The 266588-nt window shown below is 43.8% G+C and overlaps 3 protein-coding genes and 1 long non-coding RNA gene across 4 annotated transcripts; 2 read left to right on the top strand and 2 right to left on the bottom strand.

The window, feature by feature from the left end:
- Nucleotides 1-17387: 17387 nt before the first annotated feature.
- Nucleotides 17388-32178, bottom strand: DCLRE1A (DNA cross-link repair 1A). Its single transcript, XM_008144327.3, has 9 exons — nt 31628-32178; nt 29052-30752; nt 27376-27509; nt 26138-26256; nt 24882-25022; nt 23221-23366; nt 22276-22430; nt 19002-19143; nt 17388-17979 (listed from the first exon to the last, which is right to left on the bottom strand). The coding sequence occupies exons 1-9, from the start codon at nt 32130-32132 to the stop codon at nt 17819-17821; spliced, it is 3204 nt and encodes a 1067-aa protein (XP_008142549.2). The 5' UTR covers nt 32133-32178; the 3' UTR covers nt 17388-17818.
- A 1466-nt stretch (nt 32179-33644) lies between these two features.
- On the top strand, nt 33645-82261 carry NHLRC2 (NHL repeat containing 2). Its single transcript, XM_008144328.3, has 11 exons — nt 33645-34029; nt 37508-37660; nt 41541-41996; nt 45853-45974; nt 54311-54440; nt 70006-70105; nt 73189-73420; nt 74477-74599; nt 75485-75691; nt 77218-77443; nt 81856-82261. The coding sequence occupies exons 1-11, from the start codon at nt 33852-33854 to the stop codon at nt 82110-82112; spliced, it is 2184 nt and encodes a 727-aa protein (XP_008142550.2). The 5' UTR covers nt 33645-33851; the 3' UTR covers nt 82113-82261.
- Nucleotides 82262-86257: 3996 nt separating this feature from the next.
- On the bottom strand, nt 86258-242925 carry LOC129152054 (uncharacterized). The gene is made up of 3 exons (XR_008558791.1): nt 242884-242925; nt 90028-90089; nt 86258-86273 (listed from the first exon to the last, which is right to left on the bottom strand). It is a non-coding gene; the product is annotated as an uncharacterized LOC129152054 (long non-coding RNA).
- Nucleotides 216322-217838, top strand: ADRB1 (adrenoceptor beta 1). The gene has a single exon (XM_028149671.2). The coding sequence runs from the start codon at nt 216382-216384 to the stop codon at nt 217780-217782; it is 1401 nt and encodes a 466-aa protein (XP_028005472.2). The 5' UTR covers nt 216322-216381; the 3' UTR covers nt 217783-217838.
- Nucleotides 242926-266588: the final 23663 nt, after the last annotated feature.

The raw sequence follows: 266588 nt of genomic DNA on the forward strand, positions 1-266588 counted from the left end.
TATTTTTATAAGAGCTATAATTATTGGAAATCTTTTCAGTTCAGTGAAAACTTCAGCTTCATCTTGTTAAGGAATGGGTTATAGAGTCCATTATATAAATATTTTTCCCAACATAAATTGCCATTGAGGCTAAGAGTGGCCATTCTCCTCCATGAGACTGGAAAAACACACCTTAACAAGACAGAGAATGTTTTGTGCGTTCTTAAAATTTTAAAAGCTAAAAAAAAGGCCTAAAAGCCAAAAGATACCAGGTAGGGTTGTTGTTGGTTGGTTTGATTTTGGTTTCTTTTTTTTTTTTTTTTCCAGAAAGTTCACACAGTGAAGGAGAAAATGCCACAACTGCTACCAGGAAGTCTAGCAAGTCACAGGATCAAGGCCTCACAGGTACAGTCAATGATAAAAAAAATTCTGACAGCCTGGCCGACATGGCTCAGTGGTTGAGCACTGAGCTATGAACCAGAAGTTCATGGTTCAATTCCCAGTCAGGGCACATGCCTGGGTTGTGTGTTCACTCCCCAGTGTGGGGAATGCAAGAGGCAGCTGGTCAATGATACTCTCTCATCATTGATGTTTCTATCTCTCTCTCTCCCTCTCCCTTCCTCTCTGAAATCAATAAAAAATACATATATATATTTTTAAAAATTCTGACATTCTGTCCAACAAGATATAAAACAACCCGACAATAATGAGGAGCCATAGAGTGAGCAGGCTTCATTGTCCTTGAGGCTATTGAAGATTGGGGTTGGCTAGGGGGTGGGGGTGCCTTCTGACCTGCAGGCCTAGAGAATGTCTCCTGGGAACCCAGGATAAACATTTACTTAACCTAATACATGTTCTTTGAATCATTGGTCAAATTCACTTCTAAGAAATTCAAACCCTTTTCCCACCATTGTAATTTGTGAAAATAGACAGGGTCTATACATGGCGTGTGTGTGTGTGTGTGTGTGTGTGTGTGTGTGTGTGTGTGTGTGTGTGTTTAAAGCTTATTATATTTTCTTTTTAATAATATATTTTTATTGACTTCAGAGGGGAAGGGAGAGGGAGAGAGAGATAGAAACATCAATGATGAAAAATCATTAATTGGCTGCCTCCTTCATGCCCCCCTTTGGGGATCGAGCCCACAACCTGGGCATGTGCCCTGACCCGGAATCAAACTGTGACCTCCTGGTTCATAGGTCGACGCTCAACCACTGAGCCATGTTGCCCTGGCACTTACTATATTCTCTCCTGCAAATTTTCTGTTTTCTTCATGACTAGACAAAAATTAAATCTCAAATAAATTGCTTTTATAATCTGCCTACTTAAAATATTAAGAAAGCCGCTGATTCTTAGTCTAACATGGACACACGTGGTAAAGGAATGCTAAGTTTACAGGAACACTAATATGAAGTACATATTAATATGTTTTCTCTTTCTGAATTATATGTTTTTTATAATAACTTCTAGCATTTATTTACATCATAGTTTATAATATAAAATGTGATAAAATAATGAAAGCTGGCTTATTTTAGGCAGGATTCCTGTTTGGTCAGGATGAAAATTCTGAAAGTTTACAGAGAAAATGATTGATTTCAACTTCTCCTAATCCATAAAAATTACAGAGTTGAAATAGATTGTATTAAGGATATGAAATAAATTGGAGTACCTGGTGTAGATATTAAAAAATTGAATGCATATTTTTCATGGTTACATTAACTTCTGGTTATCTGTACTAGTGAGATTTGACTGATTAGGTCAGTGGTTCTCAACTCTGGCTACATATTAGGATTTTCTGGTGAGCTTTTCAAAAAATATCAGTGCATGGCCCCTCCCCAGACCCAACAGAATCAGAATCTCTAGGAGTGGGGCTTAGGAAACAGTTCTCAGAAAACGTCCCACATGATTGCAATAGGCAGTCACTGGAGCTGAGAATCACCGACTCCTTTCAGGCTCTGACCCTAGAAACATGAATGCTCATGTGGTCTATGTGCTGGAAGTTGCCACTGCAGATCTACTACCAGCAGGTAGCAGTAGAGAGAAGTAAAACGCCAGGACAGATGCCAGCCCTGCTTAAGAAGCCTGGCCAATGCACACTGGGTACCAAAAGGACCCTCTAAAGACTGGAAGATGGCTTAAAATTATTCTCAAGGTTGTGTTTTTTTGCCTTTTTCTGAAGCTTCTACTTGGGTCTAATATTTGGGAAGCTCAATATATGCAACCAAGGCAGGTGTTTGAAAGCCTGGGAAATAGGAGAAGGGATGGGAAGGGGGGAACCCACAGAATGAAAAATTGTTCCTTTTCAAGGATTACTTTGCCTCCAGAAAATGCAAAGTTCTTGGAAGAAATAGCTATACCTGTCTATATTTATGTCTATGTTCTAAACCTTCAGAGCTGTGGAAAGAACTATAGAATGTGAAATCTAAGGTGGGGTATCTGATGCCATGACAAAGTGATCTTGAGCAAGTTCATCTCTTGATCCTCAGTTTCCTCATTTGTAAAATGGGGTCATGTAGAAAAGCAATGGAAATACAAATCACTTTTAAAATTTTCCACTGTGCAAATGTTAATTAATTTCTTTAATGTTGGCTTTTGTGAAAGAATAGATAGAAGCTACACTTATTTACTCTCAGGACCACACTGGAATTACAAATAAAATATAGGACATTCAAAAAATAAATAAAAAATAAATAAGAAAAAATTTTTAAGGCAGATAAAATATTTTTACAAAACTAAACAAGTGGGACTACATCAAACTAAAAAGGTTTTGCACAACAAAGGAAACCATCAACAAAATGAAAAGACAGCTCACTGAATGGGAGAACATATTCACCAATGATACATTTGATAAGGTGTTAATATCCAAAATTTATAAAGAACATATCAAACTCAACACACACACACACACACACACACACACACATACACACACACACACCAATTTTTAAATGAGCAAAGGACCTGAATGGACACTTCTCCAAAGAGGACATACAGAAGCCAATAGACATATGAAAAGATACTTCATGGCACTAATCAACAGAGGGATGCCAATTAAAGCCACAGTGAGATATCACCTTGCACCTGTCAGGATTGCTATCATCAATAAATCGACTAACAAGTGTTGGTGAGGATGTGGAGAAAAGGGAATCCTTGTGCACTGTTGGTGGGAATGCAGACTGTTGCAGCCACTATGGAAAACAATATGAAGTTTCCTCAAAAAATAAAAAATGGAACAGCTGTATAAGCCAGTGATTCCACTTCTGGGAATATACCTAAAGAAACCTGAGTGAATAAAAAAGCTGTGGTACATTTACCCAATGGAATACTATTTGGCCATAAAAAAGAAGGAAATGTTACCTTTTGTGACAGCATGGCTGGACCTGGAGAGTATTATGCTAAGTGAAATAAGCTAGTTAGAGAAAGACAAATATCATATGATTTCACTTATAGGTGGAATCTAATGAACAAAATAAACAACCAAACAAAAATAGAAACAGACTCATAGATACAGAGAACAGACGAACAGCTGCCAGAGAGAAGGGGGTAAGGGGCTGGGTGAAAAAGGTAAAGGCATTAAGCAAAAATAGAAACAAATTCATAGACAAAAACAACAGTATGGTGATTACCAGAGGGAAAGGGGAGTTGGGGGAAGTAGAAAAGGGTAAAGTGGGGATGAAAGAAGACTTGACTTTGGGTGATGAATGCACAATACAACATATGGATGATGTATTATAGAATTGTACAGTTGAAACCTATATGATTTTATTAACCAATGTCACCCCCATTAAATTCAATGAAAAATAATAACAAAAATAAAAATGTTTTCACTGCAAAAAAAAAAAAACAAGTTGGCTCTCAGATATATTGAAATTTCAAGTAAATCCCTTGATTTCGTAAGGGTCTCCCATGTACAGAGCCCTATACTGAGGTCCATGGTCTAATGAAGACCCTGACTCATTATCAAGCTTGGTTAGGAATATTCACCAAAAAAACGTAGTCATTGTTCTACATACCTGTAAACACCTTAACTTTGTCTTGGTATCTCAAGAACTAGCTAATGAAGAGTTAGAGTTCAATTAAAATTACTGAAATATGGCTAAAATAGGACATTCTCGTCTCAGCAAAGGGAAAGGAGAGCACCACTGCATTTTTGACAGCTGGCTTCTGGAGAGTAGCCAAATTTTAAAATGTTTATGTCCCCATGTTCTCCCGCCCCAGAGCCTTAATAAAGATTCTGGTTGGAATTAAATTTACAATATGGTGGCCAGACATTTCATTTTTCCTGAAGACACAGTCTAAGCCCTTTAGAGTATTATGTTTCATCTCTATGAATATCTACAATTTACAGAGTGTCCCTCCTCCAACAAATTGCAAAAGACTGTTGATGATATTTGGCCTTCCAAGAACTAACAGATTTGTTTACAAACTACATTGAGTATTATTTTCAAGCTTTGCCATCAAAATGGAGAGCCTGAGCAGTCAGCAGCTGGGACATTTAACACATAGCCTTAGACTTGAAAGCTCTTGTTCCTTTATTTCTTTTATTCACATATATTTTTATTGATTTCAGATAGGAAGGAAGAAAGAGGGAGAGAGAGGAATACCAATGATGAGAGAAAGTCATTGATTGGCTGCCTCCTGGATGCCTTATACTGGGGGCCGAGCCCACGCCGGGCATGTGCACTGACTGGGAATAGAACTACGACCTCCCGGGTCATAGGTTGACACTCACCCACTGAGCCAGGCCAGCTGGGCCGAAAAGCTCTGGTTTCTATGCTTTCACTCCCTATCTTTACTGTAGTGACTGAAGGGCTGGCCCAGGACCTGGCCCTCCTCACAGTCTCCTGTACAGGGATGGGCAAAGTTAGGTTTACAGTTGTGAGTACACAAAGAAGTTTATTCTTATATTATTATTTACTGACTAGAAGCCCAGTGCATGAAATTGTGCGGCTCAGCCCACCCACGCGCGCCCCACTGCGTACGCAGCCTCCTGGTGACTGGTCTTTGGTCGTTACAGCATTACGATCACTGGGTTTTTATTATATAGATTGTTGTATTATCTATGTGTATCACAACTATAAACCTGCTTTCCCCCGACCCCTGCATGTCTCATTTGAAGAAGACACTCAACCCCTCTCTAGAAGACATGGAGTGCTAGCGTTGGAAGATGGTCTGATCTAACATTCTCATGTACAGAGTGAGGCTGAAAGACACATCCAAGGTGACTCCATTAGGGGCAAAACAAGAACTTGGACCTAGGACTCCTAACCTCCATATTCACTGAATGAATTAGTAAGAAGCATTCACTAGCTCGCAGAAGACCTATGAAAGGCTGAGAAGGAACGAAAGGTGTGGAGTTATTCTACTCCCCACAGTTCCCGGCAGGTCCCCTGTGCTATAAGGACACTAAGGTTACACATCCGAGTAGCCGAGTAGAACACATGACAGCAGAAGTAGTGGCATTTGAGGGGATTTGAAGTGGACAGGAAGTAGAGGGTTCTTCTACCCCCGCCTGCCTCCAGGAACTTTCCCAGCTTGTCCAGAACGGGTTCTTACAAGAGAACAAACTGTTTCACCCAAGCTCTGAGTAAGGGCTTTCGGGACATCTGCACATAGTGGTCTGGACTTGGGTTGGTGAGCTAAGTGGGACAGGAATTTGTAAATAATAAAGCATTAGAGAAGCAGCGTGGGATTACTGCCCATCTTTTATTTTAATCCAAGAAAGGCTCGGCTTTCGTTTGTACTGTTGGAATTTGGAGTCAGAACAAAACAGTGCGTTAAGAATGTTACGGAATTCAGTCTTGGCTTTTAGAATGCAGAATCGCTACACATGTTCCTTTCATCACAGAAAAGCTCCAACCTGCTCTAAGGGAAGTTCCCTCGCTATTTCCTCATTCTAAGGCCCATAGGAAGCACATGTCTTTTATTGGACCCAAATCTACACATGATTAATATTGCAAAGACTGACAGTTTTGTGAGTCACCCTTGTGTAATGTAGTGATTTCAGGCATCCAGCACGTGAAGTTTACAAAGTTAAATAATAATTTCAGCTATGTTAGCTGCTCCATGACAAGAAAGCTCTGGGGGTAGCAAAGACAATAAAACAATTAGAATTGTCACTCACACTCCCTAGTGCAGACCCAGCAGGTGTGTGTTGGCGTAATGCCTAGCCAGGAGAGTTAGCAGAACAGCTACCATGGCTATGTTCTTGAGGGTCAGAGAAGACTATTCCTCTCCAATCTGAGGGCTAACTTACCCCCAATAATGGGTCTCAGATACAGAATGACCATCTAAAGCTAACACGCAAATCAGCCAAGGCGCATGGATTTACTCCTAAAATAAAATAAATCCACAGCAGAACTGGAAACTCAAGCAGAGACTAGGGAAAGATGGATGATTCTTCTCTGAATAAAACCTGCAAATATGAATGCCATCCCCGGCATCCGTGCCAGAATTAGTCCTTAATTTTTGTAAATGATCCAGGCTTGACATCTCTGAGTGTGTACAGCACGCTGTGTTTTCCCAGAAGCCGGATGCCAAGCTAACAAGGATACATGGCAGAAGAGCGAGTTGAACTCTGAGAGAGTGGTGAGGCCTGAGATCCCAGTGTTTCTCCGCCCCAGATTACGGTACCGCTAAAAGTCAGCGGCATTCCCTGGCCCACAGCATGCAGACTGTGGGGAACAGGCCTGCGCCCTCCACAAGGCAGAGGCGTGCTTCCAGCGTGGACAGAAGGCAGCTTGCCCTGGAAGTTCACCCGCAGCGCAGTCTGCTGAGGGATCCCCGACAAAGCCACTTCCCCATTCAAACTGTGCTTCCAGATGTGCCATCTTTCCCTTATACACATGTGTATACTCGTAAGCCACCAGCAAATGAGCTTCCTAATTTTTAAAATATATTATTTTTTTTTATTGATTTCAGAGAAGAAGGGAGAGGGGAGAGAGAGACAGAAACATCAATAATGAGAAAGAATCATTGATTGGCTGCCTCCTGCACACCCCCACACTGGGGATCAAGCCTGCAACCCAGGCATATGCCCTGACCCGGAATCCAACCCTCCCCTTTTGGTTCATAGGTCAATGCTCAACCACTGAGCCATGCCGGCTAGGTCCTAATTTTTTATGTTTCATGACCTAGTATGCTGGTATCTTTTCTGATATCTGACTATGCATCGTAGCCATACAGCAACTGTTTTCTCTTTCAATATTTGTACACACATATTTCTTTAATGTTGCAGGATGCTTGGAGCTAAGCAACACCCACATTCTTGGCTGATGATCCAAGTGCTAAAAAACTGTTAAATTTTATCTTAACAGAGAAAAACAGAGCCCTGAGTCCCATGGATTCAAGTAGTGATGCACGAATTTTTGTTGGTATTAAAAGTCATCTGGGACCTTCCTCCTTAAACACAAAAGTGAAAAATCTTACAGATTGCAAAGCCCCAGGCCCTATCCCTGAAGATATTGTTGTAGGTCCAGGAATCTGTCTTTTTTTTTTAACTAGGGCCCTAAGTGATTATGAGAGAGGCTCACAGGTCGTGCTCTGAGAAACCCTAAAATGAAGAGCTGTTTTAGCTATTCTCAACCACTTACTAAGCTATCGTCTCAGAAAAACACCCATGAAGAGTTAAAAAGTCCAGTGAGTGAAGCAACCATTCTGCAGCGGGAAGTTTCTGGATGCCTCCAGAAGAGATAAAGGCAAATGCTTTGTTTCAAAAAATGACCTCATTCCATCATCTGGTTGCCTTCTCCTCCTCCTCCTCCTCCTCCTCCTCCTCCTCCTCCTCCTCCTCCTCCTGCCTGTTCTCCATTCCTTCCTCCCCTGCCTCTTTCTTTTTTGGTTCCCTTAGGCAGTAAATTCTTTTCTCCTCTATTATCCAACCTCCTTTTCAGAAGCTGTTGCAATGTTGTTAGAGGACTGTTTTTAAGAAGATGTAGTAGGTAACTATCAATTGTTAGCAGCACTTAAAGGTGCAGTTCAGAACTTCAGAAAGGCCAAGAGGTCGCTCTCTCCAGAGTCTTGGCATTGGCTGGGAATAAATCACCTTATTTTTAAGATGACTGCGGTAGGCGTCCCGTAAAGTGGTGGGGAAATTCAGTAGCACCCCATTACTCAGATCCCACGAGGGAGTATTCCTCCCCCACCCTACTCTACACAGACACCCCCTCCAACATTACCAGGAACCAGCAAACACACAGCAGTCCACAAAGTCACCTTGTCCCACCAAATTCAAAGCCAACTGCCCCTATAGAAACCTCCAGGAACTAATGATCAAGCTTAGTCACGAGGGTAACTTGCAGCCTAGGAATGGAGCAGAGCTTTTGAAGTAGCAGCAGTTGGGGAATGCCAGGGTAGCATGACTAATTTAAGAGGTTGTTAACACAAACAAAGCTATTTACAAGCAAGGTCTTTCATTCTTTTATCGGTGAAGCAAAGCAGCTGCCCTGTTAGTCCTGACACTGTAATCTGACCAGTAAAATGGCAATTGGTTAACAACATCCTCTCACCAAACCAGGAAATGATGAAAAGATGTCTCCATGGACCCCTTTAGGCATAAGCAGAGGGACGTGCTTAGCATCTTTTGAACATTTGGCTGTCGTGATGGGAGGAAAGAAGTTGCAAGCATGGATGAATGATGAACAGTGGGGCTTGTATCCATCTTCCTTGTGGCTGAAGAGCTGTCTTCAGAGAATAATCCAGAAAAAGAAAAGAGAATGGAACTTTGAAATGTTCTTCTTTTTTCCAAAAGCAGAACAGCTTTTCCTCTTGTGCTCCCATTAGGGACCAGACCTCTGTCTTGCCTTGCCCAGTGGGGAATTAATCTTCCATCTGGGAACCTGGCTATCCTAAGCCTATGGAGGGAATGCTGAGTACAGGGAAGGGAATGTTTTCTCCTTTGAGCAGGAAATGGGCAGGCCTTACTCAGTGTTACTCAACTTCTATATGTTTCACTTCCAATTCTCCTCAAAGCCACCTCAACCTTTTTGTTCATGCCTCTTGGGATATCAATTTATTCTAAGTGCAGGGGAGGAGCAAATCCCGAAGTGTATTATCAACCAATGGAATCATCAGAGAGGTTCCATAGATCTGCCAAAGCCTTCCTAATGTAGGGTGTCACTAGGCTGACTCTGGGAACCGCAGTTCTGAGCTGTAAGGCATTACTTGGTAACTGATGTAACATATAGGTCCTACCAGTTATTTGCACCAACACCTTATCAAAGTGAATCACCTGCGTCTGTGGATTTGTTCTGCTCCTAGATGCTCACTATACCTTGCGAACGCTAAAAAAAATGAATGGGCTATGCTTGCTCTTGTTACTACTGACAGGCTATTCTGATACCATTGTCTCCTGGCCCCATTTTAGCTAGATAATACCACTATAAGGGAATATTCTCCCATTGCACTATCTCCAGGGTCCCAAACCTAAGCTGCTATTTATAGCCAAGAAAATAATAAAGAAACAAAATAAAGTGGCTCAACACATTTTCTCATCTGACATATTTTAATATTATAGAACATAGCCATTGTGATGAGTAGATTGACCCAAACCATCCTGTCCAAGTCTTGCAAAGGCATGAAATACTCTGGGGGGGAAAAGCAACTGAGCTAACAGACTCAGAGAATTATACAGGCATGACCTAGAGATTAACCAGCTCTCTCATTCTAGTGGAGGAAACAGACCTATTTCAGTAATTCAGGGCGGTGAATTAATTTGATCAAGGTCACAGAATTAGTGGCAGAACCAGGCCTAAATTATAGTCTCTGGAAACCAAGCCAAAAAATTTCCGTTACTACACATGCTGTATCAGTAATATCTCTTCTCAAAAATTTCTAAATTAATTATAAGATTCTATGATGATGATATCAATGGTCTTTTTACAGAGCTAACCCTGACCCTTCCGATCATCACAAAATGGTGTTAGTGCTCCCAGTTCACTGGGATAATTTCATCATGTTTCATTGGAGCTGGAAAATGCCCCTCTTTCTTTGGTTGGTGGCCATTCCAACCAAAAAGTTTTTCATCATCAAAGAGCCATGCTTGGGAGTGAAGGTGCTTTATCCACTTATGTTCATCTCTAAAAGCTACTCAAGACCTGCCATCCATCACTTAGTCTGCTTCTATCTGGGCTGCTATGGCAGGGACCACCACTCCTCCGTGGAATGCTGCCATGACGTTACCTCTAGGGGTTTCCAGGTGTGATGTCTAATCTCATCTCATATGCTTCCCCAAAACTATCAGTGTCAGTGGCTGCCTGAGGTTTCACATTCATTCAGGCTGATTGAATAGCTTCTAAGGCCCGCATTTGCTATTGAAATCTATAGCACATACATGGTGCCCACTGCCCAGGAGGTGCTCAGTAGAGTGTTTTTTGAACGAATGTTTTGCTGACAAAGTGGGGGGTATACAATGAGAAACATTTTGTTTGAACACAGTACACTCTACCACAAAATAGCATGCCATTAATATTCCTATGCAATTTGCCAAATCATTGATTGCTTCCAAGAGATATTATGAAGAGAAAATCATGAAATACAAGATGGGAAAGATAATGGAGAGAGAGATTCCATGTTGTTTAAGTAGAAGCAAGAAACAGGGCTGGTTGATGATAGAGAAAAAGTAATAAATATTATGGAGCTGTGATAAAAAGAGAATTGATGGCTTGAGGGAAGAAAGAAGGCGGGGAGCTGTATTCAGAAAATAAGCAAGGCTAAGACTATCCTTAGTCAAGAAAATGTGGAAACATACACAATCCAAATGTCAATCAATCACCAGGAATATGACAGCAGCATCATTTTTAGTTATAAAATCTATTGTCCTTTTCTGGATCTGTGTGTGTGTGTGTGTGTGTGTGTGTGTGTATCTTTATTCTAGGGAAGACGAACAAGACACACAGGAACTATGGATGTGATCATAAAGTAGGGAAAGCCAAGTATTTGGAAGACTTTTTACAGGAGCCACATTTTGAATCAGCACAAACAAGTCCCTGTCAGCTCACTGGCAGTGCACTGATTACAAATGTGACCAAGTGGAAAAACTTCCCCACTGCCAACTAGTCATTGGAACTTTGATAAGAAGGTGACAATTTAGCAGTGGGTACAAGTTCAGGGATGCGTTAAAATTAAAGGGGAGGACGAAGAAGGAGGAAAGGATGGTAACACAATCAGTCTTTAACATGATAAAATGATTCACAACCTCTAATTTCCCTGTGTATTCTAAAACTCCCCAAAAGATTGTCACCAACAATCTCTTTGCTCTAAATACACAGGCTTTTTTTTTTTTTTTTTTCAGAACTGTTTTTCATGCTCTACTGGCAACATTCCTCTCTGCTGTCTTTTGTGACACCTGCTTTCCCTTTCTCTCTGGCTGTTCCTATTGCTAAACTACATGACCTCTGACCTTTAACTTGGGAGATGCTGAGAGGCTCTGTGCTATCGTCTCCTCTCACCTATGTATATATTCTAATGAAATATTATTCTCCCTCTGACTCAAGGTACCATCTTTATGCTGGTGACACTCAAACCTATTCTAGCCAAGATTTTGCAGCCTGCGAGATCCAACTGTTCACTGACTGACTTCATGTGAACGAGTATCAGGAATCTACAACCCAACCAGTCCAAGCTACTCATTGGTCTCCCCTCACCCCGGTGCTACTGCTCAGGCACAACTCATCATTCCCCCAGGTAACCTGGTCAGACTTCCAAGCCTCATTCTTGGTTCTTCCCTTTTCTTTAGATCATGAATATTTACTGAGTGTCAACATGTACCAGAAACTGTGCTAGGTAGGCCCCCGGATGGAATGGTAAGAGGTCGAAGTGGTCCTGGCCCTCCCGGAGCTTATGCTCATGGACACACCCTCACTCTCACCCATCCTGCCAGCACTGTCCTAACACTGCCCTTCAGGAGCCTCCTTCTCTCTAACCCCGCTGTCACTTTCCTACGTGGGGTGCCATCATTTCTTGCCGTGATTGCTTCCATTGCTTCTCAACTCCTTTCTCCGATTCTAGGCTTGCCTTTCAAATGATTTCCACAGTACAGGGAGAGGAATCTGCCTAAAACGGGTCTTATGTTAAGCACACCAGTTCTGCTTAACATACTTCAGTGGCTCCTATCAGGGGGGCCCTGACTCATCCGTAGAACCCGCGACCCCAATCCCTTCAGCCACCATGATTCATGATTTTTGCCCTGTATAACTCATCCCCTGGAAACCATCGGGGGGCCAGGCCTTTGTGCACTAGCTTACCTGTGACCCTGGGCTTGGTGCCATTTCCTCAAGTAACAAACCCTTCCTTTCTTGGCTGCAAATGACTGTTTGCGTTTGACTGAGCTTTGAGGCGTACAGGCCAACGGACCCCTTTAGTTTGATAACACCTGGTCTCTGAAGACTTCCCTAAGGAACCCAAGCCCCTTCCCCTGCTCAGCACAGTGTCTTACACATAATTACACCTAGTAAATGTTTCCCGAGGGAATAAACTAAGTCACCCAATGAGGAATCAAATAACTTTTTCATATTATGTATTTAAAAAGATTTCAAGCTTCTATCATTAATATATTTTTATTGATTTCAGAGGAGAAGGGAGAGGGAGGGAGAAAGCGATACTAACAGAGACATCAATTATGAGAGAGAATCATTGATCGGCTGCCTTCTGCAGCCCCCACTGGGGATCGAGCTTGCAACCCAGGCATGTGCCCTGACCCGGAATAGAACCGTGACCTCCTGGTTCACAGGTCGACGCTCAACCACTGAACCACGCTGGCCAGGCTCAAGTTTCTGTCATTAAGTGTCAAGCAGCTGAAAAGGCTAGCATGGTTAACATCAAGCACCATTCCTAGCGGAGGCATAGACACCGTAGCAAAAGGATATTTAACATTTTCCTTAACTGTTTATTTGGCAGAGCAAGATAATGTAACCAAATCCATCTGCTTCCTCTAGTCCAGGGATTTCCAATGGTGATAAAAAGAACTTCATGCTGACCTTCTAATGACTCCTGACTTACCTCACCTGTTTGTCAGACATGTGTTTAAAATTTTAATACACATGAATAAATTACTAGCACACAACCTGGAGTAAATATAGTTTTTATATTAAAGTTAACAGCTCAGGAACAAAAAGATAAGTTTCTTGGCTGATCATCTATTCTCATGACATGTGAACAGCGAAGCTGTTTAATGCACTATGTTTTCATTATGCACTTTTAAAAAACTTGATGGGAACCAGGAATTATATAATTACAGGATTTAGGGCTAAATGGGACCCAATAAGTTATTTATTTCATTATCCACATCTCAAATAGCAAGCTGCCATTTTAAAGTTTAAAAACTGGATAAAGAGTTACATGTATATATTCACATCACCATTGTGGGCCATTTTCATAAATGACATTGCTTATTCAAGGTCAGCTGGTGTTATTCACCCCGATATTCAAAACCTTCTGTCTCATCTTCCTTTCTGACCTATAATTATAAAGATCACTTAGCTTCCTCCTGCAAGCCAAGGCAGTAAAGTCTGTCTTACCTGCACTGCATATAACCACTTCGTGATACCTGGTTTGTTGCTCTGTATTTTAAATTTACCTTGTTACTAACTCATAATTCTCATTGGACTAAAACTGTAGGCTTGTCATTATTAAACATCACTATTTCTAGCAAATCTAGACCCAAGTCTATAAAACTATTTTGCTTTGGTTTAAATAATACATTTTAGAACAATCATTTAACTGAGTTTTCTGTAAAGTGTCCTCTTTCAAAAAGGGTTAATAGCCCTGGCTGATGTGGCTCAGCTGGTCATGATCCCATGCACCAAAAGGTTACCAGTTCAATTCCCGGTCAGGGCACATGCCTGGGTTGCAACCTTGATCCCTGGTAAGGGGCATGCAGGAGGCAGCCAATCGATGTTTCACTCTCACATTGCTATTTCTCCCTCTCCCTTCTCTCTCTCTCTCTCTCTCTCTCTCTCAAAAGGTAGTAAAAAGATGCTCAACATCACTAGTGGTAGGGGAAATGCAAATAAAAACCACAAAGAGATACCACTTCACACCCACCAAGATGGCTGGAAGGAAAAAGCAGACAATGACAAGTGCTGGTGAGGATGTAGAGCTTGGAACCATGACACATTGCAAGTGGGAATGAAAAGTGGTCTAGTCATTCGGGAAAACAATTTGGCAGCTCCCCCGAAAATTTAAACACAGTTACCATATGACCTAGCCATTCCACTTCTAGGTATATATCCAAGAGAAATTAAATATATGTCCACACAAAAACTTGTACAAAATGTTAAAGCAGCATTATTTATCATAGAAAAAAAGTGTAAACACACATATCCACCAACAGATGAATGAATAAAATGTATTTTCAAATAATGGAATATTACTTGGCCATAAAAAGGGCTGAAGTTCTAATACATGCTAAATATGGGTGAACCTTGAAAACACTGTTAAGTCAAAAAAGTCAATAATGAAAGACTGCATTATGTTTCATTTATAAGAAATGTCCAGGATAGGTAGATCTATAGTCAGAAAACATAGTTGTTGCCTAGGGTAAGAGGTAGGTGGGAGGGAGGAGAGGCGGAGGACTAGGGAGAAACTGCTAAGGGTGTGAGATTTCTTTTCTGAATGATAAAATTAATCTAAAATTGATTGTGGTGATGGTTGCAAAACTAGTACTGCACAATTTAAATGGGTGAGTTATATGGTATGTGAATTATCTCAAACTGTTAAAAAACAACAACACAGATTTTGGCACTCTTTCCATGGATAAAAGACACTAAAAAAAAAAAAAAAAAACCTAAAAAAAACACTGGCTGATTTAGCAAAAAACAAGGGTATGTGGTCTTTATTCCCCTTCCAGATACTGTTGCTTTTAGTTCACTTACAATTTTATCTGCTTATCCCATGTGATACACAAGCAGAGCTCAGAGCCACAACAGGAAGTCCAAAAACAGTTCTTTCAAAGAAACTTTAAAAAGCAGCTTAATACCATTACCTAATAGTGTATTAAAGCGCTGCTCTGATACCATTTTATGATCTTAAGCTCTTGCTTTCCATTTTGAAATAACAAAAGGGCTTATCCAGATAATATAACTGGACTTTATGGAACATCTTTTATCCTTGAAAAACAAGTTTATCATATTTGGAACAACGCAAATAGTGTGCTTAGATGTTTTTAAATCCCCACACCACCAAGAATAGTGTGGGGCACAGGGCAGCTAATCACTAAGTAATGTTGATTGATAGAATGTAATTTCCTGAAGGCAGGATTCAAATGTCCAATGATGGATTTTAGTGACAAACTAACGTGGTAGCTTGGCCAAAAAGAGAAGTTTCGTCTCTAAATTGTTCCTACGCTGAAATGGATGTTACATAACAGACATTTTAATGTACCAAAATGATCAACTGAGCAGCTTCAATGTATTTTTATTGTCAGTGGTTCTTCTGGAATAAGACTCTTTTCATTTGAAGAAAACACATAAGAGAATTTAGGAAGTCATTTTTTTTTTTAAATATATGTTTATTGATTTCAGAGAGGAAGGTAGAGGGAGAGATAGAAACATCAATGATGAGAGAGAATCATTGATTGACTGCCTCTGGCATGCTCCACACTGGGGATCAAGCCTGCAACCCGGGCATGTGCCCTGACTGGGAATCGAACTGGTGACCTCTTGGTTCCTGGGTTGACACTCAACCACTGAGCAACACTGGCTGGGCTCAAATAACTTCTTCATTAGAAATTTTCTAAGATCAATACCAAATAAATTGAATGAACATAAGTCTACCAGAAAAGTTACAAAAGTTACACTATCAATACTCTTGTAAGACAGGAGTATTTTGCGGATTAGTACTTGAAGATGATTCTCCTCTTAGTTTCTTAGTCTAGTTATTGATGGTTATTTGGGACCAAATAAGGAAATTCTGAATGTACCTGGTTCACAGGAATATTAACTCAATCACTGAATAAAACATTAATTTAAATTAGTTATTCTGAAAACCAGAACATCAATAAATATATTTAAAAGACATTGACATCAAGTGGAAAATATTTTCCTATTACATCAAAGTAATGAGAACTTGAAATCTGCCTGTTGTCCCTGCATCTGGTAATTCAACGTTCAATGTCAGATAAAATGGTAAAAAAGCTTTTTGAGAAGTTCCAAATATATATATGGTAAAACATTTTCCCCTATGTTGGCTTAATTCTCCTTCTCCTTCTCTATACATGTTTAGGATGCTCAGGAGCTATCATCCATTTATTCTGGATTAATTAAAGTAGATTTCTTCTTCCATTTCACTTTAAAATTGAAACTTTTTATCTACCAAAGTGTTAGGTACTGGAACTAAAAATTTCATATACAGCACTCAACAGAGCCTCGAAAAATTTGGTTGTGATTGTGACTTACTTATAAAACTATTTGGGATGGTCCCTTAATGAGGTTTTGTACATTCTTCAGCCAATAGCAGCAAAACAAAATCATTCCAAGCCACCATAAATGGTGCTGTTTGTGTAGAAAGATGTTTTTGTAAAGGCTGTGGCTGCTCTTAAATAACATGCCTGGATTATCAAAGTAAAACATTCAAAATCATTAAAAACCTTTTAACCAAAGAAAAATGATAATTCAAGAAAACAAAAACGCTATTCCTCAAATAATAAATAAAAAGTGACCCCACATGATCTGACCATCTATTTCCTGTTAAAAATGTCGAATTTGTAAAAACTTTAGTTTTTCTCTAATTATGACTCTTAATTACTTATAAAGAGTTTATGGTGCCAAAGCCAAACAAGTTATTTTAAATATTTAATTGAAATAAACTGAGAACATAATTAAACTGGACCGATTACTACTGTGCCCCTAAAAGCTTTTCCTCCCCTAAATGTGATCCCTATTTCCCTTGCCTCTATAACAAAGTCCAAGCTTATGAAAATAAAGTTCATGGAGAATACTATCCTTCTGGTAACTGAAATCAATACTGAAAATACTTTTCCATGAAAACATTTAGTAAGAACTCCCAAAACTAATTGCACTGCTAGGGATGATGTAAGAATACACATATGCACATATGATATATTCATTATGCTGACCATTTTCATATTTAAACCCCATAAATTCATTTTTCACATGCGTTGGTCTAAAATTTCCATTTTGGATCAGTTATTGAATCTGTGTTGGAGAGATCAAGATTCATAAATAAATGATATAATCTTACTTAAAAATATACTGCAATCTAAACTTTCAGTTATCTACTATCTTGAGATAAACATCATTCATGCAAACTTTCCTCCATCCTTTATTGGGTGATTATCTAGGCTCTTTGAAAAATCTTCTTCAGAGTAAAATGCTGAATTTTTTAATTGAAATTTTATAAAACTGCATAAAAGGCACAGTTATAAATCTTAAAAACCAAGACACTATATAGAAAATTTAAGATTAATTTTTTATTTAAGTATACATATGATATAAAAGTTTTATCTCATAAAATATGCCCCATATTAAATAAATTTAAAGACAAATAATTACTTATAGATAATGTTTTCAATCTAATTGTTCATTATAATGAATCTTTCTGGTCCCAGACTCTGCTTTTATTTCCTCTGTGAAGGCTGGATGAAGAGCATAATTGCCCCCACCGGGAGGGGCAAGGATCCAGGGTTTCAGGGAGACCAGCCTCAGTGATCACTGAGGATGCTGAGGCACTAAGTACCAAGTTATTCAAATGTAAATAAGAAAATAAGCCATATGAGTGACCTTTGCGAGGTTTTTCCACATAAAGTGTATTTCATATCACTAAAGATTTAACTACCCACATGCTACACCTAAGTTACTTAACTAATTTGGAGTCCTTCGAGGTAGCATCAATATCCAGCTTCCAATTTCCATTCTTTAAAATATTCCTCCATTGTGTGCCTAGATTTCCAGGTGCCAACATTCACAGTAGGTATGATTTTCTGGGGCTTGAGCCACTGAACAAAACGTTTCATTTCTAGGTAGCTGCTGTGTTCACTATAAGGAATTCCTAGAACACAAAAGAAAAGATTGCCTACTAAAAATCAAATTAATTAAAAAAAAAAATCCAAGCCCAAAATAGTAAAAGGAAAGTGATCCAGAGTGTTTTTGTCAAAAACTCTTTGGTGCTTTATTTCTGATAATAAAATGTGCCTTTTAGGAAAAAATAAAGATGAAAACATTAAAATGCTACAAAAACTTTGAACATTAAAAAATTCTATGACTTTCCTTTGTAGGTAATAATATGCATTTTCATAGATTCTTATTTATAATTATGGTTTCTTTTTAAATAATTCTTCTCCTTAAGCACTCTGCTCAGCTATGAATTTCAAGAGAAATCCTAGAAGAATGAGTAAAATTTGAAGAACAAGCAGGAGACATTTGGTTTCCAGAGTAAGAAAGCAGATTCCAGTCCCCAAGCTTTGCACACACAAAAAATAAGTGAAAAGAAAACAAATTAAATTTTAAAAATCCCCTTCATCTCCTTCCCTGAAGATCAAGTCCCATAGAAACAGGGAGGAAGGGTTCTGTTCTGCGTAAAGTAAGGTCGTTAAAGCTGAAAGTCAGTCACTGGATTAGCGACATATCAATAATGTTTCCATTGGCTATTACTGTAATTAGTCCATTTCTGAGGACAACGGTAAACCTCCTCCAAGAGATGAAAAAATTCAAGTCCACTCTGGGACTCTGGCTGCCACCACATGTACCCACTGTCTTCCCGTTCTCAGCGTCACAGCACCATCTAAACTTGCAGCACACATCTGCGCCCTCTCCCCATTTCAAGTAGTTCCAAACTTTCCCCTACATATCACTGATCTGGCAGACAACATGACCTGTGTCAGACAATGTCTACCTACGATGGTCATACTCCTTCATATCAGCTTATAATGTATTAGAGATACAGGTTAGAGTTCACAGAGCAATTTGAAACTCTTGAATCGTTAAAGATTGCCATGCCTGTTTTTCTTGCATCTTTAATTCTAAAACATGTAATTGCAAAATATTAAAAACGAGAACATTTAATAAGTATACCATATATTGAAATGTTTCCTTTGGTCTGGGGCACGACATCTGTCATACTCGTTAACTTATTAGAATGTGTCCATCCTGTAGGTCGGAAAGCCAAAATCTGTTCATATCTCCCATCATACTTCTTCAAATGACTCTGTAAACCCTGTTAAATAAAAATAGGATATGGATCTAACGGTCCAGGAACATGGGTTATGTGCACTGAAACCATGATTAAAGGTGTTACATGGGCACAGTCACGGGAAGTTTCCGCTTGGTAAATTTTAGCTTGCAACAACCCAGCGCAGCGATTCTCAACTGGTGTGCCACAAGAATGTTTAAAACATGCAATACCTGAACTATTTAGTCAGGGGCACTGACCTCTTTCTCCTGAGACTGTCAAATAAAAAATGACAGCAGCCAACACCCTAGCCATCCGGTGTGAATGAATCAAAATTATACCTATGTTTTGTTGTCAGATTGGCAAAAACGTATTTTTTTCGGTATGCTGCAGAACGTTAGTAATTAGTTGATGTGTGTCATGAGTTGAAAAGGTTGAAAATTGCTGATCTAGGGCCTTGCTTCCAAAAAAACAAAAAAATGAAAAAACGTATTTTCACCTTATATACAATTAAGCATGCTGAAGGAGTCTGAAAAAAGTTAAGATGGGACAATTTTAAACATAAGTAATTATATCTAAACATATAATTACTTATGTTTATATATTAAACATGTATAATTCAGATAGCTACCCAAAAAAATCACCTCTCTAAATCCTACTATAGTTCAGTGGTTTTTAGCACATTCAAAAAGTTGTATAGCCATGTCCACTATCTAAATCTAGAACATCTGCATCATCCCAAAAAGAAACATCCATTCCTCATTCCCTCTCCCTCGAGCCCTGACAACTACTAATCTACCTGCTATCTCTACAGATTTACCTATGCTGGACATTTCATATAAATGGAGTCACACAAAATATAGCCTTTCGGCCCTAGCTGGTTTGGCTCAGTGGATAGATCATTGCCTATGGACCAAAGGGTCCTGGGTTCGATTCTGGTCAAGGGAACATACCTTGGTCGCAGGCTCCTCCCTGACCTGGGGCCCTGGTTGGGGCTTGTGCAGGAGACAACCAATCGATATGTTTCTCTCACATCAATGTTTCTGTCTTTCCCTCTCTCTTCCATTTTCCCTAAAATCAATGGAAAAACATCCTCAGGTGAGGATTAAAAAAAAAAAATGTAGCCTTTTGTGTCTGCTTCTTTCATGTAGCATAATATTCGCAAGGCTAAGTCATACTGTAGCATATTTAGTACTTCATTACTTTTCTTAAATATTTTATTGATATCAGAGAGGAAGGGAGAGGGAGAGAGAGAAACATCAATGATGAGAGAGAATAATTGATTGGCTGCCTCCTGCACGCCCCCTACTGGGGATCGAGCTTACAACCCAGGCATGTGTCCTTGACCGGAATCGAACCCAGGACTCTTAGGTCCGCAGGCTGATGCTCTATCCCCTGAGCCTGTAGCTAGGGCTATAGCCCAATAATAGTCCTATTTTGTGGATATATCACATTTTGTTTATTGATTCATTTTTGTTGGACATTTGAGTTGTTTATATTTTTTGGCTATTATGAATAATGCCGTTATGAATACTCACATACTTAGAAGTTTTTGTGTGTAGACATGTTTTCAATATTCTAAGACTGGAATTGCTTGGTGATATGTTTCACTTTTTAAGAAATTGCATTTCTTACGTTTAACTTTTTAAGAAATTATCAAACTGTTTTCCATAGCAGCTGCACCATTTTAAAATCTCACCAGTAATGAATGCGATTTCTAATTTCTCTAAATCCTCATCAACAATTAGCATTGCCTGTCTTTTTTGTTAGAGCTGTCCTAGTGAATGTGAAGTGGTATCTACTGTGGTTTTGATTTGCAGCTCCCTGATGGCTAACAATGCTGAGTCTCTTTTCATGTGCTTATTGGCCATATGTGTATCTTCTCATTCATTTGGTCATTTGTATACTTTCTCATTCATTCCTTGGCCCTTAGCCATCTGGCTTCCTCCAATATCACTTCACTACAACAGTTCTTATACAGGTCACCAAAAGTGTTCTAATTGCCATTCTTCCTTATAAGACCTCTCTGCAGCATATGGCACTTTTAAACACTCTAGTCCTTTCTTTTTCATAATACTCCAACTCCTCCACCGCCACCCCCACCGTCCTCCTAAATGGATAATTTGTTCAAATGGAATAAAGTTAGTAGAAAATAAAGTTGTAAAATAATTTTAAAATACTATACCCTCTCCAAGATATCTGTTCATTTTATAATTAATCACCATCTCATTAGCCTCCACACAAATTGGATGCCTCCAAAATTTAAAATGTTTCCAATGGACAAAACTCTGACATCGTTACCCCTAACATTTCTTATTAATTATATACTCATGAAAACAGGCCATAAACATTTTACCTTAATCTTATGAACAGAGTAGTAGTTATACCAGTTAGAATTTTCTTACTCAAGGGATAGACCTAAAGTGTTCACTTTCTTTACAAAATACAAGTGTTACTATTTATAAGACAGATACACAAGTTAGTTCAAAAAGCTCCATAAGAGTTATTTCATGAACATTAAAGAGAAAAAGGAAAATACATCTTTTTGTGTATATTATGTTCTGAATCATTTTTAATACACAGCTTTGATGTATTCCATTGCTAGGTGTCAACATGTCACCAAATGGAAAAAAAATCTTAGTATATGAATAAATCTGATAAGCCCCCCAAGTCACAGTGAGGTCATATCTTATGTATCTTAACTTATAGCTCAGACTTCCTCTTATGTTACACTTCCACTATTTTATTTAATCCTTACACGTAAACTTTCAACATATATCAATGTTATAAGGGCCTGGAAAAAGAAGTAAGACCTCCTTAGAATTCTCCATTCATTTCACCACTCACCCAGAAGAACTGGAAAATGATCTTATGAACAGAAGGTCTGAATGACCAGATAGCTGTATCCTTTTCTGCATATGTTTCTTCCCTTATGCCAGTTCTCTAGTCCCTACACTCCTGGTGGGTATGTGAATCACAGAATAGAGCTACACACACACAAAATGAAAAACATCTTAAGTTCCCCTTAAAAGATTTTCTGGGCAAATTTACTATAGGTGATGACTTCATTATAATTGAATCCCACTACATTAAATGCAGGTAAATGGAATTCTAGTTTATAGTTATCCGATTATCTTTTCTAATTCATCCTAAAAAACTTATCTCTTGGATACTTACCTTAAAATTAATTTGCATCATTGGGAGAAGGTGAACTAGTGCATCGCTCATGTCTGTAGTGATGAGGGAATTAATTTCTGGTATATTGAGGCACTGTAGGGTTTTATATTTCTCTCGGGACATGCCCACTTTTGAACCTATAACATCAGCAATGGCTATAGGCAAAGAAAAAGATTAAAGATAGTAAAATTACAGCTTATGAAAAAATATTACAACTTAACTGAATTTTAAAATAAGAATTTACCAAATAAAAAGAAATGCAAAACATTCACGCTTTTGCCATAATATCTCAAAAAGGCTGAATAATTTTGTTGGTTAACTGTGTGGAATAAATTGCGAGAAAAAACAAAGAATTTACTTTTAAAAATGTAGTATTTAAAAACTGCAAAATATGTATAGAAAGGGGGTAGAAGAAGGGAAGAAACCAAGTTTGGAAGAATTAAAACCCTGGCTTCATCACTTCATATCTTAATGCTTGACCTTATGTGATGATTGGTAAGAAGAAATGGAAAGTACTTCGCAAAACAACTCAGTGCTATTTAGATGAACTACAATGACATATCCAGGAATCATTTAGGAACAAAAATTACAACTGTTCCCTAAGGTAATTAATTGATGGTCAGCATCAAAGGCATGCAGTGACACAACGATATACTAGACATCTTTAAAGTGTATTAAAATACCAATGGAGCTTGGGCATTTGCTCTGTAAACACTTTGTAGCTATAAAGGCTACCATAACCACACATCAAATGTTTCCGTTAAGTTAAGCCTTTCAAAGTTTAAATGAATCAGACTCTGTCAAGTTTTCCTTCAACTTCAAAGGTAATATTGAACCGTTTCAGGAAATAAATTTCAAGCACTAGAAGAGACCGAGAGGGCTTTATGCAAAAAGAAGCTGGTCTTTATAACATATTAATGTAAATTCGATACAGCTAGCACCCACCTAGGAAGACTTTCTCTTTTCCAATAGAGTAAGTGCCACAGACAACAAGAGTACGTGGGTTTAGAGTTACAGCCTCAAAGGCAGTGTTGATGGCAAACTGGATAACCTCCTGCTGAGACGGAAAGCAGTATTCTGGGCTGCAATATCTGTAATATGGAAATATGGTACTTATTAAAAGAGCAACAAGAAAGCCATGGCATCAAATTGGATGCTTTTTTTTAAAGAAAAGAAGTTGCAGCAAAATTACATACAACAGCAGTATCATATATTAACACCACTGCAGGTTATCTCACTGCCTGTGGGTACAGTATTTGTTACCAGCTACTGATAATTTATGATGGGCTTATGCATTTTCAATATACTTTTTTCATTATGTTTCTTTTATCACCTTCAAATAAAAAAATTGCCTTTTTTCCTTCAAGATTATTTCTAGCCAGCCAGCTTTTTTAGCTCTAAAATTAAACCGCAATATCTTTTTTTAACCCCATCACTAGCAAAGAAAATCTACTGATAGGGATTATCTTTGGACTAAAGAATTCTGCTACAGTAAAAAATAATTATTATTAAAATAATGAAATCAAGCACGAACTTAATGAAGTAATTTTAAATCAAACAGTTAATATTCACATGGTTGTCTTCTCTTCTTAGGGATACAGGAATATATACAGCATTACAGGTATATAACAAACCCGGTTGGGTCTACCTCAAAATAATAATGTCCAGTGAAAAACTAACCCTAAGACTACTACCTATATATATTTGAGATGAAAGCTAAGTGCTTTTTCCTTTAAAAAGTCATTAAGTACCAACACCAAAGGAACATACTTTTCCCAATTTTCAAAACTGTTTTTCCTGGTCAGCCATCAGAATAGAGAAAAACCTTAATCCTTTCTCCTATAAAGACCTATAAATAAATTCAGAATTGTATGTAAAACAGTACTAAGTAACAAGAAAAGATTTTGGTTTTTTTTAATCTTATTATTCTCTTAATTTATCTAGTGTTTAAAGTATGTATAAAGGAATGGAAAAATAGCTAGTGTTCGAAAACAGGATGTAGAAAGACCATCTTTTACTAAAATATGCCATCCAAACTCATTTCTCCATGAAACAGTTTGAAATAAATAAATTTCTAACAAATTCATGAGGTATTTTAATATGTAATAAAAAGATAATGGCTTATATATACCATTATGTTTATAGCACCTAGTAATTAAAAGTTGTCACTTATGAATTACCTTTTTGAGGTAAAAAAAAAACCAAAAACCCACAAATTCTGAATACTCAGAAACAGAATCATACTTTGGTCTCAATTTTCTCTTCACAATTATACTTTGTAGTTACAGATACTTTGAAAGGATAACCTAAAATGGTGTTTTCCTAACATTTGCCCCCAATTATTCTTCCTTGTTTCAGTAGTAGGATTCTCACATACACCATATTTTTAAAAGGAAATGATAAAAAAATAATTGAGCTGTAGTCAGTTATGACATGTAATCCCAAATTTGTCCTTAAACAGCATCCCTCTGCTAAATAGTCCTAAAAGGATCACTGACAAAAATACCATAGTTTTGATTACCTAAGCAAACGCTCAAATTATTCACAATCTACATGGCAAATGCTGTCTGTGGGAAAAGAAAGGACACAAGCAAAGCTTCGCTTACGTGGTATCTAAGTAGAGCGTGTGGACTTTCAGGCCCACGAGAAGAGAACGTTCCATGGTGGGATCCGCTCGGAAGTCTCCGGTGTGTAAGACGACGTTACCGTTCGGAAGGTAAAAGAGGATCATGACAGCACCTGGGCAGCTGAACACGAACATTTCAAAGACATCGTCTTACCACAGGCAGCAAACACTTAAAATAGATCCGTTTCATTTATGTAAGTTACCCCTCAATAAGTTTGACGAAAAAAAATTAGAACTCGAGTTGTTATAAGTAGTGATTAAAGAATCAGCAGCAGAGTAAGCAGACAAAAACTTAAAGACAACCTGAAGAAAGGGCATTGGCCCTGATTTTAGGAGACCTAGATTTAGTCTTAATTTTAATCCTCTAAGCATCTGTGATCGCTAAAGTACATGAGGCTAACACTCTATGAAAAGTAGAAAGAAGACAAGTCAATAGTTGCATTTTTCCAATGTAAATAGTGATTTTAAAAAGAGAGGGAAACCATTTCCCCCCAAAAAAAACTTCATTCTTTAGTATCAAAAGCCTGAAAAATTACTTAAAGGGGGGGTGAGGGGGTGGGAAACCTTCTAGTAGCTGAAGGGAGTACAAGCTGTTAATTTATATGTGGTGTGTGTTTTTTTAAATGGCCAAAGGTTATTTCTTTTTTTTAAAAAATATGTTTTTATTTATTTCAGAGAGAGGAAGGGAGAGGGAGGGAGGGAGGAAGCGGGGGGGGGGGGAGAGAGAGAGAGAGAGAGAGAGAGAGAGAGAGAGAGAGAGAGAGAAACATCAAAGATGAGAAAGAATCGTCAATCAACTGCCTCCTACATGTACCCTACTGTGGATCGAGCCCAAAACCCGAGTATGTGCCCTGACTGGTTCAAACCCTGACTTCCTGGTTCATGGGTTGATACTCAACCACTGAACCACACTGGCCAGGCCAAAAGATTCTCTCTTAAAGAACAGCAGCAACATGTTAACATATGTGAAAATAATGAGTTTCATATGTCGAGCATGGTCATTTAAACTGGATAAAAATGGGTTAGATAACATTTAGAGGATCTCTACATTTGCTCTCTGATTCTGTAATTGGGTACATCATTTGTTTCAAAAGGAGAAACATGTTTAACTTAAGTTTTAAGAAATATCAAGCCTTTTAGTTCCAATAAAAAAGTTCTTAAGTAACCATGCCAATGTGTCTTCCTTTTGAATTATTTTTTAAAATAGGCTATTATTAGGGTAACTTTAATACTTACTGATTGGCATCAAGCAAAACAACTTTGACGCCATTCACTATACATTCGGTGTCCATTGGTAATGGATGGATATACTGTTCTTCCACATGAAGTTTGTTCTTCAACAAATTGGCAGTTATCTGCAAAACAGAATGTGCTTACTGTGCTCCAGTAAAACTCTAAATAAGTATTTTATTTCATATCTAGTGCAGAACCCAAGCATCTTAATAATCTCCTGTTCTCCCACTTAACATCCAATGTAAACCCCCCAGAATGCCAGGAAGATGGCTGTGTCACAGCTCTGCTTAAGTACGGTCACCTAAGAACTTCCTAAGATGAATGTGTCACAGTCTGCTGACATAAGTGTCACTGGCTCTGTCTCACCTGTGAAAAGCCCATCCCTGGCATGACAGACAAAGCCCTTCATGATCTGGCCCCTGCCCCTTTCTGCGGTTTTATCTCCTATTATTCCCTATCTTGCGTTTAGCCATTCTGAAATACCTGAAGTGCCCGGAATGGGTCTATTTCTCAGGTGTCTCTGCCTTTTTATAACAAACTCCACTCTTCTACCTGGAATCCTCTCTTCTGACTGGTTTTGGAATCGAACAGACCTGCCTTCAAATTCTGGCTCTGCTATTACTAGTTCTGTGACTTGGGGCATGTCACTCTACCTCTGCAAGCCTCAGTTATTTCACTGATAAAAAGAGGATAACTCAAGAATGTTGTGAGGATTAAATAAAATTCTAGCCAAAGCCCGTAGTAGTAGGCGATGAAATGGTCACCTTTCAGTAATTCATTCAAGCTCGCTCTTTCATCATGGAACATTTTCTAAGCGTAGTCTGGGACAGGGTGAATAAAGCACTCCTTTCTCCCTACTTCTGGGCACTCAGTTCACTTTTCTATTACAATACTAATCCCATCCTGGTATTATTTGTGAAAGCGTCCCTTAAGGCTGTGAGTACGCTGAAGTTAGGTCCTTGGCCTTAAATTATCTTTAACTCACTCAATAAATGTTTACTAAATGAAACCTAGATGTTTTTTTAGTACACTGTGAAGTAGCTTAACTATTGTGTCCAAATAAAAAACATTTACAACTATTGACAGCGCACTGGATTTTAGAATCTCAATGTGGAGTCTGCTTTCTCACATGTTGTCTAGGAGAATGATAGCTCTTACAATTTTAATTATTCCCCTTTAACCAAATTGTTTAGAAATTCACTGCATTCTACAAATTCACAATTTAGAACACTAAAACTTACCTCACTACAATAAACTGGGGATGTGAAGTTTTTAGACAATCCAGCATAATGATCAGAATGAAAGTGGGTGAGAAAGTAGGCTGTGCAGCCTTCCACCACTCCGTACTGAAAGGCATCAACTGTAAAGCCAGTTCCTGCAACGAAAATACCAGCACAGCTGCCTGAGCGACGCCAACAGAGGAAAAGATACCTGGTTTGGTTACAAATACCGAACCCTCGAACATCTGCACATCTCACTGCTCACCCAACTTTGGAACTGAATTTAAAACTTATGCCAAATTAATTCAGCAAAAGGTGATACCAGAGATGAAAAGGAGTCTTGTAACTTTCCACTAAATATTCCAGTATAGGCTTTTTTTTTTTTTTTAAATGAGTAATTATACCAAAAAATAAAAATAAAAATACTAAACTACAAATCATTTGCTTCTTTGTTTTATTTTGAGTATTACTTCTTTGGATATTTTCCCAATTCTTACTGGGACACCTAAATTCCTTTATTTCTGCAAAACAGCCAAAGGAGAATGCTAACTTTCTTCTTAAAAAAGAAAAAAAAAAAAAAAAAGAATGCTCAATAGGGGCGCTAGTGATATGCTTGTAAGGGGGCAAAAATGACTGAAGGACCAAATAATCCTAGTTATTATAATGGCCTTTGGCCCTCCAAAGGGCTACTACAGTACAGTAACAGATAAACAATATATCAGTAGAATTTGAATTTCATTGTGAGGGGGTGAGAGAGAGAGAGGGAGGGAAACAAGAAAAAAAAAGTGTCTCCCTAGAGGAGCAATAAAAAAAAAAAAAAAGTTGAGCTGTTCTAAAATGTTCATGAAAGAAATACCCAAGTGGGTTCATGAAATACCCAATTATATGCAAATGAACAAGCAAATGATTCTATTGAGACATATTAACACATTGCATAATGGACATTTAAAATACAGAAGATCAATAAAAATAAGCATTAAAAACAATACTAATGCTATGGGTACAAAAATGCTGTTTTTCACATAAATATTTTGAACAAATTATAGCTCTAAATCATCAATAAAGCACTTCAAAAAATCTTTCTGAAACCAAGTGTATTTTGGCAGGTTTTTTTTGTATTCTTTCCACAATAAGAGTTATTAGTTCCTTCAATAACAAAATTCATTTTAACACACATTTTTCTACTAACTCTTCTATGAAGACATGAGAAATGACAGTTATGAAAAAGCTGAGAAACTAAGTTATGATATGGTTTAAAAATGTTTGGCATTTACAATGACCTATATAACCTGTGACATTTTCCTTCTTTGAAGTTATTTAGTACTTTTCATTTCTCTTAAATGCTTAGAGACAGTGTTTTATTATAGTTATTTTATAGGGAGCTTTTCCTCCTCCTGTATTAAGCTGAGCTTTACTAGTCTTTGTCAAATCTATAATACCAACCTATCTAAGCACAGTATCTTGTGTACAGAATATATTGAATAAAACTTTACTGAATGGAGCAATAAAGGTTAAACACATACACACATACACACACACACACAAATCTATGTTACAAGTCAGTGAAGTGGTATAGAAAATAAAAGAAACACATACAAAAAACCTGTTCCATGCAAACACACACAACTGGAAAATGAACATGAAATTCAAAAAGGTGCCTCTTTGTAGCTACAAGAAGCATTGATATTTCAACTTACCAGGGATTTTCTTATAGAATGGACACGTCCTTTTTCTCAACTCTCCTGCAGGTGAGGAGTGTGGGCTTTTCGCGTTGCCTCTCTGCAGCCTGCCACAAGGTGACGTTATGAAAACTTGGTCTTTACTTAAATTGACTCCAGCTTTGGTCTTATTAATCAGGTAATCTGACCTCGTCTGAGGCATTCCTTCCTGTAGCGAGTCTGACTTTTTAAGTCTCTTTCTTTGATGCCGTGCCCTCTTACTAGAAGGTTCCACAGATTGCCAATTCTCACTTAAATTCTGTGCATCAAATTCTGGATCACTTAAAGAATTTTCTGCTTTCCTCTTGCACTGCCTGGGCCTCTTTTTATTAGGACTTACCCCTGGATTTGAGTTCATGCCTTCTAATGCACTGTCCCCCGTCGGTTTCTCTTCTTTTCTTTTAGGTGGTAGACCAAAATACACCCCTATATCCATTTGCTTCATTACCTTCGTAGAACTCTGTGTTGCATTACACTGAGAACCAGATGGCAACATGTTCAAAGACTTAGCCGAAGTAGCTGTCCTCGAAAATGTCTCTGTATTTAGCACTGCAACTTGACTGTCTCGCTTACCACCTAATGCTTTTCTGCAGGAACATGCTGAGTCAGCATTATTCTTAGTACTGAAGTTCTTACTTGGTAATTCTCTAATTTTACTTTGGGTTGGATGGAAAGAAAGACACCCTCCTCGGGCCTGGCTTTCAAAAGCTTTCGGCATTTTACTCTTAAGTAATGGAAGAGAAATGTGATTGTAAACAGCTGATTCTTCAATTATCTGTTTTTGTTTATTTGATGGAGAGGAGAGAACTTCTGGCTCATCAGGTTTTGCTGCAGTGGCCTGACAACTAGAAGAAGCAAGTCCCCCTGCCAATGCAGGTGGAAACAAGAAGAAACCATCATCAGTATATGCTGGATCATGACATAAAATAATCCCCTCATTTGGGAAAAGAGGTTGAGATGAATCATTCAGAGTGCCGTATGTATACAATTCTTCATTGTATCTCTCTTGAGTTAAGAAGCTATTCATTTCGGAGCCACTCTCCTGCTGATTCCTCAGTAAGGGACAGTGGACATTTTTAAACAAAGTACAGCCGTTGTCATCTTCTTCTGGGCTGCCACCTTTAGAGCTTTCTGTAAAAAACAGCTCCTGTTGTGCATCATCCAGCTTTTCATCTGTATCGTAAGTTTCTTCATCACTTTGAAGAGGAGAATAGGAGATTTCACAGTCGCTCAAGTCATTTTCTGGCCATGGCAAATTGGTGTGTTCTGAGTTGTTTTGGCTGTCTAGTCTTCCGGCGAGAAGCAAACCAGCTCCTACCAGTTTGTCATCGTTAACACATTGTGCTACTTGTGGAGCTTGTTGGGACGTTGGGATAGTTGTTGAAGAGGAAATCTTTTTCTTGGTTTCAGCTGGAGACTGAGATTTTTTTAGACACTGTGTCACGAACAAGGGACCAATTGGAACATTTTTAAAGTTCTCAGTTTGTTTTTGATCCTGAGACCATCTTTCCTCAAGGCTACAAAGAAAGCCTGAGTTAGTCTCACTGAAACTACCCCCTACCCCATGGGATGGACTGCTAAGAGGACTATTGCTAGCCCTGCTTTGAGCTAGCAGGAGGTGAGTGTATCTCTTGTAATGAGAAGGAATTGTCGAGGTACACAGAAGACCATCGGGACACTCTGCAAATTGTAATAAAGAAAAAGGTATTACAGTGTCATAGCACAGACTATATTTTGACAGTATCAACGTATAAATCAACACACAGTGTAGTCATCAGCCCTATATTGAGGCCTTAGGACAATAGCTCTTAACACAAATCAAAAGATCAGCATAAAATAACAGTAACCCAATATGTTTTTGCAAAGTGCTAGTTATTATTTTTTAATCAAACAAATCTGAGCTCCTTTAAAATCCATATCATACTTACATTACATATTTCTTAAACAGGTGCTACAAACTGACACCATCACTTTCACTAGTTCACTATTGCTCAGGCAATAAAGAATAAAAAAGACTGATATCTCCCTTAGAACGAGAGTTCTACTCCAATTTTTCTTATGGAACAACACAGATGTATGGCAATTGTAGTAACGAATTAGCTTCCATTATTTAGTAATAACAATCTTAATTAGTTATAGCTGTTTTTACCCTGGGCAATTTAGATTCTGTTCTAAGATTAGAAATTCAATTTGATACACTGGCTAATGAAGATCTGGAAACGGTTCCCCACCATACCATTATGATTGGGCAGTGGTCGGCAAACTCATTAGTCAGCAGAGCCAAACATCAACAGTACAACAATTGAAATTTCTTTTTAGAGCCAAATTTTTAAAACTTAAACTTCTTCTAACGCCAGTTCTTCAAAATAGACTCGCCCAGGCCGTGGTATTTTGTGGAAGAGCCACACTCAAGGGGCCAAAGAGCCACATGTGGCTTGCGAGCCGCAGTTTGCCGACCACGGTCTTAGTTTATTGCTTCCCTTGCTTGACTGGACTGATATGTCTGGCCTATTGCAGGTCCATTTAAAGACCACTATCTTTTATTGTAATCTTACCTGTTTCAGAGAGTGGCAGAGAATCCAAACACTCAAAGACATGCCATCGAGGTGTTTGACCTAGTAACGCGGAAAAAGGCATCTGGCAGTTTGGGCAGTATCCATCATACACCGGACGGATCTTTGGAGACACCTGTTTGGTTTTGTGAGTCCTACAGTGCTTTCCTGCTGTGGTCTTGCCTTGAGATTGCTGGGTACCATCTCCACAACTGGAATCCTGACTAGAAACTATAGAAGTCTGACTAGAAACGACAGAAGTCTGACTACAAACTATAGAAGTCTGGCTACCTGTTACTCCGATGCACACTTCAGGGCACTCTGCCTTCTCTTTAGCTTCCACAGTTCTTCTTTTGTTTCTGTTACGCTTTGACTGGCATTTTCCATCTGTTGCTTTTTCTACAGATTTTGGAATATTCTCAGGGCAGTTATTTGCATGTACTGGTTTTGGTTTCCTTCTGGATTTGTATTCCCAGATGTCTTCTTCCGAAAACGTGTCTTCTAACATGGCAAAATAATTTTTACCATTAAAGAAGCACTAATCTTAAGTACACGGAGAGTCTATTGTCACAAAATTTTTCAATGAAATTATTTTGCTGGGGAAAATAAAAACAACCTAAAATACTTACTAACTTGATGGGAATCTAAAGGTCTGGTAATGAATATATTGGCAAACTACAAACCTTATACCTGAGACCACCTACTACAATAAAATTAAGAGAAACTACCTCAGGGGTAGCATCTGAGAAGTTTTCTTTTCTTTTCTTTCTTTTTATTTTTTGTGTGGCTACTATTTCATTCAGACTCTGGGCCTTTTCCAGGGCTTGGTTCATAAAAATAAGAATCAGTAATACTTTGAAAATTCAGCATTAGTGGGAGTCTTCGAACGAGCTTTGTAAACGTGTTATAAAGCTGCTATCAGTTCTCTTTCCACTGGACAACTGTCCAAATAATTCCCAAATCCACCCACAGTCCCTGGGCAATTGGCTCAGCAGGTGTTCCCAACACTCAATTGGCTACCCTGGTTTGCTCATTAAGACGAGTCACCCCATAATCAAAGCAGTGTGTGATTCCCAGTAAACGGAACTGCCCTCCTCCATGACTCCTGGATATTCAACAACTCCCGTTTCCTGGGTCAGTCCACCGTCTTCCTCCAGCGGCCATGAACAAACTCTGCACAATAAACAAACATTCAAACGCGTGAAGTCGTGCCTGCACCGAGGCCACCCTCCTAACTCCAGGCCACAGCGGTGGTCCGCCCTGGGGGCAGCCAGCCCTCTCTGCACCAGCCTCAAAACCAAGGCTCACCTGCCCATGGCCTCCCACGGGCTCTACCTTCCCTTTGCACGCGGGAGGCTGCAAGGCCAGAGAGTGGGGCCTGACCCACTCCAGGGCCGGGAGCGAATGAGCTGCCAGCACAGCCCGCCCCATAAAAGCAATCACAGCCTTCCCCCGCTGAAGACGGAAGTCGGGTCCTCGGGGATCCTCGCCGCAGCCCACCTGCCACCCCTGGGAACAGCTGCGTCCGCTCCCTCCGCGGCTCCCCTTCCCCCCGACCCTGCTCTGCTGGCAATCCATTCGCGCCCGCACTTTCAGCACTGCAGGGCGACAAATGACTATATATTTGTGTACAAGCCAAAGCCATGAGCAGTCACCCCCCAACTTTCAAAAGCCTGAGGATATATGTCCCTACGCCTTTACCTTTCCAGTCTTGGCGGGACTGCTTCCCGCGGTCAGGGCCGTGACGAATCGGCTGGTTCCGGTCTAAGAGCCGGACTTCAAAAAGAATGAAACAAAAATATGGGGAAAAAAATATGTGCCCTTGTATAGTCCTGCGGATTCACTGAATTTTTATTTTCTGTCCTAAAGGTGGGGGGAATGGTTCTCTTCCAGCTTCTAGAACGCTACCCGCGGTCTTTTCCTGTCGAATCTGGCGTTCCGAACGTCCAGCCTCGGCTGTGGCCGGAGGGCTCGAAGGGGCGGGGCAGCTTAGGGCGGTAGTTTAATTGCGCGCCGGGAATTGGCTGCGTTTTGTAGGGACTTGAGCGTCTGAATGCCTGTTTATAACAGAAAAAAAAAAGTGCCCTGAGTGTGGACTGGGGCTGGGGGAGAGCGAGGTGAATGTGCCGCTTTGAAACCGCAGGACGGGAAACGCTGCCTCGCTGTCCCCAGAGGAACGCGGCCCGCGGCCCGCGGCGCGGCCGCCCCAGGACCGTCCGGAGGGAACATGGCGGCGCCCGGCGTCCGGAGCCGCAGCCTCGCGGGCCTGCTCCCGGCTCAGACCTCGCTGGAGTACGCCCTGCTCGACGCCGTCACCCAGGAGGAGAAGAACAGCCTGGTCTACCAGTATCTGCAGAAGGTGGACGGCTGGGAGCAGGACCTGTCAGTGCCCGAGTTTCCGGAAGGTGAGGGGCTGGCTTCGGGGTGGGGACCCCCTCCGGAACCTCCCCTTCCTCGGGACGCGCCCTCCCCCGAGGCGGGGGGCGAGGCGGGGTGGTGCCCGGCGGGTGGTGCCGGGCGCCTGGCCCGCCGCCGGAGCCGAGGTTCGCGGGCGCTGCCGTGCCCAGATGCCCCGAAGCGGCGGCGCCCGGTGGGTGTCTGCAGGGCGGGGCCTGCCTGTCCGTCCTGGTTCCTGAGCCCGGTCCGGACCTTAGGTTAACCAACTGGACCTGCCGTGAACGTTTAGTGGCCCCGGTGGGCAGTGATCACCATGCCCGTGCCCCCCTGCCCCATCCGTCTGGTTGCCCAGCATCTTCATCGCCGTTTTCTGCACCAACCCAGCTAGCATTTTAATCAGTCTCTTCTTATGCGATGCACAGTTCCGAACCCTTCGGGGGGATTATCTTCATTATCTTCCTTATGCCTTCCCTGCCACCCGTGGAGGTGCTCTCACGAGTCCTGTTTTACTGTTGAGGAAACTGAGGCAGGGGAAAGCTAAGGTAATTTGCCCAGGGCCTCACAGCTGGTACTATCTGCCCGGGGTCGGATGATCAAGACCCCGGGTCGGCTGGGTTCTTAGCTCCGCCACACGTCTCCGTTCCAAGTCGTGAAACTTAATCATTGTCAAAATCGGAATCAGTTGTGGCCCACCTCCAAGGTCCGACACTCCCCCCGGCGGGCGCGGTGAGTGTTGGGAGCACGAGGGAGCTGGGCCTCCAGGCAGTGCTGTTGGCGAGGCACCTGTTGGTAGGATAAATGAAACCCTGCTTCCCCTTCTTTGGGCCGCACTGTCATTGTTTTTGCCTGGTGGTGTTGGCACGACTCCTGGCAGGACACTGAAACCACATGTATAGTTAATTGGGTGGATGGGGCAGGGTTCAGTATCTCCAGGGAGGTGTATCGGAACCTTACCGCCGGCAACAGTCTGGTGTGTCTTTCCAGGCCTTTTGCTCCCACCTTGAAAAGTGCTTTTTATTTTTTTATTTTCTGTTATTAATCCTATCCTGGACTTGAAATACTGCGGAATTCTTACCAAAGAAGTTGGGAACATGAGTGCTTATCCCATCAGAGAAACTTTGAAAGACGATATATATATCTGCATATTTTTTAAAAACTTTGTGAGAAGTTAGTTATGTAGTACAGTTATAAGAGCAGGCCATGAGCTAAGATTTAGGCTAGTGTTTTTATTTTCTGGACTTTGTATTTATAATGAGTGTATTTTATTGCCATCAGATTTGACCTCTGACTGGTAAATAATGGAACACAATATTCAAGCTTCGTATTTGACATAGTCAGATTTTCTCCTGGATCTAATTACTGAGGACAGAATGCTAGAGATGACTTTTTCTTGGTTTCTTTATCAGTACACTGGTATCAAGAAGTCATAAACATAACTCTGTCTCAAAAATAGTATGTTTTTGTTCATTTCTTAAAAGAAACACATGTTTATGGGAACTAGTGTGATATAATGGATGGTCAGACAGACCTGTGCCTAAATCCCAGTTATTCCATTTGTTAGCTGCAGACGATGAGCAAGTTACTTGACTTCTCCAAGCCTATGTCGCACTTGCAAAATAGAATGAGTATTTACCTTTCCTGTTTATTATGTAGACTGGAGGTAATATATCTAAAGTTCTTAGTTCATAGGAGAGTTCAGTAAATGTTAGCAGCTCTTAAAATTATATTTATAATCATTATTGTTTTTATAAAATGTATATTATTAAGCCTGAGAGGTGCTTAGCACAATAACTGACATGTCATAATACTTTCTCTGCCCTCAATGTAAGTTACTCTTGACTGTTTACAGAAAAAAATTTAAAAGACAGGTTCATAAATATTTTGCAACTAGGATATAAAATATACATTAATTAACTTGAAATTGTATATAATAACTTGATCTAGCATATAATTAGCACTTTATTAAAATGGATAATGAAGCATTCACCCTAAAACCTTAATAAGTTGGATTAATTGGCAGAAGTGGTAATTTGATTAGCAGTTTTTTGGTGTGTGTGTTTTTTTTTAATTAAATTAAATTTTTAAAATTTAAATTATTGTTTAAAGTACATATTACATATGTCTCCTTTTTCCCCATTGACCTCTCCCTGGCTGCTCCCACTTCCCAGCCCATACCGTCACCCCCCTACTGTCTGTTGATTTTTTTGTTGGTTTGTTTTTAGAATTTTGTTATAATTGAGTAACTCCAGTTACTGTTATTAGTCACTAGATCTTATTATGCACTGGCTCCACCCAACTCTAGCTTTCAGTTTCTATAAAATATTTCCAAATGCCTGTTTTAAGGTATAATTAAGTATTGTATGTCAATTACACTTTAAAAGTATAATTAATAGTTTTAGTAGCTGCATTTATCTATAATAATAAAAGCATAATATGCTAATTAGACCGGATGTCCTTCCAGACATCCTTCCTTCTGGACAAAGCTGCAGCAGGCGGGGGCCGCAGCAGAGGTGGCCACTGCGGTAGGAGGCAGGGGCCAAGGTCCTTGCACGAATTTCGTGCATTGGGCCTCTAGTTTACTTATAAGCAACAAACTCATTATCTTTGTCTTAAGTTGGTTAAATGAAGATGCTTTACTTTTTTTTCATTGTTGATTTTTCAAAAGAAAGGAAGGTAGAGAGAGAAAGATTGATCAGTTGCCTCTTGCATGCAACCAGGGATCGAACCCACAGTCTAGGTATGTGCCCTGACCAGGAATCCAACCCACAACCTTCAGTGCACAGGATGATACTCCAAACAACTCAGCCACACTGGCCAGGGCAAAAAGCAGTACTTTTAATGTTAGGTTAACAAAATCTATCTTCATAGTGCATAGTTAAAATTGTAAATGATGGTCAAGTAATTATAAATTCTGAATTGCAAAAGTGCAGATTAATGAGATTTTCTTTTTCTTTGGAGGGGAGGGAACTAATGTTGCTTACATGAAATCTGTAACAGTGTATTTTTCTTAACTTTGCATTTAAAATATTTTGCATTTATGGTCTTCAAGTCAAGCATTTCTGCTCTTTTATGAAATTGGTTTAGGCATTTTGTATGTTTAACCTTTGATTTGAACACTTTGCTCCTTTTTGATATTTAGTCATGTCTTGCTATTTTTAAGATTGACTCATTTTCAGTAGCCCTTTTGTACCTTATTGTGTACTTAGGCCCTCTTAATAATATTTGATATTTCCTCTTGTTTTTTACCTAAATGTGTTGATCTTACTTCCTTTCTTACACAGACTGCTATACTGTTTTTGGAAGAATTTGGTAGCTTTTTCTTGCTATATTTGCAGGGCTGCCCCATTACAGCCTCTTTACCATTTTGTCTCCCCTGTCTTCTCCTCACACCCATCTTCTCCTAAGAAATAAGTGGTTCACATTTTAGTGAAAGTTTTAGATAAATTGTCCTTCTAGTCATGATAATTTATTTCATGTAAATTTCAGGGTTAGAATGGCTGAACACAGAGGGGCCTATTTCTGTTTACAAGGATCTGGGTGGAAAAGTGGTCATCCTTGATTTCTTCACCTACTGCTGCATAAACTGCATTCACCTACTGCCTGATCTGCACGCCTTAGAACACACCTACTCGGATAAAGGTAATTGCCCTTTCATTGGTTCCTAGCAGACAGACACTGGAAGAGTAGCTGACTCATTTCCTCATAGGTGAATGAATGTTTGGCAGGACTTCAGTAATTCTAAAAGTAATTTCTAATCTATGAATTAAGGACTCCATGTACCTTTTCAGAAGAGTTAAATTTAGTGATACTGGAACCAGCATTTAGTAGATTTTTCTCTAAAAATAGGACACAATGTACTTTTCTCAGGATCAAGTATTTTAAAAGTTAATTTTATATATCTAGATTTACCTGAATTTATTCTATAAAAAAATTAAATGTGTGACTCTGATTTTATACTCTTCTCAAGAATTATGATATAAAGGTTTAAAGTTCTTAATAGGAAATGTGATTATTCTTCCTTTCATTTTGAATGACATGGACATGAACAACAGTGGAATACAGAATACTATAATAGATGCTCTTTCTTTGACCTGCTTTATGAAAAAATATCTTCCAAAACACACTAGGAAATCCTCTTTTATGGTGTTGCAAATTCTGAAGATGTAAGAGATTAATCTTAATATTTACTTTAGAAGTTTAGATTTTTTTCAGAAAAATTTTTTCCTGTTTACTTTTCCCTAATAGAGAGCATGGAGGTAAATGAAACTAAAGGTTCCATTTAATTAGGTTGAAATTAACTGAAGCTCTTCTCTTGGATAAAAAGGAGAAAGAGTCAGTGATCTTGTGAGTAAAGATGAGAAGAGCGTATACATGTGCAAGGTGAAGGACCTCTTGAAACTTAAAAAACAGGAGTGAAAGATAAAATCTTCAGTGCTAATGAAGCTTCAGTTGCTTTTAAATTGTAATAGGTTATATCTTGAAATTGCCAAACAACGAGATTGAGAACTCAAAAGTCCCAGTAGCTAAATCATGTTTTCAGAAATTCATCTATATTGATTTAAGAACTGTGAGTATCTCATCTCCTAGGTTTTGAATGCTGTGTGTCTTCTTCAAGCCACTGTAAATAAACACATTTATTGAACATGTGTTATGTGTAAGGTACTCTGCTAACTGCTGGGGAAATATGTATCAATGTATCAGAGTTGAATGAAAAGCATTATGGAACCCGAGGAAAGGACTAACTTTGCCTACAAGCATTGGAAAAGATTTCTCAGAGAAGGAGACAATTTAGATGGAACTGGGAAAAAGAGCAGCAATGCAGCTGAAAATGAGAATGGGACAGGTGGAGGAAGCAACAGGTAAACAAGCAGGAAAGCATGGAAGTGTGGGTTTCTTGGGGAGTGGTAAAAGCATAGTTTGGCAAGATTGTAGGAGCTCCTGGGAAAAGCGAAAGGAGAGGAAGGTAGGTTGGGTTTGGACCATGTACCGAAGGGCTTTGTATAACATTCTTAAGAGTTAGGCTTTTCCTTCCATTGAAGATACAGAGACAGTAAAGGTTGTTTGTTTGTTTAATAGAATGATCACATCATAACAACATTTGAGTTTTAGAAAGGCACTACAGACTGGGTTAAGAATCCCAGAGTTGCCGAAACCGGTTTGGCTCAGTGGATAGAGCGTCGGTCTGCTGACTGAAGGGTCCCAGGTTCGATTCCGGTCAGGGGCATGTACATTGGTTGCGGGCACATCCCCGGTAGGGGGTGTGCAGGAGGCAGCTGGTCGATGTTTCTCTCACATCGATGTTTCTAGCTCTCTGTCCCTCTCCTTTCCTCTCTGTAGAAAATCAATAAAATAAATATAAAAAAAAAAAAAAGAATCCCAGAGTTAACCTTTTCCACACTTAAGATTACCCCTAAAAGACTGTACTTGGTTAACTTCCTTGGTTAACCCTATACCTGGAACACATTCTTAGAATGGATCCTTGTAATTTATCACTTTATTGAAAACCTTCTTTTTATAGCACATTGTAATTAACACCTTATTTTTACATATAAATCCACTTCTGAAAAGTAAAATACTTTTTAAATGATCTCAACATTATAATTTCAAAGAAACTTTATTTCAGTAATATGCTACATATGAAAAAAATAATTTTTTTAATTTTAATTTTTTAATTTTAGAAGATATTTTTTCAATTCATAGTCACAAAAGCAGGCATACCCAGAAATTACATCAAAGTTCAGTGAACTGTTGCTAACTTCATTGGCTTTCTTGCAGCTGTCTTGTCTCACTACTATCTGATACGTTTCTGAATATACTTGCAGCAATGCTAATAGTTCTTAAAAGTGACATTCAGCCACCTATTTTAAATTCCATGAAATATTTAGTTCATTTTATCAGTAAGCCACAATTGCTTAGCTTTGTGAGGGAGTGCTTATTAATTCAAAACACCGTGAAAGAGGTCCAATTTAATACCCAGTCTCCTTCCTCTGTAAAACAGCTTTTAAAGTCAGGTTCATAATGGTGATCAATATCACGTTTACAGTAGCACATGAGAAATCATAATGCCAAAGTCTAAAGTAAAAAGATACTGTACTTAATAGTAGTGAGTGGTCTGGTCTTCAAACATTGTTTAAGAATATAGTTATACCCTAAGGTTGTTATTAATTCTTAACAGTTCAGTTCACATTTATATTACTCTTAACAGGTACCTTGGTGGTTTTCTTTCCTTTTCTACTTGAGAGTTTCAAAATTTTTCTTTTTCTTTTCATACTGGATACATTAATGGTATGTTATTATATAATACCCAAATTTAGCAGAATGGCTTTTATCTAAGGAAAAGTATTCTTGTTTTGTAAGAAAACAATTAGGAAAACTTGGCATATTTTAAAATGTGATTACTTGGTATATGTTAATATATCATTAAATTAGATTTCTAAAAACCTAAATGCCACAGTACAACTGAATAAATGCTGGAATTCTTATCATGTAGCATATACTATTTTTCTGTTTTATACTTTATTAAAAATTAGAAAATGCATTTTTTATTTTATAGTGAAACTAAACTTTTTAATGAGTCTATGTAATTTCATTTTGTGTCAGGATTCCTAAAACCACCACCAGGTTTAGGAGGACTCACAGAATTCAGCAAAGGGAAAAGACACTTGGGGCTAAGTTCTTCCTATTTTTGTTCTGTATGATTAACTGCACAGAAAAAGGGAACTGTCAGAAGAGGGCGCTCTCAAACAGAGCCCTGTCCACAACATGAAATGAATATTAAAAACATCATATCCATATAAAACTGTAAAAAGTTGAAAATGTGACTCAGAGTTGAAATGCTGATGAAAATTCTCACTTAAAAAATTCTCACAATATTGGCAAAAACTGTAACAATTTTTCAATTGAATTACATATTTTCAAACAGATTTTAGGAATAATGAAAAAGCAACCTGAATCAAAATTCAAAACCTAAACAGAAATGGACCAAAAAGAAAAAGAAAAAAACAGGAAGAAGAAATGTCCTGATTGGACTCCGAAAAGAAATAGAAGGAAAAGGTCGGAATTATATTAGAAATGAATACCAAATGATGCCAAAGGGACAATAAATTCATGTAAAAATGGAGTAAGGGGCATTGAAGTAAAGCAGGGGGTAAAACTTAGGGAATAAAAATGAGCTAAAGAAAAGAAACAAGAGTTAAAAAATGATTGAATTGGAAGCCAGCAGAAGAGGTCCAACATAAGACTACTTGGAGACTCTGAAGAATAAAATCAAAACAACTGACCGGAGCTAATAATCTAAAGTTAGAATCCAAGAAAATGTTCTAGAAATAAAAGAAACTTTGAATGTTAATTTTTTAGACCTGTGTTTAAATGCAGTCAAATACACACACTAATTTAGTTCTGCCTTTTTTATTGTTTTTTTCCTCTGGACTATTTATATTTACTAATGAGCCAACACCTAATTTGTGCATGATGCTATTCAAGCTTTAATATTTCATAATATTTAACTTCTTTCATTTAGATGGTCTTCTGATTGTTGGTGTTCACTCGGCTAAGTTTCCAAATGAGAAAGTCCTGGATAACATTAAGAGTGCTGTTCTTCGATATGACATCACCCACCCTGTGGTTAATGATGCAGATGCCAGCCTTTGGCAAGAACTGGAGGTTTCCTGCTGGCCAACTGTGGTCATACTTGGACCCCGTGGAAACATGTTGTTTTCGTTGATTGGAGAGGGACACAAAGAGAAGTTGTTTTTGTATACTTCAATAGCTTTAAAGTATTACAAAGACAGGGGACAGATCAGAGCTAATAAAATTGGAATAAAACTCTATAAAGATTCTTTGCCACCTTCACCATTGCTATTTCCTGGCAAAGTAACAGTAGACTCTCTTTCTAAGAGATTGGTAATAGCAGACACTGGACATCATAGAATTTTGGTCGTCTGGAAGAATGGACAAATTCAGTACAGCATTGGAGGTAAAGTTTATTTCTAATTATGATATGTAATGTATTTTTAGTGAAAAAAAGTTCAAGGAAATATATTGAAATTTATAAATAAGAGCTAATTATAGCACTATACATTGACTTTAACTTTATGAAATTTGTTAATTAATGTATGGTACCTGAAGTAATCTCTTCTCACTCAAAAACAAAAACAAACAAAAAAATACCCTACAAAACCCCATTCAAATCAAAAGGAGGAAATCTTTAAGCTAGTAATTTTTAAAGTATATTTGTATATGTTGTTTTTTCAAAAAAACTACCACACTCTTATTGTATCTTATGAAAGTATTACAATAAATCCTCACTTAACATCGTCAATAGGTTCTGCACCTTCAAATGAAAAAACATATAACAAAACAAATTTTACCATAGGCTAATTGATATAAAGAAGAGTTCAGTGCCTGTGGCATACTATCAACATTATAAGAAAACGATGCTGAATGTATTTGAGGACCTGTATACTCTATACATTTTGGATTTGGGGCATTTTAAATGGAAGTATTTCACTTTCCATCAAAATATAGCCTTATCCTTTTTTTTTCCCCCATATTTTTTTTTTTTAAGACCAAGACAATTCCCTAGGAACTTGAGACTTAGATTATAAAATCAATAACCTAGGATTTGTGTATAATTTTCTTTTCCTTTCCTTCCATAAGAACTTACTCATGTGTCTAGATCATTTCCCTTTGGATTTAGCAAAATATAAGTATCGTTCAAGCATGGATCATTTTGTTCCATATCTCTCTGATCTTAAATCTAAAAAGGACTCTTATTTACATCTACATAATTAATAAAGTCGTATTAATTTAAAAATAATTTATTATTAACAACATATTAATCAAAGAGAAAAGTTAATTCATCTCTGCAGTCCTGCTTGAGTAACACATACTGCATAAAATAGAGATACTTGCACTCCTAATGCAAATAAACTAATCATGTTCCTAAACCCTGGTGCTAATCTTCATATGCCAAGATATTATTCCTTCAGCTCTTGAATTTTTTGTTTCTTGTTGTTTTTGTTAGAGTATGTGTGTGTTTTATGTTGTTTATTTTGTTTTAGTAACTTAGTATTTTGGTTTATGGCATGCAGTTATGAGAATTGTTACTCAAAATATTGTAGCAGGTTGAATTTAAATGGTTAAAAGAGTTTATAATAGATTCTATAACTTTAAAATAGTATAGATAAATATTCTTTTTTTGTTAAATAGAGAAAACTAGCAGCAAGCTAGCTTTCCCAAACATGTTTTTAGGAATACTGTTATCTTGTAATAAATTAATAGTTATTCTGGAATTTTTAAAAAAGAATTGTGTTCTGCTACACCAGGAAAAACTAGTTAGATGTGGTTTAACAGATTTTTTAGTTGGTGATGTTTGTACTGTACTTCTCATATCTTTTACTCTGCTAATGTACCTCATGAATATCCAAGAGACTTTATAGTACACAGTATCTTTTAATTTGAAGTGACCACAATTCTCTTCCTTTTTTCCCCTGCAGGGAACTCTCACCACCAATAATAATAGTACTAATAATAGTAATAACAGTAAAACTGTCAATAATAGTAATAATAATATTAGTATAATAGTAATACATTTACTTCTGGCATTTTTAATTTTTTTAAATATATTTTTATTTCTTTCAGAGAGGAAGGGAGAGGGAGAGAGAGACAGAAACATCAATAAGAGAGAATCATTGATCGGCTGCCTCCTGTACGCCCCACACTGGGCATATGCCCTGACCGGAATTGAACCATGACCTCCTGGTTCATAGGTCGACATTCAACCACTGAGCCACGCTGGCCAGGCAACTTCTGGCATTATTCTAAGTACTTTACCTGTATTAATTTATTTAGTTCTTACAGTGCTGTGAGTTAGGTATATTATTAGTTCCATTATACAGAAGATAAACTGAGACACAGAGAATAGTCATCAGCTAGAGAGAGAGAGAGAGCTGGGATTTAAATCAAGTCTGTTGGTCTCTTGAGTTTATGTTTCTATCCACCTGTCTTACTAACTTCTTATGGACAGTGGAGTTTTGCAAAGCATAGTTTGGAAATGCTGCCTTAGAGGCTTTGAATGGCTTGTCCTCTGGTCAAAGAAATAACAATTATATTTTGATTACTCTCCACCTTAAAACACCACATGTATTACAAAAGCTGAGAAGTAGGTCACTAGACCAGAATCACTCTCTTTATTTTTCAGTGTCTATAAGGTATAGAACTTTGTGGCAAAGTGAAATAGTAAAAGAAGGATTCTTAACCTAGGGTTCATGGACTCTTTAAGAAATTCTTGAAGGGACTTGAGGATCTAGGAACCTCTTGAAATTATTTGTGACATTTTATGGGTATGTGTATTTTTCCATAAGGAAAGGGTTCATGATTTTCATTGTACAATTGACCAACAATTTGGGGTTTAGGGGTACCATCCCCCTGTGCAGCTGAAAATTCACGTGCAACTTTTGACTTCCTAAAAACTTAACTAATAGCCTAAACTACTAATAGCCTATTGTTGACCATAATCTTTACTGATAACATAAACAGTCAATTAACACATATTGTGTACTAGAGGCCCGGTGCACAAAATTCGTGCACCGGGGGTGTGTGTGTCCCTCAGCCAGCCTGCACCCTCTCCAATCTGGGACCCCTCGAGGGATGTCCGAACGCCTGTTTAGGCCCGATCCCGGTGGGCCCGATGCCGGTGGGCCCGATCCCGGTGGGATCAGGCCTAAACGGGCAGTCGGACATCCCTCTCACAATCCAGGACTGCTGGCTCCCAACTGCTCGCCTGCCTGATTGCCGCTAACCGCTTCTGCCTGCCATCCTGATCACCCCCTAACCACTCCCCTGCCAGCCTGGTCGACTCCTAACTGCTCCCCTGCCGGCCCGATTGCCCCTAACTGCCCTCCTCTGCCGGCCTGGTCACCCCTAACTGTCCTCCCCTGCAGGCCTGGTTGTCCACAACTGCCCTCCCCTGCTGGCCCAGGCACCACCAACTGCCCTCCCTTGCCAGCCTGGTCGCCCCTAACTGCTCTCCCCTGCCAACCTGGGTACCCCCAACTGTCCTCCCCTGCAGGCCTGGTCGCCTCCAACTGCCCTCCTCTGCTGGCCCGGTCCCTCCCAACTGCCCTCCCCTGCCAGCCATCTTGTGTCCACATGGGGACGGCCATCTTGTGTGTTGGAGTGATGGTCGATTTGCATATTACCTCTTTATTATATAGGATATGTGTTATATACTATATTCTTACAAAAAAGTAAGCTAGAGAAAAGAAATGCTACTAAGAAAATCATAGGGAGAATTCATTTACAGTATTTATTGAAAAAAAACCACATAAGAGAGCTTCTTCCTATTTATTAGCTGAAATGCTGCCTGATTCATGAATCATTCAGTAAAACCAAGTAGATCTTTAAATTTAAAATAAATGAAAAAAATCCTCATAATAAGTGGACCCATGATATTCAAACCTATGTTGTTCACCAGTCAATAGTATTATCAAATGAACATATCTTCCCAAATAGTTTAATATCACTCATCTAGATGCTTAAAAATTAAAATTATACTTAGTTCTTCCTAACAGGTACTTAAGATACTTTTAAAAGTATTTTCTTCTGATATATGTTACTGTATTTAAGTACACTAGTAGCCATTATCCAATACACCCTGTTATTAGCAACACTTGTTACTCTTGAGAAAAACAGATATATTAGGAAACATTTTAGTGTTCAGATAGAAACATCATGTTATTTATATTAAAATCCAGGCTTTAAATACAGATTTTCTTTTGGAGGTTTTGCTAAATGGAAAAATTTTGTCTTATGGCTATCTTGTCTTTTAGGACCCAATCCTGGAAGAAAAGATGGAATATTTTCAGAGTCAACTTTTAATTCACCACAGGGTGTAGCCATAATGAACAATATCATATATGTGGCAGATACTGAAAACCACCTTATAAGAAAGGTAATTTTCCATTTTAAATAGTTTTATACTTCCAATCAGAAAAACAGGTATTTACTTGCTACATTAAATATTTAGAGTGAGAAGGCGATACTTAAATACCTCAAATCATTCATATTCAGCTATTTTAAGAGGTGCTGGCTTTAGTTTTATTCTTAGGTATCTTGTTTTTCTGGGTGTCAGCCTATAGTTGTATCAGAAGATAAACCCTCAGTCAAGTCCCCTTTTTTTGCCCTTTGTTTCAAAGTCTCATGCCTACTCACCCAAAAGCTCCTCATTTTGAGATATTTTCCTAACCACTATATACAAAGTGGTGCTTTGTCCTTTTAAAAGTTAAATTTTCTGAAACCTAAAAAAAAAAAAATCATACCACTTCCTGCCTTCATCTTTTTTACTTTGCCTACAAATACTTATCAGTCAATAAGTCTTAAAAGTTGTTTTATATCTGAATAAAAGTAATGAATCTTGTTTTTAAAAATGAGTTAATCATAAAGATAAAAAATAGTTCTCTGATCTTTTATTCCATCTCCCTAGAGGTAACCAACCATAATTAAAATTTGTGTCTTTTCAGAAATTTTCTCAAATTTATAATAAAAGGACTGACTCTAGACTAGCGGTCGCCAACCTTTTGGACCACTGGTTGGTGACTGCTGCTCTAGACAATTTTTTTTTTAAACAAATGGTGGTAGAATCCTACCGTACTTACATAATCTTCTGCAGTCTTTTTAACTTATTTATCTATATTAGTCACATAAATGATATGACTGCATCATATCCATTGTAGAAGTCATTTTAAACATTCCTTATTGATGAAGATTTTGGCTATAAATCAGTGGTCTTTAAGTTGCTGTCTTTTTCTAAAATTTAACTAAGTTGATCTAATCCATCATGCCTAAACATACTGTTTCAGATACATTCTTGATTTTCTTGCTGTTTCTTTGTCTATCGATATCTATGCCCATTTATTTGACAATATTATCACCTATTATACATATAATTGAAAAAACATGTGTAGGACATATAATATCCACTGTAATGAAAATCTCCATGAGGTCATGAAATTTGGTTTCCTTATCTCTGAAATCCTAAGCACCTGAAACAGGGCCTGGCCCACAGCAGGTGTTCAATAGATATTTGTTGAATGAATTTCTGAGCAAAGAACATCTGATGCATTTTCTAAAGTGTATATTTCTCTTAATATGGAAAGGTGTTCCACGAAAAAAGAATTTTATAGATTTATAAAATAAAACAGATTTAGTTTTTTTTCCAAGTCTTGGAGACTGTCTTTTTAGACACTTTAATATGCTAGTGTATTGTGAATACATTGCTGGGGGTATATGTGTGTAGTATTTCCAAACTTACTTGATCAAGGATTACTTTTTAGGCAGAACTTTTCATAGGACTAACTAATGATTTCATGGTATATACTTTGGAAAAAAAGTGCTTTTCTATTGTTACTAAGTCCTTAAAGTCCTTAGCAATATCTTTTGGGGTTGTATGCTTCTTTAATTTATCATATCCTAGATACCTAACAGGGTATTAAAGTAGTAAAATATTTACCCTGCAATATTCAGTGAGTACTTGTCCTTTTTTAATTGTCCATTATATCTCTTGCTTTAGAACCCACAGATTTTGAAGTATTGACTGTATTTCAAATACTTTTTAAGTAGCATAATCACATATTTAGGTTACCCAAAGTTATTTTTATACTATATGGCTTAGTTTAGTGTCTGCAAATAATAGGACGTAAAGTGGAATTATTTCTTCCTCTCTTTTAAAAAATATTTATTGTATTTAACTTTTGTTTAAACCTCATTAACAGAGGATTGGTCATAATCTTACATTTACAGCTCACATTTTTCAATGCAGACCTATCTTTTGTTCAGAATATTATTTATTAATTTATAAATTCCTCTTTATTCCCATTCCCATTTCCTCTGCATAAACACACCTGCAGGCAGTCATTCTATGTTCAACTCATATATTTTTATTTGTATCTGACCTTGCAAAACATGTAGTGTTTTGTGTGCTTGTTTTTTAATAACTTTATTATGATACTAGAGGCCCGGTGCACGAAATGCGTGCATGGCGGGGGGGGGGGGGTCCCCCTCAGCCCAGATTGCACCCTCTCCAATCTGGCACATCCCTCTCACAATCCTGGACCGTTGGCTCCTAATCGCTCACCTGCCTGCCTGCCTGGTTGCCCCCAACTGCCCCCTCCCTGCCAGCCTGGTCACTCCTAATTGCCCCCCCTGCCGGCCTAGTCACCCCTTACTGCCCCCCCTCCCCCGCTGGCCCGGTCGCCCCCAATTGCCCCCCTCTGCTGGCCTGGTCGCCCCCAGCTGCCTCCCCTGCCGGCCTGGTCGTCCGACGCAGCTGTAATGTTCAGTCGTTTGGTCGTCCCTCACTAGTCCCCCTGCCGGCTTGGTTGCCCCACGCAGCCTGCTTGTTCAGTCGTTTGGTCATCCCTCACTAACCCCATGCCGGCATGGTTGTAGGCAGCCATCTTGTGATGGTGTGAGGGTCAATTTGCATATCACCTCTTTATTATATAGGACTAGAGGCCTGGTGCTAGCCCACCCCAATTGGGGACGATCGGGCCCAGACCAGCTGGAGGGAGGGATCGCGAGAGGTTGGCCAGCTGGCCCCATCCCCGATCGGGGTAGGGGGGCCTATTGGGGGTGGCGCCGGCCAGGGGGAGGGGCTGTAAAGTTGTGCAGCCATAACCATAAATTAGTTTTAGAATATTTTCATCCTCTCAGTAAGAATGTTCGTGCCTTTTACAATTAATTCCTACTCCCACCACAGCACTAATCTTTATAGATGTAGAAAGTCTCTTGAACATTTCATATAAATAGAGTCATACAATAAATGGTCTTTGTGCCTGGCTTCTTTCATTCCATGTAATGTTTTTGAGGTTCATCTGTAGTTTATTCCTTTGTATTGCTGAATAGCATTCCATTGTATGGATATTCCACATTATGTCTGTCTATTCATCAGTTGGTTGACATTCAGGGTATTTCCAGTTTTTTGCTACTATGGGTAAATAATTCATGTGTAAGTTTTGTGTAGACATACATTTTTATTTTTCTGGGATCAATATTTAAGTACTCAAATTGTTGAGTCATGTAATTATTCATACATGCATAGTTTTATTTCTGGACATCCAGATCTATTCCATTGATATACACCACACTGTTTTGATTGCTGTAACTTTTAATAAATTTTGAAATCAGTTAAATACAGATCTTCTCACAGTCTTCTTTTTCAACATTGTTTTGGCTGTTCTGGGTACCTTACAATTTCCTATGAATTTTAGAATCAGCATATCCATTTCTGCAAAAACTTTTGTTCTTATATAAATAACTAGATGCCCGGTGCACAAAAGTCACGCACTGTGGGGGAGGATTCCTCAGCCTGGCCTGCACCCTCTCGCAGTCTGGGACCCCTCACTCTTTACCACCCACCTGCTCGTTGCTCCTTAGCACTGCCACGGAGGTGGGAGAGGCTCCCGCCACCACTGCTGCACTCGCCAGCCGTGAGCCCAGCTTCCTGTGGGAGCACACTGACCACCAGGGAGAAGCTCCTGCATTGAGCATCTGCCCCCTGGTGGTCAGTGTGCATCATAGCGACCGGTCATTCTGGTCGTTCCACCATAAAGGTTGCTTAGGCTTTTATTATATAGACTAGAGGCCCGTTGCAGGAAGATTCCTGCAATAGGGCTTCCTGCTGCGGTCTCCGCCGCCCCGCCTGCTTCCCTCCCTTCTCTGCCGCCCCACCTGCTTCCCTCCCTTCTCCGCCGCCCCGCCTGCTTCCCTCCCTTCTCCGCCGCCCCGCCTGCTTCCCTCCCTTCCCCACCGCCCGCTTGCTTGCTTCTCCGCAGCTTCACTCCCTTCTGCAGTGCTTGTCTTCCTTCTACGCTGTCTTTAGGCTTCGCTCTGCGCCTGGATATGCAAATTAACCACCATCTTGGTTGGGTTAATTTGCATACTCCTGATTGGCTTGTGGGCATGGCTTTTGGGCGTAGCAGAGGTATGGTCAATTTGCATGTTTCTCTTTTATTATATAAATTATGATGTCTGCAAAAAAACAAATGGCAGGTTTATATTTTCCTTTCTTATTTATACACATCTTTTTTTATTATATTGCTGGATAGAACCTCAGTTACTGTTAAGCATTAGCAGTGAGTGTGTATTTTGTCATGCTCATATTCTTAAAGAGAATGCATGTCAATTTTCTCCAAAGTTTAGTATCTTCTATAGCTTTGGGGAAAAAATATTTATGAAGAAACTTTATTTATATTCTTAGTTACTTAGAATTATTTTATTATATAATTTTATGAAGTGTATGTTCTATATTTATTGAAATAATTAGGTAATATTTTGCCCTCAGTGTGTTGATATAATGAATTATATTACTATTTTTTTTAATGTTAAACCACCTTTGTATTCCTGGGATAAACCTTACCTAATGATAAATTTTTTAAAAGTCTAGTTGGATTTGATTATCCAAAATTATATTTAATATTTAAAAATTTATGTTCATAAATTAAATGATTCTATGTTTTCTTGTACTGTTGTAACCTGGTTTTGGAATCAAGGTCACACTAACCTCATTAAATGAGCTAGTTAGTTTTTTTTGTGTGTGTTTTTTTTTTTACTTTTGGAATAATTTGTCTAATGTAAATATTAATGGTTTTGAACATTCATTAAAAAACCCCAGTAACATCACCTGGACCAGGAGCTTTTTGCAAGAGGAATTCTTTGATTGTTATGTCAATTTCTAAGATACATTTTTTAGATCAAATATTATTTCAAGGACCTATCCCTAGCTGCCTATTGCAGTTTTGCAGATTTAGTTCAGTAAAAGATATAGATAGGGTTACATTAATAATATTCTTTACAATTTTGAGAGATTATAAAAATTATGCAAGAGGATATTGCTAAAATAAATCAATGTATTTCATCGTAGTAAAGGAATAAAAGACAATCATTACTATATTTAGAAAAACATTTTAAAATATTTAATACCTATTTTTAAAATATATATTTTAATTGAATTTTAATTGATTTCAGAGAGAAAGGGGGAGGGGGGGACAGAAACATCAGTGATGAGAGAGAATCATTGATCGGCTGTCTCCTGCATGCCCCCCACTGCGGATCAAGCCCACAACCCGGGCATGTGCCCTGATCAGGAATCAAACAGTGACCTCTTGGTTCACACGGGCTGGGCAGTTTAATACCTATTAATGATAAAATTAGTAAACTTGAAAAGGAAATAACCATTGTGAATATGAGCAAAGGGCATTTACAAAATGGCTATATAGCTACAATTAATGCAAAATATTGAATGCTTTCCCTCCATGATTGGGAGCAAGGCAAGGATTCCCACTCTCGCCACACCTATTGTAGTAAGGCAACAAAGAGAAACAAAAAAGGCATATAGGAAGAACTGTCTTTATTTGCCAATGGCATGTCATCCATAATAATAAAAGTGTAGCTGGGGCTGCTAGGGAAGCCTGCGTTCCAAGTGCCTGCAGGCCGCCTGAGGGAAGCCCGGATCCTGGGTGCCTGCTGGTGACCGGAGGGAAGCCCCGGTCCGGGTGCCTGAGGGAAGCTGGTGCCGGCAGCCAGGGGAAGGAAGGCCTACTCTTGCATGAATTTTTTTTCTTTATTGATTTAGGTATTACATATGTGTCCTTATCCCCCATTACCCCCCGCACCCCCGCCATCCCCCTACTCATGCCCTCATCCCCCTGGTGTCTGTGTCCATTGGTTAGGCTTATATGCATGCATGCAAGTCCTTTGGTTGACCTCTCCCCCTTACCCTCATCCTCCCCTACCTTCCCTTTGAAGTTTGATGGTCTGATCCATGCTTCTCTGTCTCTGGATCTGTTTTTGTTGATCAGTTTATGTTGTTCATTATATTCCACAAATGAGTGAAATCCTCGAGTGAGATCTTACATGAATTTCGTGCATCGGGCCTGTAGTATACATAGAAAATTCAAAGAAATCTATGAAAAAGCTACTTGCACTAATAAGAGAATTTAGGAAGGTTGCAGAATACAAAGTCAATAAAAAAGATCCACTGTGTGTTTATATAGTACTAACAGTTAATTGGAAGTTAAATTTTTTCTAGTAAAATTCTATTTACGGTAGCAATAAAAACATAAAGTACTTAGAATAAATTTAACAAAATACACACAAGACTTGTGTACTTCAAATTATAAAACAGTATTGGATTGGAAGTTTCAATATTAAGATGTCAGTTCTCTCCAAATTGACCTTTAAACTCAGTGCAATCCCATTCAAAACTCTATCAGGCTTTTTTGAAGGTATTAAGTGGATCCCAAAATGTACATGAAAATACAAAGTAAAGAATTTATTATATCTAAAATCTTGAAAATGAACAAAGTTAAAAGACTTATAGTACCTGATTTCAAGACTTACTTAATGTTACGCTGATCAAGACTGTGATACTTTGTTTAATTATATAGATCAGTAAAAAGAATAAAGCACCTAGAAAAAACATCATATCAAATACATTTATGACTTGCCAAAAAGCATCAAAGCAGTCAAGGGAGAAAGGAAAGTCATTTTAGCAAATTGTGCTTAAACAACTGATACTCATGTGGGGGATAAAAAGAAACACATTACCTCGCATACTGTATACAAATAAACTCGAGATGCATCACAGACCTAAATGTAAATACTAAAAATTTAAAGCTGTTAGACGAAAACAATATCTTCATGACTTAAAGGTGGGCAAAGGTTTCCAAAGACAGGACACAAACATAATCATAAAAGAAAAAATGATAAATTCAAATTTATCAAAACTTAAAATTTCTGCTCATTAAAATTTACTGTTAAAAGACAAGCTACAGGCTGTCAAAAAAATAACCTTAAAAATTTACAAAACATATTTATGAAGGGATTAGTATCCATGAAATATATAAAGGTTCCTACAACTAAAAAATGAGAAGATAACCCAATAAAAAATGGGTCAAAGATTTGATCAGACATTTTTTCAAAAGAAGGTATAAGAATGACCTTGTCATTTACATTTCCTTTTCAACTCAGGATGTTGATCACTTTTTATCCACTTTATATCCACTATAATGATTTAAATTTAAAAGACTGACAACATTTTATATTGGCAAGAATGTGGAGCAATTGGAACTCCCATACATTGTTGGTGGGTAGATTGATAGCTGAGTAAAATATGTAATAAAGCAAGTAAGTGAAATGGTGATAATAAGTGGTGTGTGTATGGATCTTTGCTGAAAGATTCTTTTAACTTTTTTCTAGTTTGAAAATGTTCATGGTAAAGTGTTGGTGGAAGGGTCTCAGGAGATGAAACCATAGCTTTTTTTCCCCAGTAGAATGCATTAGTTTTCCATTTTATACAGTAGAGGCAATATAATGTAGTAGAGCTAGCACTGCCTGTATTCAAATCCCAGATCCTGGACTTACTAGCTATAGGATCTTGAGAAAGTTATATAATGATCTGTGCAATAATGATAATCAAAGTCATTATGAGGATGAATGGATGGATGACACCTGGATCAGCAGCTGGCACATATTAAGCTATATATGTGTCATTTAGTAGCCAAGCACAATTGAAAGACATTGAATTTTAAGAAATGTGAATTTTTTAGATTTTGCTTTAAAATTTCACTTTCTTTTAAAATATTTTATAGTTAAGAGAAGATCAACACCATTTCTGGTAGAGGCATGATGAGATGAGGGGAGCAGGAGGGAAGTGGGGGCATGAACAGGTGAGGAAATGAAAAGGACTGAGTTTTGTGCTTTTGAATAACAAGATCACCCTATGCTTGATTGAACCTTTTTTAAGCTTTTAAATTTTTTTAAGATAATAGACTTTATTTTTTAGAGCAGTTTTAGATTCATAGCAAAATTGAACATAAAGCACAGTTTCTTTCCCCCCATCCCTGCAACACTCCCTCATCATAAATCATTCCACACCAGTGTGATACTATTTGTTACACTTATCGAACCTGCACATCATTATCATGCAGAGACCATCGTTTATGTTAGGGTCCACTCTGGTTGGCACATTTTGTACGTTTGGACAAATGCACCATGACATGTATCCATTGACCATTATAGCATCAGACAGAATAGTTTCACTGCCCTAAAAATCCTGTGTTCCACTTATTCATCCTTCTTTCCCCCTAATTCCCAGGGATTTATACTTCTTTGTTTTTAAAGAAAGGATTTGTATTGCAAATACCTTCTATATGTTTTTATTGAAAATCTTCATGTACAAAAGAAAATAAAAGGTAACATGCATTGCATAAAACATATTTATTTCTGTAGATTGACCTAGAAGCTGAGATGGTGAGCACCGTAGCTGGCATTGGGATTCAAGGTACAGATAAAGAAGGTGGAGCTAAAGGAGAGCAACAGCCCATTAGTTCCCCGTGGGATGTAATTTTGGGATCATCAGGTATGTAAACTTTTAATACTTAATATAAGTCAACATTGTTTCATAAATCTAAGATTTTAAAAAGATGCTGGGGACATTTATTTGGATTAATTCTATTGCTGGTAATTTTATACTTTTATGCCTGTGGCTTGAGATTTATTGTCTAAAAGCAAAGCCAGCAATAATGTATATAAAATGGAGTATATTATTATATAAAACATGTAACATTACACATTATGTTTTATACACAAGATAGTGTATATATTATTCTGAATTAATGTTAAAGAATCTCAGTTTAGCTGCAGCTTCCAATTAATGTATCTCTGAATATTCTTAAATTAGGATTATAGTTCAGAACTTCAAAAGATTATTCATGAACTATACCATTTAACAATGTCCTTTTTTTTCTAGTTTGAAAAAGCAATTAAAAAGTGACAGTTGCTTTTTTCAGATTATTAAAATTTGTATTGAACCATGATAGCTTCTTTTGAGCAATTAAAAAAAACACTTTGCCCTTCTGTATTATATAGGTATTGATAATGAATAAGATTGACACTATCTTTACAATCTTTGTTACCTACATTAATTGACTATAAGATGACCCAGGAGCATAAGTCCTCTTTATTTCTCATTGGCCCTCAGTGATACAGGGATGGTTATCTACATATAAACAACCAGAGTAATGAATAAAGTAAGTTAGTAGAATACACTGAAAATGGAATTTGGGACTAAATGGTTTGGATGGTCTTAATATATTTATAGAGTGAACTAGAGGCCTGGTGCATGAAATTTGAGCACTCGGGGGAGAGGGGGCGGTCCCTCAGCCTGGCCTGCGCCCTCTTGCAGTTCAGGAGCCCTTGGGGGATGTCCAACTGGCCCGCTCCTTGCCAGCTGTGAGCCCGGCTCAGAGCTTCTGGCTGAGAGCTCCTGTGTTGAGCCTCTGCCCCCTGGTGGTCAGTGTGCGTCATAGTGATTGGTTATTCCACCATTTGGTATATTTGCATATTAGCCTTTTATTATATAGGATAAACATCAGTTTAGTTGAGTGGCTTTACATCTGAGATAATTTTTTATCATGATGCCAATTTGTTCATAATTCAAAGACCTTGATTTTTTTCATTTGATTAACTTTCTATAGAGTTTTTAATATTCATAAAATAAGTGAATGAATTTTTGGTACTACCTGTACTTAATATGTATAACTTGGGGATTTTGCACAAGTTCTTTTTGAGATTTTCCTTTTTGGAATTCTGTGTCACAATAATCATAGTAGGGAAGAGGATGGGGTGGTAGAGGGAGCAGTACATCCCAGGTACAATCAGTAAGAACATAGATTATCTATATATATAAAGAGCCAGGGTCCGTAATGTCCAAAACGACCTAAGGGACGATCGAACGCCAGGCTGCGCGCGCAGCAGGCTTGGGTGGGTGGGGACTGGTGAGCGGGCTGAACTGATGACCTCTCGGAGAGAGAGAGAGAGAGGTGGGGCTGGTCAGCAGCTGCCCTAGGCTGCTGGCGAGGCTCTCTCTGTCTCCAAGAGGTCAGCAGTTCAGCTCGCTCTCCAGCAGCCTGGGGTGGCTGCTGATCATCCCTGCCTCTCTGATCAGGCCCAGAGATAGGCCTGGAGACACTGACTGGCATAGAAACCAACCAATCAGAACCAAATCTGGGTGAACTGTGAGGAGCCAATGGCTGCCTAGGAGGCAGAGCTTTTGATGCTAACTGGCATAGAAACTGACCAGTCAGAACCTAATCTGGGTGAACTGTGAAGGCAGAACCTAAGGTAGGGGCTGAGGAGGGGTTTTAAGGGCAACAGCTGTTTGGTGTAAGGTATAAGAAAGCGGTTCAATTTTTTAATGACTGGTTTGGCAGTATAGTGCATATGGCTGGCTATCAGTCCAGATATAGGGATTATGTATTTTTGTCTACCAAGAGCATCTCCTCCTGCTGATGCTGAAAAAGGCTTCCCCCCCCCCCATTTAAGCAATCCTATCCTATATAATCTATCTATACTAATAAAAAGGTAATATGCTAATTAGACAGGGCCAACTGGCCATCTTCCAGATGTCCGACTTCCTTCCGGACAAAGCCATGGTGGTGGGGGCTGAGGCAGAGGTAGTTAGTGGCGATCAGGCCAGCAGGGGAGGGCAGTTGGGGGCGAGATCAGGCCGGCAGGGGAGGGCAGTTAGGGGCGATCAGGCAGGCAGAGGCAGTTAGGGGCGATCAGGCATGCAGGCAGGTGAGCGGTTAGGAGCCAGTAGTCCCAGATTGCGAGAGGGATGTACCCCAAGGGGTCCCCAATTGGAGAGGGTGCAGGCTGGGCTGAGGGACACCCCCCTCTCCCCGTGCATGAATATTATGCACCTGGCCACTGTCTATATATATAAAAGCCTAAGCAACTGAACAACTGGTCGACTGGTTGCTGTGATGCACACTGACCACCAGGGGGCAAAGGCTCAATGTAGGTGCTTCCCCCCAGTGGTCAGTGCACTTCCACAGCCAACCTCCCACAGCCAGCCCATCTCCCACGGCTGGCCAAACTCCCGATGTCCCTCCACCAGCCAACCTTCCGTGGTCCCTCCCCCTGGCCATCTGCTCCCCCCACATCAGCCCCGATCACCGGCCAGGCCGAGGGACCCCACCTGTGCATGAATTCGTGCACTGGGCCTCTAGTATATATAGAATTTGAAAACTGATAAAACTAACTACAACTCAGTCTTTTTATCACCATGCACCAACAATTCTAAATAATTTCAGGATTAAAAATACTCATTTCCACTAGGATTTACCACTCCCGCCTCCCTGCCACTGAGCTATTTCAACATAAGCCTTACAGAAGAAAAATAGTCTGAAACATACCTGTCAGTAAAATAGTCAAAGTGGATGAGAATTGTTACTTTGTGTGCTGTTACTCTCCCCAAGGAAGAAAAGTGTCTGCCCTTAGTGTATGAGCCCCCAGTGATTTATAGCTACTAGTCCATATAGAAATCAGTAATTTTTACATTTTGCAACTTACAGCCTGTAGTTACTGTATCTGTCAGTAATTGTCACAATAATGCTTCATAAGAAATCATCCCAAAACTTATACAAATCTAAACCTTATTTCTCACTCACATATGGGATCAAGGCAGAGTCTGGGCTTGGTTCCAAAGTGTTTCTTTGGGTGCACATGTGCTCCATTTGTTTCTCCTCCTCCTTGGACCAGTAGCTTCCTGAGAATATTCTTTTGGCAAAAGGCAGGAGCACAAGAGAATTAAGCCCAGTTACACATATTGAGCCTTAGCTATGTCATATCTGCTTACCTACTGTTATTAAAGCAAGTCACATAACTAAGCTCAAAGTTATGGGGCAGGGATAGACAACTTACCTACAATGAGGCCATGTCAAGGGTGTGGGTATATAATATTATTACAGAGGAGTGAAGAATTGAGACCAGTAATGTAATCTGTCACATATATCAGACTTTACAGGCCTTATTAACAGGATGTACTTTACTGGATGCTTTACTAAGTTAGATTTATTTAATGGCCAAGGAGTGCTTAAATATTTTTCTAGGCTAAAAGTTTTTCAGTCATACTTTATAGCATGGAATTTCTATACCATCCTTGCATCCCCAGGATAAATCCTACATGGTCATGGTGTATGATCTTTCTGATGTAATGCTGAATCCGCTTTGCTAGAATTTTGTTGAGGATGTTGGCATCTATGTTCATGAGGGATATTGGCCTATAATTCTCTTTCATTGTGTTGTCTTTATCTGGTTTTGCTATTAGGGTAATGCTGGCTTCATAGAATGAGCTTGGAAGTGTTCCTTCCACTTGAATTTTTTGGAATAGTCTGAGAAGGATAGGTTTTAGTTCTTCCTTGAATGTTTGGTAAAACTCTTCTGTGAAGCCGTCTGGCCCTGGGCTTTTGTTTGCTGGAAGCTTTTTGATGACTGCTTCAATTTCCTCCATAGTTATTGGCCTATTGAGATTTTTAGATTCTTCCTGATTGAGTTTTGGAAGGTTGTATTTTTCTAGGAATATGTCCATTTCCTCCAGGTTGTCTAGTTTGTTGGAATAGAGTTGTTCATAGTATTTTTTAACAAAACTTTGTATTTCTGTGGGGTCTGTTATTTCTTCTCTTTCATTTCTGATTTTGTTTATTTGGTCTCTCTCTTTGCTTCTTGGTGAGCCTGGCTAGAGGTTCATCAATCTTGTTTATCCTATCAAAGAACCAGCTTTTGGTTTCATTGATCTTTTGTATTTTTTTTTTGTCTCTATGTCATTTATTTCTGCTCTGATCTTTATCATCTCTTTCCTTCTGCTCATTCTGGGCTTTTCTTGTTGCTCTCTTTCTAATTCTTTAAGTTGTAGAATTAGATGATTTACTACCATTTTTTCTTGTTTTTTGAGGTAGGCCTGTAGAGCTATAAACTTCCCTCTCAGGACTGCTTTCATTGTGTCCCATAGATTTTGGATTGTGTTTTTATTGTCATTTGTTTCCAGGATATTTTTAATTTCTTCTTTGATCTCTTTGGTAACCCAATAATTGTTTAATAGCATGCTATTCAGCTTCCAAGTGTTTGAATTTTTTTGATTGTTTTTATTGTTGTTTATTTCTAATACTAGAGGCCCGGTGCACGTAATTCGTGCACGGAGGGGGGTTGTCCCTCAGCCCAGCCTGTACCCTCTCCAATCTGGGACCCCAATCGGGGATCGGGCCTAACCGGGCAGTCGGACATCCCTCTCACAATCCAGGACTGCTGGCTCCCAACTGCTTGCCTGCCTGCCTTCCTGATTGCCCCTAACCGCTTCTACCTGCTAGCCTGATCACCCCCTAACCACTCCGCTGCCAGCCTGTTTGCCCCCAGCTTCCCTCCTCTGCCGGCCTGGTCACCCCTAACTGCCCTCTCCTGCAGGGTTGATCACCTCCAACTGCCCTCCCTTGCAGGCCTGGTTCCTCTCAACTGCCCTCCCTTGCAGTCCGGGTGCCTCCCAACTGCCCTCCGTTGCAGTCCGGGTGCCTCCCAACTGCCCTCCCCTGCTGGCCATCTTGTGGTGCCCATCTTGTGTCCACATGGGGGCAGAATCTTTGACCACATGGGGGCAGCTATATTGTGTGTTGCAGTGATGATCAATCTGCATATTACTCTTTTATTAGATAGGATAGAGGCCTGGTACAGGGGTGGGGGCCAGCTGGTTTGCCCTGAAGGGTGTCCCTGATCAGGGTGGGGTTCCCTTGGGGCATGGGGTGGCCTGAGCAAGGGGCCTGTGGTGGTTTGCAGGCTGGCCACGCCCCCTGGCAATCCAAGCAGAGGCCCTGGTATCTGGAATTTATTTTCCTTCTACAATTGAAACTTTGTAGCCTGGAGTGGAGCCAAGCCTGGGGCTCCCTCCGGGCCGGCAGCCATTTGTGTTGGGGTTATAATTGAAACTTTGTTGCCTTAAGCGGGTGGGCCCGGTCAGGGTGTGCGGAAAGCTTTGCTTCCCCTGTTGCTGGGGGCAACCCTGGCCTGCTCTCTCACGCTCCATTCTGCCGCCATTTCTGTTTGAATTTGTTTACCTTCTATAATTGAAACTTTGTAGCTTGAGTGGAGGCTTAGGCCTGGCAAGGGCAGGCGGAAAGCTTGGCTTCTTCTGTTAGCTAGGAAACCTTGCTCTCTGTGGCTGTAGCCATCTTGGTTGGGTTAATTTGCATACTCGCTCTGATTGGATGGTGGGCGTGGCTTGTGGGTGTGTTGGAGGTATGGTCAATTTGCATATTTGTCTATTATTAGGTAGGATTATACCATTGTGGTCTGAGAAGATGCTTGATATGATTTCAATCTTCTTGAATTTGGAGAGACTTTGCTTGTGACCCAATATGTGGTCTATTCTTGAAAATGTCCCATGTGCGCTTGAGAAGAACATATATTCCATGGCTTTGGGGTGAAATGTTCTGAAGATGTCAATTAAGTCCATCTGATCTAGTGAGTCATTTAGGATTACGGTTTCTTTGCTGATTTTTTGTCTAGAAGATTTATCCAGTGATGTCAGTAGTGTATTCAAGTCCCCTACTATGGTTGTATTGTTGTCGATCTCTCCCTTGATATCTTCCAGGAGTTTTTTTTATATATTTGGGTGCTCCTGCATTGGTGCATATATGTTTATCAGGGTTATATCCTCTTGTTGTATCGATCCCTTTAATATTATGAAGTGGCCTTTCTTATCTCTTGTTATGGCCTTCACTTTGAGGTCTATTTTGTCAGATATAAGTAAAATTTACAAAATGATGCAAAGCAAGGGACTGAATCCTTCAGAATTGAAGGGGAAGTAAGGAGCTTCACAGACAAAAAAAGCCTAAGGGAGTTTATCACGACCAAGCCAGCTATGCAAGAAATGCTAAAGGGACTGGTATAAAAAGAAGAAATTAAAAAGGGAAGAAGGAACACAGGCACAAAAAATAAAAATGGCCACAAACAAGTACCTATCAATAATAACTTTAAACGTAAACGAACTAAATGCTCCAATCAAAAGACATCGAGTGGCTGAATGGATTAAAAAACATGACCCAGCCGAAAACTGGTTTGGCTCAGTGGATAGAGCGTCGGCCTGCAGACTGAAGGGTCCCAGGTTCGATTCCGGTCAAGGGCATGTACTTGGTTGCGGGCACATCCCCAGTAGGGAGTGTGCAGGAGGCACCTGGTCGATGTTTCTGTCTATAGCTCTTCCTTCCTCTCTATAAAACATCAATAAAATGTAAAAAAAAAACACAAAAAACATGACCCATATATATGCTGTCTACAAGAGACCCACCTCAAAACAAGGGACTCACAAAGACTGAAAGTGAAGGGATGGAAAAATATCTTTCAGGCAAATGGAAATGAAAAAAAAAAAAAAGCTGGGGTAGCAATACTTATATCTGACGGAATTTCTGATTGTTTATCTTATATTGAGAATGCACCCAAAATGCTTTCCAAGGAATATCTTGGCTCTATTGACAAGTACTCTCTCAGCTTCCAGCTGGAGTGACATGCTATTTGAGGCTTGTGTCATTACTAAGCTCAGTTTTCAGTAAAGGAAGTGAGTCCTACCTTACTTAGCTCAACAGGTTATTATAAGCATGTGGTTCTTCATTTAACTTACAGCTTAAAATAGCTTCACTCAGGTACTTGGCAAGAGGCGTATTCTTGAATACACTTTAGTTTAACACCTTCCAAATTCCTGGCCAAGAGAAAAAGGTTTCCAAGCACTGTCTGAAGGACCTGTAATCACAATGACTACTCTAGCTTGAGAGCTTTTAACCTTGAGTCATATACCCAAGGCATTCATGGTTAGGTTTTGTAAGGTACTTAAACTTCCCAGAAATTCTTTTTAAGATTTGGGGGAATTGGTCGGATTCTCATCAGAGTTTCAAAGTGGTATGTTACCCAAAAACATTTTAAGAGCCACTAATTTAAATTACTCTAAAATCTAATCCTGTATTAATGTATTGTCAGAGTATGGGAAATTAGATCATAGAATATTTGTTCTTACATTTGTTTTTACTAAACTACTTTTGGCAACATGTCATTCATTAAAAAATATATCAACATAAAATCACATTCATTTATATTTATATGTTTGTATATCTGTTTCATATATGTATTTCATCAAAACACAATCCTATAAGATTTGTTCCTGTTTTTACTGTAGGAATTGCTGGTGAATTAAATAGAATTAAATAAATACAGTAGAATCCCTTATTGAAGTGATTGGCTGTGATAATTAAACTGTGGGGGCGGGGGGGGAATCTGTTAAACCAGAATCATAAAACTAAAAATGCTTTATTTTAATTTAAGAACTATAAATGTACAATTTTTAGCCCATCTTTGATGTAGGACTACCCCTAATTGAAGAACAATTTGACTTAGCTACATTTCTTTTTTTTTAAATTTTTCTTTTTTTATTGATTTTAGAGAGGAAGGGAGAGGATAGAGAGATAGAAACATCAATGATGAGAGAGAATCATTGATCCGCTACATCCTGCGTGCCCCCTACTGGGGATCGAACCCACAACCCAGGCATGTGACCTTGGCCAGAATCCAACCTGGGACCCTTTAGTCTGCAGGCTGACGCTCTATCCACTGAGCCAAACCAGCTAGGGCTACATTTCTTTATTGAGTCTTTCCAAAATATCCAACTTTATTTTTATAGAAACAACTTGCTTTTAGCATTCAGATTGAATTGGTTCATATAAATTTAAATCACATAATTGTACAGCTAGTTAAACAGATTTTGAATTAAACAAAATTTGAAGGGGATTGTGGCTGACAAAAATTATTCTTTGTAAATACTTGAGTTTTAAAAATATTTTAATAATTTTATAAAATGTTTCGGAAATGCTACCATAGTTAGGAATTTGAGAGTGGAATTATCAGGAGTCAACATGAAAAATAGGTTAGATATTGTGATAATGAATCATAGATATACCTAGCAGCATGGACAAGTATCAGAAGGAATCTGTTGAGTGAAAAAAGCAAGTTACAAAAGAGACCTACAGTATGGTATTTTTGACAGAAGATTTAGTAGTAAGCAAGACTAATTATCTTGAGGGATAAATCCAGACTTGGTAAAACTGAAAAATAAGAAAGTAAAAAAAATTTTTTTAGACTGGTGGTTCCTTCCAGAAAGAGGAGGGGTTATAGTCATAAAAGGATGCACGGATGTTCTTTCTTGAGCTAGGTGGTATGTATATGGATGCTTAATTATTTAACTTTATAACGCATCCATTCATACACATATTTAATTAAAAGTTAAACCTTACAAAGGAGCAAAATAGATTAGGTAAATAGAGTGAAAAATAACAAGGACCAATACATAGTTAAATATATACCCTATCAAGAGACCCAGTTAATAAATAATGGGACTTGAAATACCCATTGTAATATGTAAATGTGTTTGTGTATGTATTTTAATTCTGAATATTTAACCTAATTATGCCATTACAGTGATAAAAGCATTATCACTCTAAATACAGTCAGAACTACACAATGTAAGAAAAATAATTACTAAGTACAATAAATTCATTTTTCAGCAGAAATTCTGCCATGTTTCTAAAATGCATGACTTCACTCTTGCCAGACAATAATAACCTGAGAGATTTTTCATCCTAAAGTTCAAAACCCCACTAGTCACTAAGTAGACTTTACCTGATTTAGAATCATTTATAGAAAGGATAATGTGCCTGAATCCCATTAACCTTCCTTGGCCTTTTAATCAGTATTTTCCCTAGATAGAAGTTTAGCTGTTCTTATATAACCTTTTATGATCAACATTTAACTATTTAGTATGTTAGTCTTATAATCTACAGTGTTGGTACTTAAGTGCTTAGATAATATGGTTCTTGGAGTTCCATTAATATGTGATAAAATACTATACAATACATATATCCTCTAAAAATAAGCAGATGATACAGAATTTTTGAGGAATAAATTTTATACAATGTAACTGGTGAGTGAAAAAAGCAAGTTACAAAAACTTAAACTAAAAGCAGCTGTATTTATAGGCCTAAAATTTGAGAGATGATTCTTGTACTATCTTATCACATTGAATTGTGTTTGCAGGGTTTTTTAAGTCCAATTAATGAGGTATAATTTACAGAAAGTAATATTCACCCTTGTTAGGTATGAGTTATATGACTTTTGACAAACATATTCAGTCTTATAATTATTATTGCAGTCAAGATACAGAATATTTCCATCACCCCAGAAAGTTGTCTCATGACCCTTTGTTCAGTCTTCCCCGTATCACCTCCAACACCCTCTCCAACTATTGGCATCAGTGCATTTCTTAGGCCTGGTTATTTCCTTTTGCATAATGCTTTTGAGATTCATCTCTGTTGTTGCTGGTATCAGTAGTTGGTTCTTCTTTATTGTTGAGTAGTATTTCATTGTTTGGCTGTGCCACATTGTTTATTCATCAGTCCATAAACATTTCAGATATCTCTAGTCTAGAGCAGTTATTAAAGCCTATATAAACACATGTGTATAGGTTTTTATGTGGACATAAGAATTTCTCTTTGGAAAATGTTTAGGAATGAAATTGCTGGGTCATATGATAAATGTGTAATTTTATAAGAAACTGCCAAAGTGCTTTCCAAAGTGGCTCTTTTTTTAACAGTCCCAAGTGTCCTGGGTTAATATTGCTTCTGCCTAAAGAACTTCCTTTAACATTTCTTGTAGCAGATGGCTGCTGCCAATGATTTCTCTTGGCCTTTTTTGGGGGAGGGGGGTGTCTGGAAAAGTATTCAGCCTTCATTTTTGGAAGATATTTTGACTCCATATATGTCTGGGTTGACTTTTTTCCTTTGATACTTTAAAGATGTCATTTGATGGTCTTTTAGCTTACATAGTATTAAATAAGAGATCTGATTTATTTCTTTCCTAGATCCTTTGTATATAAAGTGTGTGCTTTTGCCCGGCCCACATGGCTCAGTGGTTGAGCATCAACCTATGAACCAGGTGGTCATGGTTAGATTCCCAGTGAGGGCACATGCCCAGGTTGCGGGCTTGACCTCCCAGTGTGTGTGTGGGGGGGTGGGGGTTGGGGGGAGAGTGGGAGGTGCAGGAGGCAGCCGTTCAATGATTCTCTTTCATCATTAATGTTTCTATTGCCCTCTCCTTCTCTCTCTGAAATCAATAAAAATATATTAAAAATAAAAAAAATAAAAGTGTGTGCTTTTTTCTGGCCACCTTCAAGATTTTCTCGTTGGTTTTCAGCAGTTTGACTGCTATGTCTAAGAGTTATCCTGTTAGAATTCTTGAGTCTATGGTGTGGTATGATGTCCTTCATTATCTGTGAAAAAATTCTCACCCATTATCTCTTTAAATTTTTTTTCTGCTCCTTTCTCCTCTTTCTGGGATTTCAGTTACTCATATGTTAAACTCTTGATATTATACCCAGCACTTTTTACATACTGTACTCTTTTTATTTTACCCTTTTTTTTCTCTTTGTGTTTTAGTGTGAATAATTTTTATTGATTTATTGTTAGCGTCATTGTTTCCTCAACTGTGTCTAGTCTGTTGATGAGACTGTTGAAGGAATTTTTCATCTTATATTTTTATAGCATATCCATATGACTATTTCTTAGATTCCATCTATCTGCTGAAATTCCTTATACATATTTAGGTATGCCACCTTTTTCTCTAGATTCTTTAACATAGTAGCATAGTAATTTCAAAGTCCATGTTATATGATTCCAGATTTCAGGTAATCTTTGAGTCTGTTTCTGTTGATTGCTTTGTTTCTTGAAAATGTATGTGGGGTTTTTTGGTTTTTTTTTTGTTTTTGATGAGGGGTGGGTATGTGTTTATTTGAGTGAGGGTTTGTTTTTCTTTGCGGGGATGGGGAGGCAGGGATAGGGAGGAGGGGTGCTGCTTACTTGTGTTTGTCTTTTCAATTTTAACTAAATTTTAGTCATCTTGTGTGGAATTATAGAGGCTGAGATCATAGTATTTATCCAACTATTATGGGAGGTTGAGTCAATGTCAGAAGCTGGGATGGGTCTGGGTGTTGTTATTGCTGTGAGTTCTGTCAATACACCATAGCTTTTGAATTCCTTTAGCTGTGGGCTGGTGTTGCCTAAGCATGGGGACCTAGAGGCTGGGAATAAGGGAGTGGGGGGTTCCTCAGTGTTAGAACTCCACCTCGGCTTTAGAACTCATCCTGTACAGCTGAACCACAGTGGTTCTCTCTTCACTCTTGCAGCTGCATGACAGGTGACCTGTTGCTGTTTGTCATTCTCTAAGGGAGTGTTCTCTGTTCTGATCAGCCTCAGTCTTAGGACCCCTGTGTGCCTGTGGTCCCTGAAAGGAAATGGGAGCTTCCCCCCCCCCCCCCCACTGTTTCTGTTCCGTTTCTCTGTGGCAGCCAAACTCTGCCTCCTTTAATCTGTGAGTGGTTTTGAAGAGTTTCCTCCTTTCCCCCCAGCTGTGGGGAACCCCTGCTTGGTGTCAGTATGGAGTCTTTGGCCAAAGACAGTTCCCTGCCCCTCTCCTAGAGGTGAAGAGTTGTTTTTCTTCTTCCAGTCCTCAAATTAGTCTTTTCCTGTGCCCTGGGCGTTGACGCTTTTTCCTAGTGGCTTAAGACTTTGCTTCATAGGAGGTTTAGAGACTATGGAGAAAAACTATTTACACTAATGGACGATTTCACAGATGCTATTAAGAGGGTTCTAGTCAGTGGACTTTATTTTGATCATAGTTACTTAAAATAACACAGAATATTTAAAAGCTGGATTGAAGGTATTTTTTCATTTCTATATTTCATTTGCTGATTTTATTTCTGCTTTCTGAAACGATTTCAGTAATCCTTATTGATAATTATGAGGGGTTTTGACTTTCCCAAACCTTTTTAGCTTTTGGCATTATCCTTTTTTATTTTTAATTTGTGACTGTTGAAAGTCAGTGGTACTAAGTGTGCTCTTAAATTAAAATGGAAATGTTCGTAATTGTTAGAAGGAACAAAAGTAATACCCTACTCAGTGATACAACTATGTGCTTTAGATTTTAAAAACCAGGATGAACAGTATAATTTTTTTAAATGTATCTTTGTTGTTGAAAGTATTACAGATGTTCCTTTTTTTCCCCTCTTGACCTCCTCCACCCCACACCCGCCCCCCACCCCAGGCCTTTGCCACATTATTGTCTGTGTCCATGGGTTATGCATATATGCATATAACTCAGTGATACAGTTATGTGCTTTAGATTTTAAAATCCAGGATAAACAGTATAAATTGTTAATGTGACTCTTGTTAGTTTGATAGACATTATAAATGCCAGACGACCTTTTTTTAAAAAAAAAAAAAATTCTCATTTTATTTGTAAAAACTCTTCAGTCCTCAGAGAAATGATCAATCAGAGTAAAAACTTATTGAAAGACAGTGTAGCATGCTAGTTATGAGTATGGACCCAGGAGCCAGTTTTACATCTTAGTGTGGTCGTGTAACTTTGACAAGCTACCAGACTCTTTATGCCTCATTCCCTCATCTAAATTGAAGATGCTAATAGTATCTATCTCAAAGGATTATTGTGAGAATTATGAGAATATATGGAAAGCACTTAGAACAGTGCTGTATAAAGAAATGATTAATATATCAATGTTATTTTCATTGTTGGCTATAAGAATGGAGTCACTTCATAAAAGCCACAAAGAGATGTTACCAAGCTGAACCAAATCAAAGATGGGAAGTCTAGGGACTGGAAAAATATACTTGTAAAAGATTACTTAGCCAGAGGCCATAGGGGGAGGAGGGCATAAGGAGTGAACCTGAAGTAGAAAGCCATGGTTACGTTTGATAAGATGGCTATTTGTGATCACACATGATACTGCACTTGGGTACTTAAAGCCAGAGCTAAATTCATGGGGCAGAGGCAAAAGGGAGGGAGAAAAGAACGGGCCACACAAGAACTGGCCAGAGAACAGAGGCTGCCTTCTGTATCCCTTCATTCTGATCAGAACACTGCTGAGGTGTAAGCAACTTCCTAATGGATTATTCAGGTTTAGCTGTGTAAATTTCCACGAATTATTTAACCCCTGTGAATTTCACTTTCTTTATAGAGATGATACTAGACTTCTTAAGGTTGGAAGGCATTAAGTTATTAAAGGGAATAACTCATGTAAAATGTTTATCATCTCAGCACCTTAAACATAGGAAGTGTTCTGGATGGTAATCATTTTCATCACCATCCCCACCATCATCATCAAGTGATAGATAGAATCCCAACAACTGAATCATGACCTGACACAGCCTGGTCACTGCTTCTCATTTCTTAGGAGTTTAAAGGAAATAAGTACAAAGAAACCAGGACGAAACTAATACTTATTACTATGAAGTGTTTGTCCTCAAATAGTAGACCCTCGTTGGACTAGACTGGCTGTTTGGAGAACCAGATAATGGAGACCTGATGTGGTCTCGCATATGTATACCAACACAGCTCTTCTTTGGCAAGGTCGAGGCTCTGAAAGCCTGTTATCTAATAATTACAGTTTTATTTACAATCTTCATACTTTTTGCTACTTTTTCTTGTTGTGCTAAATAAGTGTTTATAGCAGATATCCTTGTCTAATTTCTATTCTTAGGGGACTGTCTTTATCAGCTCAGGCTGCCATAACAAAATACCACAGATTGTGGTTGCTTAAACAACAGAAACTTAGTTTCTGACAGTTCTGAAGGCTAGAAGTTCAAGGTCAAGGTGCCAGCATGACTAGGTTCTGGTGAGAGCTCTCTCTTGGCTTATAGTCACCTTCCTGTTTTATCCTCACATGGAAGGGGCAAAATAAAATAATTATGAAAAGCCTTTGATCTAGTTTTAAAACATTAAACAGAGACTGAGACCTCAGAATATATGGAATGCCATTGTCACTTTTAATACAATTTATGTTTATAACAATATTTGACTATGAAAAAATTAAGTTGAAATAAACTGCTTTCCTTTATATTTTATAGGATAGTAATTAAGAATGCAGAGAAAAGGCAACATGTAAAATAGATTTTTCTGTTGGATTGCCTGTTCCGATTCCTTCCTTCACTTACTAGCTCTGTGATCCTAGCAAGTTACCTACCCTCTTTCATCTTCAGTTTCTTCATCTGTGAAAAGGACTTAACAGCACTACCTGTCTTCCGGGGCTTTGAGAAAAGTTCAGTGATAATTTCTGTAAACTGCTTGGCACATAGCAACCACATTCATTGAGAACCCTCGTCATCATTTTTGTTGTTAAATTGAAAGGCACTTGAAAATAATACAAGGAAGAAAAATTTCTTTTAGATACAAACTACTTGAAGTTAAAGAAAATATAAATAGCCTTACTAAGATAATTTCTTAGAGCATGTGTCTGACCAAATGATTTTAGTTAAAATATCTCAATTACATCTAAAAGTAACCTTAGAATACATCTAAAATTAAAATATTTAAATATTTTAACAAAAATAATTTGAGAAATAGAGCCTTGTCACATTGTAATAAGTTGTAAATTAATTTTTACAACTATTTATTCATTTTAATTATTTAATTTTAGTAAACAGCTATATTATACTCGAGCTTTTTTGTATGTCAGCTATATATTTCTGAAAAAGTTTTCTAACCAATTAAACAGTTGATTTTTAAATAGCAGTTGTGACGAGTATCTAAGTCTAAAAGCTGGTATTAATGCAGATATAAACATTTCTTAAACTATTAAAATAGACAGTGTTTTCATGAGAAACTGTTACGAAAGTATATAATTTAGGTGGTTAGTGCTGGTTATTTGACTACCAGTTTCTTGGAAAGTATGTGCCAACCCATTTCTTTTATCACATAAAATAAAAAATCAGATGTTTGAAAACATTGTGCCCAGGATGCAGGGACATATTACTATTAAGAATACATTGTTTTCTGTGAATTTACCAGTACATTTATAAGTCTAAAGAAGAATGTCTTTTACAAGGAAAATAGAAATTTTTCAAAAACAACTTAAAACATTGCAATATTTTTATTTTCTATCAGATGATTTATAAACACATTACTGTCTTCCCTTAAATTTCTCAAAAAATGGTGTTTTTCTATTAACCAAAATATGTACATATTTACTATTTACTTTTATAAAGGTTCAGAGGTCCAAAGCGATGACATTCTGTGGATAGCCATGGCAGGGACTCATCAGATATGGGCACTCCTACTGGACTGTGGCCGACTACCAAAGAAAAAGTAAGTGGCAACATCTCTTTTGGGGTAAACTGCACAACTTGGAGTTCACAGAATTCCCTTTCGCAAGTCTCCATCCTCTCGACACTTACTGTACTGTCAGGAGGAGCTGGGATATACTACCATAGCAGACAGCCCAGATTCTCCGTGGCTTAAGACAAGGCTTGGTCCTTTGCTCACTCACTTAGGTGCACCGGGAGCACTGCTCTGCCACACAGGCTGATGTGGCAGCCACCATCTAGAGCTCTGCCAGTCATCCTGGCAAAGAGAGAGGGGCGGTGAGTCGCTTAATGCCTCTTAAAGCTTCTATTCAGAAGTGACATCACTTCTACTTACATTTCATCAGCCAAAGCAAGTCTCACGACCACACCTCATCTAACCTCAGGGACCCTGGATGAGCAATCCCACTGAGCGTCCAGAAAGAAGACGGGAGGCATTTGGTGAGCACTTTCTCTTGACACGCAGTGCAGGTATCCCCACTCGTTAGTCCAGGTATTTGAGTGCTATAAAGCATTGTGGTTGATAGCTCAGTGTTGTAGTCATGCCTGAGATTGAATCCTGGTGTGCATTTACTATCTATGCGAGCTTAGGGGAGCCATTTAACTCTGTGTTCTTATTTATACTTCCCTCGAGAATCAATAATGTGTGTTAAGAGCTCAGCCTAATGCCTGGCATATTCTGCAAATGGTTGTAGCTTTGTTGCCACTGGTGGGGATATGAAGGTGAAAAAGTGGTGTCTCTACAAAGTTTCTTAGATCTTTTTCGATAGAGCCTTTTCTCTTCTTCCTAACACCCCAGGTAGAACTGATCATAGTCTTCCCTGTGATTTCCCTGCACTGCTTACGTAGTTATATCACTGCCCTGGTAAGTTCGTCTTCTCTTCCCCTCCCCACCTCTCTCTTTTCCTCTGTCTCTCCTTGTCTGTTTTTGGTTGCACTTATTTGTTAACATAACTATTTTCTCACTAGACTACCTCTGAAAGGAAAGAACCCTTTCTCATTCATTTTTGTGTCCCCCGTAAGGAGCCAGTAAGGGTTTGCAGAATAAATAAATGAATGAAAGTATTAGCCAGAAAGACTGTCAAGTCACCATAGAAAGTGCCTGTCATCTCGGTTACCTTTATCCATAGAAAGGAGCAGTTGTATGGATAATCCAAAATATCAGATACATTTCAGATAGTGTGTATGTGTGTGCTGCTTTGTATAATGTTTGCAACAGTTAATTCAACTATTTATTGAACATACTGTGTGCTAGGCACTATGCTAGGCACTAGGAATGAAATATGTTCACTAATTAAGAATAAAATGAAAAGATGTGGTTGCTGTCCTCAGTGGGCTTCCTGAGTAAGAACCAGATTAGCAAACAAGACAGTTGGGAAGGTGCTGTTTATAAAAAAAACTACTGCAGCCGTCCTTCAATTGGAAATTGTCCCTTGTGTAAATAAGAACACCCGATGTCCATCAAGGAAGGCTTCCGGGAAGAAACTACTAGACTGAAACCTGACGGAGGAGTAGGACATAGACCGGGAGAGGGGAGGTTTTTCAGGAAAGAAATGACTAGTCATGTCAGTAGAAGCCAGATCACAAAGTGCCTTGTGAGCCCTTTTAAGAGATTTGAACATTATTCTACATGCCTTTCTAGAAAATGTTAAGCTGGGAAGTGACATAATAATTGTTTTTTGAAAAACACTTGGAACATTTGGAGAGGGACAAGACTAGAGACATAGATAGCAGTGAGGAGGCTATTGCTGTTACCCAGGCAGGAGATGATAGTAGCCTAAATAGTGAAGTGACCAAACATTTTACATGAGACATAATTTTAAACAGCAGAAAGAAATAACAGAGATGGCCAGAATGTTCTAAGTGATGGCTAGGTTGGACCTAAATGGTCAAGAGTGGACTAAATACCAAATAAGTAGAGTGTTTACTCTCATTCTTATTAGGAAAGTGTCCACGCAGATCACATTGACCTGTACCATAATTTTAAGGATGTTTTATCTTTGTTACTGATCTTCGAGTGGGAATGACTCCTAACATTTTAGAAGTTACTGTTTCCAACTCTTTCTAACTCTCAAGGGAACTCCTTTTTAGATTTAGACTCCTTGGAGTAATTACCTTTAATTTATTTGTTTGACATGTTAGTTATTACCTGTATTTCTCTGACTAGATTTTTTTTTCCAGTTCCTTGAGTAAGTGGCCATATTTTATACGTTCTGTATCCCTCTGCCTCCATCCTCTGCTCCCTGCCTAACTGAGCTTTGGGAACATATCAACCAAAGAGTGACTGATGGTCATTTTAGACTTTTGTATATTGTGCCATATTTGATGTGATATGCATGGAATCTCTCATTATTTTGCTTCAAAGTCAGCTTCTCTTTCCTTACAATCCCTCCAGCATAAAATCAGAAACCATGGTGTAAAACTTTCTCTGCATTACATAAGGAATCCTGCAGTAATCCTTTAAGTAGAAACTTCCCTAGTGTTTAATAAATCAATAAGAAATTGATTTGTTAGAGCAGCATAATCATCCTGTATTCGTTTCTTAAAGTGAGTAATGCTTGAACTGGTTGTCTGTTGAAGTAATCTTTCAGTCTACTATATATAAGAAAACAAAACTTTTTAAAATGGAAATTCAAGCTTTAAACTATCAAGAACTGGATAATCTTTTTAATTCCCTTTCAGGACCTAATATTGTATGAATCTAAGAAGAAGTTGAAGTGGGATCCAGCTGTACCTATCCCTGACCATTTGGAGGGGAAAAAATCTATCCCATCAATGATACAATCACTATTCTTATAATTCTAACCTTGTCAGGAATTTTCTGTCTGACCACTGAGAATAGTTTCAGTTTTATGTATGTCAAAAATGTAGAAAGGTCCCTACAACAGTGGATAAATAAGTTAGTTAACAATTAGTAAAACTACAGTAAAAACTGACTTGCACAATTTAACTGAGCCAAGATCACTAGATTTTTTTTTTTTTTACAATGCTTACCACCATTGATTTCATCATTAACACTCATTTGTTTAATAACAAAATTGGATACATATAACAATGTTGATTTCACCTCTGAACTGTCTTTTCCAGTGACTTAAAAAAAGGAACCTGCCTTCGGTTTGCTGGAAGTGGAAATGAAGAAAATCGAAATAATGCATATCCTCACAAGGCAGGTTTTGCCCAACCTTCAGGTCTCTCTCTGGCCTCAGAAGATCCCTGGAGCTGTCTGTTTGTAGCCGATAGTGAGAGCAGCACTGTGAGAACCGTTTCACTGAAAGACGGAGCAGTGAAGCACCTTGTAGGAGGAGAAAGAGATCCCATGGTAATGAAATCCCTCCTGCACAGTGTGCCCAGACACTTACAAACATGCACTTTTCTGAACTGTGAATAATTCGTAAAATTTGGGAGAGCGTTCTTGGCCTATCTATAGGTTAAAGTGTAAGTCAAGTCAAAAGAAAGGTGAATATAAAGAAACACAGAACCATGTAAGAAAAGCAAACTCACTCTAGTTTATTATGTATAAACTAGAGGCTCGGTGCATGAAATTCATGCACAGGTAGGGTCCCTAGGCCTGGCCGGGGATCAGGGCTGATCAGGTTCCCCGCCTCCTTCCCTCGCTGCCCACATGCTGCCAGCGCATGGTCTCCCTCCTCTCCCCCCTCCTCCCCCCGGCTCCTCCTTCCCCCTCGCCACCCGCACCCTGCCGCTGGTCGCCCGCCATGTTCTGCGCCACCCCCTGGTGGTAAGCACATATCATAGCGAGTAGTTGAACTCCCATTCTCCCGGTCGAACTCTCGAGAGGACACTTTGCATATTAACCTTTTATATATATAGATGTCTAGGCTTCAGAGAGAAAGGAAGGATAAAGTATCTATAATAATAAAAGCATAATATACTAATTAGACTGGACAGCTGAGCAACCTTCCGGACATCCTTCTGGATGACCTTCTGGATGAAGCTGGGGCTGCGAAGGCTGAGGCAAGCTGCTGCGGCTGCAAGGGCCAAGCCCCTTGCACGAATTTCGTGCATTGGGCCTCTAGTTTATTAATCAGAGAAGAGGAAAGTGTAAATTAGGTATTTGGCAGGATGGTGGAAAGAGTACCAAATTGGTCAGCTTTGCCTGTTCCTGACCAGGTGTGTGATTATTGTCAATAAAACTATAAAGTATCACACATTAATACAAACTCAAAATTCTATCATTTTTATTCTAGTCTGAATCAAATGCCCAGCCCTGTTTATATGAAATCAGATCTTTTCCCCTTTAACTTAAGCAGCATATATAGCCATCTTAATTTTCACTTTATATGCTAACACAACACTGTAGAAATTTTAATATGTGCTGTGTTTTGTTTTTTTTGTTTTTTCTTTTATAAAAAAGAACTTATTTGCTTTTGGTGATGTTGATGGAGTAGGAATCAGTGCAAAGCTTCAGCACCCCCTTGGAGTAACGTGGGACAAGAAAAGAAATTTACTTTATGTGGCAGACTCATATAATCACAAGGTGAGTCTTGACAGAATTACGTAACACCTTGTTTTTCATCTGTGGTATTTAAAATGCTGAAAAACCTGTGAGCCTCCTACAGTTGCCACTCTAAAACATAAAGAGGAGTAATAGTCTTTGACAACTCTATATAAGACCTCTTTTCTTTTCTTGGTCCTTTCTTTGCAAAGAGGGCATGATGGTACTCTGAGCTGGGGAAAGGACTAATTAATAAACAAACACACTTCCAATGGATATAGCCAAAATTGGGAATTGCAGCCCATCAAAGCTGCTTAGTAACAAATTCAGTAAACAAGGAGAAGGTAAGTAGCACAGAAATTCAGATGTCATTTAACAAATGAACATTTCTTAGTTGCATCGTTGTAGCAACTACTAGCAAATAATTCTGTTAAAACAGAATTAAAAGCACTTTATTTATCCAACTATTTCTATTTTTATTTTTTCTAAAGTTCGTGGAAGATTAATATTGATATTTTGTGATGAAAGACTATAAATTTAATACAGTTGAGACAAAGGAAATCATTAAGTTTAACACAAGTAGCTAATCCTCAGCCAATGTTAGATGCTAATGAGAAGAAAGTCAGTCCAACCATATCCCATTGTGAGAAAAAAGAATAACATTTGAAACTTAAAAAAATTTCATCCAAGTTTTCTTCCAGAGGGTAAGATGTAACTAGGGATTTTACATAGTTTTCAGCTCTCCCCTTAGACTATAATTTGAATGTTTGGCTTTTTCAAGAAAATGTGGAAATGCCTATTTTTTCTATGATTTTTTTTTTTTTAACGAATACTAATAAGCAGAAATTCTCTGGCTTGCTTATACTATACTTTTCCATACTACAAACATGAGCTTGAGTTTTAGATATATGATTTTTTTCTTTCTAGATTAAAGTTGTGGATCCAAAAACAAAACAGTGTTCAACATTAGCAGGAACTGGAGATGCAAGTAATGTCAGTTCCAGTTTTACCGAGTCAACCTTTAATGAACCAGGAGGCTTGTGTATTGGAGAGAATGGCCAGTTACTATATGTAGCAGACACGAATAATCATCAGATTAAAGTGATGGATTTAGAAACAAAAACGATTTCTGTGGTAAGTAATCTTAAAGTATGCCTTAGTGGTACCATTTTATGAGGAACTCTAAGATCCTCAGCACTGACTGCACTTTCGGTTAGTCTGCCTGAAGTGGTGAAAGTGAAGCATGTAGGTAGAGGAGTACGTGAATGTCTATCTGAAGGATATCATATTATTTCTTAAGTGAAAATTCCATTGTGTCAGAGTGTTTGAGAAAGATTACTGGGAGTTGGAAAGAATTTGAACTTTCAGAAAAGGAGAAAAAAAAAGGGCTCCTCTGTTTTTAAATATGTGGACACACTGATACAGTTACCCTCACATACTGTGTGGGTTGGGTTGTTTAGTCTTATTTTTAATGATTCTTAAATTAGCATGTAATCTGTGTTTCCTATGGTGAATCCATTACGAAATAGTCTTCCAAAGGAAGCTCTAGAAGCCATGTTTCTCAAGACATTGAAAATAAGATAGAAAGAAGTTCTCATCAATTTTTAAAGATATACACATGGTCTCCAATAAAATTTTTAAGTTCCCCCTGAGTGTATCACATTTGCCTGAAAAAAATGCAAGAGTTTGTTTTTCCTAAAATTCTAGGAATTTCCAAGGTATGTTATGATGACAATTTGTTTTATTTTAAAGCATGTAATTCTTATGACACAGATCTGATATATGAATGGCATCATACAGTTGGCAATGAAAATTATAAGAGGACTAGGGGCCCAGTGCACCTTGCAAGGAACTGTGGGCCACGAGGCTACGGTAGGCACAGGGGTGGGTCTCGGACCATTCTCCGCACCCCCGCCCAGCCCCTCCTGCCGTGGCCCCCACTCTGCTCCCATTGCTACTGCTCCCACATGCTGATGGCACCAGCCCCACTCACACCCACTGACGGCACAGAGCGATTAGGGCTGGTGCCAGCAGCGGGTGTGAGCGGGGCCAGCACTGTCAGTGGGTGTGAGTGGTGGCTGCTGCTCTGATCACCCCTCAGGAGCAGGGGGAGGTGGAGAAGCACTCAGGGGTGATCAGGGCCGGCAGCCACTGCTAGCTCCCGCTGATGGTGCCCGGTGCCAGGCACTGGCAGCAGGTGCAAGCACTGGGTGGGACCGCAGCTCACGGGAACAAAGAATTTTTAGTAACCACCAGAGGCTCACCCCGATGACAGCGACCAGCGCCCCACCTTGGTCTGGCACCCCTGCTCACCTGTTCCACCATCCCACTGCAGCCAACACTCACCATGTTCCGCACACACCCCCTGGTGGTCAGCGCACGTCATAGCCACCAGTTCCACCGTTGGGTCTATTTGCATATTAGCCTTTTATTATATAGGATGTATATTATATCCACTACATTTAAATTGATATAATTTTATTTTAAACATATTAAACAATTAGTTTAATTCTGTTTCATTCATAAGTGTTGGTAATTTTTTTGTCAAAACAGAATATATTTCTGAACCTCATTTCAGCCTGAAGTCTAAAAATAAACTCTCCCTCTACAATTATTTTAAAGTACCTTTGCTTGAATAAACAAATTTTCTTATTTCCTAGCTCCCGGTCTTCAGCTCTGGAAATGCTGTGGTAGATGGCCCGTTCATGGTAGAAAAAGTAGAAAAACAGACAGTACCCAAACTACCGAAATCAGCTCCAGCCGTTCAACTTTCCCCTGTGGCTGCATCTCCGGGACAGACTCTGCAGTTCCAGCTGAGATTAAACCTCCCGTCAGGAACAAAGCTCACTGAAGGGGCACCCAGTTGCTGGTTTCTAACAGCTGAAGGTATGTGAATAATCTTGCAAGTGCAACTATTCCTTAAATTCTTGATGCTTAATCTTTCTCATTTGTATATGATATTTTTACTCTCTAGTTGGGCAACATTTGAGGGAAGTCTTGTGACAAAATAGATCTAGACCTAACCCCACTTTAGCAGTTTTCTTTAGTCTGAAATTCTTTTATCTCTTTTATTAAGGAACAGTGTAACTCATCCAAAATTACTCAGTCATAATTGCCTGCATTTGCTAGTAGGCAAGCAAGTCCATCACCTGAGGCTGACCTCTGTGATCTCAGAACGATAGGTCATCCAATGTTAGAGCTGTGAAAGGCACCTTCTATTATGAAGAGACTGATGGCTCAAAGAGATAAAGTGATTATAATAACTGCTGATGCTAATTATGGTAAATGCTCAAGGACATATATGGAATTAGGTCATAAATGGAATTTGAACCCAGTTCTGCTTATAATTGGTTTTGTCTTTTCCATTGTGCTACTCCCTCTCAAACTAGCTGTTGGGTTATTAGCCCTAAAAATTAATTTCATTTTTTAAAAAGAAAGTTTAAAGCCCCACCAATTACCCATTTGGATGTTATGAAAGTTTCTAAACCTTATTCTCAGTGTCTGTACTTACTTCATGGTCTGTGGATGAGTAACAGATAAGGACTAAGAATTGATCATTGATTTAATGTTAGAGAGTTAGCTGATGTCCTCTGAGAGCCTTTCAGAATCCTGGAGGTGAAAACAGAATAGAAGAACTGGAGAGAGCAAATCCAAATAAGAGGAAATAGAGCAGTTGCTAGAAGAGGGAATGGAGTTAGAGAACAGCATATTTATCAGTGACAAAGATCCAATAGAGAAAGAGTTAATGAGATGTGGTGGGTATCCTTTAGGATTTGAGAGGGGATGGGACCAGGTGCACAAGTAGATTGTGGACATTTGCACAGTTAGGAGAGAAGGCCCATGTGTGACCCAGAGCTGTGGAGGGTAGGTGCTTGTGGAGGCTCTTTTCTGATGCTCCTGTTTTCTTGGGAAGTATGGGCCATCAACTGAGAGGGAGTGAGAGGGGAGAAGGTTTGGGCAGTTTGAAGAGAGAAGAGGGTCATCCAGGAGGATGGGAGGGTGAGTACATGAAGGAAATGCAGTGTGATTGCTGAATAGCTGGAGGCTACCCGTCATGGATGGAAAGCCAGACCAGTCCCCTTAGAGGCTGTTTCTCTCCAGCCAAGTGTAGCCACAGGGTGCAGGTGAGTGTTGAGTAGCGTTAAAGCAGGTCTGCTACAGTGGCAGGTCATGTGCCATCCACGTGGGTCTCCAGAGTCCTTACCCAGTATTAATTGTGTTTGCCACTATGCCTTTCAGTAATAGAATCTCACAGATTTTGTTCTAAAGAATTAAGTTGATTTTCCCCTTGAGTATATATTTTTAAAAACATATGCTTGCTTTTCACTGAAGAAACATGACATGAGCTCTTTCCAATTCAGTTCTTTGGTTGTTTTATCTTTTGCTTTTCAAGATAGCATCTATCAAATGTTTTAGAGCTTTCAAATTGCTGTTTATTTTATTTCAATATAATAGTATCATTAAGACTTGACTTACCAGTTACTAAGCCTGAAGCCACATTTTCTTTTTTAGAGATGCCAGACAGAATTTATGCTCCATTACTCGCTTCCTATGAGAAAACAGGTTCCAAAGCCATATTTTAAAAGTATGCCATTCAAGTAGAAAAATACAACATTTTTGGAGGATGTGTAATTGAAAACAAATGAATTACTATGAGCAGGATCCAGGCTAAAATTTGTATCCTTTTAATCTAAGAATACTTCTTGTTTGAGCCTATTTTCAAAGTATTCAGTTACTATAAATTAATTAGGTGAAAATTTTAATATGTATTTCAATCAGTGTGAACTTATCAATTTATAGTAAGGAATCAGTGACCTGCCTGCCTTACAGCCGTTCTCTCTAACAGACACTGGGCCCTAATTTTAAAGTAAAATATTAGTTGTCCAGAACTAAATGCTGACTTCTTGTCTCTCATGATCTTCCTCTGTCCTAGTCTCCCACGCTCTTTCACACGTTCTCACTCAATCTTCCATTTCCTCCCTGACCCTCCTCCTTCGTGCCCTCTCACACACTTTGCTTTTGTGCGTTACCCAGATCCAGGCTCTGTGCCTTCTTACCTTGGTACATTCTCAGGCGGCAGCTACTGTCCGGCAACAACCCACTTGGTGTCCACGCCAAGAGAACAGAGAGATCTTGGTAGGCTAGCCAGGAGGAACTGCTGGGTTTGAGCTTGAGAATCTGGCTCTGGGGTGTCTGAGCCTGTGGGGAAGCCATCTCCCTCCTGCCCACACCAGAGAGGGCTGAGTCCTGCAGTACTAGGAGGGTGTTTGGAGCTGGCTTTGCAGACAGAAGAGTACTCAGACTTTACTACTACCCATGCCTCCATAGTTCAGACAAGTTCTCAACGGCCAGTTTAGCTGCTCTGCCTGTGTCCACTGGTTTGAAAGCACTACATCATTTGGAGATCACTGTTAGTTTAACTTCTCTGTGTGAAATATAGATCAGTGTATTGATTTTTAAAAGAGGATATTGACATGTTTAACTCTACTTTGTCAAACACACAAATTAATGTTGATTCATTGGAATATAGATAGGGATAGTATTAAAGGAAAGTGAAGTAGTTTATAGAGCAAATTCTTAGCTATTTTATCACTTCTCTAAAATATTGGTTCCATTTTTATTGTATAGGAGCAAAGAAGATTTTTGGAAATTATTTTATAGGGTACATTTGTACACCTATGATTAAAGGACATTTTTTCTTCTTGGCCAGTTATTAGAGACAGTCACTTATTTTTAACTAATCTTAGTTTTCAGCATATGTTAAGGTTTTAAGCAAAAAAACCCCACATAAAAACAAAGCAGCACTAGCATATTATAACTTCACAAATCGCACATGTGATGTATCTGAGAAATATCTAAAGAAACATTTTGTGTTTTATTTAAAGAATTAGGTATTAAGCCCTCACCAGTTTGGCTCAGTGGATAGAGCGTCGGCCTGCAGACTGAAGGGTCCCAGGTTCGATTCCAGTCAAGGGCATGTACCTTGGTTGTGGGCACATCCCCAGTGGAGAGTGTGCAGGAGGCAGCTGAATCGATGTTTCTAACTCTCTATTCCTCTTTCTCTCCCTTCCTCTCTGTAAAAAATCAATAAAATATATTTTAAAAAAAAATTAGGTATTAAAAAGGCCCAGTTTACTTTGCTGTTTGATTTAACTATAAGAATTGTACCACCAGCCTGCTGTTTAGCAAAATCAAACATTCAATAAAATAAAACATACTCCTCAGTTCAGAAATAAAGAAGGCCAAAGAATTTTAAACAGTTGTTTAAAAATGATCTTTAAAAGTTCCTGCATAAAAACTCTGGATTTAACTCTTTAGATTCTCACCTTTCCCCTTCTCCTTACTCTGATTTGGCATGTTTCTCTCAAGTTTGATATTTTAGTCAACAGAATAATAGATGCAGTAAACTAAAGAAGAGATGGAGAGGACCAATAAAGACAGGTGCTCTGAGTGTTGGCTCATCCTGAGGTCAAAAGAAAGAGACAGGAAAGCTAAAGAGTAGGCCCAGAACCTCATCACTACTGAATAGGTGGCTGCATTTTTGCAGGAGCCATCGGTCAGTCATTAGATTATGCTCAGTGTATTCTACTTAAGATGTCAGGGAAGTGTGCCCTGCACTTCCCAGCTGCTGGCTCTTGATCTCTAACCCCCTCTAAAGCTGGATGTCTGTAAGCACGTGCTTCCTCAGGGTGATGCATGTGTTCCTTCTGACAGAAGGCACTAGATGAATAAAGACATTTAAAGCTTTTAAATACTAGAAGATTAAAGTTTTTAGTGGTTTATTAGATTTCTGTTATGTAGATGATCTATGTATTTAAGTCTTGGAAGAGTTTTATGTAATAAGGAGGTAGACATAATCTCTTAGCTTTTACTTTAGAATAATATATGCAGTATTATTTCTTAAAAAATCAGTGTTATTTTTTATTATTACCTTTTGATAGTCAATAATGTATCATAATCTTAATTTGCAAGTCACTGCAGAGTTTAACATACATTTGTATTCCCTAGATCAGTGGTCGGCAAACTCATTAGTCAAGAGAGCCAAATATCAACAGTACAACGATTGAAATTTCTTTTGAGAGCCAAATTTTTTAAACTTAAACTTCTTCTAACGTCACTTCTTCAAAATAGACTCGCCCAGGCCATGGCATTTTGTGGAAGAGCCACACTCAAGGGGCCAAAGAGCCGCAGTGGCTCGCGAGCCGCAGTTTGCCAACCACGGCCCTAGATTTTTTTTGTAGTTTTCATATTTTTATCTTTCTTATACAGTCTTAATAATTTACCTTTTTACCTCTTAGGCAATGAATGGCTTCTTCAAGGACAGGTGCCATCTGGCGAAATAGAGAGCATCGCCAATCAACCAACCATCTCACTGCAGATTCCTGGGGATTGCTTGTCACCTGAAGCCGTTATATCTGTCAGCGTGTTTCTTTATTACTGCAGCGCAGACAGCAGTGCCTGTATGATGAAGGGAGTTTTGTTCAGTCAGCCTTTACAGATAACCAATGCCCGGCAAGGCTGCACAGCTCCAGTAGAGCTCAAGTACGCATTTTAGCAAGCTAGCTAGCAACCGGTCTCCACAGCCGTCTCTTCTTCATCCTCACTGTCACTGTAACTTATGACAAGAAACTTCTCTCCTGCCTCTGAATACCAAGAAACCCACTACTCAGTTCTAGCAGCTGATAGTAAAGTACAGCTATGCTCCTTATTATTTATTATAAGTGAATTCCTTCATTCTGGCTGTACCAACTAAGTCACTGACCGTCATCTGAACCATGTTGTTATCTATGCTGCTATTTGGCACACGACTTAAATCCACACTTATAGAATATTATGAGATAATTTGCAGTGCTTGCTGATAACAATAATGATATTAAATATTTTAACTAACTTTTTCTACCTTTATTAATAGCAAGCAGCACATTTAAATGTGTAATTTCACAATAACTTTAAAGAATACCCGAGATCCAGTCCACATGTTTGTATAAGGACACCTGACATTCAGGGCATAAGGTCTGTTCTAAGCCTCTCCCTCCCCCAAAAATCTTTCCTTCGAGTAGAAGCTTAGAGGACCTGGATGGTAAATGTGTTCTTTGTTCTCTTCTGCGGTTTTCTCATTTGAAATACGTTGAAAAGAGAATTTCTATTTTTATTATGTTACTTGCTCTTCTAACTTGCCATTATTAATGCCTTACAACTCTATACAGAAAAGTCTCTAAGGACATGCAGATTCACTCTCTTAACTGTTTTCTGAATGAACAGCCTTACCAGGCAATGAACGAGTCCTCAGAAATAGGACTTTCAAGGAAAAAGGACTTAGGGTCACATTCCTGTGATATTTTTTAATGATAAAGAATTGTGACAGCTGAATCTGGTGTACATGGTTTGTGTGTTTTAGAAATTCACATAATGTAGACATTAAACGCAGGTTTGTTGGGTGCCAGTATTTTCAGGTCCCATATTCAGAATTTAAGTTAACGATCATTTATTGTGATGTTTTTAAAAATTACTTCTAAGCCTTCAAAGTGAATTTTCATGTAATGCACTTTCATGCTATTAATATGTATAGTATATCCTAATACGTTACTCTTTAAAACAGGCGTCCTCAAACTACGGCCCACAGGCCACATGCGGGTGTTTTTGCCATTTTGGTTTTTTACTTCAAAATAAGATATGTGCAGTGTGCATAGGAATTTGTTCATAGTTTTTTTTTAAACTATAGTCCGGCCCTCCAGCGTCTAAGGGACAGTGAACTGGCCCCCTATTTAAAAAGTTTGAGGACCCCTGCTTTAAAATATTAAGGTTGAAACATACAGGGATTTGATAACACTTGGGTTTTTTAACCCCAAAAGATGTTGAAAGTTTTTTTTATCGTAATTTCTCTTTATAACTATTTAAAAGCCTATTCTTATTTTTACTAAAAACTGATTCAACAGGTTTGTTATTTAATCAGCTTACAAGTTTTTTTAAAAATCAGATGAACCACATTCAATAAATATTTATAAACAGTATGCCTTTCCTCCCTTCAAAAACAGTGCTAAATTTGAAATATAATCTTTTAAGCATCACCATCTACCTATTTTCTTACATTTTTTGAAATATAATTGAACATCCTACCTCTTCTTTATTCAGGTTACCTAAATCTCTGTAGTAAGGAAATGCACAGATCAGGACTTTGTAACCTGCTAATGCTATTTAAAGAGAGGTAGAAGTGTAAAGAATTCTGTTTGTAATTACCTCATAAACCTTTCCTCAAAATAAAAAAACAAAAAAAAAACATTCTATAATAACAGGCAAATAGGCCATGGCCATTTTTTAATATTTGATTATGATACTCATTGCCAGTTGGATAGGATGAGAATATTTTGACTTTATCTTTTCCTATTTAAGGTTATAAACAGTTTCACTCTCTAAAATAAGTTTATACAATTTTAACTTGATAATTCAGAGATATCTGCTAATAATTTTTTAATATTGTACACACACATATCGTATGCATTTTCATCTATATTAAAAACCCCAAAATATTTTGAGACTATCAAATATTTGTCTAGACGGTGTTTTAGGTTAGTATTTCTTGACTTTCAAAGTACAGTTTTAATGAACATTCTTATTCTTACCCAGCTACCAGCCTGCATTGTTTTTTCATATTCCAATTATTTATATGATTAGTAGGATTTTTTGCAAATCATACTAAAGCAATATAAATAGCTTCCTAGAATTTGTGATTAACATAAACCTCTTACATAAAAGGAAGTATGAGAAGGTTTAATTTTAAAAATTTCTTGATCCTTGTCTGCCTTCTGTTTACTATAGGAATGTGTATATTTTTAACTTGTGCTTTTCTCCTGCATAAACGATATCCAGTGATGGTGGTGTAAGTCACCTTAATCACAGTGCCAGGGGAGTGGCATTACAAACACTTTGACATAATACCTGGAATCTTTGCCCTAAATTATTCTATTGGTTTGCCACTATTTATAGCATTTCACAAATGGTAGCATTTTTTTTTCTGCATTTATACTTTGGATTGATATCCCTGAAAAGAGTTTTGCTAATCTTGAGTATGCTGTCTCAAGCAAATATTTAACAACTATTCACAAGGGAAAAGTTGATAGTTTAATCACCCATTAGTATAACTTTGGCAAAGTTCAGTGGTAAAAAATAAAATTTCTCCTTAACTATTATAATAATATATTTAGTTATAGTATTGCCAGGCTGGAGGAAACTATAAATCTTAAAGCTACAAAAAGGGTTAGTATGTGTGGATGAGTGTGTGTGTATATGTATATACACACAGATATAAAGATCAACTCAGGAATTTCTCACATAAGTTTCTCTTATGGCTAATATAGTTTTGAGCTCTAATACTGAAATAAGATATTTTCTGCTTGTTTCTCCATAGTTAAAAAGTTGGGAAAGATATTGATAATACTATTGCTATAATATAATAATTGTCTGCTTATATAAAAGTTACCCTTAGTTTATATCTGCCAATTAAAAAATGTTCAATCTAACCACTATATTGGCATCATATTTAAGAATCATCATAAAAAAATCAACTAAATTCTGCCCTAGCTGGTTTGGTTCAGTGGATAGAGCGTCGGCCTGTGGACTGAAGGTCCCCCAGGTTTGATTCCAGTCAAGGGCACCGTACCTCAATTGCAGACTCCATCCCCAGCCCTGGTTGGGACGAGTGCAGGAGGCAACCAATTGGCGTGCATCTCACATTGCTGTTTCTCTCTCTCTCTCTCTCTCTCTCTCTCTCTCTCTCTCTCTCTCTCTCTCTTCCTCCACTTCTCTTTCTGTTTCTCCCCTTCCACTCTCTTTAAAAATCAACAAAAAAAATACCTTCAGGTGAGGATTAACAACAGTAACAAATCACCTAAATTCCATAGTTCACAATTGCATAAAAATATATGCAGAGGGACTATGTCCACTTAGTTTTCCTGAAAGGTGGGATTATTGATGGCGTTCTTTTTTTCAGTGAACAATGTGTTATTTAAAAAACAACTGGACATGTTTTTGAAAGATTTTAAATGAGGTAAATAGTAAGCACTTATTATATAATAACTTTTCTTACCAAAGATCAAAACATAGTTTAGTGCTCTTGGATCTACCAATTCTAAGTATGTGATTCAGTGAAGACAGAAGTGATTGTGGCTTTTTTGCTGGTGTTTTGTTGTGTAGTGGAATGTAGTGGTTAAGAGCAGGGACTTTGCAGTCACTGGATTTAACCCTATAAAATGGGGCTACTACCCCTGCCTCCTGGGGCTGTTCTAAGGATTAAATGAAATAGTGTTTGTAAAGCATTTAGTAATTAATAAAGCTGTTAATTATTTAGTTAGTAATAATAATTTATGACCATAAACAAATGACTTGACATTGTCTCTGCAACCACAATTTCTAAAGGAAACTATTTCTCTACCAACTATTTGATATGTTAATATTCACCAGAGTTGGGATTCAAGATGAGAAATCCAGTTTTATAATAAAGCATATTACTATTTTATGCTCTATATTATAATTATAAAGAAACATATCTGCAGTTTAATTTTTATTTTAAAGACCTTCTAGAACTAAGAGTCATAAACTTTCTTTGAGAGGGTCTAGACATACTCACCCAAAACCACATCCTTGGAACATACTGTGGATGGTGCTTTACAAAATCTTCAAAATCCTCATGCATTTCGCCTCATGTGAGCTTCCAGGTAGCCTAAGGAATCAGACAAGTAGATGTTTTGTCCATTTTGCAGCATAGGAAACAGCTTTAGAATGTCGGTGACATAGCAAGGTCAGATCCCCCAGAACATGCCTGATGCTGCAGCGGTGCCTGGCGCCAATGACTGAACAGGGGTGATTGATGGGTTTTTTATTTGGATGCAGATCTCCTCATTCCGAGCGCTACTCCTCGATGTAGTGTGAGAACATACTGAGCAATTAGGAGTACTTGTTTCCTTCTGTGAATGCTTTCTTAAGCCTTTGCAGTATTTAAATAAGGATAATAGCTAAATTTCCTGAGTGCTTACTTTGTGCCTGGCACTTTTCTAAGTGCTTTACATGTATTAGCTCATTTAATTTTCACAACCACTTATGAGGGAGGTACTATTTTTTCTTATTTCCCTGATGAGGAAACAGACACAATGAAGTTATAAGTCATTATACAAACATAATAGATCCCCCATTTAGGAAGAGGCTGTATTGCCTCAAAGTTGTCTTAAATACAAATCTTTCATAGTTATATCTGGTAACTAATCAATCCAAAGAACCAAAAAAATCCTAGTGATAATTGGTTTTAAAATTTAAATTCGCCCTAGCGGGTTTGGCTCAGTGGATAGAGTGGCGGCCTGCAGACTGAAGGGTCCCAGGTTTGATTCTGGTCAAGTGCACATGCCTGGATTGCAGGCTCGATCCCCACTGGGGGCGTGCAGGAGGCAGCTGATCAATTATTCCCTTTCATCATTGATGTTTCTCTCCCCCTTTCCCTTCTCTGAAATTAATAAATATATATTAAATTAAATTATTTTAGCTTTTTGGATTTTTCATTATCACTCATCCTTCAGAGTTTGGAACAATCTGTGTAATTATTGTTCCCCAAAAGACTTTCTCTTATCATTCTTTCTTAAATCTAGATTTTTCTTGGCAGTTGGGTGTATTAAAGGATTAAATAGCTTTTCAGTATTCCAACAATATCATTCTAATTGGTCTTCAAAAGGTAATTATAAGACCTTATCATAAAGTTTAACAATTTATAGCACAGAACTGCCTCAAGCCCAAAATACTCATTTATATTTAAGGAAATTTTGTTTAAATAAGCAGAGTGAGCTCTAGAAACAATATTTGGCCAATCTGTTAACACACACAAAGGTCTCTGCTTACTTCATAAATAACACTGTGGTATGTAGACCCCCTCCTCCAACAGTGACTCAGATAGATGCGATTCCATTGCAGTCAAGTTCTCCCCAGACAGCCAATTATTCCAGCTTAAAGGAATGGAACAAATGATTCATTGTCATGCAGGTACAAAAAACAAACGCCTTTTCATAGTTAGTTTGTTAATTTAAATTAAGTAATATTAGAATTTGTTAATTTTGCTGAATCTTACTTCTAAAATCCACAAGGAACTGTACATCAACTTAAAAGGGTAATGTCATCCTTTAGAAGTAGAATTTCCCTTCTCACTGTTAGTCACCAAGATTCCTCCTTCTCTTCCTGCGTGCGGCACATAAATAAGGAATTTAAATAAAGAATTCACACTTACCATAAGTCACTCTTGTCCTAAATAAAAGTTCTTTTCCCCATTTCCTTGCAATAGGGTACTATAACCAATGGTGTTAAAAGCTAGGGGCTCAGCTAATCTGCCCCACGTGTGTTACATGCCCAGCCAGCCTTGGCCCTGTCCCGTGCTAGACTGTGGGTGGGCCTGGCTGCTTCGGGCTTTGCGTAGTCTGACCACAGAGCCTCGGAGCCAGGGCAGGACCGGCACCCCTTCCGTTGCTGATTCAGTTTAATTATCTTCAGGGCTGGAGTTGGAAAGCGAAAGCCCTAGACACTTGCTGAGGAATGTTTGCCTAGTTACAGGTATTCACTGTTTGGTGTGTCCCTCCTCTTTGCTGGCATGTCCCTCTCAAGTCTGCGTACCAAAGGACATTCCATTCTGTTGAAGGCTCCACAACCCAAAAAAAGGAGGAATCATAAGTTTTTCTAATACCCTCCCAGCCTGTACCCACACCCACACGGTGGAAAGCACCACACCAGCAGCTAACCCCGTGCTCAGGGCCCTTCTGTAACGGCCCGGGTGTGGCACGACTTCTTCCCCGAAGCAGCAGCTTTCAGACCAGCTGTACAGTAACACGGAGCTCAGCAAAATGGTCAGATTTTTTTAACGTGCAAAATTTGAAACTGAGTCAGATGGGCAAATGATCAACCTTTTGCTTTTAATATACTTTGTTATGTATTTACATTCAAAATAAAGCAAGATGAGACCTCAAAATACTGATGTGGAGAGAAAAACTAGCTCTCAGGTTTAAATAGGCTCGATTTAAACATTGTTTTTATGATTCTTTAGCATGCTCTGCTCATGAAAAATGTTAAGGTATGTAGGAGAAAACATGAGTTGGTAAATTGTGGTAATGAAGAATAAAAATAGAACGTTCCTTTCTGAAGATGTAGGGCTCTGTCATGTAACAGTCTTCTATTTTTAGAACCTGTAGTCGCTCTGAGTCCCACCAGAAGCCGATTGGTTCTGTAAACCTGTACATGGTGTTCATTACTGTGCTCATTACAGTGTTCAAAACGCTAACAGGTTTTTGTGTGTATAGAGTTGAAATGTTTTGTTCACGCATGCGTCTGATATTCAGCATCCAAATTTACCTGTAAAGAAATACCCTACCACTTCCTCTCCACACCCAAGGCTTCCTCTCTTTAAAACCAACAGTAGTTTCTATGGAAGTTTCGCTGAGGAACTGTGGTTACAGAAATAACAGATATAGCAAGATTTTGCTGTGGTCAGTTTTTTTCCTAGAATTCCTAATATCTCAGTTTTCAAAGGAAAAATATCCTATGTGACTTTGAGATTAATTTCTATTTTGAGATATACCTTCCTAATTATATTTTAGGTAGGTTAATAAAAAAAATGTTAAATTCTTACTGTTAGGGCCCATTAAGAGACAGTTTAGAAATGTTTTAATTGCTGTCATTATTTGACATGTGGATTATGGACAAATCCAAACTTTCTGTGTGACATATAATTACTTTCAAATTGTAACAACTCATAAATTTGTCAAATTTTAAAGACAAATGCTTCTCCTCTTTTGTGTTGATAACGTTGTGGTTTTATTTCTGAGAATAGAGTTGGTTTGCTGTGCTGACTTCATGCCTGTCATTCCAAAGGTTTGATTGTATTTATTCTTTTTTCCAAAGATGAAAAAATGCAATGAAGATCCAATTTACTAGGACATATATTGATATTTCTAGACATGGTCTAGTTCTAAAAGAATTTACTTGGTTTGCATTTTTTAAGCGTTTCGTGTAGCCAGATTAATATATTTTTATACAACACTGTATTTCTACATTTATTTCAAGACTATTTTCAGTGACTTTTTCAAGTACCTGTGTTATTAGATTGTTTGGAACGAGTGCGCGGTGGCCTCTGTCACGGAGTCAGAGTGTGAAACGTGACTGTGGAAACGAGAATGTGCTTATGCTGTACACTGAGGCCTAGTAGCTCTTTTCTAAAGCTTTGTACATTTTTTCCATGAAACATTAAATATTTTCTCTCTAAAGCCATGTTTCTGTTTTTCAGTATGCCTTTTAAGTAAATTATGAGATAATTTTACTGCTTAGAAACCTGGAAGTGGTGATTTCTTGTTTGAACTTTTGTGGAAATGAGCATTAATAGTTTTTTTGTTAAAAAAAAATCTCTGCAACTCTGCAAGCAAATAACTCAAAATAAAATCAATCATAGTTACCATAGATTTTTCTGAAAGCGTTTGGAAAAGGTGCTCTTTTCAGGAAATGGTATTGGGAACATCTGAAAAACAAAACAAAGTAGAGCTCCACTTAACAGGACCCAGGATTTGAAAGGAACTAAAGACAACATAAAAACAATACAGAAATGCCAGAAGAAATAAAGGAGCACAGCGATGGGGATCTGAAACACTCGGAGCTCATAGATTCACGGAATAGACTGGCAGTTGCTAGAGCCGGGGGTGGGGGGGTGGGGGGGAGGGCGGCACAAAATGGGTGAAGGTGAAGAGGGTCAAAAGCTACAACTTCCAGTAAAAAACAACAGCCCTATCCATGTGCATATTTGTTTATACAAATACCTACATAGATGGTCCTTGAAAAGACCATAGAATGACGGTGCAGCTGAAACCGCAAAGCCATCTTGATCAATGGGGAGGACAGGATGATGATTATTCCAGGACCTTTAAAAATGTTTGTGAAAATATTAAAAACTGCCCATTATAAATGTATGGAAAATGAAAACAAAATGAAGCTACTACTTAGTACACTCTAATTTAAAATAGTACAGATATTGAGAACTGAAGTTTTTACTTTGAAAGAAAACTTGCCAAGGGTATTGGAGCAATGCTTGCTTTCCTCATAAAATGTATGAGACAGAGCACGTGATCTCTCCTCTGCCCTGGCAAATTGTCCTACTCCTTTCCAAGTTTGCCGCAGCTGACATTTAACCTTTGTGCTTTCAACGCTGCGCTCTATTTCCAAGAGTCCTTTCATGTTAGATGTTTTGCCAGAGCCACTTCCTCTGACACATCGTCCTTTTCGTCGCAGCCATGTCACTGATTTGTGTTGATAGGTTCGCCCTCACTACGTTTCAGACCTAGAGTCTAACAAGCATCCCCATGGGCCACTGTTGTCTCTATAAGGCTTTGCATTCAATTCAGATTCCCCTTCCAGTGTTTTCGCTTTTCATTTCTTTGCTCTACTTTTTGCCTTGTAGGCCAGTTTCCTCTTTTGAGTATCTGTTGTAGTAAAATTGCTACGTGACTCTATTACTAGGACACAAGAAGGCAACAACTCCACAGTTTGCACCAGCAACATGCCCAGTGACCAATCACCAACAGACTTGGAAAGAAGTGACTTTACTGGTCACTGATCATGGGACACGCCTGTGATTACATAGCAATTTGTGGACCGAAGAGCTAACAGTGAAGTGTGTAACAGTGGAGGATGATTGCTTCTAAGTTAATATCCTGTGGCAACTGAACTTGGGATTGGGTTGATCTAAACTGTAGTAAATGAAATTGTGCACGAAACAGAAAAACAAAGACACAACAGACACCTAATGACTACATAGAGTTGAATGCAGGGGACAGGGAGGAGCTAATATTTATGTAGCATATATATTTGTATTGTTTGACTTTTTAAAAATGCATATTATGATTTTATTTTTTTTTAGAGCAAACTAAAATGGGGAAAAGATTTCTGTTTCCCACAATGGCAGTGCTTGCTTTGTGTGCATCCCAAAACAGATAACCAGAGGAGTAACGAGAAGCGGTGAATAAATAAATGTTCGTTCAGGGAGCCTGTGGTGCTTTCTTAGACCAGTGAAGAGACATCATGTCAGATGGGAGTACCCTTGTCACACAGCATAATATCATACCCAAAGCACCAATTCTGTGCCAGCTGACCTGGCACCCTCACTTACCAACAGAATGGCCTTGAGCAAGTTACTTCACCTCCATCAACATTCGGTTTCCTCGTCTGTAAAACTGGATATTAATACCTCGTGAATTGTTTTATGATAATGTTAGGAAAGTGCTTCGCCCAGTGACTAACAACCAGCAAATGCTCCAGCACTGAGTCATTGGTGCTGTGAAGAGCCCTGAGCCCTCACCCCCATGCAGGTCTTCAAACAGAGGCCGGGAGGTAGTTGATCCAAGTATTTGTCACAGTGGGTGGGAAATGGAACCTGATGACCTGAGTTCTGAGCCATTCTGCGATTCTGAGATTTGGATTATATATGGAAAAGTCAGTTTGTTTAGTTTCACCTCAAAGTAATAATTTGTTTTTTATTCCTTCAGGCTTTTATAAGATATTCTTTAGAATGCAACACACACTACAACTCAAGTATTGGTGCATTCACAGATTTTTTAGTAAGGCTCAGAAAATGATCTAACACTTTTAGCTAACCAAATGCAACATTGTTAGTGTAAAGAATTTTGTGTTAACTCCAATCTCTCGTTAATTCAATTGCATTTTTAAACTCCAAACTAGGCAAGAAACTTCTAAGAAAAGGATTTTGAGGGGGTGGGGGGTTGAATATTCATCCTGCTCCCTTCTTTCTTTATGAAAATGCCACAAAAAGGTTTGACATATCCTTTATATATACAAAACTTTACTCAGGCTATTTTGAACTCCATTAAAATGAAGGCTTATTAAAAAATCATGGGCTACCCAGCTCGTAGTGATTGTGCTACTTTACAGATTTGTGACCTTGATCTTAAAGCTTTCAAAAAAATACATTATTATGTGATTTTTTTTTCCCATTACACATTGATGATATTTTGTGCTCAATTCTTATCTTGTCAGCTATTGAGGAACAGATATAATCAAGGAACTTGGATAAATGAAATGACAGGCAAATGAATTTCCAAGCTCCCACAATCTAAAATTTACCTTCCAGTTCGTGAAAGCAGCCCAGTGCTGGCTAATCATTTTCCAAGGGGGCATAAATCCTCCAAACAGGACTGCTCCAAATTAGCTATGACTATATATTTATCCATTTCTCTACATAAAATAGATCAACATTTTTAACCCTTTGCACTCGCTTGCTTTTTTCTCGATTCCTTTATTCTAATGCTAACCGTGTCGAGTCACACTCGACATCCGAGTGCAAAAGGTTAAACTTGTGGCATACATATATAATTCAGTATGTGTGTGTGTGTGTGTGTGTGTGTGTGTGTGTGTATTTGACCTGTTGCAGTCTCTAATTTCTCCTTTTGGACCCTAAATTCAAATTCTAGTCAATCTTAGATCACAACTTTCATAAGCAGTAACTTAGATCATACTTTGCAAATCACAATTTAAATCTAGATACAGCCTATTTTAATTTTGTGGCTAAGAGAAGCCGACAGATAGTGTCACTGTATCCGTTGCTACTTCTTCCTCTTACTGAGGCAATCACTGAACTACCACGAGAAGAGTGGGAGGATCCCTGAGAAAGGCCACCTTGGGTAATCCTGCCGACAAGAAGAGCATTCAGGTCCCTTAATGTTAAGATGTTAATGTGAAAGGAGTCAGCTCTCTACATTAAGAGCTCTCTCTTTAAATTGAAATTGTTCTGGATTTGGCATTTCACTTGAAATGACACCACCACCTTATTACATAGAGTAAGCAAGATAAGGAGGATAAATATTTGAAGTCTAGTTTATCTCCATATCCTGGAAAGGGAAAAACAATAGCTTGCCCCTGTTCCGGAAACTGACATGCCCTAGGAACCCAAGCATTGCGAGGGCTCTGATGAGGCTGTTTACCCTGTGCCCAGTCTTTGGGCAGCAAGGCACCCAGACAGCCTTGCAGAAGGTCAAGTAGAAAAGACAGCTGCTTTTATTTGTTTACCTTTCTAAAGGAAGAGCAAGGCAATCAGCCGAGTGGCCCAGAGTCTTGTTTGGTTTACTTGCACCTGCTGTTACAAACTTTAAAATATTCTTGGGTGTTTTGCCATGGTTCAGTGTTGTAGGTGAAAGGTACAAAATTGAAGTTATTGTCATAATTTGTGTTGATAAAGTGCCTCTGCCGAATTCTGGAATGGATTAGGTGACAGAGAAGCTGCCTGTTAGTGGCCCATGAGAGCAGCCACCTAAGGGATCTAGCCTGTCTTAAAATGCGATTCTGCAACCTTGATGAGCAGTGCATCCTACTATTTGACAACCTTGCCAAGAGATGACTCCTTGTGTCTAATCTCATACCTTGCGCTGCATATAAGCTTTTCATTTGTTGGTTGCTCAGTGGACACACTTCTTCCCTAGCTCTTCATAACCTTAACCTTCTCTAATCAAAGTTAATCATCTCATATTTTAACATCTTCAATATTAATTCCCCACATATTGCCTCCTAAGTCTCTTTTCTCAGTCTTATGTTTTCTGTCAGCCCGCCCTGAACTGTCCATGGCCACCTAAACTTATAAAGCCAAGCATTAAGCTATGCATTCCGTGGAAAGATAAATCAACGCCAGGGACGAAGCATACTTCCTGAATGTCACATGAGGCGCTCTGGGGACCCTCTTTCCAGTGAATGACCATAACTGATGGCAGTTATTTATAAACTAGAGGCCTGGCACACAAAATTCATGCGCGGGTACGATCCCTAGGCCTGGCCTGTGATCAGGGCCATCTTCCTCAGCTGCCGGCAGCTGGCCCCGCCCCCTGCCACCACCCACCCTGGTTCCCCGTTTGAGCCTGCCAGCCCAGGGTGGGAGCAGGTGGGGGGAAGAACGGAGAGGTTGGCCATTCCTGCCTGCTTGCCGGCCCTGCCCCGCCGCGGGTCACCCTCTGTGTGTGGGGTGACTGGCAGGGTGGGGGTCTTGGCCTGGTGCCGCCCATGTCCCCTACCACCCACCTCTGGTTCCCCATTCACCGTCAGGCAATGGGAGCCTGCAGGGACTGAGAGGTGGTCAGTGCGCCGCCTCATAGTGACTGGTCAAGCGGTCATTCTGGTCATTCCGTCGTTAGGGTCAATTTGCATATTACCCTTTTACTATATAGGATTGTTCATTGTCCCAAGGGCATATAGAAAATGAAGGAACATTTATTCAGGAAAATCTACTAAAATCTTGAAAGTCTTTGGCACTTGAGCCATGACCCAATCCTTTCCCTACACCAGATCAGAATTAACAAGCCTCACTCTAAGTGGGTGTGGCTGAGAAGACTAGATTTCCTCTCCCATCCTTCCCAGTAAAGGGTACAGGAGTTCCCCAGGCGAGCAAGCTGCCAGCATTCTCATTCCACACACCCCTGTTGTGTTGAAAAGGCTAAATTTCAGGTGCCCACAGCCAAGAGGTCAGGGGCTCCCTTCCTTCACCCAGCCACACTCAGACAGTGGAGGCTCTACTCCAGGTATAAGAGGCCAAGAATACTGGGGCCACAGACACCATCACCTCACGTCACTCATAGGGCAGAGGTTCCATAACAGAAGACACAAGCAAAAAGACCAGAGGCTATCGCCCCCACCCACTGCCATGCTCACAAGGTATGAGAACCTGTCCAAAGAAAGCAGGGCACTATCCTCACTCCCATCTTCAGAAGAGTAATACTGAGAAGCAGAAATGGAAGAGGAGACATCACTACTGACCTTACAGAAATAAAAAGGATTGTGAATGAATAATATAACTTTGATGAAATGGAAAAATTTCTACAAAGACAAAAATGATTGAATCTGACTCAGTAAGAAATAGAAAATTTTAAAGGATTTATAAAAATAAGTAGACTGTATTAGTAACTTAAAAACGTCCCACAAGAAAATATTCCCAAGAACAGGTGGTTTCACTAGTAAATTCTACCAATTGTTTAAAGAGGAATTAATACCAATTCTTCACAAAACTCTTCCAAAAAGTGAAACACTGCCCAACTCATCCTATGAGCCTGATATCAAAACAAGACAAAGACATCATAAGAAAACTATAAACCAATATCTCTTATGAATATAGATGCAAAAATTCTCAATATTAACAAATTCAATCTAGCAACATAAAAAGAATGACATGCCATGACTCTTGTATAATAATACATTTACCCAAAGTTCCTGGCATGGAGCTTCTAAAACCCTTGGTATATACAAATGCATAATGATATGTATCCACCATTATAGTATCATACAGAATAGTGTCACTGCCCTAAAACCCTTTCTGATCTGCCTATTTATTCTTCTCTCCTGCCTAACCCTTGGCAATGGCTGATGTTTTTACTGTCTCCATGGTTTTCCCTTTTCCAGAATGTCATATGGTTGGAATCACACAGTACATAGCCTCTTCAGATTGGTTTACTTCACTTAGTAGTATGCATTTAAGATTCTTCCATATCTTTTCATGGCTTGATACCCCATTTTTATTAGTGCCAAATAATATTCTACTACCTCGATGTATCACAGTTTATTTATTCATTCACCTACTGAAGGACATCTTGTTTGCTTCCAAGCTTTGGCAATTGTGAATAATCCTGCTCATTGTGAAAAACATCCACATGCAGGTTTTTATGTGGACATAAGTTTTCAACACATTTGGAAATACCAAGGAGTGCAATCGCTGGGTCATATGGTAAGAGCACGTTTAGTTTTGTAAGGAACTGCCAAACTGTCTTCCAAAGCGGCTGCACCATTTTGCATTCCCACCAGCAATGAATGAGAGTTCCCGATGCTCCACATCTTCACCAGCATTCGTTGGTGCTGGTATTCTAGATTTTGGCCATTCTAGTAGTTATGTAGTAGCATCTGGTTGTTTTAATTTGCATTTCCCTGGTGACAAATGATAAGCATCTTCTTAGATGCTTATTTACCATCTGTATCTTTCCTTTGGCGAAGTGTCTGTTGATGTCTTCCCTTTTAAAACCAGGGTGCTCATTTTCTTATACTTGAGTTCTTAGATAACAGTCCTTTATCGGAGATGTCTTTTGCAAATATTTGCTCCCAGTCGGTGGTTTGTCTTCTCCTTCTCTTGATCTAGAACATATTTTATTTCAATTACTGTAGTCTTAAACTCCAGAACTTCAATTTGCCTTTTTTTTTTTTACAGTTTTTATTTCTTCATTGATATGCTCTATTTAATGCAACATTGTCATCATACCCACCTTCCTTTAGTGCTTTAATCACACTTGAGTTTTGTGAACATATTTATAGTGGCTATTTTGAAGTCATTTTTTGTTAAATCTAACATCTGGTTGCTCTCACAGACAGTTTCTGTTGCCTACTTATTCCCTGGTGTATGGGTCATGCTCTCCTTTTTCACTGCAGGCCTCATAATCATTATTTTTTTTGAAAATGATAATTTTAGAAAACATATTGTAGCAACTCTGGATACAGGCTCACTGCTTATTATTTGCTTAATTTTAGTGACTGGCTGTATTATTTCATTAAAGTCATACACACCTTGTGAAGCCGCTGATGTTGCTCCCCAGGGAGGCACTGCTTTTTCTTGGCCTACAGTCACCCTGGGATGACTCTGGTCTTGGTAGGGGTTCCTTCCCCTTTCGCTGATGACATCCAGCTGGAAAACTCATACTAACTTCCAGCTAATTGCTCTATTGTTGTCAACAGTACCCTGGGGCATAAGTCGCTCTGCAGATGAACCCAATCAAATGGAGGCTCCTTTGAAGGACTAGTTTGTTAGGTCAGTATTTGATATTTGCTCTGACCTCAGGAGGGCTTCTCCCAGATGTCTGACTCCTCAGTTCTCTCCTACAGACTAGCCAGCCTATAGTCTAGGCTGTGAGTCCATTAAATCCATGAATCACCTCTCAGTGGCCTTTAATCACAACCTCCACTATCACTGGGGGTGTCTTTACATTTGTGCTTCCTCACCCTCTGTTGTAAATGAATTCAGTTCTTCTGGGAAGAGGTTAGGAGCTAGCTGTTTCCACACCCTGCTTCTCCCCCTCTCCTCCAGTCACAGTCTCCAATGGGGCTCTGGAACTGGATGGCACAGGCAAGCTTCTCTCTGAGAGACGCTCCTGCTCTAGGAGCTGAGTGCTCAGGGCCAAGTGGGGAGGCAGCAGCCTGAGGTCCTCTTGGCTTGCCTCTCCTGGCAAGGAACCACCGCCTAATCAGCCAGGGCAGGGGCAGTCGGGGGTGGGGGGGCGGGCGGGGAGGGCAGTGTTCTCAGTGCACTTTACCCAAGGAGAGCCTTCATCCCAGGAGCTCGAGCTGGGCAGAAGGGAGCCCCCACCTCTCAACCACACTTGCCCGGGACGAAGCCTCAGCAACAGGTCACGGGGGTCGGAAACACAGGTCCTGCTCCTCCCAGGAAGGAAGCCCCCCATCTGGGAGCTGAGGGGTGAGGGGTCCTTTGTTCTTGACGGTCGGTCCGAGTGGAGTCCTCCCCTTGCTGAGGTGGACGGACGAGGGAGAGAGCCATCTTGTTCCAAATGCCACAGGCTCTCAACTTTTTAGCAGATTTTTGTAGACTTTCTTGAATAGTTTCTTCCTTTCCTGCTTGGCCTTAGGACCGTTCCCAGTGACTTTAAATGGTTGCTTTTTAAAATTTTTGCCAGTTTCACTTGGGAGCTGATCAGCAGGGTTCACACAGTCCTCCTGAAAGTCAACCCCCCTCTTCTGATACAGTGATTTCAGTGTCATGGATACTTGTGTTGAACTCTAGGCGAGGACCTCACACTCTTGAGCTACTTCTTTCCTTTATGATTGTCCATTATAGCCATCTCCGGAGTCCTCCTGGGTCTCTTAATGTTGTCAAAGAAAGAAGGCATTTACCCAATCACCGATGAAGTCAAGTGGCCCTTGTAGAAATTCCAAAACAGCCCTCCTGAGGCCAAAGACTCATGTGGCCAACCATGGTTCAAACTGTGTGTGTGTGTGTGTGTGTGTGTGTGTGTGTGTGTGTGTGTGTGTGTGTGGCACAAAGACTTGACGACAAGAATTCTACTTATTTTGCTTTAGTCTGTTCAGGCTGCAATAAGAAAATATCGCCGACTGGGTAGCTTGTAGGCTACAGGAGTTTGCTTTTCACAGTTCTGGAGGCTGAAAGTCCAAGCTCAAGGTGCCAGCAGGATCAGGTTCTGGCGAAAACCCTTCTGCAGGGTTGTAGACAGCCCGTTTCTCCCTGTACCCTCAACGGTGGGAAGGGGAGAGCTAACTCTCTGGGGTGTCTTTTATAAGAGCATTAATCCCACTCCCAAGGGCACCACCATCATGACCTCAGCACCTCTCCAAGGCCTCACCTCCTAAGACCATCACATTGCGGGGTAGGGTTTCAACAGATGAATTTGCGGGGTGGACAGGACACAAACATTCAGACCACAGCACTTACATCTCTAGTTGTTAATTCCACTTGACACATAGCCCAAATTATTAAATTGGTGTTTCCCAACGTATGCTAGTCTAAAGAGATTACATGGAAAAAGAGATGCCTTGCTTAATAATTTTCAGGTTGCATAAAAATAATTCCAGAGGAAGCTTAGCTTCCATGCTTACTAGATGTCAGGAGTAAGACTCTAAGAATGAGCCTTCCTGAAGAATGATTAACAACTTATCCATTACACTAAAGCCAAGCATGAGCAAGCCATATGATTCCATCCGTTTTGAGGATGGAGAAGCTGAGCCAGTGAAATGGAAACTGTACCAGGTTGGATAGTGTCCCCTTCTCCCCCGCAATTCATGTCCACCTGGAGCTTCAGATATGACCTTATTTGGAAATAGGGTCTTTGCATATGAAATGTATTAAGATGAGGTCATAATGTATTAGAGTGGTGTATCCAATGACCAGTGTCCTTACAAAAAGAGGGAAACTTGGACACAGACACACCGATGAGAAGGCCATGTGAAGACACAGAAACACACAGGGAGAAGGCTGTGCAAAGACAGAGGCAAAAATTGAGAGATGCATCAAGAGCTAAAGAATACCAAGAATTTCCAGCAGCCACCAGTAGCTGGGGGAAAGAAATGGAACAATGCTGGAACCTCAGACGCAGCCTGGCCCTATCAAAACCTAAGTTCATTCTTACAGCCTCCAGAACAGAGAGAAAACACTGCTGTTGTTTTAAGGTTGCTCCAGAAACCTTAGGTAAAAACTACAGTCATTATTTACATTAACTCTATGCAAATATTTACCGCTGTTTTAAGACAACAACAACAACAACAATGCAATATTGTTTTCTGAGTGGTACTTGCCTAAATTTTACCTAAGAAATACAGTTGATTTAGGGACGTCCCAATCCCACAGGCACTGGTTTTATTCTTGCCTATGGATAATTATATTCTCTGACAAAATGGTGGGTATTCATCTCTCATGGGTCAGATGCTCATGAATTCAGAGCAAATTCTGTATACTCTTTCCAGTACAGATTAATTTTTAAAAATTTATTTATAAAAAAATTATATAAACATTATTAAGCATTTCTTCAGACTTCTGCAGTTAACAAGTTTGTTTATTTTGTTCTCATTTTCTGGAATATTGCCAAATGCGAGCCCAGCCTGCTCTGAAAATAAGGCCCTTTAATTAACTAATCCTTTGGAGACAACATATGGTAACCAGATTAAAGATTAAAACAAGGACACAGAATAGCTGTCAAAGGACTGTTAGCTCCCCTCTTCCCGGCCTCAGACCAGCACAGCCGAACATGACCTCACTCACGGCTGGCTGCTGGCCCCCAGGCAAGTGAGAAAGGCCTGGAAGACGAGGACGTTTCGTGAGAACTTATCCCACCCACCTCCTTCTTTTAGAATATTCCTTTGGAGGTTGGGATTCTGATTGGGGGCGAGGTTGAGAAGGGATCTTTTAAAGATAACTTGAGTTTCCCCCAAAATATTTCCTTTAAAAAAATGTAGATTGTGCCCAACGGGCGTGGCTCAGCGGTTGAGTGTCGATCTATGAACTAGGACAGTGGTCGGCAAACTCATTAGTCAACAGAGCCAAATACCAACAGTACAACGACTGAAATTTCTTTTGAGAGCCAAATTTTTTAAACTTCTTCTAATGCCACTTCTTCAAAATAGACTCGCCCAGGCCGTGGTATTTTGTGGAAGAGCCACACTCAAGGGGCCAAAGAGCCGCATGTGGCTCGCAAGCCACGGTTTGCCGACCACTGAACTAGGAGGTCACGGTTCAGTTCCCGGTCAGGGCACATGCCTGGGTTGCGGGTTGATCCCCAGTGGGGGGAAAGAGAGGGCATGCATCTCTCTCATCATTGAAGGTGTCTAACTCTCTCTTCCTCTTCCTTCCTCTCTGAAATCAATAAAAATACATTAAAAATAAATAAATAAATAAATAACAAAATGAAATAAAAATGTAGATGGTCCCAAAGGCATAGAACAGTGTTCTTGCTCTTGTGTTGGGGAGCAGCGGTGGCCCCGTCCCATGGAGGGAAAGCCAGCAAGGTCTCTGGATAAGGAAACGTCTAACGTTGTTTGCTGTCAGGTAAGGACTAGGTGCAGACGATGCAAACCAGGGCGGGTCCTGTCCCCACCCCCTTCTCCCCACCCCACTCCCAGCAGCAAGGGAAACGCAGCTGCTTGGAAAGCACGTGGGGCTTGTCCATCTCTCCTCCTAGACACACACCCGCTTCCTAAGCCCTCCCCTGGAAGGCTCGCCTCGCTGGGAAGGTCAGAGATACAGCAAATCTCTTCCTTTTGTCTCCGGGGTGCCTTCCCATTTGTAAAAGATGCTGGGTAATCTTGTCACATACTGACATACCCTTGTCTCTGTCACGTCCGTTGAGTTCATGTTCTTTATTTTTTTTTTTTAATATATTTTATTGATTTTTTACAGAGAGGAAGAGAGAGGGCTAGAGAGTTAGAAACATCGATGAGAGAGAAACATCGATCAGCTGCCTCTTGCACACCCCCTACTGGGGATGTGCCCGCAACCAAGGTACATGCCCTTGACCGGAATCGAACCTGGGACCCTTGAGTCCGCAGGCCGACGCTCTATCCACTGAGCCAAACCGGTTTCGGTGAGTTCATGTTCTGATAGAAATGCACAGTGAGCTGTGTGATTTTTGCAAGAAAGAAGCCAGAGTGATGGGTTTGGTCCGAATCCATTCCAGAGGTTCTAGCTTAGTCCGACGGCTAAAGAAGCGTGACATGGATCTCAGTGCCACAGGCAATCACTGTCCTGTCCCCACCCCCTTCTCCCCACTCCACTCCCAGCAGCACTCAGTGGTCCTGACTATGTGGGAGGCAGAATAACGCCCCTCAGAGATGCCCATATCCCAATCCTGGAACCGTGAATGTGGCACCAACATACTTCCTTGGTGGCTTCGAGGACCCGGAAAAGGCGGAACATTCTTTCCTAGCGGCTCCCCAAGGAAGGCAGCCCACCATGTCACCAGGCTCCCCACTCGGCGGGTGGGCTTCTGACCTCCAGGTCTGCGAGACAGTAAATGTGTGTTGTTTGAAGCCACCGAGATGGTGGTAATTTATTACAACAGCATAGAAAACGAATACAGGTAGGAAGTTCTAGTTTAAAAAGAGAGAGAGAGAAAGGAGGGGAGGAGGAAGGAAAGAAAAGGAGTCCCTTCTGTGATAGCCCAACCTACTTTTCAGAGCCCTCTCCTGGCAGAGGCAGGTCAGTGAGCGAAGGCCGGGCCATGTGCTCCCTGGACCCCATCAGCTGGGCGGAAGGCACTCGCTGATTCCCGAGGGTTGTCATGGTTTCCAGAGTTCGCGTTTTCTTTCTTACCATCATCCTGCATTCACCCTCGCCCCGTACAGATGCTCCTCGACTTACAATGGGGTTAAGCCTGCATCAACCCAGTTGAAAAGAATACACCTCACCTACCAAACACCACAGCTTAGCCTTGTCTACCTTAAACGCACGCAGGACACTCGCAGGAGCCTTCAGGCAAAGTCATCTAATGCAAGGCATGCACTGGAGAGGGGTGGTTCATCCTTGTGATCACCTGACTGGCAGCCGCAGCGGGCTGACCAGCATCCGGGAGAGTATCGTCCTACAATTGGCTAGGCCAGGAAAAGGTCAGAATCCAAAGTACAGCTTCTACTGCGTGTTTTTCATGCTCACACCATCGTAAAGTCAAAAACTGTAAGTCAACTCATGGTAAGTTGGAACCCGTCTGTATACAAGTGTGCCACTTATAACCACACTTTCAACATTAAGTCTCAATCCAGCTGTACCCACAGAGCCAGCTCAGAATGGCCCCATCCTGTTAAACGAGATACTGAATTGCTTTTCAGAGACCACAGACCAGTCGTGCAGCTGAAGCATGCACAGAAGGGAACAGTGATTCCGGCTCCACCTGGAACCAAAGTCTCACTCGCACCCCTCCCCCACCACACACCACCACACACACACACACAAATGGAACCAAAGGACCAGGACAAAACCAGAATTGAACCCTGAACCCTTTCAGAAGCAAAGGGTCCATTGTCCAGGAAGAGACCCTTTTACCATAAATGGGCAAGTTCCTCCAATTAAAACTTGCCCCACCAGCACTTCGCATACCTGCTCCCTCTAACCCCCTAAAACCCCAAACCTAGTCCACCGAGCAAGATGGATTTGAGGCACCATTAGGTCTTCTGTCTTCTTGACCAATAAACCTTACTCCAAACTCTGATGTTTTGAGTTTCAGCCTTTTTTTAAAAAAATTGTCACCTGAGGATATGTTTATGGAGAGGAAGGAGGGGAAGGAGGAGGAGGAGGAGGAGGAGGAGGAGGAAGAAGAAAGGAGGGAGGGAGGGAGACAGGGAGAGAAACTATGCACCTCGACCGGGGATGGAACCATCGAACCTGCAGCCTTTTAGTGTACAGGACGATGCTCCAACCAATGAGCCACCCGGCCAGGGCGATTTGGGGCCATTTGAAGCATTAGGCACTCAAACTTGGGTTCAGCAACACAGCCTGTGCCTTAAAAAGTGGTGGATTAAAAAAAGGTCTTCTCCTTTAAACTCCAGTCTGTTATGTAGAGTAAAAAGGATTACTGAGAGAACACAAGAGAATCACCCATTTTGTGGGAGGCAAACCCGTCACGGCCACGAAGCCCAAACTTGTCGTGGCATCCCGACTACGGAGGTCACGGTGGCTGGCCAGCCAACGGAAGGGCAGCAGCATGCTTGGGGGGCACGTTCAGGGGCGGGAAGGCATTCTTTGTGTTGGTTCTCACAGTGTGTTCCCAAGCTCTTATTCTGCCTCTGGAGCCCTTTGCAGTGACACGCACACCTTCCCGAATCAGCAGTGAAACCAGACGCGCCACTGCCCCGGGGGCCCGTATCCCCGCAGAAGGCGGCGTCCCATCTAAGCGCGGCCCAGACCTGCATGCGATTTGCACGTTCGGGCGAGCGGGGCGTGTTTTCAAATGCAGCACGCACGACAGTGTCAAGTGGACCCACGTCAGGAAGAAACACACACTCCCACTGGGAGACAGCTGGGCCGCTTGCAAAATGCAACTAAATATGGAAAGTTCTAAGTCTCCCTGTAAAGACCACCCGTCTCTGAAGGAGCCCTGGGTACATCCTGCTGGCCATCTGGATAAATCACTTCACATCTTCTTCTCCAAGCAGAGGACCCTCTCCCTCACCTCCATTTGGTTCCCATCACCCTGCTATTGGGCGGTGCCCTGCAGGGAACACCCCAGAGGAGCTGGCTGGCCCACCTTATGCCACCTCAGAGCACAGCCAGGGTCGGGGGGGCGGGGGGGGGGGGGGAAGAGACCCTTCTTCCCCCCGGACTTAGGAAAAGCACATTTTGCCTTGGGCCTTTGGAAGGTCGGGTGTATTAGGTGGGCCCCCAAAGTGGGAAAGGACAACCTGGGGGAGCTGGTCGGAGGACTCAGGAGATCACAGGACTGTGGGGACCAGGTAACTGATCCATCGTGTTCTCACAGGGATCCGGCCCATGGAGCCTGCGACTGACCCACAGTCCCATGGCTAATGGCAGACCTGGCTTAGAACCCAGGCAATCAGAAAGGCCGTCCAGGGCTCTTCGTCCCAGGGAACCCATCATGGTGGTCTTGATTGTATCACGGGTCCCCTAACGCTGCTGAGAACCTCACCCTGCCGTGTTCTGGGCCTACACGTTAGAAAAAACGGGAAAAATGACGTCCTTTCATCTATTGTTTACTTTGCCTCCACACTGATAAAATGTTTGTGTGCCCATAACAAAATGCGCTCGCTTCCCACGAGATTAAATCTGGTATTTACTCAGGGCTTCAACCTGGGCACACAGGAGGCGTCCTTGCCGTCTGGTTTCCTCCTAGGAAGGGTGGTGGAGGGCAGAGAGCTTGCAGATGGAGGCATTTGCCTACTGAAGAGACGCTCTGTCACTTTGCTCAGAAATCCCTGGACACCAGCCGAGGCTTTTCCGTTGGTGCCCGGCCCTGGTGCAAGTGGCGATGCTACCTCTGCCCTCTTATCTTCACAACACCACCAGGAAGTGAGCACTGTCGTTATCCCATTGACCAAGGAGGGAACGGAACCAAGGAGCCGTTAAGTGACGCACCCGGAGGTACCCAGACAGAGCTGCGGAGCCAAGACTCAAACCCAGGCCCCTGCGACTCCTGGGCCAGCAATTCTGCCTCATCGTGGGCAACAAAACCCATTTCATTAAAAGGTCCATTTAGAATCGGACGCATTTCAGACAGACATAAACCACAGTATAAAAAGATCTTGGGAGGCAGTGTTAAAATTATAGATGAGAGCCCTAGCCAGTTTGGCTTGGTGGTTAGAGCATCGGCTCACGGAATGAAGGGTCCTGGGTTCGATTCCAATCCAGGGCACGTACCTCAGTTGCAGCTCAACCCCCACCCATGTCGGGGTACATGTGGGAGGCAACCAGTTGATGTGTTTCTCTCACATCGATGTTTCTTCTCTCTGTCTCTCCCCCTCCCTTCCACTCTGTCTTAAAAAAATCAATGGGAACAATATCCTCGGGTGAGGATTAACAAAAAGAAAAATGACATATAGAGTACAAATACTTATCATTTTTCCACTTGAGCAAACTGCCAAAAGACCTCCTTTGCCCAAGCAAATTTCTATTTCTCTCAATTGAAAGTAAAGGAACTACATTTCCCATATAAAATACATAGCCTACCCCTGACCTCATGGGCACTCAGTTCGTCCTTGACTTCTTATCTGAAAGATGACCTATCTTTATTAAAATACAAGAAAGAAGTTTTAAAGAGCAACAAATTGGACAATCAATACATCTTTCCTGCCTGGAAATAAAGTTTCAGTAACAGACTCCCAGTCCAGTTAGAGGGCATCACAAAGCCACACCCAGCACCCATTCAAGTCCCTCACTGTCCTCACCTAAGAAACAAACATCTGGCTGCCGAAAAGCCAGGTGTCGTCAATGTCAGCCTGGCATTTATTTCTGTTTGCCACCCAGACGGATTTTCTCTTTGATACCCCTTTCTTTTGCATGAGCGGGTACAGTGTAATTTAATTGGAGGCATCATCGATCTGGCTTTTAAAACCAACTTCAACCAAACAGCTGTAGTCTCCAAGCAGGGCAGGGCCGTGGGAAGAGTAGCTCCTTCTCAGCTAAAAACAGGTCTCTGCAGTGCTGGCTCATCACCCTCTGGACAATCACCGAGTTTTGGAGGGTGGGGTTGCTTTGTCATCGGAGGAAAGGGTAGGCTCCTTTCATGAGCTGTCTTTCCAGGCAGGGCCGGTCAGCTGGGTGTGAACGCAGTGCTCCTGTTTAGCCGGGACGTGTGCAGAAGAAAGGGGAAGGAGACGCTCCCTGCAGAGCGAGGGGACAGAGATGTGCCACAGGGACTGTGGAGGGCCTGGGACCCTGCCTGCTGATGTACCTCTGATTTGGGGCAAGGCCGGGTGAGAAAGTACAAAGAAAGCATAGTTTAGCCCTAGCAAGTTTGGTTCAGTGGATAGAGCGTTGGCCTGAGGACCAAAAGGTCCTGGGTTCAATTCAGGTCAAGGACACGCACCTCGATTGCAGACTCCTCCTTGGCCCAGGCCCTGGTCGGGGCTTGTGCAGGAGGCAACCAATCCATCAGTATTTCTCTCTGTTTTTCCCTCTGTCTTCCACTTTCTCTAAAAATCAATGGAAAAATATCCTCAGGTAAGGATTTAAAAAAAATCTGTATATATAAAAGCCAAGTGACCAGAATGACCGGTCGCTATGAAGCACACTGTGATGACCAACCATCCCGATTGGGCCCCTGATTGGCGGCCCCCAATCTCCCGTGGCCCCACCCCTGATCACATCTCCCCCTGATTGAGGGCGGGGCCGGCCAGCCAACCTCCCCCATCTCCTTCCCCCTGACAGCCTGGCCCCAATGGGTCCCCAACGGGGCAGGCCTGCTGGACCCCACCCATGCACGAATTCGTGCACCAGGCCTCTAGTAAATAAATAAAAGCACAGTTTACATGGGGAAGAGTTCTGAAGCCTTGTTTATGCCGAGGAATGGCAGAAGGTTCTGAAATCACCGGAGTGCTTGGGAGAGTCAGCCGCCCAGGGTGAGGAGGGAGTGATGTGATAAGGCCCCTCTGAGAAGTCTGACAGCCACAGCGGAACCACAGCACCAGGTCTAATCTCTGCATGTCCTTCTTAAATTGCTCCCCACAAATGCCACATGACCTGGGGCATGCTGATGCTGACCCCTGAAACAACCAGAGGCACGGGCCAGGGAGGAACCCACCCACGATTTGGAGGTCGGGCAGATGTCCACAAGACCTCAAAGAGGCTGCCTGAGAAACGAATAAAACTCACACAGCCTCTATGGTCCCACCTACAGAGCCCAGAGGATCTGAATTCTCCTCCTTCATGTTGATGTGCAAATCCAAGTGGCTTAAGAAAATAATTTTAAAGTCTTTTTAAAGAAATACTTGAGTCCATAAACCCCACTGAGTCACGGTGTGGAATGCAACCTAGTAACTGGAATCATTTGAGCAGGACATGGCTTAAGGCAGTGGTCGGCAAACTCATTAGTCCACAGAGCCAAATATCAACAGTACAACGATTGAAAATTTCTTTTGAGAGCCAAATTTTTTAAACTTAAACTTCTTCTAACACCACTTCTTCAAAATAGACTCGCCCAGGCCGTGGTATTTTGTGGAAGAGCCACACTCAAGGGGCCAAAGAGCCGCATGTGGCTCTCTAGCCGCAGTTTGCCAACCACGGGCTTAAGGAAACCCAGGTGTGTATTAAGGGGCTTCGCTTTGGTCTTCTCCCCATCAGAACCACAGGCTGGAATCTGATTGAAAATGATTGACAGAAACACTTTCACTAGGTTAAGCAACAAGAACTTCTTCTGCTTCCTCACTAGATTAAGAGAATAAACACCTCAAAGACGGAAATGTCAAAACCAATTACACAGACTGCTCAGAACTCCTTTTCCCTTTTTCAGGAGCCGTCAGCATTATCATTATCATGAATCAAGGCAAAGCTTGCAACGCTGCAGCTATGCAAAACGTTCATGGGATCGGTTAATCCTGATGTTGTCCTCTTTGTTCCTTTTCAGTTCCCTTTAAAAAGTGTTTTTCCCCCAAACATCTCCCACTTCAGGAAAGACTTTGACAACCCCTCATAAGCCTGCAAAATTTGTGACAGATCTATGATTATATTTAAGCAGCCTTGTCAGGGGAAGCACACTCACGCTTTCTCTGTTGCCCTGATTTAAAAGGGTGCAGTGAACTCATTGATGTTCTAATGAGAGCTTTCTGCACCTGGGAAAAAAGGGGGGAGGCCCAGCTGGTTTGGCTCAGTGGATAGAGCATCGGCCTGTGGACTGAAGGGCAGGTAACCTCAGTTACAGGCTTGATCCCCGGTCCTGGTTGGGGCATGTGCCGGAGGCAAGCAATCAATGTGTCTCTCTCACATCGATGTTTCTCTCTGTGTCTCTCCCCCTCCCTTCCACTCTCTCTAAAAGTCAATGGAAAAAAATATCCTTGGATGAGGATTAACAAAAAAGTGAGGTGGGGGAATGGGTGGGACTTATAGAAGGTGATGGTTATTACTAATAAATAAAAACAATATAAATAAACATGCCACGCTAAGAAAGTCAGTGTGAACCTAACCCTTCCAGGAAACTAAGGCAGGGGAGCTGAATGGTCTAGTTGGGTAAAGAGATCCATGGGGAGAGTAAGCCTCCTGGGACATAGAAGGCTCTCATTTTGTTCTGGTGTTTCTGAAAGGTAGCCAGTGGATACAGCAGGAAAGCAGACTCCTGGTTACAGGGAAGAGCTGGACAACCATTAGACTTGTCCGTAAATGGAGTGGACAGAAAAAAAATATCATGCACTCCCCATCACCGGAAGTTTTCAAGCACAGGCTCGGTGATCAATTGGCAAAGAGCGTGTGGAAAGTGTCGTTCCTTCGGGTTAGAGATGAAACTAGATAGCTAAAGGCTAAAGGTGCCTTCCCACTTTAAGGATCTAGGATTCCATGGCCCTGGGTGATCAATAACCCACTCCAGGTCTCACTTTTCTTCTCTGAAAATGAGGACCTTGACACAAAGTAGGTATCTAAGGTCTTTTCCAGCCTGAGATGGTATAAACTAGTGCATGTTGAGGGCCATGCTCAGGTTTCGAACTCACTGTCCAACCTGGAGGAAGACACTGAGCTTCTCCGGGCCTTGCTCTGAGGTCTTTCCTAGAATCCACAGATAAGATTGGGCCCTTGGAGAGCATGAGCCCGTCAAGTGCTTAAAGCACCACTGCAGAAGGCAGTAGGTCACACGCCTGAAGTCAAAACATTGATCAAACAGAAGTTTTCTAATCTCATTTCAGACAGTATCAGTCAATGAGAGCATTGGGACAATGCCTTAGCGTTCCTTGTCATAGACTTGAAGGGCACTTGCTGTGAAGCTCATGTTGAACTTGGTTAGAGGGGATGTCTCAGGTCTAAACAGGAAACTCCCTGAGAAGGGAGGAGGCACAATGCCTGCTTCATGCCCAGAAGGCTGATATGCCCTGCCTCATCTCAGGGACTGGGCTTCCTAGCCCCATTAGTGTTTAGTATACAGTTGGTGCTCAAAAACATTTGGATGAACAAAATTAAGTTTTATTGAGAAAAGATGGCCTTTTTAACCAGTCTATTCTATATTTATATGGTCACTTCAAATGTGCACATTATATATAGCATCTCTTTAAATTACCTTGACAATTGGAGCTGAAACACCAGTAAGGCAGTCTTTGGGGGTGGGGTAGAGGGGGGAGAACAGCTGTGACAGCAGAGGGACATATGTCAGGCTACCAGCTGGAAAAGCCCTGGATGCCTTGAGGCCATTCCCTGACGTGCTCCCTAATTTCTGTTTAAATCTGTCCCTAACAGAGTGAACATTTGCCTCTTGTCCCCACGCAAGAGAAAAGGTGTTCGCACTAATCTGAAAAGCAATGTTGACCTATTTTCCTCTCTAAGTTTTGGGGAATGAGAGAGCATGGCTCCTTTTACTTATAAAACTAAAATGCAAAGACTTTAAAGTTTTGGGTCTCCGGCCCCTCCTAGCCAGAGCTCCTGCCTAGCAGGGCTGACAATGGGTATAGTGGTGAAATGGCTGAGAGGATCTCTCTGATTCTGTCCCACTCCCCAGGGCCTTCTCCTAGTATCTTCCCACTCATCCCCAATACTTGTTCCAAGTCCCAGGGATATCAACCCCTAAGCATTCTATTGGTGTCTATTTCATGATATTCAGTCTCCCATTCAGCTCCACAGCCCAGTGCTCCTGGACACGCTTAAACATCTTGGTATCAACCATAGAGTACACCATCTGAAGTGGGACTTCAAGTGATTGATGAAGATGTAGCTGATATATGGCCTGTGTCCCCCTTCCAAGGACAGATACTTTGTCATAAGACTGAAGTCCAAAGAATGACCCTGTCTGAGGCAGAGAAGGAAGGAGGCAGAGCAATGGATTGGGTGCAGGAAACCCTGCATGACATTCAGCTTTTCCTGACCAGTAGTCAGGACACATCAACTGAACAGAGAATGGAATATTTTAAATCAGAGATATTTTGAAAAACACAGGCTATATGATTGACAAATATATGTTTCACTAACTTTTACTTGTAAGACTAATCATGTCCTCTACTAACAATTGTTTCTCCAATTCTTCAAAGGATTTGCTAGATGGGGAGCTGGTCTATACTCCATTGAAGGAGTCTAGTTGGAGCTCTAGTTATTTGCATATAAGGTTTATCTCTGATTAGACTGTACATTCGTTGATAGCAAGGATCTTGCCCTAATAATCTCAACATCCATAGTTCATAGTGGCAGACCCATAGCAGTTTGCTTGATAAATATGGGATGGATGGGTGGGTGGGTGGATGGATGGATGGATGGATGGATGGATGGATGGATACAACCTACTGACACCCACAACTTAAACTATAGGTGCTGTAGGAACAGAGATTGCACAGGCCAATGTAGACTTAAGAAGAAGACAGTAGAGAGGCAAGTAGGGAGAGAAATGGAGAGCAGAGAGTCCTTGGGCCACCTGGTTTAGAAGGAGAATCAAGAAGGCTCTGGGTAGACAGGAGAGAGTCTCTGTGCGTTTGCTTCTCTGTCTGCCAAAGGAGTGAGTTTAGGTCATCTATAAGGATCTTTCCAGCTTGAAAGCCTATTGAACCACAAATTGTTAGTGCCTGGTTATTAGGCTCTGGTCAACACAAGTGGTAGGCTACCTTCACCAGGAGATCAGCTGGAGTGGCAGGCATTTTTAAGTACTGTTTTGAGGATAATCCTTAAATTTTCATCATAATTCACATGAGGAGCTATTTGTCCTCCTCCAAGAGGAAATGCTTGTATTTCAAAAACTCTGCAAACACGAGCATGAGCCCCGTGCCATAGCATTGAATCTGAACGGCATTCTTTTAGCCTCCCTCTCCTTTCAAACAATGCTGCTGATTCCTCTGCGTGAACCTGCCAACTTGGGTGCAAAGAACAATGTGTCCCACAGCCGTCCCACCACACCCACCGCCTTTCCATCTGAAACCTGACCTCTGCTCCTTATTATAAGCCATTACAATTACCAGGCAGCAGAGACTACCAAAAAGTCTACACCCACACACAAGAGTTGCTGTGAGCAAATTGCTCTGAGTGCGTTCAAGTTCAAGAGCATGAGGAGGAGAAAGGCAGAGGGATTCTAATCTTTGGCCCGTCACATGGAAGAAGAAAGAAAATCCTCATGTACCATGCTTGTCTCCTATAACGTTTATCATCTGAGATCACAGCCGATGAGTCTTTTCTCTGTGTCCCTTTTCCTCCCCCAGTCCTGGGTTAGGGCAACTGGCTTGGAATGAGAGCAGAAGCACTGTGCTGACCAGGAGGGGAAACAGCAGACTGAATTCTAGACGGAACCTCGAGGGCTGATAAATGGGGCCTAAGCTGGGGTAGCTGTGCATCCTGACCCACTCTCAGCAGCCCTTCAACACATGGTAGACATTGGGGAAGTTTGTGGCTGCAATCTTCTTCCAGGGAGATCATATATGTGTAAGTTTCCTAGGGCTGCCATAACAAATGACCACAAACTGAGTGGCTCCAAACAACAGATTTATTTTCTCACAGTTCTGGCAGCCAGAAATCTGCAGCCAAGGTATGGGCAGGACCTCACTCCCTCTGAAGGCTCTAAGACAGGATTCTTCATTGCCTTTTCCTATCTTCTGTTGGTACGAGCAATTCTTGGCATTCCTTGGTCTGTGGCTACATCACTCCAATTTCTGCCCTTGTCATCACGGCCATAGTTCCTATGTGTGTCTCTGTGTCTTCACGTGGCCTTCTTACAAAGACCCAAATCCATGGTTTTAAGGCCCACCCCAATCCAGTACGACCGCATCTTAATTAAATATACCTGCAAAGACCCTAACTGCAAATAAGGCCACATTCTGAAGTTCTGAGTTGACATGAATTTTGCGGAGGCACCAGTCAACCCAGCACAATACAGTAAAGGGCAAAGGCCACAGCCTAGAAGTCAGGAGACCTGGGTTCAAGGTCGGACTCTTTCACTTGTTAGTTATGTGGACTTAGACAAGTCATTAGCCTGTCAATGCCTTTACTATAAAATGGGAATAACAACAACAATAACTACATCTCGAGGTTGTTGTGAGACTAGAGTGACAGTGACTGTGCACATTGTGATGTGGCAGTGACCTCGATGCTATGGCAGCCTCCAAGTCTACTTCCAGGCTGGCTAAACAGGAAGTCACAGAACGCTAGGTGGTAGGCAGCTTCTAAGACAGTCCCCCCAAAGCTCCCTGCCTCCTGCTACTCACGCCCTTGTATATCCCTCCCTTGAGTATCGAGTGGACCTAGTGACTTACTTCTAGTGAATCTGGCAGAAGCGATGAGCTGTCACTCCTGAGATTAGGGTATAAAATGACTCTGGCTTCCTTCTCGCTCATCTCTCTTTTGCTTTCTCACTCCCTCGCTGGGATGGGAGACAGCTGCCATGTTGTAAGCTGCCTTATGGCGAGGCCCACATGGCCAAGAACTGAGAGGGGAACTCTGGTCAACAGCCCATGAGAAACAGGAGGATCCTGCCAATATCACCCAAGTGAGCAGAGCAGCAGATCCTCCCCCAGCTAGCCCTGATCACAGCCTGGGACAGACCCTGAGCAGAGGACTCTGTCCAGATTCCTGACCCACAGAAATTATAAGATAATAAACGTTTGTTATTTTAAGCCACTGGATTGGGAGTGATTTTTATTTTATTTTATTTTTTACACAGCCATAGATAGCTAATTGCTATAGACTCAGTGTTTCTGCCCCTTCTCCCCCAAATTCTTAAGTTGAAACCTAATCCCTAGTGTGATAGTATTAGGAGGTGGGACTTTTGGGGATGATTCATCTCATGAATGGGATTAATGCCTTTATAAAAGAGACCCCAGAGAGCTCCCTTGCTCCTTCCACCATGTGAAACAGGAAGTGGGACTTCATCTGACATCTGGCAGCACCTTGATCTTGGACTAAGCAGCCTCCAGAACTGTGAGAAATAAGTTTCTGTTGTTTATAAGCCACCCAGACTAAGGTATTCTGTTATACCAGCCCAAACAGACCAAGACATTAATTTGGTTTTTAAAATCAATTTAAAAATTGAGAAACAAGAGGAAAGAGATGTGCGGGTGGATGAAGGACCACACTTCCTGAGCCCTGGATTATGTAATATTCACAAGTCCAGTCTCTCTCTCAGCCACACCTGTCTTCCCAACTGATGGTTTGATTACAGGACCAGAGTTGAGGTTTGAGCAAAGGGGCTCACAGGCAGAAGGCACATAGCTGTGCCAATAACACACACACTTGCTCCATGAGGGAGATGCAGGGACAAGTGCTCATGGCTACAGCTAAGGCTTGTCAATTAGTTTGTTGAGCAGTATGATTTTTTTTTTCTGGCAGGGGACACATGGGACCAGAATGGGTAATATCAATCAATGTGTGACCATTTTAAGACCTTAGTGCCTCATTTAACTTATGCATATGTAATATATCATGAATATTTAATGCCTTGTATACATTATGTGTGTTATAACTATTTAATGCCTACTTGGTCTTTTCATCCTTTTTTTATTTTATTTTTTGTTTTAAAAAAGTAATTGCTTACCCTTACTATTGTTACTCATGCCATCTGCTTTACTGGCCACATCTTCACCACATTTTTACCTTGCTTAGAATGCCTTCTGTCAAGCCTATCAAACTCCTACCCATCCTCCAAAGCCCATCTTTAGTGCCACCTTCTTCAGAAAGCCTGCCCTGACACTCCAGCCCATGGGGTACACATACCAGTTCACAAAAGTTAATTGGTAATTTTTCAGGAATTTTGAGAGCTGGTTATTGAACTCGGGCATTATTAAAAATTAAATTATATAAACTTACAATGAAATAAATTATATTAAAGACAAGGGTAGTAAATGCTCAGAACTCATTCCTTCTCAAGTATTATAATACACTTGACTATACTCTATGCTTGTATTTATTTATATCTGTTGCACCATTGTGGTGGAACTACATTGAGTGCTTTTGTGCACCTCTTACCAACTCCACTTTTCATGAAGTCAACCTGGTGACTTGAAATTGATCATGGTGGAAATATGGTGTTTACACCATGGAAAGTGGCACATGCTACAAAATAGAGCTTTTATTTTCTTCCTAGGGAGCTAGTTGTTAAACATTTACCAACACCACCACTGACTCCAGCCAAAGTAATCTCTCTGAATTCTAAACTCTCGTAGCACTTCCTGTCTTTTCTGCTCAATAAATGGGCATTTTAGCATTTGCTGCCTTAGTTACCAGGTAATTTCCTGAGTGTGTATGTGTGTACACGTGACCGTGCACATTTTCTCCCCCTAACTGGGTTGTTGCCACCTTTAGGGGCAGGGACAGTGTCCCTTTTGACCTTCCTGAGCCCCCTTTTCCTTAAATAACTGAACAAAGTTCATTCCCCTCCCCAGCGTGAGAGCCAACACCCTCTCCAGGCTTCCTGGCACTCCTGGGGGCTCCTACTTCCACCATCTCCAGCACTGTTGTTCTGGCTCCTGGCCTCTCCCTGCCTCTGCTCTCCTGGCCTCTCCCTGCCTCTGCTCTCCTGTTTCTGCCCCACATTAGCCCCTACTGCTCCTCCTTTTGTCCCCACAGCACTATGGACACAGCAATATACCTTTACCAAGGGCTTGAAGCGCATGGACTGAAGAACAGCACAGAATCGGCAATAATTCAACATGAGGCATCACTTCCTGATACAGCCATTCCCATCACCAAGACTCTCCATGTTCTTTTTCCTTGGTCCTCCCCACCAGGACTCTTATCTCTAGGTTTGGGGGTTCCCAAAGCTCCAGTTTCCTTTTCCACCAAGGGAAAACCACAAGTCATCTAACTTTATGATGTCAACAGATTTCCTCTGAATCCCTCCCCAACTAAGGATCCATCTTTGTATATTAAGAAAAAAAAAGATTATGAGAAAAACTTTCAACCAATTGAATATAGAGTAAATATACCTCAACATAAAGGCTGTATATAACAACCCCATAGCTAACATTATATTCAACAATGAGAAGCTGAAAGTTTTTCTTCTAAGATCAGGAAAAAGACAAGAGTGCCCACTCTTACCACTTTTGTTCAACACTAGAGGCCCGATGCACGAAATTCGTGCAAGAGTAGGCCTTTGCAGTTGCGGCTGTCTGGATCCCTCCCTCACAGCCACAGCAGCTGCAGCCATGGCTTCATCCCAGAAGGACGTCCGGAAATACACCCAGTCTAATTAGCATATTATGCTTTTATTATTATAGATAATATAAGTAGTCCCAGCCAGAGCAATTAGACAAGAAAAGGAAATAAAAGGCATCCAAATGAAAAAGGGATAAGTCTTTAAAAGCTGTCTCTATTTGCAGATGACATAATATTATATATAGAAAATACTAAAGACTCCATCAAAAAATTTGTTGTAACTAATAAATTCAGTGAAGTTGCAGGATACAAAATCAATATACAAAAGTCAGTAGTGTTTCTATATACTCATAATGAACTATCAGAAAGAGAAATTAAGAAAGCAATCCCATTTACAATTACCTTAAAAAGAATAAAATGTCTGAGAATCAATTTAACCAAGGAGATAAATTTAACTACCAAAAACTATGACACTGATCAAAGAAAGTGAAGAAGACACAAAGAAATGGAAAGACATTCCACACTCATTGATTGGAACAATGTATATTGTTTAAATGCCCATACTAATCTATAGATTCAATGCAATTCCAATGGCATTTTTCACAGATATAGAACAAAAAAAAATCCTATAATTTGTATAAAACTACAAAACCTCTTGAATAGCCAAAGCAATCTTGATGAAGAAAAACAAAGCTGAAGGCATCACACTTCCTGATTTCCCACTATATTATAAAGCTCTAGTAATCCAAACAGTATCGTACTGTCAGAAAAACAGACACATAAATGGTGTTGGAAAACTGGGCAGCCACATGCAAAAGAATATAACCAGACCACTATTTCACACCATACACAAAAATTGACCCAAATTAAGGCTGGGACATAATACCCAAAGCCATAAAACTCCTAGAAGAAAATGTAGGTAGTAAACTCCTTGGCATGAGTCTTGGTGATGACTTTTGGATTTGATAACAAAAGCAAAGGCAACAAATGCAAAAATAAATAAGTGGGACTACGTCAAATGAAAAAATTTTTGTACAGCAAAAAAAAAAAAAAAAAAAAAGGTCAACCAAATTAAAAGGCAACCTACACAATGGGAGAAAACATTTGCAAATCATATCTTTGATAAAGGGTTAATATCCAAAATATATAACAAACTCATGCAACTCAATAGCAAAGAAACAATCTGATTTTAAAATGAGCAATGGATCTGAATAGACTTTTTTTCCCCCAAAGATGATATACAAATGGCCAACAGGTACCTGAAAAAGTGTTCAACATCACCAAGCATGAGAAAAATGCAAATCAGGACCACCATGAGACATCACCTCACACCTGCTAGAATCACTATTATCATAAAGACTCGAAATAAGTGTTGGCGAGAATCTAGAGAAAAGGGAACCCTCGTGCACTGTTAGTGGGAATGCAAATTGGTAGGGCCACTATGGAAAACAGTATGGAGGTTCCTCAGAAAATGAAGAATAGAACTACCATATGACCCAGCAATTCTACTCCTGAGCAATTATCCAAAAGAATGGAGAACAGGATCTTGAAGAACTATTTGCACACCCATGTTCACCACAGCATTATTGACAATAGTGAGGAGGTGGAAGCAACCTAAATGTTCATCAACAGGTGAATGGATAAACAAAATGTGGTATGTACATGCAATGAAATATTACTTGGCCTTAAAAAAACTCTTAAGATGGTAAATTTATGTATTTTCATCACAATTTTTTTTAAAGGGAAGGAAACAGACTAATCTTCCCATTCTAAAACTACGTAATTCTCTAACAGGACTCTAGACACAATACAAGACAATCATATGTGAGCCTGATATAAATGAAATCCTGAGGTCACCCTTCCCCATCGCTGTGGATGCGAGGTGTTTTTAATGAGGTGTCCAAATATTGCAGTGAGCCCACTTTTAGCGCTGGGACAGTCTGTACACTGTATAACCTTTTTACAACTGGGATAAAGTCTTCTACCAGGGCACAAGGCACATGCCTGTCACCTCCAACCATCATGCGCCACACCCAGGCAAATGGGCTTCCTTTCTGCCTGCAAGCAGCCTGCTGGGAAACCTCGCCTACTTAAATGAACTTAGAAGCGAGAAAATATCCCTTTTACTCTTTGTTTTGTGAATAGTGTTTGCGTAAAGCACCTTTCCCTCTACAGCCACACTAGTCGGCTTATCAAGGGCTCATGCAAAAGGATGGCCGTTCACTGTCATGGCTGCTTTGACACTCTCCTATCACTTTACCCCTTTAAAAAAAGGGCGGGGTAGCAGCAGATGCTTGAGATGAGGGTCAGATGTTGCTAGAAACCAGGTTTTTTGTTTGTTTGTTTGTTTTTAAACATACTTTATTGATTTTTTACAGAAAGGAAAGGAGAGGAATAGAGAGTTAGAAACATCGATCAACTGCCTCCTGCACACTCCCTACTGGGGATGTGCCCGCAACCCAGGTACATGCTCTTGACCGGAATCGAACATGGGACCCTTGAGTCCACAGGCCGACGCTCTACCCACTGAGCCAGACTGGTCAGGGCTGGAGACCTGTTTTTCTGCAAGACAGTTCCCACGTGTGCTTTGCTCTGCTTCTCCCCAGTGTTTCCAAGCAGGGTCTCAGGACAGAGTTTGGACTCGGGCCTGTACCAGAGTGGTTTGAGGTCTGGAGCACCCCTTAAAGGAGTTGTAATGTTTTTTCTTTAAAAATATATTTTTATTGATTTCAGAGAGGAAGGGAGCGGGAGACAGAGAGAGAGAGAAACATCAATGATGAGAGAAAATCATTGATCGGCTGCCTCCTGCATGCCCCCTACTGGGGATCGAGCCTGCAACCCGGGCATGTGCTCCTGACTAGAATCAAACCTGGGGCCCTTCAGTCCACAGGCTGACGCTCTATCCACTGAGCCAAACCTGTTAGGGTGGGAGTTGTAATGTTCTTGACAGACTATCAAAATACTTGTGTCCTCATCTGGAGTTTCCAGTCTGTGTTTGCACTGAGCCCCATCCAGCTCCAAAGGGAAATAAAACACCAGATGTGTTCTTTGCGGCAGGTTATAGCCAGATATGGACCAACCTTTATTGTCAGTGGCACCAAATTCTGCACCATCTGCCCAGCCCGGAGACTCCAAATAGCTCCCCATGGCCGAGAGTCTTATGTGGACAGGGGGGTTGGAAGAGGTCAAGTTGCATCGGGCAAATGCAACTCTGGCCACCTCCCAAGACTGAAAACATTTATCAGAATGATTTTCAGTCCAAATTAACATCAGATGATTTTATCCATGGTGCCTCCCTTTATGTCACAAAATCAAGCATTTTTAGAGCTAAAAACGATCTTGGAGATCTTCTAGGTCAATACCCTCAACCTACCAAGAAGGAAACTGGCGGGGGGTAGGGGGAGGGCGGGGGCGGGCAGTGAGTTGAAGAGGGTCGGCAAAGGACGCCTGCTGCTGGTAACAGAGCCTGGGCCACAACCAGCGGGGCCTCCTGACTCCCTAGGTTGGCGGCTTCCCACTCCTGCCCGTCAGAGTTACCAAAACATTGACAGCCCACCAACATCAGTCAATATTTGCTACGACCAAATGCCAGCAGAACCTGGAGATCCTGAAATTTGCACTCATGTGGTTTGATGTGTTGGGCTGGAAAAAGATTTTTGACTTATCCATAAGGGATCTGTTTGTTTAGCTCGCCCTGGTGGAGTGTTTTGTACCCCCTACACCAGATTCACACTCAGTTAAATGCTCCACAAACACCCAGCCCATGTCTCCTGTTCCTGCACCCCCGCAAAGGACCCAAGTGACAAACACCTTCTGGTCCCCACACAGGCTGACTGGGTAGCAGATTAGAACTAGTGCTTTCTGGTATTTGGTCCCGGGGACCTCACTTGATGGAGCCACTGAACCAAAGTCAGGGGACCTGGGTTTGAGTTGGAGTCCGTTCAATCCCTGCCTAGCTCCCTCGGAAAGGCTCAGTCCCGGCCTGGTCTTCAGAAGCCAGGAGGGATATAAGCTCTCGGCTTCCACTCAGGCCAACCGCCCATTTCCTAGGTTGCTATCCATGTTCTGCTCTTCCACGCCCAAGGGGTAACCTGCAACAGAGCCATCTGCCAGGTTTGGCTTGTTCTCCTCCGCACACTCACTCACAGTCCCCCGTAACCCTGTCTATGTCAGACCCCCCCAGCCCTGGGTTCTGGATTCCTCTGTGTCCTGCCCACCTCTTGGACCTCAGGACAATCGTGGGCTAGACTCTCCAGTGTTGAAAGCTCTCCTGGCTGGGCCGGACTGGGGTGAAGAGGGTGGGGGTACATTCAGATTTCCAAGCTGATGCCGCACCAGGATTGGGGACCACTAACCGTAATAGCTCTCTAGGTTTCATCCCAGTCTCAGTGAATTCTGCCCTCTGCTCTCCCACCCATTACCCCCCATTCTTCTTTTAAGCCTTGGTTGAGTCCAGTTCCAGAGGAAGCCTATCCTACCTTTTGAAAGTCAAGGGGGGCCAGGCTGGGCACACATGGTTTAAAGCAGTGTTCTGCACAACTCCTCAAGCACACGCGTTATTTCTCTGCCTGGAGGCATGAGAGGTCTACAGGAGAGGGTGTGAAGGACCTGGACATCAGACAACAAGGCAGCTGGGTCTCAGAAGGTCAGTTTGATTATTAATGCCTTAGAGCCGTGGTCGGCAAACTCATTAGTCAACAGAGACAAATATCAACAGTACAACGATTGAAATTTCTTTTGAGAGCCAAATTTTTTAAACTTAAACTTCTTCTATCGCCACTTCGTCAAAATAGACTCGCCCAGGCCGTGGCATTTTGTGGAAGAGCCACACTCAAGGGGCCAAAGAGCCGCATGTGGCTCGGGAGCCGCAGTTTGCCGACCACGGCCTTAGAGGGATCTGGCTTTGAAAGGGAGTTGAAATGTTCCCACTAATTGAGGAAGATGAGAACTCGGAGGATCTTGATGTGGCGACGGGTGCATCCTGTCCCCAGGCCCCCAGGAAGGTCACCGAAACATGGAAACTCATCAGCCGTAGGAGAGATGGCTAAACAAGACTTTGAATTTGAGGGCCTATTTTTAAAGAGTGCGTGTTTCTCATTAAAAGTACTAAATCCGGCGATAGAATGAATGGCCTTAGTTTCTATTTCAGTTTTGTTGATCAAAAATCTGGGTTCAGGATGTGCCCCTTTGACAATTTCCCAAAGCACGTGCCTTCCTCCTACGGCTCTCAAAACTCATCTCGCCCGGGCCCACGTCCTGCCCTCGGGGCTTCGGCTTTCTCTTGAAGCCCTGAGAAAGGTCTCGCAGGGAGTGTCTTGGGAATAAGCCGAAGACCCCTGCGTGGAAAACAGTGCAGCCTTAGACCACAGAGCAGTGGTGGGGGCCCCCAGAGGCCGGGAAGATGAAGGCTTCCAGCTGAGCCGGTGATGGGGAGGCTCACACACAGTCAGGGGAAAGCTGGTCAGGGAGGCTCATCCTGCTAAGTTAGGGGACAACTAGCTTCCGCTCTCCTTTTGACCTCTTGCTCTCTCCCGACCCCAGTGATTCGGAGGTGGAAGATTTGGCGCTGGCCGGTTTTCCTCAGTAGTTAGAGTGTTGGCCCACAGACCGAAGGGTCTCTGGTTCGATTCCCGGTCAAGGGTCAAGGGCACACACCTCGGTTGCAGGTTCCCCAGCCCTGGCAGGGAGGCAATTAATCCATGTGTCTCTCTCACATGGATCTCTCTCTTTCTCTCTCTCTCCCTCTTGCCCCACCCCTCCCTCTCTCTCTCTCTCTCTTCCTCCTTTCCTCCCTCCCACTTGTTCTTCAAAAATCAATGGGGAAAATATACTCAGGTGAGGAGTAAAAGAAAAAAAAAAAAAAAAGATTTGTACAGTCAATCCTCCAGTGACTTCAACAGTAATTCCTCACAAGTCTGTCTCACTTGCAAACTTTCCCAATGCTTTCGTAAACTGTTTCCAGTTGGGATCCTCAGAGTGGATTCCTGTGCAAGAGATTTACGATGGGGGTGCCTCCATATGAGAAGAAGGGGGTGGGGGAAGCAGCTCCAGCAGCCCAAACGCCATCCCCAAAGGAGGTCTCAGGTGGGAGTCCCCGGAAGCAAGGCACTCAGACACGGGACAGGCGCACAGAACCAGTAAGGGGGCCCCAGGAGGTCTGGGTGCAGCAGAACAGCGTCTGCTACACTCGGGCTAGCTCAGCTGGGCCCTAAACAACTCAAGGAGGCAGGCGGGATTCAAACCTCCATTCACAGAACAGAGAAGCTAAGATTTAAAAAAAAAAAAAAAAAAGCTGCAGCTAAAATAGCCACAGGGATGTAAGTTTCGCACAGGGCAGATAGTCATTAGTATCATAGCTAACAAAACTATACAGGTTTCAGATGCACAATTCCACAACACATCACCTGTACCCTGTATCATGTGTTCACCATCCCAAGTCAAGTCTCTATCACCACTTACCCGCCCCCCCGCCCCCCGCCCCCGCCGTACCCTCTTCCACCTCCCTCTACCCCTCCTCCTCTCAGGAATCACCATACTGCACTCTACAACTTAACTACCCCTTTGAGAAATCTTACTGAGGAATTAACAATGCACTGGTTCTCAAACTTGACTAACTGTTGAAATCAATGTTACAAAATATTGACTCGGGGGGGGCGGTTAGACAATCTAGGTACGGTGCCAGGTGGGTACTGGAAACATCGGGGGACACTTTGTAAAGAATGTGGATGTCTAACCGCCGTGCTGTACACCTGACACCAAGACAAAATACTGAAAGTAAACGGTAATTGAAAAATAAAACACAACACCCAAGGAAAGCCACAGGCAAGGTCACACACTCGGTGTACACAACAAAGCGTGCCGAGCTCACCTGGCTGTGCTCCGACCCCCCGGCCCTTCCCTCTCCCACAGAAAGGATGCTTCTCGCTGCCCACGCAGGAGTCCCACCGGGCCAAGGCGACGCGCGTCCACGCAGGCAGCGTAACTGGGAAGTCAAGTCAGCTGCGTCCCACACCAGCTGCAATTACTTGGGGTCTTATTGATGTTGTTGATGCTGCAGCTTCTTCGCCCCTAAATCAGAAGAGCTAATGAGGATTTGGGAGCAGTTTCGTGCTTCCTAACCCCCTCGCCTCTAGGAAACAGACTTCAGAATAGGGTTGTCCGATGAACAAACTCACCTTGCAAGGTGCCCCCTCAATACCTGTGCTGTTCCCATCTGTGTGATACCCTCCCCTCTACGCACATCCCCCTCACCCCCCAACCTTAAGCCTCTGAGTAAGCCTTGCCGGATGCCCCCACCGTCCCACGGCATCTGACCTCCTCGGACATGGGCTGTACAGCCTTTCGGTGGGATGTCCTCCTGCCTTACCTTCTTAACGGGCTGGCTTCTTCCTGCCCAACCCGGACCTCAGTTTCTTAGGCCTAGCTTGTTAGGAGCGCGGATGCCACATCTGTGTGTCCTCTGCAAAGTCCCGCAGGGCACTTCAGAAGCAGGAGATGTTTGGGCAGCATCAGGTCACTCGACTTTGGAGACGGAAAAATGGAAGCACCGAGAGCAACCTGCCCAGGCAAATCCTGAGCCACCGGCAACACTCAGCTTGGAAACGCCTCCTCTCTCCCCGCTTTCCTTGTTGACGCTGGGAAGGGCCTGAGAGATCCCGGTGGAAGCTCACCCCCGTGAGCACCGGCGGAGGAAGGGGCGGGCTCTGGAGGCAGCATGCCCACCTGAGCTAATAGCTGTGTGGTCTCAGGCAAACTCGCTTCACTTGTTTCTGCCTCTGGTTTCTACTCTGTAAAATGGGTTTAATAATAGCACCTGTCGCATGGGGTGATGGGGATCGAGTTTCGTGCATCTAAAGAACTTTGAGGGGTGCAGAGCAAGCATTCTGAATAGATGTATCTATTATTATTATTATTATTATTATTATTATTACTCTTGTTGTTGTAAGAGTCCAGGAAAGGAAGGAGTTTGCCTAAGCGTTCTGTATCTAGGAAGACTGTGCCCACGTGTCTCGGTGAGGCCTCCCCTGACCACCCTGTTTAAGTGGCAACCTCCCCCTTGCCTGTCCTCCTTATCCCCCATCCCGGCTTGTCACCTCCTAACCTACTGTGTCATTTACTTGTTTGGTTTGTTATTTGTTCACTAGGGCAAAGCGAGGGCGGGGGCCCTGCCCAGTTTGTTCACTGCCCTATGCCCAGTGCCCGGAACAGCGCCTGGTCCACCGGGCACTGTGTATTTATTTACTGACGGATGAACTGGCATGTCTGGGATTCAGTGTTGCCTCGGTGGCTGTGAGCAGCCCCACATGCTGGCCCGGTGATGACGTGGGGTGGGGCTCCCCGTGACCGGCCCTCCCTCTATAAGCCCCTATTCCCACACCTACACATCCACAGTGACACTTCCGCAGCAAACTGCAGAGAAGGTTCCACCCCCACGTGCAGGCACGGCCTGGATTGGAAGGAAAGACACCTGGGCTGCAGGCAGGGCCACGTCTGGTTCGCAGGGTGGCTGTTACCCAGCTCTGTGGTGGGCAAGGCCTTCTGCCTCTTTGGACCCTTCTCTTGGGCATGGGAGTCTCCAGGCCTCTCCCAGTTTCCTCGGTCCCAGCTGCAAGGCTTCCTTACTTGCAGAACCCAAGAACATGGAGGCCTCCCTGGCCTTCCTGGTTACCCCTGATCCAACCCAGCAAGGGCGGCGCTGCTCTCAAGGGAGAGGAAGTGCAGGGAACAGCCTCCCGGCCTGGCCGGCGCCCCTGGGACCGGCCCTTGTGCAGCAGGGCTGGACCCTGGCTGCCCGCTTTGAAGCTGAGCTCCTTGCTTGGGTGGGGCCTGTGTCTGCATGGGCACTTTTTTTTTCTCCTATTGCCAAGCATTTCCGCTGCCAGTGGCATTCATCTTTCCCAGGAACTCCCTTCAGCTAAAAGAGAAAGGAAAAGCAAATAAAAGACACCCTCCCTGAACAGGGAGACTTTCCTCTTCTGCCTGAGTCCTTGATTAGAACAACATTCTGCCAAGTGTGGCATCCTGTTCTGGCCCTGCCCTGCTACTCCTCTCCCTGGCGGAGCCCGCAGGGCTGCTCTGGGAGTGAGTCAAGGCGGCGGGCGCTGGGTGGCCTTGGGTAGTTGCTGCAAGGTCAGCAGTGGATGAACTTTTGGGACTCGGGGACATGAATTCAAGCTGTCAGCCAAGTGTGCGAAGTTGCCCAGCTGAAACTGATTAACTTCTCTCTCCCAAGCGCGCACTCTCTCTCTCTCTTTCTCTCTCTCTCTCTCCCTTAATAGCAATTTATGCACATTGCCTGCTGGACAATTTAAAAAGATAAAAACGTCCAGCCGGCATGGCTCAGTGGTTGAGTGTTGACCTATGAACCAGGAGGTCATGGTTCGATTCCCAGTCAGGGCACATGCCCAGGCTGCCGCCGGCTTGATCCCCAATGATGGACGTGTGCAGGAGGCAGCTGATCAGTGATTCTCTCTCCTCATTGATGTTTCTATCTCTCTCTCTCTTCCTCTCTGAAATTAATAAAAAATATATATAATTTTAAAAAGATAAAAACAACCATATCATCTTTTCTGTTCTAATATACCTCTTCCACTTGGGTGACAACACTCACAGGCATGGAACCCCGGGACTGAATTCTGTGCAGAAGGCTCTGCCGTCCAGCATGGAAGCCACTTGCCACATGTGGCTGCTGCGCGTTAGAAATGTGGCGAGTTCAAACTGCGGTGGGTTATACGTGTAAATACACACTGGATTTCAAAGGCTGCATATGACAAACAATAAAAAATGGCTCAATCATAATATTTATATTGTTTACAGACTGAAATGATCATGTTTGGGATATATTGGGTTAAATAAAATATATTACTAAAAATTAATTTTAATTTTTTTAATGACAACTAGGAAATTTGAAATTACATGTATGGCTCACATTACATTCTATTGGATTATCTACATATATTAAAGCCTAAGCAACTGAACAACCGAACGACCAGTCGACTGGTTGCTATGATGTGCACTGACCATCAGGGGGCAGACGCTCAATGCAGGAGCTGCCCCCTGGTGGTCAGTGCACTCCCACAGCCAACCTCCTGTGGCCCCTCCCCTCGATCACTGGCCAGGCCAAGGGACCCCAACCATGCATGAATTCGTGCCCTGGGCCTCTAGTGCTGATATAAAACTTAGTTTTCTGTCCTGACTGTTGTGAATCAGTTTGTTGAGCATCAACCTATGAACAGGAGGTCATGGGTTTGATTCCCAGTCAGGGCACACGCCCAGGTTCCAGGCTCAAAACCCGGTGGGGGGGAGGTGCAGGAGGCAATTGAATGATGTTCTGCTCTCACATCCATGTTTCTCTCTCTCCCTTCCTTTCTCTTTAAAAATCAATAAAAATACATAAAACACACACTCACACACAAACCCCCTTAGTTTTCTTAGAATTATTTCTCTGAATTCAAACAAGGAAGACCAACATTTTGCCTTGCCCACCTTCCTTGGATAGTCAATCCATTTTCCCGGGTTGCAAGATAAGCAAGAGCAACCATTTACTTCTCACTAGTTATTCCTCTCAGAAGCTCTGAGAATGGAGGGGAGCACAGGGCTGTCATCCGTCTGTCAGGAGCTCCGAAAGGAATTACGTTTTCATTTTTCTCTGCAGGCAAGCCACGGTAATTTCTGCAATGGATGATTTTCATTTCCAGCTGTACCTCTAACTCATTATCCCAGAATCGTCTTTGTAAAACCACTGCTCTCCTAATTAACCAATTAACAGAAGGTACATGGAAAGCAGCTGTTAGGGATAGCTCTGGTAGGAAGTGTTTAGGAATAAGTCATATCCTTATTGCTGCTATGTGCTGCCCTAACTTGAATATCCTAAGAGAAATTTCTGTGGTCCTCGGGAAGCACGAATGCCAATACCAGCTCTCTGACTAGTAACTGCAGGACCTGAGAAATCCACTTCCCTGGCCTGCAATTTTGTCATCTGCAAAGTTGACAGGGGGGTTCCAAAATTCCTTTACCCTTTGTCCTAGAGTTAAAATTCCTGACTTAATAAAACACTGGATCTTTCAGTATTGCATCTTAAGTATGACAAGCTTAATGATGTGTCATGATTAAGGTGCAATAATTTTAAAAATGGAACTTTTTTGTTAGTCAACTTTCTGATATCCTGTAGGAGTTTTCTGACTACCTTATAAAGATTTTCCCTCTTTTCGGTTTGGGGTTATCAAATCGAAGCAGTGGAAGGGCCGACTGTCGCAGGTACCTGATGGTTTTATAATGAAAACCATATCTGGTTGTGCAATCACCCCAGGGTAGCAATTTGGTCCTGTCTATCGAGAGCTGCAAAGTTCATCTCCCATCGGCCTTCTTGGAATCCATCAGAAGGAAATTAGCAGAAAGTTGAACAAAGATTTACATGCAGAGTTCATAAGCCAAACTACTTAAAATTAATAGTAATAGTAATTAATAATCATAATTGGAGTCAGATGTCCAGTAATAGCTGACTGGTAAGATTGATAAATAGAGTAAATCCATACAATGGAATATTGTTACGGCATTAAAAAATTGCTTTAAAGAACTACTTCACAACAAGGGAAAATGTTCTCAGTATCTGTTTTCTAAAATGGGAGAAAATTCTTCAAAATCTTAACAGTCATTTTCCCCAAGTAGTGGCATTTATGAGTGATTTTCATTTTCATAGTCCTACTTTTTCTACGTGTCTTCCAAATTCTTTAATAATCCCAGTTACTTTAATAATCAGAAAAATGATGACTTCCAAAAAGAAACTCGTTGCACTTTCCTAAGCCCTGTGGCTGAGAAATTGAACTTGACCCTGTGGATAATGGAAAATCATTAGACAGCATTGGTATAATACTAGTGTGACTTCCTTGTTTCTTATTTGCTTTGTTTTTTTATCATTCTGGAGGCTAAAAATGACGTTTCTACGTGAGACTACAGAGGTGTTGCTTATTAATACAGAGCATTCAAATAAAGATAACCTTGGCAAACAAGTCTTGAGGTTGAAAAAATAAAAGATAGCCTTTGTTCCATCAAATAAAAATATCACAGAATTGAATAAACACTCCTGGGCTTCCCACACAGCCAGAGCAAAAAGGCAAGTCAATTACCCAGCTAATCCCGCCTTATTTATGGCGCTTCCAGCTCTCCTGGAGGTGGCCCACCTAGTCCTAGTTCCTTTCAGAAAATAATTAAATCCTGAGCCATCCAAATGCTAGAGGTAACATGGATGTTCCTTCCAGAATTCTCTTTTCTGAATTCCTGTATTGTACAGGCCTTCCGATCCTTTCTCAACCTTTGACTTCCTCTGCTACCCTCGAGAGTTGCCAAGTTCCCCACCGAAAGATCCCTAGAGGGAGGCAGTTACAAGAACACTGTCAGCTCCCTGTGATGGAGCCCCGTTTTCTCATTGAAATGGAGATTTAAGGTCAGGGAACCGCACAAAACGAAAACAGAACAAACTCATCAAAATGCAGGTCCCTAAATTGAGACAAACACTGCTTACTCTTAATTTCTAAGAGAGATGGAACAGAATGCCACTGGGTTCCCAGAACACGTGGCCCTTTTCCCTGCCGAAGCAAAATAGATTTCATTTCCCTTCTATTTTAAGGCTTGGCCCCGTATTTTTGTGCCTATTCTCGTCGTGCTTTTTACCTCATCTCTCTTACTGACTTCTAACGTTTTTATCTCTGTGAGCCACCTTAAATGCTCTTTGGAACCGGACACACACATCCCAACAAATAATATTTGAAGGCCCTCATAGATCATGCCACTGATCATGCCACTTCCCCCCCCACCCCCCCGCCACACACACACTTTGTTTTCTGAAAGCTTGGTGTGTTCGAAAGGAGACAGCTGTCTTAACCTCTTCACCATCTATATTCTCAGCCGGTGCTGGCAAAAAGGGAGTATGGAGAACATCCGCCAGAAGGTCCGTTATCTGTGCCCCAGGAAAGATACCATGTGCTATGGACTGAATGTTCCCCCCGACTCTACACACACACACACACACACACACACACACACACACACATTCTTACATTGAAGCCCTGGCACCCGATATGATGGTATTCAGAGGTAGGGCCTTTGGGAGGAAATCAGACTTAGGTGAGGTCATATGAGTGGGCCCCCATGGTGGGATCAGTGCTCTTATCAGAAGAGGAAAAGACACCAGAGCTTCCTCTCTCCACCATGTGCAGACACAGCGAGAAGTTGGCCATCTGCAGGCTAGGAAGAGGGCCCACACCAAGACCTGAATCCGACTTGGTCTTGGACTTCCCAGCCTCCAGAACTGAGAGAAATAAATGCATGTTGCCAAAGCCACCCAGTCTGTGGCATTGCGTGATAGCTGCCTGTGCTAAGAAGCCATAATTGCACTGGCCAGGCTTGAAGGTCTAACCTCTCAGGGGGTCTTGCCTCTAAGCCCCCTGGCAAGTCACGCGCACGGACCCCAGACAGCGCTGATGGGGTTTCATTAGCTCCTTGCTGAGTGCCCGTGACTGGTGTAGCCCTTCTCAGCCCTGTGCACCCCAGAGCCTTCACCGTGTCGTTTCTCTCTCCCTTAGACAAACTAGAACCACCGTCCTTACCCGTCTGAAGCTCACAGCAGCATTTCTCACACTCCCGGGTTCTGGGGGAGCGTCCCAGGAAGTAAATCCCCTCCCCACAACCCCGCCTGTGTGTTTCTGGAAGCTAGCCTTTCCTCTGACAGCCAATGGCGCAGTTTCCATCAAGCCTCGCCATGTGCCATCTCTCTAAAAATGTATGGCTAATTTACTTCTTTTCTATTTGCTTCTATGAAAACCAGTCACCATAAATTACATATTGCGTTTTTCCAGCTTGGGCAGACATTCCGGTTGATGACAATATGTTAATTATAGAAGCTGGCACTGAATGGGGGGGGGGGGCAATGAGGAGGGTGTGATTCTAAAACCTGTGCCATTGCCAAAATCTCCGCTGCCTACTATGCAAGCTGGTCCTGTTTCCATGAAGGGTACAGGGGGGCGGAGTTAGAATCAGTATCCTGAAATTAATCTATATGAAACCTATGTAAAGTCGTGACCTTGGGTTGTGATCAGAAGGCAACTTACACTTTTCATCTCTGAATTTTAGCTGGTGAAGGTGACCTTCCCCTTGGAATGCCAGGCTCTCGGGGCCGCAGATGTAGAGACCTAGTGCCTAGTTCCAAAGGCAGAGCCTGAGGCATGTGGTTTATGGAAGGAGTGCCTCTCGGGAAAACCCCTGTGGGGATGAGAGAAGAAAGGCAGAGCCAGGGGGCTGTCAGGTGAAGGTGAGCTGGGACCTGAAACACTAGGGCCACTGGACCGTGTCCATAGGGCAGTCAGGCAGGCCCTTGAGGTAAGGAAAGCCTGGGTGAGCCCTGCGGTGGCACAGAGCTTGGAGGTGAAGGCCCTGACCTGGTAAGGGGATGCAGCTGGTTCTTTAGGCGAAACATCTGCGTGACTCATGTATGCAAACCTCCCACATGCTAGCAATCTGAAGTGGTTGCCCCTGGAAACAGAAATAAACTACGGCCTAATTATGAAGACATTTCCCTAGCAAAGAGCCAGCTGCAGCAAACGTTCCAATGTGAGAATGCAGGCTGAGGTTGGAGGTAACTAACGATTTACATAAGGAAACGTAGCTATTAACCTGGTCCAATGTAAAATATGGACATGGCACTTCTTAAGAGAGAGGGGGAAACTAACTCAGGACACAAGTTTACTGTCTGTAAAACCCAATATCAAAAAATTCCCTCTTGCCCTGACCGGTTTGGCTCAGTGGATAGAGCATCAGCCTGCGGACTCAAGAGTCCCAGGTTCGATTCCGGTCAGGGGCATGTACCTTGGTTGTGGGCACATCCCCAGTAGGAGGTGTGCAGGAGGCAGCTGATCGATGTTTCTCTCTCATTGATGTTTCTAACTCTCTATCTCTCTCCCTTCCTCTCTGTAAAAAAATCAATAAAACATATTTTTTTAAAAATTCCCTCTTGTAAGAATCGGCACCAGGCAGGCATTTAAATATTTAGCATCTTCTTTTGAGATGTAATTACCGCTCTGCTTTGGCATCTGTGTCGGCTGCAGCCTCCGCGTGGAACGGGCTGCCATGTCACTGACTTGGCAGGTTTACCCATCTGGCCTTTGAACAGTTGGTCATTTTTCAGTCTGGTGGTGAATGCTTCCCTCCCCACCACTCCATCCCGCAAACAGGTAGGTCCCCCCATAGCTCCCAAGTCCAACAAAAATCTCAAAGAGCCCGGCTGGCTGGTGTGGCTCAGTTGTTGAGCGTCGACCTGAAGGTCATGGTTCAATTCCCGATCAGGGCACATGTCCGGGTTGCAGGCTCCATCCCCAGTGAGGGACATGCAGGAGGCAGCTGATCAATGATTCTCTCTCATCATTGATGTTTCTATCTCTCTCTCCCTCTCCCTTCCTCTCCGAAATCAATAAAAAATATATTAAAAATAAATAAATAGATAGAATAAATAAATAAATACATAAATAAATAGAAAAGCTCAAAGAGAACCAACAGGGGAGGGTTGTTTTCCCATCAGTGGCCTGCTTTCTGATCCTTCCAGAACATGCAGCTGCCAATCCAATTGTGACATTGGTGGGCAGCTCAGGAGCCCAGAAATGACATATGCCGAAATGACATACCCTGAGGGCTAACATCTGCTTGTTGACAAAGTGGGTGGGTCACCGTGAGGTGACCGTGGAAGGACAGAGCTGGGCTGGACCAAGCTGGGAGGCCTCGGCACACAAACCAGAGTCAGCTGGCAGGAAGGCATAGCCGCTGCCATCTGATGGAGCGTGAACCTGACCTTCTAACCCGATGAGTCATCTCGGCTGGGTTTCCCCTTGGTTTTCTGCAGGATTTACCGTCATCAAGGTAGCACTGATGTCAAGGAAATCACTTCTTGGTTTCTTTATGGCCATATACTGTGTCAGCTAATGGTCTGCCCAGCCCAGAAATTCCAAAGTGAGCAGACTGCGCCTTTCAGTGAGGAGCATTTGACCTCCTCCAGCTGTTGTACAGATGTGCCTTCGTCCCAAGGAATCAGTTTCTGTGGGTGAGTTTCCAGCACTGGGGACCAGCCAAGAAGCGTCTAGACCCCCTAATCACGCAAATAAACGAGTCTTCTCCCCTGCCAAAGTGCACTGCCAACTCTGTCCCAGGGTCCCCAAAGTGCCACCCACCCCCTGCTCTAGCCCCTGCAGTAGGAAGGTGAGTCATGTGCTGGGACTGGCAGGGATGCTGACCTCATCCAGCTGGGGCTGGGGAGATGGGCCTCACACCTGCTTTTGCTTTGCAGTCTTCAAAGTCAAGTGTAAGCATGCAGCCCCTTAGGTCAATGCAGAGGACAGACCTGACACCCTGCTCACTCGCCCACCACCACCCACAGGCCCTGAGGGAGCTCCATGGAACCCCCTGGGATCCCCAGGGACGTTTGGAAACCACTGATCCAGGGCAACTCCATCTACGCATGAGAAATACCCAGACCTGATGGGGAAGCCACATTTCTCTCACATGATCTGTGGGCATGCTGGGCCCAGTCCCGCCTGGGTCCCCAAGCAGATGGCCTGTCCCACAGGCTTGAGAAGGCCCAGGTCAACTCCTCTCCCCACTTCACAGCTCAGCACCAAGTGCCAGACTTGGTTTTTATTGTTCTGGGACCGAGGCCCCTGTTACATCAGCCGCACCCAAGGCCCCGGCAAGCTCCTCTGGCCCCGGCCTCACCTGTGTGTGTCCTGGGAGGAAGGAAGCCAGGCCGGGCAGCCGCTGTTTGCCTGGTTGAGGCAGAGGACAGCGTGACTTCCTTTGTTTGATGTTACTACCTTGTGAGAAAAAATAAAGCCACAGGCTCCACACCGAGGCTGTAGCTGTGACTGGTCAGTACCGTCTGCCTCGGGGGTGGAGCTGGGCTGAGGCTGGGGGATGAGAACCACCAGCTACACTGGACAAGGAGACAGACAAACGGCAGGAACATCCTCACTCTTCTGAGTGCTGGAGTCTGCCTGCCTCCCCGAAAGGGCATTTCCTAACCCAGGAAATGACGCAGGCCTAGCACCTCTAGTCCCTTCTCTTCTGTCTTGTTCTCTGCCTTTGCCCATCACTTTTCCCCCGTGCTTCTCTCACTCATTCTCTAGACTGTCCCTATAAGTTTCTACTTCTCTGCCTTTTTCTGCTGGCTCTTTCCTTCTGTGTTTCCATCTCTCCTGCTCTGTTTGCCCTTCGGCTGCATGCATGAACACACACATACATGCCCACATGCACATGCCATATACACATGCACAGTCCCACACAAGGTCACACTCACAGAGCCACACACAACCACACACAGAGAAACATGCACACACTAGCATGCACATGCCATACATATATGCACACACATACAAAACCCCACATAGCTTACACTCACACTGAGTAACACATTCACACATACAGAATCATGCACACACGTTTTCACACACGTACATATGTGTGCACACACATGCACCCCCACACTCACCCTGCCCTCTGCAGGCCAGGCTAAATTAACCTCAGAAGACTAGATTGGTACCCACAGCTTGTTGACACCTCTTTGTATTCAAAGTGATTGGTAACCATAGGGTGTCTCAGTTAATCCAATAGGTCCAAGGCTCAAGGCCAAGAAACTGGGGGTGGGGGTTCCTGAAGCAAAACGGGCTCCAGCCACACCCCCCAGGAGAGGAGCCTCCTGTATCAGCCACTTGAGCAGGTGGTGACTTTAGCAGCCAGAGCGCTAAGAAATGAGACGCCTCATATCTCTGATGCTTGTGTTGGAGTTTGGAGCCTGTGTTGGTTTAGATTTTCCGAGACTGGGTTTAGAAAGGAAGCATTATTTTGAGGAGGGAGATCCTAGGGGGGATCTGGTTTGGGTGACAGGTGGTTCTAGTCTCATGTGAAGAACTTTTTAGGAGAGATGCAGGGTTTGCTACTAAAGTCAAAGGCAAGATGGCAGATTCACCAGCTCAAGGAACGGAGAGACCTAAGGGATTCTGAGTGTTCTCCGGGGCCCTGCTACAGATCCACTGCTGGACATCACTGCCGGTTAGCTTCCCGCGGCCCGGTGACCTCTGCTCGCCATGCCAGCAGCCCCATGTGGAGGACACCACCAACTGAAATATTTGTGCAGAAAATTATTTATCGGGGTTGAAAGGTAACAAGCAGGAAACGCAAAATATTTTTTTAAATCTATTTAAGGCAAATGCATTATTGCAAAATCAAGTACCCTTACAGCCATAATGATGGTGGTAACAGCTGAGAACCAGCAAAGGTAATCTGACAAGGAAAAGAAGGGTAAGACAGAATATTTAAAATTAGGGTCATTCCAGAAAACCTGAAGCATATGGAAGTTTTCCAATACTTAGCCATCACCAAGGGCAATGCTATAGAACTGGGTAATAATTAAGGCTTAAAATTAATAAATCCCCCTATGCATCATGAAAATGTTAAATGAAGTTTAATGTATTCCGCTTAAGTAGAAAGGAATATATATGTATGTGCACATATCCATATATATATATGAAGAAATATATATGGAGATATATATGTATAGGATTAAAAAAAGAGTTAACCTTTCTAAAGGTTAAAATGTTAAACTTGAATGTTTAATTTAAAATGTTAAAATTTAAACACTCTAAAAGTTAAAAATGTTCATCTTACCAAATGTTTAAAATAAAAAATGTGTCACGTCCTAAATGAATAAATCTTCAGCTATTTGCAAGAACTCATTTATCACCAGGGCATATTTTGTAAGAGTCCCCGGTGATGGAGATGTCCCCGGGGGTGATTTATAAGCAATTCGCTAATACCTCGCAGTTACGAAGAATTGGTTACTTTCATATATTTTGAGGGCATGCCAATCCGGACTAGGGCAGTGGACTAGCTGTCTAATGCTGCTGAAACAAATTGCGACAAACTAAGTCATTAAATAACACTCACTTATCTTAGAGTTCTGTAGGTCAGAAGTGCCAAACAGGTCCCACTGAATTCAAGGTGTTGGCAAGGCTGTGCTCTTTCCTGCAGACTCTAGGGGAGAAACCATTTCCATTCCTTTTCCAACTTCTAGAAGCCGCCCACATTCCTTGGCACGTGGCCTCCCCCTTCCATCTTGGAAGCCGGCAAAGGCTGGCCGAGTCCTTCACACATTGCATCAATCAATCTAAGCCCTTCCTTCCGAAGTCTCATTCGCTCCCCATTATTAAGGGTTCCTGTGATTAAATTGGACTTACCTAGACAATCCAGAAAAATCTCCCCACGTCAAAGGTTTCGAACGTTAATCGTTTTTGCAGGTCCCTAATGCCTTGTACGCTAACATATTCACAGCTCCTGGGGATTTGAAGGTGGCTATCACTGGGGGGAAGATAGAGGCCAGGACTCTAGACTTGGAATTGACCATGGTCAATGCACCCTTCAGAACGTAGCAAACTCGCATGACTAGAGTAAGGCACGGAATTGCTCCGAACTTTTGCTTTCTCCTTGGGTCAAATAAGAACCATAGGAGGGGTTCTCTACTTCACTCGCCATGTCAGACAGCAGTCTGAGGCCGTCCCATTGTGTGAAGCATTAAAGGCAGTCCTGGGGCAGGGCTGCTTGCAGTGTCCTGGGGGAAGCAGTGCACCGGGACCCCCGCCATGTCAGGACACATCAGAAACAACCGCCTCTGATCAAATAGCTGCTGAGCCCATATGTCGGGTTTGACAACGTCAAGCAAGGATGTAGAGGGAGCTTGGCTGCATTTCAGGAGACTTGGGCTCTAGCGGTGATAGCAAGACAAGGATGATTGGGAGGGGGAGACAGAGATCATTGAAACCCTTGAATCCCTGGACTCAAGCTGTATATAATGTAGGGACTGCATCAGCACACGTATGACTCGAACTCCTGGCAGGATGAAATAGGGCTGCAGTGTCAGGAGGAACCTGCTACCCGGTTCATGCCTCTAATCCACCCAGTTCTGTGTCTCTGACACAGACACACAAAAAGCCAGGTTGGGGGACGGCTCCGACAAACTGAGGACATCCCTTCACTGTGCCTAATTCCCCTCCAATAGTCCATCGTGGTTCTACCTTTCTTTCATGTATTTAATCCCCTTTTAAAAACTCCAATGCAGTGACATAGACCTTTCAGAACCCTGAAAGGATGGGGAGTCGATGTTTAAATAGCACAGAGAGGAGTTTGTGAAATGCCATCTGTGTTCCCACTCGAGATCATGATGGACTTGCTATCTGCCTCCCGGGGGTAAGGAGGCCATGGGGAGGCCCCTGTTTTATAAGCTTAGTGTTGGCAAACATGACAAATACCCAACTGTCCGGGTGTTTATAAAGTACCTACTATATGCTTAGCAATGTGCGTGTTCACCATGTTGGAATGGAATTTTCCACAGGGAGTTGTGGGGGTTTTGTTCTTGTTTTGACACATTCAAACTGATGTCATGCTATAAAAGTACAAGCATGGTGAACAATCTGAGGCGTGGAAGGTGCGTGGGAGGAGAAGGATGGGAGAGAATGGGAATATAAAAATTCCACCTTGCAGACACTCAAGAGATGATAGGGATGGTTAATGGCACAAAAAAACAAAGGCCTAGGTACACATTTGGAGTTGGGGAGCTAACTGGTGGAGAGCCTGAGGGTAGTGTATTTGTTTGTTTGTTTTTAAATATATTTCTTATTGTTGATAGCATTACAGATATCTCCCATTCCTCCCCCTTTTACCCCTTTCCTCCCAGCCCCTGCCCCCTACCCCAGGTCTTCAGAGGGTAGTGTATTTGGCAGGGAAGGAAGGAGAGGGGGAGGGTAGTGATGCAGGGGGTGGAGTGAATGGGGGGTGGAGTGGGAGGGGGGAATCATATATGAGAGCCAAATTCACATCTCTCAGGGCAGGAAGTCAATAGACAATGTCTAAAGTTGACAAAATAAGAAATAGGGGTATCAGCATTTTAGTTAAAGATAGGGAAACAGCCATGAGAAACAACAACAACAACAACAAAAAACAGAAGTGGGGAAATGTAGTTAGCTCTGGGAGCAGGACTGGGGTTGCAGAGCGGAGGGCAGAAGTCGGTTTATATTCACTCTAGGGGCCTTGTAATTGATTTTCTAAAAACCAATGTGTATGTTATCTGATGAAAAAAAAGTTAAGCAGATGTATGTCATGAAGAGTCCCTCTTTTATGTTTATAATATTCTACTCTTCCAGAGAGGTTTAATTATTTTAAAGAAAAATGTGCCATTGCCCGGCTGGTGTTGCTCAGTGGTTGAGCGTCAACCCAGGAGCCAGGAGGTCACAATTCGATTCCCTGTCAGGCACATGCCTGGGTTATGGGCTCAACCCCCCCATAGGGGGTATGCAGGAGCCAACAGACAGATGGTGTTTCTCTCTCATAGATGTTTACATCTCTCTACCTCTCTCTCTAAAAATCAATAAAAACATATTTAAAAAAGAAAAAATGTGTCACAATTAAAAATATTAGCTACATATATATAGTATATGTATCACATGTAGAATGCATGTATATAAATTCTAATTACTACATTGATTTTTTTTCATTGTTTGCCAACATTTCATTATAAAAAATTTCAAACAGACAAAAAATTGAAGGAGTTTTACAGAAAATACCTATATACCCACCACCTAGATCCTACAATTAACATCATCTCTAATAAAAGAGTAATATGCAAATTGACCATCACTCCAAGACACAAGATGGCCACCCCCAGTGGTCAAAGATGGCTGCCCTCATGTGGACACAAGATGGCCACCACAAGATGGCCAGCAGGGGAGGGCAGTTGGGATGGACAAGGCCTGCAAGGGAGGGCAGTTGTGGGCAGTTAGGGGTGACCAGGCCAGCAGAGGAGGGCAGTTGGAGGTGACCAGCCTGGCAGAGGGCAGTTGGAGGTGACCAGCCTGTAGCTGCTACACCAACTGCCCTTGGGGGAGACCAGGCCAGCAAGGGAGGGCAGTTGGGGGGGACCCAGACCTGCAGGGGAGGGGATTTGGGGGGGACCAGGCCTGCAGGGGAGGGCAGTTGGGGGGAACCAGGCCTGCAGGGGAGGGAAATTGGGGGGGAACAAGCCTGCAGGGGAGGGCAGTTGTGAGCGATCAGGCCAGCAGGGAAGGCAGTTGGGGGAGATCAGGCCAGCAGGGAGGGAAGTTAGGGGTGACCGGGCCACCAGAGGAGGGCAGTTAGGGGTGACCAGGCCAGAGGGGAGGGCAGTTAGGGGCAATCGGGCCGGCCGGGGAGCAGCTAGGCATCGACCAGGCTGGCAGGGGAGTGGTTAGGGGGTGATCAGGCTGGCAGGCAGAAGCCTCAAGGGGTCCCAGTTTCGAGAGGGTGCACACTGGGCTGAGGGACACCCCCTGCCCCTGTGCACGAATTTCGTGCACCGGGCCTCTAGTTTATTATAGTTGCTTTGTCACCTATCTGGCCATTTCTCCATCTGTCCATTTATCTTAGCTTTTGGAGGCATTTATTACATTTTGATGTTTCTTATTGTGTTAAAAAGCACAACAAAAAACCTATTATCTTAACCATTTTTAAGTAGACAGTTGGGTAGTGTTGAGTATAGTCACATGGTTGTGAAATCGATCTCCAGAGCCTTTTCATCTTGCAAAACTGAAGCTCTCTACCCACTGAACAATACCTGTTCTTCTCCCCCTCCCCCTCCCCCGCTCCCAGCCCTGGCAACTATCGCCCTACTTTTTATCTTTTGACTACTCTAGGTACTCCATATCAGTAGAATCATACAGCATTTGTCTTTTTGTGACTGGTTTATCTCACTTAGCATAATGTCCTCAAGGTTCATCCATGTTGTAGCATGTGACAGGATTTTTTTTTCTTTATAAAACTAAATAATATTCTATCACATGGATATACCATATGTTGTTTATCCATTCAGCCACTGGTGGACATATGGGTTGCTTCTGCGTTTGGGCTATTATAAATAGTGCTGCTACAAACATGGGCATGTAAATATCTCTTTAAGACCCAGTTTTCAATTTTTTTGAGGACCCTCCGTAGCTGCTGCACCATTTTACAGCCTCACCAAAGACTCCAGTATCCCCAAGTCCTAACAGACATCCGCTATTTTCCGTTTTTTTATAGTATCCATCCCAATGGATGTGAACTGGTTATTACATCGATTTCTTTTTTTAAGTTAACCTTGTTCCAGGTAACTGAGAAAATGGGACTCCTGGGAGAAATGCAATGCTAGTGACTAGAATAAGCTAAACCATTCTAAGTAAAAACTTCCTAAAAGTGGATGGTAAGTCTGGAAGCTCTCAGGACAAATCCAGGGGTGGAATTTCTCTCCACAGTAAATTTCATTCTTATTTTATTGTTAAATCAGTGTCAATTCATAGGTAGGTTTAAAAGGCCACAGATTGCCCTAGCTGGTTTGGCTCAGTGGATAGAGCACTGGCCCGCAGACTGAAGGGTCCCAGGTTTGATTCCGGTGGGAGACAACCAATGGATGTGTCTCTCTAACATCAATGTTTCTCTCTGTCTCTACCCACCCCACCCCCTAAAAGAAATCAATGGGAAAATGTCCTCGGGTGAGGATAAACAAAACAAACAAAAAAACACAAAAAAAGTAAAAGGCCACAGATTTGTCATCATACAGGTGCTAAGAGAACTATACATGCCTTCTCTGTATTCATAGTGAGACTATGGACCTAACTAAACCAAAGTTCAATGGTTTCATATTCTGAATTTATAACTGATTGTGAACCAGGGGGTTCCTTGTAGGGTTTACACCAGGTTAAGGCTTTGTTCTCTGGTGAAAACATCTTTTTGTTACAGTCACGCTAGCTTTGGAGTCAGTTCCCTTTTCAGGCTCCTGGAACTCTGGATTCTATATGTTCCTGATGTAGAAATGTGGGTCCCTCGGCTGGACAGACAAGCGTTCTCTTTCTGGTTTCCTCTACAGGTGCCCTGGTGATCGTCTTTTTTAATCAACTCATGAAGAACTCAGGGACAGGAATGCATGCCGGCCGCCTGATGTTACTGCCCCGGAGTTGTATTACAATAGACTGGTCTAGAACTAAATGTGACCTTGGGGTATTTGTGAAGCTGGTAAAGAGATTAGCAAACAGAAGCCTTAAGAACAATTAATCCATTGCTACACAGCTGCATGGCAGTTGCTCCATAGACAACTCTGAACACGGATTTCTTGGCCATTTCCAGCTCTGTGCTTGCATGTGTGGCTGATGGAAAGGCTGACGATGAAAGGTGTACGAAAGCAGGTGATTACTGGCCCCCAAACACTACCCCGACAACCCTGACAAAGCAGCGGCCAAGTAATCCCACCAGAATTGGCTGACCCTTGGCTAATCCTGTTTCTAGATTATGTTTACTTGGCCAGTCATTTAATTAGCATTCTTCAAGGTTATTACACACACACACACACACACACACACACACACACACTCACACACACACACACACACACACACACCGGTCCCTTTGGAATACTATATGCCCTGGGACATTTGACCAAGGTATATGCTTATGGTGCCCCTCCCTCTCTTCTTTGATTACTAAATAAATTAAAGAACTGATATTTATTAGCCAAGAGAGCCTTTACCATGTTGTCCAGCTCTACACAAAGCATATTAGCAGGCAAGGTCTTATTTAGTTTTCACTGTAGTAGGACAGAGGCATTTATACTTCCCCTGTAGATAGGCAGAGTGAGGCTTAGGAAGGTTAGGTGGCTTGGCTAAGGTGGTGCTAGAACAGGTATTGTTCAGTGGGTAGAGAGCTTCAGTTTTGCAAGATGAAAAGGCTCTGGAGATCGATTTCACAACCATGTGACTATACTCAACACTACCCAACTGTCCACTTAAAAATGGTTAAGATAATAGGTTTTTTGTTGTGCTTTTTAACACAATTTGAACCAGGCCTGTCTGAGTCTGGAGTGGACATTTTAACCACCATTTGAATGACCATTCTTTGTGCTCCCGAGTTCCCAGAGCCATCCCACTCCAATGAGCTAGTTCATTGCTATTTCCCATGGTAGTTGAAGCCCCCAATCAGACAGTGAAATCTCCAAGGAAGGGACTGTGTCTTTTTTTTTATTTTATTTTTTTATTGATTTTTTACAGAGAGGAAGGAAGAGGGATGGAGAGTTAGACATCGATGAGAGAGAAACATCGATCAGCTGCCTCTTGCACACCCCCTACTGGAGATGTGCCCGCAACCAAGGTACATGCCCTTGACCGGAATCGAACCTGGAACCTTTCAGTCCACAGGCCGATGCTCTATCCACTGAGCCAAACTGGTTTCGGCGGGACTGTGTCTTTTCTTATTTCTCTGTCCCATACAACATTGTCCTGGATACCTAGTAACTGCTGAACGAATGCCTGGCGATTGATCAACGGGCCTCTATACTATCCCTGCACTTGAACTTCCTTATACCAGCTTCCCTAAGCAGTCAGCTCAACTCCACACAGAACACTAGATCTGGGGGGAACCTTGGGTTCCCTTTAGGTCTCTGTCCACCAAATAAGAGTGACCTTGGACAAGTGGCTCAGCCTTCTGTGGGCCTCTTTTTCCTCTCCTGCAATTTGAGGATGTTATCCATATGACCCCTCGGGAGGTTTTCCGAAATGAAATGCTGCATTTGTAATATAGCTTGTAGCGATGTGTTGACATGACTTGGAGCCCCAAATGGGCAATGAGGGCCGAGGGATGAATACAGAGTTGCCATGGACATCATCCTCTGAAGAGAACCATCAGATATGGGACTAGATTTACTAAGCATTTACTAAGAACTGGCAAACACTTCCTCCCTTCTACACTCAGCCCACAAAGGGCATGGGAAGTGAAATGCCACTGTGGTCTTTGGCCTTTGGCAAGGCCCAGTGTCTGGGAAAGGTGATTTTCTTCCCTCCCTCTGGGGAAGAAAGACGATTACTTCTCTCATTCATGGCTGGATCTAAGCCAGCTTGATGGTTCACAACTACTGAGCTGATTTTTCAGGTATTGGTAGTTTTTAAAAGTTTGAGATAGGGGAGGGCTAACAGTCTCTCAACCCCACGATCCAGAAGTCCTAGCCAAATTCTGACACACATACTAATTTTTATAAGCAAGTAGTCATAGCAAAACAAACCAAACACAGTCATCCAACTGGCTGGTAAGCTTGATAGCGTCCCTGCACTCTGTCCTTGGGTTCCCTTGAGGCACATGCAGAAGTATTCTCCTGGCAAGTTTCAGCGACCTGTCTAGGCATCTTCAAGATTCCTATGTTAAGAGGCCAAACAGTGAAGTGGACCTTAGGCCCAAATGGCAATTCAAAAGGACTAGGCTGTTGAACTTTCTGGGTTCTTATTTTATTTATCCAAAGACAGAGGTGCCTGTACACCATTTCTAGCCAATTAGTGCACATAGCTTGACCATTGCTCATTTTACTAATATAAGAATTATTTCTAAAAATCCCTATACTAGCCAGGCTGATATGGTTGAGCATCAACCCATGAATCAGGAGGTCATGGTTCGATTCCCAGTTGGGGCACATGCCCAGGTTGTGGGCTTGATCCCCAGTGTGGGGCATGCAGGAGGCAACCGATCAATGATTCTCTCTCATCATTGATGTTTCTATCCCTCTCTCCCTCTTCCTTCCTCTCTCTAAAAATCAATAAAACATAGCAAAAAATAAAAATCCCTATGTTAATTCATAAGCTCTTTGGTATTGATTGAAGATAAAAGAACATCTATCTGTCATAGGCCTGGCAGAAAACAGACAGCCTGCTCAAAGGGACACTGGAAGAAAGTTGAAGGAAGGGTTAAGAGAAACTAGCAAAGGATGGAGAAGCACGCCAGGGCTAGCCACTCTGAGAGCCTTCCCCTAAGCCTGGAGGGACATAGGAAGGAGAGATACTGGGAACCTGGAGAAGCTGGAGCTGAACAGAGGGTTCCCCAACAGCAGCTGCAGCCTTAGGTAGAAGAGTTCGGCCACTGCACATCTGTAGCCCAAAACGGCTTGCTTGGACTGTGCATGGGGAGGAGGGATAAATACCCCAGCTTCTCTCTCCTTCCAGCCTCCAGTCTTGCTGTGCCTCCCACTAGCTGAATCCTTCAGGAAGCCAGGAGCAAGGGGACTGCGTTGATGCAGGTCACAAAAGTCAGCTGTTAGGGCCCACATACAGCAATGTGAAGGATGGAAAATAGTTGAAGGCTGTGGTAATCTTTAGAGGTTTCACATGCAAATTAACCATCTCTAGAGAGTGGGATCCTAATGAGTGTATTCTGAATGTTGACTAGCTTCCCAGAGTTTAATACTAATGCCCTCATATGTAACATACTGTGCAGGATAGAGTAATTTAAGGTAAGTTACAGATCATGTAACACCTTCCCTGGAGTCAACCAAATCACTTTTGAAAACTGGGGGTACCTGCATTACAGAGAGACAGGCATGTCATTCTCCAAGTGAGTATCTGCTTGGGCAGCTGGCCTGGTGACGTGTCCTGGAATAGGCTGCCTCTCAGAACGCTGGAAAGGCCTTCGAAAAGTGTTGCTGAAGCACCAGCTCAGAGGAAATGCTCAGGAAGGATAGGGCACATTTTTCAGAATGCAGCGAGTTTATTATTAAGTCAGAGACTCCTCTGTGGCACTTTGTCTCTAGTAGGAAGGATGCATGAGTTTGGAAACCAAGGGGTAGAAACCAACAGTGGCCGCACTTACCATCATCACTCCCCTGACCTTCTGGGGATCTTGTGATTCCTGTCCCTGCAACTCTGGACTCTGCCTGGTGGAAGGTCCTGATCTCCCAAAGGGACTCACTGGGCAGGGGACACAGCAAGCGTCCCATTGGCCTATAATTTATGGCTGCCACCAGTATACTTTGAATTCCTTGTGCCCAAGGGTTAGCAGGCAGGGAGAAGAATCATTAAACTGGCAGGGGCTTTTGAGCTTGGCAATTCAGAGAACAGAAGGCTGCTTTTACATGATAAAGGCATCGAGGAATTATGTATGAATCCAGGTGATCCACTTGGATGCCACCTGGTTTGCCCTTGCCTCCCTGTAACTATGAGCAGCAACCCCAGCCTGAAAAAGGCATGTTATCAAGCATTCAGATCCCCCCTGGGATGAAGGGGTGGGTCATACCAACAAGTAAGCCATCAATACCTGCCAAGGTGAAACTGAGGGTGAGAGAAATTTAGAATGGATAGTGGAGGAGGAAGAAGATGCCACCAGTTGTGACTCCAAGATCATCTGCATTGAACTGGCTGCGAGAATGTGTCAGTAAATCTCCAACTACAAGGAGAGTAATGAACCAAGGGCCCCTGACATCCATTGCTGGCTTTACATGGAAGCCAAACATTCCATGGATTCCATGGGTTGCTCCTGGCCAGTGGATGGCATGGCAGGGATTCTAAGATTTAGTCCCCTTCCTGGGAGACACAAGACCCCGGTCTCAGCTGACTTTGGCTGGAGGACCCTTACTCCCACCCCATGCACTGCCTTGCCAAACTTTCCTTGGAGTGCACTGCCTTGCCAAACTTTTCCATGCTTACCCTTGACCCAATCACCAATCTACTTTCTACTCAGATCAGACTCACATTGTGGCCTTCTCCAGTACCCTCCTCATCCTCCCACACGCAGGTGTTTTCTCCAATAGAATCCCTACATGTTGAATGCTATCTTGTAGTCTGCTTATTGGAGAACTGGATTAACACAGTGACCACAAAGCCATGGGTAAAACACTTCTCCTGCCCGGCCAGTGTGGCTCAGTGGTTGAGTGTTGACCTATGAATCAGGAGGTCATGGTTCGATACCCAGTCAGGGCACATGCCACGGTTGCGGGCTCAATCCCTAGTGTGGGGCTTGTAGGAGACAGCCGATCAATGATTCTCTCTCATCATTGATGTTTCTCTCTCTCTCCCTCTCCCTCTCCCTCTTTGAAATCAATAAAAATATATATTTTTAAAAACCACAACACACTGCTCCTTCTCAGGTCTCTCTGTCTCCTATTGTGAAATAACGATGGTGTCTCAGATGCTCTGTAAAGTTCCATTCAGCTCTAGACTGACTTTCCGGTTGGGGCTGGGGCCTGCCCTCAGGGCTGTCCCACTCTCTCAGGCCTCATTCTGAAGGTTCCAGACCTGATCTGGAGCAGAGTAAGCACTGGAATCCCCTTTGTCTTATCAAAGGACCAGGGCAGAGACAGTGGCTGGGCTCGTTGCTATATTGCCTGCTTCATTCTTTTGCCCATTCACAATGCCACGGGACCACAAAGTTAACCCACAGCCATCAAGGGTCGTTGTGCATTTCTAGAAAATTCTAGACTAAGTACTTTTAGTACCATCCCTGGAGACACCTTCACCCTTAGAAGTGTGCCTTCCATCTCAAGGTCTAATGTCCTCCATGTCCTCCCTGCCCCAAGATAAAGCACCAAAATAAGCCTTGGGAAAACTATGAATTTTGCTTAATTGGAGCCTTACATTTTTTTTCATTCTGGGAAATGTGGACTATTCCTTTCTGCTTCCAGAACAAAGGGTAACTGGTTCTTTGGAAGAGAAAAGACTTATGTTCAGCTCTATATCAAAATGTCTCCTAATCTTGAGATTCTATCTAGGACAGTGTATATTTTCAAACTTTAGTTCAAGTTCATGTCCTTTGGTTGCCTTAAACTTGGTGTTTGCCCTGGTTGCTGACGCAGGGGAAAACATGTGCTTTGCTCTCAAAAATAAAAAGGGAAAAAAGAAGAAGAAAAAGTTCACATCTCAAAGGTTGGGTTTGTTATGAGTTAGGTACTGAATTCAGAAATGTTTGACCTCAATTAACAAAGGCGATTTGCGTTTTTTAATTGTTTTGGGGTTTTTTTTGTTTGTTTGTTTGTTTTTTTTTTTACTTTGCTCTCTCTATCTCTTCCCTTGGAATTTATATAACTTTCAGAGTTTTGCTCATTCAACAAATGTTTATTTAGTTTAAACAATCAAATTTAGCATTTGTTGTAATTCAGAACTACCTTGCTGCAAAAGAGAAAAAGTTCACTTAATTAGCTTAAGCAAAGAGAGAAAGGAGGAAGAAGGAGGGGCGGGGGGAGCAGTTATTGGACCTCTAAACTAAACAATGGGAACAACAATAATAAGAACAAAGGTGGGATTCACCTTAAGGCTGTTAGGAGTGAGGGCTTTCAAGACTCTCTCTCTCTCTCTCTCTCTCTCTCTCTCTCTCTCTCTCTCTCCTTCTCCCTCTCTCTTTCTCTCTATCTCTCTTCGTCTTGTCCTCACTTCTGACTTTTATTTTTCCCTCCACATAATGGAGAACACAGCTACTGGTAGTTCAACCTCATAACCCAGCAGCTCCATGATCAGAGAGACCAAAAGGAATGTTCTCTTCCAGATTCGTTGTTAAAAATTTTAAGACATAACTCATTGATTTGGTTGTGTCCCATGCTCACCCTTGACCCAATCACTGCAGCTAGGGAGTTGACATTCAGTAACTCGCCTATCTGAAGTTACCTGAACTCTGCTGTGGCCAGAGAAGATGGCTCTTACAGCAAGGGAGAAAGGGTTGCTAGATAAGCAACAAGAACAGATTTTACACTGATTTATATTGATCAGCCTTGAAGTCATCTCTCTATCTAAAATAAGCTCTCTAGAGAGTTTGTTTTATTTTACAAGAGAGGTCAAAAATTGCCTTTCACATGCATACTCCATTCTCTGAGACACTGCCTTGTCCACAGACCCTGCTGACTAAGAACCTATGTTTTGAACTAGTTAACACTGACCTTTGCTCCACATCACTGATGACCAAAGTGAGCATCAGACCCAAGGACAGTCAATCTTCTGGTTGACTCATGTCCTGGTACAAATAGATGACCTGGATAATTGTTTGTTCTCTCTCTTTCTCTCATCCTCCCTCCCAAGAATTTGAACTAATAAATTAGGATAGAATTGGTCAGTTAGTGGTAGAAGCTAAAACCAAAAGGTCATAATGGAGAAGAGGTTGAAAAGATCATGAATGGGTCAGGTGCAATCGGAAGTTACGGGAAAAGAACTTGGGTCAGCAGAGGAACTGGAGAAAACAACTGAGATCAGACCTGCTAGAAGCAGGCGCAGAGTGAGCTGTCATTTAAAGGGTGGAGCATAAGGTGACGATCCATGAGCTCACTGAACAAAAACACACAAGGACCACTTCTTTTTTGGCACACTCTGGGCTGCGTGTTTGGGACACAGCTGTGAAAGAGATAAACACCTTTCTTGTAGCCTCGCAGGAGTGTAGAGCTAAATAAACACATGTGTACACACACACACACACACACACACACACACACACACACACACACACACATTTCCAGTGAGTGCTATAAAGAGGAAGAAGCCTACTATTGAGATGCCTATGATACTCAATGCTCATGTAGCCCTATTCTTGGACCTCCATGAACTTGTACCATGGGAATCATGATCTGAGCTCACCCGAGTAGGTTTCTGTTCCATGCAATCAGGAATCAAACAAAAAACACTTTGTCTCATCTTCTATTGCTCACCTTGACCAGCACGGGAAGAAGTCAATAATTATTGGGTGTGGGATGATTGGAAGCTATGCAAACTGACTATAGTCAAAAGCCCACTTCCTGAGAATGGATACAGGCAATTTTACTGAGACAGAGAAGGAAGAACTTTTGGTTGCACTGCTTGCTGCACCAACTTCCGCTCTGATGTAAGATTCTAATACTGCAGCATCCTATCCATTCAGTACTCTTGGATCAATACAAGTCCAGAACTATTTTAAGGTTTTTCTAGAATATGCATTATAAAGACCAGCTTTTCCACTGGGATGTATGCCAAATGCTCAAAGGAGGAAAAGAGGAGCTGAGATCAAAGAGGAGCTCCTGAGTGGGAAATGGCCCAGTGACAACAGCTAAGCAGTAGCATCTCGGGTTGGGAGAACGGAGGAGGCTGACGCTACTGCCCCCTTTGCTGCTCAGGTTGTGGTGAATGACTGGTATTTCTGCCCACGTTGTTCCTCTTCCCCTTTCTTCTGGAAACAAAAGTTGGGGCTGGGGGAAGGAATTGCATCTTCCCAGCTACATGCCCTACAAGCCCTCCCTCCACCTCTTCCCATCCTTTTCTCATGTATATAAAGTAGATTCAATTTGGTTTCTGTCAATTGCTATCAGAAGAGTTGGGAAGGCTCTCCTAGGTTCTGTCTCTACCTTTCGGAACCACACATTTAAACAAAGGGAGCCCAGGAGCCCTGTAAGTGGAGGGTTCCATGGGATTCATAGAGATTGATTTCCCTCGTTTGGAGAGATTCCCGCCTGACATCTATGCCCTGGGTGTGAAGGTGGGGCCTGGGCAGCCTCTTTGGATTCCATGTTGACATAAGAGATTAAGTTGCTCTGGGATACCCTAAGAGCTGTTTTGATTGAAAGAACAAACTAAATAATAATAATCTTAGCTCATTTGTTTCCTGAAGGCGACTGGAAAACAAGAACCTCCCCTTTGTGTGCGAGTGGAAAGGAGATAGGAGAGATGAGTGTGCTCTACGGGTCACGGCTTCTGGCATTTCCCTGTTCGCTGCCTTTATTGCTCGAAAAAGAACAGGGTGCTTACATTTCTCTTTGTTTATGTCATAATTCCTTTATCAGTGCTCTGCTCTTTTTTTTTTTTTTTTAAGTCTTTTAGTTTCCTTTATTGTTCAAGAGACCAGTACATCTTTTAGTTTCCTTTATTGTTCAAGAGACCAGTTACAAAACCAGCTTGCAACTCAGCCTACCACTGAACTCCTGCTCTTGCCAGCCTGGCCCACCCTCACACTGGCTCCCCAGCATCTTTTTCTCTCTTGTTGCACCCAGCACTTTGACACGGACAGAGTGTGAAGGGCCAGGCCTGCAGGAAGCCACACACTGTCTTGCAAAACCCCTCAGTGACCCATATGGAGGGAAAGGTCAACCTTCCTTCCAGCCCACGGTAAGGAACAGTGACCTGCCATGCCCTGGACAGCCGATCCTGTGACCAATAAAGGTCCCCTTCTGTAAGAACAGCAGGAGCGACTGGGGGAAATGCTTGTCTGGCCGCCTGGGTAACTCACAGCCTGTGGCCCCTGCCTGCTGCTGGACTGGGCCGGAAGTCCAGCTCCAGAGCTAGGTCACATGGGGCCTGAGTGATTAGAATGCTCCATGAAAGAGCATAGAGCAGCCATTGTCATGTAAAATTAGCCTGGGCAGAGCCCCAGAGAACATACTGTTGGAATCCATCCTGCTCCCCCTGCGCAAGGGCGTGTGAGAGATAAAAATGGCTCCAACTCCTGCTTTTGCTCATCAGCATTCTCCCAGTGCCACACTATCCCTCTCCTACTTCTAATCCCCCTCTTGCCCTGGATTCACTGACAATCACATTTCCTCCCAGTGGCTGCCCGGAGAGGGAAGGTTCTCGTGGCCATGGAGGGCTGGGAGAATCCAAGGAATGAATTGAGTGACCTCATATTTGCCAAGCTCCACCGAAACCACATGTATGTTCCAGGTCAGCAAAAGGATTTGGCTCCCCTTCCAAGCTCGCCTCTCTCCACTGAATGTCTCCTCTGCCCAAGTTCACCCTTCAGCCTGATAACACAGAATAAGGCCACTGTCTGGTTGTCCCCCGAGGCCTTTCATTCAAAGCCAAGACTGCTAACAGTCTGCACAATACCGTTCCCAAAGAAGGCTGCGGCTTTCTCCCCAGGCCTATGCAGAACCCAGAGCTTGCCAATAGCCGATTTTTCTGCCCCACGAGAGCCAGCTAGAGCCAGGACAACTTTTTTGGAGACTTCCCATCAATTACTTTTTCTTTTCCAAGCTGGACACTCCCCATGGAGCAAGGCTGGGAGCTGAACTGTGCTCTGAGAGTATCCTGGCAGGGAGAACACGAGAGGGCTACATGGAAACCTTATGCTCTACCTACCGACTTCTCCAACAAGTGGCCCTCACAAGCCACAGCAAGGATGAACGTGAACACTGTCATTTCTTGGCATCTCTGGCTGAATTTTTCAGGAAACAAAGGCATGAGCTGTTTCACCATCTTGTCATCTTAACAGTTGGTGAAAAGGTAAAAGGGAATAAGTAATGGGATGCACCAAGCGATGGAACAAACAAAACCGTAAAACGCTCATGACTAAGTCCCCGATCAAAGTGACGGCTCTTAGATAGGCAAGAGATTTGGCCCGCCTCAAAATAAGAAATGTGGATGGAGCCTCCAGCAAGGGGTCTCAGAGTAAGTTTTCCATGGGCTTGAAGAAGCACACGGTGTTTCCTATTAACCATCCCACACTCAAGAAAAAGGATTATTTATCTGAAACTAATAGAATGTTGCATGTCAACAATCATTTTTAAGTAAATAAAATATTCACATCAAGTAAAAGAAAAAAAGAAAAATTGTCACCGAAGAAATTGACTTTGGGTTATAAACTGAGGGAAATATTGGAAAGGAAATAAATAAAATATGCGTACAGATTGTGCTATGATAATAAGATTGATTATTATCTTTTTCTCTATTTTTCTAACATCCTATATTCCATCCTATCTAATAAAAGAGTAATATGCAAATTGACCAACCTACGCTACATCCACAAGCCACACTCACCAGTCAAATCAGGAGCAAGTATGCAAATTAACCCAACCAAGATGGCTGTGGCCATGGAGCGAGCAGGAGGCTTGGGTTTCCCCGGCAATGGAGGAAGCCAAGCTTCCTGCACACCCTGGCCTGCCTGGCCTCCGCTCAAGGCTACAAAGTTTTAATTATAGAAGATAAATAAATCCCAACAAAAATGGCTGCAGCCACTGAGCAAGCAGGAGGCTTGGGTTTCCCCGGTGATAGAGGAAGCCAAGCTTTCTGCCTGCCCTAGCCTCCGCTCAAGGCTACAAAGTTTCAATTATAGAAGATAAATAAATCCCAGATACCAGGGCCTCTGCTTGGGTCGCTGGGGGGCGTGGCTGGCCTGCAAACCACCACAGGCCCCTCGCCCAGGCCACCCCACACCCCAAGGGACCCCTCACCCTGATCCAGGACACCCTTCAGGGCAAACCAGCCAGCCCCCACCTGTGCATGCGGCCTCTATCCTCCTATCTAATAAAAGAGTAATATGCAAATTGACCATCACTCCATCACAAAAGATGGCTGCCCCTATGTGGTCAAAGATCCTGCCCCTATGTGGACACAAGATGGCCACCACAAGATGACCAGCAGGGGAGGGACCAGGCCTGCAAGGGAGGACAGTTGGGGGCGATCAGGCTGGCAGGGGAGCAGTTAGGCATCAATCAGGCTGGCAAGGGGAGTGGTTAGGGGGTGATCAGGCTGGCAGGCAGAAGCGGTTAGGGGCAATCAGGAAGGCAGGCAGGCAAGCAGTTGGGAGCCAGCAGTCCTGGATTGTGAGAGGGATGTCCGACTGCCCATTTATTAGCCTAAATGGGCAGTCGGACATCCCTCGAGGGGTCCCAGATTGGAGAGGGTGCAGGCTGGGCTCAGGGACACACACCCAGTTGAAAATTTTAGTACTCATTCTTGATTCCTTTATTTCTTCTGCTTAAATATCTCAATGCATGCATCCTCTCATCTCTATCTCCACCAGGGCCTTCTGTAGACACTTGGTGCTGTTTTGACCCTCTTTTGATCATTGACACCCTCCCCTAAATGACTCTGGTGGCTGGCCTCACTAATCATCCCGCCCATCCTCCAACAGTGGCCAGAGTGACTTTCTAAAATAGAAACCCTGGCATGTCACATTCCAGCTTAACCTCTTCAATAGCTTTTCCTTGCCTCCAGGAGACAATTTAAATTCCTTTCCATAATACACAGGGCTCTTCAAAACCAAACCTGCCCTCCCAACACACACTACCCCCCCACACACACACATATACACCCCCACCACCACTTGCAGTCCCCAGGTCACTTATTCCAGCAATAGCCTTATTCAGGCCATTACCTTTGCCCCCACCTGTGCAGCCTCCCAGGCCTCCATGAAACTCAAGTATCTCACATGTCCCCAACCAAGGAAACACTGACGGCCACCCACTTTGTCCTGACACTGACCCTGTCCACGTGGCTGTACTGTATACACACTTCTGGCCTGTGCACCCTGGATTTGTTTCTCTCTAGACTGTGAACTCTGGGAGGGCAGGGACCCAGTTCATTCATTTCTGGATCCTCAGCACCTAGCACAGAGGAGTTTGGTTGCCAGTTCAGTCCCTAATAGGGGACATACAGGAGGCAGCTGATTATTTTATTCTCATGTCAATGTTTCTCTCTCTCTCTCTCTCTCTCTCTCTCTCTCTCTCTCTCTCTCTCTCTCTCTTCTTCTCCTCTCTCCCTTCCTCTCTCTATAAAAATCAATTTTAAAATATTTAAAAAAAACATAATAAACTCACAATTGGAAACCTACTTTTGCCCATCCCTGTATTTGTTGCTTTCAGAAAAAGAGGAGTGAATCAAGGAATTAAAATGTGGCTTCCTGCCATACTTGTCACATTATTTTGAACTGTACCATCTACTTCACCACAGTTAAAAATAAAATTCAGGGGAAAGAAGCTGATCACCTAAAATACTCCCCCCCAAAATTACCAAGTCACATCAAATACCTGTCTGTTTCCAGATTCTAGACTTTTCCTCTCGCCTACTGCTTACTCTCCTGGTTCCCCTCCCACCTTCCAACATGTGCTTATAAGGAAACTACAAAGAGGTGTCGCTACACTCGGGGCCTCAGAGGCAAAAGATCACGATGCCCACCCTGTGTGACAGGCAAGCGCAGTGGCAGTGACAGAAGCCCCGACCCAGTCTCCTCTCTGTGCAGCCTCAGACCAGCCCCTGGACAGAGGCCACGGCGAGCCGAGAGAGAAACCGGGAGTCACTGCGGGGGGAGCCGCTGCCCCATGACGATGAGCTAGAAATAGAGATGAAATATTCCTCAAATGATCATGTGAGTCAGAAAACAAGAATTTGCTTACACACAACCGGAGAGCTCAGCATCTGGGTTCTAGCCCATCCAGCCCTTAGCTGTGTGACCTTGGGTGAGTCACCCACCCCTTTAGAACCTCACTTTCCTCGGCACAACGTGAAGAGGGGAAGCAGGGGTCCTACGAAAGCTTGTGAGATTGTCGTAGAGAACTACATAGAAGTCTGCGTGTGGTCTAAAGCGAAGACCCTGGCCCCGGGAAGGAAGCTGGGTTCCGTCCTACACCGCTAAGCATGACTGTGGTGCCCTTGGGCAGATTTCTTCAGCTCTTGGAACTTCAGTTTCCCCATCTGAAAAAATGGGGCTCATTAAATGGAACTTCCAGAGCTGTAGGAAGGAATAGAGAGGAGCACTGACTATTGTTGGATTTTAAAAATCCTCATCTGAGGATCTAACCGGAAACCTAGGTATGTGCCCTGACTGGGAATCAAACCCGCAGGCTTCTGGGATGATGCTCCAATCAGCTGAGCCACAGACAGGAGATTATTGCTGGATTTTTTTTTTTTTAATCCTCACCTGAGGATATGTTTTTATTGATTTTTTAGAGAGAAAGGAAAGACAAGAGAAAGAGAGAGAGAGAGAGAGAGAGAGAGAGAGAGAGAGAGAGAGAAGAAGAAGAAGAAGAAGAAGAAGAAGAAGAAGAAGAAGAAGAAATGATGTGAAAGAGAAACATTGACTGCTTCCCTCCCTCAAGCCTCCCAACTAGGGATCAAACCTGTAACCTTTTGTTGTACTGGACGACACTCCAACCAATGAGCCTCCCAGCCCAGCCCAGCCCAGCCCACCCCTCACCCTGGCCAGGGGACTATCCTTGGATTTTGAGGCCACAGCAAAGCCATCAGGAATGCAGACCCACCTGATTTCAAATCCCCATTCTGCTGTGTCACCTTGGGTCCTCGGACAAGCTGCTCACTTCCTCTGAGCCTCTGCCTCCTCCTGTGACAAACAGAGATAACAGCTACTACTCTGAGGGCTGGGGGAGGGTTAAGTAATGTCAGTGTAAATACATACACTCAGGCTCTGGCAGACAGCATGTTGCCCATCTCACTTGTCACACTGAGCTGCCTGGACCAAGTGTCCCCGCCGCCGCCCCCACTCCTGCTCCTTCTCCACTCACTTCCCCTGGAGTCCCATCCTTCCAGGGAGAGGAGGGAAGAGGGAAGCAAGGTCACAGGTGACAGGGGACGGGCCCAAGGTGACCTTGGAGGCACAGAGAAAGCTGGCCTGGAACTCATCTGCCCTCAGAGCCCTCAGGTTCACCCCGCCTTCCCTCCCTTGGTTTCCGAAGCTTAAAATAGCCTGAACCGGTGTGGCCACATTTCAGTGTGCCACTCGGAGAGAACCCCTGGGGTGCTTTCAAAGCCGGCTCTGAGCTCCTCACTAGGCAGGCTCCGGTTATGAGTTATTCATACACACCCAGGCTCCACCGCGTCTGCCGGAAAATGTGTTCTGAGTGCTTTTCTGCTAAGGCCCCTCTGCAGGCAGCTCGGCTGGCTTGCTCGGAGGGGTCAGACCAATCTGTTCCTTTAATGAACAGTGGTTGGGAACCCCTGCTAGTGCTGGTAGGAGTGCTGCTGTGGGGAGGGAGGGATACAGGTTCCAAGGGGAGGCCAAGGCCAAGGACCACATGATGGGAAAAGCCTACACTGGGTGTCAGGAGGCTGGTATTCGAGATCCAACTGTACCCTTCACTGTTATGTAACCTTGAATAGGTCACCTTCCCTCACCGGGTCTTCAAATAGCACCATTCAGACCAGGCTTTTGCGGGAGTAGAAGAGGGGAAAGTGGCGGGGGGGGGGGGGGGGGAATGATGATGGAAAGAGACTTGACTTGGGGTGGTGAATACACAATACAACATACAGGTGATGTATTATAGAATTGTACCCCTGACACCTATATAATTTTATTAACCAATGTCACCCCAATAAATTAAAAAAAAAAAAGACCAGGTCTTTTTAGATCTCTCAACTTGGCTGTGTTCTGCACTATGAACTGGCTTCATTCTCAGACCTCATATGATGTCAAGATGGCCTCCAACAGCTGCACACCTACCTCTCTTCTCCTGCTCCCATCCAGCAGGAAACAGCTTCTCTCCCCCTCGTGGCTGAGCTGGGCTCTGTGCCCTCAGAGCCCATTCTGAGCCTTCTCGGCTTCCTCCCTGTGCTGCAATGGCTGCAACATGGACATCTGCATCCGCAGCCTCCCACGCAGCCAGGGTTCCGGATGCGAGGCAGGTGCCACCATCAGATGCTCTGGCGAGAGGTGCCGTGTTCTTGCCTCACCTGCTGTGGCTCCAGGCCAATGTACAGTCTCTAGATTCAGAGGTGGTGGGAAGCCTCTGAGGCCTGGGTGCAGTGACTGGGTACATTCCTCAATGCAATGGTTTGGGGGGCGGAAGTGGGGAGCTACCCCTCCAGCTTCTTGCTTGATCCGTGGTGAGCAAAAGACACCTTTTCCGGAGACCCAGCCCGAGCCTTGGGCACATGCCCACTGCGGGGGCTGGGTTAGTCATCTCTGCCAAAAGATAAGAAGAACGATTTCCTAAAATTACTATTACTTTAGTAATGCCAAGTTACTTTACCAATAATTCAATTGCAATTATCAAAGGAAAGGGGAAATGGGGATTGGGCAACCAATAAAACAACCCATGTCCACTATACATCCCAATGCAGACGTCAGGGTAAGGCACCCCGAGGATGTGAATGGATAGCAAAAGATGTCAAGATTCTGTCCAGGCTACATTGTGGGGCAGCAGACTCAGAGATCCCCTCTGTCCCCCTTCCCGTCTTGTGTGTCCATCCCCTGGCCCTACGTGCTCCTTCTGGCCTGTACCTGTGAGTCACTCAAAAAGACAGCGCTGGGTGAGTGCACTCCCAGAGCTCACCTTGGCCGGTTGGCCCTTGACCAATGACTGACTGGGACAGGGGGATGGAAGGCCAACTCTTGGCCTCAGGGCCGGGCTCACTCTGAGCTTCACTGACAGTGGAGGGCTCTCCTGTGGGATCAGGCTGAAGCTGGGACTTGACCAGAGAGCACACCTATACTTGACTTCTCCCCCTCCTTGTCCTTCTCCCGCAGGCCCTGGGAAACTTCTTTAATAAGTCATTTGCACGTGACTCCCCATCTTGGGGTTTGCTTCCCAGGAACCTGGACACACTGAAATGGCCAGAGGTGTTCACAGCCAGTGACAACCTCGTCTCCATTTCGGCTCACTTGGAACATGGCATTGTCAATAGAGAGGTGAGTCCCACTTCAGGGCTAGGATTCTGGATGTCAAATGGTTTCCTCCTTTTTGGAATAGAGATCATTTGATGGGGACCTTCTATAATTTCTCCTTTGCCCTTCAAGCAAGATTAAAGCCTTGCAAAGCGCAGACAGCATCAATTAGTCATGGTTTTATTTTCCTTGCTCCTTGATTAGAAAATACTAATGGTTACCAGAGGTGTCCCCTTAAACCCCCCAAAAATCACTGTGGTGGAGATAGTTGCCCTGAGTCACAGGATCACATCTTGGCTTCTTGCTTCCTTCTTCCTTCTTCCTTCTTCTTCCTTCTTCCTTCTTCCTTCTTCCTTCTTCCTTCTTCCTTCTTCCTTCTTCCTTCTTCCTTCTTCCTTCCTCCTTCCTCCTCCTCCTCTTCTTCCTCCTCCTCCTCCTCCTTCTTCTTCCTCCTCTCCTCTTCTTCTTCTTCTTCTTCTTCTTCTTCTTCTTCTTCTTCTTCGTTGTCTTCTTCTTCTTCATATATCTTTATTGATTTCAGAGAGGAAGGGAGAGGGAAATAGAGATAGAACCATCAATGATGAGAGAGAATCATTGATCCGCTGCTTCCTGCACGCCCCCTACTGGGGATGAAGCCTACAACCCATGCATGTGCCCTTGATTGGAATCAAACCTGGGACCCTTCAGTCCGTAGGATGATTCTCTATCCACTGAGCCAAACCAGCTAGGGCACATCTTGACTTCTTGGCAGCTCTGGTGTCAACAAAGGTTCCTGGGGAAGGAGAGGTAGAGGACACAGAGCGGAGGGGCAAGCCCTGGGGGGTCGGCGGCAGGATGCTTAGGAGAGCTCCTTTGGGCTCTGCTGCTGACGGGCAAGGTGAGCCGTCCTGGGACCATGGGACACTTCCTCACATATTGGAATGATTGCCTCGTGGGTCCTTTCCAACTCCACAGTTCTCTACTCCTGCAGGAAGGCTGTCCACACAGCCACAGAGAACGGAATTTTAATACTGAATTTTAGTTTTTTCATAGACACCAGAGGGAAATAGAAGCCACTCATTTTATTGTCTTTCTATTTTTCTAAGAAGTAAGCAAATTCATTGCACTACAAGCAAATACATGAAGACGGAAGGCTGACCTTACAGCATCCAAGAACAATTCCAGACCCCAGCCAAGATGAACATTGGGAATTTCCTCCTTAAGCAGTGGGTCAAATGTCCAAATCAGTAACGTCTTTGTCTTGGACCCACAATCCCACTACCTCCTACTGAGAGGGACAATTTTGGGGAGATGGTTATATTGTAAGAAAACTTCTGTTTGCCAACTTGGAGGGCTGGGTAATTACAATTCCAGGCCTTCACATAGGTGGTTTCTTCAAATGCCTTCATTTATTTGCTGCTTAGGGTAGAAGAAACCCCATTTATATGCCATTTCTTTTTCTCCCAGGGAGGCTAAGAGCTCAGTACGACTAATGGACTCTGTATCACTGACCTTAATGTAGGTCTAGGAACCTGAAGGCTACAGCAATGTGGTGGTTTGATATTATAAAAAGCATCTATTTTTATTGAGAATGGAAGATCAACTACTAAGATGTCCATTCAGAAAACAATGTAGCTGCTAAAAGGCGACATTATTTACATAGTTTCTATATACGGTAGTTGAGGGGGGAGGGAGGGAGGGAGAAGAGAGAGAGAGAGAAAGAAAAAGAAGAAAGAGGAAGAGGAAGAGGAGGAGGAGGAGGAAGAGGAGGAGAGGAAGAAGAAGAGGAGGAGGAGGGAGGAGGAGGTGGTGGAGGAGAAGAAGGAAAAGGAGGAGGAAGGGGAGAGGGAGGAGGAGGAGAAGGAGAAAAGAAAGAAAGAAAGAAAGAAAGAAAGAAAGAAAGAAAGAAAGAAAGAAAGAAAGAAAGAAAGGAAGAAAGAAAGGAGAAGGAAGGAAGGAAGGAAGGAAGGAAGGAAGGAAGGAAGGAAGGAAGGAAGGAAGGAAGCTTTATACATGATGCTGAATTTTAATCCCAGCAGACTGGCCCAGCTGTGTCCAATAGAAATATGGTGTGAGCCACATGTGTAACTTGAAAATATCTAGTAATCATCTTAAAAAAGTAAAAAGAAGGCAAAAAAACAAAATATAGTTGAAACCACTTTTTTCAGACAGGGCATGTAGATACAACTATTATCAGATATTCTACACTTTCTGGGGTCTAGAATACCTGACAATTTTTTTTTATTTATTTTTATTTTTGGTGAACATTAACTTGGCTGAATGTAGAATTATTGGTTAATAAAAATTTCCCCTAAAAATGATGTTGATGTTGTCCAATTACTTCTTTTGTTTCATGTAACAGAGGAGAAATCTAAAGGCACACTGAGATGTATTTATTTGTAGTAATTCCCCTGGAAGCTTACATGTTTGGTTTGTTTTTTTCTTTACCCTTACAATTTTTAAAAATGTTCTCATTATTGGTCTATGTAATAAATTGTGCCTGGTACTTCATGACCCTTCCCCATCTCTTGGCTATAGACATTTAAGGTCCCCCTGTTAGATAGCAAGGTCAGAAATAATAAAATTTGAATCTGAAAGCCCTGAGCCTTTTGAGTAACTACATGATTGAAAGACAGTGAGACGTGGTAGAAGGAACTCAGCCTATGGTGTCAGCTCTGCAAAGGATGCCACATGACCTTGGGTGCATTGCCTGACTTCTGCTCAAACCTTGGTTTCCTCATCTGTAAATGGGGATAGGAACAGCGCCTTGCAGACTTGTGAGGAATAAACAAGGCACTAAGCAGGCCCTCCATAAATCCTACCTACTTCTCTGCAATATGTGAAGAGTAATCCTTCCCCAAGGCCAAGACCATAAAACTTTGGTTCAAGAAAAAGTCAGATTCTATCTCGGGACTCAGAGTTGCTTTTATTGCTAAGTGGAAAGATTCTTGGAGAGGTGGCTCCTTCTTTGAAGGATGAAAATATTCTAGAGGAGCAGGGCATGCATGCATATCAGCAGCTCAAATCCAGTGACAGGAGCATGAGCTCTAGGCTTGGGAAGAGGAGAGGAAAGAGAGAGGCTGTTTTTCTCTGAGTCTCTGACACAGGCCGCTTGGCCTTGTCTCGGGTGCCCCTGTTGTCTCTGTGCCTTTCATTGTGACTTAGAACTGTGACTTAGGACATGGTGTTCGTGGGGCCCATTCGTTCATTCATCGAGCCTCTCACATCAAGAGTGGTCCACAGGCCAGCAGCTTCAGCATCACCCAGGAGCTTGTCAAAAATGCAGAATCAGCCCGGCCAGCATGGCTCAGTGGTTGAGCGTTGACCTATGAACCAGGAGGTCAGGGATGCGGGCTGGATCCCCAGTGTGGGGCATGCAGGAGGCAGCTGATCAATGTTTCTCTCTTATGAAAGATAGAGATGTTTCTATCTCTCACTCCCTCTCCCTTCTTCACTGGACCAAATAAAAATATTTTTTTGAGTGCAGAATCTCAGGTCCCATTAAGGAGGCACTGAATCAGAATTTGCATTGTAACCAGATTCCCAAGGAAAACATGCGCATATCAAAGTTTGAGAAGTTCTAGTATGGACCACATATGGGTCAGAAGTGAAGTTGTAGGTGGCTTCTTTGACACCAACCAATGATTTTATTTTCATGCTGTTTAAAAACAGAAATGAAAAGCACAGCAGAGGATTATAAGAGAAAGTAAAGCATAGAGAATTTTTAAATGTAGATTAAAGTCCAGTGGTTTTCCACGCAGTCAATTCTACGGGAGCCGGGAGGGGCTGGCTTTCCTCCCTGCTTCTCTGCCCTTGGCACTTAGCTGGCAAGGACCATTTTTTCAGAACATGTTCTCAGCCTCTCTGCTGGACCACAGACATGAGAACACAACTGCTGGGAGCCACGATCATGCCATCCATGGCTTTATGGCTGCCCCCTGCCCAACTAATCCTGGGGAATTACACTGGCACCTGCCACTTCTATAGGTGTTCTGTGGCTGCAGCCTTGACCTCCATCTGGGCCCCAGGTCCTCCTTCACCTCTTCGCCAGACATACTCTCTGAATGTATGTTCCCAGCTCTGGCCACCAGCCCCTAGCCTGAGCCAGAGACAGAGCTGACATAGATGCCAAAACTTTACCTTGGCTTCTAGCACTGGAATCTTCAAGGACGTCTGAACTCTGTGGCCTCCAAACTTGTGAGGTGCAAGCTCTTCCCTAGGCCTAACCTGTCTGTCCAACTTGAGTTCCCAGAGGTCAAATAGAATGTGGCCTGAGGGAGGGGCCTAAGTCCATCCTGGGTTTTGCTCAGTCCTCACATGGCTTCCTTCATCAGCTGCATGCACTCAGGGAACCTGAGTGTCTTGCCCACTCTTGTATCTGGAGTGCCCACTAGAATGTCTGGCACATAACAGGCACTTGATATGTGTTTGAACTTAAATCACAGTGCAACAAGAGCCTGCATGATTTTAGACTGGAATAGCGAGGAATAAATCGAATATCCAAATCATTGGTGTGGCCTTACAGGAGCGAAGCATAATTCCTCTCTGCTGTGGACTATTGCTTCCTTCTTTCATCCATAAGGATGAACATATCCCCATGGGTTTAATGGGCCATTTGGTGTGGGGAGGCAAGGCCCCCTGGGGTCAGTCTGCCTGGGCAGGGTGAGCTTAGAAAGCACTGGAGAATCAAATGAAGTGGGTGGGATGTGAAGTGGGTGGGATGGGTAGCCTAGGGAGAGGGGTAGGATGGTCTGGAGACTGGAGACATGGGAGAGAAGCTGGGAGAGATCAGACCACCTCTGGGGGAACAAAGGAGGGTCCAGGAGACGGAGGTGAAAGTGGTATTTTATTGGAGCTCCACCTATCACTTCCCAGCCACAACCTTGTGATGGGGGGGTCTTATGGAAAGGGAGCCGCGTCCCACATTTAAGTGGATGAGAGAGGGGGGGGCAAAGAGAAGAGAAGGGTCCAAGCTGCTGAGCAAGGAACGTCTGAATAAGACCCAGAGGCATGGCCTGGTGAGCGGAATGCAAGGCTGTGCCAGGAACCCACCAGGAACCTTGGAGTGGATGTGAGGTGGTTCCTGCGTGTGGGAGGGGCCACGGGCCAGTGAGCATTGTACTGAAAGGAAGGAGGGATCCCCAAGGCCAGAGGATTTAGAGACACCGGGCTGCTGTCACATGCCTTATATAAGATTTTGCTCCGTTGATGGAGCCACTCCGGCTTTTGGGAGAGTAAATCTTTAGTCCGTGGAAGCTGTGAGCACATGACTGAGTTTTAGTCCCAATGTTGTAAAAGCCTCCCTGGAGACTCCTGGACGAAAGTGAAAACTGTCACCACAAAATGACAAATGAACCGGAATAACCAGGGTTGGATGACCTCCACGAATCGCCTGGGCTGCTTCCCATGATAACAAAGCCCTCCCCTCCCCGTAAGAGACAGATGTTCCGATTACCCCACAGGCCTGTGGTCCTGAAGCCCACCTACCCTAGGGTTGAGAGGCGTTTTCAGAGAAACCCATCTGTGGCTCTATGAAAAAATAGGAATATTCAACATGGTGCAGTGAGGAAAAAATAAACGATTTTAGCACTGGGAGAGGACAATTTCTGAGAAAAATTATACATAAAAAACCAGATGGTTCTTTTGTTTCCAATAGCTGCCTATAAATTCTCTATTTTTCTGTTCTGTTCCGTGGAATTGAAACTGACATTTTTTATCGTGAGTCAGTTAACAAGAAAATTGTGAAAACAAAACAATGGATGCCAGTTTTTCCCTCTTTATTTCTTTCCAAACAAATAAGTCTAGAGGTTCAGATAAACTTTAGAAAGAGAGAGAGAGAGAGAGAGAGAGAGAATAAAAATCAAAGGTCTGTTTTTAGAATGGAAATGGTAGGAGACTTGACTTGGGTGGTGAACACACAATACAATATACAGATGAGGTATAAAATAAAATAAAATACTATAAAATAAAATGAAGTGGGCAGAATGTGAAGATTTCTGAAATATATATAATTTTATTAACCAATATCACCCCAATAAAAGTCAGTTTAAAAAAGGAAATTGGATGATGCAACTAAAAATAAAATGCCAATATAAAAAATAATAATATACTTCCAAAAAAAAAAAAGAAGAAGAAGAAGGCTTCAGCAGTTGTCTTTCTTAAGCTGCAATGCAGATTTGAGGACACCCTTTATCCAGCTGCTGCACATCTGGAATGTTGGAGTTGTCCTCGAAGTGCTCCTCGCAAAATAGCAAAAAACACCTTTCGCTTTTCTGACCCGTGTGGTTGCCTCGTCTTTTCCAGACTTGGGCTGTGGAAAAACGCTGCTCTTGGCTGGACAGGCGCAGTTTAGCAAGTTCCAGGGGAACTGGTGGGCCTGAAGAGCCATCTGTATTTGTTGCCCCCTGGGGCTCCCAATCAGCCACTTGGCTCCCAGACCCACCGGGCTGAGTGTTGCAATGCACACCAGGAGGGGAGAAGAATGCAGCACAAATGTCGCCAGTGAGAAGGGACTCTGTCTGCCTGTCATCTGGTTTGTGCACTCATCCTCACCCGCACCCAAATCACCATCACATACACAGAAAGGATGATGGGGGACATTCCTGTCTTCCATTGACCACAAAATGCCTCCTGTCCTGGAGACCTGGGGGTGGTGGCGCTTTGGTGTGGCTGTGTCTTGCTTCTTCTCCCAGCCGCATGACCCATCTGAGATGCTTCATGCCAGGTCCTCTGGTGAGCGTTGGAAGAGAGGTTGCACTGACCAGTAGGAAACCCACTGAGCGACTAATTGAGCTTGACGCCTGTCTCCCAAGACAATAAACATCTGAGAGAAAGGTCACTGGGCTCTAAGTGTAGTAAATCAGCTTAGCAAAGAGTCTCTTTCCTACCCCTAAGTACTAGTTACAATGAGTTCCATAGGATGCATGACCTTTAGAAATGGGGTGGAATTTGGGGTAGGGGTGGGGAGAGTAGTGCATAGATTTAAATAAGTAAATATATACTGTCTTTGTCCCAAGGTAAATACAGCATTTTGCTGATCATTAAAGTACTTTAGGGAATGGTGTATTCTTTGATGAAGGTGGTAAATGAAAATGAGAAAGGCCAATGGAATCCCAGGCCCCAGCTTTGCACGTGCTCAGTTTCTGCATTGGTACAGATTCCTGTCCCACATCCCCAGTGAAAGCTTGCCTGCGTCTCCCTTCTGTGAACTCCATCTGTGTCTCTCATTTTGCATGGAATGTTTGCAGATTCAAACAGTAACAACAACAACAACAACAACAACAACAACAACAACAACCTTCCTTGGCATTCTTTCAATTTTTCTCAATTCTCCTATAAGGCCCTGAGGGCATATCTGTGCCTTTGGATCGCCATTGTCAAGTTCAGGACCCTCCTCATAGAAGGTCTTAAAATAATAAAATAATGTGGAAAGAGTAGTATCTGGGATATATGGCAGACCCCAAGCAAGGACAAGTCTCCTGCAGTAGGAAAAGACAAGAAGAGCAGCTCAATTCAGAAAACACATGCTGATGTCTACCAGTGACTGTAACAGAGAAAGAATTCTTTCCAGAGGTAAATGGAATTGTGCTGGGCACCCAGCCACCTTCAACTGAACTGTAGGCATGGATACAGGAAGTGGAGAAAATTCTGAGAAGCCACAGGAATTGGGACTTTAAAAGTATAACCTACTTATAGGTTAGGAGGGGGGAAGGGTTCGTATGCTGTTACATATTCAGGAAAATTGCAGGAATTTTGTGAACCAGTTAAATCATTGGTAACGTGAAATTGGCTTGTTGAGAGTGTTTATACCATAGAAATTGGCACACATTACAAATCAGCCTCGTCCCACCCCATTCCATCCTGGAGAGCTGGTTTACCAGAATACTACTGCTAGCATCTGACCATCTGTGGACAGGCAAGAATAATGGTTGATCAAAAGCTTCAAGCCCACTGCGACCTTAACTGGCCTTATTGCACAAAGCACCAGCCTCTGCCACAGCAGCCTAGGCGTGGTCCAAGGAACAAAGGTTGGACATTACCTATAGCTGAGAACCTTTGGTCCCTCTGGGTCCTGTCATCTACATCGTCTCACCTGATACCACTTATAGTCACAGCTTTTCTTACAAAGAACTACAATGTGCACACATATCTAAGACACATTTTGAATTTGTAAGTGACTTTTATTATGGGCTCTCAGAGAACTGCATATGAATTAGATTAACCATTGCTCCCAATAGTGGCCCCCAGTGTGAACGAAGCAGAACCAGGAATTCCTGCAGAGGGCTCGTGTCTCTGAGCAGGACACTTCCGTCTTGGATCTCTGCTGCCTCTTATGGCTCTTCTCTATCTATAATGTGTCCCCGGTTGACCTTACCTAGCCCCATGACATTAACTACTGTTGTACCCCGAAAGCACCCAAACGCAGCTATGATTTTTCTCCTGAGCTCCAGACTCATGCCCCGCTTCCTCCTCGACACCTCCACTAGGATGTCCAATGGGTGTCTCAAACCTCTCAAAGGTGACATTGGCTCACGTCCCTCCTCGGCTTCCAATGGCTTCTCGTCTCGTGCCAAACACAAATCTGTAAAATGGTCTGATTTACATCCCCAACTCATCACTTCCCTGTCTGCCTCCCTCAAGGCTCTCCCTCCTGCCGTGCTGATCTCTTTGCTGTTTTTCAAAGGCAGTCAGGCTCCACTCTGAGAGAACATGCCAGTCCATCCGCCTGGAAAGGTCTTGCCCAACTGTCCTCATGGCTTCCTCCCTCACCTCCTCCAAGTCTTTATCAAAGGCCCCTTTTACAGAGGCCTTCCTTGGCCATTTATTTTCCATGACGACCCCCTTTCACACCCCATACTCCCTTCCTTATCCCCTATCTCCTATCACCTCTGAATATTCATACCTTACTGACTTTCCCGTTTATCGTTTTTTTCCTCCCACTGGAATGTAAGCTCCCTGAGAGCAAGGGTTTTAGCCCAGTTTGCTCACTGTTGTATCCCTAAGACTTGACATAGTAAGCAGCACATAGTCAGGACTCAGTAAATACCTGTTGAATAAATAAATGAAAATCTTGGTTTCTGTCCTCAAACCTGTTCCTCTCCTAGTCTGCATCTCTGCTAATGGGCCCTTTCCCGCCCCGCCCCTTGTCACTCAGCAGCTCAGGATGAATCCCTGAGCTACCCTCACCTTCTACATCCAACCCATTGGCAAGTGCTGACATCTCTGCCATCAAAATATATCTTGAATCTGACCCCTTGCCTCCACTTCTCTACAGCCACCATAGTCCAAGCCATTCTCACCCCAACTGGACAACTACAATCTCTTCCTGCCTGGACTTCCTATTGCCAGGCTCACCCTCCTGCCACAGCCCTCATGCCCACCCCGGCACACACACATTGCCAAAGTGATCTCTTAAAAATACTGGACAGAGTGCATGACTCCTCTGATGGACACCGCCAAGGCATCTCACCACACATAAGATACAATCCACGCTACCTGACCTGGCCACTGCTGACTTTCCAGACTCTCTCTGACCCCCAGTTGTTCTCTTTCCTTCAACAGCATGTGTCAGGTGCCCTCGCTGTGACAGGGCCGTTCAAGGTGCTTGGGACACAGGAGGGAACAACATGGAAAAATATTTATGTTCTTTGTGGAGCTTCAGTTCTGATAGGAACAAACAAACAGCAAGCAATAAACATAATCATTAATAATATACTGGGTAAGAAGGTGATGAGGGCTATGGGAAATAAAGAGAAATTAGAGAGGAACTGGAAGTGTTGCGTTTGGGCCAGTGAGAGTAGGCTACAGTATTAAATAAGTCTGCAGGTGGCAAGGCATGAGCCAAGATGAGGGAGGTGAGCCACCCCGGTCATCTCGCTGTTCCTGGAACCAGCTGGGGTGGGCTTGTATTGTGTCAACCCAGCTAAGCCGGAACTCCATTTCTCAGAATTTCCCTCCATGCGCGGTTCCAGGTTAGCATGACCCATCATTGTACACAAGATCTGGGAGCAGAAATGAAGCTGCAGCTTTATTCTTTTTTTCCCCCCTTTTATTTTTGTGGGAAGGTCGATGCAGGGCACCAGGTGCTACTGCAGCTCGCTCGCATTGACGCTTATCTGCTGGCTCATTTTGTTGACCAGCAGAGCAGCTGAGCCATAGCAACTTCAGTTCCCCTGGGATGTCTCCCTTCAGCAACTCCAGCTCCCGACCAGGTGCACACTTAGCCCCGTGACAGGAGGCACCAAGGCCGGAGGCCTGAAGAAGTCAGAGGTCCATCAGGTGCCAGCTCATCCTTGCAGCTCCCAACGTGTCCTCCCTCCCTCACTTCACGTTCATCTCGACTTCTGAAGTGCCTGCCTGCTGACTTCAGGATGGAGATGAGATGCAGAAACAACAGCCTTACGCCACAGTTAACTAATTTTTATGGAACCTATTACTCTCTGAAGTTACTTTTTAAACCTTGTCTATTACTTGCTTACCAGGGCTTATCCTATTCATGGCTCTGTCTCCATTACTCGGAAAAGGAACTGTGCATGGTAGGAATTCAGAAAGCGATGATTGAACAAATGTATTTGAGCATTTTTTTTTTAGTCTATCAACATATTTCTGAATACCAAATTAAGCAAAAATGGTTTCAACTCCAGGTGCGTTAAATGCAAATCTCACAAGCGATTAATGGAAAATGCCAGCATTTATTTATAAAGTCTGTAAGTAAATAAAACAAAGCATTTTATGGATTACCTTAGTCAAAATCACTTTCAGCAACAACTTGTAAAAGTACAACCAGACCAAAAACAAACCTTTTATTGTATTCACTTCACCAGGAACTACTCCCCTGTTTTTCTTAGACTTGAAATTGAAACAGTTATAAAGACAATGTCCTTTGTTAGTAAACTACACTCAAAGCTAAAGGAGCTGAGTAAAAGTTAACATTTGGTACTACCGCTCTAGCAAGAAATTGAGCTAATGGGGTTTGTTTTCCTAGCAAGAAAACACAGAATTAGATTTTTCAAATTATACTAAAACAAGACGACCCTTTACAACAAATGCCTTTGTTTTACATTTTAACCACTTCAAACCCAAATACTTCCGAATCACAACTTCTTTTGCCAATTATGTAATGTACTAGCAGCCCGTTTGCACGAAGATTCGTGCAATAGACCTTCATTCACCTGGCTGCCTGCACCAGTTTTCTGCCGGCACCAGGGACCCAGGCCTTGGCTGTGGCCACCGCCTTCTGCCTTCTTTCAGGGTCGGGGCTTGGCCCTGGGTGGTGGCCTTGGGCTCGGCTGCACCCAGCATCCCTGCTACGGATCGCAGGAGCCGACCCCCAGTGGTTTCCTGCGATCCGTGCAGGCTCCCTGCTGGTGCCCAAGGCTGGTTCCCGGCCTTGGGCTCGGCCGAACCCCAGCATCCCTGCAACTGTTTCCTGGTGGGCGTGGCTGGTGGGTGTAGCGAAGGTACGGTCAATTTGCATATTACTCTATTATTAGGTAGGATAGTAGTCCTAATTTTTGCCAAATAACCCATTTTAATTATCACGAATTATTCCTTCTAGACATCATACTGATGTATGCTCATCCCCCCCCCGCCCCTTCTCCCTTTATAGTCTCTTCTCTTAGCATCCTACCTGGCTGTAGATCTTCTGCACCAGAAGTGCTATTTTTACCGTGGCCAATCCGGGCGTAACTTCATTTCCCTCCTAAACATATTTGCTTGTTCCGTCATGCACTAAGCCAATATGTATTGACCATCTCCTGTGTTCCAGAAGCTGCTTTCGTGTCAAGGTCATTGTCTTGGAAGAGTGTCTTCCTTTTTCTGATCCATAAATGCACCATTGACCTGAAGCAGCAGGTATAGCCCTTCCTTGTTTCCAGAACATTCTCCCAGAGACCAGTTTAGGGTGTAACGCTTCCTGCTGCTATTCCTACAATTCTCTGCCACTCATTTCCATTTGTCCTTGGTTAAGTGCTCTTCCTTCCCATTTTTGTTCCTGCCCTTTCAAAGTCTGAGAACACCAGAGGATTTCCTGCACGGCCTCTGGTTTTACTGGCTCCCTTTCCTTTTCTTCTGCAGAGGATCACTTGCGATTGCAGATTTACAGAGACATTTCTGAGCATCCCCATTCTCTTGAGACAACATTCATTTGAAAGTCTCTGACTATGACATCTGGCCTATCTCTCCTCTGATCTTCGGGAAATCTGCTTCCCTAAAGTGGACATTGTATTGCTTTTATTTTTAAAAAAAATGTATTGTTGAGAGTATTACAGATGCCCTCCCCCCTTTTTTCCCCTTGCCCTCCCCACCTGGTTCCCACCCCACCCCAGGCTTTCACCATCCTACTGTCTGTGTCCTTTGGTTAATCTCTTCCTATACCATTTCCCCCTGGTATTGTATATCTTAACTGCAAAACTTTCCCCAACCTTGGCTATCATGAACTCAAAAATGGATTTTGGATTCAGACAGCCATGGGTTTGAATCCTGGCTCTCCCATTTATTGGCAGTATCACCTCACCAAGTCATTGAATGTGCTTGTATCTAAGTTTCCTAATCTGTACAAAAGAGAGCTACTCTAAATAGATTTTCCTTCCCAAAGATGTCCACACCAGAACTATTTACGTGTGCTCCATCCCATGTGTTTTCTTACAATGTCATGTTGACAGCCCCTATCTGGGCACACAGAAGAATGCTATGCAACTTCTGAGACTAAGCCATTCACGGCAAAATCCTAACTGCCTGGCGCTCTCTCAGGACATGCACTTTTGAAATAGGGTTGCCAGATTTAGCAAGTAAAACACAGGAAGTCCAGTTAAATTTGAATTTCAGAAAAATACATAACTTTTTAGTGTGCATCCCAAATATTGCATGGGACATACCAATACTAAAAAGCTATTGGTTGCTTCTCTGAAATTTAAATTTTAACCAAGTGTCCTATATTTTATATGGGAACCCCACTTTGGAGCCCAGAGCCACCATGTAAGAAGTTTGGCTTTCGGGAGTTACTATCTTTTTCAGTTTCTTGATGTTTGAGTCTTCCCAAGTATCAGACATGTGTATGAAGAAGCCTTCAGGATAATTTCTGCCCCAGCAAGTCTTCTAACCCCTACATAAACCCAGTCAACCCTCAGAACCACAATGATCATTATTGTTTCAAGCCATTAACTAACTTTGGGGGTAATTTGTTACACAGCAATAGGTAACTAATACATTTACTGACTTCATAGAAGTTTTGCATTGTTTAAAGGTAATAGCGTTGTAAGGCACCTAGCATAACATCTGGAACAAGTGTAATTGTCCCCTTTCTCTCCGGCCCCCATGCAAAATCATCTGGATACATGCATGACACCCTCCATGGTCTCTTTCCCCCAAGATTACTTTCATTTCCACAGAACGAATTTCTCTCTATTGGCCAGAACTGGATTCTGATGGTGTCCCCAAATGCTTTATGGAACCTCTGGGAGATTAAACTGGGAGCAAAGTAAGAATTGCTCTGTTTCAGCTCCAAGACGCCCTTGCATCATGTGAAGAGTTGAAGTCCCTCCCTGTTCATTCTCATGGCCCTGTGATCAGCTTTGAGAATCTTTTTAAATCTTTCTCTAATACAGTTTCACAAAAACAACTTCTGTTCTTCTCTCCTTTTATCTTTACACAAAGACTCTCTGATGTGCTTCCTCCCACATATTCATGAATTTCCATGAAGATAGTCATGGAGTATTATTTGTGTGTTTTGTTTTCATGTCTCCTCTCCCATTGTGTGCTGATGCCATTATTTAATGGTTGTTATAATTCCTGATAATTTGGTTCCTCCAGTGCCCCACAGATTGCTGCCTACCCCATCCCACTTCAGTCAGGTCCGTGATAAAATCATACCTATTCCTCCTCTTCATGTATGTTGAGACTTGCTGATTATCACTCAAAGTAGAGACATAGGATCTTATGGTAGGCTGAAGCTTAGCTCCCCACTACATCCTCACCCTTGCAACCTTTGAATGTGTTACCTTACATAGGGACTTCACTGGTATAACTAAGTTAAGGAACTTGAGATGGAGAGATTATACAAAATTATCCAAGGGACCCCAAAGTAATTACAAGGGTCCTTATCATAGGGAGACAGGAGCGTCAGAGAGAGATGGAGATGTGTTGATGGAAGCAAAGGTAGTAGGGTGTGAGGTCATGAGCCAAGGAATGCAGGAAGCCTCAAGACTCTGGGAAAGTCAGGGAAATGGATTCTTTGCTACAGATTCCTTGAGGAACACAGCTCTATACTGTACTGACACCTTGAGACTGATTTTGGACTTCTGACCTCCAAAACCCTATGATAATAAATGTGTGTTGTTTTAAGCCACTAAATTTGTGGTAATATATTGCAGTAATAAGACACTAATGCAGACCTCCACAAGTCTTAGGAAGTTAGCCTTAGGAGTAGGGGAACTTTCCAGCCCTATTCAAGCCAAGAGATCATTCACATGTGATAAGTGTATTTGTTTACAATTATGACCTCACCTCCTTTCCTAAAGAGTTTGAGGTGGCACATTAAGAAACTGACTCTATTTTTATTTGACCCAAATGAACTACAGCTGTAAAGAAGAAAAAAAAAATGTGTGACAACTCAAGTGTGAAGATGGAGTATGTTTAGAGAGAGGAAGAGAAACAGAATTCAACCTCACTGTGTCTGCCCTCCCAGGTGTCTTGCATTTAAGATTAAATCTGTCCCTGGTTTATGGTGAGAAAGACACAAGACACTGGTCTGTGACAGAGGCTGCTAGCTTTCACCAAACCCATTCCCTCTTCTTCCTGGTCACTAGCTAGACAGCATTTCCCAGACTATCTTGCAGTTGGGTGTGGCCTGTGACTGAGGTCTAGTCAATGGAATGTAAATAGATAATATATGTCACATCCAAGCTCGCCATCCCCCAAATATCCCATGGTCTATGTTATTCTATGTTCTTTATCCTTCCATTGGCTTGATACAAATAATCATGACAACCTGAGAAGCCATATGCTGGATAAACCACAAAATGGATAAACCACTGCTTGGATAATTACCAACCAATCAGGAACATCTGTTTTTGGACTTTATGTTAGTGAGGAATTAACTTCTATTGTGTTGAGCAATTCATTTTGGAGTTGTTTATCAGAGCAGCTAGCATTACTTTAAGGTAACACAATGCAAATCCCAAATATTTTGGGTAAACACAGTCTGTTGTGCAGACAGGTGCACCATGGAATCAGTGCCACCTGTATGAAGCCGATTGGGGTTTATGCTTCACTATGAGCATAGCAGGTTTTATAAACACGCCTTGAAGAATGGTTCTTTGCAGGTCTTCCTAGCTCAGCCCAATGAAAGCAACTGCTGATGCAACAAACCCTTCTTTTAATGCATTACATAACTTGTATTAACAAAAACAGCAGGGTTTTAATATTTTCACTGTGGTCTAAATGGGAATGAGGAAATCATTTAATTCCCTTTGACTTTGTCAAAACACAGGTCTCTGGACACAACCATTCAAACATTCTTTAGTGTCCAAGAGAAACACCACCCCCGAGTGTGTGCTTTGTCTCTGGACCTAAGATCAGGGTGACCGATCGTCCTGTTTTGCCTGCGACTGAGGGAATTCCTAGGATTTCCCCGGAACTTTCCATTTTAAAACCAGAACAGTCCCGGGCAAATCGGAAGAGTTGGTCACCCTACAGGAGACTATTCTGCTAGAAGCAAGTCTATATATATGGCTGGAAAGCCAGAAAAGAACAAGGAAAAGAGACTTTTTCCTCCTACTACCAGGAAAGGCATACTTTCAATGTAAGAAATGACATGTTGCCCGGCCGGTGTGGCTCAGTGGTTGAGCATCAACCATGAACCAGGAAATCACCAGTTCCATTCCCGGTTAGGGCACATGTCCAGGTTGCAGGAGGTGTGCAGGCGGGCAGCCAATCAGTGATTCTCATCATGATGTTCCAATCCCTATCCCTCCCCCTTCCTCTCCCAGAAATCAATAAAAACATTTTTTTTTTTTAAATTACAGACAAGGGTAGCAAAGCAGTGCCATGCAGCTCCCGCCTGCTGAGGTTGCAGATGGAGCGCTCCAGGTCTGAGGCCTGCTCCACGATGGGGCCCGGACGGCAGGTGCGGACGTGCAGCAGATGTGTTCGCAGCACAGGGAGGCTTTCTCCTCAATGAACCGAAGGAGAATTGGAAAAGATTCACTGTTACCTAAATCCTGTGTTTTGCTTCCCCGAAAATTACCTCAGTCATTGGATAATTTGATTTCACTTAAAATGAATTATTTCACTGGTCCTTAACACAGCCTGACATTCCAGTTCCTTCTCTCCCTGGTACGTAAGCATATTTCCCCAGTGAACAGGATACTAGTCCCAAACATTTTCCTCTCTCCTCTCTCCACACCCTAGCTCTCAACTGCTAATCTTGCCTCATATGTATTTTAAAATATAAAGTGATTCGCCAGAACTCTCCCTCTCATCCTCACCCTTCTCTCTCTCCCTCATTAATGAACAAGTATGCTCATATCTCTAATCTTCAAGGAAACCTCCTTTTCATCCATCTCCCCACTTCTCTGCTCTTTCTTACCCAAACTTCTCAAAGGAATTGTCTACACACACCCCTGGATCCACCTCCCTTTCACTCCTTAACCCACCACAATCCAATTTTTAACCTTATCTCCCTGTCATTCCATTTAAGTTGCCCTGGTCAAGACCTCCAGGTTCTTACTGCCTCCCTCTCGAAGCATTCCTCTCTCTTGGCTTCTGTGGCAGTCGCATTCGTGGCTTCCCTTCCACTCTATGTCTGTCGCTTCTGTGTCTCCTTTGCAAGCACTTCTTCCTTTGTCCAACCTGTCAATGCCCGCTAGGGCTTTTGGTCAGGAGCCCTCTCCTCTCCACCCCCCAGCCTCTCTCCCAAGGGGACCTTAGTAATCCCACAGCTGTATCATCCATTGCCTAGAGATGCCTAAAATTACCTCTCCAGTCTGAGTCCCACCTTTGAGCTCTCCTCGGCATTCATGGATTCTCATTTAGCCCTTCCATTCAAATCTTACAAGCATCCTAGACTTCATGACACCACCACCCACCCAGTAGAACCTAAAACCTGGTAATAATGCTTGAATTTTTCATTCTCATTCTCTCTCTTTTCCCCCCTTCCTCCCCCTCTCATTTCTCTCCTATGGCTACCTCCAAAATATATCCCCAATCCATCCCCTTCTTCCCATCTGCACTGTCACCTCTCTAATCCAACCCACCATTATCTCTTTTCTGGACTGGCCCTATACATATTTCCAAAACTCCAGAGGTAACTTCTTTAGACATATCACATCACTTCCTTCCTGAAACTCATCTGTGCCTTCCCACTGATCATAGAATGTAACCCAAAACCCTTACTCTCAAGCCTACAGAGCCCTATGAGAGCCACCTCTGCCCACCTCTCCAATCCCATCTCCATCTCTCTCCTACACCCTTAAAATCCCCATTGACTTTCAATAAATGAATGGCTTTAAACAAATGAATGAAATCAATAAATGAGTGAATAAAATGCCAAGATTTACAGGAAAGTAAACCTAGACACAAGGTTTTCAAATAAAAATTTTAAAAAATTAAAGGCTTGCACAGGGAAAATACATCCTATCTAATAAAGAGGGAATATGCTAATTGACCCTCACGCTGTCACAAATATGGTGGTGCCCATAGCCAATAAGGAGGAAATATGCTAATTGACTGTCACGCCCTCAAAGATGGTGGCGCCCACAGCCAATAAGGAGGGAATATGCTAATTGACTGCCACGCCCTCAAAGATGGCGGCACCCACAGCCACAAGATGGAGGCACCCAGTCTCCTCAGCCCCGCTGGGGTGGCAGGTGTGCAGCAAGGCTGGGCCTGCCCCCAGGCAGGCCCGGCTGCTCCGCGCGCCTGCCTCCGGAGTCCCCCAGTCCCCTCAGCCCCCCAGCTGCCCAGGGCCAGCCCGAGGTGCAGGCAAGCCTTGGATGGCGGCTGCCCAGCCGCCTAGGGCCACCTGAGGCTCAGGTAACCAGGGCTGGCCGAGGCTTGCGCTGCTGGCAGTGGCAGCAGCAGAGGTGTGATGGGGGCATCACCTTCCCCTGATCGCTGGGCTGCCTCCCACTCCTGAGGGATCCTGGACTGTGAGAGGGGCAGGCCGGGCTGAGGGACATCCCTCCAGTGCATGAATTTTCATGCACTGGGCCTCTAGTATAAAAATAATAGTGTAATTCTAGAACTAATGATAAGTATTTGCTTAAAATTTCCCCAGAAGTACTGGAGTAACTCACACACCCATTCCTGAAAACTGCAAAACTCCTTGTTTGAAAAAATGTGCATATTGACTTACCTAAGGAGAGAATTCACACCTATTTTCAAGTTAATTAGTTTACACACACACACACACAACTGAAAACACTGTCAACATTGCTAGGAAGGAAAAATGAGAGGAACCTATGCCCATAAAGAGAAAATTCTGCCCTGGCCAGATGACTCAGTTGGTTGGAGCATCGTCCCGTGCACCAAAATGTTGTGGGTTCAATACCTGGTCGGGGTGAGAACAGGAGCAACTGATCAATGATTCTCTCTCTCTCAAATCAATAAACATATACTCAGTGAGGATTAATATATATATATACACATATATATATATACACACACACACACACACACATATACATATATGTGTATATATTACACATATACATATATATGTGTGTGTGTATGTGTGTGTGTGTGTGTGTGTGTATGTATATACATATATATATTATGTCATTATAATGGAATATTATTTGGCATAAAAAGAAATGAAGTACTGATACATGCTACAACATGAATAAACCTTGAAAACATGCCAACTGCAAAGAAGCCAGACACAAAGAACCACATATTGTATTATTTCCATGTATATGAAATGCCCAGAATAGGCAAATCTATAGAAAGCAGATTGGTGGTTGCTTAGGGCTGGAGGTGATGGGAGACAAGGAGGTAGGGAGTAACAACTAAGAGATATAGGATTTCTTTTTGGGATAATTAAAATATTCTAATAATTGATCAGCTTTGATGTGGTGATGGTTGCACAATTCTGTGAATATACTAAAAGCCACTGAATTGTACATTTTAAGTGGGTGAATTGTATGATATGTGAATTATCTCTCACTACAGTAAAAGCAATAATCATGTGCTACTTTCCCTACATGCTTTCTTCTTCCCATGTTTAGAGGGGGATTCAGCATGTTAAATTAAAATCAATAAATCAATACTGTCTTGTTAAAAGCCATCATAAGTATTAACATTTTTAACAACATAAAAATCAATGAACAAAAGTTGATGATATAATTGGTGTTTATAACATAGTAGATTACATTCCTAAGACTTTTAAGCATGTGTTCCCTTGGTTCCTAGGGCAGCCTTTAGGATGGACTTTTAACATTAGTCAAGGAGTTGGACTATTTTTTTTTTAACAAAAGGAAATGACCAAATTTAATATGTACATATGTCTGGGAACCCCACATACATGAGAGAGTCAGAGACCACACATGCGGGAGAGGTTTGGAGATAGAAAAGGCACTTGGGTATGTAAGACATTTCTGAGCTATGAGTGAGGTAAGGTGTCTTGGGGGCCTCAAAGGGTCATTGAAGAGTGATAAGAGGATTTGTTTAGTGAATGGAAGTTTGTCCTGCCCTATAAATAGGTCAAAAGCAGTCATCTCTGATAACTGCTGATTATGGGCAAGGCCCCTAATTCAAGTTCTTCTAGGTAGTTAGGGAGGAGCAAGGAGAGCTCTCTGTGCCTTTGGGGGTTCCCCTGGCTCTTCCCTCCAGAAGATGGGCACCACTTATTAGAGGAATTTCACAGCCTCTCCCTATTGGGTATCCTTTTCTTTTACGTTTTTAAATATTTGAATTTATTCCCCACTTATGGATAAAGTGTCACCGTGATTAAAAGTTGTGTTCTTACAATGGAGGTGTTCCATCACCATAGCAAATGGATATGATCTTGTACTTGCTTCCTGTCACCCACTCAGCTAAGCTCTCTGGTATGGTCTGAGCTTGACCTTGAGACAGCGACAGCCGAGCATGTTGTTAGTTTAACGTCATGCCAGAACTGTGACCCACAATAGCCATAATTGTGTCCAAACAGCCTTAATATTCACCAGTGTCAAGCCAGACTCTCAAGGGTGCATTGTGCTGGTGAAGCTGAATTTGATGACATTGGCCACTCTTCCTAGCAAGCGTTCTAGGCTCGTTTTTACTTTGAGATTTTGCTCTTCCAAGCGGCTCTGTAGGCACATTCTCCATTTCAACCTCATAGAGTTTTCATTTCAAAGTACATCATTATTTTAATGGCCTGGTTGTTTCCATTTTGGCTAAGGAAAGTGGTTTGTTTCCAAAGTCTTCAAAGAATTTGCTGCTTTTGCCTAGACCTGGTGGCTTTTTGAAAGAGTGCAAAGAAAAAAACAAAAGAAAAAAAAAACTGCCATTATTATTTTTAAAATAAGATAAAAAACACACAGTATTCCCCAGCGTCATTTTAAGCATGTCTTCCTCTTCGTGGTTATAGATTTTGACAATTTTGAGTTAAAATATTGTTGCATAATCCCACATTGCTCCATGTAGTGCAGAAGACACACAAATCATACCAGATATTTTAAATATTCCAAAAGAGAAGCTGCCGAGGCCAATAACATGGCTCATGTTTATGAAATGCACATGTAACAATCCCCACAGCATCTGAAGTACTGTGCTCATCAAGAAAATGGCAAATGACAATAATAAGGGGTACGAAATACCCACTTGTAGTGAACTTCTGACTTAATTTTCCTTTTGTGATAATGCCCGTGATGCGAACACCAGGAAGTATGTCACTGGCTTCTATTTTGTTTGTTGTTTAACTATTCCATACAATAGCAAGCTGGCCACGTATTTTATTGGGGAAGAAGAGTAATTCATTCCTTTCCGCAAAACTCAAACCAAGATAGAATCGAAGTTCCCCCAAATAACTGTCACACAGATGATAAACAAGCCCTGGAATGCCAAGCATGAATCACTCTTCTTTTTGAGTAAACAATCAGGAATCCTGAAGCATTGGGGAGCAGGGGCTGCTGGGATATAGACGGTGGGTCTGTGCCCCTTGGGAGGTGGTGCAGGGGATGGGCAGTGAAGCCTTCAGAAGGACAAGAAAGTGTAAATACGACAGCGATCGACTAAACCCAGACACAAACTCCAGCAAAAGGAGCAGGCGGCTGTGCTTCCACCTCCAATCTGCGGCAAACAAAACAAACGAAGCACCAAGCTGAGGTGTCCAAGAGGAATAGTGGGCTGGATACTGCCGCTCGGAGATGCTCTTAACACATGTGACAGGTGCAGATCCAGGCCAAGGTCAAGGGCCAAAGTCAAGGGCCTCTCGGCTTTTAAAACATTGACCCAGGAGTGCTGTGCTAGACGTCTTCTTTACACCAAAACTACCTCACTTCACCTTCTTTAACAAAAAATGAATACCGTTTGCCCTAACTGGTTTGGCTCAGGAGATAGAGCGTTGGCCTGCGGACTGAAAGGTCCCAGGTTCGATTCCGGTCAAGGGCATGTACCTTGGTTGTGGGCACATCCCCAGTAGGAGGTGTGCAGGAGGCAGTTGATCGATGTTTCTCTCTCATCGATGTTTCTAACTCTCTATCCCTCTCCCTTCCTCTCTGTAAAAAAAAAATCAATAAAAAATATATTTTTTAAAATGAGTAACATTTTATTTTCCTGAATATAAAAATAACATATTACGCCTTATAGGGAAAAAAAATGAAAAGTATAAAGAAACAAATAAAATGACCTATCACTTTTCTGCTCTGGAATAATCGCTGTAACATTTCAGTGTTTTTCCTTACAGAAGTTTTCTATGCAGATATGGCCGTAACAATACTGGAACCATGGTGGCCATCCAGCTCTTTGCCCTGCTTTTTTACACGAATTATATTATGAGCACTTCTCCACATCATTACATATCCTTAGAAATAGGACTTTTAATGGCTGCATAATATTCTATCATATGGATATACCATAATTAATTTAACTATATCCCTACCTTAGACATTTACCTGGTTTTCAACTTTTCATTACTAGAAATCTGTAATGAAGATTCTTCCTAGTTTATCTTTATAATCTGGGGGAGATCTCAGGGTTCAGTGTGGGTAGAATGACTATTATGGTAAGAAAAAACACAGCAGCACATACTTAGGAAGACATTTCGAAAGAGTGAGATCCAGGCCGCTGTGCTCCGGGAGGGCAGTTCCACTGAATAACCATAAAATCAGCCTTCATGTGCTCAGCATCTTAGGACTGGACTCCCAATTGGTCTTGAAAAACACTTTGGTCACAACACGGGCCAATCAACAATTAGCTCCCTCCTCTCAGGTTGCCAAGTCTCAGCTGCGAGCAGTAACACTGACCCTCCTCACCAGAAAGCATCAGGTGGCCTTGGCCAGATGCTCAAAGACCACAGCAAAATGGCGGAAGGAAAGAAATCTGTTCTCCACTGCCACTTGTTTGTTTTTATTGTGGGAAAACGTAAGTAACATAAAATGCAGCATTTTAATCAGATTTAAGTGTAGAGTTCAGTGACATTAAGTACATTCACAATGTTGAACAACCACTGCCACCATTCTTTTCCAGAATGTTCTTTTCACCCCCAAAAGAAACTCTGTGCCCATTAAACAGTAATCCCATTCTTCCCCCCACCCCCCACGCTCACCCCTGCCCCCCCCCACCCCGCCAGTTCCTGGGAACCACCATTCTACTTTCTTTCTCTATGAACTTGCCTTATTCTAGGTGCCTCATAAGATGGAATCAGACCCTATCTGTCCTTTGGTGTTTACCTTCTCTACCTAGGCACAGTGCCTTCAAGGTTCACCCATGTTGTAGCATGTATCAGAATTGTTTTTCTTTTTTAAGGCTGCAAAATATTCCGTTGTCGGGGAGACCTTAGTTTGTTCAACCGTTCATGTGTTGACGGACATGTGAGTTGTTTCCACCTTTTGGCTATTGCGAATAATGCTTCTATGAGCATTCATGGGCAAGTATCTGCTTGAGACCCTGCCTTCAATTCTTTCGGGTACTCCCAGGAGTAGAATTGCTGGATCATATGGAAATTCTATGTTTAGTTACTTAGGAACTGCCAAACTATTTCCACAGCACTGAATCCTTTTACATTCCCACAAGAGGGTCCCCATTTCTCCGCTTCATCAACACTTTATTTTCCTTTTTAAAAAAGAATAGCTGCCCTAGCCGGTTTGGCTCAGTGGATAGAGCATCGGCCTGTGGACTGAAGGTTCCCGGGTTTGATTCCCGGTCAAGGGCATGTACCTTGGTTGCGGGCACATCCCCAGTAGGGGGTGTGCAGGAGGCAGCTGATCGATGCTTCTCTCTCATCGATGTTTCTAACTCTCTATCCCTCTCCTTTCCTCTCTGTAAAAAATCAATAAAATGTATTAAAAAAAAAAAAAAAGAATAGCCATCCTCCCTTTGAGATAGCATGGAGGGACCTAGAGAGTATTATGCTAAGCGAAATAAGCCAGTCAGAGAAAGACAAGTATCACATGATCTCACTCATATGTGGAATCTAATGAACAAAATAGATACAGAGACATGGAAGCATAGAACAGACTGTCAAATCTCAGAGGGAAGAGGTGGAAAAGAGATCAACCAAAGAACTTGTATGCATAACCCATGGACACAGACAATAGGGTGGTGAAGGCCTGGGGGTGGGGGCCGGGCATGGGTTAGAAGGGATCAACTGGGGGGAAAAGGGACATATGTAATACTTTCAAGATAAATATTTTTTAAATGTATTTAAAGTAATAATATTAGCCATCCTAGTGGGTGTGAAGTGGTATCTCATTGTGGTTTTCATTTGCATTTCCCTAATGACTATTGACCTTGAGCATCTTTTCATGTGCTCATGAATATCTTCTTTGAAGACATGTCTATGAAAATCCTTTGCCCGTTTTTCAGTTGGGTGTTTGGAGGAGTTTGCTTTTGATGGGACAGACAGACAGACACCCAGCCTCGGAGTGCTTTCCACACAGAGCATTTGGTGGTAAGGAACTGAAACTGATTCCCAAAAAAGCACAACTCAGAAGGGAATTATGATGAAGCAAAGAGGGACTCTCCCGGGATCCTGGAACAGGAAGTTCAAGAGGCCTCCAGGGACCCGGAAAGGCATCAGGACACTGCCCTGTCCCTGTCCCTCTCTCTAGGGCAGTGTGGTCCTGTCTCTGCCTCTCTGTGCACGTATGCTCCTGCTCCCCACCACCGACCTAAGCGCCTGGCTTCCCATGATACATGCCCAAGCCTCATCTTCACATGACCTTTGGGCTCCAGGGGCCCCCAGTGGACTCCAGCCTCTCTGTCCCCTCATTCAGCATTTGTTCTCTGAGGTCAGGAGCCCCTGTGGCCCAATCAGCTGTGGCCAGAGGGCTGGTCACTTAAGGCTAACGCTGTCAAATCAACCCCCGCCTTCAGCAAGGGCTGTGGATGGCGAGCAATTCTAAAGAAGGGCACATGATGCCCTAGCCTGTTTTGCTCAGTGATTAGAGCACCGGCCTGCGAACTGGAGGGTTGAGGGTTCGATTCCAGTCAAGGGCAAGTACCTCAGTTGCAGGCTCAGTCGGGGTGTGTACGGGAAGCAACCAATCAATGTGTCTCTCTCACATCAATGTTTTTCTCTCTGGGAGGGAAGACCCCTCCCTTCCACTCTCTCTAAAAATCAATGGAAAAAATATCCCCGGGTGAGGATTAACCAAAAAGAAGGGCACATGGGGGTGAACAGTGATGGCTATGCTGAGCACCCAGAGGAGAATTGCAAAGCTTTCCAGCCATCTAACATCACATTATTTATCACACCCACCTCTCAAACCCCCAAATGTATTCTACACTTGATGTTATTTGCCTTCAACTTGATGTCACTCGGGTGGCACGGCTATAAGATACAAAGGCCCCATTCAGTGTTGATGTGACAGTGGCCTGTTCAATGCTGAGATCAATGGATATGCCCGTGACTGCCCTTCAGTCCCAAAGGCTGAATATTGATCTAAGCGAGGCACACTCGCTTCATCCAAATAGTTTTATAGGAATGTGCTGTCAGCTGGTCTCCCTGGGGTTACATCCTATATAATAAAACCCTAATATGCAAATCGACCAAACGGCGGAACGACCGGCTGCTATGACACACACTGACCACCAGGAGGCAGACGCTCAACATAGGAGCTGCCCCCTGGTAGTCAATGTGCTCCCACAGGGGGAGCGCTGCTCAGCCAGAAGCCTGGCTCACAGCTGGCGAGTGCAACAGCGGTGGCGGGAGCCTCTCCCACCTCCACAGCAGGCAGATGGTAAGGAGTGAGGGGTCCTGGACTGCGAGAGCCCCGGCCTGCGAGAGGGATGTCTGACTGCCGGCAGGCAGACATCACCCAAGGGGTCCCGGACTGCAAGAGGGTGCAGGCCAGGCTGAGGGATTCCCCCCCAACCCCGCACTGCATGAATTTCGTGCACCGGGCCTCTAGTATAACTATATTCTCCCCCCATCTTTTCATGTGGTTCAAAAGGGAAAATGGTAATCATGTTACTGTGAGATTAGTCAGAATGTGAAGTTGACAGCACAGGGTGTAAGAACAATCTCAAGAGTCAGCCTGGGTGGGGCCTAAATACCTTTGTGAAACAGGGGCTTTGAACAGTTATTTATATGTTACTGCTGACCGTTAATGCGACTATTAAGAGATGATGTCACGTAACTAGAAGAGGAACTTGTTACAGATGAATCTGTGTGACTGAAATGTAAGCCAAGGGTAAGTCATGAATGTCCATCTCAGCACCTTTATCTTCAGATGGAGCATCTGGTTAAAGGCTGTTCACATTAGTCCCTATGAGAGGAGAGGTGGGAAAGTGCCCGGGTACCGGTGTCCACTCCCAAAGGAGAGGGAGACGGGAACGGAGAGTCGTTTAATGGGTACAGAGTTTTCGTTTTGCAGGATGAACAAGTTCTGGAGATGGTGGTGGTGATGGTTGCACAACAATGTGAATGTACTTAATGCCACTAAACTGTACTCTTAAACATGCCTAGAATGGCACATTTGATGTCACATATATTTTACCAGAATTTTTTAGAAAAAGAAAAGAAAGCTACCTAACTTTTTCCTCTAAGGGAGCTAGCTTGCTCAGAAAGCTTAATGCCCTAGGGAACGTGTCCAGGAGAAGGGTAGCTGAAGCTGGAGATGACTGCCCTTGGGATCCTCAGAAGCCACGCAGAACCTAAGGCTGACCTCAGTCTCATTGTCGTTGAATTCCAAGCTGTGTTGGCTCTTTCAACAGAGAGAAGGAGGACAGACGGTGAGCAAAGGCCTGCTTCCTAGACCAACAGGTGGCTCCTAAGATGCTTGAGATTCAAGGAGTTCTAAAGATGAGCTAGCTCACTTAATGCTCACAACAGCCCCATTTTATCTATGGGTAGACTGAGGCAAAAGCATTTTGAAGTCAACTTGTCCCAAATCACACATACCTAGTAAGCAGGCCCAGGTTCCAAATCTTTTTTGTTTGTTTGTTTTTGTTTTTGTTAATCCTCACCCAAGGGTATTTTTCCATTGACTTTTAGAGAGAGTGGAAGGGAAGGGGAGAGACAGAGAGAGAGAGAAACATCGATGTGAGAGAGACATATCAATTGGTTGCCTCCCTCATGCACCGCAACCAGGGCCAGCGATGGAGCTTCCAACTGAGGTATGTGCCCTTGACCAGAATCGAATCTGGGACCTTCAGTCTGCAGGCTGATGCTCTATCCACTGAGCCAAACCAGCTAGGGCCTCGAGGCCACATTCTTAACCACTGTGCTATTCTGCCTGAGCAGAAGTAAGGGACCAACATGCCAAAACCATGAGTGCAAAAAGGAACAAGATGGTAAGGATATGGCCAGCCCACATCAGCTGCAAAAGTCAGCTGTGGCACCCACTCTAAGAGGCAGCGGCGTTTCTGAACCCATTTTACAGATGAGGAACCTGAGGTCCAGAGATCATAAATCCAGCTTCCCCAGGTGCAATCGGCGGTGAACTCCATTTCAACTCGCCAATCTTGGCTTTTCCCAGTCTTTTGTCTTAGTTTGAAAATGATTGGAAAATAAAGGATTCTCTGCTTTATGCCATTTCTCAAAGACAGAACTGGCCCGGATTACTCGAGCTGTTCCTTACATTTTTAATGTTAAAATCCCAACGCTTCCTCATCATGGGTTGCTATGACTATTTCACCTCATTCGAGAGGCCAAGAGGCCAGTCAGTAACCCTGTTTGGAAGGGCTGAGCAGCCAAACACAGAGAGGGACGGAAAGGACCAAGGTCAAAGTGATGGGTGGTCCCAGTCTGAGCCCTTGTGTTTTTGAAACACAAAATTCCGTCTTGGGTGGAAGAAATTATGAAGATAGAAGAAAATGTTGCAAATGGGGAGCCACAGCATGGAAGGCTTTACTCGTGATTTTTTTTTTTTTTTTTAAGTTAGCCACTGTGGGAAACAGGGCAGGTGGGGGAACGCATTGCAGGAATGGGACCACCCAACTGCTCACACCATGGAACAAGGTGTGAGCAGTTGTGTGGTCCCATTGACCAAGCAAGGACAATCACAGGCTCCCAACTCTCTTGAATGCAACTGGGGAATATCCTATCTAATAAAGAGGGAATATGCTAATTGACCCACATGCCGTCACAAGGATGGTGGCACCCACAGCCAATTAGGATGGAATATGCTAATTGACTGTCCTGCCCTCAAAGATGGTGGTGCCCACAGCCAATAAGGAGGGTATATGCTAATTGAATGCCCCGCCCTCAAAGATGGTGGTGCCCACAGCCACAAGATGGTGGCGCCCAGTCCCCTCAGCCCTGCTGGGGCGGCAGGCACACTGCAAGGCTGGGCCTGCCCCCAGGCAGGCCTGGCTGCTCCATGTGCCTGCCTCCAGAGTCCCCCAGTCCCCTCAGCCCCACAGCTGCCCAGGGCCAGCCCAAGGCACAGGCAAGCCTCGGATGGCAGCTGCCCAGCCGCCCAGGGCCACCCAAGGCTCAGGTAACCAGGGTCGGCCGAGGCTTGTGCTGCCGGCAGTGGCAGCAGCACAGGTGTGATGGGGGCATTGCCTTCCCCTGATCACCGGGTCGCCTCCCACCCCTGAGGGCTCCTGGACTGTGAGAGGGGGCAGGCTGGGCTGAGGACCCCCCTCCTCCAGCGCATGAATTTTCATGCACCGGGCCTCTAGTGTGGAATAATTTGTTGTGGTAGAGAGAGCGGTGGAACTTGTCACACACACTCATGCGTTCAGGGTAGCCAAGGAAATAGACCTCTGGCTGCAGCCAGAGACGAAAAACAACAGGGCTTCTCCCACGAGCAGAATTCAGGAGCACCAAGTAGCTTGGGACCTTTTCCAAAAAGGATTATCTTGAATGGACTGGGGAAGGGGTCACTCTGGTCAACCATGATGGCTGGAAAAAAAGGTGATGCCGTGATGCCTGCACAGAATCAGCCGTCAAGTCTGGCCATGCCGCCTTCCACGTTCACCACATTGTTCCCTGCCTTCCCACCACCGCCTTCCTGCGTCAGCCGCCCGTCACCTCTCCAGATGGAGTCTGCAGCTGCCAAGTGACTCTCCTGCTCAGCAGCCTCCACGGCTCCCCACTTCCTACAGCTTATCTCCTGCTGATCGGCCAAACCACTGTCTGCAGCCGCCAGGTCACCCTGTGTCCAGGTCACACTGTGCAGTGCCGTGAGCGCTCAGGACAGCGACTGTGTCTGTATGTCATAGATCCTCGATGACTGTTGGCTGAAGCAGTACCGCCAACTTCCCACGCCTCCAAGGCATCAGAAGACCCGAGTTGGCATTTCAGCTCCACCACATAATAGCTCTGTGATCTTGGGTAAGTTAATGAACCTCTCTGAGCCCCATTTTCTACATTGGAAAATGAGGATACGGTGTCTACCCCATTGGCTCAACTTGAGAATGAAATGGGACAAAGTACGTAAAATGCTTTGTCAATAATAAACTCTCAATACATGCTTTGAAAAAAAATCCTTCCCCTGCCTTTTCAAAGCCACCTCTGCCACATGCCTGACACCCTCAAGCTTTAGAGGAGGAGAGAGGTACCACCAGAAAAAGGATTTCAGTGGCATTTTTTGAGAGACAAATATTGTTACAGGGCCCGGTTTTAGTTATTGCATTAAAAAAAAAAAAAAAAAACAGCTCAGAGAAAACAGGCTAGGGAAGAAATTTTGTCTGTCTCTCTCCTCCAGAGAGAACATAAAATCTGTTCAGTTCTTGTGAGTTTCAGCTACTCTAAGAGAAACATTATCAAACCCAAGGGCAATAAATTTAGAATAAGCAAGGCCCATTTGCTGTATGAAGTTGGGCTGGTCCTATTCGCTGGGAAGGAAGGAACATTCCTCTCACTGTCCCCTACCCAGCCGCCACCTCTGCTGAGCCTCGGAGGCCTGGCTTCTTCAACACACAGGATTTGCTACCAGGTTGACTATGGCCCAACCCCTGGTGGGAACTACCCTAACAAGTGCCCAGAATGGCTTCTGTGTCGCTAAGAAGGGCCTCACGCCCACTCTCTAACATTCTGCCCACCCCAGGTCAGCTCCCACACACGTCCCCCTTTCCCTGTTCCTCCTTTATCCTGAAGTCTTAATATCTGAGTGACATTTTTTTTAAATTGCAAGATGCAACCCATTCGTGTCAGTAAAATTTGTTGAGTGGGTTGCAATCAACCATTTCTTTAAAATGAAATAGAAAATAACAGTGCACCACATGTAGTAATATTAAAATATTGTGTTCATGAAACTTTTGTCTCATTTATGTATATGTAGGTAAAATGTACTTTTTACTATAGAGCTATTAAAAATATTCCAAAAATTGAGTTGGTCATGTGTGCAGACTGATTATGGTCTTCATATGTATTTTTTAAAATATATTTTTAATTTATTTCAGAGAGGAAGGGAGAGGGAGAGGGGGAGAGAGAGAGAGAGAGAGAGAGAGAGAGAGAGAGAGAGAAACATCAATGATGACAGAGAATCATTGATTAGCTGCCTCCTGTATGCCCCACTCTGGGGACTGAGCCTACAAGCCGGGCATGTGCCCTGACTGGGAATCAAACCCTGACCTCCTGGTTCATAGGTCAATGCTTAGCCACTCAGCAACACTGGCTGGGCTATAGTCTTCATGTTTGATTCATGTTTTACTTTCACTACAGCACCTAGTTCTGTGCCTTAACACAGAGGACATGTCTAATAAATATTTGTAGAAGGCACGGGGATGAATGAAGCAATGCACGCATGAACGAATGAAGTGCGGGGCAGCTAGCAGAAGGAAGTACTTGAAGAGTGTGAAACAGACATGGTAAGGAAACGGGGAGTCAGAATGTCTTTGGGCAAATTTCTCTTACTTTTGGAAAGAGTTGGCTCATGTCAAGCCTATAAGATCTGGTCCGTGTGGCCTAAGTGAAGTCTTAATGGGATAAAATATCCACTTGATAACGTCCTACTTTCCAATGTACTTTATACTGAAGGAGATTTCAGAATCCGTGAGGTGACCACGAATAACTCAAACTCAGAAGCGGATTAAATTGCCATTTCAACATCAGTGGCATGTCTGACTTAAAATTATCAGTGGCCGAGTGGGTATTACAGCAAAAAAAAGAAAAAAGAGCTTACTGTCCATCGACTGATGAAGGGATTAACAAAATGGCCTGTCCATACGATGGAACCCCACTCAGAAATAAAAAGGGACAAGTTACTGACCCATGGAAGAACATGAATAAACCTCAGAAAACATTATAAGTGAAAGAAGCCAGACCCAAAAGACAACATACCGTATGATTCCATTTATATGAAATTTCTAGACAAAAAGCAGACCAGTGGTTGTCTGAGCCCGAGCAGGGATTGCCTGCAAACTGGCCGGAGGGAACTTTCTGGGGTGTGGGAGGTGTGTAAATTTACCTCCACGACTGTATAAATTTACGAAAACTCATTGAACTGTGCACTTACAGTAGGTGAGTTTTATGCTATGTAAATTACATGTCCATGAAGCCGTTAGAAAAATCATAGGTGCTTTGAAATGCCTCCCTCGTTGGCGTATAGGGGGAAAAAAATCCCTTACGCTTCTCAGTTGCGGCTTTACTTATTAGAAAATGGTCTAGACTTCTCTTAAAAGTATCAGATCATTATATAACCTGGCCTCTTCCCCCTCTTCCAGGAATATGCACAGAACATCAGTGTCTATCTATCTGCCTGCTGGTCACGGCACGCTACCAGCTGGCAAGCAGGGGCCTGCTGGTCGCTTGCCCACTCCCTTGGCAGAGGGGATGCCAGGGAGGAAATCAGTCCTTTGAAGCTCTCTCTACACTGTTGTGCTCTTCAGCCGACAGGATGCAGGGTCCTCTCTATGCTGCCAAAATCAGCAGCAATTGTGAAGAGCAAACACCAGGCCAACGTAATAAATTTGTGGGCTTTTTCTCCTCCAAATAACTCATCGCCTGTGGAAAGCACAAAGCAGTTAGAACATTTTCAACGTGTAACCTCAAATCAGGCAGCTATTCACAGCTAACGACCACGGCAGACAGGGAGCATCGGGAGGAAACAATGGCCATTTTCCTCCTCACTCACTCCTTCACCACCGCCCCCTGCTCCGCTTCCACAGCGAACCCTGGAACCGCGCTGAGTGCGTCAAGTCCTGGATAAGCACTTGTTGATTTGATTGATTCTCTGTCTACCCCGGTGACAATGGCCAGATGAGAGCTGATGGGACGGTTTCCGTAAGCCTGGAATGGAACACCACGTACACTGCGGTCTCAGGAATTTGACGGACGATCATGTGTTTTCTGACGATGACTTTCAAATCTCAGAACTTCTCAAATCTACACCAGACCAAAAAAATTTTTTTTAATGTAATTTTTTAGCTCTCACCAATTCATGCCAAAACTGCAAACGAAATCCAAGTAGGAGAAAGTGATTCTAACTCACGATGATATGAAGATCAATTTCAGTGTTACTAGCGGTTAAAACAGATGAGCGTGGCACTCTATTTTTTGTTTTTGTTTGTTTTTAAATGGCACCAGAGTTTCCATGTGGTTTGAAATTCTCATTCAAAAAAAAAAAAAGCCAGAGTAGACATGGCTAAGTCCTTGGCAAACGCACCAAATACAAACTAAAATGAACAATGAATCACAGCTTGATAGTGAACGGGGGATGACATGCACGCCATTCTTCTTAACTTTTCTTAGTATTTCTTTTTGAAATACACTCCTGGCTGCCCCGCATACACATATTGGATAAAGGGAAAGGAGCAGAGATGGCTCCAATCAGCGGGCTCAGTGGCTGAAAGTGGATGTGATTGCTGGGATCTCTCCACTGGGATGGGCAGAGAGGAAGCGGCAGTAACTAGCTCTCCCTCGCTCCAAGTGAAGACGGCCCGGGGGAAGCTGGCTCCAGCAGAGCCTCAAGCCACAGAAGTCATCATCGCTGGAGATAAGGCGTGGGCTCCAGAGAGAGGCAAGAGCCTCCTACTTGGTATAGTTATTCTGCCCAAATTGCCAAAAGTCAGGCTCCAAGTCCCTGCCTCTCAAATTAAATAATGCAGAGAGAGCTGGGAACGGCATCTCTTGCCACATACCTGTGGTTCTGTTTTTTTCCCCTACGGTTCTTCATTCCGTATTTGCTAAAAGTCTGCTACATGCCCAACCCATGTGTGACTCACTAACGTTTTAACATACCTCCTTTCTGACTGTACCTGACTCTCAGCACATATTATCAGTACGTTCAGACATCCGTGTTGATGATAAGCCTGGTGGGGATAGACAGAAAAAGGGTCCCATGCTTCGCTGATGCCACATGTGAAAAGCTCTTTGCCAAATGCACCGTTTACCACCTGAAAACTCCTCCTCCTGATATCTTATTCCATTTATAGATTCTAGCTCTCGAGTGTAAGATTTTATTTTTTTGTTCAAAATGCGATAAGAGACCTTTCGGTTCCCAGAGTCTCTTCTCTGCCTGTAGGTCAGAAGTTATTGGCTGGAGTCCCAGCATCTCCCAGGAGCGACGGCTTGCTTCTGCTGACCAAGCCTCCTTAGCCTTCAGACAATGATGTAATTTCTTTAAGGTGCATTTTCCTACCATTTGACTTACATCTACCATAAGCACACACATCTTTGATTTCCCGCTGCTTACAGAAGTTACAAGCAGGTGAGCATTTTTTTTTGTTTGTTTTGTTTTTGTTAATCCTCACCCAAGGATATTTTTCCATTGTTTTTTGTTTGTTTGTTTGTTTTTGAGAGAGAGAGAGTAGAAGGGAGGGGGACAGACAGAGAAAAAGAAACATCTGTGTGAGAGAGAAACATCGATTGGTTGCCTCCCTCGCGTGTCCCAACCAAGCCGGCAACTGAGGTACGTGCCCTTGATGGGAATCAAACCCTGGACCCTTCAGTCTGTGGGCTGACACTCTATCCACTGAGCCAAACCAGCTAGGGCAGTGGTCAGCAAACTCATTAGTCAACAGAGCCAAATATCAACAGTACAACGATTGAAATGTCTTTTGAGAGCCAAATTTTTTAAACTTAAACTTCTTCTAATGCCACTTCTTCAAAATAGACTCGCCCAGGCCGTGGCATTTTGTGGAAGAGCCACACTCAAGGGGCCAAAGAGCCGCATGTGGCCCGCAAGCCGCGGTTTACCGACCACTGAGCTAGGGCTAAGGTAAGCAAGTTTTGATAGTGAGTCTTCACAGAGGGCTTTGCTGATAATGCTAACAATAAGTGTGCTGGAATTTGCTAAACTCACTACTGGTGATGGTGTGGTTTTGTGGCATGTTATATAATGTGACATGCAACCACCGAGGGAAAGACATCTCTTAGAGATACGTATTTCTAACACAAAAAGCATGATGATAAATAATAAATACTGTTTATGAAGCACCCAACAAATGCCGGCCACTCTGCAGGACTCGTACACGCGTGAGCTTACCCATGTCACCCAGAGGCCTGGGACGTGAGGAATGCCGTTTCCATTAGTAGCCGAACCTTGGGGAAGCGGGTGTGCTGCCCCAGGACGTGTAACCGGTCAGTGGTGAGGTGGGACTGAACCCAGGTCCGGCCTGTGTTCGTCCTATCCACCTCCTTCGTTAGAGTTCTGAGAAAAACACTTCTCTCTTGCTTGGTACACAGGACCTTGTGGTATTTCTCATGTACTAAAAACCGGCTCAGAGTTACTGTGGTTTTGAGTTAAGAAAAAAAAAAAAGAAGATCAGATGTGTAGATTTGCTTTACTTCAGGATGGCGTGACCTCACACACACAAAAAAAATCCTTCATCTTTCCATACCTATTGCCACGATATATGCACGCTCTGAAATGGTTGGGTGGAATGCGTCTATTGATTTCCTCCGGATCAATAATAATTGGTCCCAAATTACAAGGCTGGAAGGACCGTGAGACAGAACACCCTTGCCCTTGGACCTTTGCCTGGTTTTGAGTCCCTATAGTACACTAAGAATTCAGGGCATAGGACCCTCATGTGGTTTTGCTTCATGGACTTTTTAACGCCACGACAAACAGGAAGTGACCGGCAGCCGACTGCAACCTACAGTTCACCTGAAAGGTCAAAAAGCCTCCTTTGGGTGACCTGGGCCGTCCCTCCCTGCCCCCTTACAGCCTGGGCAGTGGTCACCCGATGAACAGCATGTCTGTTCTTGCCCCCAGTGTGGGTGGTGGTGATGCCGAGGTGACGATGGCTTTGGGGCTCAGTCCAAGGTCAGTCTTTCCCATGTTTCATTTCATGGCCCAATAGGCACAGAGCTTGTGGTTTACCCTCTAGCTCTGTGAGCACGCAAGGCTGAGACACACTGTCCTAGACTGAGAACAAAAGAACACCCAGCTGGCCCGGCTGGTGTGGCTCAGTGGTTGAGCATCTACCTATGAACCAGGAGGTCACACTTCGATTCTGGTCAGGGCACATGCCCGGGTTGCAGGCTTGATCCCCAGTGTGGGATGTGGAGGAGGCAGCCAATCAATGATTCTCTCTCATCACTGATGTTTCTCTCTCTTTCTCCCTCTCCCTTCCTCTCTGAAATCAAAAACATATTAAATAAATAAATAAAAAGAACACCCTAGCAGGCCACCTCTACTGCAGGTAGGAATCACGTGCCTCCTGACCCCCGCACTCACACAAACATAGAAATACTTCCCCGGGCACCTGCCTCCTCCTCCACCTCCCTTCACAGCCCAGATCCCCTTAGCCTCACATTTTCTCTAGTCACTTCGATATTTTAATCTTAAAATGCAGCAAGCAATTTCTTCCTTGATGAATTGCTCTCTCTACCCCGCCCTCTAACCTCACTCTGAGGTAACTTCCTAATTCTCTTTGACAAGACAGTTTACTCTTGATGAGGATTAAAGGTTATTTTTAGCCAGAACAGAGCAGAAGGAAATGATGCAATAACTTCTTTGAACTGGCGGGATGGTTCCTCTTTTTTTTTTCTCTCTCTCTCTCTCTTTGATTTCATATGATTGTGAACTTGAAGTAGTTTCTGGCCTTGCTGAGTAATTTTGTAATCACAGGGTCAAGTCCCCGTTTTCTAATGTATAGGGCTCGTTAGTAGGGATCGGTTCCTAAACGCCTGCATTTTAATCAGAGGTAGACCACAGTGATGGAAATCAATGTGATCATAATTCATCACGCACCAGCCTGAGGAGCTCCTGGCTCCCTACTGCCCCCCTCTCCCCACCGCCCCCCCCACCCCCGCACCCTGTTCATCCCTTTCACGAAGCTGCTCCAATAGTGGCAGAAAGGCATTTAAATCATCCATTGGAGCATTTCTATAGGTATCAAGTTGTCCCCTGTCCCTCCACATCTCTTGTCTAAATAGCACATAGGTATTTCTTAATCATCACTATTTTTCAACTATTTGTCCTTTTTCAAAAAATATATTTTTGTTGATTTCAGACAGAAAGGGAGAGGGAGAGAGAGAAACATCAATGATGAGAAAGCATCACTGATCAGCTGCCTCCTGCATACCCCCTACTGGGGATGGAGCCCACAACCCAGGCATGTGCCCCGACTGGTAATTGAACCATAACCTCTTGGTCCATAGGTCGATGCTCAACCCCTGAGTCATACTGGTCGGCCACTATTTGTCATTTAAGTCCATATGTCTTCATCAGGGTTTCTCAACCTCAGCACTACTGAAATTTGGGGCCAGATAATTCTGTGTTGTGGGGCTGGGTATGCATCCTAGCATGGTTAGCAGCATCCCCAGCCTCTACCCACGAGATGCCAGGAATACCCCTTCCCACTAATGACAACCAACACTGTCTTCAGACAGCACCCCATGTCCTGCAGGAGGAAAGTGCCCCTGGTTGAGAACCATTGGCCTGTGCGCTGCTTTAAATGACAAGTTCCTTTTGGATCAGAACTACCCTAAGGCGTACCGATGTCCCGACAGGAAGGTGCTTAGAGGAGGCTGTGCAATGATGATCACAATCACTAAAAACGTAACCGGCATTGTGGGCTCACAGCGAAAGAAAAGGAGTAATTTAAACAGAAGATCGTATCAACAGTGGATAACGTGTCTCATTCAGCCTTCCGGTCTAATCAATAAGATTGAAACAAAACTTAGCTCTCTTTTAGTAACCACACAGAGGAATTGAGACTTTGTAAGAACGAGTTCATCGCCTCATCATTAAACTGCTCCCACAAAACAAGGTGAAAGGCAGGTCACCTCACACACACACACACACACACACACACACACACACACCTCGCCCACAGCCGGGTGAATGAGTGCCACCTCAGAGGGAAGCCTCCGTCCAGGGTGTGTTTTTCACGGTTACTCTTCTGTGAGGCAGGGAGGCAGGGAGACAGGGCAGCGCCTCATCCGTTCTCGGGACCTGACCCTTGTCCAGTATTTCAAGTATATTTCATGGGTGAAAAAGCGAGAGACAGATACAATCTGATCTATCGTTATTACTGCTGCTGTTACTCATCCACTCAAGTGGCATTAAACTGCTGCAAAAGAATGGTCTCTTTATAGCCCTCCCTCTAGGCGAAAGAACAAAACCTTTTATCCGTTAATCTGATGAATTACACGGGTTATTTTTATTCTATTCATAAGAGGCCAGGCATGTGGGTCCTGCTTGTTCTTACATGCATTGGTTCACAACTCAGCTAAACAAATATTTATTGAAACCCTGGGCAAGAGCCTCTGATAGTCACCAGCCACCGAGGTGGAAATACCCAGACGAGCAAAAGACGGGGGTCTGCCCTCAGAGGGTTTACATTTTTTACTTCGGCAACAACTGGTTGTGTATTTGTATTATGTCCCCATTCATACTTGGCTTGGTGAAGGCCCCAGACTGCACACTCTACGAGAGGTTTCAGAAATCTGATTGTGATTTTAAGGCCTGAGCACCCACAGATGACAAGAGATCGAGAAAAACTGTTTTGGGGCCGAGACTGGTTTGGCTCAGTGGATAGAGCGTCGGCCTGTGGACTCAAGGGTCCTAGGTTCGATTCCGGTCAAGGGCATGTACCTTGGTTGCGGGCACATCCCCAGTAGGGGGTGTGCAAGAGGCAGCTGATGGATGTTTCTCTCTCATCGATGTTTCTAACTCTCTATCCCTCTCTCTTCCTCTCTGTAAAAAAATCAATAAAATATATTTTTTAAAAAATTAAAAAAAAAACTGTTTTGGGGAACATGGCTTTTAAAACATTAATGGTGAGCATCTTCCCTGTGTATCAAATGAATGCATGTTTCTAGTTGTTTTTAGAAAATACAGAGAAGAAGCAAAGGCCCAGGGGAAATGGCCTCCCATAAGCAGGGGGAGGTTTGTGCAAAGGTGCAGGGCCTGGCATGCTGGGGAGCCGGCGGGGGTCCTGAGGAGCTATGGAGGAACACGAGGCGGGGTGTGTGTGTGGGGGGGGGCCTGCATGTCAGCCCGAATCAGGAGGCCAATGGGGAGCTATTGATGGTTCGGTGTCCTGGGCATGGCCTCCTTTCATCCTCACAACCACCCTGTGTGGTCGCCATGGTCCTGCTCACCTTTCGGGTGCGGAACTGAAGGATTTAAGGTGTGCGATAACCTGCCCAAGGTCATGCAGCCAGTCGATGGGAGAGGTGGGCACTCCACAATCCCAAGCTCCTCATTCGGAGTGGGAACTGAGTGGGGCAAGAAGAGGGCTGCCATTTAGACCATCAGGAACCTAGCGATGGCAGGCGTGCCTTTGACGCAATGGCATGGGTCCAAAGATTGCACGGGCACAAGCAAAGGATCCCACCTCCTTTGTAGAGAGAAGACCAGCTTCCAGCCCAGAGGCAGCTACACAGAGCAGGCGGCTCAGCAGTGCCCTTTGGTGGGGGCTCCTTCCCTGACCTTCGGGCACCGGCGGGGCACGCCACTGCCAAGGTACCACCTGCCTGAGGTCAAGATCCCTTCCGGAGCTTTGAGCAGCATCCTTGGCACTTTTCATGGGGACTATGTGCCACTGACCCATTCTAACTGCCCTGGGTCATCTGGCTGAGAGCAGACTGCTCACCAGGTGTGAGTGACTGGAGCCCTCAGAACACCCCTGAGTGGTTCCAGGATGGGCCCCCAGGCTACCACGCCCCTGGGAGACCCAGGCTAAGAAAGGGCAATGTTTCAGAGTAGCATTCATGGACGTGAACAGGACTGATCGTGTCCGATGCTACAGAAAGGGGACTGGGCACAGGGCAACTGGCTGGGACGTGTGCGGAGTTACCGTGAACCCGAGGAAGCACTCAGAAAGGTCATGGTGGCCAAAGCTGGGTGGCTGAGGGTTACAGTGGGAAGGACCCAGGACTGCATAAAGGCGGGCCTCTCCTAGCTGGTTGTTGATGAGAAGGAGGGGAGAGGGGAGAGGTGGTAGTGGGGGTGGGAGGGTTTGCTCAGGGCCAGGTAAGATGTAAACTTTTCTCCTTCAATGGCATCCGGCAAACACGTTTCCTGTGCCTTGTAGATGCCAGGCACTGTCCTTGTGCCAGAGATACAGCTATGAAAAGGACCAGTAAAACTCCTGTCCTCGTGCAGCTTATGTTTGGGGCAAGGGTTCGAAAGGGGTGATGGGAAACAAACATGAAAACAAATGCACAGCCCTAGCCGGTATGGCTCTATGGATAGAGCATCAGACTGAAGACTGAAGGGTCCTGGATTTGATTCCGGTCAAGGGCACATGCCCGGGTTGTGGACTCAATCCCCAGGATGGGGCATGCCGGAGGCAGCCAATCAATGGTTCTCTCTCATCATTGGTGTTTCTATCTCTCTCTCCCTCTCCCTTCCTCTCTGAAATCAATCTACACTAATAAAAGAGAAATATGCAAACTGACCATACCTCCACAATGCCCATCAGCCAATCAGGAGTAATGCAAATTAACCCAACAAAGATGATGGGTTTATTTGCATCCGAAGGCACAGAGTGGCTGGGCAGGGCAGGATGCCTGCTATGAGGGGGAGGGTGGGGGGAGGAAGGAGCTACAGGAGCGGCGCTCCAGCCGGGAGCGAGGACTTGCAGGCTCCTGGGCGGCCGGGAGCAAAGCCAGGGGAAGGAAGGCCTATTCTTGCACGAACCTGCATGCCACGGGCCTCTAGTAAAAAATATTTCTAAAAAAGAAAAGAAACACATAAATGCAAATAAGATAATTTCAGATAACAATGCGAACATGTCAATGACATCTCAGTGAAAAAGCAGATTGATGCAGTCAGATAGAGGTTGGCTGAGTTTGCGGGGAGGGGTGGTCAGGCAAGGCCTCCCTAAGAGGTGGCATCTGTGAGGAAGCCTCCGTAGCGAGAAGGAACCAGCCGTGCAGTTTCTGACAGAGGGGACAGCGAGTTCAGAGGCCCTGTGGCAGGTACCAGCACCAGGAACAAAAGGGCCAGTGTGTGAAGCACAGGAAGCAAGGGGGAGGAGGGAGGAGATGGAGCCAGCACCAGATTCCCATGGGCCTCAGGCCACGGAGCCACTTGGGTTTAAATTCTGATGGCAGTGCCCAGCCAATGGGGGGTCTGAGGCTAAGGGGTCAGGGATGTGTTTTTAAAAGAGGACCTTGGCTACTGAGTGGCAAAAGGACTCCAGGGGCAAGAGTGAAAGTGAAAGTCACTGGGGACCTTCCAGAGGTCCGGATGAGAGACGATGGACCCAGGTGGCCGCTGGGGAGGAGAACATTGTGGATGCGGAGGCGACAGCCCTTGTGGATGAACTGGATGCGGGCAGCGCGGGGGAGGGGAGGGAATTGAGTCCTCGGGTCCTTGGCTGAGCACCCAGTGAATGGTGGTGCAATTTCCTGAGGTGAGAAGACTAGAGGAAGAGTTTGGGCGAGTGGAGAGAAACAGCTTCAGGTTCGGACAAGAGAACCTTGAGATACCAGTATGTCGGAGGAGATTTGAAGTAGACAACCAGGAGAAGTCGGGCCAGGAATACAGATTTGGGGGTCATTAGTTAAACATAGAATTACCATGCTTGCTTCGGCAGCACATGTCCTAAAATTGGAACGATTCATGAGGCGTCCCGTATTTTTTAGGGTGAAGCGGGCCAAACATAGGATGGGAGATGACTTTGGGTGGGGGGGCACACAATGCAATATACAGATCACGTGTCATAGAAATGTGCACCTGAAACCTATATAACCTTGTTAACCAATGTCACCCCCATAAATTTATGAAAAATTAAATTCAATCAACTTTTAAAGATAAACATAGAATTTTCATGTGACCCAGGGAATTACCATCACTCCTAGGTATAGACCCCCCCAAAAATTGCAAACAGACATTCAAACAAAAATGTGTACACAAATACTCATAGCAGCACTATTTAAAGTAGCAAATGGTGGAAACAACGAATCTCTACCGATGGATAAGTGGATAAACACAATGTGGACTAACCACGCTGCGGAATGTTATTCAGCCATGAAAAGGGACGAAGCCCCGGTACATGCGGCAGCACGGATGAACTTTGGGATCGTTACGCTAAGTGAATGATCCCATTTACCTGGAACATTTAGATAAAGCAAATCCACAGAGACAGGAAGCAGACTAGTGGTTGCCAGGGGCTAGGAGAAAAGGGGAGTGGGAAGAGACCACTGTGACTGGGTATGGGTTTTCTTTGGGGTGATGAGAATGGATGGAGATAGAAGTGGTGGTTGCACAACAATGTGAATGTACTAACTAAATCATATATGTTAAAACAGTGACATTTACATTAATAGATATGTTATCACACACACACACAAAATAAGCATTGGGATCGGATGGTATATGATCTAAGGAGGGGGGTTGATGGAGAGAGTCCCGAATGAGCCCGGAGCACCCCGGGTAGGTAGACGAGGGTGAGGCAGCAAAGGAGGCTCAAAGGGCGGGAACTGCGATGTAGGAGGAAATACAGGGATGGTGCTGTCCTAGAACCCACATGAGAAGCATGCTCCAGGGAGAGGAGAGTGACCATCTCGTCAAAGAGCGACGACGTGCGTATTGCGGGTGGATGTTGCCGGGTTTGTCCACGGCGGAGGGGAACCATTTTGCACTCTGATCAGCCTGCATGGAGGTGCTCATTTGACCCAGAGAATTACCATCACTCCCAGGTATAGACCATAGTCCTGCCAGCAGATCGTGTGGTCAAAACGTTTGCCCATCGCAGAGGTGAGAAATGGGTCCCAGGGTGGCTTTCACCTGCAATCCCCTTATTGAGGGTGAGGCCGAGCATCTTTTCAGGCGTTCAAGGCCCACGTGTCTCTCTTGCCTCTTTCTTTCATCCAGACTTGCTATTCCAGATCCCATGGCAAGCGGATTTTTAATACTCTGACAATAATGATACTTCAGCTGGCAACAAGTTAAAGGTTCTTGGATGGTCAGAAGTGTTGCCAGAGGTTTTCCATGGCCACAGACAAGGTTTTCAATAAAAATACAAGGAAACAAGAAAAAGAACTGAACAGAATGGGACGGCGACCCGTGTTTCTATTGCACCGTGTTGGAAAGAACGCATGCGTCCTCTGATTCTATTTCAAGTCTTTCATTTTGGTCGTTTGATTTGGTGCTTTCTGATGGATGCTGCCTACTTGCATGGAATCATTATGAAGTTTCCAAAGAAAGTTCTTTGTAATGCGTTCAGAAGGAAATTGAGAGGAAAATAAACTGAACGGAGGTATGGAAACAGAGCTTGGGAGTTCAAAAACTAAATTTTAAAAAACACCCAAGAAAACTATTTGCTCATTATAAATTAAGTTAAAAATATAGCTGCACAAACGGATGACTAAATAATACTCAGGCTTCTCTTTAAGTACCATGTTACATAAGATTTTTCTACCAAACTAATAACACCCTTAGAAACATTCAGATGTGACATTTAAAAATATATATATAGTTTCATATACATCTAGCACATGCCCTGCAGATATATCTGCAAGGGGCTGGCATGGCTGCATGTAGAGCAAACATAGTAAGAGAGGATCTCGGATTTTTCCTACTTGGGCTTCTGGTTCCACATTCAGTTACTGTTTACTTTCAATATTACTTGCACAGCATAGTGGTTAGACAATCATATGCTTTACAAAGTGTTCCCCCGATTATTTCCAGTACCCACCTGGCACCATACAGAGTTACTACAATGTTATTGACTGTATTCCCCATGCTGTACTCTCCGTCCCTATTCTGTAACTACCAACTTGTACTTCTTAATCCCTTTACCTCCGTCACCCAGTCTCCCAAGGCCCTGCCCCTCTGGCAACCACAAGTCCACTCTCTGTGTCTAGGCATCTGTAAGCCATTGCTAATATCAAATGGCAAGATGAGTCATCAGACTGAGTTCTTGGATTTTAATCGGGTGAGGTTTGGGGTTTTTTGTGGGGTTTTGTTTTGTGTGTGTGTTTTGTTTTGGTTTTGGTTTTTTTGCATAAATGTCAGGCTCACTTGGTCTGTTATCAGCTCTGTCCTTTATGGATACTGTCGACAATTAGATAAACAACTTAAGGATGTACAGAATCAGGCTGTTCATGAGCTTCAGACTCGATAGTCAATCTAAATCTATATACTGAAGGGAGTGATTTCTTAGTCAAACCTCTGCTAGCCACTACTGTAGGCTCTCAATCACCCTCCCAATCAAAATCATTACTTTAAGGTCACAAAAATCCTGTTTTTCAATGGACTCTAGATGACTAAGTGCCCGGTTTTACCTTACCTCAAAGGCCAGCTTTGTTCTTAAAGCGATAAAGGTTTTTTGTATCTCCCCTACCCAGTTCGTTGCTGTCTGTCACACTAATTCTGGCTCAGGGAACAGTGGCGGACAGCAATGCTGAGATGTCTACACAATTGCTGAAAAGAGGTCTCTATAGCTAAGTGATTGGCAGGTTTTTCTCCTCCTGGCATTTGAATTATTAAAGTGAACCTGGGTTTTTCTATTCCATTTTCAAGAAAACACTTGAGTTCTTGGTTTCTAATGAAAGCTATAAAAGAGCAGTCTAAGTATCCCTACCTCAAGCCCATACCTAACAGAGATATGCCTCTCACAACCCCTCCCTTCTCCCCCGCCCCCCCCCCCCCGTTCCGCACTCCTCCCCCCCCCCCCCCCCCCCCCCCCCGCTGTGCTAAGACCCAGGCTACTTCCTCAGCACATGTGGAAACCTAACCTGACCACAGTCAGCTTGTGGCATTCAAGGTTAGTGACAGACACTTCAACACACCTGACTGTTCTCACCAGGGTCTGGATGCCATTTGAGGGTGGGAGTGGGGAGGGCGGGGCATCTTCAGTGTGAGATAAGCAAAGTCATGATGATGCCCTCTGTCCCAGAAGACTTACAACAAACACAGCATGTGTGAGCTACAGGCGACTGAAGGATGTGCCTACGGTGGCCAGCTTTCTCACACAGAGTAACACGTTGCTATGAGCCGAGGGGTGTCCCTCTCAAAAACATGTGCTGGAGTCCTAACCTTCAGCACCTCAGAAGGTGACCTTATTTGGAGAGAGGGTCTTCTTTTAAATTTGTCTTTATTGCTGAAAGTGTTAAAGACGTCCCCTTTTCCCCACTGACCCCTTCTAGCCCAGCCCTCCCCCACCCCAGGCCTTCACCCCATTATTGTCTGTGTCCATGGGTTATGCATATATGCACATAAGTTCTTTAGTTAATCTCTTTCCCCCCAGTCTTTATAGAAGCCATGAGGACATTAGGGCAGGTCCTGTTTCCGATATGACCAGTGTCTTTATAAAAAGAAAAAATTTGGACACACAGATGGACATGCAGAGAGGGAAAGATGGCCTGGAATAAATCCTTCCCTCTCCGTCTCAGAAGAAACCAACTCATTCACACCTCACTGACCCAGCACTAAACCCCTCACACTTTGCTTATCTCCCACGAAAGGCACCCTACCCCCAAATGGCATCCAGAATGAAACAGTCCATATAAATTCCCTTTCTACATAATATCAGTGTCCTAGAAAATAACAAGTTCCCAAATTTTCATACTACTTTTTAAAATATATTTTTTTCATTGATTTCAGAGAGGAAGGAAGAGGGAGAGAGAGAGAGACACATCAATGATGAGAGAGAATCATTGATCGGCTGCCTCCTCAGGCCCCCCACTGGGGATGGAGCCCGCAACCCCGGCATGTGCCCACACTGGGAATCAAATTGTGACCTCCTGGTTCATAGGTTGATGCTCAGCCCACTGAGCCATGCCAGCAGGGCTCATACTTCTATCCTATCTAATAAAAGAGTAATATGCAAATTAACCATCACTCCACTACATCCACAAGCCATGCCCACCAGCCAATCAGGAGCAAGTATGCAAATTAAACCAACCAAGATGGCTGTAGCCACGGAGCAAGCAGGAGGCTTGGGTTTCCCCGGCAATGGAGGAAGCCAAGCTTTCCGCACACCCTGGCCAGCCCAGGCCTCCACTCAAGGCTACAAAGTTTCAATTATAGAAGATAAATAAATCCCAGATACCTGGGCCTCTGTTTGGGTTGCCGGGGGGCATGGCTGGCCTGCAAACCACCACAGGCCCCTAACCCAGGCTGCCCCATGCCCCAAGGGAACCCCCACCCTAATCTGGGACACCCTTCAGGGCAAACCAGCTGGCCCCCACCTGGCTTGTGTGGACACAAGATGGCCACCACAAGATGGCCAGCAGGGGAGGGCAGTTGGGGTGACCAGGCCTACAGGGATGGGCAGTTGAGGGGGACCCAGGCCTTCAGGGGAGAGCAGTTGGGTGGGACCAGGCCTGCAGGGGAGGACAGTAAGGGGCAAACAGGCTGGCAGGGGAGCAGTTAGGCATCAATCAGGCTGGCAGGGGAGTGGTTAGGGTTGATCAGGCTGGCAGGCAGAAGCTGTTAGGGGCAATCAGGAAGACAGGCAGGCAAGCAGTTGGGAGCCAGCAGTCCTGGATTGTGAGAAGAATGTCCCAGATTGGAAAGGGTGCAGGCTGGGCTGAGGGACACACTCCCCTGTGCACGAATTTTGTGCACTGGGGCTCTAGTTTTTTAATAAAAATGTTTCTAAATGCACACTCCGTATTCTTAAGCTGAGGACAGTGAACATCCTGGAAACCTTTCTTGGTGACACAGGAACCATGAGTGACGGCGAGGCACAGCACACTTTGCCTCTGTAGGAAATGGCCTGACTGGCTTCCCTGTCTTCTCCTCTAATAGGAAGTTCCCGGACGACCCCTGGGCCCCTGCCTCACCCTCATTCCTTCCCTCCAATATGCATCTCCTAATCTGTTGTGAAAAACCAGAAACCGACAAATAAGACATTGCAACTGTTTCTGAAATAAAATTAATAGTCCCAAGTTAGGGTCTGAAAGACTCTCCTAGGGATTAAACCACATGGACTTGGAAAAAGCTCTTTTGTTGTCTTCTTTCCTCTCCCTTTGGGGGGGTGAGGAGGGGTGGTCAGACCCTTGTGCTCAGGGTAACTTAACTGTTTTTGCTACATTGACACAAAGCAGGTCACATGAGACTCTTCTGGCCTCCTCGACATGTTGTGAATTTATACCATAAGAAGCAGCAGCTTGAATCAATTATAGCTCAGAAAAAAAAACACACACACAAAAAAAACACTTCTCTATTAAGAGCCCAATGGGGCTTTGTTTTGCCATTGTTGCTCAGTTATTTGGAATATGGTTATACCATAGGGTAGAACTCTCTAGAACTGGCGTCCTCAAACTATAGCCCGTGGGGCACATGTGGGTGTTTTTGCCGTTTTGGTTTTTTACTTCAAAATAAGGTATGTGCAGTGTGCATAGGAATTTGTTCATAGTTTTCTTTTTTTAAACTATAGTCCGGCCCTCCAACAGTCTGAGGGACAGTGAACTGGCCCCCTGTTTAAAAAGTTTGAGGACCGCTGCTCTAGAATGACCTTTCCATGATGTAAAATTCGTTTTGGAAACTGTAACTGCCCAAACAGGCCGATAATCAGATTAAATAGCCACAAAAAGAAGAAACTTCCCTTTAAAATAAAAAAAAAAGTACTTATCAAATTAGATTCTTTACTATATCCTCTCACTTCTAAGAAGAACATTCATTCAATTGGTCAACTTCCGCTGAGTGGAACCCTTGATTTCATTTAGTATGAAGGTATTGTCTGCTTTATGCCCCCATTGTGGTGGGGGGAAAAATTTTTTTTAAATAAAATAAAGACTAATGTTTATTGAGTACTTATGATGAGCCAGGCACTATGCCAAGTGCTTTATATGCCTTATCTTATCACATCTTCCCCAACATCTCTGCGGGAGCTGTGATGATTATTGTCATGCACCGGATAACATCTCCGTCAGTGATGGACCACGTATTTGACAGTGGTCCTATAAAATTACAGTAAGCCGTCTCTTAACCTTGTTGATAGGTTCTTGGAAACTGAGCTTAAAGCATAACTGATGTGTAACACAAACAATTTTGCCAGGGGCTAATGGATGCAGACAAGAGTTAAGTTCCAAGATATTTTTCTGGTCACAAAAGCATCACCCAAATTCAAAATAAAGAGCCAAAACATTTCAACTATTCAACACTGAAATAAATGTGAGCTATGCATACATTTAAGAAAAATTAATACAGCCCTAACTGTTTTGGTTCAGTGGACAGAGTATCGGCCTGCAGCCTGAAGGGTCCCAGGTTCAATTCCGGTCAAGGGCATGTACCTTGGTTTCGGGCACATCCTCCGTGAGGGGTGTGCAGGAAGCAGCTGATCGATGTTTCTCTCTCATCAATGTTTCTAACTCTCTATCCCTCTCCCTTCCTCTCTGTAAAAAATCAATGACATACTTTAAAAAGAAAGGAAGAAAGAGAGAGAGAGAGAGAGAGAGAGAGAGAGAGAGAGAGAGAGAGAGAGAGAAAGAGAGAAAGAAAGAAAGAAAGAAAGAAAGAAAGAAAGAAAGAAAGAAAGAAAGAAAGAAAGAAGGAAAGAAAAGTTAATACAAACAGTGAGGTAACGATTGTCCAACCCGCTTTTTCCAGTTCTGGGTCCTGGGTGGCCAGAGATGGCCTTCCATCACAGGGCCTCTCAGACTGGGACGATTCAAACACCCGATTCACCTCGCCTGCACAACTCTGGGACAGGTGTGGAGGAAAAGGGCCACATGTTCACCTGGCGAACTCAGGGAAGGCCTGCACGGCGGCCTTGCAAACTCAAGAGACCTAAAGTAACCACAAAGGATGGTCTGAAATTAAAGCCTTTAATTGAAAGACAAAGATCAACTGTGATCTTTACTGAGCCTACTGAATTTTTGCATCTAAGATAACATACTTGTGTAATGCCAGGGTAATTTGTAACTTCCCTTTTTCCAGACGCCTCAGGGCACAGCCAATGCATCACAGCAGAAACCACAAATTCCCTCACTGTTATTGTTGTTGTGTTCGTTGTTGACTGTTAACTACCCTGGACTGACCTATGTAAAAGCAGCATGTGTCTATCATTTCACGTTTACCCAATCCCAGAGGTTTCCCGCCTCCCTAATCTATCACCAATGGATTTCTTGTAACCCATGTACATCTCCTCCTTTGATGGAAATGTATAAAACCAAGTGAAAAGCCGCCATTTTTCGGAGCACTATCTCAATACGTTGAGATTCTGCTTCCTGGTAGTGGTCAACAGTTTAGCTCAAATAACTCACAAAAAATTCCTCACCGGTTTTTTACTTAACACATGGGAGGAAACCAGGGCCCAAGAGAAAACCCACGCAGACATGGGAAAACAGGCAAACACCACACAGACAGTGGCCTGGCCAGGGATCCTTTTTTTATTTTCTCACCAACTTGGTAACGGAAACGTTGAAGGAAACACCGTGATTCAATGACCTGCTGTATAACGGGGCTGGGAAACTCTTATCTAGTGACGTCACAGTCCACACAACATCCTGGCGCAACACGTTCCCCGTGTGTACGCAGCGATTCTGATGTAAACAACCCTGCTGCCTGCCAGTCATAGAAACCTGCAGCACAGGCCATCACTGCAGGAGGCTGCACCGTCCAGGATGGTTTCAGGGCACTCTCTGATGTCGGCACAATGAGGACATCGCCTAAGGACCCATTTCTCAGAACACATCCCCCTCCTTAGGCCCCAGTGACTGGATTCCCTTTAATGGATGAGGAAATTCAAATACCATTTTTTAAAATTATATTTTTATTGATGTCAGAGAGGAAGGAAGAGGGAGAGAGAGAGATAGAAACATCAATGATGAGAGAGAACCATTGACTGGCTGCCTCCTGCACGCACCCTGCTGGGGATCAAGCCCGTAACCAGGCAGGTGCCCTTGACCAGAATCGAACCTGGGACCCTTCAGTCCACAGGCCGACGCTCCATCCACCGAGCCAAACCGGCTAGGGCTCAACTACCATTTTGAGTGAGTCATCCAGGTACTAACGGGCAGAACCTGGATTTTAATCCAGGCAGCCTGACTCCACAGTCTGCCTTCTTTTAAAAACCAAAACCAAAACATTGGCCTGGGAATCAGAAGATTTTGGTTCTAGTGCTTTTATTTATTTTTATTTTTTGTTCATCCTCACCGGAGGATATCTTCCCATTGATTTTTAGAGAGAGTGGAGGGGGAACAAAACATCAATGTGAGAGAGACACATTGACTGGCTGCCTCCTGCACAGGGATGGAGCCTGCAGCCGAGGTACCTGCCCTTGACCAGAATCAAACCCAAGACCCTTCAGTCTGCAGGCCAATGCTCTATCCACAGAGCCAAACCAGCTAGGGCTAGGGCCTGCCTTCCTGATCATTATGGCATAGAGAGAGAAGTAAATGTCAAATTTAATTACTAAAATTAGTGTAATCTGCTAACGTGCCATAATCGAAATTATGAAATAGAAAGCACATAAAACAAAACTGCATAGAGAAAGGATATTTTCAAAATCTCCCAACAATACTGGTTATGCTATAAAATACTGATGATTATTTTTTTGCAAGGTTAATTATGGGTTTGTAAGTTGCTTAATAAATTACTTTCATTTAAATCACCTCCCAGAAGAGTTCTTATGAAAACAATACGTGTGTGGAAATTTTTTAAACCAAGATCATTATCCTTATGACAGAGCAATGAAAAGGCATATAATCTCTATTAATTAGTAATGGGGGAAATGTCAAAAATGTCTGCTTGCAGAGCAGCTGGCAGCAGGGGAGAGGAAAAGGAGAGTGGGGTGGAAATGGTGACAAGTCACAGTAATCATCACTTTAGACATTCTCAGAATAAGAAAATAAAATATTTTCAGGATTGTGACAGTAAGGCCGTTTTCCAGGCTTTCCAGAGAGCCTCAAAGCTTACTGTACTAGTATACCTGACTTAATTACCTCATCTGGAACAGCGCGTGTCAGCATGCAGAAATGACAAAGCAAGTAGAGCTTGCTTTTTAATTTTCTGTCTCAAACTCCCAAACAGCTTTATTTTGCCTCTTAAATAAAATTCCCAAGGTTGTCGCAACTTTGGGGTCTTGGATTCTCAGTAAGAGTGAAATGGTTTTTTCCAGTTACAGATTTAAAAACAACAACGAAACAAAACAAAAGTACTTAATTGCTTGGCTTTTCTTTGGTGTTCTTTTGTTTTCAGAGTTAGATTTATGTGGCACTTTTGGAAATGCACACAGAAATATACCAACAATGGAAATTTCATTTGTGTAGATAAATATGACTATTCTCCTAGCTCTATTATATTTTGATAAATTTAAAAATACAAATAAACAATGCATGATATAATCTCTTCACTTTTTTTTAGAGCTATTGACTTAAAAAAAATTACTCTAGAGGAGAAGACAAAAATCACAGAGTCAAGCATGAGAAGGACTCAATGTGCCCTTACTGGTCTGATGATGGAGAAGGCCATGCGAGAAAGAATGCAGGAGGCATTTGCAGAAAGTGGCCTCTGGTGACAGGCAGCACCAGAAGCAGGGAGGGACCGCAGTCCTACAACCAGAGCAAACACATTCTGCCAAGAACTATAGTGAGCTTGGAAGATGAACCTGAGCATGAGATTAAAATGCAACCTGGATTCCACCCTCACCAGAGAACCCAACCTTTCCAGACTTCTCATCTACAGAACTGTGAAATAGCACACAAATTTTACCCCAGGTCAGGAAAAGCCATGGATCCAGGCAGGCGATTGGTGTGGAAGGTGGGGTGGTGAAGGCCTAAAAGCCCTTCCCTCTCACTGATCCCCAAATGGATTTGGTCTCTTCCCGACAGACCAGCCAGGAGAACACTTTATTTAGAACTAGAGGCCCAGTGCACAAGATTCATGCACTTGGGGGGGGGGGGGTCCCTCAGCCCAGCCTGCACCCTCTCGCAGTCCGGGAGCCCTTGGGGGATGTCCAACTGAGGGCTTAGGCCTGCTCCCTCTGGGAAGCAGGTCTAAGCCCTCTGGGGAGCAGGTCTAAGCCCTCAGTTAGACATCCTTAGCACTGCCACAGAGGCGGGTTCACTCGCCAGCTGTGAACCCGACTCAGGGCTTCTGGCTGAGCAGCGCTCCCCTGTGGGAGCACACTGACGACCAGGGGGCAGCTCCTACATTGAGCGCCTGCCTGTTGGTGGTCAGTGTGCGTCATAGAGACTGGTTGTTCTGCCGTTCGGTCAATTTGCATATTAGCCTTTTATTATATAGGATTGCTAGCCCTTAGTCTTCATTGGACACTAAAGCCACTACCCCAACTACACCTGATAACTTGACTGCAGGAAATCTCCTTCGGTGCTCCCAAGCTCAGCCCCAAAAAGGGATCCTGGTGGGATTCCAGCGTTTGTGGAGACCAGATGACCTCTGGCTCCTCTGGGGGAAAAGGTAAGACCTGGAATACTCCTCCCCCCACCCCCATCCTGCCAGAGGCCACCTGAGGACGGGCTTGGTGGAGGCAGGCTCCTTGTCTTCTGTTCCATGGAGAAATTTGGCCACAAGTTCTGGAGGACCGCACATCCCGTGGAAATGTTCACGCACGCGTGCTGAGGAGCATCTCTTTGATGTTTTTGTTTTGTTTTATTTTTGTTTTTAAATATATTTTATTGATTTTTTACAGAGAGGAAGGGAGAGGGATAGAGAGCTAGAAACATCAATGAGAGAGAAACATCGATCAGCTGCCTCCTGCACGCCTCCCACTGGGGATGTGCCCGCAACCAAGGTACATGCCCCTGACCGGAATCGAACCTAAGACCCCTCAGTCCGCAGGCCAATGCTCTATCCACTGAGCCAAACCGGTTAGGGCTAATGTTGATCTTTTGGGACTTTCAGGGGTTACAAAGGACTGAAAGCCACAGCTGTCTTTGGGGGCCCCCTTGGGAAGAGGTGAAAACAAAGAGGTGTGAGGTCGGCTGGAGAAGACAGCCCAGAAGAGAGAGAGAGACAGGAAAGAGCAGAGAATGTCAAAGGAGAAGGGAGAAGGCAGGGAAAGGAAGGGAGGGGAGCGGGGTGGCCACCTCGGTGGTTTCAGTGGGTGGGTCTGGGAACCACAGCTCCTCACCCTGAGCGCTCCTACCCTTCACTGATCTGCCCCAAAACACGTTGCTATGGAAATTGCAAAGCGTAGGCAGGCATTTGTTCTTCTAGTTTCCTCCCCCAGGAAGGGATGAGGTGGGTTATGTTGGTCTCCAAGTGAGTGGAAGCCACGTCCGCAGCCTCCTCTGCCCCCCTGGAGATCACGGGGCCTGAGAAGCACACGGAAGCTTTGGGCATATGTAACTTTACACTAAATTTATTCTAAATGGGAAATCATTCTTTTCGACCTGTGATCTTTTTCAAGTTCATCATTTGTATTTTGAACTTAAGTTAGTATGTCGTCCCATGTATCAACTAAACATTCTGGGTTTTGTGTGATGTGGCAACATGTCTTCCACCGTGCACCTCTACATTTTTTCTCGAGGCGGTTTTGGAGCAAGAAATTGGATCTTTATTCCCTTTTTAATGAGCCGAACAGATGAGCTGATAAACTCGCAGATCCTCTCCGCCTCAGAGATTAGTGCCAGTTAGAGAGGCTGACTTTACTTTCCCCAGGAGGGTCCTCAGTCATTGGAAAACATCACGGGTGTAACTTAGATAAAATCAGTTTTCATCACACACAAACATAAATAAATTACTCCATGACCTGTCCGAGCCCCCAAATATATCATGCAATGAAGTGATGCCGACGAGTGGTGGTAGGTGGGCCGAAACCTGGGAAGGATGCAGGCTGTAGTAATTAGAGATTAGCTCGGGAGGCAGGGGAAGCAAGAACTCCTTTTCCTGCCTGGCTGGTTTGGCTCAGTGGATGGAGCATCAGCCTGCAGACTGAAGGGTCCCAGGTTCAATTCCAGTCAGGGGCACATGCCTGGGTTGCAGGCTCGATCCCCAGTTAGGGGTGGGCAGGAGGCAGCCAATCAATGATTCTCTCTCATTATTGATGTTTCTATCTCCCTCCCCCTCTCCGTTCCTCTCTGAAATCAATAAAAATATATTAAAAAAACAACAACTCCCTTTCCTTGAAAACTTAAGCACGCCTCTCCCCTTATGCTTTGTTTTCTCCATATTAAAATGAGAAGTAAAAATCAAAACAAAACAAAAAACCCCAACCATTTCTCTAGCAGTGTGAACAGTGACTTATGCTTAGAAAAGCCTGCAGAGAAGGTTGCTGCCCCTGTGCATTTAATAAGGGACAATGCTCCGAAAACAGGAAGCTGTCATAGGGTAAAGGTCTCCGGCAGGTTTTATTCACGGAGCAGCAACGCGGAGACATGATGGAAAATAAATGTCGTGTCAAAGGCATGATATTCACTTTCAAAGCGAGAAGGCTGACCACAGTGGCGATCAAAACCAAGGCGGCAGCGGCCTCTCTCCGTGGTGTCTTCAGACCCTGCCCGCCCCCACAAGGCCTCTGTTCACCGGGTGGGTCCGGATGAGCGTTTCCACAGTCGGTGAATGAGAAGTTAACAACAGTGACATCTACACAATACGAAGAAGCGGGAAGACATGGGAGGAGATACCTGTGTGGTCTGCTCACAGTAATGAGTGCAAAGAAAGAACTGCACAAATGGTTTGTTCTCTCCCAGAGGCGGAGCAGACAGCCAGCTTTCCCCACTGGTCCCCTCTGGCCGTTCCACCCAGCAGGACGGCCCAGATGCCATCTTCCGTGGAGCAATGGAACACACAACGTCTGCCTTTATTGTAGAGGATCTACGGAGCACAGGCTTTTAAGGGGTGCGTCTGTTGCACAGGAATGTATGAAGCACCAAGTGCATGGCCAGAATAAATGGGAGCTAAACATGCTTTAAAACGTATCCTTCCTACCCTTCAGAAACTCAAAACAAGGGCTGGAGGGATTCTTGCAGCTACACACTCCTTAGCTTGTTACAACATAATTGTTTTATCTGGAACACAGTAACATTGTTCAAATAAAACCTAGGGTTTTCAATAATTGGCACAGCTTGTTGCCATTACTAGCTCTGGACTAGAGCAAACTGAAGGCCGACTCTTAGCCGAGTGCTTTTCATGGGTAGTGATAATACTCCTTTTAAAAATGTATATATTTTATTGAATTCAGAAAGGGAGAGGGAGAGAGATAGAAACATCAGTGAGGAGAGAGAAACATCAATAAGCTGCCTCCTGCATGCCCCCTGCTGGGGATGAAGCCTGAAACCCAGGCATGTGCCCTAACGGGGAATCGAACCGTGACCTCCTGGTTCATAGGTCAATGCTCAACCACTGAGCCACACTGGCCAGGTGTGATAAAACTTCTATTGCCTCTAGCACTTTAGGGTAAGATTCAGCTGATGATCAATCGATTTGTATTCATTATACAACTGAATAAGAACAGACTTTTTAAAAATTGGCTTCACTTCTATATTGCAGTGCCTTCCTTTTTTTGTTTTTTGTTTTTAAGTTACTAGTCACGGCACGAAACAGTTTGACTTGAGGAAAACAATTCTTTATCTGCTGCTACTATGTCACCACTGAAATACTTTAAAGAAATTTATTTCAAAGAATCACGTAAACAAATACATTTTATTTTTTAAAGAACAGGGTACCTAGTTAGGAAGGATGCCATAAAGGAGAGGGAGGACTTTCTTAAAAAGAAGATTTGCCGAAAGTCAAAGCTTTTGAAAACAGTTCACTGTTACCCAGCCTCTGAGTCATATTAGTATCTTGCGTGAGAAAGGAAGGAATCAGACTGATTAAAGAGAAGCTGATTAACGTGAATGGACTCTTCACGCAGGCCAATCCTGACACCTTGCCTGGTGTGAAATGTCATGGTGATTAAAGACAGCAGTCGATGCATTGCACGTATATGGTGCCATATGAGGATTCGAGAAGCTTTCACACACGCTGTCGCATTTAATTCCGGCACAACCCTGTGAAGGAACGAATGTCCGTTCTCAAGATGAAGCCACCGCTGAAGGTCAAGTGGAAAGTGACAAAGCCGGGACACAAACCTTGACCTTCTGCCTCTCAGGTCTGAACACTTTCCAATATATGCCGATTGTGAAAAATATTATTATTGGCTCTAGCATCGTTCAGTGTACTCGTTGGACATACCAGGAAGAGGAGGAGGAGGCGGCCAAGAGGGAGGAGGTGAATGGGAGAGAGGAGAGAGCTTTTGAATTTTCCAAAGAGTCCACGCTTTGCTGTGACTGCACCACTGTCCTCTGTGCTTGTTCTTATCGGAACGGAGGGAGTTGATTGTCCCTGTGTAAGCTGTGGCTGCAAAACCAGTCTATGACCTTAAGGGCCAGCCACAGGAGCAGGCTGTTCTGTGGTTACTTAGCTCTGAGTGGCTGTTTCCGCAGTAGGTTTTGCTTTATATGAAACGTTGTACATTTTTGCTCAGAAACAGCCTCCTGAGCTCTCACGAATCTCACCACCTATTGTCAGCCTTGAGGCAAACTACTGACTTACTGATTTGGTACATTGCCTGGGGCTGTCCTTGGAACAACCCCCTCCCCCCAGATTTCCTTTGGCCTACTTCCCCGCAGTTGTCCAGGTAGGCTAACCCTTATTTTTATCTCATTTTCTAGCCAAGCCAACTCGAGAATGGAAATGTCTTCACCAAGTTCCTGGCCTACAACCACAGGTGGGCTGGATGTCTATAACCCACCGCTGGGCAGACCTTTAATTTAATCTAGAAACTGAACCAGATTCAAGTCATCAGCCATTCTCCCAGGACAGAAATGCCTCGGTATAGAGTGTCATAAAGGAAGGCTTGCAAACGAATACCATTGGTGGAGGGGTGAGTGGGGACTAAAAGGGAACATCTGTAATACTGTCAATAACACAGATAAATATTTCTTAGAAAGAACCAATTTTACCATCTGCTAACTGATATAAACAGCAGTTAAGTTCCTACGGCGGATTTCTGGTCACAAACATATCACCAAACTTTTCAATAAAGACACAAAATACTTTTAATCGTAAACATTGAAACAAATGTGAGCTATACATATTTAATTGAAACAAATGTGAGCTATACATATTTAATTGATTAATGGGGAAAAGAGGCCATTCGCCTTGAATATTTGTGGAGATCAGGTGTGGTTTCTACAGATGGGGGTGTGCCTGGCCCCTCTGGAACACCTGTTACCTATGCCCTGCTTTGTTCATTGCTGAGTAGGTATGATATACATTTGTTGACCTCATGAGCCTACCTTGCATTTGTAAGTTATTTTGAAATGCTTATATAAAAACTAGAGGCCTGGTGGACGGAAATTTGTGCACTGTGGGGCGGGGGGCCGGGGGGGTGTTCCTCAGCCTGGCCTGCCCCCTCTCACAGTCCAGGAGTCCTCTGCTGGAGGTGACCGGACCTATCAGGGGAAGGCGCCACCCCATCACCCCGCTGCTGCTGCCACTGCCGGCCGCCGGCCCTCCTCAGCCCTTGCAGCCGCTGCAGCTTTGTCTGGAAGGATGTCCAGAAGAGGTCCTGTCTATCTGGTCTAATTAGCATATTACCCTTTTATTAGTATAGATACTGGCTAGGCTATAGGAATATGAGTTAGTACTGTAAATTCTAAGCATGAGGGAAGATTATAACTCCAAAACCACTCCATCACTACTCATACTGGTAAATATGAGATTATAATGTTGAACAATCAATATATATGGATCAAAGCTTAATTTTCATTAATACTAAGTAACTACTAGTAAACAAGAGAGGTATAAAAATGTACAGGCCAATCCTGGCTCTCACTGAGCTTACAATTCATATGAGAAGGAAAGGGAAAAACATATAAAAATTAAATAGCAATATGAGAGATGTCAAAAGGCAAAATACTGTTCATTGACACATGAAATATGATGAGCAGGTAGGGAAAGAGAAATCAATTCCAGAAGCGGTAGACAGAGATGACTGTGAGATGAAAAAAGATGTCAGCCAGATATTGAAGGCTGAATCCACTGCGACAGAGATGAAGGAGGGGATTCTTGGTGGAAGGAACTCAAGGAAAGTACAGATGCCAAAAAAAAACAAACAAAAAGTTTACATCCTGAAAAGGAAAGGAAAGAGACCTGTTAGAGTGGCAGGAGTTCCAGTACAAGATAGTTCGGGGAAGGCTACTTGGAAATGGGCTGTTAAGGGCTTTGGATGCCCAATTGAGGAGTTACGGTTTCCAAGCAGAAAAGCATCCTGGTCACAGCAGCATTTTAGAAATATTAATTTGGCTAGGGTATGCCAAAGCACGTGGAGCAGAAAGGACTAGAGGCCGGGAGATCACAGAAAACCTATGCCAAGTTCAGGTGTGAAATGATGGTAGTGGGATGGGAAAGGTAGAGGGGGCAGGAAATACTGAGGGAGAAGCCCACTAGCGCCCAAAGGTGCTGATTAGCATTTATTGTTGGAGCTTGCGGTTACTTTCTCAAACACTGTCAAATCTGTGGGTTCCGAAGGTACTGGCATCCAGGCTTCTGCACTGAAGTGATTCATTTTAACAGCTGTAAGTGGGAATGGGGAAATGGAGGAATTGTTCATTTTGAACCTGCCACATATAATGCCTGTACAAGTGGGTATATTGAACCTTTTCTTCTTGATCTTGTATCCTTATCTGAAAATAAAAAGTGTTAGCTGAAAAGTGCTTCCCCTCCCGCCCCCTCCTCAAAAATGCCATGAAATGTAGGAATTTTAAAGGAGATCTGAGAACATGTTATTTGAAGAGAAATCTAACGTTAGTCACTGAAGGAAAGCCCCAAGAATCCTGAGCGCCCTTTACGCCTGCAGCCCTCTGGTGGAACTCCTATTAAAATACCCTTCTGGTTTTGATTTCCATTAAATGAATTTATTCTCCAGAAATTCAGAGAAGCTTGGTCTCTCTCACCCTCTCTCTCTAAGTGAGCAGTGGAAATTTTTCTGGAGAGTTTTTCCACAGTTCAAATCTCATGCCCCCATACGTGTACACAAATAAATGCCCCCATGATGTACACAAATACATACGTATTGATACATACGCTACAGTTACTGGCACCCAGGCTTCTGCACTGAGTGCCCACAAGCCAGTTCTGGCCTTATCTCGGACAGAAAACTGCAGTCCCTTCGCCCTCCTGGGGCACTTAAACCTGGCACAGGCTCTCCCCGTAACACTCCTTGTCGGAAAGATGGCGCTGGATAGAATGCCTCCTCCCCACATTCCCTACACCTCACCCCACAGTCCGGGCAACATCAAATTCAACTCTTTCCCTTGGCTATTTTGAGACTGCCCCTTCAGGAGGGGGGCGGTGGAGGGGAGGCAGAAAGAAGCCGGAAGGGAAGACAGGTTTGCGGTGACGTGAGTAACTAAGATTCTCCAAAGCTTACACTGAAGGCAGGGGGCAGGCCCTGGCCCAGGCCCTCCTCTCTTTCTAGCCCTTCTCCTTTCCTTGCTCATTCTTAGCCTCCCCAACTTGTCACAGTAAGCTGACAAGTCCCAGGATAGGAGTGAATAAACAAATAAACTACCCACCAGCCCCCCCTTGTTAACCGCCAATGATCAAGTTTGGCCCTAAGGCAAATTTACATACTTGGATTTAAGTAAGAGGAGGGGGTTAAAACTGCTTGTCTTTATGACTGAATAAGCATTGCTTTTAGCCTTGGACTTGGGTGTCTGCGGAAGTTAATCTCTCTCCGTCAGGTAGAATGACTTTGGTCCAGCTGCTAGAAAGATGTGTGAGTGATACATACTGTTCCCACGAACCCTTCCTTATGTGGGTGACTTCTTAGAAGCTGTTTCCTTCTCAGGGATTCAATTATAGGCGTTTTCTTTCCAAAGCTGACCTGGGGAGCTTACCATGGCTTAATCTGAGAGCGGGCTGTGTGATCCTGGCGACTTGTTCTGTCCTTTCGTCCCCACATATAACCCACGGGCAGCTGGGCAGGAGGCTCACGGATTTCAAACCGACTCATGTGCCAACTCAAAAAACCATGGCTCTAACCCCAACTGCTATCTGATTTTAATCCTCCTGGGTATTGACATATTTTCTTCTCTCATCCCTCCCAAAACTAATCCTAGAGTTTTGAGAATCTGGGAACTTGGGCAAAGGAGAAAACAACCAAGACGTGTGAAATCTCCGTTCATTACCTCAACCAAAGCCAACAGTGCCTTTTTGTTTGTATTGGCCCAGCTCAAAGGATCAGATCATGTGAATCATAAAGCACAAAATACAGGTGTCCTCACTGACTGTGAAAAGTCCAAAGTGTACTTAAACGTGCTCCTTCTTGGTGGCGGTGTCATTGACTCTACGCGTAAACGCTTGCGTTTCCTGAAGCCTCTCTCTTTGTCGTCCAGGCACACACGGTTGCATCATGCTCAGATCCGCCAGCTGGGACTGGCGCGTGTGTGTTTTTCCTACCGGCCCTCAGCGCTAGCTGTCAGAGGCACTAACCTTGCTTCCTTGCTGCATCTACCGCACTGGCACGCAAGCTCCCAAGCTCCCGGCGAGAACAGCGCCCAGAGAGCATTCCGGACAGACGCGCGCTTTGCTTCAGCCAGGCGCTCGCTCGCTCGGCTGGAAAGTTTCCTCTAACCGCGGACACCCGCTTCCAGTCCCCGGAGCTGGCAGGGCGCGGGCTGACTGGGTCCCCGCTAGAAGGGGAAAGGGCTTTACACTCACTCTGCTAGGCTGCCTGGAACAATGTCTCAGCCAAACTCCTCCAACCCCCCTGGACAGGCTGTCCAAAGCTCTCGGGTGCTTAGAGAACCCGAGGCCCCCTCTCCGCGAAAGGGAGCGCGGGCTCCCCGGCTGGAAATCTGGGCCCTGGAGGTAGACCGGGAGCCGGCGGAGCGGGGGCGCAGGAAGGAGCTAAGCGCAGGAGGCGAAAGAAGCGCAGAAGGGAACGGAGCGCAGGAGAGAGTGGGGGCCTCGGGAGCCGGCGGGGACGCGGGTGAGAGCCAGACGCCGCGGGGAGCTTGGGGAAACGGGAGGCCGGGACCGGCGGGTGCAGAAAGGGGTGCGCTGACAGGCACCGGCGGGCGCCCGGGAGGCGCTGGCTGGGAGATCTGCCGCGGACTCCCCAGAGCCTCTGAACTGTGGGTGCGAGGAGAATGCGGGGAGTTGGGGCGGGGGTTACGAGGGGGGAGACAGCTCGGGGCGTGCCTTTGCCCGGATTGGCTGCAGGAGTCTGACGTGAGGCTCCGGAGGCTGGCTTGGGGGAGTGGGAGCGGGGTGGGGTGGGTGTTGGGTGCCCCGGCTGCGGGCTCAGCGCGCTCAGAAACATGCTGAGGTCCCGGCGGCTGTTCCAGCAGCGGCAGCGGCTCCAGCAGCGGAGGCGGCGGCGGCGGCGGCGGAGACAGCGCGCAGCTCCGGCGGGGAAGGCGCCTGGCGCCCATGCCTCCGGCTCCGCGCCGCAGCTGCCCTGACCCGGCCGCGACCTCCCTCCGCGGGCCCAGCCGCCCCGATCTCTGGGGTGTTCCCCAAACACGGCCCAGCCCCGCCACACCCCCCGCCCCCGGCCTCCGCAGCTCGGCATGGGCGCGGGGGCGCTCGCCCTGGGCGCCTCCGAGCCCTGCAACCTGTCATCGGCCGCGCCTCTCCCCGACGGCGCGGCCACGGCGGCGAGACTGCTGGTGCCCGCGTCGCCGCCCGCGTCGCTGCTGCCCCCGGCCAGCGAGGGCCCCGCGCCGCTGTCGCAGCCGTGGATGGCCGGCATGGGCCTGCTGATGGCGCTCATCGTGCTGCTCATCGTGGCGGGCAACGTGCTGGTGATCGTGGCCATCGCCAAGACGCCGCGGCTGCAGACGCTCACCAACCTCTTCATCATCTCCCTGGCCAGCGCCGACCTGGTCATGGGGCTGCTGGTGGTGCCCTTCGGGGCCACCATCGTGGTGTGGGGCCGGTGGGAGTACGGCTCCTTCTTCTGCGAGCTCTGGACCTCGGTGGACGTGCTGTGCGTGACGGCCAGCATCGAGACCCTGTGCGTCATCGCCCTGGACCGCTACCTCGCCATCACCTCGCCCTTCCGCTACCAGAGCTTGCTGACCCGCGCGCGGGCGCGGGCCCTCGTGTGCACCGTGTGGGCCATCTCGGCCCTGGTGTCCTTCCTGCCCATCCTCATGCACTGGTGGCGGGCCGAGGGCGACGAGGCGCGCCGCTGCTACAACGACCCCAAGTGCTGCGACTTCGTCACGAACCGGGCCTACGCCATCGCCTCGTCCGTGGTCTCCTTCTACGTGCCCCTGTGCATCATGGCTTTCGTGTACCTGCGGGTGTTCCGCGAGGCCCAGAAGCAGGTGAAGAAGATCGACAGCTGCGAGCGCCGCTTCCTCGGCGGCCCCGCGCGGCCGGCCTCGCCCGCCCCCTCCCCGGGAGCCCCGCGCCCCGCCGCCGCCGCCGCCGCCCCGCCGGACCCCGGGCGCACCAGCAAGCGGCGGCCCTCGCGCCTCGTGGCCCTGCGCGAGCAGAAGGCGCTCAAGACGCTGGGCATCATCATGGGCGTGTTCACGCTCTGCTGGCTGCCCTTCTTCCTGGCCAACGTGGTGAAGGCCTTCCATGCCAACCTGGTGCCCGACAGACTGTTCCTCTTCTTCAACTGGCTGGGCTACGCCAACTCGGCCTTCAACCCCATCATCTACTGCCGCAGCCCCGACTTCCGCAAGGCCTTCCAGCACCTGCTGTGCTGCGCGCGCCGGGCCGCCCGCCGGAGCCACGCGGCCCCCCGCGACCGGGCGCGCGCCTCGGGCTGCCTGGCGGTGGCCGGGCCTACGCCGTCCCCGGGGGCCGCCTCCGACGACGAGGACGACGACGTCGGGGCCGGGCCGCCCGGGCGGCTGCTGGAGCCCTGGGCCGGCTGCAACGGCGGGGCGGCGGCGGACAGCGACTCGAGCCTGGACGAGCCGAGCCCCGGCTGCACCTCGGAGTCCAAGGTGTAGGGCCCGGCGCCGCCTCCCCGCCTCCCCGCCGGGACGCGCGGGCTCTGCGCGCCGGGATGGAGACGGGCCCGGGCGCCCCGGAATGGCTTCCCAGGGGAAAGAGATGTGTGTTTACTCAAGACCTGCAGCAGGTGAACTCGAAGCCCGCAGACCTCGTCCGAACCATCCAAAACAAACGGAAACGTCACGGACCGTTGCACAGAAAGGGAAGTTTGGGGAGAGGTGGGAGAGCTCCTTTCTCTCGGCTTCTTTTCCCTGTCTGTGCGCGCGTGCGATGCCTCTTGAGATATTTTTTCTCCAGGTGACACGGCCTGCAGGGGCCGGGCAGGGAAGGAGAAGCCGGAGGGTATACGATGTTTATCAGCGTGGCTTCCATCCCCCTTCCTGGAACGGGAGCAGTCCACCGGGGGAGAGGGGTGGGGAATGGCAGTTTGTCAAGCCGTCTTTCCCTTTGCTTTCCAGAGAAATTGCAGTTTCATTCCCGAGGAGTGATTTCTCCTGTTTGGGAAGCAAAGGGAAAGGGTGGATGCCAAAAGTGCGTTTCAAAAAAAAAAAAAAAAGTGTAAGCTATTCTTGGAACACGCCTCACCTTGCTTTCCTTGTGTAGGGCAAGCCGGCTGTCCCCACGCCCCAGGTGGCCAGGCTGAGGGGTTTCTACCTCACACTGTGCACATTGCACAGCAAGCTAGAAAGACTTGTTTATATTAAACAGCTTATTTATGTATCAATATTAGTTGGAAGGACCAGGCACTGAGCCTCTGTGACATGTGACTCTGTCCATTGAAGACAGGACGGAAAAAGAAAAGACAAAAAAAAAAAAAGAGGAAATAATTCAGATTACTGCACATGTGGGTAAAAACAAACAAACAAACAAAAAAAAAAACAAAAAAAAGGAGTGGTTCAACATGCCATTTTTGCACAGTGTTAGAAATTGTAAAGTCCACAGAGGTGTTACTTGCACAAAAAGAAATTAAATATTTTTTAACGGGGAGGGAGGGCAAATCTTAAAAACTAAACTAAAATTCAAACCCTACTTCTGTTGGCTATGCTTTCATTGAGCTAATGATATATTGGAAAATACCTTTTTATACTTCTATCATGGTACTGTAACTGTATCCATAGTATAAATATAAATACCTTGAGGATTTTTTTTATTATTTTTTTATGTCCAAGCGCCCACGTGAATCCGCTGGTAAAATTGAGCACTTTCTGTATAAACTCTATTTCCTCTGTGTGTTTTACCAAGTATTTATACTCTGGTGCAACTAACTACTGTGTGAGGAATTGGTCCATGTGCAATAAATACCGATGAAGCACAAGGATGGCTCTGTGCCGTGTGTCTGTGAGGGGTCCGTGACCATGGAAAAGACAGTTTGTTTTGTGCAAAATAGAGGTTTTTTCCCAGGGAGCTCTTTTAATAGCTTTGCATGACTCGATAGCCTAGCAAAATGCCTCTACATCGAAGAAGGCACGCACCTACTGCCGAGAGCTGCAGTCTCGCCCTCAATTTTCACAGCCGGCTTGAAGGTCTGCTAGACTACGTGTCGGTGTTTGCAAGAGCCCGTGGATGCACCTGACTTAAGAAGTAACATTTGGGATTGTGTGTCTTCTAAAGAAAAGCGATCGAGCCAGGTAACTCAGCTGCAACTTGGCCCGGAGCAGCAGGAAAAAAGACTTTGAACCAACTGCCTGCTTGGAATCCGGTAAGTGGCTTCCATGACTTTGTTTTCCATGAGAAAAGTCACAGCCCACAGATGACCAGTGCGCGCATGTGTCTCCAGTGGCCGCTTAGAATGAAGCATGTTCTGGTGGCCAAGCAAAAACGTATGCAAGAGCTTTGAAGTAAATCTTGTTTTCTCCTGGGTGGTTGAAGAGACCACGAGTTCTGGGTGGGCCGGTCCCAGGTGAAAGCAAATGGGAAGTTTTCAAACTTCCTAACAGAGTGATGACAGCCAATGGACAGGATAGTTCTCATGAAATGAGTTCCTAAGGAAAGGAGAGTGAAAGTTGTATCCTGGGATGAATTCGGCATTCTCCAGAATCAGGTGGTTTGGGCGGGGGAATGTGTTCTTTGTATTTTTAAACCAGCGCTTCATTTCAGGATCGTGCAGTAAAGAAAGCAAAGGGAAGAGGAGAAAGTTTGGGCTTGTCCCGAGCTTTAACACGAACAAACTGTTCTCCGCTAAGGAAAGCGGATTCTGAGTGTCCCTCTCTGCAGTGGGGTGGTCTAAAGACGGGGAGACAGCCTTCTGAGAAAGGTCCATGATGTGAGAACAGCAGAAGGCTGCATGAACAGTAGCCATTTCAATACAAGCTGCTATATGTTTAACTCCTTCCTCCAGCAAAAATAAATAAATAAATAAGGGGGGGGTGGAGAGGGGCAAAACTTCTTTAAAAAGACAAAGATAAATTCTTAAAGAAAGTTATTTTGGAGGATGCAGAATCAATTTCAGAATGAGATCTCACTCCTTCCCCCAGGTACTAAATGCAGTCATATTTACCCTCCCTTCCCCCATCATGAGTATGTAAGATGCTTTTTGTTAGGGGTTTTGTTCCTCTTTATTTTAAATTATGCCGCACAATTAACAGATTAAACGTCTAGAGTTTCATCTGAAGAATACTGAAGTACCAGGTTAATGCTTCACTTTCTCCATTTCCTTATTATCTACTTACTTTGCATAGATTGTCCTTACATTTAAATAAAAAGACATTTTCCCAGCCCAAAACATACATCAGACCTCAGGTCTTAAAATGATGAAAAGCCCCTTAAACTTTAACAACAAGATACGTATTTTTATCTAGTAGACAGCTCTGAGCTCTTTTGTAAATGACAAGAAACCACTATAATCTGGGGACCAGTTGACATTTATTTGTAGAAAATAGAAAAAGATTTTTCGGTGATTCCTGAGTTCTCTAACTAAGGAATTAAGAGGATTCAAAAACATACTGTGCCAGTGATTTCCAGCCACCCATGAAAACTACTTTTTGTTGTTTTTTTTAAGGAGACAGACATCAGTTTATAGTAGGAACGTGGGCAGCTGAGCTGCCCGTCCCAATTGCTAAAGACATGGGAGGAAGAAATTGCCAATCCTATTTAATCTGGTGAAAAAATGCACAGCAGAAGTGACAGGTGGAGGGCAATGAACATGCAGAAAAATCCATCTTAGCCCATAGGTTTGTGTGTAACAAAGAACTGAAGGTATTAACACTAAAAACAGTGAACTTCATTGCGATCAAGGTTCATTGAATGGCTACCTTGGAAATGATGTTTCGTTTGCACACTATAAAGTTCTCTAATGTGTAACAAGGTTATTCCAGCATCTATAAATTCTCCCTCCAACGTAGAAATGTATAATTGGTATCACAGACAGCTTCATCCCTTGGTGAGCTTGCCTACATAGAACTTTGCGAAGAGAGTTTATTTTTTTTTCAGTCCAAGCTTTCCTTGGAACTGGAATTATTAATAACTTCTAAGTGGCTATTGTGAAACCTTTCCCTGTCAAGCACATTTTCCTAGCTTATTTTAATTTTGTTGAATGTGCCGACTTCCTCTGGCAACATGTAATATTGCCAGGCGGAAATTCTGCACCCAGAGTATCAGGATGATATTAACATTTAAGGTTTTTTTAGCAAGAGCTTCTAACCAAGGGTCTAAAGGAAAAGTATTCTATTCACTTTTGCTGCCATTTGAGAAAGGCTTAAAAAAATATTTTTTTTAACAAAGCTGAACCCATTCATTTTTTGGAAGGGAAAAATAAATAAAAACCTTAGCAGAAATTCAAATTAAACACATTGGCACAGATCATTTAGTTTTATTTGTACGTCTCTGGCATAATGTGCTGAGAAATACTAATTCTTTTGACTCCCTGCCAATTTGCTACTAATCAAAATGGAGAAGATATGCACTGTTTGGATTATACCTAAAAATAGTTGTGCTCCAGTCACATCAGCAAATGGAATTAAATTAATCTCTCTCTCTTCCCCTTCACACACACCCTCCACATTAAACTTCCATCCAGAATATTGCTCGAGCATCCCCTAATTTGTGATTCAGTATGTCCCCATTTGCATTGCTACATGGGGATGATTTTTAAGCATACTCCATGGAACCACTTTCTGAGAAATATACCTCTCCTGAAATCCCCTCTTTTACCCTGCTCTCATTTAAAAAGTCTCTACTAACTAGCCCTTATCATGTCATCAAAGAGGTAGTAATACCATAAATAAATACTCTCTGGGTTAGTTTTCCTCATCAATAGTCTTTTTTACCCTTTTGGGGGGGAAGGGAGGAGGGAGTTTCTGAATCAATAAGATTTGGTCACTTGATGGAGAGTGACTAGATTCCCAAGTCCAGTTGCTTTAATAACAGCCTGGAAAACCAGCAGCCCCCAAAGAGAAGCTTATAAGATCTTGGCAGTCATGTTAGCATAACCCAGGAAAGCATTGGAGGTAACTGTCCACATCCATTAAGCCTTGGCCTTCACTTGAATGTTGGGCAAAGATCTCTCTGAACATATTTGTACCTTCTGTATCTGAAACCAGTTCTTTTGTGTGTTTTTTTTATTGTACTTTTTTTAACTGATTTCAGAGAGGAAGGGAGAAGGAGAAAGAGATAGAAACATCAACGATGAGAGAGAATCATTGACTGGCTGCCTCCTGCATTCCCCACACTGGTGATGGAGCCTGTAACCCTGGCATGTGCCCTGACCAGGAATGAACTGTGGCCTCCTGGTTCAGAGGTCGATGCTCAACCACAGAGCCACACCGTCGGGCCTGAAACCAGTTCTTGACTTGGACCCACCACGCTCACTAGCTCTTCCCTTGAGCACTTCTTCAGTTCTTGAGTGAACTAGAAAATACCCAGAAAAGCGTCTGTTGTCTTCAAGGCAGCATTAATTTCTCATGAGCGGTTTCCTAAAGCTCTGATTTTCAACAACCCCCAGAGCTTACAATTCCTTTTCTCCTCTCTCCACAGTCCCTAGCTCAGAGCTGTTAATTAGCAAGATCTCGCTGCTTCCTTCCTATTTATCACACGAAATTTACCTAGGATGCATTTTAAATGTCTTACATTGGGATTTCTTCCTGAAAATTTCAATATTGCTCATAATTACAAGTAGAAAAACATTTTTTAAGTAGAAAAACAATTTTTAACTATTGTTTGTACTTTTCCTAGAAAAGGTTTTTCACATTGAACTTAATACTTGGGGTGTGGGGCTCTCTTAACAGGCTTTATTTTTGTTTCTCTCCATTTTTCAGTTCTTAACCGCATGACCTTGTCCGTCTTTCAGTATCCTGGTTGCAAAGATAACATTCGCAGTTCCACCTTTAATTACATGTAAATTCATTTTCCTAGTCATTAGTAGGCTAGCTGATTTGTGGGAATTATGGGTAAAACTCTAGGAGAGCAGAAAACTTGGGCAAGCAGATGGCCCAGCGACGGACAGCTCAGCTCTAAATGTGTCCAATGACCTTGGGGAAATCAGTTGGTTTCCCTGCTGTTCAGATCCACTTCCCACAAAGCTGGATCAGGAGCCTTCGTGAATCCCTTTGAGATGCTCTGATCCAAGGAGTTCATTGCTTTGCAACGTCTATCCGTTGGAGTGCTTTTTCCTTACCTTTCTGCCCCTTTCCTAGCAACTCCACCCACCGAAGTCCCTGTGGTTGCTGTTTTAAGTAAAAAGAACAACCCAGAATCGCTGAATACATATAATACTCCATGCATCCAAACAAACAGTCCTCTTTTATTCCATTTACAATTCCACAGAAACCACAGCTGAATAAATAAAATAACCTTCCTCCCCAATGTCGGATTAAAAGACCTGTTGGCTATGTGCTAAGCAAAAGTTGCTTGTTTAATGATTCTTAACCCACAGCCACTTTGAAGCAAGTCAATTTAGAAAGTTATACAACTCTACAGTTTTGCATTGATTGTGAATGCTAAAAGCAACTATCTAGCGTGTTCTCTTTTTCTTGGAATAGCATTTCAGAGATGAAAAGTGCTGAGGGCGGTGGGAGCTGGTATTTTTTTTGCTTACCTCTCTCTTGGAGCTTGCAGGGTATTGGGTTTCTCTGTTCCCAACTTAATAAACAGTGACAAATCTGCGGGAACTTTCCTGACGTAAAGTATCTGTTATGTTAACTACTGGAACTCACCTGCAATGATGAGGTCCTTATTTTAAAAATGCTTTTAAACAGCAAACATTAATAGATGTTCCAATGACATTTTCTACACTCCAGGGATTTTTATAAAGCCATTAAAGTTATATTTTAGTGTTCCTTGTGCTTAAATGATTCTGTGATCAATTCTGAAATAATGTGGGGTGTTTTTTTTTTCTTGCTTGCTTAAAATAGGCATTCCTGAGTACGACTGAGTCGCTCAGAAAAACTCCAGAATCTTTAACCTGGCAAGATCTTGATATGTCTAATGAACAATACCCCTATCCTCAAGCAAGGCTCTATACCTAGATCAGCGATTTTCAACCTTTATCATCTCATGGCACACATAAGCTAATTACTAAAATTCTGCAGCACACCAAAAAATATGTTTTTTTTGCCGATTTGGCATAAAAAAACAAGTATTATTTTGATTCATTCACACCAAACGGCTATTGTTGTGTTGGCTGTTGTCATTTTTTTATTTGACAATTTAGGGAAAAGGAGTCGGTGCCCCTGACTAAATAGTCAGGAATTGCATGTTTAAAAATTCTTGTGGCACAACGGTAGGCCTCTTTTGGCACACCGGTTGAAAATTGCTGACCTGGATCAATGCAGACCACGGAGACAGACGAGATTCGATTTAGGAGATTTAAAGACCTTGTCTGCCATTGACTAGCCCAGTGGTTGGCAAACTCATTAGTCAACAGAGAGGCAAACCGAAGCTCTCGAGCCGCAGTTAGCCGACCACTGGACTAGCCCATCCTATCAGCAAACATTTCCTTTACCGCTAACCCAAGTTCCTCTTGTTTTGATTTGTTGAGGTTCAACAAATGGCCAGATATTTCTCCAGCAAAATGGGTTTATTGGGGAACAACACAGCGTTGCAATTGGGGACATGGGGTCTAAACCATATTGAAGTCCAAAGAAACAAAGGAGAGGATTGCTTTTTTATGGACTTGGGAAGAGATGTTGCAAAGAGTCCATCAGAGGAAACTGAAAGTTGGAAGCATAGTGACTTTTCATTGGCTGAGTTAGGCAGTCTCCCATTGGCTGAACTATTCCTGGGCAAGGAGCAATCCTTCCCCTTGCCGAGAAAGTTAAGCAGCGTCACTCCCTATGAGAGGTGCAAGGTGCATCTCTTCCTGTTGGGGTCAGTGGTATGTGCAGAGTAACGTGTGCCTGACAGTTCTCTTCTCGCCTCCTGACTCCATTTTAAATGAGGTTTCTGTTTATTAATTTTCACAGGCTCACGATGGATCTCAGTGGAATTTGAAAACTGCTTATTGACAGGTTGCTCTGCATAAAAACCCGTCTCGTGATGCATATGAAAAACAGTGACCCCTCCCCTCCTCAGCTTTGTACGCACTGCTTGCATTTACTCCTATAAACAACTTCAAATCCTTTCGTTCTTTCTCTTGGTCAAATGAGAATCATCCCAGTTACAGGAATTCCTCCTCCGTGGAGACTAGGACAAAACACAGCACAGTCCAGGGGTAAGTGTGGCTCCTGGCCTGGTGGCATCAGCATGTCACCCTTCCTGGAACTGTGCTGCTAATTTTTTTTCAATATCTCCGGAGCCACAAAACTCTGAAGATCTGAAAACACATTGTACAGAGTGACCAAGTGTGACATGAAGATGAGTAAGTCCTGAAAGTACTGCAGAAAGCACCCTTGCAAGTACAGGGCAACACAAGCACGATACATTCTTTTTCAAACCAGGCAACCAATGGAACTCCCTCCCCAAAGGACAAATGTTTGCACCTCTCCTCAAGTCTTTTGAGTATTCATATTGCCTATATGGCCAAAAAATAAAAATAAAATTTTCACATTAGATGTGCTCAGAAGACACTGGAGAGCTTAACTCTTCTGGAGGATGCCTGTGGTTAGTCTTCAAGTTGTGATTCATGGCTCAACTGTTCTGCAAAGATGGACAGTACTCTGTACTGAGTGGGTGTCGCATGGGAGACAGCCAGCCCGTGACTCTGAGCCTGTCCCCAGGGCACTCACTCTCTGGCTGGGAGATCACACATCCACACGTGGAAAGTGACAAGGAACGAGGCAGGTGTGGTTGAGTGCCAGCCAGGTGGGCCAAAAGCAAGGGCTTTCGGCCAGTGCTATCCGATAGAAGGACAATGCAACGCTATATATTTAATCTGACATTTCCTAGTTGTCGCATTTTTTTTTAAAGTTAAAATAGAAACAGGTGAAATCAGTGTTATCCTTTCACCGTGTAATTGATATAAAACATTACTTGAGATTCTTCACTTTTTTTTTTCATATACTACATCTTTGAAATCTGATCTAGATCTTACACATAGAGCCCATCTCAATTGGGACTGGCCAATTGAGATGGGCTCTATGTGTAAGATCTAGACCAGATTCAAGTGTAGCCATATGGGTACCGTGTGGACCTCTCAGCTCTAGAGTTCAGAGAATGGAGTGGATGGTGGAGTGGCATAATCTGAAGCTTGATGGCATTGTGGATTTCAGGTAAAATGGCATGAAAGGCCGTGTCATGAGAAGCGTTAAGAGGGAGAAAACTGCACGAACAAAAGCGTAGAGGGACAGGCAGTCAAGATGAATTTTTAGACAATGAAGAGCCCATTACAGACAGTTCATGTGGATAGAGTAATTAGATGATGAAATTGGAAAAGTAGTTTGGGGACAGATCAGAAGGTTCATGCAAAAGTGTTGAACTCTGACCTTTCTAAAAGCATGGAGATTTATGAGCAGGAGGCAACCAGTTGATGTGTCTCTCTCACGTCAATGTTTCTCTCTCTCTCTCTCTCCTTCCACCTCCCTTCCACTCTTTCTAAAAATCAATAGAAAAAATATCCTCGGGTGAGGATTAAGAAAAAAAAAAGTTGTTTCTTTAAGAAAAGTGCCTAAGTCTCAAATTTCAGAGTATATGGGGCAACCTCTGCTAATATAAAAGGAACAAAAGGATTGTTCCCCAAATATTCCTAATGACTTAATATCTAGAAATGGCACATAGATTGCTGGAATAATGTGTGTGCAATATAAATTAAATGAGCATGAAGGTGCTATATCCTGTATGAAAATGTATGTCATTACTCTTTTAAAATAGGCATTTCACTAAAATCATTAAATAACAACCATATACCTTAGCTCTGGGTTCAGTTGTCAACATGTAAAATACCTGATTTATTTATCATTTATTGCATTCTGTCCCAAATGAAATTCTCTCTTTTCTAACTCTGAGATCTTTAGCCATTTTTCTTAAGGGACCCTTCCTGGTCCCAAGTTTTCTCCCTGGATCCCAACAGTTCACAAAGCTAGGGGAATCGATTCCATTTCGTGAACATGCAGATTTCCATTTTAAATTTTATTCCGCGCTTCTATACTGTAAGAAATGACATGATCTCCATAAAAAGTCTTTTGGGAGCAAACAGACACCACCACAGCCCTTTCGAAGTCTGCATTTCTCACCCAGGTCTCCTGCACTTGAAACAGATTCATAGTTGAGGCTTCAGACTGGGAAAGTGGGGAGCAAGGCAGAGGCTGACAAGAGGGAACCTCCTTGCGGGGCAGACAGGCCCAAGGCCTGAATCACCCAGAAACCTATTCGGTAAGAATGCATCCTCCTGGGTCAGCTCCTGAGACTGATACATAACATCAGAAAGCTAATTTAATAATTTATAACAGAGCTGTCACAGATCAGATATTCTCTCTCTATGGCCAGTGACGATAATTATAATCAAAAGGTTGTTTAGTGAGCGTGGGGTCAGAACAAAGGAAACTGGTTGCAAAATTTTACATTAAGGGCATCAGGCCGAGATTTACCAATGCACCCATTTCTACCATGAGCTGGAATCCTGCTGTTCTCAGACCTATCCTCTCTTCCCTAGGGAGAGCTTGGGTGGGCACTGCCAACACTTGTCTCCCTGTCTCTCCTTTTTCTTTCTTTTTTTTTAAAAAATGTATTTTTATTGATTTCAGAGAGGAAGAGAGAGATAGAAACATCAATGATGAGAGAGAATCATTGATTGGCTGCCTCCGGCACACCCCCCACTGGGGATCAAGCCTGTGAGCTGGGCGCCTGCCCTTGACCCTAATCGAACCTGGGATCCTTCCATCCCCAGGCCACAGGCCGAGGCTCTATAAACGGAGCGAAACCGGCCAGGGCAGTCTCTCCTTTTTCTATCGCCAAGAGCCACTGCCCCCTCCCCCAACAGGTGCATTCTTTCTTGACAGAATTCAAGACACTTAAGCAGGTCACAGTGAAATCTTGCTGATCTGGCTACCTCTTTAGGAGGACAGCACATCTCTGTGCTCATCCATTATTTCTGAGTTAATGGAGAGTGCAAGTGGGGAGAAAATTGTGGTGCCTTCCCAACAACACTGAAATGGAAGCATGTTCCCCATGGAAAAGCTCCTGGTTCTGTTTCTACGTTATGGGAACCCAGGTATTTGGTTCTGTGAATCTTGCTAGCAGAAATAACATCATTTCTATTTCACTTAATGTAGAGGGTCCTTTTCCTTAAACACATGAAATATCTGACCAGCCAGCCATCCCAACTTTCTTTCTCTGATTCGTCTATCAGATGAACTTGAACTCGAAGTGCATGTTCCCGACCCATATCGTAGAAACATCTGAGCTAAGTATGCCTCTGAAAATGCCGTGTCCTTGGGTCACCCTAGGCTGAAACTCTGGATGGGCGTCTAGGAGTTGAATCGTGTTAGTCTAGGGGAGAACAATGATGATGTTGTGATGGTACCAGGGGCGAGTTCAGAGTGAAAGCACAGGTAGAGACAGAGTGAACCAGTACTTATTTATTTACTAGAGGTCCGGTGCATGAAAATTCATGCACTGAAGGGGGGTCCCTCAGCCTGGCCTGCCCCTCTCACAGTCCAGGACCCCTCAGGGGTGGGAGGCGACCCGGCAATCAGGAAAGCGACGCCCCCATCACACCTCTGCTGCTGCCACTGCCAGCAGTGCAAGCCTCAGCCGGCCCTGGTTACCTGAGCCTCAGACAGCCCCGTGTGGCTGGGCAGCCGACATCTGAGGCTTGCCTGCGCCTCAGGCCAGACTTGGGCAGCTGGAGGGCTGAGGGGACTGGGGTACTCCAGAGGCAGGTGCCTGCCGCCCCGGCAGGGTTGAGGGGACTGGGTGCTGCCATCTTGTGACTGTGGGCACTGCCATCTTTGAGGGCATGGCAGTCAGCATATTCCCTCCTTATTGGCTGTGGGCACCGCCATCTTTGTGAGGGTGTGACAATTAGCATATTCCCTCTTCATTAGATAGGATTTATTTTAATATTTTTTAATTGATTTCAGAGAGGAAGGGAGAGAAAGACAGAAACATCAGTGATGAGAATCACCGATTGGCTGCCTCCTGCACACGCCCCACTGGGGATTGAGCCTGCACCTCAGGCATGTGCCCTTGACCAGAATCAAACCCTGGACCCTCAGTCCGCAGGCCAATGCTCTATCCACTGAGCCAACCCAGCTATGGCTGAACAAGTACTTTTTAAAAACATATATTTTTTATTGATTTTTTTTTTTTTTTTTACAGAGAGAAAGGGAGAGGGATAGAGAGTTAGAAACATCGATGAGAGAGAAACATCGATCAGATGCCTCCTGCACACCCCCTACTGGGGATGTGCCCGCAACCAAGGTACATGCCCTTGACCAGAATCGAACCTGGGACCCTTCAGTCCGCAGGCCAGTGCTCTATCCACTGAGCCAAACCGGTTAGGGTGAACAAGTACTTTTTAAAGTACATTTATCACAGCCCTAACGGGTTTGGCTCAGTGGATAGAGCATTGGACTGTGGACCAAAGCATTGGACTGTGGACCTCCCCAGTTGCAGGCTCCTCCCAGGCCCAGGCCCTGGTCAGGGCACATGCAGGAGGCAACCAATCGATATGTCTCTCACATCGATATTTCTCTCTGTCTTTCCTCTCTCTTCCACTCTCTTAAAAAAAAAAAAAACAATGAAAAAATATTCTTAGATGAGGATTAAATAATAATAATAATAAAGTAAATTTACCAGAGATCAGAAATAACTTACTGTATCTCAGTCTAGTTTGGAGATAAGAGATTAGTATTTTAAGAGTGACCACACAGACACATACACACAAACATACAAATCCACATAATGAAACTATCAAAGTAAATATTATATATTATGTATATATATCATAGGCCCTGGGGGCCGGCTGTATTTTGGAATTCAAAGTTTTGGGGGTGGTAGGAAGGCAATAGGGTGCACATACTCTATATTAGTAATACCCTCAGTAGGGTTCAGGTCAGCATTCCATAAGCAGACATGAATGCCTCTGCAGGGAAATATATGATTATTCATACTAAGTAGATAAAGAAAAAGACTATAAATAGCCTCGCACCAGTTCAGGTCAGGTTTTGCTGCCAAATGAGTTCACATCAGGTCACATTTACTCTCAAAGTAGTTATGGAAAAACTCTATCTTCAGAGCTCTCTGGATTTGGGCATCGAGAAGGAGAACTGTAGACCTGTGTGATGGAATGTTCCTTTGTAGACTGTCATCGGCTGCTTCCACGAAACACACTTAAACCTACCAAATCTGGTAACTCAATTAATTGACAAGTACTATTATACAATAAATGCTTGTAAAGTAGGAAATAAACACTGTTTAAATCAGTGGCAATTACAGGGAGATTTTGAAATAGCTACGCCACACGCTGTGAGCTGACATTAAGAATGGGCCAAAGACATGAAAGTAATTGGTGGGCAATTTTTGGGGAAACAATCAACAAGAGCCAGTAACTATCCAATCTTCTGCTTGTCAGAGGCAATATATCAGCTAAGAAAACATCCTTGCTAATAATACACTAGAGGCCCGATGCACGAAATTTGTGCAAGAGTAGGCCTTCCTTCCCCCGGCTGCCGGCACCGGCTTCCCTCTGGCACCCAGGACCCGGGCTTCCCTCACAGCCCCGGCTTCGTCTGGAAGGTTATCTGGAAGGACGTCCGGTCTAATTAGCATATTACGGTTTTATTATTATAGATGGTTGATTTCAGAGACTCTCAGGATTGGAATAGACCCTTAAAGTCACTACTGGCCAGCCACCTCTTAGAGCAAAGAATCTGCTTGTCCTTCAGTCGCCAGCCCCTTAAGACAGCGGTTTTCAACTCGTGTGCCACAAGAATTTTTAAAACACCTATTTGGTCAGGGGCACTGACCTCTTTCCCCTTAGATTATCAAATTAAAAAAAATGACAACAGCCAATACAACAACAGCCACTCAGTGTAAATGAATCAAAATTAGACCCCCCTTTTTTTTTGTCAGATCATCAAAAAATATATTTTTTGGTATGCCACAGAATTTTAGTAATTAGTTTATGTGTGCCATGAGGTGAAAAAAAGGTTGAAAATCTCTACCTTAACGCCTGGCCTGTGGTTGAGTGTCGACCTATGAACCAGGAGGTCAGGGTTTGATTCCTAGTCAGGGCACATGCCCGGATTGATCCCCAGTAGAAAGCAAGCAGGAGACAGCCAATCAATGATTCTCTCTCATCATTGATGTTTCTATCTCTCTCTCTCCCTCTCCTTTCCTCTCTGAAATCAATAAAAAAATTTTTTTAAATAATAAAAGCTCTCCCTTAAGATTACAAAAGAAAATAAGAAAAAGAAAGAAAAGAAACATATTCTTCACTCCAGAAAGATGCACAGCTGAGAAGTGTCACAGTCATTTTTAAGGGGATAGTGACCCCTGGTTCAGCCTTCCTGCCTTAGAAGCTTGCCATGTTAAAACAAAACAAAACAAAAAGCTAACGTTTTATCATTTCACAGCAATCTTAGTGCCCTGAGAGCTTCTGTATTCAAGTGGCCACATGAATAGACTGCGGGCATCCATTTCAGAGGCTTCTGTGACATTTATCTCAACCTGGAATTTTCTGTGCAATATTTATATGATAAACATCTCTGAACTCGGTGTGACCCTTTGTCTTGATCTTAAAGGTTGGGAAGAGGAAACATAATGACATTTTTAAAATGTTTACATCCCCTATCATACATAACGGGGTGGGGGGGAAGGGGGAGAAAAAGAAATCCTCTGAGGAGAAGACATAAAATGTCCTACTAGTCAATGTATCAAGCATCAATTTTCCATTTGACATAAACTGGGAAAGGAAACGATGGAGTAAATTTTCTAAGTGTAGCGCTGTCACCAGAGAAAAGATTGATGCCCGTCTCTGACATCAAAACAGTGAGTGAGATTGGCCAGTATCAGGCACCCTGCCTTCTCTTTGACACTTTCAGGGGTCTGATGGGAGAGGATTTTAGGTGTGTTGCAGTAGATACTTCCTTCTGTGCACTTATCGGAATAGTTCATGAAGAGCGTCCTTTTCTATCTAAATAGCTCAGAGACTCACACCCCTGCCCCCGTCCCCCCCACCCACCGGCGCCACGGCCTAGACACGCCTACACCCCATGATCACCTTGAAAAGTCTGCTTTCTGTTTGTGTGAGGAATTAAGAGAGTGGTGGTTCTCCGTAGGCACGGACAGAAAAACTGCCCCGCGGCCTCTCTCCATTTAGTCGGGTGAAATTGAACGTGAACTGTCCCAAGGGCAAGCTGGATCCCAGCTGATATCTCACCATGTTACTAAGATCTGACAGCGGCCACATTGTCCCCACATACATAGGAGTGTGTGTGTGTGTGTGCGCGCGCGTGTGCTGTGCAAGGACAGGACCAGGTAGGCCAACTAAGGCACCACAAAGCCGGATGACTGGCGCCTCGCCCTTCCTGCCCACACTCGCTGTCAGGCTCAGCCTCGGGCCTGGGGAAAGTGATGGAGAGTTCTCCTTAGGTCAAGTGGCCAGGGGATATGGAAAGTTTCCCTTCCCATTGTCACCCTTGAGGACCACTTCTCCTCTCCTGGTAGGAGGAAAACTCTCCTCATCATAATTCATGTGTTTGGCTTGTTCATTGTCAAAGAGAGAACATGAACATCACAAAACACAATATCTGAAGGGGCCTTGAAACCATTATGCTAAGGTGCGTTGTGCGGGGGGGGTGAGGGAGACAGACATAATGCTACATATAACATGATTTCATTTATATGAAATACCTAGAATAGATAAACCCACAGAGATGGAATATAGACTATTGGTTGCCAAGGGATGGGAGGAGGGGGTCATGAAGAATGCTTAATGGATATGGGGTTTCCTTTTAGGGTGATGACATTGTTCTGGAACTGGAGAGTGGTGATGAGCTCACTACCTAAATGCCAGTGAATTGTGCACTTTAAAATGGTTAATTTTATGACTTTTACCACAATAAAAATATATGATAGGGTGTTTCTTTTCCTACTAGGCTTGCAATTTATTTAGAGAGATAAAAACATATAAAACAAAAATCAGGGAAATATTTCAGCAAGAGGAAGAAAAGGGAAGAAAATTTATTCTGGCTTCAAAAATAGTTAAGTTTATTTTTATCGAAGCTATAAGCAAGCAAGAAAGAATCTTAGTCTTCATGAGCCAATGTGATTCCCTCATTTTACAGCGAAGGAAGCTAAGGCTGCCATGGTAACCTGCTTTTTGGAGAGCAAACATCCAGATCTGAATGTGGTTCTGCCAGATTTACGGTCTGTGTTACTGAAGGGCAGTTGCTTGGCTTCTCAACCTCAGTTTCCACATCAATAAAATGGGACTGAAAGTACCTAGTACTGTAACTCCCCAAAAGGTCACCAGACCACTTGACACAGCAAAGCCATATTTAGTAGAACTTCTTAGCAGTGTCTTAGAAGGGGAAGTCAACATGGATATTTATAGGGTTTTAAGATCTGGTCCCAAGAGATTTATGGCAGATCTCTCAAGGTGGAGCTCACTGAGATGGGGCAGAGTTTGTAGCCTAACAGTGTCGGATCGGTGGGCCCAGTAGGGCAAGGGTCTTGAAGCAAATGTTGACAAGTAAGCTGCTGTTTAGCCAGCAAGCTGTTTGCCTGCCGCCTCAGGTAAATTGATCTGCAGGAATTTTCTGAAGCAAACTGTGCAGTTATGTATTGGTTTGCAGTCTCATCCTTCCCAAGGGAAGAGTTCCTGGAACAAACAACTAAGTCATGTTGACACGGGTTGTCTCAGTTCCAGGTCCAAAGAGTTCTGTCATGTTTGATGTACGGGTCATTGTTCTCAGAGGTGCTATGGCTGTATGTCAAGCGCTCAGCCCAGGGCCTGCACCCAGTAAATCCTGTCTTTTCTCCCAAAGTCTCACCACAATGCCCACTAAACACTTGCCCTTGGAGCTCAGCCAGAGTTGGAACCCGCTCTTCGGCCTTGCCTTCCAGAAAACCCTCCCCATCACCCACAATTAGCCAGGGTTCCTCTCCTTCTGGCACAGGCATATTAATTCAGCCAAACTAAAAGATCCCATGGGTTTTGTTTTGTTTTTACCACTGTGAACGAAGCAGCAGAGTAGAGTGGTTACGATGCCTTCAGGCCTGGGTGCTAGGTTTCCTGTCACTTGATCTGTGACCCTAGCCAGTGATGGCGAACCTATGACACGCGTGTCTGCACTGACACGCGTAGCCATTTCTGATGACACGTGGCCGCATGCCGAGGACGAAACATTAGCTGCTCCTGAGGATGAAACATTTGAGACTAGAGTCTTGGAGTTAGATTTTTCCTCAAAGAGACACACTACCCGAGTTATGCTCAGTTTTTTGGCGAAGTTTGACACACCAAGCTCAAAAGGTTGCCCATCACTGCCCTAGGCCAATATGGGCCTCTTTAAGCCTCACTGCCTCATCTGTAAAATGGGAATGACAGGCTTAGCACTCAATACATATTCAACTACCTTTAAAAAATGTTTTTATTGATTTAAGAGCAGAAGGGGGAGAGAGAGAGAGAAAGAGAGAGAGAGAGATCAGCAATGAGAGAGAATCGTCGATCAGCTGCCTCCTGCATGCCCCCCACTGGGGATTGAGCCCACAACCCAGGCATGTGCCCTGACTGGGAATCGAACCATAGCCTCCTGGTTCGTTGGTCAATGCTCAACCACTGAGCCACACCAGCTGGGCTCAGCTACTTTTTTTTAATGAATACATTCATACTCTCAAATTCTAATTCAATTTCTCTCTCAAGGTTGGACAAAGATGACATTGTTTTGTTTTGTCTTCACTTATCCCTTGTCTTCTGGGAGGACGTGGGTGTGGCTCTCAGGATGCTATGGGATCCGGACCCTGACCTGCTCAGAGGAAGAACATGGAATCCCAGGGTTCGGACTGGTGTGGGGTTTAAAAGGCAGCCCAACGTTTAGCTTGATGCTCTGAACCTGATCGAGCGTAAAATCTCCTTCTTACTACTTGCCTCTCCTTTCCTATGACTCCACCACCCTGGGCAGAGCCGTTGACATTTTTAGCTGCTCCCTTTCAACCTGATTTACTGCCTGCGGGTCAAGTACAACAGTTTTTGTTTCAGTATTTATTTATATAAACTAGCAGTTTGACCTGTAGAGCCACCACATCCATATGTCAGGTTAAATCCGTGACGTGAGAGTATTGAGAATAAATCCTATCCTGGTTGCTTCCAAAGGAGGCATCAGGGAAAAAAGGCCCCTGAACTAGGGGTTGGCACCAGCGTGGGTTCTAATGCCCCCTGCCCCAAGTAAATGTGGGGGGAATAATTTTTTATCTCTTAACCACCAATGTTAAATTTATAAAGGCTGCTGGTTGAATGGGGTATAATAGCTAAGATTGTTTTTCTAGCTGTGATTAACTGTAACTACCCTACTTTTACCTATGGATGAGCTTCTGAAAGTTTAGGCACTCCTCGAAAGCAAACCCAGCAACTTGCTAAGGAGTCTTTAAAGAGATCAAAGTTAATTGATTAATTTATATTTTTCTATCCAGAAAACATTTTACTCCAACGAGAAGCCAGGCACGGCCTTAAGTAATGGAAACACACAGGTGCCAATCCTGGCCCCCAGGGAGCTCACAGCCTGGTGGAGGAGGCAGCCAATGAAAGTCTCTAATTGGATTATGCACGGTTTACCATGAGATCCCCAAAGAGGGAAGAGGTTCTAAAACAGGCTGGGACAGTCAGGGGAAGCATCACCCGCAAGGTACCAAGTGAGCTGGAGCTTGGTCCACGAGTAGTTTTTGCCAACACGAAAAGGGCATTCCAAGCAGAGGAGAAGACTTTCCAAAGGCAAGAATAGGCTGGACTGCCAAGATGGCAAGAACATTTGCATGGCTGGAGCAGAAGGCTGCCAAGGGGAGCCCAGTGGGACAGGATTCCCGATAAACAGCAAAAGCTAGATCGGGAAGGAGTTCATACATCCTACCGAGAATTCTGGAGTTCATTCTGAAGGGCAGAGAGAGTCCTTGAAGGTTGTAAGTAAAAGAGCAAACGAGTCAGAGTTGAGTTTCAGCACACGCACTCCCCCAAAACCAGGAGGATGGGCTGATGGAAGAATGGAAGAAGACTTGGAGAAGCAGGGACTAGTTGAGTGGATCAAGACGATGAGAGAAGCCCATAAGTCGAAGAAAAGGAAGACAAGGCTAGGAGTAGGTTTTGTTGGGGGGAAGTTCAAGGACACAGTTAGATCTGAGGTTTGAGGCTCCCGTGTTTGATGGGGACACCCAGGCACAGATGTCTACCAAGCAGCTAAGAAAATAGATTTGTGGCTCAGGGAAGGGCTAGACACAGAGATGTGGGAATTGTTGGACCACCTCTCAGGAGAAGTTAAAAGTGAAAATTTTCTAACACCGCTAACAAAAATACAACAAAACCAGTAAGAAAATAACAGTAGGGAGGGGACAAATAGTTTCCTTAAGCTTCTTTCAAATGACAGTATTTTCTATATCTTCAGGGATAAACATTTCTTCCTTTTAGCCAATTCCTACATTATATCATAATAGTGACACTTCTAAAGTAAGAGTATAGGGTCCAGTATTATTAAATATATACATGCATATGGCCTTGGCCAGTGTGGCTCAGTTAGTTGGAGTGTTGTCCTGTACACCAATAGGTTGTGGGTTTGATCCCCTGTCTGGGCTCATGTGGGAGGCAACTGATCCATGTTTCTCTCTCATATCAATGTTTCTCTCTCAAGAAAAAAATCAATGTATATATACATTCATACACATGCATATGTGTGATGTGTGTGTATTATGTATAGTGTGTGTGTGTGTGTGTATGTGTGTGCGCGCGTGTATCCTTCCTCATTCTAAGAATAGATGGTACATCAGCACAAGCCAGGTGAGTTGCCCAGGAACAGCTAGGCAAAGATGAAGTTCTCTTCATATAGTTTTAGTTTGTGGTCCAATGTACGCAGGAATTTCCCCTATGCCATTGAAAGAATGTGCTTGGTGCTGAGGTCTGGGTATCAGCAGACAGCATATGTCTTACTTTAGAAGTGCCACTGTTGGGATAAAGAGCCTGAGAACCAGAACCGCTGCCAGAAATAGCAGGGTGAATTCACCCACTTCCAAGAAGGTCGCTCAGTCTCAGAACAGGGGGCAGGAGACTGAAGCAGATTCTTGGCACTGCCACTGCCCTGTCGGTTGCGTAACTTACGGCTCTTAGTTCCCGTGATTGAGAACACTGGGGTGTTGACCGGGCATTTTCTGTTCCTCTCTCTTAGGCCACTTTCCAGCTATGTCAAAATCATCACTCTTATCAGGTGACCTTCCCTAACAAGTCAGTCTTCCTTCTGTTTTTCACAGCTACCTGTTGAGAATCTGATTTTTATTAGTAATGAATGATTATAACCCAAAGAGTTGTCGTCATCTGTCAGGTCTTAAATGTTTGTTAAGAATAGGAGTCCCAGCCCGGCTGGTGTGGCTCAGTAGTTGAGTGTCGACCTATGAACCAGGAGGTCAGGGTTCAATTCCCAGTCAGGGCACATGCCCGGGTTGCAGGCTCAATCTACAGTGTGGGGCCTACAGGAGGCAGCCGATCAATAATTCTCTCTCATCATTGATGTTTCTCTTTCTCCCTCTCCTTTCCTCTCTGAAATCAGTAAAAATATTTTTTTAATTAAGAAAAAAAAAGAAAGGAACCCAGACAAATAGTCATTATACAAGAGAAAACCATGGGAAAAGCAAGTGACAGCAGGAGATGTTCATTGCTTCAACTCATTACCACACCTTCAGCTGAGGAAGACAGGGGTGGAGTCTGTGGCGAATCACAAGGAAGTGGAGGGTGGTGGCCTTAACAGAAGCAGTGCTGACCCACAGGGAATGGCACCCCTATGGACAACCTGTTCATGGTAATAACTATAGCTATGCTCTATTTTTTTTTTTTTTGACCTGTCCTAGAGCAGGAATTGGAAAAATAGGATAGTATCTCAGGAATGCCACATCGCCCAGGAGGATGCTTTGAAAAGAGAGCTAGTTTTTCCTTGTGTTTCTTATTTTACTTAGCACTATCCTAAATGCTCTTATGGATTAGGTCACTTGGTCAAGAGAACCCTGAGACCAACACTGTATTATCACCTTTTACTGATGAGGAAACAGAGGCTTGGCGAGGTCAAATAATTTCCTGCCCCTGAATACCGAGCTGGAAAAATGGCTTTAGGAACCCTAACACTCTCCTTCAGAGCCCCCCTCTTATCCACTCACATGTAATAGTCCAGACTGTCCCCTTCCTAGGGCACAGATGCCCTTTTACGGTCCCTGAAGTGGGAGCACCCCACCCCCACCCCCAACACCCCACCCCTGCTGGGCTCTCTGATTCTCACCACCCTTTGTCAGGTGGGTGGTGGCAGCTTGGTTTTGGTCAAGAGGGTAACTTTCCACATGCCCCTGGAGGTGGGGAGTAAAGGTTTCCGTTTAACCAAGGGCCCTATTCTCCCTGGTCAACACGTGCCATGATGTCCAGGGCAACTTTGGACACTCAAGATGTCCAAATGTGCAAGATCCAAGGATCCGTCTGCATATGGTGACTGATGATCACATTTTGAACCTTAGTAGCTTTTTCTGTTTTCACCCAGTTTTCTTTTCAGGCCATGACTTGTTTTTCCCCTCACACACGATGGATTTGTGCTTTTCTTTCTGAGCTGTACCCTCTGTAACTCCTGTCACTCATTTCCATGGTCTCAGCTCCCACAGTAATTTCCCATGACTTCCCTCGATTTAGGGAAATTCAAACCTCTATGTCCACAGAACCCTAGGGCAGAGTGAGCTATTGAATTCAGTTGAGCCAAAGACCTTTAAATAGTGCACCTGGCACACTGGATTCCCTGCCATCAACAACCCCCTCAGGGGGACTAAGTGACAGTCACCCAGAAATGAATACAAAGCATTTCTGAAAAGCTCATTGTTAAGTGTCTATTAAAGCCTACCTATATGCCTGGGCTGAATACTAACGCACAAAAACATTTCCCAAAAAGCTACAGTCTGACTGCACTCAAAAGAATAATTAAAGGGAAATATATTATATGCAATCACATGTTCAAATGTGCAGAATGTGACTCAAGCGCTCAAACTCTGCTGTATAATCATGTTTCAAACACACACCTACAATATCAAGCGAGCTCCTATCTTGTTGGTGAAAAATCAATGAAAAGGTCACTATTGTCTATGACGTCACTCTAACATCAGTCAGGACTTTCTCTCTGGCATTTAATTGTTCCTCTTTTTTTTTTTTTTTAACCTCATTTGAACATCTTGGAACTATCTAATAAGAAATGCAGTCATTGTGGCCACAAACAGTTCTTGTTGTTGCCAATAACAACTGTTGCTTCATTACCTACTTGCTCCTTAGATGTCATTTCAATAATAATGCATTCTCTAGGATGATGCAGTTCTCAGGACCTCCCTTTAGGAATCCAACTAATGACAGCCGCCTGCCCCTGAAATGCATCTGCAGGGAGCCCTGATGCCGCAGAAAGGATCCCCGAGATCTCCTCGGAGAAAGACCTTGGTGAACTTTGCAGCCAACATCAGACTTTGAAGAAGAGAAGACAAACGCCGCCGGGAGAGGCCCGGACGCAGAGGCCGCCTGCATGCCTTTTCCTGCGTGTCGGGCGCAAGATAAGTTTTTCCAGGAAGCAGTCCAACCCCGTTGCTGCAAGACCTGTTTTTTTTGTGTGGATTTTTTTTTTTTTTTTCCTTAAACAAGTCAGTAAACTCACTGGAACTTCTGCCGAGTCTGGTGACTCTGTATACATGGGTGCAAATTTAACTTGACACGTTACTTTCTTTCTAGAAAACAATTTATATTCAGACAACCATGGAATCCCAGCGTCAAAAGGACCTAAGCAGCCATCCAGCCCAAACACCAAGTTTCCCAGAGCAGCTGAGCTGAGGCCCCAGAGTCAGATATTTCTCGTGTCCCTCTGAACATCATCAGATCGCTGATTATTCTTGCTGGGGAGGTGGATGGATTCTGGGGTGTTGGTTTGGTAGTTTGTGAGGAGCAGAAACTTTTTTTAAAAAAATTATATTTAAAGAAAAATGTCAGTGTTATTCTTTTCATCTTCCCTAAGAGGGGCCTGAGACCCAGAGTCTCAGCGAGGAGAGTTTGAATCAGGCCAGTTGGGTTCCATTGCCTACAAGCCTCTACACTCTGTCAATCATCCCACACGACTAGAATATTTGGACAAACCCAAGAAAAAAGCAGGGGAAAAATAACTTTTAAAAAGAGATTAAAACTGATTTTTTTTTTTTTTTTTTAGCCACCCAACAGCCTCAGGTATCGATTCCTCTGTTTTTCTATTTTTCTTTTTCACTCTAGAAAAGTCTGCACTTTTGAAAATTCCAGCATGTTTGTTGTTTTATTATAAATCTCCCCTGAAATATATGAAGATTTGAAAAATCCCTCTGCCAGCTACCCACGAAATAGAATGAGTAGTTTCAAATCGCAGGGCTGGAAAACCGACCAAAACAGAAGAAATACATGAACAAGCTGAGGCACAAGATCAGGAGCAGTCGCCGACACGTGCCCAGAACTGGGGGGAGCTAAATCCAGGAGATTGCTCTGAGCGGGAGACCAGCGTGTGTGGTAACTGCCTGGGCTAAGATCTCACCAGAAGGAAGCGTTCGCCTGCGCAGTGACCAGGAGACCTGAGAGAGTCCTGGCTTAGACTGCACACAGGACCAGGAGAGAGAAATCTGATGTCAGAAAAAGGCCTGATGAGCAAGTTCAACTGAATCAAGGTGAATTGGCCCAATAGGGTAGAACCTTAACTTGTCAGACCTCCCTGGATTGAGTCTGTATTCCCCGATCTGAGGTGGTAGTGCAGTAAAATAGTTTTGACTATGATTATGAAGGAAACATGGGGAGGAGGTATTCCAGAGAGGAGAGCGTACAACCGCAAGGAAAGGGACATCTGGTCCATGGGGTGGCCCCCAGAAGGTCCCGACAGCAGCACCAGCAGGTTGCTGCTGACTCATTCTCGCCCAAGAATTCAACAGAAGGACTTTAACAAAGGTCCTGTTTGTTTCCCTCCAAAATAACAGCTGCCTCACTCCTGGTTGGCACATCCATTGAGCTCAACGGGATTTTCCTTTTTCTTCAAATTTTACACTTTATCAAATAGAAATTTAAAAGAATAGGAAAGTTGAGAAGAAAAAGAAACAGATATCTATACACCACCCCCTACAAGAATTGGTTCATGTCAACCTTTGGCCATAGTTCAAGATCTTTTAAAGGTAAAGTTGAAGCTCCTTGGTTTCCTGTCCAAGACCATTGCCCCTCTCCCTCTCCAGAGGCAACCTCTATCATGAGTTTAGCAAGCATCCTTCCCAAGGTTTTATACCTGCACCCTATAATAGCACAGAGATACATCAGAGGACAGCCGTCTGCCACTTCCAAAATGCTACAGGCATCAGATTGTAGGTATTAATCAACAATTTGCTATTTTCCAGCCAATATGTTTTGAGGTCTGCTATTCTACCTCTCACCGAGTCTCTGTGACCACTAGTTTAGAAAACTATTTTTAAAAAAAAGGATGATTTCCATAGGAGAAAATGTTTCTATTAGATAATGAAAGATGAAAGTGATGATGGTTATGGTCCAAAGAAAGACATTAAAAGCACTCAGCTGCACCTTCAAGGATATCATGAATACTGTGACCTATCACATTAAAAAACACATCATTTTTTAAAAATCGCAATGAGTCCTCATCAGCCTAGCTACTTTTGTTTTTACTTCATGGAGCTGTTTTATTCAAATGAAAGAGCTCTTAAAATGAAGGCACATTCTCCCCCAACAATTAAATTATTCTGGCTCTTGCCCCACAAAGTTCATTGAAGTTGAAAAAAGTAAATACTTATGTTCTATTTTTATAGTTTCAGCTTATTTAGGTTAGAGCTGGCTTCAATTTTTAAAAAATTTTAATTGATTTTTAGATAAAGAGGAAGGGAGAGGGAGAGATAGAAACATCAATTGGGGATTGAGGCCACAACCTAGGTATGTGCCCTGACTGGGAATCAAACCGACGACCTCTAGGTGTAGGGGTCGATGCTCAACCATTGAGCCATACCGGCCAGGCAGGGCTTGATTACATTTTTTTGTCCTTATTTCTTCATAGTTTATAATTCCCCTACGCTGAGAGATATTCTTTTTCCATTTCTTAAATTATGCAGAGTAGTAGTCTGTAGGAAAGGCTCATTTTTAGTGTGTGTGTGTGTGTGTGTGTGTGTGTGTGTGTGTGTGTGTGAGTGAATGGTTTTCTCTCATTATTTCATTGCAAGGCAATATTTTTTTAAAGGCCTCATGCTGGTGAGTGGAAGTTGACATAATAATAGAGCATAACAACTTTTTTGGAGTCTGAAGGTCTGTGATGTAAACCCCCAAGTTTGTTTTTAAAAGGTTTTCATAATCCATGGTATAAATATACTTATTTACATAATTTCCAAAACATGTACTTTGAAGCCACAGTCCTTCCAGCGTTATCTGTTAGTAACTACTACATGTGGGATCTGTGAGCTTGAATTCCAACACACCATTTTGTCGTTTTTAAATTTTGTAAGAGTTGGATTTCAGACAGACTTACCCCATCTTGCTTCAAGAACACATCTCCAGCACACCATCCACTTTGGAGGAAAGAAGGTTCCCATGTTTTCATACATGTGACCTCTGTGGAATCATATCAGAGGGAACAGAAGTAAAATAAATGTTTATAGGTGTTGAACTTTAAACTGGCCTCCTCGGTAACATTCTGCAATCCCTCCTATCATCTCCTTTTTGTTTTGCCCTGTACCTTCTGACCAAGGCCCTGGGTGGTTAGGGGAAGTCAGAAAAGACAACACACACTGCCCGTTGGACACATGGAGGGTCTACCTGGGTTTGAGTGGTTTCATGTGGACTTGATCTACCCTGGCTCAGAGCAGAGGGGAGAGAGGGAGGACTTTGCTCATCTGTTTGGCTGGCAGGGAAAGCACCTGAATGCAACCTCTCTGGGTGTTTCCAGACTCGGATGAAACCAAAGGGCAGGGAGAGCCAGAGACCCTTGGGACCAAGCCCTCTGCTAGGCCTTGACTGGGCCTTCACCTGGCCCTCTGTAAGTTTCTCCAAAAAAGAATCCCTCTTCATTTGTTTTGCTTTTAAGTCACTTGTTGGTACCTTTCTAGGCCTTTTAGTTCGACAGAGGGTCTTCTCTTGACCCTTAGAGGACATCCATTTTTTACTACCTTGAAAAAAATTTTGTAGGTTATCTTTTATTATAACATCCCATTACAATTTGTTTTACTAATGTTTTCTCTGCATTTCATCTTTTAATAATACCATGGAGATGTCCAGCTGGAGTGGCTCAGTGGTTGAGTGTCAGCCTACGAATCAGGGTTTGATACCCGGTCGGGGCACATGCGCGGGTTGCAGGCTTGATCCCCAGTAGGGGGCGCGCATAAGGCAGCTGACCAATGATTCTCTCTCATCATTGATGTTTCTATCTCTTTCTCCCTCTCCCTTCCTCTATGAAATCAATAAAAATGTATTAAGTAAAATAAAGTAAACATTAAATAAATAAATACAGTAAAATGGAGAACAGTAAGGAGAAGGGGAGGAGATTCAAAGCAGGAGACCAGACGCCAGCAGTCCCCCAGTGAGCTCCGCCTCACGTGGCCCTTTCCACCTGTCAGTGGATCCCTCACCTCAGTCCCAGATGGTCCCCTTGACCTTGAAGACAGCTTTCTGGGAGAAGTTCGTAGTGTCACACCTAAAATCATTATTCTTGGCTGCTCAGTAGGGGATAGAGGCTAAAATATTCCCTTTAGGGAGCTGTAATCCCAGCCCTAAGGAAGACTTAGTGGGGCCTGAAACTCACTCTCTTATCTCAAGATAAGTAAGCTTACCAATTAAAATTCTTGATTTGTTATCTGCATAACTTTCTCACACTGAGGTGATTGAGAGGAATGATGGATCATCTCCTTCCATCCCTCTAGATCCACTCTCCACTCTTCTTCCACCCAATTATGGTCTTTTTAAACACTCAATGCAGGCAACAGTATAGTCTTAAACCATAAAAAGACCAGACTGCCCAGTGCCTTGATATCATCATCATCATCATCATCATCATCATCATCATCATCATCATCATGAAACGCCTACTAAGCACCTACTCTTTGCAGGACCCATACAAAGAAATGTAAGATGCAGTTCCTGCCTCAGTGTGTGCCTACAAGACATGCATATATTTGCATGAAATTAAAAGATAAATAGGCTTAAGGGGAAGGCAAGGAAAGTGCTCAACCACACATGTAATAAATTCTGCATGAATTCAGGAAAGGGAGAGAAGAGGGTAGCCTCTGGTATTTTAAAAATGACCTTAGCAAAGAGGTGGGAAATGACAGGATTGAGATTGAGAGAGAGGAGGACCGTGGATCTTTCAAAGTGATGTGTGTGTGTGTGTGTGTGTGTGTGTGTGTGTGTGTGTACAAAGACTTGAACAGGAAGGAGCCCAACCTGACCTGTCAGAGGCAGAGCTTCAAGCTGAAGGTTTGCTTTAGCTACAGGGCAAGGACTGCCTCCTTTTATATGTATATAAAGTCCAGGCTATTGGGTGTACCGGGAAGTATTAAATCACAACGTGGGCCTTTGCTATGGAAACAAAATTTAATGTTTGTCTTCTAGCCAGTGTACTAAGAACAGTGTGAGGGTTGTAGCTTGGAAAAGATTGAGAACTGTGGGTTTTTGTTTTTGTTTTGTTTTTAACTTACCTAATACTGATAACATTGGCTTGTATTTTTTTTCTTGTTTTAAAATTAATACACACAGTAATATGTATGTACTACAAACATGAAAACGCACCCTTTGTAGCAGACAGTCCTGAGAGTTTTGACAAACATACAGCTGTGTAACCACAACCACAATCAAGAGATCAAAGACTCTCATCACCCCCAAAAAATTCCCCTGCACCCTTGCGAGGCAACCCTTCTCCCTCGCCTCCAGCTTCGGGTAACCATGGGTCTATTTTCTGTCCCTACAATTTTACCTTCCCTGGGATATCATGTCAACGGCATGTAATTCAAAAACAATTTTTTAAAATTATTTTCATAAATGAAAAAAGAGTTATCCATCCCAAAATGTCAGTAGTGCCATGGCTGAGAAACTCTGCATAGGGGGTTGTCAGAGAGACTCACACAAGTCACCCTGAAGACTATGGGGGCTCTTCCTGGTATATTACATTCCCACTAAATAAAACTGGACTTAAAAAACCATTTCCGGTTGACCTTGAACCTTTTTATTTATTTATTTATTTATTTTACTGCCAGGATGCCCTGCGGGTCATAGATTCCTGCCCTCCGCTTACTTCCCATGATAAGCTCTCCCTCAGGTTAAGACGCACACCCTGACGAACATAGGTACTTGACCTTCCTCTGACCTGAATAAATGTCAAGTCATTGAGGTTTTCCTTTGCGACCGAGTTCCTTTTAGCGGTGAGAGTTTGTATTATCAAATGGTGGCTCAAAGTAAGTTGTGCTTGCATCGTAAATCCTTGAAAATGCTTACAATTCATGACCAGAAAGGCAAGTCGCTTACTCTCGCTGCCTCTCCGTTCCTCTGCCGTGAAATACAGCATCGGGGCAGCTCATTGCTGGGGCCCCCCTGAGCTCTCCTGGGCCTTGATTCCCACGGAGACTGCTGGGTGCCACTGCTCTGCAGCAGCACAAGGAAATCGGCCATGCGCCATTGGTTGGCACCACGGGTATACATTTATTTGAGTACACCTGCCTCCAATCACCCAACAAGGAACATCTTAAGGATAAGTCACAGATAAACAGGACCCCATGATTTGCCTACAAGAATTCGGCTTCCTTGAGAAAAAAAAGAAAAAAAGAATTTGGCTTCCTTTAAATACTCCTTATTTAAGGTTTATAAAATAAAATGAAATGAAATAAATACTCCTTATAGATTCAGGTCATTTTGAGAGTTGGGTTTTTATGTAAGTTCAGAAGTTGAGCCATTTTCCAGTCCATGTTTATCTTCAGATGGACACAGAAAGGCAAGAGACCACCGCCTCGCCGCAGCCGAACACTGCAATGAAAACTGTTATCTCACTTTTCTTACCACTAATACCAAGTAGTAACCTAATGCAACAGGCATTTATGCTCTGTCTTTCTGCCTCAGCACTGCCAGAGACTTAGGTAGACACCAAAGAGGACTGAGATACGGCAGCTTTCTTTCTGGAATCTGCCTTGGTTCCGGGAAAGACCAGAACATCACCCTCAAATCATTAGCTGGCCATACAAAGGCCCGACTGTCAGCTGGTTGGGGAGGTGTTTCCCCGGAGCTGACACCTGCACCTAACAGGTCCTGGTGGGCGGCAGGGGGAGGAGAAACGGGGACATTTCACTGATGAAGTGTCAGGGAGGGGAGTGCCACGCAGTGCCTCTCAACCTGTCTGTGGTAAAGGACCATTTCTAAGTTTCCAGCACACTGAAGGCCAATGCGTCAGTGAAACACAATAAAAACGTGCTTTGTGTCATAACAATACCCAGTTATTATGTAAGTTTTTTAATTGATTTATTTTAGAGAGAGAGGAAGGGAGAGAGGAAAACCTCAGCTCTGGTGAGTATCCAACCCACAACCTTCACGTATCAGGACGATGCTCCAACCAGCTGAGCTACTTGGCCAGGGCCAATGTTGTGTAAGCGTTTAAAGGCTTTATCCTAACCTCTATGGTTATCTCATTGTAGAGAATTAGAATAGCAAACACAAAACAGAAACACCCCACTGACCAGCACTGGTTCACACAGACCACACGTTGGCAACAAGAAAAGAGAAAAGAGGGCACTTGGAGTTGAAGTGATCAAGGGTGTATGGACCCACAATTCACATTGATGTCACCCACCAAGTCTGGGCTTAATGCAAGTAAGAAACGGACACGATCAGAATGGCCCCTCATCCTCAAACCTGCTTAATATTTTCCTTCCCCCAAGTCTGTGTCCTGCTCAGGCAATGGGTGAGGGAAGAACAAAGGCAGAAAAGAAAGGCGGGCAGAGGTGGGGCTCCGGAGGGATGAATGAACTGGCAAAGAGATGTATGTCCCCAGGGCTCACCCAGCCCCTCCCTCCCCTGTCCATTCAGGCCACCTGGCATTCACTGGGTCTGTGGACTCAGTGTGGTCACACCTCTGCGAGCCGAGAGCTGTGGATTTCAGCTTCTCACGCCTCCACCATGAGTCACTGGGCAGTACCCACCATGTAACATCATGGGTCAGGCCCCTCTCTGAAGACATTCCAGCCACTGACCTACTGCCGAATGGTTCTCTAATTCGTGTTTGGAGCTCATTGAAGCATCCAGTTACTGCGATCAAAGAGTCCTCGCTCCCTTCCATCTCACCCACGGCCCCCGCCAGCTGCGGTGACTAAGGTGGCCGTGACTTTCCTTCCCGCTCAGTCTGGCCGACCGCAAACCAGTCACCGAGGGAGGCGTAGCCTCCTCTCCCCAGCAGCCCCGGGCTCTCAGCTCTCCTTGGAAAGCTTTTGATTTGAAGAGCCCGCGTGAACTGTCTTTGTAATAAGTCTTCCAGAACTCAGGGTGAAACTCGATCACAAAATGAAATGCCTGCTGCCAAAGGACAGGGGTAAGAGGTCACGCTTCTTAACTTCAGGGCCAGCAACGTTTGGATCCCAACAGCCGAGAAAAAGATGACACGCGAGAAAATTCCTCGGTCTCCTTGTGTGGATGGTGCTGAGTCTTAGTAACAGAGAGACACTCTGCGAATCGAGCCATCCCTCCAACTGCTCGCACGAAAGGCTACGAAAAAGCAATCTCCGTCAGACTTAAGTCAGTGGGTGCAGCGATGTTTAGAGTGGTCGTGGCAGCATTGCATCTTTTTTTCCCTCTTAATTACTCGAGGAGATGGGAAATCCATTTGACCCAGAAACAAAGTTGTCCGGCAGGGAGACCAAACTTGGTGCTTTCTGACACTTGGGCATAAAACTCGGAGTAAACAGTATTAAAGTTGAATGACATTATTTTGAGAAACGGTTCCTGGAACTGCCTCTCCACCGTTCTTCCCACCTTGACTCTCTTCCGACTTCCATCCACCCTGCCTCTTAAATCAATCTCCCTAAAATACTCCTCTCGCATCCCTCGTTGCTCATGAATCTGCAGTGGCGGCCAACAGTGTGTCTCCAGAGCCAGCGCCTTGCAGAGGCGAGGAGTCTCAGCCATCCCATCCAGCCTCCTTATCTGCGAAGTGGTGAAGTGCAGGGCCAGCAAAGGTGACTTACTCACGGCTCCTCAGCGAGTGATGGACAGAAATAAGAACTAGCGCTTCAGATCCAGGGCAGGGCTGTATTTTTTTTTTATTTTTTATTTTTTTTTATTTTGCCTCAATTCCTCTGATAAGCTTTCAAAGCACAATTTGACCCCACATTTCTGCAGAGCATCGCTTCTCAGCCCGAGTTCCCAGCTCTGCCTCACTGCTGGGCACAGACCTTCCCCTTTGCTTAGGCTGGACCTTCAGCCCAAAGGTCCTCCCCTCCCTCCCTCCCCGGCCATCCTACCAAGCTTCTCCAGGAAGCCCAGCCCAAGGACTCTCCTGCTCCTTTCCGGCTCCTCTCCCACTCACTGGCTATGCCTCGTGGTTGAGCATTCAATCACGTACTGCTTTGTTCAGGAGGTGGTTCTTGGGTCTTCTTAATAAGCATCTTACAGTCAGAGGAAATGAGAGCGGAAGGCATCTAGAAGTCATCCAGTTGGACCCCAGAAAATTGCCCAAGAGGAGGGAATGAATACCTGTCTCTAAATCACCTCTTCCAAGTTCGACAATTCTACTTGTCAGGAAGCCCTTCCTTAAGCCGAGACGAAAGTCTCCCTCCCGCTAATCTCCATCGCGTTTGGTACTATATCCGTTCTCCAGGATGACGGATGACGTAAAATAAACCGAGTCCCTCTTCCGTGCGGCATCCTTTCAGCTACTTAAAGGCAATCCTTGTGCTGCCTCCCCTCCTCGCTGGGCTCCCTCCCTTCCCAGCGAGTCTCAATTCCAGTCCAAATAGTCCCCTTCATTCCCTTCTGCTCACGATGCACAGCCAAAGATCTCTGAACACGACACCAAAAAAAAAAATTAAACATCAGAATTTACTCTGCTGAAGGCCAAATAGAGTGGCCCAATCACCTCCTTTGTTCTAAGTACCACACTTCTACCAATATGTCCTCCAACCTCACTAGCTTTCTGAAGGCCGTATCACACTGTTGATCCACAGTGAGCTTGTCAAAATCGAGCTTTATCATCAGGGCACATCTTCCTTTTTTCTTATAAATGCAGTTCGATTTTCAGATTTTTTTGCAGAATGTTGCATTTATTCTGGTTAAAACAATCCCTCCCTTCTTTCATTAAACAAGTCGTGTGGAATTCCTTGGCATCCTGTGAGAAACAAGGAAGAATCAGACCCTGGTCCTTCATCAAAAAGTGCTAAAGTAGGTAAGGCAAGACCCCATAAATAACTTTATTCTAAGATAAACATTCATGTGCTTTCAATGAATTTTAGTTAGGGAACCACGGAAGATGAGAGAAGGAGAAATTTCTACAGAGATCCTCATTCCCCCCAAACTTCAGCAATCCAGTCTCTTTTTGCTTCTATTTCCCCTCTTCTATACCCCAACCCCTTTTTGAGATTATGTTTATTGTTATTCCACTTGCCCCATAATCTCTTTTTTATTTTTCCTCTGGGTTCTGGGAGAATGTCTCCATCTGATCACCGATTCCCATTTCTGTGCTACCCATGGGCCTCCATTGGGGTTTGCGATTTGGCAATCACACCTTTCATCCGGGGCTGTCCCTCCTCAGGATTGTTTTCACTGTTTCCCCAGCTCAGTGTCCTCCTGGGTCTTACTGAGAACACCAATCAGACTTTTTTTTTTTTTTTTTTTTGCACTGAGTTTATTTCATCATTTATTCTACATTTTTGCTGTGTTCCTCCGACGGGTTCCCTTCTGTCGAGCTGTGGGTCCTCTGTGCCTCATGCATTCTGCCTGAGCCGAGGCATCAGAGAGAGACGGATGAGCTGTCGGGAGTGGAGGTGCGATCTGTCAAAATGATGGGGCCACCTGTTTGAATTTTTCACACAAGTGGAGAGGTTCGCTCCAGTTTCACTTTGCTAGGTCAGAGGCCCCGCTGCTTTGGCAGAGAGCATGGTGAGGGCTGGGGAGATAAGAAGGGACAGACAGCACCACATGTTTTGCAAGCAGCCCCAGGGTCCTTAATTCTGCCTGGCACCGCTGCCCACTCCATGTGCTGGCACTGGAAATAACTGCTCCCCAAGGATTCTAGAGAGCTGGCAGAATCTCAGTGTTTCTCTCCCTTCCTGGCCCCACAGGCACCCGCCCCACATGCACCCTCCTCTCCAGCCCTGACCCTTGGATTAGGTGGCTGTTGGTGAGGGTCTAAGCCTCTCCCATTCCCCAGGGAAGCGGTTCCTTTCCGTGTGTGTGCAATAGACGCGGGAAGTCATTTACCAGAATTCCTCTTAGGGAGAGCACTGGGTCTGGATGCGTGTCCAAAGACATATCCCTATTACTAAAGGCGATTGCTCAACGGCGAACCATGCGACAGGGATAGGAATTTGTTTTGATCCTGAGATGCAGTGGGGGGAGGGGGGAGGAGAAAGAGAAGTCACAGAGATGGCAGAAACCCATGCACGGTACCAGGGCACCAGCCCCGTGACCTTCATTCACCTCTTCAGTTAAGGCAGAGTTTCTCAATGTCAACACTATTGACGTTTGGGGCGGGATAGTTTTTTGGGTTTGTTTTTTTTTGCCGTGGAGGGCAGTCCTGTGCACTGCACCATCCCCGATCTTTTTTTAAAAAAATATATTTTATTGATTTCAGAGAGGAAGAGAGAGGGAGAGAAAAGGAGGTAGAGGGAAAGAGAGAAAGAGGGAGAGAGAGATAGAAACATCAATGGTGAGAGAGAATCATTGATAAGCTGCCTCCTGCACGCCCCCCACTGGGGATCAAGCCCACAATCCTGGGCATGTGCCCTGACTGGAATCGAACCGTGACTGGTTCATGTGTTGATGCTCAATCACTGAGCCACGCCAGTCAGACACAGCATCCCTGCTCTTTACCCATAGATGCCACTAGCACCCCTCCTCCAGTTGGGACAATCAAAATGTCTCTGGATGCTGCCAATGCCCCCGAGGTAAGACAACTAAACTCCCCACGCGCTGGTCTAAGTGAATTATTTGTGAAAAGCATCGAAGGGTTTGAGTTTCTGGCCAGGCCGCTATGGACCAGGCTGGGGCCGTGTGAGGGCCTGAGGCAGAAGGATCATGAGAATATAAACCCCAGGGATTTGCAGATAGAGTGGGTCCTGCTTTGAAGTTTTACTGGCCGTGGTGTCTGGGGGCAGGGAGTCTGCCTGAGTCCGCATTATCCCTCCCTTTAATCTGGTCAGGTCTGAGCTGTAAACAGAGAGATTCCTCCGTGTTCCTGGCACGTGGCCATCCGTCTTCCTTTGTTTCCAGCTCTAACCCAGGCTGTTCCCACTTCTCCCGTGGGAATCTGGGCACGAGCGAGGCATCATCCCACCCAGAATTTGTCCTATTAACCAAGTCTGCACACCAGTCTCGTGTTTCCTCCTGACAGAGGCACCAGCGGGCATTTACATTGACACAAATGATGTGTCAGTAAGACAGGCATCGTGGGACTTCAGGACAAGTTTTTTTTTTCAGGTTCATGCGAAGCAATATTTTTTGGGGGTGGTTTCCTTCAAGATAGATGTGTCCTGAAAACTGGGTGGCCGGCTGCTTGTTTTGGTTTTGGTTTTGGTTTAGGCTTGTCAATGCTTAGTTCCCAGGGATGCGGGCCTCTATGTCCCGCCAGCCTCTGTGACCTTCTCTCAAGGGAGCATTTGAACCGGTTTGTTCTACCTGGGGCCACCTACTTGTGTTCGATAAGAGCCAAGATCCTTAGAATCTCCCCAAATCACTTCCTTCTCTCCTCTGCTGGGTGCCTATTCTCTACCAGATTCCTAGATCCGTGGTCGGCAAACTGCGGCTTGCGAGCCACATGCGGCTCTTTGGCCCCTTGAGTGTGGCTCTTCCACAAAATACCACGGCCTGGGCGAGTCTATTTTGAAGAAGTGGCGTTAGAAGAAGTTTAAGTTTAAAAAATGTGGCTCTCAAAAGAAATTTCAATCGTTGTACTGTTGGTATTTGGCTCTGTTGACTAATGAGTTTGCCGACCACTGTCCTAGACCATCATGGTGGTTTACTCATTCATTCAAGTCAAATTAGCATGTTGAGGGGCTGGAGCAGAATGATGAGGACTTGGAAACCATGACTGCACCATTTATTGAGTGATTACGTGTGCCCTCCAATGCAGGGAATTCATCGAACGGAAAAATACCATTTTAAAGATGAAAAAACAGGTTCAGAGAGGTCAGGTAACCTGCCTGTTGTCACAGTGTTAGAGGCTGAAGGATCTGACTGCGAACTCACCCTTCCTCTCTCTGATACTGTGCAGGCCAGGAAAGAGGCGAGTACCAGTTACAATTTTGTGGGTTTCGGTCACAGTTTGCGTACCTTTATGGAGAGTTTGCTTTACAAATAATGGGATTGTTATTTTCAAAATTCTACCCTTCGAACAGATTCCTAGAGATGGAATTTGGGACCAAAGGTAATGAACATATTTTCAAGGCTCATGGTACATACTGCCCAAGTCCCTTTAAAAACAAAACAAAACTGCCGAAACCGGTTTGGCTCAGTGGATAGAGCGTCAGCCTGTGGACTGAAGGGTCCCAGGTTCGATTCCGGTCAAGGGCATGTACCTTGGTTGCAGGCACATCCCCAGTAGGGGGTGTGCAAGAGGCAGCTGATGGATGTTTCTAAATCTCTATCCCTCTCTCTTCCTCTCTGTAAAAAATCAATAAAATATATTTTTAAAAAAAAAACTTTGCTCTTTTGATAGGTGAAATATGCTGTCTTCTCATTTTATTGTGTGTTCTCTCTTTATCTCTAAAGTTGAATATTCTTTCACATTTATTGGGTGTCTGCACTTTGGTTCAACTCTTTGTCTATTTTCTCAGGGAACCCTTTTCTAAGTGTTTTAGAAAGTTTGCTTGTAAAATAAGGTTATTCACTCTTTATCACAGTGTTAAAATATTTTTGCCAGTTTGTCACTTGCCTTTTTATTGTTTAGTGTTTCTTTAGATATATAAGCATTTCTTTTATTTTATTGAAAAAGCTCATTCTTTTTCCTAATAATTTATTCTATTGATGTGGTACTTAGAAAGTGCTCAATTCTGATATTTTCTTCCGTTTTCAGGAGGCTTTGTGTTTGACTTCTATGTTAATCCATATGTAATATGTTTCTCTCCGTGTGTGTGTTGTTTTTTATTAACCCTCATCAAGAGTGGGGGAGAGAGAGAAAGAGAGAGAAATATCTATGTGAGATACATCCATTGGTTGCCTCCCACACATACCCTAAGCAGGGCCAGGGATCAAACCTGCAACCCTTCAGTCTGAGGGCTGATGCTCTATCCACTGAGCCAAACCAGCTAGGGCTGTCATATGCTTGAATACATCAGATGAGATTCTATCTTCAACAGTTTACAAATAACCAATGTTTCCATCACTCTTTGAATAATCCAGATCTTCCCTCATTGTTCCTTTATGATCTATTAAGTACTTAATTGGTTTGCAGTCTCTTTTAGGTTACCGATTTGGTTCTGTCTGTCCATTTAACAATTCCTATGCCCAGAGCATCATGTTCTGATCTCCTTAAATATTTAAGGCCCTTTCCTCTCCGCATCATCCTTTCCCAACGCTTTCTGAGCTCTGTTGCATGCTTATTTTACCAAAGGAACTTGAATCATTTTGTCATCATGTCATTTTTCTTCAAGAGAAGCAAAATATTATTCCCATGAAGGTTGGTTGGGTTAGCTACCTGCAATTTTCTCATGCTGACTCTGGGCTTATTAGCTCCCTTTGTTTTTGCCTAGAATTCCCTTCCCTCCCCACCCCACCTCATCAGCCAGGTAACTCTGGCCACTGGTTCAATTGCTCGGCTCTTCATCTGTCTGTCCCACGTCACCCTCCCCCTGCCACCACCCCCTCAAAACCAGAAGTGTCTCAGGAGCAGAAGCAGAATTTTATCCTCACCCTCTGCCCAGCAGGCCTCCTTCTAGCAAAAGGTGTAGAATAAAAGAAAAGGTTGAAATAGAGCCAGGTGGAGGCGGATGTGGGAGGTGAGTGTCAGCCTTGATCTTGAGGGGGCTGCAGGGTGATTAGCTGGGCCTTCCTGAACTCAGAACACTCCCACCCCCTTCCTATTCTCCTGGCTCTTTCAAAAAACTTCCATCACCTCTATGCTCCACTCTGACCTTCTTCAGGACTTCGTCCACACAACCCACGGGGAAGGGATATTATGAGATGATTGCTGTTAAGGACCCAAGTCAAAGACTTAAGGAACTAAATTTTAATTTCAGCAGCACAACGTGTGAATAACCATTGCCATGCTTTATGGCTCTAGATCTGTTGCTATATTCCTTGCTTCTCTACGCATCAGAAGCCCAATAAACAATGCCTGCAGTGTGCCGATAGCTACTTTGACTGTCATTTTAGATCTCCTGAATGATTCATAGCCTTTCTGCTGAGTCCAACCACAGAAGGACTTTCTATCTAAAGCATTAATCCTAAAAATCCACAACTCCCTTGGTCAGCAGAAGTGCTTGGGAGAATAAGAGATCCCTACGGGAACACCTGGTGCTGAAACAGATGCCACAGGATGATGGAGGCAGCATCTTTCCAGACGGTGAGCAGGAACACTGAGCTGGGGGCTCGCTGCTTGTGTTTACACCTGTCCTCATGCAGCTTCCAGTTTCAAAGGCGCAGGGAGGGTCTTGCTCTTGAAAGGGAATGGCTGTCTCATTGGGGACGCTTTGGGCTTGAAACCGAAGGCAAACCATCTTCCTCCTTAATTACACTCTCAGCCAAAGAGGCTTACTTTGTCCTGGGTAAACAGTTACCACCCCTTCTAAATGGCACTCCCACGCTGCAGTACAAAAGGAGTGGTAGGATGGTCCCTCGTACGGGGGTAGGCGTGTTAAGTTTTCCAATCTGTACCCAGATTTTGTGCACAGGCTACCTGCCCCGTGCTCTGGCCCTATATTTAGGCAGAGGAGCCAGGCTCTGCTTGAGTGGTAGGACTGAGAATGCTGCTTACATTTCTCACCCAAGCCCACACGCCCACACCCAACTGTCACAGAGCCTGAAATTCCTACCATTAGAGTTGCTACTTTTGGTTGAGGGCTTCAAGAAAACCATTGCGCAAATATAAATATAATAAGCCAGAAGTGTTCCATGACACTCGGTTGCAAGTGGCATTACCCTTCTTTATTTTGCTATTGCAAATTTTAAAAAGTGCCGGATGGCTTATAAAATATTGAGGAGGGACATGGAAATAGTACCGTCACAGTGGTGAAACGTGGCAGGCACCACCTTCACCAAGGGAGGAGGGCTGACATGAGCGATGATGTCACGTGGCTATCATGGACCCTCTGATGTGATGTGGTAAAACCTTGTTTTTTTCTCCCCAAAATCCCATATCCCCAGCCTAATTCTGACAAAAAAATATCTGAGCAACCCAGATTGGGAGGCATTCTACATACAGAAGAGCTGGCCAGTACTCCTTAAGAATGTCAAGGTCATGAAAAACTAAGGAAGACTGAGAGACTGTCACAGCATAGAGGGTCCTGGGGAGATGTGAAGGTTAAATGCGTGATCTCCCTGGAGGAAATCCTAGAACAGAAAGAGGGCATGAATGGAAAGACTGGCAACATCCACATAAAGTTTGGAATTTAGTTAATATAACGTACCCATGAAGGTCTCTAAGTTTAGAAAACTCAGAAATGGACCATGGAGATGTAACAGGTTCACAATGGGGCAAATTGGATAAGGGCCCCTGGCTGGTTGCTCAGTGGTTAGAGCTTCGGCCTGGGGACTGGAGAGTTGAGCCTCCTTCCATCTGGCCAGCCTTGGATGAGAGCCTCTGTAACCCCCCTTTTAGCCCACAGAACCCTCGTCATTCCAGTGCGTTGAGCCCTGGACTCCTGCAGAAACCTTGACTGTTGAAAAGAAAGGCATCAGCCCAGCCACTGTGGTTCAGTGGTTGAGCATTGACCTATGAACCAGGAGGTCATGGTTCGATTCCCGGTCAGGACACAAGCCTGGGTTTCGGCCTCGATCCCCAGTAGGGGGTGTACAGGAGGCAGCTGATCAATGATTCTCATGATTGATGTTTCTATCTCTCTTCCTTCCTCTCGGAAATCAATAAAAATATTTGAAAAGAAAAGAAAGTCATCAGTGCTCCTCTGAGACGGGAGAAGTCCAGGTAACCAGGACACAGAGCCTGGCTCCTCCCTTGGCAGAAGAAGGGAAAAAAATGTCTCCCATTTTTTCCTGATGAGCTCACAGCTGAGCAAAAAAGGGGCATAGTTCATTCTCAAGAGGGTTACTCCATCACCTTAGATGTTCAAAACATGGCCTTGCATCACTGCCACGTGGAGGGTGACACATTACACAGTCCCGGGAAGAAGTGGCACCAGGCCCTGCACTGCCCACCCCACCCCCAAGAGGGTGGTGGAGAATCACGAAAGGGTGGGAGAGTCCTTTCCATAAATGGTCAGCCAGGGGCCCTTTCCAGGGATGCCAATGGGAGCAGCCAAGGGAGGGTAGTGTGGGCCCTTTACTAATCGTGGGACTCCAAGGTGACCACTGCATAAACATAAGGCTCACTCTCCCTGAAGGAAAAGAGCCTTGCAATAATTGTGAGAACTTTCTTTCCTTCCTTCCTTTCCTTCCTTCCTTCCTTCCTTCCTTCCTTCCTTCCTTCCTTCCTTCCTCTCTCTCTCTCCCTCTCTTTCTCTCTCTCTCTCTCTCTCTCTCTCTCTCTCTCTCTCTCTCTCTCTCTCTCTCTCTCTCTCGTTAATCCTCACCTGAGGATATTTTCTCCCATTGATTTTTTAAGAGAGAATGAAAGGGAGGAGGAGAGAGAGAGAAACATTGATGTGAGAGAGACACATCAACTGCCTCCCTCATGCACCCCACTGGAGCCTGCAATGGAGGTACGTGCCCTTGAACCCTCAAACCCGAGACCCTTTAGTCTGCAGGCCGATGCTCTAACCATTGAGCAACCGGCTGGGGGAGAATTTTCTTTCTTAATATGAGTCTACACGATACTGTCCCCTTGAGGCATAGTTCAAGGTGCCACCACTTTGCTCTTGGATACGAAAGGAGGTTGTATCTATCTTGCCCGTCTTGCCCACACCCCAATACCTGTTCCTCCTTTGGAGATATGCATGACCTTGATCTAACAGGTCAAGGAGTCAAAGAATCCGAGGTGCCAGCCATGCCCGCGGCAGAATTGGGAACAAGGAGATGCAGCCTAGAGGACTCAGTTACCTTGGGGTCTGGACCACAGGTTTACACATCACTGACCATCAAGCTGAAGCGCTAAGTGCCACTCCAGACAGAAGACTGACCTGAGCACAAGCAGCTGGGTAATGTTGGGGAGCATGAGCCCCTTCCATTGGACACAGTTGGGTTTCCCAAAAGAGTAGAGAGGGATTCACACAGGGATCTTTGGAGAAGGAAGAACAAGCTGAGGACCGGAGGAGCCTGGCTAGGATTTGGGGGCATGCTGGCTAGGATGGTGGCCACTACCGCCAGCTAATAGAGGGCCCAGACGTTCGTCCAACGTGAGGAGCGGTGACAGGGCAAGCGTAGTCTCTTTGCCGGGAGAGAAGGCAGTGGAACATCGCCGGGCACAGCTCTAGAACTGATTTCAGGGGCTGTTGCTGGTTGCAGAGCCTCCTAGCTTCCCCCTCCAGCCCTCCTGGGATTCTAGAAGTCATCTAATACACTCTGTAAGTTCCTTTCTGCTTTAAGGGAACAGACTTGGGCTCTGTAATTTGCTCTTAAGAAGCCCAATTGAGCCCCGGCCATCATGGCTCAGTGGTTGAGCATCGACCTATGAACCAGGAGATCACAGTTCAATTCCCAGTTGGGGCACATGCCTGGGTTGTAGGCTTGATCCCCAGTGTGGGGTGTGCAGGAGGCAGCCAATCAATGATTCTCTCTCATCGCTGATGTTTCTATCTCTCTCTCCCTCTCCTTTCCTCTCTAAAATCAATAAAAATGTATTTAAAAATGAAAATAAAAAAAGAAGCCTGATTGACACATGCTAACGACGTTTATTTTAAACTAGTAGCCCGTTTGCACGAAGATTCGTGCAATAGACCTTCATTCACCTGGCTGCCTGCACCAGTTTTCTGCCGGCACCGGGGACCCAGGCCTTGGCTGTGGCCACCGCCTTCTGCCTTCTTTCAAGGTCCGGGCTTGGCCCTGGGCGGTGGCCTTGGGCTCGGCTGCACCCAGCATCCCTGCTACCAATCGCAGGAGCCGACCCCCAGTGGTCTCCTGCGATGGGCGCAGGCACCCCGCTGGCGCCGAAGGCCGGGAAAGCCTCGGGCGGCTTTCCCGGCCTTGGGCTCCGCCACACCCAGCGTCCCTGCAACGGTTTCCTGGTGGGCGTGGTTGATGGGTGTGGCTTGGTTGGTGGGCGTGGCTTGGGCGTAGCGAAGGTGCAGTCAATTTGCATATTTGTCTATTATAAGGTAAAATGTTCATTGATAAATGTCACATGGGAATGATTCCCCGGAGCCTGGAAACAGTGAACTGAAAGGGTGTAACAGAATCAGGCTGCTGCTTAGTAAGAGACTGAAAATGTGTTTTTGTTTCCTCCTTTCAGAATGCATATTAAAGAGCCTGATCTTACACTACTGCTGAGCCTCCGAGCCTCAAAAACCACCAGTAAGCACACGAGGCTCGTGAGTTAAATGTAACTGCCTTTGCTGGGTTCGGCCTGTGGTTTTCCTCCTGTAATGAAATGTTAAGAATAGGGAAGGGGATACGCTGTCCTGTGTTGCTGCTAATGTTTTTAACCAAGGATCTAAGGCTGTTGGATATTTTTGGCTTCATCATTCCAACTTGCAGCCCCGTTTTGGAAATAAAGCAAGATTGCAGTCCAACAGGAAGGAGTTTCTGAGCCACAAAGCCGTCTTTTGGTCCCAGGTAAAACGTGAAATTCCTGAGGTCGTCTCTTCGCATCCGAGTGTGCTTGCTGCGTGTGGCAAACTGTACTTCCCTGGTGCACTTTTTGGTTTCCTTCCTGCCTTGGTACTCGCCGGAGGCAAATCTCTGTTGCAATGATTGCAGCATCTGCCAGTGACTGTGGACTTCTCACTTCTTCTTGGCACTTCTGTGCAGGAGACATCAACTCAGGACTCAGCACCAGGAAGAAATCAAGGTGCCACCACTTTGCTCTTGGATACCCAAGGAGGTTGTATCCATCTTGCCCGTCTTGCCCACACCCCATTGTATGACATAGAACCCAAAAGAGAAGGGGTTCCCATGGCCGAGATGGGAGATGCGGGTATTATACTCCTTGTTCAGCTCTGAAGTTTCCGAATTTGAGAGAGATCAAAGGTACATGATGGTATCATTTTACTCTCCATGAGCTAAGGGTCCTCTTCAGCACCACATGGAGAGCCTGTAGTTTTCCTGCATAGTTTCTTTATGCAAGGACAGGTACACACTTTTCCAGCCCGTGTGTGTGTGTGTGTGTGTGTGTGTGTGTGTGTGTGTGTAATGGGTCCTTGTTTCTCAGAGAACCCAGATTTGCCTCACTCTATCACAGTGATTCTTTCTTCCTTCCTTCCTTTCTTTCTTTCTTTCTTTCTTCTTTCTTTCTTTCTTTCTTTCTTTCTTTCTTTCTTTCTTTCTTTTCTTTCTTTCTTTCTTTCCTCTTTCTTCTTTAGAGAGAGAAGAAGGGAAAGGGAGAGAGGTAAGAGAGAGAAACATCCATGAGAGAGAAACATCGGTCAGCTGCCTCCTGCACTCCCCCTACTGGAGATCAAGCCCACAACCCAGGCATGCGTCCTGACCAGGGATTCAAACTGTGAACTCCTAGTGCACGGAATGACATCCATCCACTGAGCCATGCCTGCTGGGCAAAATAATAATAATAATAATAATAATAATAATAATAATAATAATAATTGTTTTGGTGTATGCAGAATTTTAGTAATTAGTTTATGTGTGCCATGAGATGAAAAAGGTTGAAAATCGCTGTTCTATCAGATATTCAGTCTCTAAGAATGAAATAACCTGAATTTTTTTTTTCAGCCTGAGTGGCCCCAGTTCCAAACCCAGAATGACCTCCAAGTTCATCTGAAACCTGCAGTCCCTAGCAGCCTTCTGTGATTGAGGAAGGAAGAAGCAGGGGGAAGTTGTTGAAGGCAAGAAACATTTTTGGTGAAGCTCCCTGAAAGCTGTGAGAAGTGAGAAGTCCACAGTCACTAGCAAGACAAAAGTCAGAGTCTTCTTCTGCTTAATGAATTTTCCCACTGAATTCATCCAGCCAGCTTGCCATCTTGCATCTCCTGCAGACAATGGGTCACCCTAACCCGGTACCGAGCAGGGTCGGTGTGGAATCAGCGGTGGTAGGTAAAGAAATGGACCAATGATTTGCAATATCACTCTGGGCTCAAATTCTTAAGAAGGCATGATATCCAGGAGCACCTTTGCAAATTCATCTTTTCATGGGGAACTTGGCCTCCAAACGCTGAGTGTATAACAGAAATGTGACCTTCACACAGGCCCATGAGACACATTGTCCTAAGCTGCCCACCCACCCCTGTAGGATGACAACTTGCCTTTGTAAGCATTTGACCCCCTCCAAAGTCCCTTTTCTTACTTTTTATCTCATCTGAGTCTAAAAACCAGAAAGGAGGGCAAGTTTTATTCCAGTTTTACCAAGAAGTGTTATGGGCTGAGTTACCTCCCCAAATGTGTTGAAGCCCTAATCCCCAAGACCTCAGAATGTGACTGTATTTGAAGAGAGGGCATTAGAGTGATCCTAATCTAATATGATTGGTGTTCTTTTAAGAAGATGATATTGGGAGGGAGGCGGGGAGAGAGCGAGAGAGAGAGGGAGGTCAGATGCACACACAAGGGTGATCATGTGAGGACACAGCAAGAAGGTGGCCGTCTGCAAGCCAAGGAGACAGGCCTGGAGTGGGAGCGGGGGGAGGGGGGGCAGTGGAACTACCACCAACACCTTGACCTTTGACTTCTAGCCTCCAGGACTGTGAGACAATACATTTCTGTCACTTAAGCCATCCGGTCTGTGGAATTTTTTTATGGCAGCCCTAGCAAACTAATACAGGCTCAAAGGGGCAGAGAACTGTAGTCCACAGGCCCCAATTTGAAAGTCCTTTATCAAGTAAAACAAAGTACTTAGCGGGGAAACCCCTGCCTCATAACTGTTCATGTGTCCCGGGTCTCTGATCCACTTACCACTTCATCACAGTTTAATTGCCCGAGAGGTTATATACACACAGACACAAATTAGAATGTTCCTTTCATTTCAGGGGACTTTGGGCTCACTTAGTATTTACAGCAAAATATTCCTTTGATCCTAGGCAGCACTGGAAAGCAAGTCGGGGTCCCCTGTCCCCACTGGAAAAAAGCTCACACGTCCCTTCTTCACCATTCTTATTTTCCCAATATTCACATTTTCTTATGTGAACAACACACAGGGAGTGACAAAGATTGTGAGAAAAAGTAGACTTTTCCAGGGAGACCTAATTCTGATTAAAACAGATTTGTTTCCTTTGGGGGATAATGGGGTGCACTGCCCCTCCCCCACCCCGCACACTCCCACGCGCCGACCCCTGCCCAAGCCAGAAGGGGCTGCTCACTCAGAATGCCTCCCAGACTGGACTCCCTCCCCGGGGGCTCCCTGAGTGGTTGGAGCAGTGTTTTCTGCTTTGCATCCTGAAACGGAACCGAAACTTGGGCGTGAGCAATATTTTGCATTATGAGCCCATTTCCCCTTTGCCTCCCCGCCCGCCCGGGGAGGGAAGGCTCCGGGTGTCCCAGCTGGGCCTGACCTCGGGGGGGAATGTCTCAAAGCCCAGGGAACAAGCAGCCGGGGTCCTGAAGCCTCGGCCCCGGACCTGGTGGCCCAGGAGCCAGGTGCTATTCTGGGCAGAGCACTCCCCCTGCCGAGAGGGCTAGGGAAGCATTTGTCAGTGCTGAGCCGGGAGGGGGCGGGAGGGCGGCTGACTTTCCCAGCAGGCGGCCATCAGGCACTACCTGGCCAAAATAGTAACTGCTGGAAGTGACAATGACATAATCCATGCGCAGCCACAGCTGGGAGGTCACATTCTGGTTCCCCAGCCGAGCTGGGGCTAAGGACCGCCCTGGATGAGGACTCCACACCCGGCCCAGCTCCAAGACCAAGACGGGAGGGTGCCTGAGAATTTGAGTTCCTGTTCATTCATTTCAGTGCTGTCGGTTAACTGCATTCATTGAACATTACATCGTGCGCCTTCGTTATCATCATCGCTGTAGTTTTCTGGAATGATCATCAGATCCTTATCAAGACACACGCAACTGGCAAGCCTTCCAATCGTGCCCATAACAGGCCAGCCTCACCGCCATGACCTTCCATTCGTGTGGAGAAGTCGGTGTCCCACCCAGACTGTGACTGGGGTTTGGGGGGCGTGTGAGTGTTACATATGCCGGGCTGTCGGTAACGCAGCCCTTCCCTCTCTCCTGGGGACCCATGAAGTAAAGGCAAGTTTGCGTCTGCTGATCCCAAGCCCCGTAAAATGAGGCGTGGGGACCCGGGTGCAGGGTGATGGTCCGTCAGAGCCCTTAAAAGGAAAACCTCATCTTTCACTCAACATGGCGAGTTGGCACATTTCCCGATACGCCGGGCTTGGCTATCAAAGCCCCAGAACTGTGCCCAGCTGCACAAGCCAAAATTATCCTACACCTCATGGCAGTGGTTCCTTGAGAAGAATTTTCCAAATATCAAACCAGAAACCCTCTAGAAACAGGAGAGGGAGAAATGAGTGCAGATTTCCTTTCTAGAGAGAAAACGGTTGAGAAGAGCGAGGATCCCTGGGCAGGAAGCGGCTGGCCAACCCCTCTTGAGGGGCCCCGGGCCACAGGCTGAGACAGGGGCGCAGGGGCGCTGATGGAGGTGACATCAGGCAGGGCAGTGGTTCAAGCCCTGGGGAATCTGTTGGTGATGACCTGGGAAGTGAGAGGGCTCACGGATGCGGGTGGAGGCAGAATTAAGTGGCGGGAAGCGCCCCAGGGGAGCTGGTCCCAGTTGCTCTCCGCTTCCCGGGCACCTTTCAAAGTCCTGCCTAGACACTTGGACAAAGAGATGAGACAGAGCTCAGAAAGGAGGGTGCGGCTCCTCCCCGGCCTTTTAGTTCTCCAAAGCCTTGGCTCCCCGCCTCTGCCGCCCCTGACCGTGGGCAGGCTCGCTTTCGGCTTCCTTTGATTCATCGGTGGCTGCGTTGCCAATAACCCTCTATAGGAAGCAGGAGGAACTCAACACCCCGCTGCCGACTTGACTTGCGGGGGACAGGCGAGCGCGTGTAGGGTTCCTTTAAAGAAGGAAATGACTGCACTGACTTAATTTGGGAGCCCCTGGATTTAATTTGCCCTTAATTTGAAAGCTGGGTTTTCTCTCCCACTTTCTTCCCGGAGCCAAGAAACAGCTCCTCCCAGCTCCCTCTGTGGGGGGCTGCACGGATAGAACACGCTTCGCCAACATCTCAGCCAACGCCCAAGATGACGTGCCACATAGGAGATGAAGACACTGAACAGACCTGGGACACACCGGGGCTGTTCACTCACAGCGGCGGAGGCCACAGGGCGGAGGAAAGGGGTCGCACTCTCCGTTGCCGCCTCCAAACCCAGCTTTGTCATACCAAGAAGGTGTCCTTCCAGACTCCACCGTCTTTTGTTTAATATATATTTTATTGATTTTTTACAGAGAGGAAGGGAGAGGGACAGAGAGTTAGAAACGTCGATGAGAGAGAAACATCGACCAGCTGCCTCCAGCCGCAACCAATGTACATACCCTTGACCGGAATCGAACCTGGGACCCTTCAGTCCGCAGACCGTCGCTCTATCCACTGAGCCAAACCGGTTTCAGACTCCACCGTCTTTTGTATGTCTCTACCTGGATCCTTTGCAGGCCGCACACCCTGCTGTCATCTTAGCCCTGGTCCCATCTCCAAACAGCATTTGCCGTGAATAAAAGGGGAGAACTCCCTTCTCAAACCAAGGACCTCAATGAACTACCTTGATTTTTCTCCGCAGATTGGAACAAGTCACTGGATGGCTATCAATGACAGAGGGAAAGTGTGGTTATTGTAGGCGAATTACACCGAATTCAATAACATTCTAAATCCTAAAGCAGAACCCGCGAGGCAGAAAGCCAGCGATAGTAACATGACATTAAAACAGCTCTTTCTCCAGGAAGGCATTGCTTCTCTGCTTACAGGGCTCTTTGATCAACCTCCTCCTGAACTCTCGACATATCTGAGCCAGAGCTCAGAAATAGAAAGACCACCGTCCAGCTCAGACTCAGAACCCTACCTGTTAAAAAATGGAAAGTAAGCCTTAGCTGGTTTGGCTCAGTGGATAGAGCATTGGCCTGCAGACTGAAGGGTCCTGGGTTCGATTCCAGTCAAGGGCACATGCCTGGGTTGCAGGCTCGATCCCTAGTGGGGGGCATATAGGAGGCAGCCAATCAATGATTCTCTCTCATCATTAATGTTTCTGTCTCTCCCTCTCCCTTCCTCTCTGAAATCAATAAAAATATTTTTTTAATGAAAAGTAAGACGCATTGAGTAAATCCCTCAAACTTAGTTCGAACTAGCCTCCCTGATTTTGGAGTGTTAGAAATTATGTTCAGTGGCTGGCTGGTGTGGCTCAGTGGTTGAGCATCAACTTATGAACCAGGAGGTCACAGTTCGATTCCAGGTCGGGGCACAGGCCTGGGTTGCAGGCTTGATCCCCAGTGTGGGGCGTGCAGGAGGCAGCCAATCAATGATTCTCTGTCATCATTAATATTTCTATCTCTCTCTCTCCCTCTCCCTTCTTCTCTGAAATCAATAAAAATACATTTTAAAAAAAGAACAAAGAAACTATGTTGAATATCCACAAAGGACGATTTCTCAGATTAAGAAGTTGAAGATGTTGATAGCAGTAGAGCTGGTTGCCCCTCCTTAGAGTGAGTGGGGAGGCTGAGCCGTGGATCTGCCTGACGTAAGGATGATGCCACCACAGCGCAGTGGGCTCATTCTCTCCAACAAGTGCCCTCGAGGCACCGGCGAGAACCCCGCCCTTTCTTCCAAATGTCCAGCTCACGGAGACCTGAGAATACAATGTTCACGATCGGAAAGCTTTGGATGGCTTTTGTTTAGGGATCTGGGCACCAGTAGAATCACGCTCGTGAAATGCTAGATTGTTAGAGCTGCCGTCCAAGGCCATGCACTCTCCTGGGGGCTGAGTATGTGGGAAGACAAGGACTAAAGGCCTCAGTTACAGGAACGGTCTCAGGATCCTGCAGGCAGACACCCAGCGATGAGGCCCAGGGAGGTGCACCCATGTTAGTCTGTGACGAATGGCTGGTTTCTTAACATTCCTCTGCCCTCTAGTGGTATCTAGAGGCTAAACTTAAATCCCAAAGAACTTCCAAGGAGTTCCTTTTGTCAGGGAGGACTCATCTGCAAGACTTTCAGGACTTATCGTTTTAACTCAAACACATTTCGAAAAATCCCTCCTGAGGCTCATCAGAGATAAGATCAATGAGACCTGACTCCTGGTCTGTGCTGGTGCGCTGGGTGATGACCTGAAGCCGCAGTAAAGTGAACACTACCTGATAACTTATGGCCGGTGACAGCTTGTTCCTTCATAATAATGTGATCCACACACAAAGACTACACACACACACACACACACACACACACACACACACACACACACACGAGACAAGGCGTTCCACAATAACTCCATGGCTGTGCCTTCGCCGTTCGTACCGCTTTGGAACACTTTTACAACGATACAGCCACGCCTGCAGTTACGTCGTGCTGTTTGCACGCCATCTTTGGCCTAGCACCTTGCACTGTTCTCAAGCCTGAAGAGCCAGGTGCAGTGTCGTGTTCTGAGCTCTCTACCTCTGCAGTAGCTAACACGTATCCAGCGCTCACACCACGTGGCCGAGTTATTGATGGGCTCTGGGCAAATCAATCAACCGAAGTAGTTCATGCAACAATTTTTCCTATATCATTAGATTTTTAGCAAAATTTCTGCCAAGGGAGCTTTTCAGTCCAGGAAACAAAAATTTTGTTGACATATAAAAACATATTT

This window comes from Eptesicus fuscus, chromosome 17 (genome assembly GCF_027574615.1).
Source record: "Eptesicus fuscus isolate TK198812 chromosome 17, DD_ASM_mEF_20220401, whole genome shotgun sequence".
NCBI lineage: Eukaryota > Metazoa > Chordata > Mammalia > Chiroptera > Vespertilionidae > Eptesicus > Eptesicus fuscus.

Excerpts from the sequence above, each read along its gene's own strand:
- DCLRE1A (XM_008144327.3), bottom strand. The coding sequence starts at position 32,132 with ATGTTAGAAGACACGTTTTCGGAAGAAGACATCTGGGAATACAAATCC. Across the intron at positions 30,753-31,627 it reads TCTGCCACTCTCTGAAACAG|AGTGTCCCGATGGTCTTCTG; the intron begins GTAAGATTACAA and ends TACAATTTGCAG. Across the intron at positions 22,431-23,220 it reads AAAAGAGAAAGTCTTCCTAG|CCATTGCTGATGTTATAGGT; the intron begins GTGGGTGCTAGC and ends CTTTGCCTATAG.
- ADRB1 (XM_028149671.2), top strand. The coding sequence starts at position 216,382 with ATGGGCGCGGGGGCGCTCGCCCTGGGCGCCTCCGAGCCCTGCAACCTG.
- NHLRC2 (XM_008144328.3), top strand. The coding sequence starts at position 33,852 with ATGGCGGCGCCCGGCGTCCGGAGCCGCAGCCTCGCGGGCCTGCTCCCG. Across the intron at positions 34,030-37,507 it reads AGTGCCCGAGTTTCCGGAAG|GGTTAGAATGGCTGAACACA; the intron begins GTGAGGGGCTGG and ends TGTAAATTTCAG. Across the intron at positions 74,600-75,484 it reads CAGACTCATATAATCACAAG|ATTAAAGTTGTGGATCCAAA; the intron begins GTGAGTCTTGAC and ends TTTTCTTTCTAG.